Source organism: Pararge aegeria, chromosome 19, assembly GCF_905163445.1.
Source record: "Pararge aegeria chromosome 19, ilParAegt1.1, whole genome shotgun sequence".
Classification (NCBI taxonomy): domain Eukaryota; kingdom Metazoa; phylum Arthropoda; class Insecta; order Lepidoptera; family Nymphalidae; genus Pararge; species Pararge aegeria.
Genome location: NC_053198.1, coordinates 10,638,570 through 10,921,955, shown reverse-complemented (window position 1 = coordinate 10,921,955; position 283,386 = coordinate 10,638,570). Strand labels below are relative to the sequence as shown.

The following is a 283,386-nucleotide window of genomic DNA, read 5'->3' as shown; positions in this document are numbered from 1 at the left end:
CTTTTACTTTTAAATGTAAATGTATCACGTGAAAATAGCAATAGTATTGACTAACATGTAAATTTAAAAAATCGCGTCTAAAATCCGCTCCAAATTATGCAAAAAAAACTAATCAAAATCTGCCCAGTAGTCCTACAGAAATATTGCGTGGCCCCCTTGTTACTACAAATCAAGGCTATATCACATCTAGTACCTACGTATTACTAAGTGTACTACAAGTTAGGAATTGGTAATGAACAAAACAGCTTTTAACGCTTAACACATTGTCTTTTTTCCGTCGTAGGTAATAAATAAAATAGAAATTCCTTTACCGCTTCCCTCTCAGTTCTGGTACAAGACCCTGCATCACCGCAGCTAAGGCGCAAACACCAGCGCCATCCGCGACCAGGCGTTCGCGTTCCAGGACATTTATAACAGCCTTGGCGATGTAAGCCTCATCCACCACCAGCTATAGGGTATAAGCAGGGCAAAACTTGTTGAAGAAGTACAGTGAGCGCATAAAAGCTACCTGCCTATTCCAATAGAAATTCTAAATAGGAGGCGTAAGTACGCCTACATAAAAAAAACTGATCTTAGTGGGCGTTGTCAATATCTACTTGCGCAAGCGCATTAAAAGAAGTGTAATGAATTGTACCTACCATTCTATCCAATCTTCCTTTGATAGTAGCAAAAGCGTTTTCTCCAACGATAGAGGCGCTGAGACCCTGCGCTAAGTTGGGCACTACGGGCACCGACACTGGGTGTCCTGCTTGTAATGCCTTCATCATTGTTGGCACCTTGGCACTTTCAGCTCCCTGCACAATACTAGGTTTATCTACTTAATTTACCCCGAAATGTTATCTTGCTGGCATTTAATAGCCTTAATACCTATTCGTACGCACTTTTCGCAAAAGACACGCACTAGATTAGAACTCTGTAGGGGACACAATAGTAATATACATTGTTTATAAAGGATGTAAAAGTTTAAGTTGTTCAAGGTAAAAAAAAAGCGGCGTTCAAGTTCACGTCCTGCTTGCGACCAATCATAAAACTTGCTTAAACGAGCGCACCTCGTTGTTTTATCTTCGCTGGGAGAACTACCTTGAACGCCGCTAAGGACGCAGCGGTTTCGCCTTGCCTTTAGTGGCTTACATAAACAAGACAAGTGCACTTGAGTTTCTTGCATGCGACGAGAGTGGCGGCCAGCAAGCCTCCCGAAGCGACTGGCACGATCACTGCGTCTGCCTCCGGTAGCTGAGTTATTATCTCAATGCCCAGGGTGCCGAAACCCGCCATAACGAGTGGGTTGTCCGAACTGTAACAAGTAAAAATAGGTGCAAAATATAAGTAATTTAGTGTACTTGAATAACTTGTTTTATCCATTTATTTTTGTTCACAAACCAAACCGAATTTGTAGAATTTTCTATAGGACGCCTGCAGTGCATTGTGTCCAGAAACAGAGAAAACGCCTTGCGCTTCAAAAGCTTGCAAACTTTTTCCATTTTTCCCATTTTATGATAAACGTTTAGAACATTAGAGATAAACCAACCGCCGCGTCTCCTGTTCGAGAAACACTTATAAAGCGGACTGGTTTTTGATGCTTAAATATTAGTCGTATACACGATTTCTATATGTTCTTTATTCTGTGTATAGGACCATTCAAAAAATGAGTCAGTTAAACGCTACCGCGATGAACTTACGAGAAAATTGTTTATTTATTAAGATTAACAACACCTCAACATCATATGCTTTCCATCTCGGTTGACTTTCTTAGTGTAGTTGATAGTATCCTCCAGTGTGTCCCCATAGATTACCACATCGGCACCCAGTTCTGCGCATCGCTGCATCTGAGACGGCGGACTGCGGTCCGGAAGTACCACCGTCACCTTATTATTATGAAGTGATTATTATCTATTATTAATTATTATATTCTACCTCTCTTTGCCTGTCTATTGCATGAGAGAAGAGAGTCGTGTTAAGACTCGCGTCTTACTAAGAGAGGAGGCGGGGTATTGATTTTATAAGCTAACCCCTGACTGCAATCTGACATGCAGTCTAAGATGGTAACGGGCTCACCTGGTCGGTAGGGTGGTAACAAATTTCTGCTTAAATCCCCACTTCGTACTTACCGGTATGCCCAGAGCACAACCGTGATAAGCAGCACCTAGTGCCATATTTCCATTAGAAGGCACTATCACTCCTCTTTCAGCCATTTCATCATGCTGAGCGACGAAAGCATTCCTGATCCCGCGCTCCGCACAACTAAATTTTTTTTTTTTAGAAATTAGGTATTTTTTTTTAATTGATTGGTATTATTACAGTATAATATCTACATTAACATAATAATTAGTTATGAGAGCAATTATTTACTAGTATATAGGTACCTGCCAGTATATTGTAAATTATCGCATTTTAAATAGATCTTGTAGTCCATGAATTTGCTTATTTTTGCTTCCTGTAAATTAAAGAAAGCCGAATAATATTCCCGAAAAAAAAACATTTTTAACCTTGGGTACCTATGTGGTTTAAATTTTAGATTTACAACAGACTAGGATGTTAGTGTGAAATTCACTACAATACTATACCGGAACGGAAAAGTAGTTCATTATTTTAAGACATTAAAAAGTTTATGTGATTTGCTGAAATAACGGAAAGCATTAAGTGGGCTCCTGCTTACACAAAGAGGAGTGTGAATTATTCCATCTTCAATTCTTTCAGCCGCTTGTTTGATTTCGGTAAACGATAATGTATGTGGCTTTCCTGACTCCTGATCATCCTTTAAAAAAAAAATATTTTCTTATTAACTTTCTGCAACCTTGTTCATTAAAGGGAATAGTTATTTTACCAGTAAATTGTTTCTGGTTGCTTCATTCCTTAATGTCGAAAACTTACCATGTTTAAGAAGTTTAGTTTTTTTTTTCTGTTTTGTTAAATGATATATTTTAATCTTTATGGAGTTTAAATTGCATATTTTTTAACAATATATCCGAACCTAAGATGAAATCAATTTTAGTTATCTAAAAGAGCTGAACACAATTATAAATTTTGATTGATTTTGTCAATGTGGTGTTCCTATTATACATCATAAATAATGAAGTATCTATTGATTCATCTATCATTAAGTTCTTATTGTTTTATGAATAAACAAATGTTTATTGTTTACTTAATCTGTGTTAAAGGATAGTCAATAATTTATTTCTAATTGTTAAGGATGCTTTGCACAGAGGATTTGAACTATCACTTTAACCTGAAATAAAACAAAATAGCATTTTTCTATCAATTAAAAACCGTTAAACAAACTCGGTTCAAGCAGTAAACCTTGAAGTACCCACTGAAAGTATTATCTAAGGATATGTTTTATCTATGGAGAGAATGCAGCCCCGTTGTATGCTTTTCATTGAAGAAAGTAAGTCCAACCCAATATTTAATTTTTTCGAAATTTGTTTTCTTTTTCATAAGCATAGGTTGATAAATAAATATGAATGCCTCATTGGTTTAGTAGTTAGCATCTTCAGATCCCGAATTCCTAGTTGGTTTTGGTTCTTCTTTCAAGAAATTGTCAACACAGTGCCTCAAAAATCACATTAATTCTACATTTTATAAGCAACATACGGTGAAGTAACAACTTTCAGTATTGGAGCAGCTTTGAGGGTATATACTTTTGAATTGAGACTAAAAAGCTTAGCATGATGAAACTATCTTTTTACATTTCAAGTAAGTTATCTTTTTGTTTGACAAACTCATGAAATACTTACTAAAGACCATTTAGCCACTTCATCAAAACTCAATCATTGACATAAAATCAATAACATTTACTGAGCTGTTAAACTTTAATACATAAAGTTAAAATGTATAGGTAGTAACATTAAAGCTCTGGGGACCAGCTTATGTAATGACAATTCATGTTCTATAATAAAAAAGTTTCAAGTTTATTAAATATGTTTCTAATCTTTCAATGATGATAATCATTCATAGAAAAAATTAAATAAAACATCACTTGGAAATCATTAAATCATTTAATTAATTGCTAAGGCATCATTTTGTGTTTCCTGCGCCAATTGCACCTGTAAATTCAAAAGTTTATTTTTTAACACCACAATACCCATAAGAACAATATTTTCAGGTTTCAGTGCCCCTGATGACTCCACATTATAAAAGAATTTATTAGGTTTAGCCTCCCAGTTAAATTCAGCTTCATACTGGTCTTCATCCAACTCGGTGTGTTCACTTTTTGGCCATTCGTCGGGCTTGGGGAACAAAGTATGTCTCATAATATTATCTGGGTCATATTCAAAGCAAACACCAGCAGTTGGATTCCATTTTGCGTGTTCCTTACCAAAACCTTTTTTTGCATAAGCACGCAGCTTGAGCTCTTGCCCTTTCCGGAGCTTGATAATCAATATTTCATCAAGTTCTCCGTAATCAGCCTGGTCTTCATCTCTGTGGCGAGATGTAACAGGCACCACACGTGGGTCGCTCGATTTCAAATCTGCAGTTGTGACGTGCCTGGTTTGATCTCCTGTACATTTGACGTCCAGTGTAAACTCCACACTACACTCAGTGCAGAAATCCGGACACATGCAATCTCTGGAATAACGAATTTTGTCAACAACATCGTCAGATATGAGCGGGATCAGACCGATACGGTGTGCGAGGAACTCGTCGCTAAGCACAGTCGAATTCGCTTCTAACTGAATCCAATCAATGGCCATTGTGGGTGTTTCAGCAATAAACACTCGACGCATGCTGTTTGCAACACTTAATTCGGTATCTTCAACTACGAACTTCACATTGTCATCAGTTAACTCGGTGATATGCACTGAAGGCTGGTTGGCGTACGGCATCTTGTAATGATTGAAGAACTCAAACTTTTGTTTATTTTCTTGTTGTGTGGAGAATTTTTAAAGTGGCGTCAGGATCGTATTTAGAGCGTTTGCTAGTTTTCCTTCAATAATATAATTTTAACGTATTTATATTAATAAAAAGAAACATTATTTACTAGAGAAACATAATTCTAGCTAATTAATGTGTTACGATTTACATTTATTCATGTAAATATTTAATCGGGAAACCACAGCGTCAAACGTTGAACGTCTGACTGTCACTCTGACATAATAACCAAAGACATCCTACACGCTGTCATTTGTCAACTGTCTAATTTCAAAGTTTCAAATGGCAATAATAGGCTCAGCTGGCAGCAGCTCAGTTTAATGCACAGTTCTCAGGCTCAGTCAATGGACATTGGTCAGTGGTTTAGCAGACAGACAGAAGTCTGGCCTTTTAATGGCCATAAAAAACGATTAAAAAATTACACAATCAAATATTTCAAAATTACAAAAAAAACATACTCTGTATAATATTGTGTTTGCATTCTCATTGCTATAAAGCTGTAAACTCACCCTGAGTTTTGGATATCAATTATTCCCAGACTTTAAAATTATAGGGTAGTAAAAACGAAGGCTTAAGCACAAGCGAAGACGGCAAAAACTTAACTACAAGTATACAAAAAAATGTTTACTTGAACTAAACACTAGGTACTCCCCCATGTCGTCGTGCCCTGGGGTTCTTCTCATGTCGCGCGAGCTCTCGTGCTCGCCCCACTCCCTCAGCAATCCATCACGTGTTAATCGGCAAGTGTCTACCCGAAAATCGAAATCGAGAACTTCAGATTTGATCCTTCAATTTTTATTAGATACCTACTTCGGTATATATCACTTGGTACGAAGTTTAAGATTTTCCTTAGGTTATCCATATGAAATTTTTCTTATGGATAACCTTAGGAATATAGGAATCTTTTTATACTGGTTTTAAATGTTTTTTTAAATTTTCAGGAGTCCTGATTAATAAATATCGTAAGTAAATATTGCGCTAAACGCGATACAGACGAGTACTTATTTTACCCCTTATCCAAGCTTAAAACATATAACTCCAAAATTATCTCATCCATGATAAGCTGTTACCTACTTGAATTCGCGCAGTTGGATCGTTCCAATTGTAAAATTATGAAAGGTCATACTTTGAACCACATACAGTAGGTAGTAAAAGTGCACAGTTATAACACATTGCTTACGATAGAAACACGTCATAGTCGGTATAAAATACCAATTTTAAATAATTCGTTCTAATATTCTCTATGGAGCAATATGCGAACAGACATTCTGTAAGTGTTTACTGTTTAGTAATTAACTTTAATTATAATTAAGTATATCAAATAGTAAGTAAAATTAATGAATGTTGTTTATGCTTTCGCGTAATTACGTAGATAATCAATTGAAGAGCAAATTAATATACGTCTTGTTAGGGCTTATCTTTATACCAAAACAAAGTATAATGTAATAAATTATTCAGCATAGATATAGAACCATCTTGTAATAAATTATTTGCCATTAAGTAAGGAAATTTTACAATTTGGATAAATTTGTACTTACCTATTTAGTCTCGTTATTCAAAATATGAATACGGCCCACGGCTGTTTTGTTTAAGAACGTTAATCTCAAAAAGTGTAATTATTTTCTCATATTTTCCAATAATGGGGGAGTGATAAGAAAAAGAATTCCCCTAATTTCTTATCTCGAAGTTGGTAATTAACATAAAAAAAAAATATTCCAAACTATTTTTGGCCTGTCCTGGTAATCGCACTTTTATGATCCATTCAATCGCTTAGCGGTATATATCCCAGCAGTGGTAACTAGCTGCTGCCAATGTCATGCGGAAATCAGAAATGTATAAATACTCAAATTGATCCGAGCTGGATATCGAACCTAGGACCCGTCCAGCGCGTCCTTGACAGCCACACAGACAGACAGTTTTGTTATATTAAACAATCCCACGTCTAATGGGTATATAACAAAACTGTTACTAGTTTGTTCGATCTTCCTGGCGTAGTGGTGAGCGCTTCGGTCTTTTATTTGAAAGCTCTTGGGTTCAATTTCCGGCGGGCGGTAAAGACTAGTGAGAATGCCCATATTCCCTATATGGTTGTTCTCACTAGTCTTTACCGCCCTACGGATAAAGACGTGCCACTAAGGGTTTAAGCGGTACGATGATGCTTATAACTCGATTAGGGGTATGAATTTGATATAAGACTGAATCATCACTTACCAGGTGAGATAGCAGCCAAGGGCTAAGTTGTAGTCAAATATTAAAGGAAAATTTAAAAGAAGTTTTAATGGCGGAAATTACGGCCTAACCAAAGAGTAGGTATGTATAAGATGGACAGAACAGAAACTATAATTGTTCTAGTAGGTAACTGCTTTGTTCGGTTTTGGATCTGCAGAGCCTCTCCTTGATTCCTAGATTGGAACAAAAAGTTAGGAATGGGTTTTTCTATAGATTTAAACTCAACTATTTCTTTATTCAAATGGGCATAGATGGCCCTTTTGATGCGTTAATTACATACAAAATGAGTACCTACATAGTAGTAAGTATCGATGGCGGTAACTTCATTCGTAAACTTACAACTAAAGCTACGAGGATTCTATACGATCTAAGAAGAATCTCACAACAAATTAAGTAGGGGAAAAAAAGTCACAGTGCCAGCCCGGAAAGTTAAGAAATTGGAATTTATCTACTCCTCGCCACTTTCGGTTATTATTACAACTAAAATGTGAGCCCGAATGTTGGCTTGTGCCGAATATTCGGTCTAGTGGATGATAATGATAGGCTTTATAACATGACGCTACGACGAATGAAACCACAAGGCACAGCTAGTATCTTATAAACAAGGGTTATTTGATAACCGCACAGCAATTAGAGAGACGTCCAATATACTTATCTGCAACAGTTACGCTATCTAAACGTTTCGTGATGAAATACCTCTGACCTTTCAACGGCAGCAGACAAACCTTAGCGCAAGATTTTTCACTATTAGAATGAAGTGCAAAGTGATATGGTTAGAATAATTATATAAAAGAAATAACAAAATGGTATTCCAGACGGTCGAGTTTGACCCTATGTGTGATAAGGAGAATCCGCAGAAGATATCCTTTGAGGATGTATCCGCTGCGTCCTTTCGGATACAAAGTGGGATCACAAAGACGCCGTGCGTGGTAAGTTTGAGAAAATCCCTACTTCCCTATCCCTATCCTTACTTCCCTATCCCTATCCCTACTTAACATTATAAATGTCAATGTAAGTTTGTTTGTTACGCTTTCATACAAAACTACTTAACCGATCCTCATGAAATTTTGTACATACATATATTCTTGGAAGTGTTAGAAGTAATATACCTAGGATACTTTTTATCCCGACATTAAGCTCGGTCCTTTTGGGAGAGGAGATGAAAATGTTTGACGATTTTACACCATAACCGATTTAAATAATTATTTTTGTACTATAGAGGTTATAATATGTGTTTAATTTTGCCCAAACTTCAACCTCGGCGGACAACAGCAACCCCCTCATTGAAGGCTGAGCGATACTGAATATTTTAATTTTTTTTTAGAACTAAAACTAAATTGAATGCCACATCAAAAAAAATCAAACGCAGACGAAGTCGCGGGCAAAAGCCAGTCAACTATATATAATATTTAATTTTTCTTTAAACTCGAAGTATCAAAATGTAATTAAATACTTTCTAAACATAAGGATTTAAGGTTATCTAAACAATACTATTCATAATGTAAAATAAAAGAAAATCAGTCTACAAGTAAAAGGGGTCTCTCAGGGACCCTTGCTGTTCCTCATTGACATTTATAACCTTCCTTTTCTTGCTAAGAACAATCACGCACGCAAACACGCTTAATGGCAAGGGAGTCTGCAAACCTAACCTAATAATAACCACAACTTGTTTTTCAGCAGCAAAACCACAACCTGTTTTTAAAAAAGCAGTAATAAATAGACAGTTACAAATATTTCGATTAAGCATAGTGAATAAGTCAAAGTTAGAAGATAAAATATGGACACAATTGACCTAGTGACTTGTCACAAAGTCATTGATATATTTCGGTTATAACCGGAAGGTTATTTGCGCACATCTTTGAGAGTTCGATGCGTAAAGGATACAATATTTATTGACCAAGATAGAGTGACAATCTCTCGCTTCTGGGAGCACAAGCATTATTAAAAGATATTCCTTTCACGTTTACAGAAATCTCATATGTCATCCAAATATGGTATGGATATTTATCTCAAGAACGACTTTCTTCAGCACACTGGCAGGTTAGTATTGAAATGATTAAAAGTAACATCTCACCAAGATGCTCACAAGGTAAGCTGCTTTAGGATAACAAGAGAATTCCCGAAAATAAATTGTATAGAAAACAAGAATATATATTTAAATATCTCATATGTTTTCTAGAAATGCATTTCTGGTATTCGCAATAAACAAGGTTTTTTTTTAACAGCTTTAAAGATAGAGGTGCTCGTAATGCGTTGCTCCTGCTATCTCCAGAGAATAAGGTGCGCGGTGTAATATCAGCCTCACTTGGAAACCACTCCCAGGCGCTCAGCTACCACGCAAACCAGCTTAACATTCCCGTGTCAGTGGTGATGCCAAATGTAGCACCAATTATGAAGATACAGAACTGCCGCTCCTACGGCGCCAATGTTATCATTCACGGCCATAACATGAAAGAAGCAAAGTTTCATGCCATGTCCATGGCTAAGGAAAAGGGACTCACATATATCAATGGGTAAATGGAGTATACGAGTATTCGTATCTATGTAATTAATATCGGCCCCGGCAGACGTTGTCCTGCCCTAAAAAGAAATAAGTAAATAAATGTATCGCAGCGCCACTATTATAACTGGGTCTATTCTTAAATCTTCGAAATTCTTCTCTAGCCGTCTAAGAGAAGAAAGCCGTCGTCTAGTTCAGATAAACGTTCAACATTTTTTTGGTAGTTCTGTATCGGTAACAAAACATATTTTGTTTCTTTTTTTTACCGCAGTAGCTGATATAGCTTTCGTAGGCTGACCGTAATAATTATCAATTGTATCGCCAATTGAATTTTTTAACTTTTGTAATCGTTACTATGTATGTATTCTTAAATAAAACAAAGAGATCAAAAAAATCGTAAATTACGAAATTTAGATATGAGAAAAAAATGTTATTACTGCATTAAAATTTTAGCACTGAAAAAAACTAACTCCAATCATATATATTTTTTTTTTAATCTCAGCCATATGCGGTTTGGAGCAGCGGTTTGAAGCACTTTGATTTTAAGTGATCACGGGTTTGATCCTTGGCAGGGTGGCCCCCTGGAATAAGGAATTTATAATTTCTAAATTTTTTCTGGCTTGGTCTGGTGGGAGGCCTCAGCCTTGGCTAGTTCCCACCCTATCGACAAAGACATGCCGCTAAGCGATTTAGCGTTCTGATTGATTTCGCGAAGAAACCAATTAGAACTTTTGGTTTCTTCTTTAACCCTGACAAGTCAGCCCGATACTATCTTGGACTGCATCATCACGTACCAGCAGGTGATGTTGCAGTCAAGCTAATTTATAGTGTAATAGTAAAAAACAAGGTATAAAATAAATCGATTAATTACGTGTTTCGTCGTGGGCACTTAGAACTAGCGCAATACATATATGGCTACGCTTTAAACATGAAATTTTGAAGTAATATTTTGAAACGGCGAGTTTTACAAGATATTGATTGTTATGGCAGATATGATCACCCCCATATCATGGCTGGTCAGGGCACAGTAGGGCTGGAGATCTTGGAACAAGTGCCAGACGTGGACGCAGTGCTGGTGCCAGTCGGCGGCGGTGGTCTGGTAGCTGGAGTGGCCACTGCCATTAAACACCTTCAGCCGCATGTTCTTATCTACGTACGTAATTACTTGACCTTCACATATCATGATATCCCAAAGATTAGAGTTTTTCTCCTCAGTAATGTATGTACCTAAATTTTTTTTTGTGTATTTTTGAAAAAAATATTTTAAAGTAGCATGCACAAGTCAGTATACCTACAATAGCTTAGAAATAGGAGGTATGTGCTGTCGGTTGCACTAGTAATATTCATTTTTTTTTTCATTCATTTATTCAGAATATTGGTAAGGGTACAGAATTGACACAATAAACATGGTGCCACGATAACGGAAAATGCTCGGAAATGCGCCTGTGAATTCGCCTGTGATGTTTAACATACGGCAGTCGAAGTCACTGGCGATATTTAAAAAAGCGGTTAAGCTTTATTATTTGTCCAACTGAAGGCGATGTTAAATAGTATTTATTTACTTTTATCTAAGTATTTATTATATGGTTTATAGTTTATTAATAGTTTATTTTTAAATATTTATTATATACTAGATGTATTTTTGTATATTAGTTTAAGTATTAGTATTTAGATATTCGTATGTATTTATTTTATATTCTGTACCACCTGCAGTTACTTCTCCTCTATTTTTCCTAATTCTAAGGTTGCCTGGCAGAGATCGCTACTAAGCGATAAGGCCGCCTTTTGTATTCTACTTATATTTTTATGTTTCTTTTTTTCTTGTATAATTCTTAATGTGGTGTACAAATTAAGAGTTATAATAATAATATGAATATGGACATACATATACGTGCAATCTGTCGATCACCAAGACATTTATCTATTTTTAAATGCATCATCAACCCAATACCGGCCCACTACAGGATACGGGTATCTCTCAGATAGAGATTTGAACTTGACTTAGACTTGCTTAATTTACAACTCCGAAAAGTAAGAGGTGCGGGCGGGCGATCGGTCGGACCGCCCTAATTAAAACGCATTTTTAAGAATGCAGGGTGTTTCAAAATATTTGCGTTACAAAAAATATTATATTAATGTTTTTTGTCTCAACTTAATTTTATATGGGTACTCAACAGGGGGTTGAAACAGAGAAATGTCCAAGCATGAAGATGGCTATAAAGAACGAAGAACCATTCAGCGTGGACATACGCTCAACGCTAGCCGACGGCCTCGCCGTACCAACTGTCGGCTACAACGCTTTTCGCACCGTCAAAACGTTGATTGATCAAATGGTAAGCACATTTTCTCTAACGCACATAGATTTTAGATTTTTACCGTGGTTGATTGCATCTCAATCTTCTTATTTATGACCATCGAACCTATTCCAATATTCTAAATAGTACATATTTAAAAAAATCTACCTGATTGAACCGTTTCAGTTAATTCGGGGTCGCATGTAGTCGATGTAGATCCTGGATGTAATCCCCTGGTCAAAATGAAATACTTGAAAGTTATATTTTTACCAGGGATCGGAAATTCGGGTGCAAAATTCATGTTTCATTATAGACAAAATTACTTAGTATCAATTAATTTCCACAGATTACAGTAAATGAGGATTGGATCGCACGGGCTATACTCCACCTTGTGGAACAAGAAAAGTATGTAGTGGAGGGTGGGGGCGCCGTTGGAGTGGCAGCCATCTTGGCTGGCCTAGTGCCTGAACTTGCTGGTAAAAAGTTAGTATCATGCGATTAAAATTGAAACGTTTTTTATTAAAATATTGAAATAAACACGAATTACATTGGAAATTGATTTAATTAAATCATTAGAACATGAATCTACAGCTATAAACTCGTAGTAACCTCCAACATAATGACACCCTCGTTTCTAATACGCACCACAAAAATCTGGAACTTCCTTCCAGCTTCCGCCATCTTCGCTACAAATCAAGAATTTATACGCATCTTCTAGGCAAACTATGCTTAGTGGGTGTCCCACAGGGCTTAATTTTGGTCCCCTTTCTAATTCTGATCTATACAAATGATCCATCACTCCATGTCAGTGGCATTTCTTTTCAATTTTTAAGTCTGTTAGGAATAAATATAATACTGCCGTTGTAAACTGTGCTATATCGCATTTTTCGTACAGGTTTTCTGTCAATAAGTTACTATTGAATGCAGAAAATAACTAGACATGTGGAATTTAATTTAAGAAATGTGAAAAACATTATGATCAATGGAAAATCGAAAAACTCACAGATTTTTGGAGTGACCTCGGATATACTCGACTAAAGATTAAAATCTAAGGTATAGTCCAGTCGAGCCCAATACCGACGGTAAAGACTACAAAAAGATGGACGTTTCAAAGCCGGGCAGTTGGCAGATGTTAAGCATCGGAACTATTTTGTATACAAAAAGTGCATGGAAGTTAGTAATTTACATTTTCTTCTACAAACAGGGTGGTCTGCATTCTATCTGGTGGTAACATTGACACAACGATTCTGGGCCGTTGTTTAGAGCGCGGTCTCGCCGCAGAACAGAGGCTAGTTAAGTTCAAAGTGACAGTCAGCGACCGGCCCGGCGGTATCGCAGAGCTTTGCAAACTCATTGCAAGCATCGGCGTATCTATCAAAGATATAATGCAGGAGCGCGCATGGGTCTATGGTGACATTTTCAGTGTTCGTGTAAGTATTTACTTAATTCGAATGATTTTACTATCCATTTCTCTTTCTTTAGTCATCTATTTTGTTTATCAGACCACCACCAAAAATGTTGGCGAACAAAATTATTGTTATGGGAATTTAAGGATTTTATTACAGGTCATAAAGCGGCGATAGTGGTTTAAGTTTCGGTCTTCCGTTCGGGTTAGCCGAGTTAGATTTAATTTAAGGAATTTAAAACCGAAGGAAAACATCGTGAGGAAACCTGTATGCCTGAGAATTCTCCATAACGTTCTTAAAGGTGTGTGAAGTCTACCAATCCTCACTTGGCCAGCGTGATGGAATATGGCCTAAGCCCTCCTCCCCCCCAATAACGGGTTGATAATGCTGATGATGATCCCAGGAATAATTTTCGTAATGATTTTCAATTACTGTTCTAGGTTAAAGTGGTATGTGAGACACGAGGGCCCGAACACTTAGAGCAACTTCATGACATTATCACGAGCACGTACAAGGAATGGTACTTCGCTCGTGAGTGTGATGAAAGTGACCGCAGACCGAGCACATATTCTATTGACGACGTTTCGCATTAATATATTAAAAAAACGGGATTTATATAAACATAGATTTGGAGTCATTTACACAGTCTTTATTATTACCTGTACTATACTATCATATACTTTATTAGGTATTTTAGTTAAACCTGGGTTTATGTTAAAGCCTACTCATTATTTTTTTAACATAAATTTACGCCTATTTTCACTATTATTTGTATATCATGAACGATATATTCACTAACCTATATGAAATTGTGTGTTTCATTGTATATTAAACTGTGATAATTAAAAATAATAAAAATTATATAACAACAAGATATAATAATATATTTCATATATTACGAGTATATTTTGGTAATCGTAGTTTTATTTATTTCTGTATGTAAGATAACCGATAGAAGAATAGAAATAAAAGAAAATAGAATATAGATAAAAAAAGAGGTTAGATATAGATTATAGGTTGATAGATTAAGATTAGTTTAAAATGAAGAAGATGAGGAAACTTAGAGTCTATAAGCAACGTGGACTGGGGCTGACATTCTTTTTGGAAATATTGGAAAAAGTTCCAATATTGGAAAATGTAAGTAAATGAAGCATACGTACGTGTTAGTATTATGTTCAATAAAAAAATCTTACTGCTACAAAATGCTTCAGTTTTAAAACATCCTAGACATTGCATATTGACTATTTTCCCAAATAAGTAAAATAAGAAACAGAAAAGAGTATTTGGTAGTGTTTATGAATTTTCAAACACATAAACTGTTCTAAACTTAAAAAAGATATACTTGACGTTCAATTCATAGATTATGATATTTTAGCAGTATCGAATTTATTAAATGAAATTAAATAAAACCATGGTATATTAGATTATACATCTTCTAATTCAATATGACAAATTAAGAGTGACTACGTAACCGACAATTTCTTAATATTTAACGGAATACTTTAAAATGCCAGATGTAAGTACATTATAAACAAGATATTACTTTGTAGTCTTCTAAATGAGGTTGTCTTGCATCTAACTAGTAGATACGCTCAAAAACTTGATCGATATATTGATATACCATTTATCATAGTCCTGAACGCGACATTACTTGATGCAATTCAGTAGGTATAAATTATCTGTTTGGAAACAAGTCCGCTTAGATCAAACTCTACGTTTCTGCTGTGATTTTAGACACATGATGTAGAATACGACGAATTCTGTGATCCGGAGAATCCTAGAAAAATAAAGTATGACGATATTCTGGCTGCTTCGCGTCGCATCGCGGGAACAATTGTCCGAACACCGTGCACGGTAAAAGAAGTCATAATAAAGAAAAAAATTGTCGGGCTATAACATAAACGTACCTTATTATTAGTTTGAAATTTAACTCTTTACAGAGAGCTCATATGTGCGATAAGCTAGGTATGGAAATTTATTTAAAACAAGAATTCATGCAGTATACAGGATGGTAAGATAATTAACATACATATTTTCTTGTTACTAAGAATATTTCGCTGAAGAGTTAATTCTAAAGGAGCCAATCGTTTTTGTATAGAGAATAGGGCCACCATAAATTTTGATGTATAATACTAAATCGCATGTTGATTTTTTGCTTATGATCTCTATATTACAATGTTATTATTACCCATACCTCTTCTAACTCGAGTACGGAGAAATCAATACTTAAAATGTGAACCTAAAAAAAGCTCACTTGTAATTGTCTCCTAAGTAGGAAGGACGGATAAATCCCATACGACGTTAATATTAAAAAAAAAACACAAATCCTGAACGCATATCTATCTACCCACACTTATATTACACCGCGTAAATGAAAACCGAAATAATACTTCGCAGGCTTTAGAGGTACAAGGTATGTACTGTCTCTGAGACTTATCTGTGAAACCGAAAAGCTGATATGGTTTTTTTGATATAATATTTTTACAGGGTTAAAATATACCTATGCATTCTTCAATATCATATCGTAATTCTGTTACACGTTGTATAGAGTATAGTGAGCATAAATATTTGCTCACTATACTCTAAAAAAGTCTCCTCAAAGTTTAATATTTACTAGAAAATTCATGATTGGCAAATTATAGTTTTAGTAATATATGTTTTATAAATAGTTTTGTTTTATTAGTTTCAAAGAGCGTGGTGTTCGAAACACGTTGCTTCTTCTATCGGAAGAACAGAAAAAGATTGGGGTTATATCGGCTTCTACTGGTAACCACGGATTGTCTATGAGTTACCACACCACACAGATGGCGATTCCCTGCATCGTTGTGATGCCAGTCCGCGCGCCTTTAACTAAACTTACCAAATGCCAGGCTTATGGCGCGAAGACCTTGCTACACGGTGAAAATATGGCTGAAGCGAAACATTACGCTATGGCAATGTCTAAAGAAAAGAAATTATACTATATTAATGGGTTAGTATTATATGGATAACTAGAGAACTAGGTATTCATAGTTATATTTTTATAGAAATTGATGGAAAAGATCTAAAGAGCCACAGTCAACCTTGATGCCGTGTACCTTAGATTCAAATGCCTTGAGAGAATTATATATGGGTTTAGAATAAGCAGACCCTGGGTTTTCTGATAATATTAATTCTTGATTCAATTCTCTAAATCTGAGCGGATGGTCTGGAACAGATGCTTTAGCAATAAGACCGCCTTTGTATACTAATGTATTTCTAAATATAGTTTCGCTGTATGTGCATTATTTTTAATGAATTAGTGTGCAATACAGCGTTTCTAGGTATCTATCTATTATTACAAATTGCTGTCAACATGCTTAAGCGAAGAAGATGCGTAATTTTTATAGCAAAAAAATTAGAGATCGAAAATAAAAAACAAACAGCTTGATAAAATAGTTTAACTTCTTTCCACAGATATGATCATCCTAACGTAATAGAAGGACAAGGTACTGTAGGCATAGAGATTGTTGAACAGGTTCCAGACGTAGATGCAGTAATAGTGCCTGTCGGTGGAGGTAGTTTACTCACTGGTATTGCTATTGCGGTTAAGCACCTTAAGCCAGATACGGAAGTATATGTAAGTGATATTTTTAACTTGAATTGACATTGGAGAACTATTGGAAATGTCATAATAACTAAATAACTGAATTAGTAAGTAGTTACAGTACTGTTTTTAAGGTGATGATGTAGTCCTTCTATTTCGGAAGGGGTACGACAATATTACGAGCCTGTGTGGATCAGTTTTTTTTAGATTTAAAAAAACCATTTCATTTAAGCTTTTGAACAAAACCCTATGGAGATAGAGGTCTGATAAATATGTTTAATGCATTCAGTATTGATAGGTTTCTTCTACTTTCTAATGTTATTGTAATTTTGTACTTCAATCTTTAAGACCTACTCTAAATCATTCTTCAGGGAATACAAACAGAAAAGGCTTACAGTATGGTTGAGGCATTAAAAAGAGGTGAACGAGTTAAAATAAATATAGATGCTACGATAGCTGATGGTCTTGGAGTTGGCTTAGCTGGAGTTAACACTTTTTACAATCTAAAAAACGGCGGAATATTAGATAAAATGGTAAGGAAATGAAACAATAGAATTTTCAATATATCTTTGCAAAAGTTCAAGTTTCAACTTCCTCACAAAATTGTGAAGTTTTTTAAAATATATCATGAACTTAATGTTTTGAGATTGCATTTTTATATGATTTTCGTGAAGGTTGTTGTAAAAGAAGACTGGGTTGCACGTGCCATTATGCATCTTGTAGAGAATGAGAGATACGTAGTGGAAGGTGCCGCAGCTGTTACTGTAGCGGCGCTCATGGCAGGACTATTTCCTAATCTTAAGGGTAAAAAGTAAGTTTTTAAGCTGAAATACTCTACCTACTCTAATCTAATCTACTTATTCTACTATGAAAGAGATCACGATGCCGTTTAATATGATTACAATCTTAAGTAAGACTAGCTGACCCGCGCAACTTCGTCTGCACCTAGAAAAAAACATAGAAACTAATTGCAGCGCTACCTACCAGGTGGACCTGTTTTATTTCCAAACTATGTTATTCGCGGCCGTACGTGTTATTCGTTACCCGTTAATATTTTAAATCTGAATTTGTAGGTATATAATCAAACTTAATATTTTTATTACTTTATTTCTTTCGCATTTATAATATTAGTATTTAGTAGGATGATACGCATGCATTCGATCGTTGTCCCGTATGCCTCGCGACTTGCTGTTATCTGTGAAGAGTTATGTCCTTTATCTCCAATAATATTTATCAGATCTACATTAAAATTAGACAGAACATGATATAATAGTATACACATTCAAATAAAAAAATAATTATAAAAATTGGGCGAAATTTAACGAAGCTATGAAGTAAAATTGATAAAAAATTTCATCCCATTTCCCGGAGGAAACTTATTGTTTATCGGGATAAAAAGTTGGGGTATGTTGAACCGGTATATCAGCTACCACAATACCAAATTTTATTTAAATCCGTTCAGTAGTTTTCATGTAATGCCCGGACAGACAGACAGACCAAAATTAAATAAAAATCTATTTTGGAATCAGTGTCGATTATAAAGCATCCCCCGGTCAAAATTTTCAAAATATATTGAATGTACAGAAATCTTGCAGTTACAGTTTTATTATAAGTATAGATACCTGGGTACTTGGCAAATAAGTACCTGAAGCTAAATGTAGTAAGGATTTCAAGCGCTTACTTTAAAACTGCATGTAAGTATATTAACTAAAAAATATAAACAATTGATAGAAAATTGTTCTTTTAAGATGCCTGTAGCTTACTCTTCAAAATCCGGAAAGGAGACTACTTACTTTTAACTATCTTTAATATTGTGAAAATTTTTCAGTTAGTACAATTCACACTAATGTAGTGAAAATTGGGCCATTTGCAATCCTACCTTGTCATTAAAACTTTTTTTGTTCTAATCTTTCTCGTACCTACTCTATAAGAATCTTTCATCATTTTAATCGAATTTTGGTTGAACATCAACTCTCGAGGTTGTGAGTTATATTACTAGAGTGGCGAAAAATTTTTAGCCGATGTGTTTTCTGTCATGAAATTGTCCGTACCAGTACACAATCAGGAAATTGTTTGTTTGGTTTTTGAAGCTTGCCAGCATTCATTGAAACAAAAAATTAAGGAAACGAAGTTTGGAGAATCTAAGCTCTTAATCTCTATCTTGATGTGAGATTGACCTGTAGCTACGAGTATAACAATAATACAACAAATAAGTAGGTACCTACTTATACTCATACAACCGTCATTGGCTAAAGACGATGACTGACTTTGTAAACTCTGCAGAGTCGTATGCGTTTTGTCTGGTGGTAACATTGACACTACGACTTTGGCGCGCGCGCTGGAACGAGGCATGGCGGCAGAGGGCCGGCTGGTGAAGTTTAAGGTGACGGTGAGCGACCGACCCGGGGGGATGGCAGACATGTGCGCGATGCTGGCAACCACCGGAGTCACGCTGCGGGACTGTATTCCTGAACGTGCCTGGGTGAAGGGTGACGTCTTCAGCGTCGAGGTTACTTTTATATTTTTAGTTCCCCCCACTCCCACGACACTATCCAGGTTATTTATAATCCGGCAAGAATTTCGTTTTCTAAAGCCCAGTTGTATTAGAGTTTTTTGTAACAGAGCTCGTCTGGGGAACTACCGTCTGTTCCGGTTTGAAAAAATAAATCCACAAAAGGCTTAACAACTAAGCCTCAGGTTGATGGACATAGGATGGCACTGAGGGTCGTGTTCCTTGTATGCCCTGCTGTGGCCTTATTGCTCTGTTTATAGGCGATGGTTTAAATAGACCAATAAGGCCACAGCAGGGCAGATGATCCACTTACACAGGTATCAAGTGGGCCATCTACTTACTCCATCCATTATGTCTATAAAAAAAAATCTGTGTAAAATTTTGTCACTTTCTCTTTGAAGCCATTAACAAAGGTTATTTTTTTGAAATCCTGGGTAAGCTCAACAGAGTTGTATTTCGGCGAGCAGTGAGAATAAACCTGATTTTATCTCAACTCTATTATAACTCTATATCTCATCTATTCTTCTATTCTCTTCTAGTTGAAAGTCATAGTCGAAACAAGAGGATGGGAACACACAAAAGAGCTAGTAGAAATTGTGAAAAAGAGGTACAAAGAATGTTTCTTCCCAGAGATGATCGAAAAACCAGATAAAACTCCTGGTGCCAAACGCGGTCCGTGTTTAGCTCCGAATCCTGTATGCATGCAGAAATAAAGCAATCATTCGTATTAAACAAATATTTTGAGTGCTTTTGAAACAACCTACTGATGTTTTCTTTATTCTTATTGCTGGAATTAAATTGTTTATAATTTATTTCTGTGTTATGATTTCATTCTTATAGCCATTTCTATTACCATTTGTATATTTATGCGGTAGGGCAATGGCAGGAAAAATGATTGCAAAAAAAATATAATAAATCGTGCATGAATCTAAAAAGTTTTATTTTTAAAACCAACTTCCGAAGCTATGTCTGTAAATAAATTTAAAGTAAAATCGACTGAGTATTAATACTAATACATCCGAACCGATTTTATTATTTTACTTTTATGGTAGTAAGAGGAAGAAAGAGGAAGAAAGAGCGGCCAGCTATAAATACTAGCGGCAGGAAGTGGGAAAACAGAAGTTACGCTCTGATAACTGCTAGTCTTCTTCCGACGAAATAATTCAAAAGAATTAATAATTATGCAGCTTGCTTTTTTATTTAGAATGTATCAAACTTATAACTAAACTACGTCATTACTGTAAAGGTCATGCCCATACGAAATGGTACCAAGAATCCGCTGGATTTCCGCGCTAAAAAGCCTGCCTGTCTTTTCAGAGCTTTGCGCAAAGAATCAGCCTTTGCGCAAAAAATGAGCCAGCTCTTCTGCCACACGAGGCGATCAAGCTGGCTGAAAATTCGACAGTGACACTACTAGCCAAAATTTACTAAGTTGTCAACTTTTGTCAACCTCAAACTGCCAAGATTGCTTCAATCATGGATTAAAATTTATAGTTTTTCAACATCAAGTACAGTTGCAAAAAGATTATACCTATTAAACATAAATCAAAATGTCTAGACGGCAGGTAATAAATGTGACAGTAAATTTATAAAGTGGTTAAATAATTAAACTTTTGATATTCACGACATTGAGGTGGTGGGTATTTTTATATAAATACGACTGCATTATCGATGCACGTCAGTCCTACATGGACTCGAACGATGCAAAGATACCTCCCGGTGTCTTAGATAATATATTCACTAATTAAATTTTTTGTACTAAATAAATAAACAACGTTCCTCTACTAATTTCGAACCCATAGGTATCTAAATACCAACACTTTCCATAAACCGTAACATATTAAAGCTTAAACCCATTGATTAAACATCAGTAATTAGATTTAAAATAGATAATGTTTCATCAGAAACTAAAGAGTAGTTTCTGCTATAAGAATTACCTTCAAGTGCAAGGCTCAGGAAGTGCCCACCTGAATAGTGACTCACTAATGGGATCTCTTGAGAGCCGTGTCGGGCAATTCACGACCCTCGGAAATCGGTCAGAGAATAGGTACTGTTTTATTGTGAATCAATTAATTTACCCATACTTCTAAACAGGAAGACTTTGACGAGTTTTGCGATCCAGAAAATCCGAAAATAATTAAATATGAGGATATCGTGGAAGCTACCAAGCGAGTCAGAAAACATATTGTTGCTACTCCGATCGTAGTAAGTAGCATCTACCAAATCTAATTAAAAATCTTTAATATATTTACAAAAGACATTCATTGATATATCTTTCTCTACCAATAGCCATCACACTACCAACGAGAGACCGGTATTAACATATTTTATAAATTAGAAATGATACAGCCTACTGGAAGGTATGAATTTTGTCGTATTTAAAAAAAAACCAGCACTTGACTATGCTGCACTGACATCGCACCTTTGTTAAAAAATCTCTGCCTGAGAGAAGCACAAATCAACCAACACACTTTTGAATAAGAAACACCTAAAAGTAATATAATAAATGAATCCAACACTTAGGTTTTGAAGTAATTCATCAAAACCCCACGAGTAATTTTAGCTTCAAGATACGAATACCTGAACAGGCGCTTTTGATAGGTTCATCCCGAAACTGTGCATTTGTCCGGGGCAAAAAGTATCCAGCCCATAAACTATAAATACCAATACCGGGTACCGGTACGTGTAAAATTAATCCGTTGCTTAGTTTTAGTGTGAGAGTCTGAAAAATCAACAAACAAAATTTCACATTTATATTATCAAAGTAGTAATAGTTTACTAATTTTTAATCATCCTCAAGTTTTAAGGAAAGGGGTGCTATAAATGCCTTGGAGTTGCTGCCGAGAGACAAACAAAAGGTCGGAGTTGTGTTAGCATCTCTAGGCAATCAAGCCATTGGGATATGTTTTTATGGGCATAAAATCGGTGTACCCGTAACGGTGGTGATGCCCACGTGCGTGCCGATCGCAAAGCTGCAGATGTGCCATAATCTTAGTGCCAAAGTTATAATCCAGGGCAAAGGCTTGATGGAAGCACAAAGGTATGCTCGTATCTTTGCAAGGGATAAAGGACTCACATACATAAACGGGTAATTGTCAAAATGTAAGATACTTAATTATAATTCAAGTCACTGTTTTTGTTTTTAATAACAACTAAATACAAATAGGTGTCCACTATTTATTTAAAGTTGTCCTCCCTGGCGCATTGGTGAGTGCTGTGATCTAATGAGTGAGGGTTCCGGTTTCAACCGAATTCAGATTTTTTCCTGGTCTGAGCTGTGGGAGTTCGGCTGGTTGCCAATCTACGGACAAATACGAGCCGCCAAGCGAATTAGCGTTCTGGTGCGGGCCCTGCCGGGCTGCTTAGAAACCGATAAGTTGTTTATAAATGCTGTATCTACCACTAACAGGTTAGCCAGCTACCATCAGTTAGCAGTCAAAGGCTAACTTGTAATGGAATACATACATACACAATACATATTTTTTTTGTTGATTATCTACTGTTCATATTTTCATATCAATATTGTTTGTTTTTTTAATAATATTATTAAGTATTCATAACATTTTCTTTACCAGTCGCGACTATCCAAACATCTTAACGGGATACGGCAGTATAGCTATAGAGATACTTGAACAGCTGCCGAATGTTGACGCGATCATGGTACCAGTAGGGACCGGTGGACTGCTAGCCGCTATCGGAACTATCGTCAAACACGCAAAACCCAGCTGCCTTGTATACGTTAGTAGTCCCATTACATGAAAAGTATTTATAACTTACCTAATTCTTGCACTATCCTGCCGAAATTAGTATTTGATCTTCTGTATTTGTTTTCTTCCCATTGGTTGCCTGGAAGAAAACTCTATGAAGCGATAAGGCCGCTAAATTGTATACGTTGTTTTGTTATGCTTTTCTTTTTTTATGTACTTTTTGTGGTGTGCAATAAAAGTATATTCATTCATTCATTCATTCATTCATTCATTTATATGCATCACCAGTTGCAGCTTAGTGGTCAAAGCGCTCAGTCCGATTGCCAGAGTTTCGCATTTTCAAATCCGGTCGGTTCCGAATTTTTTTATATGCATTTTAATCTTATAAAATTGATATTTTCTCCAAGTGTAGGTAAAAACACTATAAAAATTATAAAATAACTTTTCAGAAGTTTCACTGCTGCCGTGTGTGTGTGAATTGCACATAATGTATTATTTCGTAAATTTTGCATTCAACGTTATAAAAGCGAAATTATTAGTTTTCCAAATATCTGCTCATTCAAAATTCTAAATTCATTTATTTCAAGTAGGCCTAATATAAGCACTGTTGAAACGTCAAGTCTGTCTGTGTGTAGTGAATCTACCACCGGTTCGGAAGGCATTCTAAATTGAGACCCGTACTCTGTAGTGCCCAGTGCTGGGTTGATAATGATAATGATAATGATGATGATGATGATGATGATGATGATGATGATGAAGATGATCATGAAAGTGTCCTGGCGTTTAATGTCTGAGATTCTTGCCAATGCAAGAATCTCAGACATTAGACTATTAAAATCTTGGGAATCGATACTGAAAGGAATCGGACTCGCTGAAATGACTTTGCCCACGTCGGCCTCCTCTAGATTAGTCTATACGCCGCGCCGCCATCCCACGTATTATTTTACCCTTGGCTGGAGTTTATTTTGCCTTTTGGTATTAAGACTCTTAATAATACTTAAAGAGTATTAATAATGTTTTCCTAAACAAAATCCCATTTGCAGGGTGTGCAACCGGAGAGAATACCCACATTTTTTAATTCCATACAATCTGGCGAACCGACGACTTTACCTTACGAACCTTCAATAGCTGAAAGCATAGCAATGCCCTACGTCGGCGTAAATGCGTTTGGCAACGCACAACGTAATGTTGATAAATTGGTAAGACGGATCTACAGCCCTATTTATTTCTCTGTTGCTAATAGTAGTGTAGCCGAGAAATTGCAAACGATGTGTTTTTCTTTTCTTATTTTTGTGTAGACACTTTTGATTTGTGTGCAATAAACGCCAAGGTGTTTCTACTCACACAACCGCGACTTGTACACACTACATTTAATTCTTATGCAATTTATTTTTTGCAATTTTTAGGTGTTGGTGAAAGATGACTGGATAGCTCGTGCTATACTGCACTTGGTGGAAGATGAACGCTTTGTTGTAGAAGGTGCTGGAGCGTGTCCCCTGGCGGCCATCCTTGGTAATCTTGTACCGGAATTTAAAGCAAAAAAGTATGTTTTAACGTTACTTGGTACATAATATTTTTATCTAACTTCATAGTCACACTTTGCCATTCACCGTTGAAGCAAGTTTTATTTTAATTGCTTTAAACGCACATAACTTAGAATTATTAGAGGTGCGTGCTGGGATTCGAACTTGGCCCCCCGAAAGAGAAGCTGAAATCCTAACTAAATTACAATATAAGCTTAATAAACGGAAGATATCTGTAGGTACATTAAATATATATTTGAATTATTTTTTTATGTAATGGGATCCCTAAACAATTTTTGAAATTCGTCGAGACGTTCGTCACGCGAAAAATAATTAAATATTTTTATCAGATCATACCCTGCAATTTTCTGACGTATATGGGATGAAAATGTTGTCGATATTTAGATACCTACATCATAAATCCGTGAAATCTGAACCGTTTTTAAGATGTAGTCCAATCTACCCCGTATCTATCGTCTTTAACGGGGACAGTGGGATTGGAAGAAAGTATTAGAAAATAGTCTCATCATCGCATTTCACTTTAAGGGGGGCATTACGTTAATACCATATAACAGAATTTAATGACATGTTATAATGTTCCTAGTGATAGACTATCAACAATATATATGCTATATATATGCTTATAATCTATTTTAACAATAAATTTTAGGCAATAATACAATTTAAAAAATCTATATCAAAATAAATTATTGTAGTGTGGTTTGCATTCTAAGTGGTGGAAATATTGATGCAGTATTATTGAGTCGCTGTTTAGACAGAGGTCGCGCAGCCGAAGGACGACTCATTAAATTTAAAGTAAGTAATGTATACTTACAATAAAACTTTAACTGGAAGATTTTTGTGTGAATGCTTTATAATCGATACTAAGTCCAAAACAGATTTGTATTTAATTTTTGTCTGTCTGTCTGACTGTCTGACTGTCTGTCTGTCCGAACATCACGCGAAAACTACTGAACGGATTTAAATAAAATTAAGTATAGCGGTAGCTGATTTCCGGGTCAACATATAGGATATATTTTATCCCGATAAACAATAAGTTTCCTCCGGGAAACGGGATAATTTTTTTTATCAATTTTACTTCATAGCTCCGTTAAATTTGAACCGATTTTAATAATTTATTTTTATTTTAAAGTGTATACTATAAAACATGTAGTGTCTAATTTTAATGAAGATCTGATAAATATTGTCGGAGATAAAGGACAAATCTTCACAGATAACAGCAAGTAGCAAGGCATATGGGCCAACGATCGAATACATGCGTACCATACTAGGTACTTAATATTATAAATGCAAAAGTTTGTGAGGGTGGATGTATGGATGTGTGTATGTATGTATCAACTAAAATAATGTCAACTTACTAACTCAATTTACCTCGTAAAATTTTCAGAAGTTTCACTGCTGCCGTGTACGTACATAGGTAGCCACGATGATTATGATGTTAGCATCGCATCTATTCTAGCTTCTCGATTGACTCATACGCGGATAAAGTCGCGAGGATAAAATCGTCGCTATTGATATAAATATTTTGCTTAGGTACCTTCACTGGAAATCTGAATACAGAGTCCTATTACCTTTCCAACAATAGTTAAAATTCGCTCATTTGCATGAACATGGGTTTCATAGATAAGTAATTGATTAATGATAGTTACATAATATACTTTTGCATTATTGCATAATTGAGAGACCTGATGTCAGTAACTATAGTTGCTTTTGGGCTGATACTCTGAACAGTTGTGCTGTAGTTCATGGGGTAGGTAGGTAAACTGCTTCCTCGATATTGCTTTATAGGATTTAAAAGGGCCAAAGACTAGCTTCGTGGGTAAGGTCTTAGTGGTGCTGATACCTAGGTGCGTCTAGTCCTAAATCGCTGAGGTAAAACTCACAGGGCCTAAGGGTGTTGTCTTATTCGATTATCTCAGTATCCTTATCTTCATCTCCCTCTACACTTGCAAGTGCCAAGAGCCCTCTCTCTGTTGTCCGCACGCATGTACACATGCCTCTGTGATGAAGGCACAGCAAGTATGAACCTTGAAGTGCACGCTACTGAATATTTCGTGTAAAAAAAAATTAACAACATATAAGTAGGATATTGTTTGGATTCCGAATTAATACTGAGACTACTCTTTTTCATTTGTAAACATATGTTTGGTTTGCAGTAGTTAGCAGGTACCTAGAATTATTTTATTATGTTTTCTTCTCAGGTACTAGTCAAAGATTCAGCAGTGACCATCGAACAGTTTATGAGACTAATAGCCAACGGTGGATATAACATACTGCGACAATTCTGTGATCGAATTTGGATAGAAAACGAAATTTCCCTAGTTGAGGTAAGGAAAAGGAGTTCATCATATAATTGTCGTTAAGACTATTATCAATTCTGGTCAAACAGTCGAATAAAGTTCACAAACAAAATCAAAATCGGTTCAGAAATACGAAGAACATAGACACACACAGAAAAGTTGAACTTATAACACCCCATCGTTTTTGCGTCGGGGGTAAAAAAATTATCCCATCGCCCCTTACAAACGGGAACAGTTGGTTTTTGTTTGTTTTGATACTTTTAACTTTAGTCTCCATAACTATTACGTACCATAAATGAAAAATAAACGGTGATAGCCTTGTGTATGGGGTAACCGAGGTAGATCCCGGCAAGCATGCAAGCATCCCGGCACGTTTTTAGCTTGGTGAAGGAAAACATCGTGAGAAAACTGCATGCCCGAGAGTTCTCCACAATGTTCTCAAAGGTGTGTGGTGTCCACCGAACTGCACAGGTTCAGCGTGGACTATGGCATTAACCTCTTCTCATTGTGATAAGAAACCCGTGCCGTGTAGTGGGCCGGCAATGGGTTAATCAAACGTATGATAAAACTAATTTAGGACTGATCTTTAATAGTAATGCCTAAAGTTGATTTTTATTTTTAGGTAAAATTGGTTTGTGAATGCAGAAATTTAAATCATGCACTAGAGTTGAAAAGGCTTATTGAACGGACATACCCCAACAAATGCTCATTTGAATCTGAACCCTTTAATCTAGACAGGACATGTCCATGCTATGCTCATAAATAAGTTTGAATTATAAACAGATTTTTTTTAATTACTTTTAATTATATATAATTAATAACATCACATCAATATTAATAGTAAATATATTCTGATTCAATATAATAATTTGCTTACAGAATGTAAAATATGAGATGATAATACATAATGAAACTTTAATAATAACATTGTTTGTTTTTGGTTAGAATAATTATTTAAAGTTTTCATCCATGAATTGCGCCATCCTGATATCCCTTTTGCTGAGACCATTAACATCATGGGATGACAGTGTGACCTGTAAAAATAATTAAAATGTAGCACTTGCAACCCACTATGAATAAATTAAAATAAAAACAGAATTAACTATGTATAGAATGTTGTAGGCAAGTAATTGCTTTATATAAAGTCTGGTGCTCACTAGAAATGAAACAAGGTGCATGACCAACATGTAATATTTTTCCCCCAAAAAAGTATTATCAAAATCAAAAAGTAGTTCAATTATATATCATGAATTGAATATATAATTGAACAATAATTTCATAATTGTTTCCGGCTTGCCATTCTGTCATACACTCTAACTAAAGGTTTAGAAAATAGTATTGTCTTTTTCCCAATCTTTCAACTTGATTTATTTGAGAGATTTGTGGACAACAGAATCAGCATCATTGACATCAACACTAGAGGTTAGAGTTAATGATAAATAAATATACTACAACAATACACACATCACCATCTAGCCCCGAAGTAAGGGTAGCTTGTGTTATGGGTACTAAGATGCCTGATGAATATTTTAATGAATTATAAACATAAATACTTAGACTAATACATATAAACACCCAGACACTGAAAAACATTCATGCTCATCATAATGATGAATTTTATCAGCTTTATGCCCGGCCCCCCAGTACTCTTACCTTCAGTTTATTATAGACATTGAACCATTCTGGGTGGTGATCCATTTTCTCAGCAAGCAATGCAGTTCTAGTCATGAATCCAAATGCCTGATTGAAGTCTTTGAATTGAAATTCCTTTATAATAGCATCTCTATCACTTTGAACCTTCCATCCAGACTCCAAGAGAGGTTTCAGTAAGCTCACTCGCTCTTCGTCACTTAGTTTATCAACCTAAAAAAATAACAATAGAGGCTACTATAATGTTCAGGTGTTTTAATGCTATGTATGGTAAATACTCAATTCATGCAAAAGGGTGTAGTAAACTTAGATAAAATATATTATTTTCATATATTTGTTAATATCGCCCTAGCAAGTTTCAATGCTCTTATAATGTGCCCCAAAAAATATGTTCATTAATTGAATTTACAACAACAAACAAAAACCTATGGCTAAATGAGGTTTAGTAACACCTCATTTAGCCATAGGTTTACTAGTCAAACCAATTTACTAGTCAGTAGTTGTGCCATGTTACTACTAGCTTCATTATTTTAATAATTAGTTTCAAATAATTTATTAAGTTTATGGTGAGATAAAATCAACCCCTAACAGATACATGCAACAAGTGGCAACTAAGTAGAACCTAAGAAATTTTACGTATGATAAGCTTTAGGTGTCAAGGTATTAAATAAACATGCAGTTAGCCTTGGGTAATGAATACAGAATTATGAATTGTTTTACCATTTTCCTCTTTTTTATTGGAGACGTGGACACACTGACAAAACCGGCCGCTCGAATCAGACTGCCGCGATTTGTAGCCTCGGTGGCATTGATCGAAATGTTTTGCGCCACTCTGGCGGGGTGAAAGTGTATCGCTATCAAAGTTCCGACATTGTTCAAACATTGGGCTCGAAACATTTGGTTGTAATTACTTAAAATATAAACATAGACAAGCAAAAGGCAATTAAGTATGTACTTTGTTAAGAAGGAACTATTTTGATTTTTTTTAAATGCTTGACGTTCGTGAATGAATGATAAAAATATATATTTTGTGGGAATTTTATCTCCTCAAAGTAGCTGTTAATTATTTTATCGCTACCCTCGTAACAGCTGATTTGTTTTGTACCTAACCACTTTTTATTTAATGTAACTTTGATCTTTGACGTACGGACCTAGGTATTTTCATTTTTTATTTGGACAGACTTGACAGCTGAAATCTGACAGTATACAGAAGTTGCTCAAAAAGGCTAGGTATTTGCCTTTAAAAGGCCAAACTTTTATTTTGGATTTAGGAATCCAGCATTTAATTCAGATTTCAGAGTAAAGTTTTGCTAAAGAAATGAAATGAATATTTTGAAAAGTATATTACCTTCAAGATTGTTGGAAGTCACCGAAAAAGCGGGAATTAATACACCAAAACAAATAATCATTCTCTCGGTTTGGGATATAAAAAAATTAACGAATTTAAAACACGACGATATAATGATGCTCAAAAACATAGTGACTCAATATTTTTCTCCAGTAAGCGTTTCGGGAGATAAATTATGCAAAACTGAAAAAAATCTTAAGACTGGTTGCACAGCCATTGATAATGTGTTGAATGGCGGCTTCAGAACAGGGACTTTGACAGAAATTTATGGTGAGAGTGGTACAGGAAAAACTCAGCTGGTGATGCAATTAGCAGCTCAATGTGGCAGTGACGGTAGCGTTTTTATATGTACTGAGGATCTTTTCCCTGTCAAAAGATTTAACCAAATAAGAAAAAATAATTGTAAGACAACAGATACTGACTGTAATAATATGTTTATTGAACACTTGACTGAAGCTCATGAACTGATGTCCTGTATAAGAGTACGTCTGCCTAAGTTACTGAACACAAATAAAGTTTTAGCAGTCATTATTGACTCTGTAGCTGGACCCTTTAGAAGTGAATATACAGATTATGTTCACAGGGCTGAAGAACTCAAGGAACTAGGAATTCTATTATATAAACTAGCACAGGAATATAACATTGCTGTCATCTGTGTAAATCAAGTCACCGCTAACTTTGATAACTCAGATAATGTATTACCATCATTAGGGTTAGCATGGGCAAATATGGTTTGCTACAAACTTAATATTAAAAAGTTTACTGGTGTCTGCAATAGGCCTTTAGGCCTTCATAATGATATTACAATGAGGGAATTAAGAGTTGTAAATGGCCCAGATTTACCCAGTACAGGGGTGAAATTTATTATAACAGTTAATGGTGTTGAAAATGTTTAGTATAAGAGATGCAATATTTTTATTCAAGAAACTATACATTTTTGTAACCATCTTAGTTGCACTTCCTTGAAATGTTGCTTAATGAAAAAGTGTGGATAACTCAGGACCAAAACCGATATTTGATATTGTTATGGTAACCATATTTTATGTTCCTTTTCAGTCTTCATACCTAAATTCAAATTTATTTTTAAGCACATTTTAAGTGTGAAGTAGGTAATTAGTACCCTTGATAAAGGAGTAAACTTATAAAGAAAATGGCCAACATTCAGACATATTGAAGGACAACTTCAAACATCTGTCTTAAATCTATCTTTAAGAGAGATGTCTGAAGATGTTGAGCCTTCAATATGTTGGCACAGTTTCTGAGAATATTAATTTATAAAAGAAAAGGCTCATTAAACAGTTTTTCGATTCTGATTGCTCAGAACATATAATGTAACATAGAATGTAAGTTTAATGAAATTTCAGAATTATAATAAAACTAAAAAAAAATAATGAATGAATTTAAATTATAATTTAATATTTGCTGTTTAAAAGTTAACAAGCTTTAAAAGCTACTTAACCTTAATCTAAAATTGGGTAGGTACTTCTAATAAAATGCCGTCATTAAATATGTAAAACTTGGGAAAACACTTGAGAAAATTAGACTGAGGAGAACGCGTTTTATATCAAAAGAATTTCATTTGAGTTCGGATTTCGGGTAGTAGGTCGGTAATGACACATTTTTTAAACAAATTAACCAAAATTCTACTTTGAAGCTTACTAAAGGTAATAAAATCAAAATATAACTAAGGTAATAAAATTAAATACATACATTCAAATCAATAAAAATGGCGCCAAAACGCTCTGTTTGGGGTCACGTGACTACAATGATGTCACAAGTCTGTAAAAATATAAAAGCTACGGTAATCATCACTTGTTAAAATATATTAAAACTATTTAGGAGAAATAACAATTTTTTGAAATCTCAGAAGGTTCTAAAAATGTGTCAAGTACGTTCCGGAAATCCGAGAGACTAGTATCTACCAATAACAATACCACATAGTCTTATGACGTCTTAATATAGACTAAACAGTCAACTGAGTCAACTAATCAATATTCAGAAGTAACTGTGACTTTGGCTCGGGGAAAAAAATATTTTATTTTGTGATTTACAGAAAATTTATATATTTTCTAGTTTTGTGAAATGAAATAATAATCATTGAAGATTACACCAGCACAAGTGATATAACCTATTGGAAGGGCGCGGCGCGCGCGGCGGGCCAGTCTGATCGTGATGGTTGAGAAAATGAGATGGTTTTCCGCATAGGTTTTTACAGTGGCATTCAATTCGTTACTTTTTGTTTTCTATAAGAGCCACTAAAACTAACGAGTGCATTTGGAAGCAGCCGTTAAAATTAACGTGAACGCAGGAGGAGCAGAACTACATACTATAAATAAATAAATAAATTGATGGTCTTTGACCGGTAACATAGATATAAAGTTTAATCAGTCTACGAATATCAAAAACTGAAGACATGGCTGTACGATAATATATATGTTTGCCTTTTCCCTACGGGAAAGAAAAAAGACAAAAAAAGGTCTTTGACAGCTGACTGACATAATGTTGTCATTTGTTAGTTGAAGACCGAAGTTAAGTGCTAAAAATTGCAATTTTCTTTAAAACTATTTCCACATTTGATGTATGATTTTCATTATAAAATCCGTCCTTGTTTCTACGTGCTTTTAAGGTTATAATTAAAAGTTAATACACTAAACTGTACTTTGTATATTAACTTGTGCAATGTGCATTTTTTAAGAATTCTATCCATTCTTTTATTAAACTAGTGATGCTCATAAACTGTAAATTACTAAATTTTCTAAGCGCAACTAGAGTGAGTAAATTACTATTGTTGCTAGGTACTGGATACAATTACATAGTTATCATTTTATACCTATTCATTTTCTAATTTATATCTAATTCCAGAATTTCAGCAAAGCTAATATATTACGTCCAAAAAGAGTAAAAACTAAAGTAGATATGGAGGCAAAGTTTCGTGAAGATCCTATTGTACTGAAATTGGATACGCCAGAGTTTAAAAATATTTTCACTCAGGAAGTGCTAGATCTAAAAAAGCTATTTGATAAATACAATTACGAAATCAGGATAGCTGGTGGAGCTGTGAGGTATGAACTGTTGAAGATATTAGTTGTACAGAATTTATGCAATTAAGTCAAATTCATTCAAACTCCAATTTTGCTGCTAATTTAAAGTTTTTTTATCCTGTCTCAGTATTAAGTCATATATTACATAGAACATGAAATTTTTCAAGGCCATTTCACATATCTTAAACACAAATCAAATGCAATAAATTTAAATCTATTGCAATCTACCTGAGGATTGATTTAACATCCCTACTTCCCTACTAATATTTTGTCAATGTAAGTTTGTTTGTTACGCTTTCATGCAAAAACTACTTAACCAATCCACATGAAACTTTGTACACATATTCTTGGAAGTGTTAGAAGTAATACAGGATACTTTTAATCCCGACATTAAGCTTGGTTCCTTTTGGGAGAGGGAATGAAAGTGTTTGACGATTTAACACCATAACTCTGACAAATTATAACCGATTCAAATAATTATTTTTGTACTATAGAGATTATAATATTTGTTTAATTTTGTCTGAACTTTGTGTACATCTGATGAATGTGGTTGGAGATAGAGGACAGAACTCCTCAGCGGACAGCAGCAAACCCCGAAGGCTTAGCAATACTGAATACTTTTTTTTTTTTTAGAACTATAACTAAATTGAATGCAGCATAAAAAAAACAAAATCAAACGCAAATGAAGTTGCGGGCAACAGCTAGTATTTCATAAACAATTACTGTTAAAAGATAAAGATGAATTTAAGAGGCACTTAAAAATTCAGCTTTAAATCATAATTAGATCTATTAGATCATTTTTTGCCTGGTGCTTCACCTCCTTTATTATTTTAGTTTATATGGATGTTATGCTGGTTTCATATAGCATAGAGTTGTATAAAATCTGCAATACAGCATGAGTTAAATGCCAGTTGATTTTGAGCACCCATGACAATATGTATCTGGAGGCCAATCATGCATGGTGCATAACATACAGAATCATCAATCATGTATTTTACCATTCAAGTTATGTTATAATTGGTGCATTATAATATAGACTGGTTGGTACCAATTTTGAATGTTAATTTTGTGAGAAAGGGCAACCTGTTTTTTCTGTTCACTGAGCAGTGTTGATACAACATAATGCAACCCTTATGAGACAGCACTCTAAAAGAGCTATAGTTGTAATTGATTTACAGTTTTGTATATTACACACAACTTTCTTTCAGAGATTTATTACTAGGCCAGCAAGCAAAAGATCTAGACTTTGCCACTGTAGCCACCCCCAAGCAGATGAAGGAAATGTTCACTGCGGAAAATATTCGTATGATAAATATGAGTGGTGAGAAACATGGAACCATCACTCCTAGGATTAATGATAAGGAAAACTTTGAGGTTACTACCTTGCGGATAGATATGATAACTGATGGCAGACATGCTGAGGTTGAATTTACTAAAGATTGGAAGTTAGATGCAAATAGAAGAGATCTTACAATCAATTCAATGTTTCTAGGTAAAGTCCATTTTACTTATATTTAATTTTTAATCGTTCATATCCTGTGGGAACTAGTGTCACTTTCTTACTTTACTTATATACTCAAACTATTTTGCAGCAAGATATTTATTACAAGATATTAATGTGAGTAGTGTTATAATAAGTGCATCATTTCACCTAGAAAAGTTTGAGAGTATAACTTAACTTTACACTGATAAGTAAAATTTTTTAGAATATGAGTAGCCTATATTTATACATATTCATTTGTTTTGTTTATCAATTCTTACAGGATTTGATGGGACTGTTTATGACTATTTCTTTGGGTATGATGATTTGCAAAAAAGAAGAATTGCATTTGTTGGTGACCCTGATGTGCGAATTAAGGAAGATTTTTTAAGAATAATGCGTTATTTCCGGTTTTATGGAAGAATAGCTGAAAAGGCAAACAATCATGATCACCATTGTTTAGAAATTATTAAAGCAAATGTAGAAGGTTTGCAGAATGTCTCTGGTGAGAGGATATGGATGGAATTGAAAAAGACCCTACAGGGTAATTTTGCTGGTGATTTATTAAAAACTATGTTAAATGTGGGTATTGGACAATGTATTGGTAAGTATGTGCCAAACAAAATTTTCATTTAATTCAAATTGAGGTGACTGTGAACATGCAGATTAATCTGAGTAAAATAAAAAATCTATGAAAATAGAGCAGAAAGGCAAAGAAATAAAATAGCTAATAAAGACGTACAAATACTAAATTAACTGTAGAAGTGAAAATTTAATGCATTTGTTTGTTTTACTACAAAAATTTAATGCATGTTATTCTAGTTTGACTTTTTTCTCATTTTGATGATCTATCTTTAAAAAATCAACAGTTTTCTCTAGAGCACAATGTTAATAATAGAAACAATAATAACCATATAACCAAGCAGCCATAGAATTTGTTTGATATTCTACTTAATTATTTTAGTAAAAGTGAATTCAAAAGTAGAGTTGTTTATGTCAATACTTAAACCCATTATTTTCAATTCTATAAGGTGTACATCATGTATGAATTGGCTAGTTGAATTCCCTTATGAGAAAAGGCTTATGCCCTATGCCTATGGACATTCATTAGGCAGATGATGAATTTGAAGAATACCACTATTTGTATACCTTTGTACAACTTTGCAGGTATTCCAAATCCCAATTTGGAAGAGTTAGACATTTTACTAAATAGATGTTGCCACTTGGAAATACATCCTATGAGTTACTTAGCAGCTCTTCTTAAAAGTATAGATGATGTAACAATATTACATTCCAGGCTAAAGTTTTCTAGTTATGAGCGTGATATGGCATACTTTATTGTGGAACATAGAGGTGAAAAAGAGGGTTCAAGGCCTTTGCTGTGAGTAAATCTAACTAATTCAATAACAATCTTTTGATATAAAATAAATGAGACTTTTTTTTTTTAGCCCATATGAAAAGTTAGTACTAAACACTAAAATAAAACAAAAAGATGCTGTTGACTATGTACGCGAAGTACTAAAATATAGAGGATCTGAAAACTTACTAGAACAGTTTAACAGTTGGGATATACCAAGATTTCCAGTGGATGGTAAAATTCTGAAAGACAATGGAGTTCCTCCAGGCAAGATGTATGGGCGAATTATAAACAAACTAAAGGATATTTGGATAGACAATGAATACAAACAAACCACTGCAGATTTAGTAAAATTGTTGCCTAGTATTATAGGTGAACATAAAAATAAATAAATAATTAACATTAAAATACTTTCATTTCAAAAATTCAAATTCAAAATTCATTTATTTCAAGTAAGCCTAATATAAGCACTTTTGAAACATCAAGTCTGTCTGTTTGTATTGACTACCACCGGTTCGGAAGGCACAATATTCTACCGAGAAGAAGCCAGCAAGAATCTCAGCAGTTGCTCTTTTCCATCATCAACATCTTGTGAGAGATGAAAGCGGAGCTGGATGCTTCCAAGCAACCTTGTCATTAAGAAATTCGTCAATTGTATAGTAACCTTGCTGTAATATTTGTGTTTTAACATATTTTTTAAACTTATGCATTTGTAGGTCCAAAATCACCTTAGGAATCATATTATAAAAGTGTATATGCAAAACTATATTATTATAAATATATTGCATACATCAATTTTTCTTATAATTGAATAAATTATTATGATTATTCACACTAGAAATAGATTATGTGCATTATTCACATTACAGCATTACTTGGAGGAGAATATTGTTCAAATTTATCGCAGCCATCATCACTATCTTCATGATCTTTGAAGCAATGTTTGCAAAAGAGATATTTGCAACCAAGGCATCGCATTTTAGCATCTTCATTACATATTTCACAAAATGGTAACTCATCCATAACAGACTCCTTGTCTAGGACATGCTTTTCTAATTTTGCTTCTGCTGTAATCTGTAATAAAAAAAATTCAATATAATAATATAGGTCAGTCATAGAAAGAATGTATGTTTGACAAGTTGTGATGGTAATTTTTTGGAAGCTACAAATTATTGTTTATTTGCTGTGGTATGAAAGCAATAAAAATATCATTAAAACTATCATTACATGAACTTACAAGTTTTTTTTAATGCGCTTATCTTAATGTTAAATAATTGAGACAACAATATTTAAAAACTACTGCATAACATTATTTTTCAAGTTTATTAGTGCCATACTTGTTTTATTATGACCAACTGACAGACAGGAATGTATTCTTCGACCAGCCAGATTATAGCATATATTTTATATTATTAATTTAATCAATAATAGATGACAGTATGAATTCATTTTCCCAAAGTATCGGTTTGTAATATGTATCTAAATATTTTTTTTTCCTAAATGTTCAAAAAACTTCTTAAAATTTTTGTGTCTTTGCTTGTATGTGTTTCAAAAAACTTGTGATTTTAAAATTTTTGCAGTAAAAACAACACTTATTGATACAATTTTCATGTACTGCAATGCAGATTCAATTCGTGCGAATATTTATACTTATTGCTACACTTTGAATTTCTGTAGCAATAAGTACATATATGTTGAGAACTTCAACTTCAAAAGTTACAAAAATCGATGAATACCTAAACATTGAGCTAGATGAATAAATTAATTGCTTTTTGGTGTAACCTAGATTTGTAATTAATAACTATTTCAGTTTTATTTCTTAATTGAAATTATAATTTCGTAATACTCTTTTTCTGGGGTCAAAGTACTTTTGTCTCGATCCATTTAGCACAGACTAATAAATGTATATCTCTCTCTCTCAACTCTTGGATTCATTAAACTACTAGGCTGCATTGTTGCATAGCTGTGCTAGTAGTTTCCAAAAACCAGTTTATGGATAAAGCCACCTGAAAAATTCAGCTGTAAAACCAACCCACCTTTGTAAGTATCTTCTGGATTGTTTCCTCTTCATCTTCAGTGGCATGACTAGCTTTAGATGAAACTTCATTATGCTCAGAACTTTGTGAGCCTTTAAGCTTCTGTAGTCTAGCTTCTAAATTATTAACTAGCCCATCAAACTCTACCTCATATTTCTTATCAATATTACCCTGATCCATGTACTGTCTCATTAGATCTTCTACTTGTTCTTGTTCTGTTTTATTTGCATTTATGCTTGAGACCACTTGCTGTAATATAATGAAATTATTTTTATAGAAATCATTCGAATTCTCATTTAACATGTGATTTATGAAAATTGATAACAACTCATGTCCAATATATCAATCAACCATCAGTGTGATCTCAAATTGTCAAATTCTTAATTCTCAATTGACAAATAAAGTTGATAAAAACTTTGTAGGTGGTACCCAGTGTGTTTGTGTGTAAAATAAGAAAAACTTCAAATAACTAACTAGAAATCACCTTGCTCTGAAGTGCACTGCTAGGCACTCCTTTTATATTTGCCAATCTTTCTATCAGTTCTGCATCTGAAGTAGAAGGCTTTTCTCCTTTAAGTTTTTGTAATCTGTCAGCAATATCATCATTACAGGTCTTTACTACTTTATCTTGTTTATCCTCTTTCAATTTCTTTAGTCTATCAGATATTTCGTCTTCCACTGGATTTTGACTTACAGACCTATCATGATCTGTAGCACTTTCCAAGACACCAATTCTTCTATAATATAAATTTGAGTACTGCAAACTTACGATAAGTTCATTTTTACAACTTGGAGGTCTGATATAAAGTATGTCAAGAGTATTAGGCCACTTGCTTTTTTGTTAAATGAAATGTACACACATTTCCTTTTAAAGGTAAATAGCTTAAACATTACAGACATCAACTTGAATGAAGTGCAAGTCCAATATGTGACCACTTCATCTAGCAACTAGGACCAACCTACTTGAACTTACTGCTTTAAAAATATCACAATCTTCTAACAACAAATGCAAGTTAGATTCATTATCTTTCTTTTAACTAACAACTGAGCAAAATTTTGATGTGATTTTTTTAAATAAGGATACTTTGAGGATCATACAGGGTCCCCAAATTCCCAAAGTGGAAGAGATCTCAGGAATATATACATGGTTTCAATGGGATGGATCTGACAGGACAGGGTAATTTTTTATAGGCAGATGGCAGATGTAGTCAACACATGTGGGAACAAATTGTATGCATATTTTTATCTACCAATCCGCACTGGGCCAGCTTGGTAGGCTATAACCTTGTTTGAAGCCCCTGTAGTGGACCTGTAATGTGTTGATAATGATGGTGCAATTATTTCTGTGATCTACTTGACCCTATTGATGTGTTTATAGCAATTTTAAATAATTTAATGGGTAAATATGGATACAATTTTTGAAATGTATTACTTACTTGTAATATGCATCAGGTGGTTCTACTTTGGTAGTTTTATTAAAATTTGATAACTGCTTACATTTAACACATACCTGAAAAGTTTGCCACAGAGAACATGTTAAAAAGCGTGAGTAGAAGAAATCAGAATAAGCATAATATATTTTACTTACCATTACTTCAGAATTCAGTTTTTTCAAGAATACCTTGTTTTTTAGACATTTTGAGCAGTAACTAAACCCACAGCTAGGACATCCTTTCTACAAATACATGAGGATTATGTACTTAATACAATGAAAACTGCAACTTCATTCATTCTCAATCCATTATTTTATTATAAATGCGAAAGTTTGATTTATTGGTGCAGTGCAGAGGTAACAAATAAACAAACGCTAAAATATTGTACTTAAAAGTCAAGTAATACGTACCTCAGTCCGAAATAGAGAAAATTTCAATGCGCAAGTATTACAAGACATGATGATTCAATTGTATTTGTGTAAACTCGAACGACTTTTAAACTGTACTCTTCTCTTCTTTTATTATTTATTTTAATCTTAGATTATGGTTTTTGTTACCTAAAAATATATGGAAAAATATTTTAACTCTTCTTCTTTTGATTTATGGCTTTTCGTATTTTAACTCAATACCTACGTATTTGTAAACATCAAAAGTATGGAGATCAAAAGTATGAAGGGTAGAGGTAAGGAGAGTCATCTTATATGGGAGAAAAGTTGAAAAAGTGTCCAGTTGTTGCGCTAAATAACAGTTCAAAAATCCTCCACAATGGCGCTGGTGGATGCACAAGGTATGGTATGAATGTAGCAATCGTAGATGAATTGAAGTATGCCGAGTTAAAAAATTTAATGTCATTATCGACTAAAGTAGTTAATTATTGAGAATTTCGACAACATACGTTGTACAAAATATTGTGGTAAATATAACCTTACTTCCTTGTTTATTTTTCAAGCCTACTCTAACAATATTTATATTTGGCGCTTCTTTTAAGAGTTACCTTGATGCAAATGTGGCGCCATCCTAATTTAATACATTTTGACGACACTTTTTCATATACACAGATGACTCTCCTTACCTCTACCCTCCATACAAGAATCAAAACTGGAAACAAGTGACATTTGTCATTATACCTTTTTTTATTTCTTTCACATACGGATTAAGCAAAGGTATATTACCGTACAGCCATGTCTTCAGTGTTTATATATCTGCTTAATAATCATATTTTTTTTAGTATAAGGCTTAAAGAGGCATGTTTTTACTGTTCAACATTCTCGATCTCACATTTAGTCGGTCAGGGCAACATTACGTTTTAGCCTTTTACACACTTTATTTTTTAGCCCTATGACCTATCGATAGAGAATGTAATAATTACCAAAAGAAGAATTCACCTCAAAATAAAACAATATATTTGACATATAATATAAAAAATCTTATGGTAATTTTGAGTTTTGAATTAATCTCGTTAAAACCTTATATTATTCTCTGAACTGTTTCACCAAAGGAAATACTTTTCTATTTTTTTATTTCACAAGTCTTTATTGCCCTTGACTGCAATGAGCAATCTAATCATTGTCGGTGCACTGTAAGATGGTAGCGGGCTGACTTGATAGGGGTCTGGTAGTTACTTTAAACCCATACCCCTGTTTTTTAGTTTACCTTATAAATTGTTAAAAAAAAACAAAAAGTCCATTTTGACTTAGATTTATTGAAATATGTGGGTTTGCGAGTTTCACACAGTTCAACACACAGTCAGTGGGTAAATGTGGGAATTTAAAGTGATTTTCCACCAATCCTGTATTCCATTAGGGTCATTTTCCGCCCATAAGGCTGTTCATTCCACTCGAACCTTGCTGCAATTGTCGCATCATGTTGTGTAGACCAGACATGCCCCCCATTTGTTGAAGAATTCGCGGGTCCATCATTTTGGCCATCTGCTGGTTCAGTTTAGCCATTTGAGTTTGATTAACATTTTTAGCCATGTCACCACCTTTGAATAGGCCCTTGATACCACCCATTTTCTTAACAACTGCCGCAAACTTAGTATATTGAGCAATTAGGTCTTTCACATCTCTTTCAGTGACACCTGAACCCTGAGCCACTCTGGTAACACGTGTGGGTTGCTTAGAAAACAGCTTTGCGCCATCGCGGTGATCAAGTTCACCTTCGTTCATTGAGTCCATTATGGTCATGAGACGTTTTAGTTTCGCCATTGATTCTTGTTCACTGCCTTTTGACATTAAATCTTGAGAAAAACCAGGTATCATGCCCTATGAAAGGAACAAATAAATCAAATGATATTACACGTAAATAAGCTGTTACCCACTTTCAGTGGCGTGCACAGGGTTTTTGAGCAGGGTAAGCATAAAGGAGGTACATGGCATAAAATGGAAATTTTGCCCTCCAATACGACTTATATAAAATAATTTGGGTATGCAGTGCTTTTGTGCATGTTAGAAGTGCACGCCACTGCCCACTTTGTCATCTGTGTTGCTTTACTAGGATAACAAGTACCCAGTTAGATACAGGGTCTTCAGAATGTGACAAATTCCTATAAATATTGTTGCAATGACTGACAAAGGTTATAAAGAAACACATAGCCACAAATTTGCATTTCATGTTATCAGTCCATTTCATAAATGTGTGAATATTATAATCACAATTCATACAGTTTTTTAGATAATGGTGTTTATTCTGTGGTACATAAATATCAAATGTAAACTATACTGTCTAAAGATGGTTCTGTCATTTTAACAATATTTTCTGTGAAAAGATAGCACTAAACTTAGACCTGCAAATTAAATTTAGATTAAGTTAAGAAGTTTATGTAAAACTGAATTGGTATAAATATTTTTTATTACTTATTGTAGGAATAACTAAGATAATACGAAATAGTACATACCATGATTTGTGAAAACGGACCCATTTTCATGATATTTTGAAACTGCTCATACATAGCTCTTAATGTAAACTGACCATGTTTTAGTTTTTCTAGTAGTTCATCATTATCATCCAACTTTAACTCATTGACTTTATCTAACAGTCCCTCTATGTCTCCCATTCCCAGCAGTTTGTTGATGAAAGGTTTTGTTTTGAAAGGCTCAAGGTCATCAATGTGTTCCCCAGTACCAATAAATATTATTGGACTCTCTGTTGCTGCTACACTGTAAATAAAAAAAACCTTTTTTTTAAGGATGGTAGCACTCCTTTTACAATAAACAAATATAGTCCCTGTTTTTATAAACAAAATTAATAGCTATTAGTATAGCAACTAAATGCATGGACATAGAATAGTTAAATAATACATTTTTATTAATTTTATATATACCTCAGCAGGGTTAGCATAGGCAGGAGATAAAAAGTATATCCCCTGACATGGGATTTACTTAACATGTCCACCTGCTATAGCATGGGAACAGGGAATAGCAGAAGTTTAACCCCATTTATTAATACACTTATATTATTTTAATATTATTTAAACATGTCAATTGATAAAGCTTTGGGAGAAGATATAAAATTGTAAAATTGTTTAATTATAAACAACTTACGCTGATAGTGCACCACCTCCTTTTGCATGTCCATCCAACTTCGTAATAATAACAGAACCAATGTCTACTTTGTCCTTAAAAGCTCTGGCTTGAGACTCACAAGCCTGACCAATTGTGGCATCCATCACAAATATAATGTTATCTGGTTTCTGTCAATGAAATTATTTTTATATAACATTGATTTAATAACAAAGTCAGGAAGTTAATTATTAAGTATATCAGTTGAGGAAAATTAAGGTACAACATTAAATATAATACAAAAATATGCCCAAATACGCTGGGGTGGGGAACTAAGAGTTTCATCCGGGAAATTTGGCGCCGAACGATCGAAACGACGAAAAAGCAGAAGCCTATTCTGCTTTTTTTTATATTATTATTTTTATGGAAATTGACATTTAAATTCGTACCTATTAATTATAATTAGTATGTTTATGCAACAAATTATTTTGAGAGGAATCCCTACCTAATAAATTTTGATTTCAATTTTTGTTATTTTCTGCAAGATTTACACGTTGATTTAAAATCTTTCATGACTTTGATTTAAGTAATCAATGTAACTGTAAACTAGAATCTAGATTATCATGTAGATTTATATAATTGTAATGAAAAAAAATATTAACAAAAGGAAATATATCTATACTAATATTAAAACTGTAAATGGAAGATTTCTGTACATATAATATATTGTGAAAATTTTGACCGGGAGATGCTTTAGTCTATACTGAGTCCAGAACAGATTTTTTTTAAATTTTTTTCTGTCTGTCTGTCCGGGTATCACGTGAAAACTACTGAACGGATTTAAATAAAATTTGGTATAGTGGTAGTTGATATTTCGGGTCAACATATAGGATAATTTTTATCGTGATAAGCAATAAGTTTCCGTTTAAGAGTAATTTTTTATCAGTTTTACTTCATAGCTCCGTTAAATTTGAACCGATTTTAATAATTCTTTTTTATTTGAAAGTGTATACTATCAAGCATGCATTGTTGACAGTCTGATAATTAATATTCTCCGAGATAAAGGACATAGCTCTTCACGAATAACAGCAAGTCGCAATGCATATGGGACAACAATTGAATGCATCCATCCAAACCATCCTACTAATATTATAAATGCGAAAGTTTGAATTTGAGGATGGATGTATGTATGTATGGATGCAATGACGCCACAACGAATGAACCGATTTAGCTGAAATTTGGCAGAGACATACAATATAGTCTGGACAAGCTCACAGGCTCCTTTTTATCCTGGAAAAGCAAAAAGATTCTAGATAGCATCGCTGTTTTTCCGCATTTATCTTTCAAAATCCGCGCAACGGAGTTTGTGCTTGAAGTGGATTTTAAATAGGCATAGTTGTAATATTATAAAGCTTTTGAGTTTGTTTGGTTGAACGCCCGAATCTCAGAAAATGCTCTTTCAATTTTGATTTGAATTTGATTTTTGAATTGGTTGTATCAATTAAAGACTATATAACACAACCAGAGTTTTTTTAGGAGTTTTAACAACATTTCTCATTAATGATAGTAGCCATATCATAATAACTCCAAACAATGTAACTCCAAAAAATATCCTTTTGAGAGATTCCGATGCGTGCGATGCGCGAACGGTAAACGTTACGCCAAACGACGGAGTTATGTAGTAAGTATATCGGAATTGTCGGAATTTTTTCTTTAAAGTTCTAAAAAAAAGTCCGCGAAAACATAAGACAATTTTTTGAAGTTGACTCATTCGCAGACGAAGTGGATAATAAAAATAACATCTTACAATTGCATTAGCAACTGCTAACATCTCTTCAAATAGAGATTCTTCTTGTTTGTGCCTTCCACTGGTATCTACTATGATCATTTCAAATCCCTCCTTTTTGAACATATCAACACCTGTCGAAGCAATCACTACTGGATCTACTTCTGTGTAGCTGAAAACAATTAATGTATTATTATATTACAGGCAACATGTTTTTTCCTATACTAATATTATTAAGAGGTAACTTTAGTGAGTTTATGATGTTGTAAGGAGTAATCTCTATATCTACTGATCCAATTTTCAAAATTATTTCACCAATAGAAAGCTAAGTTATTGTGCATTGTGTTGTGTGCTATAAATTAACCTGAAAACTGAAACGAACTTTTCGTGGGAGTTAGATTTACAAAGTAAGTCGTAAGTGATAAAACGGTCAATCGAAATCTTTTCTTACGAACACAGCCTTAACGATGAGAGATATATGATAGAGTTCTAAATAAAATTTCTAGAACTTGATAATTCCTAAAAAAGACAGTGATAGCATATGTTTAACTATTATATTTAAGTGATAAAATGTAGATTTTTATATTTAAAAAATATGTAATTAAAATCGTCATGTCACCAATAGAAAGTATTAAACCAACCGCATTCATAATTTTAATACAAGTAAAAATGTTTGACGCCCAATGAAGTGGGCACGGGTCAGCTATAATATTATAAAGTTTTTGAATTTTTTTGGTTAAACGTGCTAATCTCAGGAACTGCGGTTTAAAATTGGATGTTTTTTGTGTAGTATCGGCTATTCAATAACATTACGCCACGACCATCAATGAGAAATGTTGCAAAAACTGCAAAAATATCCATTCTGAGAGATTGCAAAGCTTGCGATGTTTGAACGGTAAACTTTACGCCAGAACGACAGAATTTTCGGTATTGTTTCTTTAAAGTTCTAAAAACAGTCCGCGACAATATACGACTATTTTTTATGGTTGACTCATACGCGGACGAAGTTGCGCGGGTCCGCTAGTTTTAAATATATAGACTAGCGCTTGACTGTTATCATTCCTGAGAGTGATGATGCTGCTTAAACTAACTGTGCTTGCCTAGAAGATGGCTTTTCTATCAGATTTTCTATAAGATGGTAATGTTGGTTTATACTTCATGTACCTTTAATTACCACAAAGGCTACATTTTTATTTTAAGTACAGGAATAACTTTAACCTAATTCCCCACAAAGTTGTTGCATAACTAGTAAGATAATATAAATTAAATTATTATATATTAAAATGGTAAATTGATTGCAAATAACAATTAAGGTGACTTAGACACTCAAATTTTAAAAGCCTTCTCTACCTAGACCAATAGGCCATAACAGACAAACCAAGTGTTCCCAAACTGCGGCAGGGTATAATTGGTCATTTAAACTTACTATGTACTTACAATGTCATAGTCTTAAGAGGAGGCATAAAATTATTATGTTTAAATTACTTAATATTTACCTTCCATAAAATGGTATTCTTGCTTTAGTGCAATTCTGTTTGACTTGATCGTAAGCTCCAGCTCTGAAGGTGTCAGCACATACAAGACATGATTTCCAATTTTTCCGCAGATAATGATAGGCCAGTTTTGTACAAGTGGTAGTTTTACCAGAACCCTGTAGCCCTACAAACATTATGACATTGGGTTTTCCTTTAATTGGCTGGTATGGCTTCACTCCTGGATCTACAAGCTGGAATATTGTAATTTATTTCATAATTAGAATTGCCTCATTTTATTCCTATTGTAGAAGATTTATACCCTATTAAAGTTACAGGCTAGAGCCTGACAGTGGACTACTTACATAGGAATTGTTAGTAAACAACATTATTGAATGACTAATGTCCTAGTATTGGACATCAGAAGACTTCTGGTCTTCTAGGAGAGATTTAGAGCAGACTCATCACGCTGCCCCAATGCTAGCTATTGCAAGACTTAATGTGCAATGAGTGTGATGTCTTCACTCATCACAGCATCTCACTCATCTCTTTTACAATGGGAAACTGCTTGCTGTTTTTTATGCTACAAATTACATTAACTCAAAAACTACCTTGACAAGTTCTTTGAACACGGCGGATTGTATCATCCGCCTTTTGTTGAGCCCTCCTGCCATCTCATCAAAATCAATGACTGCACGCACATTCTCCCGAAGATTCTTAACTAAACGAATATTTACATCAGCTTCTAATAAAGCAGCACATATCTGCTTTAACATGGAATTCAAAACCTGAAATCAAAGATAAGACAAATTATTATAAGCATGTACAGACATATCACTCTGATTAATAGTGTTTTTGAAAATACCTCTTCATTTATAATCGTAGCACGACTTAACGACTGCAACGCAGTCGTTATTTTTCGACCTAAATCAGCTAAAACCATTTTCAACCACTATAAATTGATACCACTTCTCAATCTTAGGCTGTCAGCTGTGTTGCTTTGCAGAACTATATCGAATGGGAGTAAATAGTATAGTACGATTTTTGTGACATCTTATATCATATCATAACTTTAGATTACCAAATAATATGATTAATTAAAAGCACTAAGAATTTATTTCAAGAACTCCACGATGAAAAATATTTTAATTTCCAAATTACAACACAAATCATTGACACGTCAGACGTCAAAATGACAACAGCATTTTTTTTCAATAATCTTTCCCGTAGGGACTAAGCAAAGGCATTGTACAGCCGTGTCTCCACTCTCCAGTATTTATGACATTAGCATTTTGCTATTGGCAAAAATATACAAACAAACTTTTCTATAATGGTCATGATTCCAAAGGTATTGCATGGCGTTAACCGAGGTTCATTAATATGTTGGGTTCATGCTCGAAATAAGGGCATACCGTAGGGCTTAAAAAACGTCTTCGAAAATAAAAACGTTTGCAGCTCTATGCTCAAAACTGACAGATACAGATTATATTTCTAAAGAACAACAAAATTCGCTTTGTAATGGAGTGTTGCTGACTGTTCTTTTTTCTTGTAATTATATAGAACTTTTACCGTAATTCATCAGTAAAAGAGCGAAAATGGTAAGGTGTATTAATTTCAATCTTTGATTTAGTGATATTACTAGTTAATTGTATAATAGCAATTATAAAATGTTTAATTTTAGGGTCAAAATCAATCAGGGGGTGGAAGCGGTGGAGACAAGAAAGACGACAAGGATAAGAAGAAAAAGTATGAGCCTCCAATTCCTACCAGAGTTGGTAAAAAGAAGCGTAAAGCAAAGGGGCCTGATGCTGCTCTGAAGCTACCTCAGGTGACGCCACACACGCGTTGCAGGCTGAAGTTATTGAAGCTTGAAAGAATCAAGGATTATTTGCTTATGGAAGAAGAATTTATTCGTAACCAAGAAAGGCTCAAACCCCAGGAGGAGAAAATCGAAGAGGAAAGATCCAAGGTATGTTCAGGTTGTAGTGTCAGTCTCAACAATAGTAACTTTATGTTGTGATTACTACCATCGATAGTTCTCAACCAATATTGTACGCTTTGAGATCAAATGCCCACTACTGAAATATGCAATTTTATAGGTGGCTAAAAGTGAAAATTAATTGGTAAATTCATCTGTCATTCTGTAAATTCATCTGTCAGTCTGCACATCAGTTGACACAGTAATATGCTATAAATTGAACAATTGAGTAATTAAAGAAAGCATACACACCATAAATCAGCAAATAAGAAAAATTTACTTAAAAACAAGTTTTTGCAAGCATTTAAAAGATGTTTATGACAAAATCAAGTAATATTAAACAATCTTATCGAAAGCTAATCTTTAAAGTTTTTCTATGTGTTATAGGTTGATGATCTGAGAGGAACACCAATGTCAGTGGGCACACTGGAAGAGATAATCGATGACAACCATGCCATAGTGTCAACATCAGTAGGTAGTGAGCACTACGTCAGTATCTTGTCCTTTGTGGACAAGGATCAGCTGGAGCCTGGCTGCTCAGTTTTATTAAACCACAAGGTCATTATATTATATTTTTAAATTTTCATTGTCACAGTTACAAGTTTATCTTATTTGAATTTATATCAAACAGTTCTTTTTTCAACAACAGTAAACAGTAGTAAATTTTTATAATTATAAGTTAAAATATGTATACATAAAAAAAAACCCAACAGTAATTAAAATATGCAAAGAACTATCTTTGCATATTTTGTTGTTATGTAGTTTTGGCTTGGCCACACCATAAGCATAGCCAGCCAGCATTTGATACACTAAATTCTTAAAGGAAGCAAATAACAGTCATTCATAAAAATAATGAGTATTTTGTATAGCATACTGCATACACATAGAAGTATATAACTAAATAATACTAAATAGAAAGCCCAGGCCTTTATATTATTTATTAAATTTACTAAATATTACTGTAGGTTCATGCAGTGGTTGGTGTATTAGGTGATGATACTGATCCTATGGTGTCTGTTATGAAATTGGAGAAAGCTCCACAAGAGACCTATGCTGATATTGGAGGGCTGGACACACAGATTCAGGAAATCAAGGTATAAACTAATATTTTATGTAATTTTAGGTTTGTAACATAATATAAAGTATAATTCAGAAGTATCATGAATATCCTAGCTTTAGTTTTAAGTTAATGCACATACAAGGGGAAGTCCAAAAGTTTGTGGAATGGAGGGTATGGAGTGGTGATTGGCGCTCGCTTAGTGTCATACTAATTGGGGACTTATCATTAGTATATAAATTAAGTTTCAGCTTTATTACATAATTTGTTACCAACACTCACCTGCTAAACAAACTGTGCTGTGACAAAATTCCTTACCGAGCAAGGAAATATCGCTCCAACCATTTGTAATGTAATGACAACTGTTCATGGGGAAAGTCCTATATAGAGTGTATCGTTTATAGGGATCTTAGTAAATTAATGATTTACAAGTGGCATGGTCTTTTCAAATGGTTGGGTCAATTGAAGACAACCCTCGCTCAGGAAGTCCAGTTGAGGCCACCAAATTAGACATTATCGAAACTGCTGTTTGGAGAAAAAACAGTTTTCTGTATTAGTTGGACTACCATTTTGCGAATCCTGCATGACATTCTGGGTACGACAAAAGTCAGTGCAAGTTCCGGCCGACCCAAGTACGGAGACAAGCCCAGGGAAAGAAGAAGAAGTGAGTGCAAGATGAGTACCGAGAATGCTCACGCCACTACAGAAACTGCAACGCGTCGATGCGTCAAACCATTTTTTGAAGCTGTGTGGAGACGAACCGACATGCACATTTTGGATGATGTAACCGGAGATGAAACATGGGTTCATCACTTTGAACCTGAGTCCAAACTAGAGTCCATGTAATAGCACAAAAAGGGAACACCACTGCCAAAGAAATTCAAAGTGTTGGAGTCGGCAGGATAGTTGATGGCTACTGGTTTTTGAGATTGTGAGGGGACAATACTGCTTGATTACGAGGAAAAGGGAAGGACCATAACCAGAGAATACTACGCAACAATACTAGAAAAATTGAAGAAGACCATCACGGAAAAACGTCGAGAAAATTTACCAAAGGTGTGTTGCTCTTGCAAGACAACACGCTGGTTCACAAGAGCAGAGTTGCAATGGCTTCGAATTCATTACACAAACTTTTGGTGCTCCCCTCGTATCTGTCACCAACACCTCACAATAATATTAACATATTATGTATATGAACACTTTGCAAGAGCCAGTGATAAAACTATAAGAATAAACCATTTTTTATTTTAATTTGTCTTTGCTTATTGTCTTGAGATAATCAACATTCCTAAATTTAATAAATAAAAATTTCAAAGTTAATTCCATTTATTCATAGGAATCAGTGGAGTTGCCTCTAACCCATCCAGAGTATTATGAAGAGATGGGGATCAAACCTCCCAAAGGTGTCATCCTTTATGGGCCTCCAGGCACAGGAAAAACCTTGCTGGCCAAGGCAGTAGCTAACCAGACATCTGCAACATTCCTACGAGTGGTTGGATCTGAACTTATTCAAAAATATTTGGTAAGGTGTAGCAATTTATAATCCTACAATAATAAATTGTTTTAAATCATAAAGTTAATTTTTTCACTATACTTACATAAATTAAATTGATTGATTATTTTCAACAGGGTGATGGTCCAAAACTTGTGCGAGAACTGTTTCGGGTGGCAGAGGAGCATGCGCCATCTATCGTGTTCATAGATGAAATTGATGCTGTTGGTACAAAACGGTATGTATGTCAATGAAGTTGTTGTCTTAAGACTCACTATCATAGTCACAGGGACTATACACACCACAACATATTGGATTGCAACAGTTCTCCTCTAATCAATTTAGTATATCTTGTACTAGGCATGGTAAAATCGGTAGCACCATGCTGCTGCATAAAAATAATTTGACAGGAATTTGTGGAAGACAAGGTTTGCACAACTGAAAATACAATATGAATTATATAGCACTAGCTGGCATCTGTGACCTAATCTGTGTTTTAAATTAACATAAATTTCAGCTGAACACCTGTATAATCCCAATCTAACTTTATACCTTCTCGAACTCGGGTTCATATTTGGTATCAACCAATCAGTTGGATGATACAGTTGACTAACTGTATTTAACCTTTAAAAAACAACCAGTTCTATTTATAGTAGTATTAATTATTCCCTGAAACTCGAAAAAAATTATTTATTATTGAACCTATTATATTTACCTTACAGTTATGACTCTAACTCTGGAGGTGAGAGAGAAATACAAAGAACTATGTTGGAGCTCCTAAATCAGCTAGATGGATTTGACTCAAGGGGTGATGTCAAAGTATGTAAAATTATTATTTTTCGTACCTAGTTCATCCTGAGCCCATTTAAACCTTTACTTTCAACCCTGCAAGTTTTTCAAAAAGTTTTTGGATATTCACAACATATTTTATTTTGATTTAGGTGATCATGGCCACAAATAGGATAGAAACATTGGACCCGGCTCTCATTCGCCCTGGTCGTATAGACAGGAAGATTGAATTCCCATTACCAGATGAAAAAACAAAGAGAAGGATCTTTACAATTCACACATCAAGAATGACCCTTGCAGATGATGTTAACTTGTCAGAGCTGATAATGTCAAAAGATGATCTTTCTGGTGCTGATATAAAGGTAATACACACTAGAAACATGTTTCTATTGTGTAGGGTTGCTTTATGTTTTAATAGCTAAACGTGTGCCCCCTGTAAATTTCTGCACAGTCGTTCCGGAAAATCACTGACATTGCTTATGCAGATTTTAAAAAGCATTGTTATTCACTGCATCACAGTGTACAGTATCTGCATAGCATTCTCTGCCAGCCAATATGCTTGAATAATATATCATAGTTGCATTAAGAAGGTACATAAAACAATGATCTTTTTTAGGCAATTTGTACTGAAGCTGGTTTGATGGCATTAAGAGAGAGACGTATGAAGGTAACAAATGAAGATTTCAAGAAGTCCAAGGAGAGTGTCCTTTATCGCAAGAAGGAAGGCACACCAGAAGGCTTATATCTTTAATTACAAATTACATAAATACACATTTTCTAGGATTTGTTGAATCAATTATTAGTATTATTATTAATCTAGATCTAACAAAAAAATACAAATAATCTTAACCAGACAAATTCTAGAACACTGTAAGTCATTGCTTGAAATATATATGATTTGAAATTTTTATAATCACTTTTATTTGTAATTGTAAATATAGTTTGAACCTCGGACCTTTTTTACATAAATGGCAGAGCACTGTTCCTTCCTTAACCAAAGTAGTAGTACTAATAAAAAGTCAACTTAAAACTAAAGCTACGAGGGTTACAAACTGGTCTAAGAAGAAGAACAAGAACAAACTGAGCCGTTTGTTATTTTTTTTTGTTATCACCATCTCACATTGTCATTTAAAACTATTAAAGAAGCAACCTGGTTAGAGCAATAATTTACACCTAAGCATTTTCATCGTTGACGTAGTCCTTAATGCAGTCATAGAACTTTTTTATAAGCTTACGTATACAAACTTGGAATTTTTTCAGAGACATCTCCAAGATATCAACTAGTAGTCTATTGTGAAATTGTATAAAATTTTCTTTAGATGAATTACTTATTTTATGTAGTCTAGTATATTGCACGGCAAGTTAATTTTTGCTTTTAATGTTCAAATTAGTGCAGTCACATATTCTCTTAAATTTAAATATATTATTGTGAACATACATTAAATTTTCAAATATGTATTGGCTAAAAACTGTCATTATGTTAACATCTTTAAATTTATCTCAATGACTCTCTCGGACCCTTTTTATAGGTACTTTTAGACTAGTCATTATAGTGCAATCTCTTCGTGGAGCCAAAGAAGAACCTCTAGGTATATGGTAAGTGAAATCTGAAAAGACAGCTCAAAAGAACGAGAGCCGAGATTCATTACAAAGTAAAAAAAGAAAACCTATCTATGATATATCCGCACTATGCCAATTCTGTCAATGTCAAACAAGCCATTTGTCAAAGTCATTGACAAATTGTTAACGGGAATCTGGGATATTTTGCTTGCAAAGCTTTGTGAATTTTACCGATTTTTTTTCCTGATATTTATAGAAAAATAATGTTATTATAGTTGTTTAATATGATATTAAAAATATTTTATGAATGAGTGATACCGGTAGCGACTCCGAGGCGACCGAGCACACTGCACTCATGGATGGCCACATAGCCGAAGCTCGTCCCGATCGGGAGGTAGCTGAACGGATTGCGAGAAAACGCAAAACCAAGCCCGACACGCAGCGGAATTATGGTGTAGGTGTTTACTTTTACGATAATTGTCGTTGGATTTTAGTCATCAGTGACTAATCTTATCACATATTTATATAGTAAAGCGTTTCAGTTTACACATAAGCTCATTATAAATAAAACGGCAAACAATAACAAGTCAATTGTGAGTTTAGATCATTTTGGAACGTATTTATAATTGGTATTAAAAACAGATAGTCTTTATCGTAGAATTAATCATACAACAATATCTACGATTTCTAAGATTTTGCACAATCATTGAAAGCAATTAATTATCATATCATATTTATTAAGTACATAAATTATTTTGACCAATGTTAACAATTTTAGGCTGTGGAGCCATCAGAAGGTATGTCTAGTACAGTGGGTAGCTCAGGTCAGAACCCTCCTGATCCACCAACAGAGCCTCAATTAGAGGAGCTGGAGCTAAAATATGGAGCTAGGCATGTGATAAAGCTCTTTGTGCCTGTTACTTTGTGTATGATAGTAGTTGTTGCCACAATCTCTTCAATCAGCTTCTACTCTGTCAAAGATGTATACTTGTAAGTATTTCTCAACAGTATTTGTAGTTGCCTATAACTTGATTCACATGATATTTCTATTTAATTTTGCAAGAGTTATTTTCCTAGCTTATGTCACCATCTGAGACTTTAACTAGCCAGATTAATAGATAGATATATAATCCTATTGATCCAATGTACCAAAGATGTTTTTATACAACACACACACATATCATATGCACATTTTCAGTATGGAAGGTTTCTCTAAACTTCTATGTTTTCTTATAAATAAATAAGGTGCTAATTAATATGTACCGTGTTTTATAAACTTATTCTATTTGTGCCCAAATATCTATTAAGTTAATAATAATTGTATAATATTCATATTAATTGTGGATCTAAACTTTACCTTTTATAAATTTCAGAGCTTATACCCCATTTCATGAGGAGAGTCCATATGCAGTAACAAAAGTGTGGAATGCCTTAGCCAATTCCTTAATCTTGTTGTGTGTTATAGCCCTCATGACAGTACTGCTAATAGTGCTATATAAGAAGAGATGTTATAAAGTGATACATGGATGGCTCATCCTGTCATCACTGATGTTGTTGTTCTTGTTCTCGTACTTGTATATAGAGTAAGTATACATTTCTCATTTTTTAATTTTTTGCTCCTTAAAGGTTCTTGCTATATTATTCTCAGTAAATTCAATATTGACAATATTTTTTATCAATACTTCAATTTTTCAATAAGGCTTGCTATACATGCAACATTATTGACAATATTCAAATTATTGACAATAACATTGGCATGCAAGCAACAGAGAGCTAATTCTGCAGAACTATGTTGACAAAGTATGTTGGTAAATTTTTAATGACTGAGTAAGACCACTAGACTGGAATAGGGTGGAATTCTTATTATATGGGTAAGATAATCAATCTAGCAGTGGCACACAGTCCTTCAACAAGTACAATACAAGAGAGCAGCAGCACTTATAATATAATTTTTAGATTTTGTATTGAATTGCATGGAATACCAGATCTTTATTGTTGAATAAGATTTAACTGGACTCACATGAGTCTTATGCTTATTAATATAATAATGAATTTTACTTAATATTTTAAACTCTAAAATAATCTACTTTCAGAAAAAGAATAATAAACTTTTGTTAACTTTTTGATTTCAGAGAGGCTTTAAGAGCGTATAATATACCAATGGACTATATAACATTGTTTTTTGTAATGTGGAACTTTGGTGTCATGGGAATGATAGTGATACACTGGAAGGGCCCACTGCTACTTCAACAGGCGTACCTGATATTTATTGCTGCTTTGATGGCACTAGTGTTTATCAAATATCTGCCAGAATGGACAACTTGGGCTGTGCTAGCTGTCATATCTATATGGGGTAAAGGCCTTGATTAAATAAATCCCTTGATATATTACTTTATATGAAACATGCTGGAATTTGTAGTTTGAAAAATTGAAATTAATGTAAGCCTGTTGCAAAATTTGCGCTTGTCTGATCAACTTTAATTTTTTAATAATAAATTTTTTAATTATAAATCTGAAATCCCCACAGCAACTGGATCTGGAGAACTGCAAATTACAACTACATTCTATTTTTTTTTTAAACTTTAACTGCTATAATGAAACAAAAGGGGTGAACTTTGGCGCATACATTATTTTTACATGAGGTGTTAAAAATAAATATTCAGTTTGATTCATTTGCAAAGAATAATACTGGAATTTTGGTCCGGTCTAGGCTTTGCCATAGCTTGAAACTACCCTAATGGTCAAGGCATCTGCTAAGCTCCTAAATGTTAAATATTGTGCAGTATCTTGCACCAATGTGTAAAATACTACTAACAACAGTTATTTATTATTTTAGATTTAATAGCAGTTTTAACACCAAAAGGACCACTGAGAATATTAGTGGAGACAGCCCAAGAGAGGAATGAACCAATATTTCCTGCATTGATTTATTCATGTGAGTGCAATAGATATATAATTTAACTTCCAATTTTTTAATCAAATTATCCACAAAACATTGGCATGGTAGGGTGCCAAGCCAGCTTTAATCAAATTTATGTAATTTAAGAATACTTCAGTGATAGGCTCACCAAATGATCAACAATAAAAGTCTGATTTTTATTTTACCAGCTTATTTTGTTTCTTAAAACTTTGTTGGTCTAGATTATTGAGTATGTGCATAAACTGCAGATCACAAAATCCTGGGTTCAATTCCCAGGTTGTTTTGTATTGGGTGTTCCTGTCAAGAAATAATGATGATTATATAATATACTGATTATATAGCTGTTGCTCGCGACTTCGTCTGCGTTTGATTTTGTTTTTAAAGTATTCAGTATTGCTTAGCCTTAAATGAGTATAGTAGTATATGTATAACATGTGACTGTCAATTAATTATAGACAAATAATTTGCAATAAAATAAAATTGCGACTATATTAAAGATTTAAGCTATCCTATCTCTTAAGTTGGACCAGACTGCTCACGGTGTGCCAATTTAATTCAAAATCTGTTAAGTAGTTTAGGAGTCTATCGCGGACAAACATCGTGACAGGAGATTTATATATATTAAGATGTATGTGTTCCTGTCAAGAAATAACAATGATGATATATAAATATATAATTTTGTTCTCCTTTGTGTAAATGAAAACTCATAATTTATAGCTTTTTACGGTATAGGTTACAACATCTGACAGAAAAAGGAGCCTCTTCATTTTATATTTACAACCAAAGATGGAGAGTATATCATATATAGGAGAGATTAAGCAATAAAAGGAGGACTTAATGCTAAAGCATTTTCTACACGTCTAGGGCTTTTTCAAAATTTATTTTTTTATTTTTGTTATAATCTTTTTTCAATTGTTTTTTTTTTTAATCTCTTTACCTACCCTCAGAGGTAGTATCAGTACCTATAAATTAGCATCTAATTAAAATATTTAAAACAAGCAAAATACTAAGTAATGTCCTCTCCTAAGTTACATAAGACATGTTATATAGTAATTGTTATTTTATCGCAAAATTTTAATAAATATCTTTGAAAATCATACTTAATTTTTTTTTAAGTATATTTTTTTTTACTATTCAAAAAATGTTACGCAATCGTGTAAAGCGGATAACGATTTAGTCAGCAATACTGTCCATGGTCTTTTTTCGGCATGAAAGAATATTATATTCATAGTTTCTCTTAGATTGCATTGACCCAAGTTTAAAGAGTAAACTGTGGGTAAATGCATATTGCGGGATCGGAATATTAAATTTTTTCAACATTATTTAGCAGAATTCAGCACAAAAAAAAATGCTGTATACTGTTTGGTGTCCCCAGCGACGGTGATGTACTGCGTGGTTGCGGCGGGCGCCGGGAGCGGCGCTGGCGAAGGTGAGCCGCAGCCGCGGGAGCTTCGGCCCCTCAATCCTCGCGACGCCGGTCCGTGCACTTACTAACCTATCACCCTATGACCTCGCACACCACATCGACCACAGACCTCTTATTATTACCACTGAACAGGCTGTTCTCACTTTGTCTTTGTCTCCAATTGTATGACGCCATTTTGGCGCTTTAAGTTTTGAAGCTGTACAGTAGAGGAACTAATTATGCCAAGTATGTTATGAATTACTTAATTTATGAAGTTTAATTACTATGAAACTTTAAATAACTTTTAACTTTTTGTCCTTGCGAATTTTTTTATTTTATTTGATTTAAACAAAGACAATTTTTTACCCAAATTTTATACCCTCATTGTATGTATTATATCGTATCTCAGTACCTTAAATAGCATATAAATATTTTGATAGTATAATTAAGTCTTCTACATGTACATGGTCTCCACGATACAGGCTACCTAGTATATAGGCTACTAGCAATTGATTTAAAAAAAAAAAATTAAAAGGTTATTTTATTTTCAAATATGTCAAAGGGACTAAAATTAGAATTTCTGAAAAAACAATAAATTACTTCTATAAACACCCATATTACATTGCAATGGGAATTAACTCTAAGCTGTCATTTTGACAGGGCCTAAAAGTATTAATAATATAGAGGTCTGTGATATCGACACAACACAAGCTCTGTTCAAATTAAAGCATTGGAATATGAGCTTAGCCCATATTTTAAATTAACTTTTCATTAGTTTCAGCTATCAATCTCCTTCGGGCCTTAATCTACAAGACATTGGCAAAATACCTTGTGCCCAGTCGGCACAGACAAAAGAATTGAATTGAATGAGCTGTCAGCTATTTGGCATAAAACAAGCTTTTAAATATTTGCAATTCAAACATTCCAATGATTTCAGTTTGAGTAGAGTTGGTGGTGTTGAGGCCATTATTTGTATTTTTATACACACTTACTAATTTTATATTAATAACTGGCGTTACATTTTCTACAATACAGTTTTTTTAGTTTTAACATACTAATTTCACAGTATAATGTAAAACTACAGGAGTTTGACGCTTTTGATCTTGTGTTAGGTGCCGGTATTGCCTAGACAGCGTCGAGTCAGTATAGATGCTATATCCCTTACTACTGAGTCCAGATCCTGTTTTCGCCTCGCACTTCCCGCACGATCCCGTCTAGACGGCTTTGTAGGACCTCTGTATGACCATCCTTACTCTGAGCTAAAATTGCTTTCATCGCGCAGATCCAAAATAGTTTACCCCTATATTAATAAACTTGACGCACCATCAGAATTTAGTACGCAGTGTTTTGTCACACTTCATCTGACAACACCTCTTAACCCATTAATTGTTGTTCAATTGTCACTAAAGTCATAATTTTTTTCTACCTGTTTTTTTTTTTACATTCAGAGAAATTCGTATTAAAAAAACTAGACCACCGCCACAAACATTCATCCTAATGACTATGGAGGGTAGAGGTAAGGATGACTCTCATCTGTGTATATGAAAAAGTGTCGTCAAAATGTATTAAATTAGGATGGCGCCACATTTGCATCAGGGTAACTCTTAAAAGAAGCGCCAAATATAAATATTGTTAGAGTAGGCTTGAAAAATAAACAAGGAAGTATGGAGATACAAGGAAGTAAGGTTATATTTACCACAATATTTTGTACAACGTAAGTTGTTGAAATTCTCAATAATTAACTACTTTAGTCGATAATGACATTAAATTTTTAACTCGGCATACTTCAATTCATCTACGATTGCTACATTCATACCATACCCTGTGCATCCACCAGCGCCATTGTGGAGGATTTTTGAACTGTTATTTAGCGCATACACTGGACACTTTTTCAACTTTTCTCCCATATAAGATGACTCTCCTTACCTCTACCCTCCATACTAATGACAAACCTTTAATATCAGAATGTGACAAAGCACAGCGTAACCACTCAAACCTCAGATAAAGCACCAATGGATTTGCAGTTCGCATGCACTACTAAATTCGTTCTCACTTAGACAGTAATGTTGTTGATATTACCAGAAAAACTTATTGCCTTACTTTCAGAGTAAAATGAATTTTTCTTGCTCGCTGTATGCACTTATTGTAAAATAAAAATAATTAGGTATATTTAATAAAATACTAAAAATAAGTAACCAATTTAGTGGTTTTCAGTGTTTTTTCTAAGTCAACTAGATTCATCTCTTGTCGGCCTTTTATCTGATCTTTGACGGCCGATTGGCGCAGTGGGCAGCGACCCTGCTTTCTGAGTCCAAGGCCGTGGGTTCGATTCCCACAACTGGACAATATTTGTGTGATGAACATGAATGTTTTTCAGTGTCTGGGTGTTTATCTATATATTATGAGTATTTATGTATATTATTCATAAAAATTATTCATCAGTTATCTTAGTACCCATAACACAAGCTACGCTTACTTTGGGACTAGATGGCGATGTGTGTATTGTCGTAGTATATTTATTTATTTATTTTATTATTTATTTATCTCTAATATTTTGCTTAATAGAATCGCGCGCACCCCGTTCAGGCGCGGCGCGGTCTAGCGAAGGCGAGGGCGGGTTCGACGCGGCGTGGCAGGAACGTGCGGGTGCGGGCGCCAGTGCGGCCCCGCGGCGTCTGCGGGTGGAGGGAGACGGCTCCGCGCCCGCACACTACGTCACGCGTGTCGAGCGCCCGCATCCGCCCCCAACTCATGAGCTGGAAGAGGAGAGTGAGTATCATGTTTATATCAACAGACTATCCTATCCTATCATACCACGTGTAACGAAATTACGAAATACAGTTGAACGGTGCATAAGTATATTTCATAAGGAATAGCCCTATAAAAATCCCTATTATCCCTACTAATATTATAAATGTCAATGTAATTTCGTTTGTTACGCTTTCACACAATAACTACTTAACCGATCCTCATGAAACTTTGTACACATATTCTTGGAAGTGTTAGAAGTAATATAGGATACTTTTTATCTCGACATTAAGCTCGGTTCCTTTGGGAGAGGGGATGATGGGAGTGTTCGACGATTTTACACCATAACTCCGACAAATTATAACCGATTAAAATAATTATTTTTGTACCATAGAGGTTATAATATATGTTTAATTTTGCCCAAACTTTGTGTAGATCTGGTAGATGTGGTTGGAGATAGAGGACAGAACTCCTTAGCGGATAGCAGCAAGCCCCTCATATAAGGCTTAGCGATACAGAATACTTTAAATTTTTTTAGAACTACAACTATATTGAATGACACATCAAAAAAACAAAATCAAACGCGGAATAAGTCGCGGGCAACAGCTAGTATTAAATAAAAATAAGCATATTTATTTTTCCATACAAACTAATTCAAAACATTCTAAGTGTTTACTTATGGCAACCCTATTGATGGTAAAAGACCGAAACGTGCATAGTACCTACGCTAAGCGACGCGTACCTAATAAAGTGATTTTGATTTTGACACTTGATTTGGTTTTGCATGTTATGTTAGGGCAGTATCTGGTTTCTTTTAGTAAAAACGATGGCAGCGGTTTGCTCTTACAAATAAAAACTATTAGCGTTTCGACAGATAAGTCCCAGAGACAGTAAAAAATGTACCTCTAAAACATGTGAAGTAATATTTCGGTTCTTATTTACATATTGTATAACACCAGCTGGGCCCGTGGCTTCGTACGCGGTTTTTTGGTTTTTCATGAAACCTGCTGGAACCGTATATTTTCCCGGGTCTAAAGTCTAGTCTATCTCCATTCAAAAATTCAGTCAAATTGGGACGGCCAATTGGCGCAGTGAGCTCTCGTCGTTTATCTATATTTATTATTAGTATTGATGTATTTTATACATGAAATATTCATCAGTTATCTTAGCACCCACGTACTATATCTATTAAGTGACACCATATCGGACGCGGATTGCACGTATAACACGTATCTTAGCTAACAATCCCGCACGAGATTTTTAGGAGACCTTATATTTGTCTGCGTACGGAACAGAAGTTATCTCACTCATTACCAATTGGTTGATTTTAACTGCAGTTGGACCATTTTCTAGGGAGTTCCAAATTATGCGTCTTGGGACAGACGTTAAGTGCGTGTACACTAGTACACATGTAGTTGCAGATCTACGTACGCAGCATTAACAGGAGCGGGGTCATCGCTATTGCAGCACGTACCCTAACTTCCATCGACTTATGTGACCCGGCCGTTGCCACTGCATTTCGTCGAGCTATGTTGATAACTCCGATTCTTCTATGAATCTTCTCTGAACATAGTTTTCTCAATCGCCCGCTGAGTGAATGAGCTATCTTGTAACACATATAATATTGCATATAAATTAATAAAATTAAATATTATTCATGTTTTCAAATATTATGGTTTACAGTGCCTAGGTGTTTATCTATATTGATTATAAGTATTGATGTATTTTAAACATAAAATATTCATCAGTTATCTTAAATACCCATAACACGTCGTACTATAATATCTATTGACACCATATCAGACGCCTTTTTAAAATCTTCTTTAATGGAGCGGATTGTACTCATAACACGTTTACGAGAGCTAAAGTGATACGCTCGACCGTAACAATAGGAAGATCTTCCTCCGAGCGAGTCATCTTGCTCGGGGACCGAGGTACGAACACTCATGTTTGGTATTCATTCAAGTTGTATATAGTCAATTGTTGTGAACACTTCGCTAGCGCGATGCAGGATCTTTTGTGGCGCCATCTAGTTCGGTAATGTGGTGACCGCCACACACGTATCGTTGTTTAGCTAACAAATTATCAATGCTAATTCATGTTTTCAAATAGATATAATTTTTATGACGTCGCGCTTCTTTCAGAGGGCGTCAAACTCGGTTTGGGAGACTTCATCTTTTACAGCGTGCTAGTTGGTAAAGCGAGTTCGTATGGAGACTGGAACACCACACTTGCCTGTTTCGTAGCAATACTTATTGTGAGTATTTTCGTTGCGTAATGTTTTATTAGATTGTTTAAAATAAAAAGTTTTGTTTAAAAGAAGAAACTTATTCTTTTCTATTATTAATTGTGACTAGTTTGTTACGTAAAATTAGACTGTTCTTGTATAGGTGTCGTTATGACAAAAGTAAGAAGACTTTATGACACAGATAATTAGAGCCAGCCTCTGCCTCTCCTCGTCGTAAAAAAAACTTAATCTACTACACTCTAGTAATAGTATGGACGTATGATAGTATTGAGGCTTCTTTTTGACGACCGACGCAAAAACGTTGGGGTGCTATAAGTTTTATGTATGTGTGTCCGTCTGTGGCATCCTAGCTCCCAAACGGATGAACCGATTTTGATTTTTTTTTTGTTTGAAAGGTAAACTAGTCGGAAGTGATTGATGGCACAAAATGGCGGATTACATATTTTTTCACGACTCAATATGGGTATGAAATGAAAGAGTTTGACTAGTGAAATACTACAGTATAACAAATTTCAGACCAAAGATGGCTAATTACATATTTTTTCACGACTCCCTCATTATGGATATAAAAAAGGGCTTGACTAGTATGTCTACATACACTATATTGAAAATTAAAGAGGAAGTGTCATTGTGTATGGGGTTCTTTAAATTTTAAAACTTTATTTTATCAACAGGGCCTATGTCTAACGCTGTTGCTGCTCGCGATATTCAAGAAGGCACTGCCAGCATTGCCAATATCGATAACATTTGGGCTCATCTTCTACTTCGCGACGCGCTGGGTCGTGAAGCCGTTCGCGGACGCACTATCGGCGGAACAAGTGTTCATTTAGTACCTCGCAACGCTTCCCCTACTCAATATCACTTGTTAGGCTGTTTGCTAGTTTCCTTCCGAACTTCTGATACGCCCTTAATTTAAGTGTTGGAGTCTTCGATCAATAATATACTAAACTTAGAATCTTTATAGTATTTAATTTAATGTTAACAAACATTTATTTAAAGTCATTTAACTAAATTGAGCTTTAAAAGAATTGCAAATGAAATAAACGATTTTGTTTTATGAACTTTAGATAATATTTAAGTTACATTGATATTAAAATTGTCCGATATTTTCAATGCATTTTTGGATTAAAAGCCAGCCAGAACCGTGTTCAAGTATGCGTCCAACGTGCGACCAACCGTGCGACAGTTGTTGCTCGAACTGTCGCTCGATTGGTCACACTCTAAATGCAAACTTGAACGTCGCTAATGCGGGCCTTTGAACACGCATGTTTGAACACATTACTTGAACGTCGCTAATGCGGGCCTTTGAACACGCATGTTTGAACACATTACTTGAACGTCTATGGCCCGCACCAGGGCATAGATTGGACGCAGCGTTGTGGCCTTGGCTTAAAATATATTTCAAGATTGTTTCAAATACAATCAGATTTAATTTCAAGATGCGCTGCCAATTGCTGATTTCAAAGAGTGACCGTGATACATAAGATTTCATGGGACTGTGGGATTAAATTTAAGTTAGCTTGCCAGTGAAAGGGTCGATGGTTTCAATTTTGTTGCACAGAACTCTCTATACTAATTTCATTAAAATAATGATGCTTCTTTCAACAAAGAACATACCGAAAAGGATGGCATATCTTTAAGATTTATCAATTACATTTAGTGGTGAGATCTGTGTACAATAAAAGCAGCAAAATCGAGGTTCTTTTACATACAATCGTATGTAACAGAACCTCGATTTTGACTACGATTACATGTCTAGTACGTTATTGATCGGAGCTTAGAGCGATTCGTATTGGTCGCACCGAACGTATTGTGTAAAATGCGTTGCGATTGATGAAATAATACTCGTAGTATAAGATTCGCTTGCATGCTTGCAATTGGAGACTATAGCTGTTAACGCAAGAGTAAAATTGAACTTATTTGGCATGTCTTAAAACTGATATTCGTATACACTTGTTAACAAAGGTCATCGAATGGAGATAAACAACGCCAACTAACTTGAATGTAAATAACGTGCGAGAGACAAGTACACAAATACTATATTATTATATTACTATATGATAGGCGGTTGGCGCAGTGGGCAGCGACCCTGCGTTCTGAGTCAACGGCCGTGGGTTCCATTCCCACAACTGGAAAATGTCTGTGATGAACATGGATTATTTTCAGTGTCTGGGTGTTTATCTGTATATTATAAGTATTTATGTATATTCAGAAAAAAAAAAATGTTCATCGGTTATATATATTAATACCCATAACACAAGCTACGCTTACATTGGGGCTAGATGGCGATGTGTGTATTGTCGTTTTATTTATTTATTTATTCTTAGTTTATGGTCCATATCACAGTGACGTTACAATGTTCAAAACATTATAACTTAAAATTAAAATGGTAATACAAAATCTTGAAAACGATCCCACCATTGCGAGCATGCAAAACTTATTCTATGGGCACTATTTTGGAAATGTAGAATATGAATCTAAGAGTCCATAAATAAGATTACGTACCTATAAAGGATGGAGACGATGAAGTTCCCAGTCGATTATCGAATATTTTGTTAATGGATCAGAATTTAAAAATCAAGAAAACTACATCGCTGTGCAAAATTTTAACATAAACTACTAATCTCTACGGTAACTCTATATATTTTTTAAAAAATTGTTTTCCGACAGCGGATTGGTGCAGTTGGTTCGATTCCAAAACTAGAAAGTGTCTGGATATTTATCTGTATATTATAAGTATTTTATTCATAAATATTCATCAGTTTTCTGAGTACAAATAACACGCTTACTTTGAGGCTAAATGGCGATGTAATACACACACATCGTCGTAATAAATATTTTTGTGATTGTTATTCGACAATGTAACTTTTGCAATGTCTATTAACGGTCAGTAGTGGTTATTAAAGCTATTCAATCAGTTATAATAATTAACTATTAAATATAATATATTATGGAAGGACGGATTTCGTTTGCAGTCAACATTTCTTCCAGCTAACAGATATTATTTCAGACACTTATGTTATTTAGTTTACCAAGCGACGTAGTTTCAACAACAACAGTATTAAGGATGTTTTTGTCAGAATATCTATTTTATGAAAATGTAACCGGAGCTTATCGTTTCCATCCTGTATATAAAAATCAGTAATAAGATATTGTGTGAAATGTAAAATAAATATGACGATTTAATCAGCCAACATAAATAAGGTTGGACTGAAGATGTTTTGTAATGTAGATATAATGATATTATAATTATACGAGGGACGTAGTAAATTCGTAATGCAATAAAGTTTTGACACCAATAATGTTATATTCGCTAGCGTGTACAATGTACATACATAACGATATGGTAGATAAATCCCATCCGTTGTAGATATTGCGCTGTACACACGTTAGAATTTATACTTCTTTAGTGATTAATACGAATATATAAAATACGCATCCAGACATTTTCGAATTTACTTATAAATACTTTAGTAATAATAATAGTCATTATCGTGGGAAAATCCTCATGGATACCTCTCGCCATTGTGGGTGGAAAGGTTATATCCGACATCTTCCTACTAAACACAAGGGTTTTTCAACTCGACACCTGGTGGCTGGGTTATGGAAACTTTTTTGACCACCATAAGCTATCCAGCGACGCTAGCCAACTCAGACACTTGCCACAGACCTAGACTCACCGTTAAAGGCACACTCAAATTCTTCTCAAGGATTTAACGCGACGGCAGACAGATTCCCCGTGTACATCGACCCACCTCAACTAGGCAAACAGTTATGAGTTGATCCTCTGTGATAGACCCTCCTGCGGCGGATTGGGAGAGATTTCACGTCGTCCTCTCTCCGTTGCCATGAAAGAGACCAGTACTCTCCAAAAAATAGACTTATACAAGTACCACGATTAAATTATAAAAGAATTCCTATTTGAGAATAAATTCATCTTGTTACGTATATGCGCGTGCGCCTCTATAAGATTTTTATAACGAACCAAAAGAAGTATAACTTCAAAAAAATTAATGTCGTGTCCAAAGATGCGTCTGTATTTTTTAACGGGATAATGTATCTCTTGACTTCTTTTTGTCCCTATCGCACGGTATGCGGGGTCGGCACAACAAGTCTTCTGCAAACTTGAAGAGCGACCGACCACCTGCCTGGCCAACCCTCTTTGAGAATGTTTTTGTTTGGCCGCTACTTTTCGGATCAAAGGGGTAAAGATGTAATCCTCTTTTAAATTCTGTCCTTCAGACTCACTGAACATCATATCATTCCGGATCGTTTCAGTGAAGCTCCTCTTCGCATCAGACTCATTGTAATAAGAACGTTCTCCTTACCCGCTATAGTACCTAATTTGTGAACAAATAAATTTTGACTTTCAATTCTAATACTGTTCTGGTCCCACGTATGTAGCGCGTATTGCTTGCATTAATATTGTAAACTTATTTCAATATACACCCTTTTTTGTCATAAGCCGGGCCATCTCAAGAAAAATCACAGCTAGTCAAAATCTGTTTGTGTATGTCAACAGAAAATGGCAGCAAATTTTATTTTATTTTCTTTAACAGTTTTAAATGCATGTGTTTAAAACGCTAAAACTAGAACTACAGAAACGCAGACTCATGACGAAGCCTATATATTATATTTGTAACCACCAGAGCTATGCCGTGCCATTGCCCTATTTTTTTTTAAATCAGTGACTCGCGAACTCTTGTGAGTGAACTGTGAACGTAACAAAATATTGTTAATTAATTTTTATGAACAGTTACAACCCTGCTTCCATCGTGGTTGTAAGATGATTCTTGAGATAGAGGAGGCAATTCAAATAACATGAGCAATGAATGTTGCATTATTTGCTGTAATTTGCGAAAAGCAGGAAAATCTGTACAGTGTTATTTAAAATTTCTTCAATCTTTTCACTGCATACAAAACTGATCTTTCAAAATGAACTTTCTACGCACGTTTCGCCCCAAAACCGTAGCATCGTCTGCTGTTGACTTTACAATTATTGACTTGTCATTCATTTTAAAATACACATTTTCCTTTGTTATTTTCGCGGATGATTTGATTTAATTTTCATTGAATTCCGCAAAGTGCTTCTATCCAAATAACATGGGTGATATTTAGTATGAGGGCACGACCATTAGGTACGTATGAAACTTCAGCTTTCTTCAAGATGAAAGAGTGTAACTTCCATATTAACTAATATGATTTATTGTAATACATAAAAAGATCTTGCTTTGTGGGGGATTCATATTACGTCGTCACCGGCTGCACTGCCAAAGTGAGTATGGTTGTGTATGAACTAAGCAAAGTCCAACGAAAAGAGATTATTGGAAGTAAACATAGACGTTATTTGCGCACGAAAGAAAAGGACAGCATTTGTGTAATTTTCTCTCGCACGGAAAAACTTTTAGCTAAATTGATTTACTCTTATATTGTTGATTATTGCTTAGTTTGTACTTGACAGAGTCGAATCAGTTCTCTATCCGGGCACTAAAGTAGATATTGGCTGTGCACCGTCCACGGCACGAGTCACCGCCGGTGCAAAGCGTAACGGAAATTCACCTATAATAAGCATTAGGTACGTTATGGCGTCAAAAGACTTTGTTGGGTACATACATTATTATTTTACAAAATAAATTGAAAGATAGTGATAGCTAGACGAAATTTACAAGTTTCTGTAATATTGAAAGAAAAATATCAAATAAATAATATGAGAATAGATTTAAGAAATTGTAAAGTTTTCTACAGTGTAGAAATACCTTGAATATATTGCTTATTTTTTGTAGGATATCGAATGCTCTTTCAGTTTTATGTTTATTTGTTGTTTGTATTTATTTCATAGAATTAAATTATTTACATTCCAAGATATAATATAAATTATAATAAATAATCAATCCTTGCTATGTTTCGAAGTAACCAACAACGTGTGTACAATATTAACTTGTTTATATACTATGGTTTCTTTTAATTTGCCTAATATGTAATTTGTTTAAGAAATAAATCATAACATTAAAATTATTTCTTTTATTTATTTAATCAATGTCGATAGTTCTATCTCCAACATACAATAGGAACTTAAGAGCAGCGACGTCAAAGGGCGTAGGCGTCATTAGTGCGTTGTGGCAAGTCAATTTAAATATGTGGAAAACGACGCAGCGTAGACTCCGCGCACTATTTAGACACATGTCATAAGGCCGATAGTGATTTTTTTTATTTAAACTAACATCTCATCCACTTCGACGTAAATTTGTGTATGTTTATCAGGTCCTGTATCTGAGATTTTTACTTCAATCAAATTTAAAAACTACAAAGAACACACATACTTTACAGAGTTAGTTAAATGTTAAGTTTATTATCTTGATAAGTTACACAACAACTACTTCAACTTTCAGTTTATTCATGTACCTTAAATGAACAACATATTTGAAGCTACAAAAAAACTTGTTTAGCTAACATAAATCCCTGTTGGACCAATTCGTCTAAATTGTCTCAACTAATTAGCATTCTGGTTGGACACCTAGTTTGCGCGCTTTAATTTTGGACTGCATAAGCAATAGGCACTGACTGTGGCATGTATAGAGAGTATTATATAAAATGAAGAAAAACTCCAGTAACAGATATAAAAAACTTAAGGAAAGCCTTAACTATTTTTTTATTATATCATCTGCATATCCCGTGCATACCCTCTATGCACGCCAATGGGCCCTGACATGTATTATACTATAATAGAGATCAGTGACACTAGGCAAAAGGTTCAATTAAAAGTCTGTATAGAAACACTTGATATGCTTGTATGATTATAAAGAAAAACAATAAACACCATGTATAAAACGTTTAATAAAAACATTGCTTGTTAAATAGATACTTATATATTAATCTAACCTTTTGTTAAAAGTTAAATTGGATATAAGTATATATAAATATATTTAAAAACATAAAATTTAAAACTTTAAAAATATTATGGATCACAAAAATATATGTAATCTATGTGATGAGATTTTTTTTGAATAATATTTGTCATAATATATTGCACTTATTAAAGGAAACGAGATTGTTATAATAGATTTTTAAATAATTGTTAACATAAGTGGTCCTACGCTCATGCGCTGAAACAAAACCCAAATAAAAAAATATCAAAAGAAAAAAATATATAAAATCCTCGAGATATACAAAAATACTGAAAAAACCTTCACAGAAATACCTTACTTTATAAGGAATGTAGATGCTTGGAATGGTAACAACATAAAGATATTTAAAAATATGCCTTATTCATAAATAAATAATTATAAAATGATTTTTATAAAATAACATTGACAGATTGTCTTAAGACTTCTCAATAAAAAAAATATTAAACTAATTTTAAAACACAACCTGCACTTATATTTGAGGAGTAGGGATTTCTTCCGGTCCAGTCTTTTTTATGACTTTCAGTGTTTCCCTTTTGGGTTTGGCAGTGTCGGACGGGATATTTTCTTTGACCGGTATTGCCTTTTTGCCTGATTCTTGTTTCGTGGGTTTTTTCGCTGCTTCAGCATCATTCTTTTTTTGCTTAGAGTCGGATACAGTTGGTTTTGTTTTTACATTTTGTGATTCAGATTTTAACTCTGGTGCCTTTTGGGCCGTTTTAGCGCCAGGTTGGTCTGTAACTGTCTTTGAATGTACTACTGGTTCTTTTTTGCTTGCTTCTGTTTTTACATCGTTGGATTTATCTATTTTAACTTTGCTTTCAGTTTCCTTGACTGGTTTCCCTTGTGATTCTTGATTTTTATTTATTGATTTTGCTTGTGGTGTCGCTTTGAGATTTGGATTTGCATCCTTTTGTGCGGCTTTGGCGTTTGGTACAGCTTGCGATGCAACATTTGGTTTAGTTTCAGTGCCTTTTGATACTACTTTTGGTTTTTCTTCCTTCGGTAATACTTTGGGCTTTTGATCACCTTGCTTTGAATCTGCTTTGGATTTTACGTCATTTTTAACTTGATCTGTTCGTTTTGCTGCAGCTTTGATAACTTCTTCTTTCTGTTTAGTATCTGCTTGTTTATTCTTGGGTTTATCTTCTTTGGGGACAGTGTTTTGTGTCACCACCTTTTCTTTAGGAACATTTGGTTTTGGTGTAGTAGTTTGCGTGCTAGGCTTAGTATTCTGGGGTATTTCTTTATTTTGGTCTACTTTAGGTTTATTTAGTTCCGCTGATTTAGATTCTACTTTCGGTTCTTCCTTCGGAGATGCTTTATTAACAGTAAAAGCTTTTACTAACTGTGGTGGAGCTGGTACAGCACCGATAAAATTTTGCAAATGTGGACAGGCAGTATATAACTTTTTATTAAAGACAATCGCATCACTTATGTGGAGTAGACTTCCATCTGTGTTGTAGTACGACGCTACAATATTGCCATTCCAGTCTAATTGAACTAGTCCTGTTTGCCCTGGAGAAAGACTGGCTACACTTGCAAAATTGCCAATCTAAAACAAGTATTTTCAATTGATTAATACTGATTGCTTTAATTTAATTGATATAATAGATTAGTTTTTAGTAGTAGTAGAACTTTTTGTAATAAGAGCTCGTCTGGGGAAGTACTACCATCGTGCCTGTGCCGCTTATCTGCCGCTAAGCAGTATTTTACCGGTGGTAGAGTCACTACACACAGCCAGACTTGACGTTTCAAAAGTGCTTATATTAGGCCTACTTGAAATAAATGAATTTTGAATTTTTAATGCTATCTTCCGGTCTAAGGGCGCCCGTGGCAGTGTTATTACAGGCACATGAGGCTACCATGCTTTAGGTTGATGGATACATGACTGCACGTTGCAAGTTTCCTTGCATGCCCTGCGAAGTATTGCTCTGTTTGGAGGCGATGCTTTTCTACTCACCATCTGGTGGGCCATCTGCTTGTTCCGTAAAATTAAAACTATAAAAAAAAGGTTGCCTTGATTGTTTTGAATTAAAAGTTTCAATATTCAAAATTCTAAATTAATTAGGAAGAAGGACTTATAACTCGTCCTGTATTATCTATGACATTTAAATTTTACTGAGTAGGTAATTCATTGGGAGTATAAAATTTAAGACCATTCCTTTGAAAACTAAATTTTTACACCACAAACTGTGAATTGAATAAATTTAATGACTTTAGAATAGAATGGAGACTCATGGTTCTCGTGGTACTTGTACCCCTACGGTAATAAATTAAGAAACGGATGTCACTACATCCGTTTCGATGCGAACTTACCAGTATAATCGTAAGAATATTTCTACTATTTGTACCTTTTATCGAAAATGACAAAATATTGAAAGTTGCCAGATTTTAAAACCAATTTCGCTGATATGTACTACCAATGTTGCTAACTAAGGTATTCTATATTATAATTTGAATAATAGTTTAGACAAGTCAACGCATAAAAAGCAAATATGGCCTTGCAATAGATCTTGTCTTTTATATTACTGTTATTTTAATAATAGTAATAATCGTAACGGAGGCGACTCTTAGTTGAAATTTAAAAAAAAAACCAGATTATTGCGACAATCGTGAGAAGATTTTCGCCTATTTTTGACGAGTGCATAGTGATAATCGCATCACTACATACCTAACTATAAACCTAAAATAAACTATCTCCATATAAATTTCGCTGAGTAAATCTGAGCTTACTCCTTTTAAAAGGCAGGACCGATTTGGATGAACTTTTGCTGCTTTGCAGGACAACGACTATCGGTTCTGCTAGTTGCTTAAACAATAAAATATTTCCAATTACATTTTTAAGAGTAACTCACCTGATAGACAATGCTTTCAAAAATGTGACTACCAAAATGGCTATGAAGGAATTCAAATGGAATTTCGATGAGACGAATGAGTCGCGCTAAGAATTTCCTAGCCAGAGGTGCGGAGGCCATAGTCTTGATGAGTAGGGGGTTTTCATCATCGAATACACTATATAGAGATACCAGCACGCCGGACCCGTCGGGTAGGGGGCGGATGACATCGGGAATTCCTGCGAAATAATTCTTCTATTTAATAATTATATCTTGTTAAGTCTGTTCAACCAGAGCTGTGAAATTTCTCATTCTCATCTAACGGTTTCAACGCGACATCGTGCCGGTCTTTGTCGGTAGGGTTGTAGCTATGGATGAAGCCTCCAACCAGACAGTGGCGTGCACTTCATACATGCACAAAAGCACTGCCTACCCTAAAATTTATATATAACTCGTATAAGAGGATTTTTTTCCGTTATATACAATTTTCCACCTGTATGCATACCCTAGTTAGAAACCCAGTGCACGCCACTGCAACCAGACCAGACAAAATTCAGAAATTATAAATTCCCAAGTTGCCCCCTGCCAGGAACTCGGAACTACCCACATAAAACTACTACGCTCACCGGCCACCGCTGTGCCAGGGATGTCATTACAACCATCTTACAATATATATATATATATATGTATATATATATATATATAAAAAAGCAAGTGTGTGGGTATGTTCCGTATAGGCTCCGAAACGGCTGGACCGATTTCAATGAAACTTTCAGGAAATCTCCGGATTGACCTGGCGAGTAATCCTGTAGTTTAGTGACGATCGGAGCACTCCTATTTTTGAACTGTCAAACTGTCAAATACAGCTTTTAATATATAGAAGAGAATGAATACGGAGATAAATAAATGATTTGATATATTATGAGACTTAAATTAAAAATTTAATGATGTAAGTTTATTGTTTAAATAAAATAAAGAAAAATCTAGCCCGGCGAAGCTGGCTGGGTACGGTACATAATTTTCTTTTGGCGCCTCTAAGAAGAAACTCAAAAGCTCCAATTCTATTGCTTTAACCAGTCGTGGCCAGAACTTTTGGTTTAAAACCACCGCGCACCGGCGACTTAAGGTCTACATTTAATGGACATAATGCGAACTTGACTATAATGAACGCATGGTCAATTGTATGAAGTAACGATGATTCCATAATTGACATTACACAATTGCCGTACAGGTTTGAATATTAAATATGTTTTCCGGGTTAATTTTCACGTCGTTGGCACATTTACCTACATATGTGTCGCTATGCACTTGTGTAAACATTACAAGCTGTATGCCTTTTCCCATAACGGAATATCAGCAGATATTGTGTCTTCTTTAGTCAATTAAAATGTATCCTTTAATTATATGCATGTGTATATTATTCGTGAGCGATAAATGTGCGGCGCAAATATTCTACGAAACCGATTTGAACTTCCGAGTGGACGCGGGTACTAGGACATGTTTTTTCGAGAAGGGTGAAACGGGCCAAACTATGGAGTTGTATTACCAAGTGCTGGACGGCCAGCACGGTGACTTGGACATATCGGTCGACGTAACAGATCCCACAGGGGCGGCACTGCTCTCCGATTACAAACAAACTCAAAACTCGATTATAATGGAACTAGAACACAGCGGCGACTACGTGTTTTGCTTGGACAACACATACAGCATAATGAACTCTAAACTTGTGTTTGTTTACGTAGTTATAGAGCACAGGATATCAGATAACGCTGAAGACCCGGTAGTGAGTACAGTGGACGAGGAAGGAAAAGAGCACGAAGAAGTTCTTGAATGGATAGGTGAGGATAAAGAAGGAAACAACTATACTATAGCGGTAGCTGTTATAATAGAGTCGATAAAGCGCATGTTAAGCCACGTGGTTCACGCCCGCCATATGCTCGACCTGTATGCCGCTAGCAAGTCAAGAGACAGCTACTTGGCGATAGAAGATACGTTCATAGTGGATGTGTGGTCTTGTTTTCAGATTGTATTCATGATTTGTGTAGGAATAATACAGGTGTATATGATAAAGAAGTTATTTGATTCGCCTTCTTCTATTGAGAAGTATTAAATGATACCACGGGTTGAGTACTTTTTATTTCATTTGAATTTTATAATTAACTAGCCGTGCAATTTCCCCTGTGTTGAATTCAAAGAAATATATGAGATTAAATAACTCGAAATGCAGTTTATCTTTCTTTTAATTTCAATAATATACAAGAGTCTACCAGCTAGACCAAATGTATCTATCACTTATAATCATCACGCTCAGTCATGGGCGTACCCAGGGGGGGGGGGGGGGGGGGGGGGGGGGGGGGGGGGCAGGTGAAATCTTGCAAAAAGTGTACGAACTCTCCTGAAAATGTATGGCGGCCAACATGCATGCAGACAGACAAAAATGAAACAAAAATACAGTTTTGGCTTCAGTGTCGATTATAGAGGGCCCTTAAAAAAATATTCCTTCAGTCTCATACGAAAGAAGGATAAGTGTTTAGATCTTTATCCTTCAGACTTTAATGATTATCTACTATTACACGCTATTGATAATAACCAGGAACGAAAGCTTAACATTTCTCGCCAAAACTCCAGTGGACAGCAGTAATCTTCTAAGTCTGGAATGATTGAGAGACTTTTTTTTGACAAAAATACCCAATCCATAACATTCAGCCTAACTCCATGATCGAACCAAGGACCCTGTTATTTATTAACGAATATTCTAATTAGATAAACAACAGTGGTGCTATCTATCTATCTAAATTTAAACGGACCATGACCACACCTAATGCATTATCAACATAACATAAACTTTGTATGCAAAATCTACCCCCAGTAATTACAATACATTAAAATGACCTAATCGTATATCAAACAATGGAAAATAAACACAATATCTTAAGATTAATAACCAAATGAATTCATTTATTTATATTGTAACTGTTCATACTTTGACAACCTGTGTTGTGTGTGAACCTGTGAGTGTGTGTGTTGTTTTAACCTAAAGGTTCCAGGACGTGCTGCTCGCGTTCCGGAACAATGTTGCATAACCAATTAGGGGTATGGTTAAAATGTAAGTGGCACTCTCCGACAGGTTAGCCCGCTACCATCTTACACTGCATCATCTCTTACCATAGGTTGAGATTTCAGTCAAGGGCTAATTGGAAGTGAAAAAAATAAAAACTTTGTCCTCAAAAATAACAAATTGTTTAAACGCATACCTGGTAATCCAGACACAAAAACTTCTGAGTTGCCTTTTTTAGGTCCATTTATATAATATTTGATGATTCTGTACCGAGATGATTCAGCAACTAAAACATACTGGTTGTCTGGTGATATGAGCAGTCCATTTGCAAACCATAGATCATCAAGCAACACCTTACTGATATTCTTGGCAGTGTTGTAGTGGAATAACCTGTAAAAATTAGTACCAAAAATATTATAAATGAAAACAATTCTAAAATTAAAATTGTCTACTTTCATAAAGTAATTTTGGTATGCAGCTTGGCTTACATAATGTCTGTTTTTTTTTTAATTCCCGAATTCCCTTCATGTTCTTCTGCTATTTGGGACTATAATGCGAATGGCAGACCAGTTATCCAAAATCATTAAAATCTATTCTAATTTAAATACAACCTTTGCGAATACCAACTGTTAGATTTTAAAGTTTGAAATATTTGAATAGGATTTTACCTTCCAGTTGGATCCGCGAAAGCTGCCATCACTCCATCTCTCAATTGAAAGTCGCTACTAGAATCCGTCCAATAAAGATCCCCATTCTTATCGAAAGCAACTGAATTGAAGATCATTGGAACTCTTCCATCAATTGCAACATGTGGTGACACCAGCAGCTGTTTCATGTCTGTTAATAAATTTACTTTCCAAATCCCATGATATGCATCAGCAACATACATAAGTTTGTTCTTCTCATCGATTACGAATCCGAGTGGACGTCCGCAAATGTGCTCTTGAGTTAGTCCACCTGGAAATTAAGCATAGCTCAAAAAAAGGGTTTATCAATTTTGCTCTTCTGTTATTAATTTTTATACCACCCATTGGAAGTATCTTTAGAACTAATTTTGTCATTTTTGTTGTAATGTGTAAATTATTATTGTAATATCGTTTGACCATTAAAGAATACATTCCTGATTGGTTGTGATTGAATGTACAGTGTATGTAAGCAACTTTGAATTTTATTTTTTTATTCAACCTACTAATCAATTATTATTGCTCAAAACTAAATTATTTTCACTGAACATTATAATAATAATTTTAGAGTGTACATTATTACCATATTTCTTTTTTTTAATTTTAAGTTGTTTAAATATGTAGAAACTAAAAAATTTAAAAGAGAAAGTTGTGCCACCAATTCTTTGTAGAAACAAGTAGCCTAGCTACCACCTTAGAAAATATCATCACTAACCACCAGGTAAGATTGCAGTCAAGGGCTAACCTGCCATATTTGGATCTTTTAAAGCATAAATTTTTACCTAAACTATATTTAATTCACTACCTTTTATTGTATGGAATTGTGTACCTTTTACTGTAGTGATATACTCACATTAGCATATTAATTATTATTATCATTTCATAAAATACTCTCCATGTTTTACAATGTATAAGTAAAGACTTAAAATCAGCATAATATTTTAGATTTACTAACTTTCTCTTTTTCTGTTAAGACAGGGAGCTGAGCAAACATTTCAGCAACAACATTTTACCAGGATTTTAAATGCAACCTTATGGCCTGTTCCGTTATTCACCAAGGCACAACGCCAGAGGCATGGCACAGGAGTGTGGTGGTTCTGTTCTTCAAAAAAGGTGATAATACCTTGTTGAAGAATTACAGACCCATCTCGCTGCTGAGTCATATCTACAAGCTGTTTTCGAGAGTCATTACGAATCGTCTCGCTCGTAGGTTTGATGACTTCCAGCCTCCCGAACAAGCCGGTTTCCGTAAGGGCTTTAGTACCATAGACCACATTCATACGCTGCGGCAGGTTATACAGAAGACTGAAGAGTATAACCGGCCACTTTGCTTAGCGTTTGTGGACTATGAAAAAGCCTTTGATTCGGTGGAAACTTGGGCTGTGTTTAGGTCACTGCAGAGATGCCGAATTGACTACCGGTATATCCAAGTGTTGCAGTGTTTGTACAAAAACGCCACTATGTCAGTTCGTATACAGGATCAGACTACGAGACCAATCCAATTGCAGCGAGGCGTGCGACAGGGAGATGTTATCTCCCCGAAACTATTTACCGCTGCGTTGGAGGACGTCTTTAAGCTTCTGGAATGGAACGGACTTGGCATCAACATTAACGGCGAGTACATCACTCAACTTCGGTTTGCCGACGATGTAGTCATAATGGCAGAGACTCTGGGAGACCTAAATACGATGCTCGATGGCCTCAGCAGAGCTTCTCAACAGGTTGGCCTACGAATGAACATGAGCAAGACGAAGATTATGTCTAACGCTCATGTTCCGCTTCAACCAGTAATCGTTGAGAACACTGCACTCGAAATTGTTGACGAATACGTATACCTAGGACACACGATCCAGTTAGGTAGGTCCAATTTCGAGAAGGAGGTGAACCGCCGAATCCAACTCGGATGGGCAGCGTTCGGGAAACTCCGTGCCATCTTTTCGTCAGAAATCCCTCAGTGCCTGAAGACGAAAGTCTTCGAACAGTGCGTGTTGCCAGTGATGACCTATGGCTCTGAAACATGGTCGTTAACTATGGGCCTCATAAGAAGGCTTAGAGTCACTCAGCGGGCGATGGAGAGAGCTATGCTCGGAGTATCTCTACGCGATCGAATCAGAAATGTGGAGATTCGTAGAAGAACCAAAGTTACCGACATAGCTCAACGAGTCGCGAAGCTTAAGTGGCAATGGGCCGGGCACATAGTTCGGAGAAAGGATGGACGTTGGGGTCCCAAGGTGCTGGAATGGCAGCCCCGTACTGGTAAGCGCAGCGTTGGTCGACCCCCAACGAGGTGGACAGACGACATTAAGCGCGTCGCAGGTAGCCGTTGGATCCAAGCGGCTCAGAATCGTGGAACTTGGAACTCCCTACAAAAGACCTATGTCCAGCAGTGGACGTCTATCGGTTGATGTGATGATGATGATGATGATTATGGCCTGGTTTAGGCCTTATGCCTAGGTAGGTGATTATTGACTAGTATGGCAATGTGGTTACAAATTACTATTGGTTGTGCTCCCGCAAATTTTATTTTGAATTTCTTGAATACTTTAAAACTTAACATTAACAATCTTTTTAATACTTACTACAGGGCTGTCCAATCTTAGTCACAAATGTGACATGACCTCCTGGTGACAACTTTACTATTTCCCCGGTTGCAAGCCCTGTATATATCTCACCATTCCATACTTGAAATGTTTCTGGTCCCAACAATTTATGTTTATATAAAGCTGTTGCATTATTTAGGACATCATTAGGAGCCAACGCTCCTACCCTAGGTTGAGTCGGTTCAAGCCTGTTAACATTCAATATTTTAATAAAAACATGGTACATGACTTTCACTTAACGGTACTATCATTGATCACAGGTTAATTCAAGTTCAAAACTTACTCGATATGCGTAAACTTTGTATACGGCGGCAGATTAGGTATCAAAACAATAAAAACTACTACGAGAGCCGAATATACTATTAGTTTAATTATTCTTTTGATAATTCCACCTATAAATCCCATTTCGGTGTTTCAGATAATTCTAAAGTGGTAACCAGAATATTACTAATTTTAATTGTCCAAGTGGTAACCGCAAAAAAGCAACTAAGGTCTAAGACGAATCAGAATGCCTGTTGGGTTTGACAATATTGACATTGACACATCATGACATAAATAGTATCTACCGCAGGGTCAGACACCTCAGCCCAGGTTAGTACCCAGGCTCTAAACTAGGATATTTATTTGCACTTTTTACACCAGCAATTAATTGTAACTACATTCATAGAAGAAAAAAAAAATGTGTTATAGTAACAAATTCTGTCTAGTGCCATTACAATAATCAATTAAAGGTGTATACAGCATTATCGTTGACATATAGAACGTTTATTTTAAATTGATGCGTGAGTGTAGCGTTGTTTTATCCATTTTCTCTTGATGCCATCTTGTTTTTAGTTTTGTAGGCTCTCATTTATAGGCCTTTATTTATCGGGGATCGGCTGCTATCTGCATTTTAATAGTCTCAGTATAAAACCGTATTAGTAGAAAGGGCTAAAAGACATAGTTTTCTTTAAGAAGAAGAAAATGTTATTTTTACCTAAGCACAAGTTCGTTTGCAAATTGCCGCCAAAGAGTATTCAATAGAATAAGACCAGTAAATTAATATGCCGCTTAATTGTAATAAAATACATTAAAGTTTATAGTGACGCTAAAAGACCAAATGGCTGTCTCGTAAAGTGGCTTTGGGCTAGTGACTGTAAGGTACCTTCCGGTCTGAAATCATTGTTGTGGTATGTCAGTTCCTAAATAATACACCACTATCCAATTAAATGTTTTTTTTTTTTTTAATTAAGAATCGTTTTATCTATTTAATGCAATTACATTACAGTATTCTATATAATTAGACGCGACTTATTATTTATATCATAGTACTTATATTAAATGAGATCGATGAAATTTATATAAATTTATAGTTTTTTTTCCGTAAGAGAATTGCGAGTTTCTGGGAAATCGTTTTAAATTCCAATAATAAGCTCCTTAGAGTCGTCGCTCAGGCATCCCCTGACAGCTATTTATTAAACATTGGCGAAAAGTGCACCAGATTCCAAACACGAAATAATATAAAATAGTTGCATTTATATTTTAAATTTAATTGAAATTCAATTTAATTTAATTTATTTTTTAATTAATTACTGTTTTTTTTTCTTATTTATTAATTTTTAAAATCTGTCTTATATTTTTTTGTGTTAAATTTTGTATATGGGTCCCCGACCTGAAATAAAATGATTTTATTTTATTATTTATTATTATTATTATTATTATAATGAAACATGTAACATAAACTGCTTCAAGCTTCCTTCCAGTTCAGCCATCCAATTCACACGTCAAGTTAAAACAAACGGACACTAAATCGAGTGTCAGACTTCCCCATTTCAAGCACCAAGTGTTCAAACGAGGTATACGCACCAGTTGAAATAGTCGAGATATAATGCTAAATATTGGCTAAATATAAATATGTATGTGTGTCTCGGTAAGAAAGAGGCAAGCATCTCTTCTAGTGATTATATTTTCTTTTATACTTGTAATTCTCAAAAAAGCAAGAACTCAGAGATATTAGAACGTCAGAAAAAAAAAACCTAATTACTTTTGATTTTGACAGATTTATAGAACTCTTTTTAATTTCAGCAACGCCATCTTGTACATCTTTCTGTACGATTATTTGATGAAAACCAAGTAATAAAGATGGGTCACGCAAACATTTGGTACTCGCATCCTCGTAGATACGGACAGGGATCGCGTTCATGGTATGTACTATATATTTTCAATAAAAATTTCCCTCACCATATTTGGTTAGAACACGTGTTTTTACTGTTTCTTTTTTTCAGCCGAGCCTGCTCCAATCGTCATGGTCTTATTCGTAAATATGGTCTGAACATCTGCAGACAGTGCTTCAGAGAATACGCACACGATATTGGATTCAAAAAGGTAAACAACAATTACTTAGGGATGGCTACCAAGGGATGTCATAGTGGCTCGCTGGTGATGTTATAATGTTAAATACCAATGCAGTGTGATAAATACGCCCCAGAAAGAGTATTACATTTTTCAAGTAACTCCATACCTACCTACAATCGCGAGGTCTCGTACTGAAATAATCGCGTAGCTGTATGTAATTTTCTAATGTATAGGGTACCCACCTCTGTATCAAGATTTGAGAGACATTACTTACCAGATGTGATTCTACCCAAGCATTATATGTCTATAGGCTGCTGCCAACAGACATTTGCACAGCATGGAGGACTCTCCCCATGATAGAGCAAGTGCATGCCTAGCTATTGGGACAATAAAAGACAGGATGTTTTGTTTATATATTTAAAACAAAAATATCTATAGTGATCGTTTCCTGCCAGGCTAGACTGAAGCAAGATTAAGAATTTCCAAAGTTGGAATAAAACTTAAACTTTTCCACTTATATGTCAATGATCAGCTTAACTGATTTTATAGTATTTTTTCTCCTTCAATTTAGGACCACAAATAAGATTGCCCATGCATAAGTATTTTATAAATCCAAGAATTGTTATAATAGGCTTTCTTGAATCCAATATTATTAACCCATAAAAATATTTTGTATTTAGAAATATTAGTTTTAAAGATGGCTTTGGATTTATAGATGAGACAGAACAATACACAATATAGTATTTTCTAGAAAAGCTCAACTAGAATTTGCTATGTATTATTTTCATTTTGTTTTATGTCAGTTCAACAGTGTTTAGAACATTTTATATATTTTGCAGTATTATTGCTGTGACTTAATAAGTTCTGTTTTCTTTTACTTTTTTTTAAATAAAACTCTTTTTGTTTTTGTTCCAGCTGGACTAATGTTGGGGTTTTATTATTAGGTTAATAAAAATTTAAAACCAGTCTCTGTTTTATTAAAGAAACTAGCCTGTATAGCATACTGCATGCATATAAGATGACACTTATTAATAAGTTTTCAATTTAAAATATAATTAAATATACAATTGGGCTGATTGTATAAAATATTGTAAAATAAATTAAATTTACATTTTACATGACCTTTAAAAATAGTGCTATCCTTATCCACAGAAGGAATTGTGAAAGGATGAACTATTTTTAGAACTGTCAATTTGGTTAATGCTTTGTCAAATTAAGATTCACAGTTTTGCCAGCTCAAATCCGTTTCAGTTCTTCATTTTTTTCTTGATAAAATACACACAGATATGTTGTACTATTAATTTTTTATAATTATAATATTGATGGATTAAAATACGTTGGACACCTCCAACCCCATTCTTGAGCTGTAAATATTAGTCCAGAATTGGTACAATTGTATATTTAGCAAAACAGTATTGGTAATATTGTATTACACAAGTACTAAACTATTTTTTTTTTAAATAATAACTGGTTAAAATAAAAAGAGTCATTTAGAAGACATCATTTTATTATAAATAAAAGTATTTAATACAAAATTTGAAAAAGTAAAAAAAATACTGCTACAATTTATATACAAATATTTTTTACCTATTTACATTCAATATCTAGAACTATATGATTATCTGCCGATCAGCCTAATCTCTGCAAAGAAAAAACAAAAATATTAGAATTGTAGTTATAGGTGTGCCATGGAATAAAAAAAAATCACGAACTAAGTTCATGATTTTTTTTTATTTCACCCATCTTATCAACTAACAATTCCTCGTCATCTTTTCAAACTATAGACGTCCACCGCCTATTAGTCTGGAGATATCGATGCACTGGCAGGCGCGGGGTCACCATTTCAGCAACTTTGGATGGCCTCAGAGTCGATGGAGAAATCAAGCTATATGCCGTCTGCCTTTCAGTTCTTTAATGATAAACACACCGGAGCATGCGCCCTGGACGGCAGTTTCAGGGAACGCCAAAAACATAATATCATACCTAGTATGATTAAAAAACGCGCTTACAAATAAAAAATGGTCCCATTAGTGAGAGGGAGACCAGTATCAAGTTTCTGCTTTGGTTCGAACAGATCTAAGGCTGATCTGATTTTAGCTTTTAAACTTATTATATTGTTAAGTTTTATGTCACTTCAGTCTATTTTAAATAAAATTATATACCTAAAGGAAAAACCGCAAATAACTATTAATTGTTGATAGTATAGTGGCTAGGTACTGCTGCTAAGGACGTACACGTAACATTAATTATTGTGTCTGAGCATATCGCTGGGAAATAATCAACGTATGGTAAAACTGACGGATTCCTAATTGCCATGCGTGGATTAGTCTATTGTCTAGTCCTTGGACCAAAACGACTTGAGAACAGATGTGTGAGCTATCTGATAAGCGCCCGCCTTAAAGTACCTACCTGCTAGTGATTTAAGTTAGTACCTATGAACAAATGATGAAAGCTTGATTTCCACCTCTGTAATCAATCATCAATAGCCTTTATTAGTCTACGGCTGGAATAAAAGCCTCTTCCACACAACATGAGGAGGTAGGGACGTACCGCTGCAGCACCGGCGAGAAATGCAAACAGGCTGCGCTGCGGAGGCCGGCAGTGTTTTTTGCCACCTTCTGCGCAGCACAAGTTGGGGAAGCAGTCTATGCTAGAGCTGCAACGCTGCGGGAATGAATCGAACTGCGGTGGAGCCGTGCACTGCAGATAGGACTCCAGCATCCGGACAGCTGCATGAAAACAAAACTGGTTTAAAATAATACATTTAATGGTACCCCCAAATTGGAGCCTTTATTTTCATTTACGTCTTCAATTCTCACGCATTCATAAAACCCATATGTACTTATTTGTTATTTTTTGTAATGCTTGTATCTTCTTTGTATGAAGGAGTGTCAATGTCACTTACATAAAATAATTATTATGGTGCGCGAGGATACTTATAACAAATATGCAGGGGCGTAGATGCCGGCTGCCGCAGCATCAGCCGTATCAATAATACACACTGTCTACAGAGGCCCCTAACGTGCGTAATCAAAATTAGTAAAATGTTATCCACATTGCCGCATCTCGTGCTTAACGGTAAAAAACACAAACAAAATTATCAAAGCCTAGAGTTTTCAGTTCAGAAATGACAAAAGTCAAAATAAGCAATCTTTTTTCACTTCAATCAGACTTCACTGTCTATAGAAGCAGAAATTTTATAAAAAGTGAAATAATCTTCAGCTTTTTATGATTTAATAAATCTTTTTGCCAAAAGAAAGGCAAGAAAGTATATATTTAATTTGAATCGTTTGGCTAGCTCAATTTCTACGAGGCGATGACTTATAATCCATTTTTGTTTCTTTTGTGAGCAATCTTTATCTTTCATTTAGCTCTCCCAAACTAATTTTGATACAGGGCTCCTCCAAAGCACGTTACGCCACTGCCACTTAGGAATATATTTATTTATTGATTGATTTTTTGCAATAGACACGAAATACTTGCAATTACGATGAGTTCAAATAAAAAATCCAATTTTTTTCTCGTTTTTGTAAATTAAAAAATTGTTGCAACGAGTAACACTTGAACTTTAATTAAACAGGAATATTAATCAATGGAAACAAAACGTCATTATTATGCATGGAAACACCAAGCATATGAAAGTTAATAATAAATGAGAGAAATAGGATAAAAGTGTTAGAAATAAAATAAATAAAACCTATCTACTTACTTAAAATGTAGGTAGTATTCTTCCTTACAAAGTATAAAACTAGAGTTAAAAAAGTAAGAATACTACTACGAAAAAAACCATCTCTACCGGTGAACCATGAATTAAAATTTCAAGTTAATAAATATTATATCTGTGATCTGAAAAGATCATAATTAGAGTAGGTATGTAGGTAGATCGTTTTTGTGCTCCGTTCTTCAATAATAATGCTAGACCGTGACATTAATTTCACAATACTTAAAACCTAGCGCCTATTAGTTATTAGGGCTTATAAAATATCTCCATCACATTTTTGTTTTTATAATAAATTTTATTATCTAGGCATACAGTAAGTACTGACTAGGTACTTGTTAACTAGGTAGATACTTAGATAAAGGATTTACTGATTGTAGGTATCCATTAAAAAAGGCCTTTCGGCGGTCGAATTAAATTCGTAGGTTCTACGGTCTGTTTATAACTAGGAACCTGTTCTACAACAACTTCAGTTATGTCGATGCTGTTCTAGGAGTTTGGGTTATCTACTACAACGTGTAGTTACTAAATACTACTTAACTATTACCTATAATATTTTTTTATAATAGCACTAATAGATTTATATATTAAACTAACGTGCTTCAATCCGGTTGGCGACTGGCACGAGGTCAAGCCTGGCGCGTGCCGTTCGGCAATAGGAGCGCGTGCCGTCAGGGCAGCAGACGCGAGGCCAGCAGTCCGAGTCAGTTTTGCACGTCTGCACTTCGAACAGAAGCTCACCCAGCGGCGTCGCGGGACATTCGCGGGGGATTACACCAAGAATTGCTGAAAGTCATCAATGATTATTCATGCTGCATACTAAAATTATATGTAAATTCGAAAAGGTATCTTTTTTTTATTCCACTACAAGTTAGTCCTTGACTGCAATCTCACCTGGTGGAAAGTGATGATGCCGTCTAATGGCAAAATGGCAGTTATAAGTCATACCCATAATCGTATCGACATCGTACCTGAACGTTAAATCGCTTGGTGGCACGTCTTAATTTGTACGGTGGTACTCGTAACTAACCCGAGAAAATTCAGATATTATAAATTCCTAAATTGCCCCTTCCGGACAAGCCTAACAAGAGATTCAGAACTGAAAGTAAAAAACATTTCTCATATTGGGTATTTACGGCGAGAACTGCACTCGTTTTTTCCTTGACCCTGATTATCTGTAACGTTCTAATCTTAACATACTCTTAACCACAATTTGTGACGTAAGAATTGGCAGTTCAGCTCGTACAAAAGTAAAGGTGCCCCGTGTACCACGTCACAAAATGTTTTCGTGCGGAGTTTTAAAAGTTAACATTACCAAATGCATTGCATGCACTGTATAGATTTAATTTAATGGTCCTTATAAGGTCGTAACATATTGTCTACTGCCTACTTACTGAATTAATACGAACTTTGAATTCTTTACCTACACTTAAAGTGTAAAGCGAAGACCATATCAATGCGTCCAAACTTCATGCCCAGTAACATGAAAATTTATGTAATAACATAAAATAGAAACTTAGGTTAGGTTAATACCTAGATTAATTGTTTTTGGCCTGGGCTCTTATACTCTAGGAATAATTGGAATCACGGTTTACGTAGTTACAATTTGACACCTTCATACAGGGATTGTAGTTATATACGTCATGAACCTATATATTGCAGAAAAGAGCTGTACGATCAATATATAAACTTAAATGACGCGAAACCCTCCGTGAGAAGTTTAAAGAAATAGGTATACTTACTGTAGCTTCACAATATATTTATAATGATTTAGTATTTGTAAGACAACATATTAGTCTTTATAAACAAAAAGTGGATATAAACAGTCGACTTACAAGAAATGGTCATAAATTAGTGTCATCTGCATATCGTCTGCGAAAGGTACAGGGGTCATTTGTGGGATTGAGTATACGCTTTTATAATATGATTCCTAAGGTAATTTTAGACCTACCAATTCATAAATTTAAAGAATATGTTAAAACAAATTTATTACAACGAGGTTACTATACAATTGATGAATTTCTTAATCACAAGGTTGCTTGGAAGCATCCGGCTCCGCTTTCATCTTTCACAAGATAGAAAAATGAATGTTAAAATGTAAAATGTAAATTGTTGATGTTGGAAAAGAGCAACTGCTGAGTTTTTTGCCGGCTTCTTCTTGGTAGAATCTGCCTTTCGAACCGGTGGTAGAGTCACTACAAACAGACAGACTTGACGTTTCAAAAGTGCTTGTATTAGGCCTACTTGAAATAAATGAATTTTGAATTTTGAACTGTGTTGAGTCGATTACCAATATAATAAAATATCTTATCTACAAGCACTTACTCACGACCTAGTCCTTCGACACAATTTTTTTTAATATTGCAAGAACTGTTTTGTTTCCTATGTAAAATTGACCTATCCTATGTAGGCGAATAAAAGCTATCTCTATGCAGAATTTCATCGATTTCGGTGGAGCTTTTACGGCGTGCTTATGTTTAGTTTGTTTTAAATGATAGTTTTTTAATTCAAAAAGTACCTGTACTGTAACCGTCTCCAGGATGCAAACCAACTGTGCCAAATTTTATTAGGATCGGTGCATAGGTCGGAATATAAGTAATTTTTTTTCATTTATATTATTGGTACGCAGTAAAAATAGGCAGGTAGAGTAATTCTAAAAGAATAAAAGTAATCTTTAATGACATTTCCAAACATCCGCACAAATCACAATCTTAATCTAAGCTACGCAACGAACGCGTGTTGCCATTCAAACAACTGATTTAAAGAATCGACATTTAAAATAACACTGGCCGTGAATTAGGCAATGCAGTCGTATATTTTTTGCCCAATGTTTCGCGGTAAAGATTAATGCTTTTTACCAGTGTCGCGGTGTCCAAGGTTAGAAATACTCACGTTGATGTGATTCCTCGGACTTGGGACGCGGAGCTGGTATTCCTTTCACACACTGGCCTCCACAGCAAACCTGCCCGGGGCCGCTACTGGCGCGGCATTGGGCGTTCGATTCACATGGAATTGGGAACAGACCCCCAGCAACGTTCTTTGGGCACGCCAATTTTTGTGATTTTCCTGTTTAGTTAAATTATGTACTCACTTTAATTTTTACAGCTGCATAAATAAAATAAATAAATAAATAAATAAATATCCTACGACAATACACACATCGCCATCTAGCCCCTATTTAAGCGTAGCTTGTGTTATGGGTACTAAGATGACTGATGAATATTTTTTATAAATAATATACATAAATACTTAGAATATACATATAAACACCCAGCCACTGAAAAACATTCATGCTCATCACACAAACATTTTCCAGTAGTGGGAATCGAACCCACGGCCTTGGACTCAGAAAGCAGGGTCGCTGGAAACTGCGCCAATCGGCGGTCAAGCATCACTGTAAGACAGTGATTGCAGTTATCAGTGCGATTTTTATCACTACATTTATGTCCTGGATAAATACACGGTACCTACGTACTTAGGACAATGTTGGGATCTGAACTTGTCGGAAATACACCGATTAAAGAAGCCATCAAGTCTTTTACGATTACCTGTATTTCTAACATTTCGAAATAAAATAGGTCCTACTTACAGAACTAAATCATCATTTTTATTAATTATACTAGCACTGGTACACACCTGATCGTTAAAAAAACTGTAGTTACGCGATTGCGGATATGTGACTGATGCAAATTATAGCTAATAACAATCCTTGATGCATGATAAAATTAAATAATAATCATGCTAAAATTTCAGCTCGATCGGTGCAGAACTTTTGAGTTTTTGAAGCGTACACCGACCAACATAACATTTTGATACATATAGATTAGATATATTATTTTATGCCATTGTTGGATATAAGTATGATATGGTAAGTGATGCAATCTAGGCTACAAAGGCTGGGTTATAGCAGTTATAAGTCACTTAATCAGTTTCTACGCGACATTGTACCTACTGGAGCCATTGAATTAAGAACATATAGAATCCTCTTTCGCCCATTATTATGCATCGCGCGCATAATAATGCGCGATATTATCGCAGAAACACTACTAAAGTGGAGTGGTTTTTGATGCTTCAATGTAAGTCGTGTAGACGGTTTTTGTATGTTCTCAATTCTGTGACTGGAACGCTAAATCGCTTGGCGGCACGCTTTGTCGTATATGGTGATAACCAGCCGCTAAGACCCTTCCACCAGACAAGACGATCCGGGGAACTTAAAAGGCCACTGCGCCGGGAGGTCGTTAAAATTCGAGAAAATATTAGTATTTTCAAGATTATGTTATTTTATTAATTATACCTTGATGCCAATCAAGTTCAATATCAACCGACATTCGATACAATAACGTTATGCTAGAGTGCGCTATTGTATAGTAATCCCGAATAGCATTGAACCCTCGCAGTGGGCCTTGAATAGAATCTAATCATTATCATCATATCAACCGATTACCAACAATGAGCAGGGTTTAGGCTCTGTGAGAACATTATGGCGAACTCTCAGTCATGCAGGTTTCTTCACGATGATTTCCTCATCGTTAAAGAAACTGATATTTTAATTTTGTTAAAACACACAAAACTTAAAGATTTTCGCTATTTTCCCAAACCCCCAAAAATGAAGCCGAAGTCCTAACCATTAAGCTAACACCGCTTAGAATAGAATGTAGTGACAAGAAATGAAACTCTATATCTTATCTTACTTTCTTATTGTTTTTTTTTTCAGAATTACTAATTGATTAAAAAACGCGTTTATGTAACGCACCGGCTCGGGCGGTCAGACCATTATGTAGTTACCTACCTACAGTAAACCTATGATGCAATTTAAAAATATTTCCATTCATATATTTTGGTTACCTCAAAACTCTTGCATTCACATCTTATGTAACCAAAAGAGCAAAATATGTAAGAACAATAATCAGGACTATGCGAATACATAGGTCATTCGAATTAACTAAAATCAAAATGTGTTTAAAAGCTAACGGCCATAATAATCCTTAGCTGTGTATTTTTTTAGATTATGTACGTAAATCTCGAAACTTAATATACCAGACGTGAAACAATTGTGAAAAGAATGACACAAATTTTCCATCGATTCAGTTTAGAAATTATATTAGAATTTGCACCAATGTTGAATATAGAGTGTAAATTCTTTTTTAGGTTCAATATCAGATCTAAAAAAAGGGATCTTTTTTAACAGGGAACATTAGGATAAATATATCCGCCCACTTTGACCTACCAACGACACTGTTGCACATAAAGGGTCATATGGTAGAGTAAGCGGACCCAGAAAGGCATTTTGAAAATGACTTATGTGGTAACGTCAGTGACATAAAACTACCATTGACGCCAACTAAGCGTCCCAACTCGCTGTGTTTTATAAATAAGTAGATAATTAAAAGGAATGCGTATTTTTCAAAATTGATTTTTTCGCACAATTACGGAAATACGTAATGTACACTAATAAAATTATTAATGTACATTCTGTATCTATAGTATAAAAACATAATTTTAACCTATTTTATTTTACCTATTTTTTTTTAATCTTAACCTATTTTAACTAAACTACATTGGAAGGGGAATAATGCCTTTTCCAGAAGTTACAATATGATAAAGACATCATTCTGTTAAGAAGCTAATTTAGTTTGTGTGCAACAGAAACAACACTAATTTAGTTTAGTTTAGACATTTTGTATAATAGAATCGACACTAAAGTTTTATAGATTACCTATTTTCGCCGGTGCAGCTGTAGGTACAAGTTGTATGGGCAGCAGCTGCAGGAACGGTCGCGGGGGCTCTGTAGTCGTTGTCGTAGTCGTAGGCTTCGGCGTTGTCGTGGTTGTCGTAGTCGTCGTGCTGGTGGTGGTACTTGGGGTTGTTGTAGTGGTTGTTGTACTAGTTGTAGTTGTTGTGGTGCTTGTTGTGCTAGTGCTAGTGCTCGTGCTTGTACTTGGCTCAACTACACTTGTTGTACTACTTGTACTACTCTCCTCAGTGGTTCTAAAATTTACATAATGTTTGCCAATGATGGTTTGTTAGCGACAAAAGCTGAAGCTAGTGCGTTTGCTTGCTATGCTACTATTCTACTCGTAAGCTTATTTTAATTAATTACAAATTGATTTACTTACTATTACTAATGGCTTTACTAACAAACCCTGTTTCACGGGATAGTTATACAATGATTTCTCTCTTTATGTCAACCCTCAACAACATTTATTAGAAAGCTGGTAGAAATATATTAAATGTACGTATAGACAAACTATATCTCAGGGTAGGGTAGTTAGCACTGTATTAGCTGAAGTAGGTAAATCACTTGAATTAATCTTAGAACTATTGCGGTAACCGTTAGATTTTCCGAGATATGTCAATCTCCAGAATGCAAGCTATCTACTTATGCATAGCTTAACCGATCTAGGCGAAATTTTGCAAAGAATATAGCTTGCATCCTGGAGACAGGCATACAAAACTTACAGTCACCACAGATTTTTTAGAATCGAAAATAACGAGGATGAAGTCTCGAGAACAGCTAGTAACTTTATAACAACAAGAGAATATTACCCCTTATTACTTAGAATGATCTTAAAAGCAACCTAAGCGCAATCATGGTCATCAAACGACCAATGTAGTACACTGCTGGACATAGGTATTTTCTGGGAAGTTTCAACATCACAGTCTTGTGACTCTTGGGTATATATATATGAAAAATAAATTTATTTACATAAAAATATAACTAAATTTATAAAGAGACAATTTCAATACCAGAAGTAAAAATAAACTTTTAATGCAGTTAACTAGGCTACATCAAATTAGTAATTAATTCAAGGGAAACTGTATATTATTTTATAATAAATTACCGGAATAATCTTAAAGATGTCTCTCAATAATTTCGAAGTTTATGTTAAAGGTAAGCTCACAGAAGAATCCTATTATAATACTAAGGATTATTTAAAATTTTAAAAAGTTTGGATGTGAGACTTCGTAGCAAAATATTAATTGACTGTGTGATGGTGATAACATATTATATGTATATGTACGCTTCATAAGTCTGAGATAGGCCTACAAGAAAATATCTTTACAAATTGACAATTAGTAAAATTACTAAGCTTTCAAAAATTATAAACTACTAGCTGTCCTGGCGAACATCGTACCGCGGATCATTTTTTTTTTATGAATGTTATATTTTAATACGTATTATCCTATTCCGGTCTAAGAGGAATCCAAAAAATTATATATAATAAAAATTGGTCCAGCCGTTCTTAAGTTAAAAATGGTGTACCTAACACAACTTTCTTTTATATATATATGTATTATGGATAAAGTAATTTAAGCTTTCCATTCTGCCATACAAAAGACATCAACGACACACTGTCAATCATTTGAAAGGTTGCGGAATAGTTACAAAAGAGCTATGAGGAAATTATATGCTATTACTGTGTATAGCTTTTTATAGATACATAAACTTTACGATGTTAAATTAATAAAATAATAAGTGTTATTAATTCGAAATTGATTGAGATAAATCGCTGTGAAACTATTTAAAGTTATTAAAAGCAGGAAAATGGTTTGATAAAAGATAACTTAATTTAAGTACTTAAGTGTTTTAAGCGTTACAGAAGATAAATTATTAAGAAATTAAATTGTAATACCAATGACCTTAACCTGTTCATTAACCGTTCACTTTTGTATCAGATTATTTAATCATAGATTGAGTTTATATGCATATTTTAAGTGTAATTATAATACAAAAGACTGCTTCGACCTGCCTTGTTGGCCAAGAGGCTAGCAGGTTCAACTACGGATCACAATGACCAGAGATCGATTCCCGGGTCGGCCAATAAATCGTAAGGTATTGCATTTTTCTATTATGAAATACAGATCTGAAACAACCTAATCATTTTCCTCAAATTCATGACCCATTGTCGAACATGCCTACCAAGTTGCCATTTACTTAGGTATAAAAAAAATTATGCAAACCCAATAGGTTTAATGATTGGTTTTGCATCATAAAATTTTAAGGCTTAATCAATTAGTGAACTTATATAAAATTATATAGGAAAGAAAAGATCGGTTAAGACTACTTACATTTAGCGGTGCGAAGATCAAAACAGACAAAAAGCCGAGTGTAAAAGTTATGGTTAGAGTAACAAAACATTTAACAGCTACATATAAAGGGCTTATGAGTTGATAAGCAGGTATATTTTAAAAAATAAAAGAAAATACGTTTAACCCAATTAAATCTAAGGTTTGGGCCTAACATACACAAAAACCACTAAATTGCCTCAAAGTTATAAAAATTATCAATTCTTCTTTAAATACGTAGGTAAATATGTACATAATATACTTGATAAAAATTTACGAAGAACACGAAGACATGGGTAAACTCGCTCCAAAGTATTGTACCTAAAGTATATTATATTGGCTATTTTCTTCTTACAATTTAGGTACGCAGTCTGAATAATTATTTTATTAAAATACAAGTTGGTTTTCAAACTTAGTTCTCCGGTATAATTTTTGATCGTTCAACTAACCAGAAAGACAATCTCTTGAGAACTGATAAAAAACGGATTATAATTAAATAATAAAAAAAGACAGAGAAGAATTTAAACAAACCGTGCAGTTTAAGGTGAGTTATCAAGTTTCTGGTTGACCTCTTTTATCTATTTTGAATGAGATAACTATTAGCTACTTAGCATTATATTTAAAGTAACTGATAAGTCATCATTCTTTGCAGTCTAGAAACGTTTATATCCTCTTTGGTGTTATTTCTCTCTCTCTCTCTCTCTTTTATAATTTGATAATACTAACCGGATTGCTTGTGCTACAACTCCCTTTGTGCAGAACCCTTTGCAGCACAGGTGTTGCGTTCCCATAATTGTGCATTCAGTACTTTTTCTGCAGGGTATGGGGAACAGGTCCAACCAACCACTGGTTGTGCGCACCTTCGGACACGACAGTGATTGACTTTGCCCTGTAACAACAAAACATATCATAGCTATATGTTTTTGTTCAGTAATCAGAAGAGGAAGAGGGTTTAGCTAAACAATGGTTTAAATTATATGCGATAAAGTAAAATGTATTTCTTATAAATCGAAGAGTGACTGCAACGTTTCATTTTGGCTTAATCTGATATTAATGCCCGATCCCGTGGGCACTTAGGTATAAAAAGTATATGCAAAACACGTTATAATAGTACTAAGTATCAATTTTAGTAATATCGTAGACTAATTTTCGAATTGTTCCATTAATTTTGACAGAGACGAAATTTTTATATTATTTTTTAGATAATATTGTATCAATGGCTTAGGTTATTTTAACCTGAGTAAATCAAAAAGTTTTATTATGAATAGTATAAAATAAAAAAAAAGCAGTATATATTTTGACTTATGTCACTTTTCCGTATCACTTTTGAAAATAACAAATAATATAATTTAGAGAATAATTTATTATTAAAAATTGTCTTTTTTTGCTGTTACATCAATTACGATGGTTGTAACGAAAGATGTGAAATTGCCCGAGTTCTCAGAGCTAAATGTGGACGAGTGCAATATATCAACTGCTACGTTGATGTCTGCAGCGCCCTATGTTGGTAAACATTGCGAGAGTGTCAACAACGAGTTTATGTTGTGTAGATACGAGTTGAACGACCCTCGTGCCTGTATCGAAATCGGGAAAAAAGTCACCGCATGCACATTGCAGCTGTTCAGACAGATCAAAGACAACTGCAAGTTAGAGTTTAATCAGTACGCCAACTGCATTGATAAAAGTTCAGGTATCTCTATCTATCACATGGCGGGGCTCGCCTTAGCGACTGCACTTCGTCTCTTATCTTTTAAAATCGCTCTATCCTCTGAAGAGCTTGATTGTTAAGAATCTTGTGGTCGGAGACTAATATTAGAACAACACTTCGCAGGGCATGCAAGAACCGCATTCTAAAAAATGCCGCCTTGTGTTTAACAATTTACAGCGTAGGTGAAGTCAACGGCCTGTACCTACAACAGCAACTATTCCCCTCAGACCGGAACACCGCAATGCTGCTGGATGGCAGAAATAAGCATGGTGGTATTAGGAACTTCGGCGGACGAGTTATTTCACAAAAGCTCTAGCACTATAACTAAAACTACTATAGAAAGTATTCCAGCCATCCCGTCGCATTCACATAGTGAAGGATCTTTATTATATTCTTCGGTCTCTTTATATGCTTTACAGTCAAAGGTCCTCAGTGATGCCCATTTTAAAATTTCAGGTAACTACACATACAACAACTGTCGAAAGACTCAAGCTGTTTTTGACACATGCATGGACCAGAAACTATGTATGCAACGTCCTGGATTTGGATACTTTTGTCGCGCAAGAATTCATCAAACTTCAAGGCCCGCTCCTACGCCTGAGAAATGTCCTTGTGAACCTAGAGTTCCTGATCCAACCCCATCGTTGCCAGACTGCAAGCCACGGCCTCCTTCCCGTTTTGGCAATCGCTTGTTTTGGACCACGGAATAATTTTATACTTTAAAAATCTTGTGGAATAACGTTGGAATAGTTACCTTATGTTCTTTGACGCTCTGCAATTTAAAAGTTGCTCTCAGTTAAAGTGTGATATAACTTTATTTGTTTATTTGTAAGGTCCTTAGTGTCTCAAAGTGGTGGATGTCCTACGTCCGCTGCTGGATATGTTTTCCAGACTATCATCTTGTGCCAATCCTACTTTAAAGTTTCAAAAGTAAAATAAACCTACATACCATGAATTTCGCTATTTACATCATTATGTAACTTTTTTTAATTACTTAGAAAGTTTGTCGATTATTATCAAACAAAACACTATGTTTCGTTGAATTGTTATTTGATCAAATTTGTTTACAATCTATAATTATGTAATATAAATAAGTCCTAATTAAGTATTTCAAAATTTTCGATTTCGTAAACTTTGGATATGACTAGGGTTATTTTTTTAGGCTCTCACAATAAATTAAAAACGATTATGGGTAATAGTAAATAATCATAAATAATAATAAGCTTTCATATTATACAGCCTTGTTATCTAACTTCAAAGTTTAAGCCCCCCCGAATAAAATCTGGTATCTTACCAGTATTTGGTATAAGAAATTCTGGTATGGTATACTGGGGTACCATACCAGAATTTCTTATAACGCCACATCGCTCGCTAATGCGTCAGGCAGGTCGACAATAAGAGTTAAAAGGACTTCCCATAAGACCCATTTTAAACTATTGGGAGCGCAGCACAGAGAGAACGATTTCAACAGATAAGTAGAAAAATCGTGTCACTATGTTCATACCTATGGTTTATTGTCTAGATTTCCAGTTTGCAGCCCTATGAACAAGAGAGCGGACAAAAGCCGGTCAGTGGTATTGGTTGTGAAGGTCACCGAAAATGTACCGTAAAGTGGGTGAACCTCGACCAGTGGCGAAATCTCGAAGTGAGCTTATTAGTCAGACGATAATAAATTATGAAAATATGTACTTCGCTAAATTTTATTGGCGTGAAAAGACCAAAGGCTACTTTATACAGTAGGTAGAAATAATACTATGTATATGTACCTACTCTAAAAATAAATGAATAGAAAACTACCTACTACCGAGGGCTCTGATCTATTTTGTACCCATATTCCAGCAAATAAAAACTTTTGTACTATTCTGCACCTATTTTTGAAAATGAATAGGTTCTAATAAGTATTATAATTGCGATCAATATGTTTGGTTGGGTTGTTCCTTAACTAGGTTCAGTCAAACGTTTACCCGATCTTTTTCAAATTTGATTTGCATTCTGTAAATGGTCATAGGATAATATTTATCCCGAAAAGCTCCTGATTAAAGTTACCCGCGGGATGAAATAAAAATAGATTTTGTTACTTATGCTTGCTCGCTTGATTTGTCTCGTGGTGAAATTTTCATAGTCCTGTATCCTGAAGACCGCCCAAGGATACCTCCCGGGAAAAATAAAGCAGATGAAGGTTAGGGCAGGGCAACAGCTAGTAATAAAGAATTGGGTGTCATTGGAAAACACCGAACTAAAAAACTGCACGTGTTATTTTGTTTTACCCATTGATTTAAATATGTTACTCTCGGTTTTCCTTTGACAGGTAAATTACCAAACGAAAAAATCCCCGTGGTCCCTTCCGGGGATCACAGGTGGTAAACGGGAAATCGAGTTGGTGCACTACTCTGACTCTTACCTGTTTTTTTTTTTAATTTCAATGTCACTAATATTCCTAGAGTACTTCTTACATTAATTTAACCAAGCAAGGAAAATGTAGTGACATTTATTACGATATGGTTATATCAGTAACAACTCGTACTTATGACTACTTGTTCTTAGTGACTGCCATTCTGATTACGTATATTACATAAACCTCATTTTTCCTAAAGTGCCTTAGGCTAGCGGTAGATAGGCATGGTAATTACACAGCGTCTATATTTATTTAAATCACTTGCAATTTGCAACTAACTAATCTATTATATAAATAAAATACATTAATATTTGTATTGACGGAATATACGCATAGATATGACACTTACCTATTAATTTGGGGCGGTGAAGGCCTAATGGTTGGGGCAAGGGCTTCGGCTTCCCTAATCGGAGCCCTGAGTTCGATTTCAGGAATTATGTGCGTTTTAAGCAGTAACGCATCATTTGCTTAAACAGTGCAGGAAAACGTCGTAGGAAAACCTGCATACCTAAGAGTTCTCTATAATGTTCTCAAACGCATGTGAAGTATACCAAGCATGCTTCACTATCATAGTTGACTACAGCTTAATCCCTTCTCATTCTAACAGGAGACCCGTGCCCTGTTATGGGTCGGTAATGGGTTGATAATATTGTGATGATGATGATGATGATGACGATCTGTATCGGAATGTTTTGCTTTGTAAACTTCAGGTATATGGAAGGAGGTATTTTTTAAATTAATTTGATTTTACAAGCTAAAGAAGGAAAACCTTTTTTTTAGTTTTTTTTGTGTTTTTATGGCTTTTGATAACAAATTTAGAATTAAAGCATTAATAAATTGACTATTGGCTTTAGTGCGGGCACTGATAAGCGTTGGCGGGCTTTTTACCAGCTTCTTATCAGTTATCACATCCTAGTGACTGTAACCCGGAAAGACGATGGCTAATCGTGCTCTCGAAGGTAGTGGAAACAGCCGTTTTCTTATTGGTATCGAAAAATGTTAACACTTAATACCACCAGGCCTGGTGATCCATAGTTGAACATGCTAATCACTAGACCAGCGGGGTGATTACCGGATGCCGGTTTCGGAATTCATTCTAATAAACGCCTCCTTGTAAAATAATCCGTATAAAACCTTGGACCTATTGCAGTGCTTAAAGTAGGTTAAAGTTACAATACCTACCATAATGTTCTCTACCTATAGCGTCTACATGGTCTCGTTGGCAAAAGTTTAATTAACTGTTTTGGTCACTGTCAATTATTTATTCTTCAGTAACATAACTACACCTATTTTAACAGCATTATGATTACACTTTTTTTTATTTATTCTACTACAAGATTTGATTGCAATCCAATCTAATGGTAAGAGATGATACAGTCAAAGATAGTAACAGGCTAACCTTTTAGGCTTTTGTCAGTTATGCAGTTATACTATGTCATTATATTTTATAATGGCATAGTTGCTTGGAAACAGTCAGCTCTCTCATATCAGATAGAAAAAGATCCCAGGATTCTAAAATATTGATGTTGCAATTTTAATTTACAAAAATAAAACTGACTTTGCTGTACAAATAATAAGCAAGAAATAAATATTTTCCACAACATTTTCTATTCGGGGCCAAGCTGAATTTTGTCACTATAAACAGACAGGCCTATTTGTCGTAAACGAATTTTGAATTTTGATATGAAACCAATACTCCATATCTACTGCCACGGTCTCAGCCTCCCATTTGAATAGTCCAGAGAAAATTCAGAAATTATAATTTTCGAAATTGAGTGGATCCAATCATAAAAACCATAAAAACCTCCTTATTTGGAAAATCCTCATTTAGAAAATATAAGTTATTATTATTATATTCTACCTATTCTACAACAAATTATTTGATATTGAGGCTAGTAGGCTTAATACCTGCCTTATTTCATCATCATCATCATGCCAACCCAATAACGGCCCAATACAGGGCACGGGTCTTCCACAGGTCTCCCTCTGAGTGCTTATTTAATAGACAACCGACCTCGCAGACTGATAAAATTAAAGCCTACTTGGGTAGGTATTGTGTGCACTATTGCAATAAAAATAGGTGTATAAGTACCTAAGTATTTTTACAGAAGCTGTGACCGCCTGTTAGGTACCCTTAGGTTTGGTCACCTTCTGCGAGATCGTAATGGCTAAAAAGGAGGCTGCCGAGCGCGATCGAGAGAGAGCCGATCCTTCTCGGAGACGACCGAGGCGTGCAGATGGCAATCATCGCCCAATCCCATCTAATCTTTAGTCCCAGATGAAGGGACATCGGGTCGTGTCGGACAGTCTGGGGCTCTCGCCGTTTAATACCAATTTACACGACCCGGGTAGGATAGCAGCTTGCCGTAGCCAAAGCAAGGCAAATGAGGTCGGGGGAATATTTTCTCCCGGGACGAGCTCTACATGCGCTGTACGAGGGAGGCACCGGTGCGTTCTTAGGAGATCCCGGAGCCTCCCAATTATGTGCCGAGGATGGCCACCGAGGGGGTTTTAGTGGGTAAAAATCCCACATAACCCGATCTTCTTTGAGGTCGGGTATCTTTGAAAATTTCCCCCCCGATAACAAAAAAAAAAAAAAAAGTTACCCTTAGGTTTGCTCTTTGAAATAATGATTTCAAGAAATGCTTTCGTAAATCCCATAAATTATCCAGTATTGAAAGCATACTTTGACCGTCTATGAGGTTCAAGCTTTCTCTGTGCTAAACTTAGATGGGTGAACTTGGGCTAAACATATAAAACAACAATAATAAAAACAAAGTCACTACCTTTCGCTTTCATAATTGGTAGGTCTAGATAACTTAGCGTTGAAAGAACCAGTAGGTAAACAACACTGAGTATTAAAATTAGGTCTTATTTAGACAAGCAATCAAACCGTGACGCTTGAGCTCGTTTGCTTTTCTGTGTCTAGGCTTTCGTATTAATTTTGCACCGAAATGCAAATTTAAAAATGATCTTAAGAATTCATCATATCAACCCATTACCGGCCCACTACTAGGCACGGGTCTACTTCCACAATGAGAAGGGGGGGGGGGAGGGGGGTTAATCCACCACGCTGGCCCAATGCGGATTGGTGGACTCCACAAAACTTTGAGAACATTTGATGTTTACAGAACATTGTGATATTTTAATTGCTTAAAACGCACATAACTTAGAAAATTCGAACTCGACCCCCCGAAAGAGAAGTCGAAGTCCTACCCACTGGGCTATCACCGCTTCTTTAGAATATTACAATATTCTTTAAAGAGTTATTGGGTTTATTTTTTCAACGCAAAACCACAGTTTCACCTTTAAACGTGCGGATGCAATCAAATTGCAATATCATCTTTATTAGATGCGCGTCGTCGGTTGTATGAGGAAAGACCACAGCATGTGGTAAGCGCTCATGATCAGGGTTGGCCGTTTTCTTGTAAATAAAAGCTTCAAAAATAATAACTACCGACGGCCGATTGGTGCAGTTTGCAGCGACCCTGCTTTCTGAGTCCAAGGCCGTGGGTTCGATTCTCACTACTGGAAAATGTTTGTGTGATGAGCATGAATGTTTTTCAGTGTCTGGGTGTTTATATGTATATTATAAATATTTATGTATATTATTCATAAAAATATTCATCAGTCATCTTCGTACCCATAACACAAGCTACGCTTACTTTGGGGCTAGATGGCGATGTATGTATTGTCGTGGAAGGTATATTTATTTATAGAAAAAAACCCCTACGAATAAAAATAATGCGTATGTACAATATTGCAAAATCGTATCGTTGGTTTTATAATATGAAAGGTCAGATTACATTTAAAGAGTTATTTATACAACCATATTATTTAATGGTTTTGAATCGATTTTTGATAAAGTGGGTTTCCGGCCCAAATTCATTCAAAATAGTCTTTGTTTTTGATACCTACTAATTTTTTTTGGCGTTAATGGCGCTTTGCATGGATTTAAATGATTGCGAGATTATGTATTCGTCCTGGAGACGGACAAAGGATATTTTTTATCATGGGAAAGTAAATGGTAAAAAAGCTGAAACAAACGCGGACGGTTATTGTGTATCTTTTAAAAAACATAACATGTGATTTAAGCACAACGCAACAATTCACTGTCCCATTCGTATTTTGGATAAGTATAAGATAAGTATAACACGTATATTACGTATGTGTATATAATTGACATCTACGATATTATTTGTACGTATGGAATATTTGCAATAAGTAGTTTTTGTTGTTTTGCTAAAAAAACGAACAAAAGATGAAGGCAACCTTACATAAAACAACTATTATGACTGATAATCTCGTGAAAGGAGTAGCGTAAGCTCAGTTCAGGGCTACGTACCGACTGCGGCCGGAACTTTAGTGCCTTACATAATTAATATATGCATAATCAACAGAGAATAACAATTTATTATATCATAAAAAATACAATTATCAAAAGAATTATAAATATAACCCTGAATAGCGATTTAATAGCATTTAAATATTCCACTACAATAAAAACAAATGAATTAGTCATAATTATAATATGTAATCCTACTTTCGTTTATTTAGTTTAAGATTCAAAAGTTTAGGTACCCTCATACTAACTTCAAAGTTTTAGCTCCTGCAATAACAGATGGTGGTCTTAAAAGTAGGTCTGTTAAGCAGGCGAAAAAAAACAACCTACTTAAGTACTTAACGTAATAATTTGTTACGTGTACTTATGTGAATGTAGAGTCACGAGATACATACCGGTTCGGTACATTTTATACTTGCATATCCCAGGCCCGGGAATGACAACTGATACAATTATGTTAAAAAGCTCAAGAGTTACTAACACTCTCTATGACTAAGTCGAACATCACGGATTCGATTCCTACAGTGCAGTCACCTATTTATATTTACCTAATTTTGTGGAAGAACTGGCGTGTACACAGGAATTTTGACTAGTGCAGGAAGATGGTAATAAAATAAAAAAAAAACCTTGTATACGTAGTATAAGATAATATAAAAATAGTGGACTGCACGCCACTGTGTGGGAGTGTATAGTTTCACTGTTCACACAATCCTATAACAAGGATTTGAAGGACGTATATACAATTGAGCATGAGTAGTTGATGAAGCTCAATCACAATTTTTTCCCTGAGATTAAAGGTAATACTTTGTGGATAAATAACTCTACAAAGATACCCACTTAGTCAATATTATATGATAGATAAATAAACCTTGCTTTTACGCCATGGATTATTTGGACTTAAACGTTAGGAGATAAAAGAATATTAAAAAAAGCTCGGGTGGTAGGCTTACGAATTAGGTAGGTAGGTATCTACCCGCGCGGAATTCTATGTTTATCTAACGTTGCGTAACCAGTTGAGTTACGACCCATAGGTAACGTGGGTAAAACAGCTGGTCAATTATAAAGTAAAAAATAGTATTTTTCATATGATTTGTTTAACATAAATATTCCATTACCTTTTAAAATCCATAGTTTTGAATAAAGGGCCTTGTTTTCAGAAAACTAAAAATTATAAAGCTATGTCAGACCAATAATGTCGTACCGTTCTGATACGATACCCTATAAATAAACGGGGTCTTATATAATATGACTCATCGTGCTCTACCGTCTGCGTGCTACTTTTACGCCGAAAAGGTTAAGGATTAATTAAAAATAATTATTTGGAGCTCAAATCGAATAGTTTTATATTTTGCAACTCAAGTTTACAAATCCGAACGAATGGTGTGCAATCTTCACGATCATTAATCCATATTAGTGATTCGATATATGCGCTATTTATTTATTGACCGGGCTAAGTCAAGTTGGAGTTGCATTTGGTGAAATTGCACTTTGCCTGACTGTCTCTCTGTTTATCGTTATGTGAGATCTCCATGTAACATAATTCACACCTAGGGTACCAAAGTCGAAAATGTTATTGTATTTTTAAAAACCTTTAGATTTTATTTAAGGGTATATTCAGTCATAATGGGGTTTTTAGGTTAAAGAAACTTGCTATGGCTTCCTAAATTAAGAAAGAAATGCTTTTAGAACAGGTTTCTACTAGCGTTTTTCCAAGACCAAAATTAGCCAAAAATCACAAACAAACCCACAAACACACTCTCGCATTCATAATATTAGTTTAGGACAAGGATTTCAAATGTGTCAACTATGGCTTGCTAGGATGTAGGTATAACAGTAACTTAACCATTTAATTATGAGAATTAATTTAAGTGGGAACACAAAATAATACCAATTAGGCAGACATAGGTACTTACTACTTATTTAAAAGAAGATGGATGTGCATATTTACGAACGCAAAGTTAATGAGGTCGAATATCCTGCAATTTAGTACGTCAACTTTTGTATAATTAAGAAGTCTCGAGTTAATTTGTTGTACGTCAATTTTAAATAAGGTACTGCTATGTATGTGTTCCGAATGCGAATGAAAGTAATTGCTATGAAAAAAAAAAAACTTTTTGACATTGGCCACATAAGATTTTTTTTACGAAATTCAAAAACTCTACTAACAGTTTACTAGTTTGAATTAAATAACACTCGATATCAAATCACCATCATCATCGTTATTATCAACCCATTACCGGCCCACTACTGGACAAGGGTCTCCTCCCACAACGAGAAGACGTTATTAAGAACTCTCAAACAAGCAGGTTTCCCCACGATGTCTTCCTTTCTCATTACAGCAAGTGATATTGGATTCGTTAAAACGCACATAACTTTGAGCTGTTAATCTTAAGAGGTGCGTGCTCGATACCCTTTAAAGTAGAGCCAAAGTGAGCTATCACCACTTGTGAAATTAAATATATACTATAGATATAGATGGGCCAAGAAGAACAAGTGGTTATTACTACCACCGAGTGTCACGTTGTTTTATCTTTAACGAATGCAGAACTTAGTACCTACAAGGATATATTTATATATGTAAATCCAGGCATACTAAAAAGCGACAAAGCCATTTACGAGTACAAACATCGAATATAGGAAACTATATTATTAGTACCTACTTTTTGCGCGTAGAAATACTTAGAGTTTTTTGAGACAGAGCTCGTCTGGGAAAGAAGGTTCTACTATGTTTATTTCTGCCGCCAAGGATCATTAGATCATTGCATGGACACAGGGAACTTTGTTCGAAAACGTATTCCTTGCATGCCCTGTGAAGTGTTGTACTGTTAAAAGGCTATAGTTTTCCACTTACCATTAGGTGGGCCATCTGCTTGGTCAGACAATTATTACTATAAAAAAAAACTAACAAAATCTATGATAACAAACGTTATAGTACCTGAAAAGATCCAGTCGCCGCGCCGTCGTCTTAATGATGGCCTATGCCCTGGAAACCTTCGGCCTTGAACCTTTCTAGCCTCAAGAGCCTTAAAGCCATAATTATCAAAAAGAAGAAGAAGAAGAAATACTTTATTGCACATAAACATCAAAATATACATAAAAGATAGAATTGGTATTCCATGTTATAACTGATGAATAAGTAGTCCTCATAGCGTAAATTTATTTTTATTTCTTCATGTCAAACCTATAAACTCAGTATTTCTGGGGTTTTGTAACTCATAAAATGACTCCTAAAACGTCTGGTGCAGAAAGCGAGGGGTAAACATTGCACTACTCTCGCAAGAAAGTCGTCATGAAAAAGGGAAATATTAAGATCGTCACCGGCATACAGGTTTATGCACCAACCATCGCCGCATGTGCCAGAGAAAAGAGGCACGGATCGTCAAGCGTGCCACAACACTTAAAGTACGATCACGATCGCTCTACAAGAGCGAACCGACTGAGAAGAAGAATCAAGATAACCAATTCCAGCAAGTTTTCACGTCTCTATCTGTATAATGGTGTGGGTGGCCTTATTTTTTTCGGAAACGGCACGTGATTTGTGAGAGTTTAATATCGAATAAGTAATAGGAATCTCACAGATACTTCTGTAAAATATTCAAGTTGCTATTTAAATATTAAAAGTTAATACACTAATGCCGAATTTAACGTAAAATATAAAATCGTCGACAGATCCTCGTTGGAGTATAATAAGTCGTAATGATACGAAATCCAGGCTCGGCGAGGGGTTTATTTACAAACTGCCGCATCAGCATAATAAACGCCGCGCGGATGATGTTTTCCTGGTTTTTGTCACCACGCGCAGAAAACGCATATATTTGGTGGTATTAGGTACCTACTAAGCTGCGGATATTTCATATGCGTGTGTATTTGCTTATTTCTCTACAAGGCATACCTGCCTGGCCTGTAATTTTTTTCTTACGGTATTTGATTAAGCAAAACATTTAGCCAATGGGTCCTTATTTATTTTAGTATGTTTACAATTATTTATAAATTAAATCAGATTGAGATATTCTGTTGACCCTAGAGCTGTCGCTTTTTTATCCCAACGGTAATAATACAGAGGCAATAGCGCCACTATTTTTGGTTGGTTTTTTATATCTTCTGCGTTATCTGTAATATTGTTTAAAGTAAGTACTCAAAATGCTTTTAATCTCCGTACTCACCTGTGTGGAAGCATCCGATCGCCAAAATAAAAAACGTTAAAAGCGGTCGCATTTCGAATCACTAAAATAATATCACAGTCGTTCACAGAGTCTATAATGGCACTTTTTTATTTTGCGTTTCGTGGGCCGTGGCTGAGACTGTCTACTGCCTACTGAGGCTGAGGAAGGCAAATGGCGTCTCGGATCCGCAGGTTGCATAAGTACTGGTTGCTGTTGATACAGATTATCATTTGGCGGACACCAGTACTTTCGCTACACTTTGTTGCTACAACGCTTGTCCTCTTTAAGTTTCATTATCAAAATCTGATATCATAGTTAATATAAAGTATGAATTAACTCACTCTCTTCAACTAAAGGTGAGGTGGAATCTGCCGATTGCATTGGTGACCCAAGTCTGTGACTTGATGGGTGACCATAATCAAATGTGTCTCGTAAATTTTCTACTATGCTTAGGACAGCATATTAACCTTCGAACCCGATTTTATTTCATGTATCAAAGACTCATATTTACAATTTAAATGACTTTTATATTTAAAGTAATAATTTCAATAAAAATATATAAATATTAAAATTATTTTATTATGAAGAGTTTGTTTACTAAATCCGCCTGCCTGCACGCCGCGCCCGCATCGTGAAGTGCTCTTCATCGTGTGGTAAGTATACCTATCTCCTAATTGATGCAACGTATAATTAGTGCCTTTATTGTTCTATCGAAATGTATTATGTAACATGTCATTTGTACCGACTTTATTTTCGTAAAAATTTAATAACTTAAAACTCTCATAACTAAAAGTGCCTGCTGGGATTCGAACTAGGCCCCCCGAAAGTGAAGTCAAAGTTCCTACCCACTAGGCTATCACGCTTTATACAAATTGTAATATTAATATATGTTTCAGTAAAGACTTTGCACGAGTTAAGGTGAGTAACTAAGGTGCAATATCAAACATTAAACCATGGAATTTATACCAATTAGACATTTTAAATTTTTTTTTGTTTTATTATTCCTACCTTTATAACAATTAACAGGCCAAGTATATGACTCACTTGATGTTAAGAAAAAACCATTACCTAGGAGCAGAGCGAATTTTCGCTGTGGTTTTTATGTGGTAGGTCAGAGTTCGATGCCCGGCAGGGACAATTTTGCAAATATAAATTTCTGAATTATCTCGGGTCTCGTCTGATGGGAGGCTTTGGCTGTGGCCATTTACCAGCCTACTGACAAAGGCGTCCAGCCAAGCGTTTCAGCGTTCCAGTACGGTGTCGCGTAGAAACCGATGGATATTGGATTAAATATAACTGCCATACCTACTCCTAACAAGTTATCCCAGTTCATCTTGTGAGATTGCAGACAATTGCTAACTTGTAGCACAAAAAAACGGATATGCAAAGAATTTACTCTACAAACTGCCGCCCTGTATCCTTCAACTTAGGCGTAGGTGTTAAGCCTGTACGTACACGAGCCACCATTCCCTTCAGATCGGATACAGTAATGCTACTTGGCGGCAGAAATAAACATGTCGGTAATACTTCCCTTTCCCCGGACGAGCTCTTGTCACAAAAAGCTCTACTACTGTCGTGAGTCACTCAGCGGGCGATGGAGAGAGCTATGCTCGGAGATACTCCGAGCATAGCTACGGGACCAAATCAGAAAGTGTGGAGATCCGTAGAAGAACCAGAGTTACCGACATAGCTCAACGAGTCGCGAAGCTGAAGTGGCAATGGGCGGGGCACATAGTTCGGAGGAGGGATGGACGTTGGGGTCCCAAGGTGCTGGAATTGCAGCCCCGCAATGGTAAACGCAGCGTTGGTCAACCCCCGACGAGGTGGACGGACGACATTAGGCGCGGCGCAGGTAGCCGCTGGATTCAAGCGGCACAAAACCGTGGAATTTGGAACTCCCTACAAAAGGCCTATATCCAGCAGTGGACGTCTATCGGTTGATATGATGATGATGATGATGACTGTTGCGAATGGCGGTTTATTTAGTATAAAAACTTGTATTTCAGTATTGCTTTGTTATCTGTGATCGGTATGCAACGTTGCAACACATATGACAAGACTTCTTGAGGCACAAACAGTTTTAGATTTCTAATAAAACTTAAGGGGAAATACTCAGTGAAGACCTTTGATAGTATCATATGAAATATTAATATCCTAACGTATTTAGTGATCTGAGCAGTATACAATTGTAATTTTTGGTTGTTAGGTGAAAACCAAGTATTTCAATTTATATTCAAGTAATCAGAAAAAATATTAAAAGTTTACACGCGTTAGATAATGTGATTTTTACACGCTTTTTATTAGCTTCACCTGTATGTTTGTATGTTTGTATGTTTGTTTGTAACCAACTTCTTTGGGCGCGATTTTGACCCACTTTAAACGGCCAGATTTCGTTCAAACTTTGTAGACATATCGAGGACCGATGACAATACACTAATCTGAGGAGATTATTCCAATTTTCAATATAAAAAATAAGATTTTTTAGTTTTTTCGAACTATTAATTACAATTACTACAGCGCCATCTAGACCCAAATGTAAAAAACCCTAGACCCAAATGTAAAAAACCTATGGCGTTTCCAACAGATGGCGTTCGCGTACCTAACAAATTCCACAGAAAACATTAAGCTACTAGATGGTAGAGGGCGTTAGCTGTTACTTTTTAATGGGCTGTTTTAAATAAGTTATCACGGAATTGATAGTAGATTAGATCAAATAACAGTTTAAAATAAAAAGCGTGTAATAAACCAAACTAAAAAGTGGAAAATAAATAATAGTTTAAAAAAAGCTAAAAAACACGCTTTTTATAGAAAACCGAACTACACGCTTTTTTTTAAATATTTTTTTTTTATTCACACTGTTATTAATTTATATTTATAAATTTTTTTAACACTATTCTTAATTTAAATTTATTAAAATTTATTTTCTATTTTTTAGTTCGGTTTTCTATAAAAAGCGTTTTTTTTTAGCTTTTTTTTAAACTATTATTTATTGCTAAAGAAATTTTGGTAGGTAGGTACGTGACTCTGATAGCTCGTTAGGCCGTCGGTCCCGGTTATTGTCACTATAGAAAAAAAACTACTACTGTGAACAAACATGTAAATAGTTGTTAAAGCCCACGAACCTGCAATCGAGCAGCAGCATGGAGGTTCGTGGTTCGTGGTTCTAAAAACGACTCTCCTATGAGTGAGTAGGCCAGAATCCCAATTTATCCCTTAATTGTGTGCAATAAAGAATTTATCTATCTATCTATCCAACTCTACAATCTGTGACTAGAACCTAGAGCCAACAAAACTGTTAGAGGCTAATGCCCGTTCGTTTAAGGTTTGACCTTCGTTTGACGTTAAAAAAAAGGCAAAAAAAAACATCGGTATTTTGATTTGAGGTTACTCGTGATTGTCGTGAATTTCGAGTACATCTCTGGTAGTATTGTGAGTTATAACGACATATTTAAAGTAATTCTTTTACTTTATCATAAATAATGCCTAAATTAGAAGAGAAACCTAGAGTAATACTTGAAGAATTTCGTGTAAAGGTAGGTTCATATTTTATTGATTACTTATGCTGTATGTTATTTTTAAAACTGATTATGACTGTATATTACTTGTTTGTTTCACGTTGGACCAATATTTTCCCAAGACCATAAAGTAACGTTTCGGTTTAAGCGCAATTGAGAAAACATCCAGGTACTCTCTAAATATCCTGGGCATAATATACACTCGACTGCAACCAATAATGGATAGATAGTGCCAAAATGTACCAAAATCATCCTACATACCCTGCACTAGTGCTTAGGCAGAGCATTTATGTACTGAAATAAAGTTTATCCTAAAGAGAAAAGATAGATCAGACCTCTTAATGACTAATCTTACTCTGTGCTATATGTGTACCACTGTAAGACACAGGCCAAGTCAAGTGGCATTAAGAGCCTCCACCCTGCTTTCAGGGATTTAACAATCATTTTCTTAAGTTAGTAGTAAAAAAACTTTGTTCAGCTTGTACAATATCATTTCAGAACGCTCCAGATGATTATGGAATGGCAGATGAAAAATGGAATTTTAAGAAATTTGTGAAAAACTTCAGGATAGTTATTGTCCGAATGGACCATTCTGAAATGGAATTTGACTTAATTGGTATACATCCTGCTTTTGCAAATGCATTCCGTAGATTGATGTTGAGTGAAGTACCAAGTATGGCAATTGAGAAAGTTATGATCAAAAATAATACATCTATCATTCAGGATGAAGTACTAGCCCACCGTTTGGGCTTGATACCACTTAAAGCAGATCCAAGATTATTTGAGTACCGTGCGGAAGGTATGTTTCAAGATAATATTTTCTTTTTAAGAAAATTGCTATTGAGCAAACTTCATTATTAAATTTGTTTTAGACTCAACAGAAGGAACAGAATTTGATACACTGGAGTTTACTTTAAAAATTAAATGTACTTCGAATAAATCACAACCAAAAGACTCTTTCAGAGCAGAAGACTTGTATGAAAATCATAGTGGTATGTATATAAATGGATTTATATTCGGAATAAAAAGATTTATCAGATCATTTATATTAAAAATAAAAAGATTTATCAGACAGAAATCTCAGGTTTTTTAGCTTAAAAATAAGTTAAAGCATTGTTTAAATTTCTTATAAATACACCACTTTTTATTTTATCTAACTACTAAAAGCTGTTATTAGTTAAAGCTACTAGTTTTGTATCACACTAACTAGATAATATATTACCACTTCTTTATGTTAATTTGAATTTCTCATTAAGTTAAATTGTTTCTTTTGAGAATAATCTTTTTTTTCTTTTTTTTTTTAAATTCTTTATTTATTCGGGACTTTTCTTAACAATAAGAATGTCAGTCTTTAAACTTAGTCATTGGCCTTAAATTAACTTCCTATTCTGATCACTTAATCCTATCTTATATCTTATACTAATATCTTAAATAGAGTAAAGAGGTTGTTTGTTTAAACGCCCTAATCTCAGGAATGGAGCAATTTAAAAAAAAGAAAGTGTTGGATAGGCCACCAAGGAAGGCTATAGGCTATATACCAATAGGAGAATAGCACAGATGAAGAATGTTTTAAATGGGGGGGTACTAAACCTTTTGAGAGCTACCGCTGTTTCCATTACGTAAACAGTTAAAGTTTTGCAAAAATTTTGCATGGCCAAATTGTTCACCTTTATAAATTTCTTAAAAGGCTGCAACAGAATACATTTAAAATAGATGGTTTTGATTATGATTTTGATTTTGTAGTATTTTGGGGTAATTCTTTTATGGTGGATATGCAATATCTTACTGTATAATAATTACTTTTTGAGTAATTAGTTTTTCAATTATTTATATTCTTACATCTTTACTTATAAAAGAGTAAAGATTTTTATGTTTGCTGGTACCCCATAGGCTCCGAAAGTTCTGGACAAATTTTAACGGTTTCGTCGCCAAAAGAAAGCTAAACTATCACAAAGACATGGGCTATAATTTATATTTAACCAAAAGTAGAAAAATTTTGCCTATGAAATTCATTACTTGGCGTGCGCTGGGAAACTGGATAATACTTTAAAAATATATACATGATAAAAATACTCATCATTACCGCTAAAAAAAATCCGTGAGGGAATATATCTGTCATAGTTAAGATGCATTAGCAGCTTTTGTGTTCTAAAATTTTATTAGATTGCCGGTAGAAACAAAGGTGTGTTTTAATTATAAACATTACTATCGCAGTATTTATTCTTATTCAAATAAATAGTTTTATCACCAAGTATTTCAATACCAGTAAATACTTACAGTACTTTTTTATTAATTCCAATCGGACATTTAATTTAGATTTTATCGTGAGTTTAAACATTTAATTTCTTTTAAAAAAATACATCTGATATTTTTTACAAGAACAGGTACCCATCTTAAACCATTAGAATTAAATGTCACACGTCTCTCAAAAAAACTGTTCTTACACAATAAACGCAGACGAAGTCGCGGGCAACAGCTTGTAAATTAGTACATTTTAATCTTAACTATAACTTCATATAGTTTAATAATATTTTTAATGTAGCACTAATTACATCTACCTATCAGCTTAAAATTTTTAGCTTTGGAATTTTTATATTATGAAAATGGTGATAAGTTTTAATCTCTATAATTTCAGTAAATTCTGCATCAATAAAATGGCACCCGATTGGAAATCAGGCATCCGTTCATAAAGAAACTGATGTTGGTCCAGTTCATGGTGATATTCTCATTTCAAAAATGAGACCTGGTCATGAATTAGATCTTCACTTAGTTGCAGTCAAGGGCATTGGAAAGGATCATGCCAAGTTTTCTCCAGTTGGTTTGTACCAAATGTTATTATTATTATCATATTTATTGGCTCAGGATCAGGTTTCCTCTGTCACAGGACTGCCGGTTTTGGAGTTCATACACACACCCCTGCTTCAATGCAGGTTAGCGGGCTTAAATAATAAATGACATCTCAAGAATGTTTGTGACAACCATTTTTTTTATACAATAATCTCTGTAATTAATTTCAGCAACAGCCTCTTATCGCTTGTTACCAGAAATAATATTAACAAGGGAAGTGAATGGAATTGAGGCAACACTTTTGCAGAGCTGTTTTTCCCCATGTGTGATTGGTCTGGATTCTGATGGTCGAGCATTTGTTAGAGATGCCAGATATGATAGCTGTAGCAGAAATGTTTACCGTTATGATTGCATAAAAGATGCAGTTATATTGAGCAGAATAAGAAATCATTTCATTTGTGAGTTAATTTGTCTACTGTTTATGATAATAAATACAATTCTATTAAAATACCTTCTCAAAATTGTATATATTTGTAGTAATATATAACTAAGGATGCCTGAGATATACGAATATTAAAGTTGACAAAAGAATTTTAAAATCAATTAGACTATATTTAGAATTACATTTGACTAAACTAAACACTAACGAATAAAATATGAACATCACAAAACCTATTAACGACAGTAGCTATTGCAAATAAAGAGCTAACATGTTACCTAATGAAGCTCTTGGAACTGTCACAACAGGCATGAAGACTAATTTTGAAAAACGAAACCAAAACAATATTATTTTTGCAGAAATTAAATGTTTTGTTCATATAAATTACAAATTATATTTGCACTTATGTTTTAGGTTATACCCTACCTGGACATGACGTCCTAAATTTAGATTTGGACGATAAATAAAACTGCAAGATTTTATAGTTTTCAGTACAACATTTATACCAACTGTATATATATATTTTTTTTTTCAGTTAATGTGGAGTCAGTCGGGGCAATGCTGCCAAATATTATATTTATAGAAGCAGTAAAAATTCTACGAGATAAGTGTAAAACACTATTGGATGAATTAAACAATTTTTAATATGAAATACCAGCATTTTTTTTCCTTATAAGCCTTTTGGGCCTTGTCATTTCTGAACTAAATAAATACGTATCACAAATTTACTAATACATTTGTAACACGATAACTTAAATGTTTCGACCAAAAATATTTTTTTTCCATTTCATACATGAAAAAATAATTTCCGTATGTATTGAATATTCGAATTGAAAATTAATTAAAATTATAAATTATTGAAATAAAACTGATAAATCATCCCAAATTGTAATCACTGATTCCAAAAAAGGTCTTAATTCTTAAATATTACACATATAACCTCGTATTATTTTATCGTAAAGAATATCGAACAATATCGAAATCTTATATATATATATATATATATTTCTTGTATGTGTGTGTGTGTGTGTGTGTGTGTATGTGTGTGTGTGTGTGTATGTCACTGAACTCCTCCTAAACGGCTGGACTGATTTGAATGAATTTTTTGGTATTCGTTTGGGTGGCACCCTGGATGGTTTAGAATCACAAATCAGCCCGACCGATGGCGCTGGCGCTAGTAATATATTTTTATTGTAGCACTAATTACATCTACCTATCAGCTTAAAATTTTTAGCTTTGGAATTTTTATATTATGAAAAAGGTGATAAGTTTTAATCTCTGTAATTTCAGTAAATTCTGCATCAATAAAATGGCACCCGATTGGAAATCAGGCATCCGTTCATAAAGAAACTGATGTTGGTCCAGTTCATGGTGACATTCTCATTTCAAAAATGAGACCTGGTCATGAATTAGAATACTAATACATTTGTAACACGATAACTTAAATGTTTCGACCAAAAATATTTTTTTTCCATTTCATATATGAAAAAATAATTTCCGTATGTATTGAATATTCGAATTGAAAATTAATTAAAATTATAAATTATTAAAATAAAACTGATAAATCATCACAAATTTTCTTCACTGATTCCAAAAAAGGTCTTAATTCTTAAATATTACACATATAACCTCGTATTATTTTATCGTAAAGAATATCGAAATCTTATATATATATATATATTTCTTGTATGTGTGTGTGTGTGTGTGTGTGTGTATGTCACTGAACTCCTCCTAAACGGCTGGACTGATTTGAATGAATTTTTTGGTATTCGTTTGGGTGGCACCCTGGATGGTTTAGAATCACAAATCAGCCCGACAGATGGCGCTGGCGCTAGTAATATATAAATAATCATAGCTATTTAAATAAATGAGTTTATTTAATTAAAAATAAAGTGAAGGTGGAGGAAGTGTTACACGACATCGCATAAAATGCATGGTCGATAATCCTATAATCTAATTTCTTCTTTCGACTTGGTGTTAAAGTTTAACGTGTCTGTGTGTGCGTATGTTTGTATTTTGATTTTGTTTTTTTTGTTTGAAAGTTATTTGGCACTATACTATATACTTAGCTATGTTCCATAATAACAGGTACCAAATGGCCGCCGCCAAGCTGCACACGGGATAGGCTCCCTATGAAAAGGATTTAGCTCACGACATAAACGCGAATTTTTTATACGCTTTCAATTGTAATAATTCATTATAAGTACCAGCATGACATGGCTGCTACAATCGGGGTTGGCTCCCGAAGAGGAGGAAATCCTCAACGGCTAAGAGTAACTTAAGTAATTATCGTATTTGTACACATACTCGTAGAAGACGAACAAACAATCAAATATTCTTAACACACCAAAAATCATTTAATTATTCTTTCTATGTATTACGAGCTTCTAGGATATAAACTATATCAGTATGGACATATTAATATGTACAAATGTGTTTAGGTACTAAATTTCATTGCTATGTGGTAACTACAGATCGGAATAGTTGTCACCACGCCTCTTCCCGCGGGTGACGTACGAGGCGATTAAGGGAATGTAACCGAAAATGATTAGAAGCGTTCTCTGTTGCTACTTTGGCTTCTACAGCCTTACCGCCAGACAATTCGGGATGATCGCATGATACCTTTCGTTCAACAGTTAACTGGTATAGGCAATTGATGATAAGAACCCCTTGATATTAAATTATATTCTACAATCTACAGAAAAAAAAATTAAATGGTTTTTAATCAATAAAAGTATCAAAACTGTTTTCTTGATTGTTCTATTTTTGGTTGCCAAAGGGCCGAAACACATAACGCAAACTGCTTATTTTTGCGGCGCCGCAACGCCAAAATCGGCAGTTGCGTTGCCGCGTTGCGGCGTCGCGAAACAGGGCATTATGGTAGGGTAACCATTTTCTCGTGATTTTTGAGTGTGGATAGACGTCTCTCTGCGATGGATCGTAATAAACTTATTGCTTATTTGTTATTAAGAAGACATTATTCTATCTTAAAAATACGGCAAAGAAGATACTGGATACATCCATTAAGTAAGGGTATGAATCCAAATGGCGAGTTCTTTTCTAAAAAATACGAAGCATTAAAGATAGACGAAAAAAAATTTGTTGCCTACTTTAGAATGAGTATATCATCATTTGAAGAGCTATTAAGCGAGTTATCAAAATATATACAGAAGAAAAAAAATAAAGGAAGGAAACCAGTTACTGCTTTGGAAATGCTGGGCTTAACTTTAAGGTAAAACAAATAGGTTTCTTATTTTTTTTTTATTGATGTTTATGGCACTCGGAATCAAATGTTTAGTTTTATTTGTACCCCTGGCTTTATACACCTGTGGTACTAGCGGGGTGTCGATAAAAATTTTGCATCACTAGTGTTCATGGTTTGGGGGTACCTAGTGGTACAAAGCCAGGTTCAAATGAAACAAGACAGAATCAAATTAAGCTTTTTGCATTATACAATTTTCTTACTTTAAGAATACTTTAATAGGCCTTAAAAAATGTAATGATCAATTTAAGAAAAATCAAACTCCTCATCTTGTGAAACATAGGAAGTAGCTGACGTTTCGTCCAGTAAAAATGGTGAATTTATTGGACGTTGTTGGTTTGATGATGAGGTAGTCCTCTGTTCAGTAATCGAACTTCCAGGAGTAGAAGTGTGGTAGCCACTCTGAACCGTATTATCGTATCTCATAGTTGAATATCCTTGATTATAACCCTGATGCTGATATTCTTGATTATAGCCGTGATGTGTATTTTGATGAATTGAAGGTTGAAGAATGTCCGTTAATATTTGAAGCACCCGACTTTGAAGTATCAATGTTTGATTCTCATTTAACGATTGTAGAGATGGTAAAATCCCCTTGAAAAAATGCAAATGTCTATTCTCCGGTGTTTTTAATATTGCCAATAAATCTTCTTCAATATCATCCTTATCATCTGCCTTTCGTTTTCGTGGTTGACTTTTATAACGAGGCAATGCCGTTATTTCATTCTCAATATCTCCTTCCGCTACACATAAACTGGAATCAGTTGCATTTTGTGAAACCTTTTTCAAAAACTGTAATTGTTTATTCAAGTGATATTCTTTAATTTTTGCAGCTCCAGCTCCTGATCGATTGGCATCTTTTAGTTTTTTTTGATATTTAGCAAGATTATCTTTTATGGCCTTCCACTTCTTGACTAAATCATTACCTGCAACAAATAACTTCACAAGTGAAAAATAGTAATAAAGACTAAAATTCCCTAGATTCCATTTATACTACATATAAAATTACATATAAAATTTGATATAACTTTCATAAGTACTTTCGGTCCATCCAATTTCATATAAATGGCTGGCCGCCGAAAAAGAACAATTTTCTGCTTTTTCTTGACTTAGGCAAGTTAAAAACTGATTGACTTTGCCTAGAACAACCATAATGTAAAATATTTCTTGAGTACTTCTTTGAAAAACTACCTGTCTATCTTTGAAAATCTATTCCTTTAGCAACACTATTACCTGCGCAGTTTGAGTTTGATTATACCTACATTTGTATTATTTTATTATTTGCCTACTAATTATTATTTCATTTTAGATTTCTAGCAACCGGCAGTGACTTTAAAACCATGCATACGAATTACTTCCGAGGAGCAAGTACAATAGCAAAAATTGTAAGGACAGTTTGTCGCGCCATATGGAAACATCTATCAAGTCAAAATATACCTCCTATAACAAAACAGGTTCTAGAAGATGTCGCTATTGAGTTTGACAAGAAAGCAAATTTTCCTAACTGCATAGGAGCTCTTGATGGTAAACATGTCCGTATTACATGTCCTGCGCACAGTGGATCACTGTTTTACAATTATAAGGGCTATAATTCAATAGTTTTATTAGCTCTTGTAGATTCTAGATATAGATTCATTTTTGTCGATATAGGAGCGTATGGCAAGGAAAGTGACTCCACCGTTTTCCAGAACTCTAAACTTTATGATTTGATTATGACACGCAAATTACCTATTCCTGTACCAAAGCCTTTACCAGGTTCTCAAAATGAAACTCCATTTGTTTTTGTAGGAGATGAAGCATTCTCAATTTCGAATAACGTCATGCGCCCTTACTCAGGGAAACATTTGTCGGTACAACAAAGAGTTTACAATTATCGACTGAGTCGTGCCCGAAGATATGTCGAGTGCGCTTTTGGCATCCTAGCCAATAAATGGCGCATATTTCATCGATCTATGAATGTGCAATACGAATTTGCGACAGACATTATCAAGGCATGTTGTGTAATGCACAACTTTGTTTTGAATCGAGATGGAGTACAAGCGACCGATGACATTATCTTTGATGATTCTGATCTGCAAATGTTGCATTTGCCCACAGCAAATGAAAATAATTTAAGCCCACATCTAATACGGAATGATTTTTGTAATTACTTTTCCAGTGATGTTGGCGCCCTAAGTTGGCAATTAAACAAAATATGAATGTTCGTATACCTACTCAGTTCAAAATACAAATAATACCTTAATACATTTGATTCAAACTATTTAACATGTTGTGAACTGCGAATAAACAATTTAAATGGCAATTTGGTTTTATTTATAGTATTTGTTTACCTTTTTGAATAAGAGCGCGAGAAAAAATATAATTTTAACTTAGAGAAAATCTTTTGCATAGGGCATTAAAATAAATGGTGTATTTCATATGATTAAAAAAAAAAAAGATACATGCTACTTACATTAAACTACAATTTTTACAATTTAAACCGCGGATCAGATTTTTACGTTTTTACTACAGTAAAAATTGTAGTTTTATTGTGAATAGTGATCACGTAAACCTAAGACAATACTATGTTACTACTTACCCAGTTTTGATTTTTCGGTTGAGTTTTTTTCCTTGTAATCAACATAAACGATCTCACAAATGCTTTTCCATGCTTCTTGTTTTATAAATTTGTCTTTATAGGTTTCGTCACTAGTATCCCACAAACAACGGTGTTCCTGAACCGAAGATATAAACAGATCGACGTCAACGTCAGACATTTTAATTTTAAAACTGCTTCTCGGTTGACACGTGTTGTTTGCAAGAGTGTTAGAAACAAACTGCATCCTTGTCAACAAGTATGACGTCATAACGCTGGAATTCGCGTCGTGCGTTGCGGCGCCGCACCGCTATAGCGCACTGCCGATTTCAGCGGCGCGGCGCCGCAACGCGCTTATGTGTTTCGGCCCAAATGGATAGCGTAATGGCACCTAACGTACCCAAAAACAGACTTAAATTTTTTTTAAATAGTTATTTGTGTATAAATAAAGCGATCGATGAACACATTGTTTTTAAAATCTTATAAATAGTAGAAATGGATCAAAAACCAGATCGGTAGTGTTAAGTACAGCATCATACAAATACTTCTATTGTTAGTAGGTAGGTACTCAAAATAAAACATTAATTATTGGTCAAAAAAAAATTGAAGTTGAATTTGGCAAGACGAATGAAGGAGTGTGCAATATCTCCTATTTACTTTTGTGAGGATCATTTGGTTTTTACTACTTCTATTAATTACCCTTTACATCTGTTCCAGTTTTATTTAGATAAAAAAATAGAAATTTAGGTATAAAGAAGGTAGGTACCTACTCAATCGTAAAAGAACGCTGTCGGTAATATTTGCTTACACACAGATGACGTCATGCGTAACCGTGTTTCGTTGCGAGTGAACCACAGATTAAAAATTCGATTATTTTCAAGTTTGTGGATTTAAAATTTATTAAATTTTATATAATCACCAGCTGTTGCTCGCGGCTTTGTACACGGTTTTTTTTGTTTTCATGTATCCTGCGGGAATCTTACCTTTTCCCGCGATAAAAAGCAGCCTATGTTTTAATCCAGGGTATAATTTATATCCATTTCATATTCAGTCAAATTGCTTTAAGAGTTTTGTGTGAAAGTGTAATAAACATCACCATCCATACAAACTTTCGCATTTATAATATTAGTAGGATTGTTTCACTAAAATATTGAATGGACAATCGTTTCATGTTACGAACATTCCATTTATAAACATTATATTAGATAAATTTTAATTTTTTTGAATTTAATGTACAGTTGCCTATTCTCCTGCTTTTCGCAAAATTTTAATGTTCATCGAATTCGGCAGACTTATTTTACTAGTCTGTGGTGTTACATAAATTCTAAATTCCTACTCTGTGCACCAAATGTCAAGTGGTCAATACATTATTTCTTGGAAAATTAATAACAAAATACATTTTCTTTGTCTATTCTATTAGTTAAATGTCGATAAATTATTGATACAATTAAATTATAATAGAAGATATAATGGGCAGTTTAGACAGAGGAGTATTAACAGGATTCATATGTCGATTGTGCTCCGAAATGCATCGTGTTGTTCTTCACATCTATGGCGAAGAAGGCATACGTTTGTGTGTCTCAGAAAAAATTAATAGATATCTTTCAATAAACGTAAGTAGTACTACTACCGAGTTTATAATTATTATACTGTAGCTATTTTAACTTGAATTAGAATATTTAGTAAATTTGATTTTCAGGTGTCTCGCTCAGACCCTCTGCCTAAAACTATATGCAAGAATTGCTTGGAACGTTTGGAAAATCAACACAGACTGGTAATGCGCATTGAGCAAGCTGCAAATATGCTAAAAGGCCAAAGACGTGCCCGTGTTGGACGTGGATGCTATGTAAGCATGTGCGATAACTCAAATAGCCCACCACATCCCCCTATACCGAAATAAATCTGTTTTATTATTGGTTCAATGTGTATTACTATTTCTAATTAGGATATATAAAATTTAACTTAGATTAAAAAGTAAGGTGCAGATTTAGGTAACTATTTTTTATTTATTTATTACCCAATAATAAAGTTTAAATTAGGGATGAAACACGCTTTATTATTGGCGACTATGTATTTTTATTCATTTTGGCCCAATATTTGATGTTTATATAGAAATTGGGTCTGTAAAAATTTCATGAATTTATCAGAAAGGAAGTAACAATCTTAAAATATCTTATAAGTATATTATTAATTAATGTGTCTAGCTGTACCAGCCAATACAAAGGCTCACTGGAAAATCTGACCAAACCACTATTTTTAGTATAAAAACAATTTTCAAGTATCTAATTTATAAGTTAAATATAAGCATAGTGGTATTTGTTATTTGGTCTCAACTAAAAAGAAACAACTAAACACAGCCAAGTCTACAAATTAGTTTTGAGATATAATTTTCAGCCCATTGTCTCTAAAATACTAGAGAAAACACCAATTAGCCAGCTATAAATAGTATTTGCTTTTAAAAAAAATAGTTAATACAGTTAAAATATCCCCAGGAAATTGTATTGGAAAAAAAACAATAATTGCAAATTAAAAATGTAATTATTGTAGCTTTTCAGCACATTTATATAAAGGAAAATCTGCAGATATCCCAACTGCTCAATACTTGTCTCAAAACTCCAAATTATAGAATAATGCTCCAACATATCACAATGTAGATTTTTTTGCTTTGTGATATGGTTTTACTGTATTATAGATATCTGTAGCTTTGCTGTGTTTTAGTTGTTCCCACAAGCATTTCAAACACCTACAAGTTATAAACTGTTTTTTTTTTATTACTAATTTTCAAAATTATTGCTGTATATTTGGGTTTGTAGCATGAAAAGTTTCTGCACAATGGACAGAGGGGGGGATATTGTCTACTAGGATTAGTTGGACTAAAACAACATGTAAATTAGTTATTTTTGCCTATTATATTTATTAGTTTCATGGATAGATTAACTAATTAATAGATTTGCAAATAATTGTTGTAAATATTGTGAAAAATACCTATTTTTGTTTTAATTTGATGTATGAAATATCTTATCAACTCAAACAAACAACTGAGTGACAAATTGTACTTTTGGTTTATGTAATAGGTAATAGTTTAAGCCAAACCTGCTTATATAAACTTATGTCCAATGACACAGTAATGAATACAGTGGTGGACATTCAATTAGAAACTCCTTTTTTAATTGTTTGGTTTTATTTATGTTTACAAAATTTCTATTACAATTTATCAGGAATTTAAGATAGTTAAGTAAGTCAGTTGGTAAGTTAGACGACCAGGAGTTGCATGTAAATAGTTCAGATTTAAAGTCAAATCGAGAACTTGTGATACACCTTCAATGTCAAATAACCATATTACCTACTTACAATAATGAATGAGGATTTTGAAGAAGTGAAATATGCCTATGGCAATGTGCAATTAATGTGTTTCTTTCCTACAAAATATTATTGTTTCTTTATTTTATTATTTAACTTTTCAATTTACCATTAATCTTTCATTATTTATGGTTTTGCTTAAACTTTCATGTATTGTTGTAGTGAAATATGAGTTCTTTGTTCATTTAATTTAAAAAATCACAATATAATACAAATGTTTGTTAAATGAACTGCCAAAATCAATCATTTTATGTCATTGTGAGTCTATCTTGTCTATAGAAATAGGTATGATTAAATAATATTAGTAAGAAGTAATTTCTACTGAAAATTAGTGGCACAATAATTGGCGTTTCTAATTATCTATCCACTACTGTAGAAACATTCGTAGGCCCACCTCTAGAGATACTCTGCTCAGGTCATTTAGCATTGCTTGGAGGTCTCCCAGAGTCTGCCATAACAATCACATGAACGGTAAACGAAATTTGAGTGATGTACTCGCTGTTTATGTTAATGCAGAATGTATAAAGACGTCTTCCGACGCAGAGCGTATTAGCTTCCGCGAGATAACATCTCCTTGTCGCACTCCTTGCTGCAATTCGCTTGGTCTCTTAGTCTGCAGGCCTATTCAGTTTCTCCCTGGATAGAAAATAACACTAGAAAATATGCGACCCCCATGAATTCACGGGAACTGCATCTTTGTTGGGAATCCAGGTTACAGAATGTAAAATAGAGGTTCAAACTATCTATAAAGAGATGGCAACTTTGCAGATTTTCTTAATTTCATTTTAGCGAGGTACTGAATTGGCCTATTCAGTACCTTGAGGCGTTTTTGTATAAGGACTTCAAAACTTGGTGGTGGTAGTCAATTCGGAATTTCTTCAGTAACCTCATCCAGCTCAGGGACCGAATCGAAGGTTTTCTCATAGCCCGCAAGGAGGTAGGTTATACTACACCAGTACAAACTACTGTTTAATGTAAATTGAAGGCGTATCGCACGTATATATACGGCGCTGTTAGATTAAAATAACTCAAATTAATCATATTAAACTGAATAGATGTTAACTGCAATTCTGACACAAAACTATTTTTATGTGTACCTATTAGTTTTGGTGTTATACATATTTTCTCATTGGTTTAGCAATTTTATTACGTGTTATTTGAAAATATTTAGAAATATTGTATATAACTGCCTATATTTTATAACTTAGTCATAAATTTGTAATGAGTACGGTTGGTTTATATAAATGTTCTTGGTCATTTATTGTCTAACTCTAATTATAGTTCGATATAAAATAAACATTAAACATAGAAACTTTATTATTCAGAAGACTTCCACGGCACTTGCTGCCAACTACTCGCGGATTCCCGCTTGCACTACCTCACCCTGGGATCATAATATAATAGTCAGTCGAATGGCATCTGTAAGCAAGCCGTTAGACATGCTGAAGTAATCAATCTCCGGTTGCATGCACTCGCATCTCGATGCAGCAATGCTAGCGCGCTTTAATGAGTCGCGCTTGATCGAATTGAATTGAGGTCGATCTCTAAATATTGAAATTTGTAGGATTCCCTTCCCCGCTGCTGGTCTTAATCTGGGCAACGGGAAAAAACACTTTGTTGGTACAATTGCTCAGGATGTTAAACTACGGCAGGCAGGCTCAACGGGTCTTTTGGTCCGAAATACCCCAATGCCTGTAGACCAAAGTCTTCGAACCGAGTACCAATCGAAAGAGCGCCATCTAGTTGCAAATCTAGATCCTTTCTTCTTTCAGTGGTTGTTGCCCGTGATGACTAATTATGGCTCCGAAGGTGGGAGTCTTCTTATACAACCCATATTGTATCAGAAGGCTCAATCTGTGTGATCAAATCAAGAATGAGGAGACCCGTAGAAGAACCGGAGATACCGACATAGCTCAACTAGTCCGAAGATGAATGGCAATGAACGGGGTACATAGCAGATATACCTACAGGCAGATAATAAAAAATGGAAAAGTCCTCCATTATGGGTTATTTAAGTACCCCTCTTGTATGACTTTTAAGGTACTATGACATAGCTACTTATTCAATAAAAGTTAGTCCTTGACTGCAAACAGAACAGAATCTCACCTGGTGGTAAATAATGATGCAGTATGTGGTACTTAGTCTAATAGATTAGGAGTGTGGCAGTTAAGTATATTAATTCTGACCTGTCCAGTACCGAACCTTCGGAGTTGGGTGTTTGTGACCACCACCAAACTCCGAAGGCTTGGGAGCATGACCAGAACATAGAAAATTCAGAAAATATAGTTGCCTCTGCCAGCTATATAGACCTGGTCCTCCCTCTTAGTTAGTTGTTAGACCAGCATTGCTCCAGGCAGGTTGGCTAAAAATGTGAATCAGACACGTGCACCGAGAACCTTTGAAGGATTAATTTTTATTTATAAATTAGATTTTTTATTTTTATAAAAAGTTGTTATAATTTATAATAGGCAAGAAAAAATCATTTAAAAAACAGTATGTATTTGTTTTTTCTTTGTTCTTCCTTCAATTTTTAAGTAAGCAACCTATCCAAGTGATTTTTGGTGGTAGAGTTGAAAGGACGGAGAGTAACTTAGGCTACTTTTTATCCCAGGAAAACAAATGATTCCTTATAATTTTATTAAACAAACGATTCGTTCCACTAAACGTGTGTTTATACGTACCTATACGTTTAGTCCTTTCGTTTGTGCGCTTTTCGATAGGGCACAGCATCAATGAAAACCATATCTTCTACCTAGCACAGTTAGAGACATGAAATCACCAATAGCTCTTTACAAACTGACTTACAGTTCGGTGTTCTCAATATTATTGACGATTCTGTTGGTCGTACACAAGTAAGCTACGATGTTAACATATTAAATCATTGGGCCAAAGTGTAAACGAAAGTAAAACGACAAGTCTTAGAGTAGCACTGTTCTTTTCGACATGGTACGTTGCGAAATATTATCTTTCAATTTCAACTAATAGGGAAACGGTGCTATCCCAACGGGTTGGACTTCGACTTCACATTCGGAAGGGCAGTGTACGTATCCCAGCACGCACCTCTTTTTATAAGTTATTTGAGTCTTAAGCAATTAAAACATCACTTAATTCAACGGCGAAGGAAAGCATCGCGTGGAAACCTGCATGCCTGAGAGTTCTCCATAATATTCGCGAAGGTGTGTGAAGTCCACCAATCTGCACTGAGCCAGCGTGGTGGACTACGACCTTAAGATCTTCTCATTGTGGAAGGAGCCTTTGCCATGTAGTGGGCTGGTAGTGGGTTAATATTATGATGATGAATTTTAAGTAGGTACTTACAAACGCAACGCAATTATGAATTTAAAAAAAACTAATTAATTTGTTACAATACCTAACTTTTATTAATTGGAATGTGCAACTTCTACAATAATATGGTACAGTATAACATAAATATTATAATAATTATTTACTTGTAATTAACATTTATTTATTAAATACTTCCACTTGATAACAATTTGTCGATTCGTGAAGCATTCTTGTGTATAATAATTTTAAGATCATTTATTTTATCATGCTTCTCGGCTATATCCACATCCAACTGCTTTTTCCGTGCGTAAAGTGGCAACAAATATTGCTCATTTGCACTGAAATAAAGTTGTGATTTTAGCATTATAAATAGCGATATAAAAATGTTACGATTAAAATGTTTTAATTTAAATTTAAAGTTATGTTTGTTATTTATGCAACAATTAATATAAATACAACTAACACTTTTTGTTTTAGTAATTCCTGGGAAGCAAGTTCATACGACGTTAGCCATTGGTTCAATTCTTGGCGCATTACTTCAACGTCTTCCTGAATATGATCTAACAATTTTCCCAGAGGGTTAGCTACTCGTGAAAGCGCCTGTACATTAAATCTTATTAGTTCTATTTCTTGATGAAGCAGATCTCTTGCTTTTTGAGCTCCATACTGCCACTCCTATAAAATTGATCCATAATGAAAAAGTTAAAAATATATGCAAATAATGAAAAAGCGTCTCATTAAAGATACTTGCAATTTCGCTTCTTCCTGCAGCTTGCGTAAATTCTTTTTGTGCATCCAAAATTTGTTGCACTAAATGGCCATGCTGATCAGGTGTTGCCTGTAGATGGGCATTTTCCACTTCGATATTTTTTATAGTATCTGCTTTATCCATAATTATGATTGTGGGTTCGTCTTCTTCCTATAACTCAATTTTTTTTAGAAGTTATATTAATGTCTGAGTACAAGGGTTTTACTTACTTATATTTTTATTAATAACTTACTTTATTTGAAGCTTAAATAATAAAGATTGAAAGAGCAACAAGCAACGAATACCTGTTCAAACGAAATAATAAAACAATAAATAACTATAGACCTATACATAACTATATATATAATAACTAAAGCATACCTCTTCACTCACTGTTTTTTCTGCTATAATATTTACTTTACCACCCACAAGATTTTCAGCACTTGTTAAAATGCTATCATGCTTTTCTCTTAGTCTTGGTGCACCAGGTCTAGAAGAAGATGGCCTCACACTTGATGGTCTTTTTACATGTGAAGTTTCTGTGACATTTGTTTCAGGTGGATGTACACTATTATATTCATTACGATGGGTATTTTCTTTTTTCTTCTTGATGTTTTCAACTTCAGTTTTACGTGGAGATGTAAGTTCCTTATGTTGATTGTTTGAATTAGTAGTTTCTTCTTTACAGTCCTTGTCATTTTGATTGTCGGCGAGTGTTAATACAATACTGTTATCGTTACTTAAATTATCGTCAATTAAGGTATTTTCAATTTTAGTCTGCTCTTCATGTTCATATTCGTTTCTTGATGTTTCTTGTGCTGGTGAATGTTCTTTGGCAATACAATTATTGGAGTCAGTATGAAATTCTGGAGTTACATCTAGATCATCATGGCTATCAAAAGCTGCTAGCTCAAGATGTTGATCGAGAGCTAATTCTGAATTTACATTATTTTGTATCTCTTCATTCTTCACACTATTTAAAACGTCATCTACGCTTTTAATTGGGTTTATTGGGTGTTTTACTTTTTCGGAAATCTTTTTAGTTGTTACTTTCGATGCTACCACCAACGCTTTCTTGGGCTCTTTTCTAACATTATTACTTTCTCTTTGCTTTAATTTGGTACTTATATTATCACTTTTTACAAGTTTTGTCGATTTGTCACTATTTTTGGAACTTACTTTTCTTGAGTCGATACTTTTTTTTACTGGACTTTTTACTACATCATTGGTTATCTTGTTCCTTGGTGTATTTAATTTCGCAGAATCCTTAAATATTCTTACAGATTCATCTGAAGATAAATTATTTTCTAAAGCAAGAGCTAGGCACTGCAACAGTTCATTCGTTTTTTCTGGCTCCTGACCGGCTATTATTTTAGATGGTTTTGCAGACAAAGGTTTTCCTGTTGTAGTACCTGCAATTTACTTATGTTTTGGTTTGTATAAATACATAATGTTCCGAAAGTATTACAGAAACTCTGTTTTGTTTCAAAAAAAAATATATCAACTTTAAATCCTATTAAAAAAATTATTAATATAATATTGAAAATGCCGCGCGAGCAACTAATAGACGAAGACCAGTAATATTATGGATAGATTTTTTTATCACACAAAACGAAATTAAAAAAATATATCAGAGCTAGAGAATCAAAAACTACCGCATCTAAATCACAATAAACACCAATAGCATACGCTAATAGAAGGAATTGGCATGTTTAAATTGATTAAAAAACGTGTAGGTAACGTTACATTACGAAATACTGTTGAAGGGTGCATAAGTATATTCCATACGGAATCATCCTTTAAAAATATTAAATAAAAAAAAGGATATTCATTTTTCCATACAAACTAATTCATAACATTCTAAGTTTTTACTAACGACAACTCTATTAAACATCAAAAAAAAAATCACCATAATAATTTATTTTTTTTAGAAAAAAACTCACCTAACTCTTATCGGTGAGTTAATTTTTTTGTCAAATTAAGTTTACACGACGCTTTGTCAATGTTATGTGCACTTGTAATTGACTTGCATATCAGTCCATATTTTTGTGTGTGTGCTATGTTTAAAAACATGTGATATGCATGTTGTTAGTGCTCATAATAAATAAGTAAAGTAAAAATAAAACATAAAAGACCGACACGTGCTTAGTACTTACGCTACGTGACGCGTATCTAATAAAGTAACAGAGGTCCCTTGATTTTACGTTTGCATGTGATATGGCTGTATCTGATTTCTTTCAGTAAAAACTATAGCAATGGTTTACTCAAAAACTATTAGCGTTTCGGTATCACAGATAAGTCTCAAAGACAGTAAATAATGTACCTACCTCTAAAGCCTCTGTAGTATTATTTCGATTTTCATATACACGTTGTATACAAAGCTTGGTAATGGTAATAATTCCTTATATTAAAAACATAACATACCTAGTAGTGAAATTCTCGAACTCCTAACGAAAAATACCCACCCTCTTAGCTTCCCTATATACATAATGTTTTGGGCTTTATCATTTTCAGTCAATGAAACAGAAATCTACGTTGTACTTATGCGATATTTATTTTAAACTATTAATAACTGATGGAGAATAAATAATTTTAGTCTTAGAAGAAAATAGGGTTACTCACTTACGACTGTTATTATTTTACTGAGGAATAATATTTTACTTTCTCTATCTTTTACGTTGTCAGAAATTAACTCTTCCTCGTCAAATAAACCACTGAAAAACCCTGTTGAATTCAATACCTGGAACCAATACATTTCAATACCCTTAGTTATAACAATTGTTGGCGTTCCAAATTTTTTGGTAAATCGTAATACACACACCGATGTTATAATATCATGAAGAAATCTAAATGGTGGTTTCTTTAGCAACTTATCAGTAAGCTGAGGACGTTTAACATATTTGCCAAGTGATATTTGTGTGGCTTTTACAATATCCGAATTCATCCCCTTTTCCATTGTAGGTGCATATTTATATAGATGCTTGAATTTAGGCAATGGAAATAAGTCCTTTTATGTTTCTGCTTTGTGAAATAATTTTTACTGTTTGCGTGCTACGTTTGTTTACGTTTTAAAATTTCATTGGTTACCATAGCAACGCCCAATCGGTTATCAACCATCTCTGGAACTCTATGACTATTGATTGAAATAGTTGAACAATAAATACGTATGTCCCTAAGAAAAATTAATAAGGTCTCAACCACAGATTTTTAATAATTAAACATTTAGTACTTAATCGAGCCTTCCCCACCATTAATTCAAATGTGTTACTATCGTTCAACTATAATGTTGACAATATTATCATAATATTCTTTTGCGCCGCACGGTGATGGTGTCGTACAAGGAGACTAAAGCAAAGAGACTATAGAAAGTCTTATGTAAAGTACTTATATGATAGAAAGGGTACTTAGCTAAACTAAGTCTACTACTACTACTCTACTACTAGATCTATAACTAGTTTGATCTAAGGCTTTATGTGGAATTGTTACCAATTTCTGTACACACAAATGTCTAAAATAATTTACTAACTAGCTTCAAAAGTAGGACCCTTCTTTTCATAATGTTCCTGCAGAAATGAGAGATAGCGATAACAAAAACAACCGGGCCCAGATTGTGTTTGTGTGAATTGTCGATATATCAAAAACAAATATCGGTGAATGACATTGCTCAACGATAGATAGATGAGTTAGCGATGAATGGGCATTTGTCTCAAAGAGATATAAGGACTGCTCGTTTTGTCTATAACTTAATGTGTTTCAGTCTTTATTACTCAGTCTACGGTCAGTGTCGGCAACGGCGTTGCTATTGGAAAATACCATCTTTTAAATTTTGATACATTTTCAATAGGTACTTTATATTGGTTTTAAAAGTAAACAAAACAAATCGTTAAAAATGTCTATACATCGAACTAAAAATATCGATATATCGTTATTTTTCCTCAAGCCTACATGTTAAATATGCATTAATTTTATACTGTGGTCTGTGGTTGAGTCTGCCTTGTCATAAAACAATATCGATATATCGATATTCTTTTCAAGCCTACATGATAAATATGCAATCATTAATCATTTTGTACTGTAGTCTGTGGCTGAGTCTGCCATGTCATAAAAAAAATTAATACAGCCGTGCGCCTGAGTGAAAGTAATATCAATCTAATAGCGAGTTCACTTGTAAATTTAAACTAAATCTCCAAGAAAGGAGCAAACTTAAATATAAATGCGTTTTCTAAAATGCCTCCCAAAGGTAAAAGAGTAGGGCGGCCACCGGGCCCTAGAAACAAAAAGAAAATTAAGACTGAAGATGCCGAAGTGTGTGTTTTTTGTAAGCAGTTTTACGACTCCCCCGATGTCTATAAACAACATCTGCAATTATGCAAGAATTCACAATTGCATACTACACCTAATCAAGATAATGTATGACCAGTTTTATAATTCTTCATGCCTAATAAACTTTGCCATACTTTATAAGTCGGTCAAAGGGCAATACAATCTTTTCTTTTTCAGTCCTACAACTGTACTCAGTGCAACAAAAAGTTTAAACTAAAGAAAAGTTTTAAAAACCATCTCAAAAATGAGCACTCGAAGACTCCAGGCAGTATCAAATGCCATCAGTGCTATGTTGTTTGCCCAAACAGTGATGTATTGGCCAAGCATCAAGAACTCATTCATCAGAGAGAGATATTTGAATGCGAGCACTGTAGTACCAAATTTGTAAGGCGTTCACATGTTGCCAGACATAAGTTACAGAAAGGTTGCGATGGAAAAAATATTAACACATTTCCATGTGAAGTAAGTATTTTTCTATTTTATTAAAATTTCTACACTTGTTAAAGGTACACAACTATACCAGGCTAATTTCGTGAAAGGCATTTTGACTGAGATAGCTAGTGTTCCACTAATTTATAAATAAGGACTGGTGCCCCGCGCACATTTTATAAATTAGTGGAACACTGTGTATGATGTGATGTGGTGGGTTCAGATAATTAATTGGGAATGATTCGATAAAAGTTAATATAAGAAAAAATTACTTATAAGAATTTTATGTCAACAAAGTCAGCTGAATTAGTAATTCATAGATTTACTTACTAATTCAGCTTATTTTGTTGACATAAAATTCTTATAAGTAAATTTTTTTCATATAAACTTATGTCTTTTAAGTACCAATAAATAGGCCCAGTTTAATCTGTTTTTTTGTTTGATTTTTTTAATTATTTTATAATATTATTACAGTAATTACTGATTGAACTTTCAGATTTGTGATGCTTCATTCACTAGGAAAGACAACCTTATGGTGCACCTCAGACTGCAGCATATAGCCAAGTATAGTTTTACCTGCAAACTATGTGAATATCACACTAGAAACTTTTCAAAGTTAATAATTCACACACAGAGAACACATATGGGTGAGGTTTTTTAATTCATCATTTACTAGCAATTTTGACTTGACTCAAATAGAATTTTGAAACATGGACTTAGTAACTATGCAAAATCTTTCAAAAGTATTCCCTTTTGGTACATAAGTTACATCAGGCTGTTCAATGTTGTCATATCTATAGCAATTCTGTTAGTGCCTCTTTGTGTCCAAATGGCTTATTAAAATCGAGAATAATTCACAGGATAGTCTATACCAATAATCCTGAAAAACCTGATATTATAGGTATGACAATGGAACTGTTGTCTTGGCCTTTTTGTAAGTTTGGTTGGGAAGCAGGGCCACAAGATATAAGAACAGGTTTTTGTTTGATGGGAGGCTACAGCCTTAGCTAGTTACCACCAAATATACCCTGAAGCAATTTTGCATTCTGGAATTATTATGTGTACTGAAATGAGAAAAGGTAGATGTGTCTTAGTTATTAGATAGCTGTGGTTATCATCACTTACCACGGGATCATCACCTTGTAGTAAAATATGTAATTAAGAAGAAACAAAAGAATTAAGTTCAATAATGTAGTAGTAATGTTGTAATTTTGTACTACTACAATTGGTTTATACAAGCACCTGGGCACTGGACATGAAGATCAATATTATTACTTTGTAGAAAATCATCAATTGGAATGTGATCATTGTGGTAAAGTGACTGGTTCTCGCGCAGCTATGACTAAACACTTGGAGATACATGGGGAAAAGAAATATGCATGTGATGTTGTAAGTAAATTTATTGTATTAAGTAATCAAACTGTTTCCTGTATTTAGCAAGTTTTTTGTTGGTGCTGCTGACTAGAGTATATTTAATAGGGTATTTAACAGTATTAAAAATATTGCTTGTGCTGATTGGTTGAATCTCTAATGATGTCCTAATTAGGTAAACACTGTGTGTGTGTGTATTGTTAAAAACACACCCAATTACTAGAGATTTAGAGTTCACAATTTTCTCAAACATACTTCAAAACATATACAAGTAGCAGCATTTTCCTCAAATCTTCAAAAGTTGTTTTAAAGAATTGTCCTATACACCAAATTATATATGTATAATAAAACTAAATTTTAGAGATCAACAGTAAAGTTTACTAAATTTACATTTTTTAATACTTGTACTTGACAGTATTGCAATAATGAAAGGGTATTATTATTTGTTCAAATTTATTTAGCGATTGTTTTTTTTAATACTAATCAAAAGTGTTGAGTATAGAACTTGCAAATTAAAATGAACACTTCATATTATTGGTTACTTGCAAAAGTTACTGAATCAGAGCAGGCATGCCAGATTAATTGTTAATTCTAGTTTCATTACACGATGAACTACTGTAGATTTCTCCATGACATAATTGTGCCCAGTGTGAGATTTTCTACCAATATTTACTTATTCGATCGCGTTAAAGTTAACAGCAATTATGTAAAGAATCGACAGAGTGTCACTTAGTAGCAATACTGGGAAACAGTATGATAAGATAAGCTAATCAAATAAATAAACGTGGGTAGAAAATCTCACGCTAGGAATTTATTGCATTATATAATTTAATTTAATCTTACTGTCATTAAAATAAAATCAAGCTAATATTAAATCTCTTCTCACTGTAACAAAGCTGCTAATTGGAGAAACATAATTTTGGTAAGTTAATTGATTTCATGCAATCATTATGGATATATTAAATTTAAAAAGGCATTTTTTAGACTTAAATTTAATAATTTGAGTATTTTACAAATGCCTACTTTTGACTGATTTCAAAAAATTAAACGATAATGAGTTGATTATCATAGACGTGCATACGGCAGCTTCATAATGATATTACGGAATTAATGTTGCGAGCGTGCAAAAACCTATACTATAGAGTCCGAGTTAAAAACTGAGTCGTCGGGCCATAAATGTCAATAACAATATGACAGTGCAACACTATGCACCCTTATCGATAAAATACTCAAGTATGCGAACGCTGCTAGCTGAATGTCGCTGCATGAAAATTTTATTTAATTGTTTATTTACTCATAATACACCAAGTCATTCATAAAAAAATTAACTGTAAGAATTATAAATTCTTTCTAGGACCATTATCACAAACAATTATTAGTGTTCACAGCATTATCAGTTTTAATTCCCGTCAAAAAAAAAAACCTAAAATAAGTATTACACTAAAAACTATTCGAAATTAAAGACTTGAACTTAAGCTTTTTAAAATCTTTGCAATAGTCTGAGTTGAAGCTGAATAAAGGATTAGTATGATAACTTGCAGAAAACGCTATGACGCTCCCTAAGCACAATGGGTGCGAGTGAGACAGATTGTACAATGATCTGTTGCCCGACGACTCAGTAACGCCGGTATATCCTATACTTAAACGAGTATAGGTTTTGCACGCTCACAAACGTGATGTCGCTTTAATATCGAAACACTGTACCATCAAAGCAAAATGGACTTCATGTCGCAGATTTTAGAGTCGCCAGTGTTGTAATCAAATGTTTTTTTTTTTACTTGAGCGTTTGCTGCAGAAATAGAAACCAATTTTACTCTGATGTTACAGAGTAACAATTGTCTAATGCGATGGTCTATTAGGGGCTTACAAAACTAATACCAAGGGTTGGAGGTTAAACACCTGTGAATCATTCTTAAAAGGCGAAATAATTGTGCAGTGCGGGTACAACACGTATACTATCGAGGTGATGCGGCGGCACGTTTTGACGCACGTGCCGGACAAGCCGCATAAGTGCCCACTGTGCGAGCGCTCCTACATACAGAAGGTGCAACTTCAGCGCCACATGAAGACGCACTCCGGCATCTGCTGCACCCTCTGCGGCGAATCCTTCAAAACGGAGGCGAAGTAATCCTATTTACACTAAAATATTTGATCATTTACTTTAGTGGCGGACTAAGCTCGTCGGAGTCCTAGTGCGACAGAAGAAGGCGTTCGCTCTGCTAAAAATTAAAAAAAAAAATCAAAATTCAAAATTCATTTATTTCAAGTAGGCCTAATATAAGCACTTTTGAAATGTCAAGTCTGTCTGTGTGTAGTGACTCTACCACCGGTTCGGAAGGCAGATTCTACCGAGGAGAAGCCGGCAAGAAACTCAGCAGTTGCTCTTTTCCAATATCAACAATTTAAATTTTACATTTTATTATTCATTTTTCTATCTTGTGAGAGATGAAAGCGGAGCCGGATGCTTCCAAGCAACCTTGTCATTAAGAAATTCATCAATTATATAATAACCTCGTAATAAATGTGTTTTAACACATTCTTTAAACTTATGCATTGGTTGGTCAAAAATTACGCTCAGAAATAAATGTATAAATAGTTAAAACTTGGCAAAACAATTTGATTTCATTTATTTCATTGAAGCGCAGTGCAGTAAGTCCGATACTGCTGTACCTACTTGGTTATGAATTAAATCATTAAAATATTATGTTTTAAAAATTCAAGTCTATTTTATACTATTGTATTTGTACGTGAATTTACAGATTGCTAGTTCATGAAAGCCAACACAAGGGTGTAAAATCGCTCAAATGTCCTTTTGACGATTGCGTGTTTCATACTAAGGAGCTAAATAGTAAAGAAACCCTTGAAGATCACATAAAAATGCATTATTCACGTGAGTACTTTGCGATTGGTGAAGGCTGAATTCTTGAAATATGTACACCACCTTGCTTTACAAATCTTGTACTTTTGCCGCAGCATACGAGTGCGAGGTCTGCAGGAAGCGGTTCAACAACGAGCCGAACATGCGCCGTCACCTGGCCACACACGCGCTAGAGAAGCCGCGCCGTTGCATGTACTGCGTGACGGCGCGCGCTTACGTACGCGGCGAACACCTCATCCGCCATGTGCGCAAGTCGCATCCTCAGATCTTCCGCGAGCGGCTACAGCACGTACGCCGCGTCTTGGTGAGCATTCCTCATGTATTGCGTTAAAGTGCGTGCTTACGTACGCGGCGAACACCTCATCCGCCATGTACGCAAGTCGCATCCTCAGATCTTCCGCGAGCGGCTATAGCACGTACGCCGCGTCTTGGTGAGCATTCCTCATGTATTGCGTTACAGTGCGTGCTTACGTACGCGGCGAACACCACATCCGCCGTGTGCGCATGTCTCATCCGCAAGCAACTGCAGGACTTGCTCCGTGTCTTGATGAGCACAATGCTGTACTTACGTCTCCACATCAACCGAAGAATGTCTAGTGCTCGACATAGGGCTTTCTTAAGATTTCCGAATTGCACAGTGTTTTGACTAGTAAACCTCTAGACTGTTTAGATATTGCCGGTCCACCATAGACTTCCGGACGTTTTCACAAGGTTTTCACTTCAGTAAGCCAAGCACCCTAGCTAGACAAAGACATGCCGTTTTTGCGTTCCGGTAAAACCGATTAGGGTTGAATATAATAGCCATACTCCCTAACAGCGATAGTGCAATCTACAGCTAACTTGTAGTGGAATAAAATAAGTTACAGCCAAGAGCAAAACATACACACTATGGAACTCTGGTTTTATAATCGCTCTATTATTGAAAGCTGAATAACTGTTGACACAATAAATATATAAGCTAGAGCATTATGGAATCTAGACCAGATTAGTAAAATAATTATACATCTACCTACGCCACACTACGCAGGCGACCGCTCGTTTCGACACGGTAACACCTTTCACCGACTAAACTACTTCTATAGTAGCTATGGGGCCTCGTAAAGCCGTGTTGTTTGCTGTTTCACACGTTTGTTCGTGGTTTCCATACTGCTTTAATATATTTACGGTGCTGTTCATGAGGCTTATGTATCAAATATTGTAGGGCTCTGTAGTGGGGGTGGAGCGCGTGCGCAAGTCGGAGATTGAATCCATCTTGAACGTCCTGGATGCTGAGTCGGAACGGATCCTCAACGGCTATGGCGAAGGCGTCTTGTACGGCGGTCTACGCGAGATATCGCCGTCAGAAGTCGAGGCAGCTAACGAGGTAACTATACTATAAAATTGGATAGAAGCATCTCATACTTTACTTTACTCTGTGATGTACAATTAACATAAAGCTTAATTTACTAAAGTACGCGTAGTTACGCGAGAAGCAGGAGAATCTGCACGGTGTTATTAATCGTAATCTCTGCACGTTCCGCAGTCAAGTAAGAGACTTTGTAATTGTTAATTGTAAAGTCAACATCTCCAGATGCCTCTGGATGCTCTTGTGCCGGAGCGAAACATGCGTAGAAAGACATTTTTTTTAATTACAACAATACTAATAATACAGCAATAATAATAATATAGCAATTAATTTGCTATATTATTATTATTGCTATATGTTTATTGTATCAGTTATATTGAATAATCTTTATAGGTATTTTATTTTATTTATTAAATAATGTAAAACGGGAAATAGCAATTCGATACATATAATTACATAGACACACTAAAAAATACATAAATCTTCTTCTTTGTCGTAACACTCTTGCCAGAGTGGTCGTGGTCATCACGGTGGGACATTGTTTGTGGCAGTTGTTACTCGCCTCACGATCATTCGCCACTTCTCCCTGTTTGCAGATAGTCTGGTACACTCATGCAAGGGACCTCCCACTGAAGATTTGATTTGATCGGTCCATCGCATGGGTGACCTACCGCGTGCTCTAGTGCCTTCTAACTTGCCCTGCACAACAAGGCGTTCTATGGAGTTGCTGTCTCTCCGGGAGACGTGACCGAAGAATTTTAATATGCGGCTATGCACTAATGTTGAGAGACGTTGCTTGATGTCCAGTTCTCGGATAATGGAAATATTGGTGCGAAATTCATTCCATGACAGCATACGTCTCCAACACCACATTTCTAAAGCATCAATTTTTCTCTTCTCGACCTCTCGCAAAGTCCACGTCTCCGCGGCGTATAAAAATATGGGGAAAACAAGTGTTTGTACAAGCCGGATCTTAGTGGCCTTAGTAATGTTACGGTTCCTCCATATTTTTTTCAGCTTTTCCATAGTAGTTCTCGCTATTGCCATACGTCGCTTTACTGCAACCACCATTGTTAGTTATTAAAGCGCCAAGGTATACGTAGGATTGGACAACCTCGCAGTTCGCGATTTGAATAATTTCCGGCGAATTATTTTTGGCTCTGTCTATAACCATCATTTTGGTCTTACTGCGGTTAATCATTAATCCAAAATCTTGGCTGACGCACTCCATTTTGCGAAGTAACTGCTCCATATGACAGGCAGTGGTTGCGAACAATGTGGTGTCTGCATAGCGTAAATTGGAAATCTTGTACCCGCCAAAAGTAACGCCGTCCGTCCAATCTTCAAGTGTGATTCGCATGATAAGTTCAGTGTAAGTATTAAACAAGAGCGGTGAAACTATGCATCCTTGGCGTACTCCCGCGCTGAGATGGAAAGTTTCTGATAAAACGCCATCCGTGCGAACAGATGCAGTTCCGTTGTCGTATAGACGTCTGAGAAGATGAACCAAATGTTTCGGCGTACCCATGCTTAGCAAAACATTCCACAGCTTGGACCATTTTACCGAGTCAAATGCCTTTGAAAAGTCCACAAAGCAAATATAAGTTGGCTTGTTAAACTCTCGGGCTTTTTCTATAACCTGGCGTACGATCAGGAAAAATACATAAATAATTAAATTAAATATAAATATATATATTTATTATAATTTAAACATAAATACACGTACATACACATATTAATGCATTGTTCTTTCTTTTAATAGGAAGAACTGAAAGAAGAAGAAGATTCCCCTCTAATGTCTGAAGATGAACTGGAACAAAGTCTCAAAAAGCTGTTAATGCAGCTCATAGACAAGGAAATGCTTGAATGCTTTGGATGGCCGAATGAGTCTATTGATGTGGTATGTTACTGGTATTATTAAATAAATCCATGAGTGTCCCATAAGGCTTACTTTTGGTGCCTTTAAATATTTAAACCGAATTAAAAAAATAGGAGGTTTTCAGATGTTTATATATTTGTTTTCTATGTACGTTTGGCCATAACTCCGTCATATATAGACGGATTTGCAAAATGTTTTTTTGTTCAAAAGTGTAAAATGAGTTTGGTCGGTCAGACAACAAAACTTTTCAGGAAGTGGCAGCAAATCGTTACATTTTAGACTAAATATGTTGTAATATGCTATAAACATAGAAATAGCTACACACCCTGCGAAGTGTTGTTTTTTTCAGGCGATGGTTTCGCACTTATCATTCTCAATATTTGTAAATGTTACCAGTAGTCGATCACCATCTTCATCGTCATGTCAACCAATAGAAATCCAAAAACCACCACCATTGCTGGACAAAGGTTTTTTTTGTAGGGAGTTCCAAATTCCGCGGTCTAGTGCCGTACCGTAAGAGCCGCTGGACCCAAGTCCAATATTTCATTGAAATTACTTCATAGGTGCTCGAGAGAGTAATAGAAAACTGCGGAGCACGAGCAGCTGACCGCGATAAGTGGACCCTCGTTCAGCGCCTGCGAGAGAACGCGAAACACCTCTTCCTCTACGTCATCGAAGACAAGAACATAGCACGCATGATGGACACACACACCATTGACCAGATCATCAAGCACATTCTGCAGCAGGTCTCCGAGAACGATGATGAAAACGCCATGCCGAGTGAGCGCGTTAGTTAATTTTTCACGCATACACATCACGCATATCCTGCAGTCAAATGCCAAAAAAACGTCAATTAAATTTAAGGTGCCCTTAAATTTAACAATCTTTTCAGGTTTCAGGTGAACATATTATTTGATGATTTAATTTTATGTCACTTTAGCACTAGTTTAATCAGCAGTTTGAACGCAAAACAGCAAACAATTTGCTACAATTTACCATTCAAAGTTGTGCTGCAGAACGTCGAATCCAGCATGCATAAAAGTGCAATCAAAGGGATTACGGAATAGCGCAACTCTTGGCAGCCCTTGATTAGGGTAAATTAGGCTATCGCAGATGTAACTCTAATCTGTGTTAACTCTTAATAGGGAGAGTGATCTAATGTAGGCAACACTTTATCATATAAAACCTACCAGCGAATGAAAAGTGTTTTTTTACTTCAGCATAATCACTTTTGATCATCCTTTAGTATGCTCTGTCTAAATGGCAAGGATATCTGTGTCTTATCCAAGAAAATGCGTTTGCTTACAACCATAGATTAATTTAGAAGCGTTTATTCTCGTATTGGGAATTGGGAATGGGTTAGTGCACAAGCACTCTTTAAATAATAAGAAATAGGTATGTTATCGTTTGATCAAAAATTATGTCAGACTATAATATAAACTTATTTTTAAGATTGATACAATAAAATGATTAATTATAAGACATAAAAACGTCACGTATGTATCTAATTGTTATGTTAGTGTTAAGTTTTACTCATCTACAAAGTTTTAGGTTACATTTATTTTTCCATTTTATTCTATCTGTAGATTTAACGGGTATGGTAAAGTTTTGTTACTTAAGATTTCTATTTTTATAACAGATGAATTTAATGTTTTCAAAAATGATAAACAATATTGTGCCTTAATCTGAGAGAACACTATGATATATAAGCTTTATATCATATATGTATTTGACGTATACAAAATACATCTAATAAAATAATTATGTACTAAGATCATCCATTAGATCATCCATACACATCGAACCAACATAAAGGTGTTGCAATACTTAGCATCACAATTTTCGGGCAAAAATTTAGAGATATAAAATAAAATGGTACCATTTTTATGGTTCAAACCTATACTAAACTTGTGAAATGTTTAATAGTGGTCAGTATGCAACTGTTGTATAATAAGGGGCATAATATGAATGCAGAAGCGGATTTAGAAGATTCTAAAACAGTTAGCTTACTTCTAACAGAACAGCCTTTCCTATTAACCTAATTTCATCCTATACTGAGTATTTATATACAAAACTTTTAGAATTATTTATTGTAGTGGTCATTAACATTTTGTACAGATAAATTATTAAATTTCTATAAAATATTCTCTTTAATTTAACATTAATGAAGAAAAATGGCAGGGACTCGAATAACCTATATTTTTTTTAACTGCGCACGTACTGTTTGTACAACGCGCGGAATGACAATGTTTTGGTTTATTCATATCACGCATCGAGCAGTGATCATGGAATATCTGTTTAGGAAAACTTTTTCCCAAAAAGTTATTTAAAAAAAAAAAGAGAAGTGTTATTATTCAAAACAAAATTCGAAAATTCTCAATTCATTTCTTTCAAGTAGTAGTATAAGTGCTTTTTTAACACCAAGTCAGTCAGTTTGTTGTGACTCTACCACATTATATCATCTGCATGGATGATACAATAAGAACATTGGGTGTTTTAATGTTGGCAATATGCTCACTGTTTAAGAATCTTTTATAGAGGATTTAAAGCAAGGGAAGAGATAAAATTCCATTACGGTTCAATTTTAAATTTAGCGGCAGGAAACGTAACGTTGTCATTATAAACAGCGGTTTCTAATGACATCCTCCTGTTCTAGTAGTTGCTAACTGTTCTAATTTGTAACATATATATCCGCTGTACTCAAAAACCCAAGTCTGCTATTATTCTGTGTCAATGTTGTAGATCAAACACAAAAGTACTAATTAAAAAAAAATGTAAAAACGTTTATTATTATTAAAATATTAAATTTAAATAAAAATCAAAGAAGTTTCTTTACAGTGACCGCTGACACTCAATTACTATTAATAGCACACATGGGGCCCTGACATATGTTTTTCACCATAATACCGCCCATCTTCGAGCACAGTGGGGATGGGCCTGACGTTGCTTACAGAGCATTTAGATTTACTGTAAACTATATGTAAAACTTCTGGCAATCTATTTGCGCTTGTTTCCATACATTTATCGTTTAGCAGTTTTTAACGATAAATCAAAGCGCATTTGTTAATAATACACATTCTAGACTCGCTTTTAAAATGTAATTGTTATCATACATTAATAGATAAGTTATTTTAGACAAATAATATTTTACTAAATACAGTTTATTATTATCAGTTATTTTATTGTTACAGTTTTGGCACCAATTGCATTATATAAAATTATACTTATGTTAATATGATAAATAAAACACTTGATGACGGGTTTAAAATTATTATTGCTTCATATTCTAATAACTAACTATATTATTACATCTAACTATTAGGTATATTTCTGAACCTTAACTAAGTTTCAGAGAAGTTCTTTCAACTATATTACACACGCAACTTCGTCAGCGTGAAAAATTACGGATGAGAAAATTTAACCCCCTCAGGGGTGAACAGTCAAAATTATTAGGAGTAATTGAATAGCTATTATATTTTTATTTTTCTTGCATATTTAATTAAGTATTTATTAATTTTATACTTTTATGAACAATTCACGACATAAATTGACATAAATTTATTATATGCGATTGCCTTTTGGAATTTCCTGGGGGAATTTCGAATATCGTGATTTGGTTTTATCTATATAAATAAAAGTGCTTGTTTGTAAAAAAAAAAATAACGAAACAAAATAATAAGCTTCTTACGAAATGCTTATGAAAGTTATAAAAAGTACTGTTTATTGTAAACAGTAGGTACATTTAAGAACAGTTTTTTTTTTATTTGTCTATCTGTTTGCTTGTTCCGGCTAATCTCCAAAATGGCTGGAAGTATTTTGGCAAGGTTTTCACTGGCAAAAAGATAAGAAGTACTTTTACGTTTGTACGTTTTTGTTTATAAAAAAAAAACCTAAACAAACGCGGAAAGTTTTATAAGGTTTGCGGTCTTGGATATAATATGATTTTTGTATCTTTAAGCTTTTAGAAGATTATCCTTGTGGTTGCGGTAATAATTAAAAGAAACAAAACGAGCAATATATTTCACACAAACATTTTCCAGTTGTGGGAATCGAACCCACGGCTTTTGACTCAGAAAGCAGGGTCGCTGCCCACTGCGCCAATCGGCCGTCAACCGATCCGAATCGTCCGATGCTTACGATATTACCTATTATAATCCATATCTTATAATATTTATCAATTTGCTATCAAATTATAAACATGACTTGAATTGTTTATAAAGAAATTGAAATAAGAAAGTTTTAAGTAGGTATTTTTATTCAATTTTTTTTAGTACGTATGTCGGCTGGCAGAATGTCACAATTTATTGTATAATGACAATTGTGTATTGAGTTATTGACAACGGTATATTGAAAATGATAATGATCTCGAGGAAAACTGAAATTAATTAAACATCTCATGCCATAATAATAGAACTAACAAATCACATCCACTTTTTTTTATATATAATAAAGCGACTCTACTACAGTGTTCCAAATCGCTCATTCACTCATAGAAATCCAGCCGAATATAGTGAACGTACAGTTGTCTCTTTTTTTCTATGCAAAGCCACGAAGGAAAGGACAGATTGGTACGCTATTTTTGTTTATTGATTACTTTCGTTATGGGTTTAGAGTTAATGCAGATTTAAATAAAATACTGTGTTTCAAAACAAAATGGTAGTTCTTGCATGTTTTACCATGCAATAAGTTACTTTCTACGTTTAATCTGTTAGTGAAGTGCTGATTTGAAGTCTATTCATATAAAGTCAGTGTATTCAACTATTAATTTTGCGAACGAGCCACAATCCCTATGCTTGTTTAACTTTTTTCCAACGTAGTGTTTGAATGCTCATTGCGCTAAGTCACCGCTCCAAAAGACTCCTGAAAAACATTGCTTTTAATCTGTGGTTAATATTGTCTTTGTAATATCTTAGTCTGGTTTTATATAATACATATAAGTACATATCTAATTTATTTCTATCAAATACTTTTCCCTGTATCACTGTTTGTGTCGAACGAGTTTTTAATTATTTTCAGTGAATTAAAAATCAAATAAACATGTCCACCGCTGTGCCACTGATTGTAAGAGTTCTAGCTTCCTCAGTGTCCGTAGCGGGCAAAGCTGGGAAAATAGTGAGAGATGTAATGAGCAAGGGAGAGCTTGGTATTGTGGAAAAGGTTCTTATTTAATTTAATTTTATTATAGTTTTTCTTTATACGCAATTGTTTGAATTTATTATGATTAAAATATATTTTATTGATTAAATTATATTATATTATTTTTGATTAAATTATATTTTCGGCCGTCGAACGACCCTGCTTTCTGAGCCCAAGGTCGTGGGTTCGATTCCCAGTACTGGAAAATGTTTGTGTGATGAGCGTGAATATTTTTCAGTGTCTGGGTGTTTATATGCATATTCTAAGGATCTATGTATATTACTCGTAACTCAGTCATCATCAGTCATCTTAGTTCCCATAACACAAGCTAAGCTTACGTTCGGGCTAGATGGTGATGTGTGTATTGTTGAAGTATATTTATATTTTTGTTTAGTTTTATACTAGTATAATAAACTTATTATGTTAGTCTATTTGTACCATAATTCCAATGGAAATCAAATTGAATTGCAGTTTTAATTTCAGGGCAAAGATGATTATCAGACTGAGGCAGATAGGTCTGCGCAGAGGTGCATCATAGCATCTCTCTCTGCTCAGTATCCTAAAGTTAATATTATTGGTGAAGAAGATAATCCAGACAATGAAGTATAATAACAGTATATTTTTCGATATTCTGTAAGATTTGATGTGCATTGGTTTTGCTGTCAGTCAAAAAAAATTCTGGTGTCCTTATGTACACTGAAATTACAATATCTTTTGTACACTTTCTATTATGAGATAAATTTAAGTTAGACAATAGATAGTGTCAAGTTCTTTATATAAAAACTTAACATAGATATCATTTGAGAAAATAACTTTTGTTTAGTTCAGAAAAATTCACTTGCATCTTGTATAGCTCACAAAATAAATGTATTGATATATTTACCAATTACAATTAGAGCATAATGCATTTAGAAAGCATAATGCCAACTTTATTTGATAGAGTGAAATATATTATCAAAAAAGTTTTAAATAAATTACACATTTTCATATTAACATTTATACTTTTTTCCAAATCACACTTGTGAAGAAAGTTTAAAGCCAATAAGTAAATGAACTACAACTGAGTCAACTAATGCTTACCCATGTACAGAATTTAAATTGTCTATTATAATATAATTTTTTACAAGCACAATATTCATTTTCCTCATTATTTGGCCTTCTATTATGACCTTTCATTTGTCGGTTAAATTAAATCACAAAAAACTTAGCAATGCATTGTTAACACAAAAACTATTAATTTCAGGGTGATATATCAAGTGAATGGCTTGCTGTAGATGCAGATAAGGAAATCTTATCTATTGAGTGCCCTTCATTTCTAAAAGGTGTGAAAGAGGAGGATATTGTAATTTGGGTTGATCCTCTTGATGGAACATCTGAATATACTCAAGGTTTTTATTATTCATTTATACACAATTGTGCTATATCTCCAAAATACAAGTTATCAACTGATTTATCAATTTTATGTATTATGATAGTCTGCTTTTCTTTTATCATTTTTTGGTCTAAAATTATTATGTATATATTTTTTAAATAATTTATCAATTATCATATCAAATGAACTGATCACCTAGCCTGTGTAAGTATGCTTCTAAAATATTTTAGGTGCCCTTATGTTGAAGAGAGATCCATGGGAAAGATGGAAAATGTATTTGTCTCACCCACTAATAAGTATCAAGTGGTATTTAAGTTTGCTACAGTCACACTATGGTAAATGAAGTTGTAGTGTTATGTACTTTGGGTTTTAAATAACAATCACTATTTAATTATATTAAAACATTTTATTTCAACAGAACCATTATAAAATAAATAAAACAATATCCTTTTTTTCTTAAGTATTTGTACACAGTGACTGGTGCATGCATCACATACAGCTTTTTTAATGCCCAAAATATAAAAAAAATATCACAAGTTTCATGGCAAATCCATAATATTATTGTTTAGTAAGTAAAAGGATTAGAGATAGAATACCTAACACCATCCTTACAATTTTTGATACTTAAAACGTTAATTCTTTTTGTTGTTGAATAATAATATAATAAATAAAAACTAAAAAAGTTTGACATCACCCCTAACAACAATTGTTACCTGCTTACCCAATGTATATTACTGTGTAAATACACCTTGCTAAATGTGAAATATTAAATACTATTTATATTGAGTACAAACTGTAATCAATCTTAACATCTGAATATTATCAATAGAATACTTTTTTAGTATAACTGGTTACACTCCATACTACCCACTCTACCCTTGAAACACAATTCCTTTCACTAGTAAGTCTGCATGATAAATATTTTATGTAAACTGTCACATAATATGCAATCCTTGTGTCAGGAGTTGTGTGGATAGCAAGATTATGTTCAAAAATACATAGTGCTTTCTTCTTTCTTTAAAAGTTGTAAATATATAGTATATTATATGTAGTTGTAATATATGCATGTTGCATGATATTCAAAAGCAGTGTCATCAAATGAATAAAAAAAATGTATTGTTCCAGGTTTTCTTGAACATGTAACAGTTTTAATTGGAATATCCGTTAATGAAAAACCAGTTGCCGGTGTCATACATCAGCCCTATTTCAAATCTTTGATTGATGGGGAGAAAAAGATTGGCAGAACAATTTGGGGTCTGCAGGAGGTTGGTGTAGGTGGCTATACTGCAGCCCCACCACCAGATTCCCTTGTGATCACAACTACAAGGAGTCACTCCAACCCAATAGTGGAAAAGGCATTACAGGTGATGAATGCATCACAAATATTAAGAGTTGGCGGTGCTGGGTATAAGGTAGGTACATTATACATTCCACATTGCCCTGTTGCTTATAGGGACCTGCCCTTCAAAATATTCAATTCAAATAAGAGTACTTTACCACCCAATAGTAATCATTATATCATCATATATACTATACCAGGATATGAATGAATATATAATTGTGACAAAAAAGTTAATTGTGTAGGTATCTTAAATTGTTTTCTTTTATGTATTATCTTTATCCTTTTTTTTATTTTATGATATAAATGTAGCCAGGGAAAGATGTATTGGGCAACTTCAATGTAAATTAATAACCAGAACATTTAAACAGTTGAAGTCGAAGTTAAGGATTTTTGTAAAATTGCAATGTTGATTTACTAAAAACTAGGTTTATTACAGGTTTTGCAGTTATTGGAAGGCGTAGCGTCAATTTACGTGTTTGCTAGCCCTGGCTGTAAAAAATGGGACACTTGTGCACCTGAAGCTATTCTAAATGCAGCTGGTGGGAAGCTGACAGATATTTTAGGCAATTATTATAAATATGGAGCCTCAGTGACAAAGCCTAACAAAACAGGAGTGCTGGCTGCTGTCAATAACGACCTCCATACCTATGCACTAAATAGAATACCTCAGGAGTTAAAAGATAAACTAGCAAGTAGTAAATAAATATAAATATTACTGCACAAAATATTAATAATAAATTTTCAACTTATGAAATACAGTGCCTGCACATTTTTTAATAGTTATTAACGATGAACAAATATATCATAATATTCTAAAGAATTCTAAAAGAATAATATATTATTTTATTACATATATGATTGTTTAAATTTTCCTAACTTCATTAGTCATTATTTTGATTCCATTATTAAATTTCAAGTGAATTAAGCTAAATATAGAAATTGTAAAATAGTGTCATGTATTTTTATACAACATAAAATATGTCAACTTACATCATATGTATCAAAATCATGGGATATTATTAAAGTGTAGTCAGTATTTTATTATTAGTTACTGGGGTTTTCACTTTCTCTTAAAGTTTACTTTTAACATTGGGATCCAACATTTTTCTCAGTTCCCTCCTTAAAATCTTACCCGAAGGATTCTTTGGTATTTCTTCAACAAAGATAACACCACCCCGCAGACGTTTAGCAGGTGAAACCTGTACAAAAAATATATTTTCAGTTCTAAAAACCGGGAGCCAATGCTAGGAGCATGATAGTGATTTTTTTATTAGATAATGTTTTATTTAAGTAGTATAGCTAGCTATAGAAATAAGTTTAGAAAATGTTTTTTTCATAGCTTTGTTGATCTATGGCCTCAAGTTCTAAAATTTACTACTATTTTAAATGTTCCACTTTCACGCAGCAATGGATTGACGTGATTTAGATGGAAATAGATAGATCTCTAAAAGTCACGAGCCAGAGAGTGACATAAACTACTTTGTATGCCAAAAAAGTACAAGGCATAGTTCCAAACGAACAATGGATACAGCTGAATTGTATTAGTTCACGCACGATTCAGTTTTATCAGAATTCTACGTGCCAAAACTATAGCTGTATCTGGTGGTATTTGGCTGCTCTTCCTATCAACTCAAATGAACACAACATAAATAAATAAATCTTAAAAATTAAAAAAACCGCAAAACAAAACAAGTTTGACTAATTACGAAATCACAGAACTGATTCAACCAATCAATGCCACCTAAACTTATAACGATTTGATGAACCTAATTATTTTTATGATTTATAGAAAAATTATACTTCATTTACTGGTTTTGTAAAAATAAGTAATATTTTAAAATATTAATCTTTAAGGTTTACAAGTGATACAAGGAGTGCAGTTGATATTTTGAATACCGTCAAATAACCCTATTGCAATGTCTATAAATTTGACTATGAGATGGTGATACAAAAAAACCTGGCTAAAGTAGTTGTGGGTTCTTAGACGAAGGCGCGTTTGGAATCCTCTCGGCTTTAGTTTCAAGTTATTGAATATAGAAATCACCATCACCTCGCATAATGTTCATATGAACGCTACATAAAGGTGATAAGGTCTGCATAGAAATTTGAATTTACGCCGACGAAAGTAACGGTATGTAATAAACAGTGAATAGACCTTCGAGGCGACGTAGTCCTGTATCTCTTGTGCTGTGAGGTTGGCTTGGGGTTGCGGCACGACGAAAGCGACGGGGAGCTCGCCGGCGAGCTCGTCGATGCGCCCGACAACGCCACACTCTGCCACTCCGCGCAGCTGTAGCACCAGTGCCTCAAGCTCCGCGGGCGCCACCTGACGAGTGACGACAACTTCAGTACTCTTAGTAAGTATTAGTCGTAGATCCGAACCTAAATCGACCTTCACAGAGCTGATAATAAATTTAGTATCTATATTAGGAAATATATTTAAAAGTGGGTTGTCAAAAATAAAGTTCTGGACAAATGGTATAGACAGGTACCTATGTCGATGCCAGTTACTTTCACTAATAATAATAGAAAAAAAATTATATCAGCATAAGCGCTGTTTTATTACGAACACGTTGATATAGTTTTGTCTGCAAAAAAAATTTGGTCCTAAGGTCGTCTTTGTTTAAATGCGTAATCAAAATCGTCTACACTACCTACTGCAGAATGACGTGGAAAATACAAAACTAGATGAAATAATTCCGGACTATAAAACAACAACATTAGGGTTAATTTTGCTTTGTCGTTACAGTGTATGATACTCGAAAACGACTACGATTACATGCCTAAATGCATGGCATGCAGATCGTATGAAAACTCTACTCTGTGAACTATGATCGCGAAGCCCAAAGTCAGAATAATGCTCGTCAGCCATTGTACCTAGTAGTGCAGCTTTTTGTGACGGAGCTCGTCCGAGGAAGTAGGTACTACTGCCACGCTTATTTCTACCGAGAAGCATTTGTGTTCCGGTCTGAAGGGCGTGGTTTCCTGTGTATCTAATTACGAGCAACACTCACGCCTCAGGTAGATTGGCCCGTTGGAGGACTTGTTCCTTGCATGCCCTGCGAAGTGCAGGTGGGCCATCTGCTTGGTCTGTCATTTATTACTTTAAAATAAAAGCAGAATCGGAGGATCACCTAAGTTGAAGCATGTCGGGTATAAGCTCTTACTCCGAGCCCAGTAGTTTTAGAAACTATACTAAACTAACTGGAATTTGCAGAAAGCGGTATATTTCGTTATCTATTTGTTTTATGTATGCAAAACAGAAAACAACTGCATAGCAACATAGTTCGCGAAAAAACGCTTTACCTTTGAATGATTCTTAAAAATACCTTATCTCTGTAAAGTGGCCATTTTTCATGTTTTACCGTTTGATTAGAAATGAGATAGCCAAATATAACTTTATGAATTTTTATGGAGCATTGTAATAAATGTTATCGGGAATAGTTCGTATCGTGCGAATGCCAGTCTTACCAGTGATTGAACAGTGATAAGGTGTTTCCAACAGCTTAAGATAAGTTCCAAAATTCTTTTTATCCATTGTTATTATAGAACATAACTTTTCTTTACTCCACTAGAAGTTAGTTTGAGTTTCTACGCGGCATCGTACCGGAACTCTAGCCCGACTAGCGCAAACGGTATTCCGTACCGTGCATTTTTTCGTACTACCGCGTACCATATCGTGTATTCTTATATTAAATACGCGAACTTTGACCTTTATATGCAAGAGAAAATGTGTGTTTCACTCCCACACAATAACTTCAGTCTATTTACTTTACTCGTTAGTTTAAGTAGGTATAGTTATTCCTAAAATCATTTGTATTTGATGAGCTCTGTCAACCGGTCGTTGGTATAGAAGAAAAGTGCAGTCTTTAAAATTCTACTAACTATAATGTTGTCGTTGGTTTTAGTATACAAGTTTATACCTGAAATTCACAGCAGGGCCGTTAGCGTTGTTCTCTGATACCGGTAAACCGGCGTTTTGCAATTTCGAAATTCGAATTCTACTCCTCCGATACCATAGCTAGTACCTTGTTTTTATATAATGGACGTACTGATTATCAGTGGAAAACTATAGTCTATAAACAGAACAACACTTTGCAGGGCAATCAAAAAAAATAAAGTTTCGTCATTTTTCCATCAACCTGAAGCGTAGGCGTTAAAGACTCATGTGTCGCAATTACGGAAATAAGCATATCGGTAATACTATCCCGGACGAGCTGCCAGAAATAGCTCTTCTAATACCTAATTACCTACTAAGGAGTTTATACCTGAAATCCTTTGTACTTGATGAGCTCTTTCAACCGGTCCACGATATAGAAGAAGCCCTCGCTGTCATAGTATCCGATATCGCCGGTCTGCAGGTAACCCTCAGCGTCCAATAAAGCGTCGCTGGCTTCGCGGTCGCCCATGTAACCCTTCATTCGCAGCGGAGATTTGATCCATAGCTCCCCTTCCTGTCGAGGGCCTAGCTTCTGGCCATTTTCTATATCCAACACCTAACGAGGGGAAATATCTATGTTTTACTTTTTCATCACTCTCAGTTTATAAACATCCCATCCCCTGGCCTGGTCCGTCATAGAAGGGAGGGAATTAGAGCATTGACCCACTGATCTGCTTCATTACGTTGGCGTGATTTGACGGTTATTATTATAGCTTAGTTATAAGCGGGACCGACAGCCCAACGTGCTCAACGAGGCAAGGGAGTGGACAAATTATTTCTGGCTGAAGCCTTATTATTACTTAAATAAAATATAACCTATTAGGGGGCGTCCATAAATTTTCTGTCCCTCCCCCCCTGGTGAGATTTTATTCAACTCCCACCCCTATGCCCCAATCTCACGTGCGGTCTTTTAAAATATAGGTCTTTTATCTTGCATAAACGCGCTGGATTGTTATTGTAAAAAGAAAAACCAAATTTGCTTCGTGCTTTTATTTACGACTAGTTAAGACTAGTCATCAATCAATTACTGAGAGTTAAATTATAAGTGTAATTATACCATCGAAAAAGTAAACTTTATTGTTTCAATTAGAAAAAGCGACCCCTCGAAAAACGAAGGAAACTTCTGGGTAAAGTATTTTTCTAAACGGTGAAAAAATATATTAAGTTCAGTAGTTTCAGAGTCTATAGATTACAGACAATTCTTTCCTTTTTATAATTGTCAATCCATTGCCGGTCCACTACAGGGCCCACCACGCAGATCATGTGCGGATTGGTAGCAAAACATACTTTTGAGAACGTTATGGAGAATACTCAAGCATGCAGGTTTCCTCACGATTTAGCCTTCACCGTTAAAGTAAACGATATTTATTTATATTATATTATAAATTTCTTAATTTAAAAACGTACATAACCCCAAACAGCTAGAGATCCGAACCTCCGGGGATCGAACTCAAATTCGAAAGAAAGTCCGAAGCTCTAACCACACCGTCCATCACCGTTTACCGTTTTATTTATAATATAAATATAAAAAGCGGATACAGATTGCAAGGCTTAAAAATAAAAAAAGTTTTGATGAAAAAAAATTGTACTTATTTACATATTGGTTAGAAGCAGGCGTTTCTTTTCGGAAATCTATAATATATTATGAAAATTAAGCTTAATTTGTTATACTCCGCGAATTTCAGGTGAATCTGTATACTCCACACCAAACAGATCCTCGGCAATGTACCCTCTACGCAGGTTTCGCTCCGAAACTGACAGATTCTCATGCTGTTCGCGGAGTATAGCAAATTAAGCTTAATTTTCATAGTACTTATTTACCTTTATTTTCATACCCGGCGCAGGAGTGCCACAGGAGCCCTGTTTCCCCTCAAAGGTGAGGTCAACGCAGCAAGCCATAGTGACTTCTGTCAAACCATACCCTTGTCTGATATAGGCAATGCTGGCCCTAAAATTATTGCCAATAATTAGACAACTAGCTATAATCAGCGGCCCAGGAAATACTCTTTGGGTTTTGCGATCGATCAATCAACATAGGAATAAAAATAAATAATCTAAATATAAGTAAATATATTACGACAATAGACACATCGCTATCTAGCCCCAAAGTGAGCGGTGCTTGTGTTATGGGTACTAAGATGACTGATGAGTAATTTATAAATAATATACATAAATACTTATAATATAGGTACATGTATGAATACCCAGACACTGAAAAACATTCATGTTCACCACACAAACATTTCCCAGTTGTGGGAATCAAACCCACGGCCTTGGACTCAGAAAGCAGGGTCGCCGCCCACTGCGCCGTTCGCCTGACTATAAGCTGGCAAAGTTCTTGCAGCGCATAAAATACGGACAATCATTTTTGTATATTAGGACCTTACATATTAAATTGGCGTTTTGTAAGGGACGAACATAAAGTGAATCTTCCTAAAATATAATACAGTTATTTAATCAAAGCATCTACCATTCCCAATATTAAATAAATAGTTGAAAATAATACTGTTCACATAGTAAAACTGTTAACCAAATTATCAAGGTTTGATGTTCATAATTTTTTTTTTTTAAGTATTTTTATATAAAAATCAACATACTTGAAAGGAAACTGTGGTTTTTACCAACACTTCGCACCGTCATAACTTCACGGTATGTAAATTTAAAAATCAATAGACCGTTAAGTATCTGTACGAAGTCTATTGCCTTAGCAAATCCTACTGATTTGACTATCAATACGAAAGTGTGTTTGTTTGTCTCTTCGTTTACGCAGCAACGGAGCAACAAAATCAGTTTTATTTCCATTACAATTTAATGAGTCGACAATGGTTATTTCAGGGTGCCTAGTGTGAAATTTTCTTCCTATGTAAAGGTACTTATTCGGTCGCGTGGAACTTAACAATGATTTGTATGAAATCGGTAGAGTGCTAGATGGCGCTCCATCGATTCCATACAAATCATACTTTCACGCGATCGAATAATTAGAAGTAGATATAAAATCACACACTGGAAACTCGGAAGTATAGGGATAGATATGCAATAACTAAATAATGTATATATAATCTGTGAGCGTTCTGCTCACAGATTTATATACATAAATAGATTATTAAGTATATATAGATTCATATTAATTATTAAATAAAAAATGTAAACTAGAACACAAATAACCGGTATATAATATGTGCGTTGTGACATTACACGGAATTTCTTTTAAATAATTTAAATAAGATGCTTATACGCAATTATAAATGCATTGATTGTTAACTTATTATATTACATACAATAAAATCACTTTTTCACAATAACAACAACAATTAGTTTAGTTTTTCCAAAAAGAATACTACTACCAATAGTACTTGTGCCAATCTTTTTGCTATGCACCTTTTAACATTGTCGTGCAATTCATACATGCGCAAAAGCACTGCATACTCAAATTATTTTATAGAACCCGTATTGGAGGGGAATTTTTCCATTTTATGCCATGTACCTGCTTTATGCATACCCTGATCAAAACCCTGTGCACGCCACTGCCTATTGAATGCCGAAAAGTATATTATTTCGACAACAGCGAAAGAAGCAAATGTAAAGAGCAGTTGCTTGATTATATGCAATTCTTTTTCGGTTATAATTTTTTTCATAATATTATGTTATGGCTGTCGTATTATTTTAAACCATTGTTTTTTTTTAAATCACTTGACTCTGACACTTTTACCTTTGAGAGATAGCGTTCTGTATTTCCTTAGAGAGTGGCGCAGCACCGCACCACACCTCGTTCAGAGAAGTCAGATCGTATTGAGGAACCAGCGGGTGCTTGGCAAGGAACACAGCTAGAGGCGGTACAATAGTGGCCATGTTTATCTGGAAATCATATGTTCTCTGTTGATATGTTATTTATTTATACAAGGTGAATATCACGGATGATCGAATAGAACTCAATTTATTTGATTTATTATTGGACTAAATGTAAGAGATATTCCCAAATATCCCTATTTAACCGTTCTCAATTCGTTGGAGTCTTTTTTTTATGTATGTTACCCGATCATTTGAACCGATGTGCGAAATTCTTTTTTTGTTTCAAAGGGCATACTTTCCAGGTCCCATTTAAATGGTACCGAAATCGGTCGAGCTGTTTTAAAAAAAAAACAATAATAATGTAACCCTAAGTAGCAAATTTAAGTTTGCTTTATAGTTCCCGGGCGTATATTGAAGTCTGTTTTTTTTTATTTAAAAATAATTTATATATTATTTCGTAAAAAATCGTGCGAACTATCAAAAAGAAAAAAAAAAGGTATTTCATTCAAATAATATATACATACTAAGCTTAATTTGGTATAAATTACCGACAGTTTAAGCATGCTATTTTTCTTGCAAGTGTTGAAAAACGTCATATGAAATACAGCATTGTTACACACTAGTAACCAATATAGTATATGTATTATTAGTATATAGTATTTGTTTACTAAATTATTTACAATAATTTTTGTGTTATGTATATTTCTGCTGTATATAAAAATGCAGTCCAAAATGTATTTTGCTCTCTGATACCAGAGCATCATCATCAGGAGATTACAATAAATGTTCATTGTAAACGTTTGTTATTATAAAAACCCGGTTGAAGTTCCATGGTGGTGGAGTTTACCTTATGATTTTGTATGGTTTCCAGGAATTGTTTTTCCTCAAAGCGCACTAGAAACACAATTTCAATTTGCATGCACATGATAGCGAATGTTGTTATGAATCCATAGGCGTGGAACCAAGGTATCAGAGACAAAGACTTCTCCACTTTATGTTTACGCTGCTGCTGGGATGTTTCTAAATAATATCTGCGTTAATAAATAATATTACATTAGTATCTAGGATTACAATTAATATACAAATTAGCAGGTTTGCCATATTTCATTATATTCCATTTTTGTCTTGTAGAAGGCTTCTCCCGTGGCAAGTTACCGTCCTACCGACAAGCGAGCCACCAAGTGATTCTGGTACAATGCTGGGAAGATACCCATTTGGAGTATGGGTTTAATATAACTGCCATACCATAACAGGTTAGTCGCGGATCGGTTAAAATCTCGGATATGTACGATTTTTCTCAAGCATAATAAAAAAAAAACGTGTGTGTACTTATGTACACGCTTTAAACGTAATACTTCTTTGGCATAACAAGATAAAAATCTTTTCAAAAGTTTTATCTTTCGTTTTATTCTACGTTTTTTTATAAAAGACCACACTAACAATAGAAAAAAGGTATTTAATGCATTGAAAGTTTTATTATACCGCATTATCTAGTTATCTCATTATCGTACAACCAAGTTTAACTCACATTCAAATTGGAGATTTTGGAATGAGCCCGCAGACTTTGACAATTGAAAATGTACACTATTACACTGTCATAGCTTTTTTTGAAAAACTAAAATGTTGACTGAACCTAACTTCAGGGTGTCGGTTTTTTGTGACGGTGCGAATTGTAAAAATTTACTCTCATCATTTTTCCCTAACACACCAAAAGAAGTATAACTACAAAAACCTTTTAGATATTATTATGAAATAAATATTTAGGACTTACTTCATATGTACAGATAATGTGAGGAAATTCACATGTGTCAACATAACACCTTTCGGCAGTCCTGTAGTACCAGATGAACACATAACAGCAACAACATCTTCTGCACCATTCACATCTACTAACATAAAGTCATCAACGTCCACTTGATTCCGTACTAAATCATTGTAGAATACACCTGGCACTATATCATACTCCCCAAATAAAATAAGCTTCTCTACATAAGGCAGATCTTTACTGCAGTCATAAATATTTTGTGCAGTAATGGGTGAAGTAACAATAAATTTGGGCTTCGTAATATTCAATATATGTGATATCTCACCTGAAATCATAAAAATTTATATTTAATAATATAAGCTAAACCGGCAATGTGAAAAAATAAATTCTAGTATGTCAATAACATATGACTTCAGCGTTAAGTTACATTGCACATTACATGTGAATATGCATAGAGTTGTGCATTGAATAGTAAAAACAAAAGTGAATAATCATTACCAGGAGAATAAGTGACATTGAGGGTAGACAGCACACCACCGCAGTATATGATAGCTAGGGATGTAACAGTAAACTCGAACCGGTTTTCACTGCTAAGTGCTACAACATCACCCTTCTTTAATCCAAGAGCTTGTAAAGCTGCAGCCAGATTTACACTGCTTTGTAATATACTCCTATATGACACAGAGTTACCGGTTTCTGCACATGTCTGTAAACATTTTCCAGTTAAAAGAAAAAATATCATAAAAACAATAAAAAACATAACTTACTACCTTGTTAAAAAACTTGCCATAATGCTGGAATAGTCATGTTCTGACATTTGGAAGTAGTATTATTTGAACTAAGGCAAAACACTACATAACTATTTCCACATTTGAGGCTTTAATAGTTTTACCTCCAATAATTTTCAATATTTTGTCAATTTCAATAGGCTTTGCATCTGAATGCTATGCAATTTACTTATGGAACAATTTTAGTAGATATGGTAGAAATTTATTCTGTGTAATAAAATGAGCTTAATTTTTAATAAGTGCCCGTTAAAAGTAATTGAAATATTTTTATTGGCCAGATGGGACTCACTGTTAATTATCAGTCACACAAATTAGAAAATATTTTAATTTTTCAGAAGTTTCTACATTAACATAACATCATAATTCATTAATTTTGTTCTTACGTTGTTATACATGTATTATAAATATATACTATGATGTTATACTAGAATGCACAATTACTTGTGAGGTTTGTAGATATTTCAAACTATAAACACACTAATAATAAGTTTTTTGTTTGAAATATCTTCTTGTTAGTTACTTACTTGTGCTGTTTTATTGCCTCCACTTTTTAATTTATCAAATAAAAATTGACCATAAGACAAATGTGCAGGAATCGACCTTTCCTCAGGACCAATCACAACATTATTGTGCACAAATGCCATTTCAATTTATATATTTTTTATTTCCTTTATTATTAATTTATTACTTAGTACGCTACTGCCCACTTGGTGTTCCTACAGCTTATCTATTCACCTACTGGATTTAGAGGTGCCTAGGTACACTATTATCTGGCATTTACGTGGTCGATTAGATAGAGACCTAATCGAATTAATTTTTATTATATCATTAAATGATAAAATAATTTAATAGCAAATAGCAAGGTAAACCGGCGAACTACACATCACAAAAACAAAACTAAACGTGAAAGACGAAACGACCACACTGCTTGTAAGGTAATACTAAACTGTCAAAACAAATGTCAATTTCCAACACGGCAAAGGTCCTCCCAAGGTCTATTTTTATTTTCGTAGTACATTTTCCTATTCTGTGGTATTTTTTCTGGGTTTTCCTTCTTATTATTAAAAACGAATTCTTACTTACTCACACTACTTGTCGAAATCGAATCAATCGAATCACAGTTGAATGAAACCTATACGTGGTTATTGTTAGACAGGGGGAATAATATCGCCAAAACTGTTTACAGTACCCTAGAAGACCTGTTTAACGTTGGAATGGAAATGATTAAACATATCTGGCGCGTAGGTACATCTCATTCCTGCCGACGGCGTGATTAATTAGGCAGAAATCCACAAGACCTCGAGGAGATGCTGAATAGTCCATTCCGTTCAGACGAGAAGTTCTCTGTTGACAAAACTAAGGTTATGTTAATCATTGATAACGTTTGACATAGAAATTGTTTCGAAGTAAGTACAACTACCTTCGCCAAATCATCCAACTTGGACGAAAATATTTCGACAAAGAAGCCAAGGCAGCTAGCTACAACCGACGCGACGCTTCCATTAGACCAAGGAAAATTCAGAAATTATTATTTGATAAATAATCCCTTTTAAGTTGCTTTTAAGTAATTAAAATATTATTTGCTTCAACGGCGTTCATCATATACTCAAAGGTGTGTGGAGTCCACCATACAGAATGCGCCAGCGTGATGGACTACGGCATTAAACCGCCCCGTAGAGGGTCGTTAATCAGTTGATGTGATGATGTGATTATGAAATAAACCCTGCTCGAACCCGGGGCCTCTACTCATAACACCACAGCGCTTATCACTGGGTCAATGAGGTTATCAAAAACTTCGTTAAACATAACTAATATTAACAAGCATTAACAGATCCATTCAATTACTTTATTACCCCCTGTCTCTATAAGCTAATTAATTAGTAACATTTATTAGCTTAGCCAATTTGTATGACTGTTTGCGCTATTCCCTAGAGGCATACTTATTTATGAGCTCAACTTGTCCGTTGATAATAATATTATTAAAGACCGCCTAACTGAAATAGTACAGAATATCGCCGTTGAAAGCCACGAAAGTCACATGTTTAATTAAATTTGTAAGATAGGATAACCATGTTGCGGACTGGTCCCGGCGTGGACTTCACTTTTTTGACGGCTGATTGGCGCAGTTTGCAGCGACCCTGCTTTCTGAGCCCAAGGCCGTGGGTTCGATTCCCACTACTGGAAAATGTTTGTGTGTTGAGCATGAATGTTTTTCAGTGTCTGGGTGTTTATATGTATTTTCTATAAGTATTTATGTATCATTATTATTTTCATATATTTATGTTTCATAAAAATATTCATCAGGCATCTGAGCCCAAGCTACGCTTACTTTGGGGCTAGATGGCGATGTGTGTATTGTCGTAGTATATTTATTTATTTACACTTTGGTCACAAACCATTACACAAAACTTTATTTATTCGAATACATGTGAATGAAAAATTTTGTTTTGATTTGTTAGTCTTAATTAGAAAGCACTTTTGATTCATAAATATAAGATTTGTTTGAACTGGAGCAAAAAACTCGCAAACATAATATAATGCTTGCATTTGGCATTTGTCGTGAATGGGGAAATAAGAACCATTTAATCAATATATATAATCTATTATTTATTATCAATTTTGTAGTTTACGTGAGTTACAATTTTGGTACCCCCGGAAAACTAGATCTGAGGCTAGGCGTAGTGCCTAAATAAATACACAGGCAACCATACCCTTCATACTGGAATACGGCAATGTTGCTTGGCTGCAGAAATAAGCATGCCGAAGTATGATGATCCTGAACCGTTTAAAACGATTCCGCGTAAGTTATTTTGCGCAAAAAATACCAATAATTAGTGCATGAGAGATGTTACTGAGTGTTTGGAAACACTAAGTACTCGTTCCAACTCAAAATGCGACTGGTTAGTTTGTTAGAATATTAGTCTTCTAGTGCTCTTGATAAAGAAATATCCGTTATGCCATTTATTGTAAATCAGGCAAGGAAGTAACACTGGCATGCAATTTACACCATCGGTCCACAGTCCACACTGGTTACACATTGGTAATTTAGTTACATTAGTATGGTACTATTTAGGTACTGAAATAGGTTTCTAAGATGAATAACGATTACTGAATACATATCTATACTTAGTTAATATGTAACCTACCATTTAGGATACATTTTAGTCTGACAAAAAGGAAGGATTCGTTTATTTAAAGAAATTAAATGTTAATATTTATATTACATTTTACAATAAAATTAAATAAGTAATTATTAACCGTTGCTCCATTGTAAAAGTTTTTCTTGCAATCGTCGTGGTATCCTAAAGAGCTCTGCTCTGGAAAAGAAAATGAATTAAAAAAATATATTATCCTATTTTTTCGATTTTCTATGTTTTTCTCTAAATTGGTCACACATTAGTAACATTAGTTTAGTAATGCTAAAAAGCCATGCGGGTACAAGCAGACAATGTGTGGCTATGAAATCTATTAATAAAATAAGTGCAGCTCGCTTTTATAAAATCATTTTACTTACGTCGACAGCAGTCATACGACTATGATTGATTACCTACTGTGGATGGACCCAAATGCATACCTAGTTGGTAGGTATAGCACTAAAGCAATAATATTGCTAGATCGCCGATCCAATTATCTCTAATGGATGAACTCCCAGTGGCCCAGTAGATGGACTGACGGCGGGCAAATTTAGATAATTGAAAATTATCCTTGAAAAATATTAATATCTAATATTTTACCTAGACTGTCAATTAGACGATGAAATAAGATTCCGCCATCGTAAAACTTCTAAAAGTGCCCTATTTTTACGCTCCATTGCCCTTTTATTGTTAGGTACTCTGGTCCTACTAAGTATTTTTAAAACATACCCGCTTATCATCTTCAGTTTTTCTAATCGCTATTTTTCCGCATTTCAGAAGATTTCTTTCTAGGTATATTCCAATCTATATTCGTAAATGTAAAGTGGAAATGTAAAAAAAGACCAATTTCAAAATAAATGAACCTATTGACTTATCTTGTTAACTAAAAAAACAAGTAAGCTGAAAAATAAATATCTTCTGCAATTCTTTACAAATAAAACATATAATTACTTTTAGATTAGCTACTTACGGTTCGAATCCTATCTCTAACGGGCTCTGACTTTCCAAATTACGTGCGTCTTACACGCAATTAAAATATCGCTTGCTTCAACGGATAAGGACAACATCGTGAGGAAACCTGAGAGTTCTCCATAATGTTTTCAAAGTCGTGTGGATCAATCCGCACTGGGCCAGCGTTGTGGACTACCGCCTACCCCGTTTTCATTGTGGGAGGAGACCCGTGCCTTGTAGTAGGCAAGTAATGGATTGGTAAATGATATGATGATGATGATGTTCGCTTTTGTAGTAGGCATAGTAACAAGGAAGTATGGTTTTACTACTTATGAAACCTTTGCATATTTAATTTATTTTTATTACCTTCAAATATGAATATACGTTAAATCCAACATCACCCATCACCTACACATTACTCATCTAATGGTTTAACCATATCAAAATGAAAATTAGATTGTCAATCTTTTCAACGAAACACAAATGTGTTTGTGAGAATGAAGAGTATTGACTAGTTGATTAACTGGTTACCTAAATCTGATTCGAAAATAGGATAAGTCTACAGCGGATGCCTGCAATTTTTCAGAAAATTATAACCAATAAAATTTACCCATACAAAAATTTAAAAGAAATAAATATGTAAAAGAAATAAAAAACTATTAAAATCAGTCTAGCTGTTTGGGAGATTAGCTCGAACAAACAGACGTAAGTAATCTGATTAACTATAACAGATGGAGATGGAGATCAAGGAAAACTACATAAATTTCTTTTTGCTTTAAGTGCTACGATAAATAAGAAACAACAATGTACCCACTTAAAAAAACAATGATAAACTAGAACACCTAAATTTCAACTTATCCTCAACTATAATGAGACTGAAAACCTTTTAAAACCATTTTACAATTATTAACACAAACACACACTCACAAGCACAGACACACACATACTCACACTGCCTAGAATATGCGGTTATATAATTATATATTACATTCCTTTCCTCCCATATATCATATACTTATCGCTAAAACTGTTTTTATAATGGCGACAGTCAGTCAGACAAACACGGACATACAGAGGCGTGGCAAAGCTTTATGTGCTCTACGGAACCCTACATTTATCTATTAATAACGTAGTATATTTATTTAGGAAAAATACCACAATTTTACTGTTCGTGTTCGCGAATTGCTCGATCAACATTGATGATAGAGGTGAGAAAAATGACTGTTAAGTCCTATTTTAACGTCTATATCTAGTGGAGTGTATTTAAGTCCGTGATTTGATTCCTCGAAGTGAACACGACTTTGAGCTTGATACCATACAAAGTAAGTATGCAAGTAGGTGACACGTAAAAAGAGCGTTGACTGCAATAATATATACGTTATATTTTGTTTTGTCGCAAACGTTCGACGAACGTTGAAGACTGAGCAGTAGACAGTTTACAGTTGTCTACTTGTAGTCATTAACAAAAAAAACAATTACTAATAACTTATAATATATTCTGGATGCCGTCCCTTTCAATAGGCACTTAACATACTTGTTATTAAAAATCTAAAACATTTGCACATATTTTGATGGCTATGCAAGAGGTTACCCAGACTACTTTTTGAAACGGGAATGGCTGAGCCGATTGAGATATTAGTTTCAAGCAGAGAAATAAGTAAGAGCTATGGACTGCTTCATAAAGTTAGAAAATATCTGCGAGATCGATTTGACAAAAAAAAAGAAAGATCCATGGGAATACGCATGTTAATCTAACAAATTGTTGATGCGAAGTTAAACCAGCAGCGCCCTTTTTACATGTAACGATATATACCTATAATCTGAAATATTAAATCTTATAATCAAATTGTGTGTCACGTAATATGGCTCGGAATATAGAAGGGTAATCGGCATAATTAAATTTAACCCTGTTTGTTTTTTTTTTGCTACTAGGTACTATTAAGGTTTTCAATTTCTATCTAAGTAATCCGATTAACTATAATAACGTTTAAGTAGTGCCTTTTTACAAAAAGTTATCAAACAAAACTTATTATTCGTTCATTATTCTGAGATAACCTTTTCGCGAATTTTGTAGGACAAGTGGAGATGAGAAGTATACCCGTGACCAACTATCAGAAGTTTACTCAGTCCGCCTTAAAAATTCTGGTAAAGACTCGTGCTCTGTAGTGGGCCGATAGTTGAATTTGATACAGTAGGTATATTGCGCTTGTGCCACTTACTTTACCTACTTAATCAGTTTCGAATACTAACGCTATTACCGACTGATGGTCACATGCCAGACAGTAAGTATAATTAGCGGTCTTATACCTACATTGTTATTGCTTGGCCAAAACTAAATTATTTATTTTAATTTGGGTTGATTGATTTTGATTGATGAAAATAGACATTAAGAGTTCTGTACTCGCAAAAATAGGTATAATATAGGAATTATTGTCCTAAAAGATGTGATAATAAGTCATATAAAAAAATATACGTAACGTAAATAAATATACGTAACCGAATTACGAAATAAAAGTAAACGATGCATAAGTATATTTCATTAGGAATCAATCACCCTATCAAAAAATTAAATCAAAAGAAGCATATTTATTTTCCCTACAAACGAATTCAAAACATTCTAAGTGTTTATTATGACAACTATATTGAAGATAGAAGACTGACACGCGCATAGTACCGACGATAAGCGACGAGTACCTAATACAGTGACAGGAGTCGCATGATTTTAATTTTGCATGTGATGTTAGGGCTGTACCTATCTGATTTCTTTCAGTAAAAATATGGCAGTGGTTAACTCAAAAACTAAGTATTAGGTTTACTTTATTACACCTCTAAAGCCTGCAGTGAAGTATTATTTCGGTTTTCATTTACACGCTCAGTATACTGAATACCTATTACTTTCTTATAATAACACCTTTAGTAGGTTTCATCATAAGCTGAAACTCATTATGAAACCTACTAAAGGCTTGAGAACTGAGTAAGGCCTTAAGATCCAGACGCGACGGACTGCCAACATACATCAAGTCAGTCTGCTTTTTTATTCCACTTCAACTTAGCCCTTGCGGCGTCTGGTGGTACCTAAGTGATGATGCAGTCTAAAATGGTAGCGGCCTAACCTTTTAAGTTATTTGCAGGTACACACCCCCAGTAGGTTTCTTTGCGGCATCGTACTGAAACGCTACATCGTATGTTGGCTGTAGGTACGTATTTTTCCGTAGAGCGATAACTAGCCAGCCGAAGCCTTCCACCAGATCAGACCATAGAAAAATCTGAAATTATAAAAACTCAAACTTCCTCGGCTAGGGATCGAACCTGTGAGTGTCATATTGCTGGCCACTACTTCTCCCACTGAGGTACTTTTTTTTCTCCAAAAACATCCACTGAATAATCCTCAGATTGTGCTCAGTTCTTCAAATCATTACAATGTTCTAATAAGAGTTTATTCCCTTTAAAGCCATAATTATAAGTACCAACAATATATTATAGAAGAAAGTCTTAGGTCATTTCAAAAAAATCGATTCTATCTCGCAGATGGAAGTAGGTAAGTAGGCAGGCACCTAATTAAGTTTTCCTTTGAACTTTACCTTATCTATCAAAGATTTTAAACTCCTAGCTTTCTTTAGAAATGCTTTCGCACAATTTTTCATTCACTACCAAACTTCTCAGTTAAAAGTTTTTATAAATCGTAAAGTCCATATTTTTTGCGTGTAATTTTATACTCCAACGCAAAAAGTTGGAGTATAAAATTTAATATGACTTTTTTATTACTTAAAACGCAAATAACTTCGAAAAGTCATGGATGCGTGCGTGAGGATTCGAACTCTGCTCCCCCAGAGTGAAGCCGAATTCCTAACCACTAGACTATCACTGTTTTAGTTTAAACTTCATCTTATCTTTACAATTCCATCTTATCACTATAAAGTTCCAGCTTTCTATAGCTATACTTTCTTACAATTTTACATTGATAAAAACAAATATTTCTCTACCAAACTTTTCATCTAAGAGTTTTTATAACTCGTAAAGTCGATCTATTTTTGCGTTTCCGTGATATGAATGAATTGCGGATGACGGTTGGATACATCTTCGTTGGAGTATAAAATTTAATACGACTTACACTAGCATTCGTAAATCCGTGACGTGTGCGGTTAATCGGTTTAGCGTTGGAAGTTGGAACGGTGCGCGCACCGGACGCCGCGACGAGTCGGACGCGGCTCTCATCGCTCGCACACTCGTTCGGCACATCCGCGAACCGCCACATGCGGAGTTCACTTGCACGCTGGTTCCTTACGGAAATGGCTTTGGAGGAATAAGGCGGAACATGTTTCGGTAGCGCGATGTCGGGGACCGCGCAGGAGGGCGACGGCGGTACCGCCGAGACCGGTGCCTCGACGACCGTCCAAGACCTTTACAGAGAAAAACCTGTGAGCACAGTGGTCCGCGTACTCACTGTCCTGGCTTACCTCTTTTCTGTGTCCTTCGCGGCGATACTGTTATCCATATACTATATTTGCGTGTGGAGATCACCGGTTATCGCGAAACTTACTGATAACCGGGATATGCTGAGTGCAAGACGCGGCGATCCCAGCGACTACGGTCCAGACTACATCACGCACGACAGTCCTCACAATTTTACGGGTAGGTAAATTTGAATCCATTAGATTTGAATAACCTAGAATACTGACGAAAAGCTTCGGCACATTTTACTAGAGTTCAGTACTTAGGCACAATATTATGTCTAGATTATTTGCATATTATGGAATAATACTATAAGTATAGTATTATTCCATAATTTAAATAATATATCTTCATTGGATAATAATATTATACCTAGGACTCCTGTAATGAAGCCATACTAAGGCTGTTTCAAAGTAGATGTAGGTTAACTTAACTTGTAACACTGTTAGTATAATAGAGGTGGATGGAAGTAGAATAGTTCTAGTGTCGTTAAAATAAAACGCTACATAAACGATTTACTTATAGCTAACATTTGAATATCGCAACTTAACTGACAGTATAATATATTAATTAATGCCTACAATAACAAAGGTTAGTCTAAATTTTGAATAGTTCAAATATAATAATATACATAATATTACCAATTCATTAAAGTAAAACAATGGAAATAACGAATATTTTCTTTTATTTACACCGAATATCGATGGGACATTTTGTATAAAGTCTTATTTATAATTTTATCTAAGTAAGTACGACAATACAATCTCAGCAATTTCAGTTAACTGAAGGAACCTATACACGAAGGCCCAGCTTTCCTAAGCAAAAGTCCACTTATATGGACTACTGTTAAATTGGTACCAAGAGGATCGCTGTTTTATTTTTAGTATTTTTTTTTAACATCTTGCAACTTATCTCTATGAAACAATCTGTTTACTGTTAAGAAGTTAAATTTTTTGAATTTCCATTTTTCAGTTTCCGTTCATTTTCAGAAAGTAGTTGCATTACCTTACCTATGACCCTGACAACAAGTGGTCTGCAATTCATAAATGCGTAAAGCCATTGCCTATCGTAAGGTTTGTACATAGCTTATTATAAAGAAAGATTTTCATCACCTGCTCCGTAAAGCATGTGAAGTCGTTATAATCACTCTCTTTTGTCAATAGCAGTTGAATCCTGCCCGGAGCAGCGTTGTAGTTTTTAATTCTAAACCCTTCTCTTCTTTGAAGAAGGCTAAGAATAATGAAGAAACTTATAATTAATAATAATAAATAAATGTACTACGCCAACACACACATCGCCTCCTAGCCCCAAAGTAAGCGTAGCTTGTGTTATGGGTACTAAGATGACTGATGAATATTTTTATGAATAATATACATAAATACTTATAATATAAATATAAACACCCAGATACTGAAAAACATTCATGTTCATCACATAAACATTTTTCAGTTGTGGGAATCGAACCCACGGGTTTAGACTCAGAAAGCAGGGTCAATGCCAACTGCGCCAATGGGCCGTCATTATCTTTCTATGAATTATTAATTGTTACTCTTGTTAATAATATGATATACTATATAATCATCGAATCAAACCCATTTTATAGTTTTAAAGTTACTTTATTCAGCAGAATAAAGCTATTTGTGCCAGAGCTCGTTAGAGGAAATGCTACCGCCATGTTTATTTCTGCCAACAAGTAGCATTGTTCCAATCCGAAGTGCATAGTTGCTGGTTTAGTAACAGTCACGATAGGCTTATCACCTACACCTTAGGTTGATGGACACAGGACGTGGACCTTGCATCATGCTATCTGCTTGGTCCAGATGGTTTCAAAATACCGTAAACATAGGCATAGCAAACCATGTAAGCACTCATACCAACATGAAAGTTGCTATCTGGAAATTTAGTCATACTTCTTCCTTGCGTAGGTAGGTAGGTACTCCTAGCAGGTTACCTTCCGCCGCTACCATCTTAGACTACATCATCACTTACCACCAGGTGGGATTGCAGTCAAGGGCTATCTTGAAATGAATCATTTAAAAAAAATGTGTGTACTTATGTACACGCGGTAGAAGTTATACTTCTTTTGCGTAACGAGATGAAAATCTTTTCAAAAATTTTATCTTTTGCCTTAATCTACGTTTGTAGAAAAAACTACACTAACAATAGAAAAAGGTATTTCATAATTTTAAAGTTTTATTGTAACGCATCATCTAGTTTTTTAATTAAAAAAATATTTCTACATAATTGGACATAATAAACATAATTAAATTTGGAATATTAATAGACTCATAATCAGACAACCAAGTTTCACTCAACATTAAAATTTGAGATTTTTGTACAATCGAATCAATTGAATCACCAGAATGAGACACAGTGTCACTGTCAAACCTTATATCTAACTTCAGGGTGTCGGTTTTTTGTAACGGTGTGCGCGCGCATCGTAAAAATTTACTCTCATAATTTTTCCCTAACGCGCCAAAAGAAGTAGACATAACTTCAAAAATATACGTACCTAAATACGATCCTAACCAGCTAATTTTAATTTACCCAGCGCACATATAATATGAATGAGGTATAGTTAACTACTAACAGTAGGATGTAAGCAGATAAAATAAATCTAGAATCCAATAATTTACATTTAGACTTGTTTGAAATAAAACATCTAAATAAATAGTCATGAGATTTCTCGGCGCGCACAGACTACGTAACTAGTATACCAGCGTCGCTGAACGACTGGTATTTTAAACTACAATTTCCCGTGACTTCCTCCGCGTACAATTCGTAATATTCCCAGTACGAATTACGTATACATTTTTAGAAAGTGGTGAACCACCGAATCCAACTCTTATGGGCAGCGTTCGGGAATCTTGGTGACATCTTTTCGTCCAAAATACCTCAGTGCCTGAAGAACAAAGTCGTCTGTGCGTATAGCCAGTTATGACTTACGGCTCTGAAACGAGGTCTCTTACTACTCATAGTAAGAGATCTCGTTTCAGAGTCCCGTTGAGTGATTCTGCTATGGGTGATGGAGCTATTCTGGGATTATTTCTACGACGTGATTGGAGTCTGAACTTTTCATCAAAATAAAGAGTGAGATTGTATCAAGGAGAACTTAAAACGAGTAAAAGTTATAAAATTTTACAAATTTTAACCAGACTTATTAGTCTGCTTTTGTTTAGGTTGATAAAAATCCTAAGGGGCTCTTTCGTTTTCCCAGGGAAAAAGGAACCAATTCCGTCAGCTTCAGTTTCGCTTACAAACTATCTCTGTGTAAAATTTTCTTTCTTTGATGTTTAAAACAATGCGGGAACGTCTCCTAGGTGCTTTTCCGGGATAAAAAGTATTCCATGGCCATCTCCCAGATGCAAATTGCAAGCTTTACATAGGTCCCATCCGTTGTTGTGACGTATACTTACATAGATGACACTGAAAGAAAAATAAATAAACAAACTTTCGCATTTATAATATTAGTGATTACGTGTGATGGCCGTTATCAGAATGGCCATATCTGGCAAGTGTTTTCAGCTCTTCTCGTTTGTATGTCACGATGATTGTTAAGATTTATGGATTTAGTAAATATTTGTTTGAGTTGTCGGAACTGAGTTGACGTGATATTATCGTAGATAGTAGTGTACTTAGTATAAGTAATGTTAATAGTAATGTAAATTCTACGCGTAAGAGATATTTTATGAATATGCCGAACCACAGATCTACACCAAACGCCGGACTTCTGATTCAGAATGAAATAGGCACTTAGGTTGCACTGGCAACCTCCGCACGAGTCATTCTCGATGCAGATAAATTTACTATCTTATGGCTAAGAGATTTCTTACTAGTTATCCGACGTTTTCCTACACTGGAATATTTAACACACGGCAATGTATCTACAGCGAACGACTTCTGAAGCGACTGACAGCAACTTAGGGTGCGCTCAAGATTTATTAACATCTTTAAAGCGTAGCGTCTTAGAACTAGAATCGACAACTGACGAAAAACTTGGAATTGAAAACAACCAAAAAAATGTTTACTTTTCTTCTTCTTTTGAGCCTCACTTATAACTTCTCGAAATCTTAAGACTCTCGAGCACTGCTAAATATTTAAACGCAACTTAAAATTTAAGTGCACTTTAAATTTTAAATGCAAATATCGTTATAACTTAGTTTTGACTTAAAACACACCTTCAAGCGTGGATTTTAGATTTTCATTATAAATGAAGTTTTATTTCCACAGCCTAAGCTTATGCTTAGAATAATCTAAGTCTAAGTATAAATTCCAAATCAACACGCATTGGGTGATTAAGATGACCATAAAAATGCTCTGCAAAGTTTTATGAAAGCGGTTTAAGCAAAGTTTCCGATAGTAAACTAATTTAACCATCCTCTGCACTCTGTAAAAAAAGATAAGTTGGATAGGTAGGTACATATCCAAGTTCCAACCAATTTAATAAGAGTGGCGGTATACCTAATTGTCATACCAATGTAAACAATGCGAGATTGATTAATGTGTAGGTAGAATATTGAAGCAAAAAAAAATTGCTAACATCGATCCAATTATTTTTAATGGATAAACTTCCCCTCAGCCCGGTGGGAGGCCGGGACACAACTGATAAGTTGTTTCTGGAATATAGGTGCGCTATTTTAATTAATTTCTTTAGACCATTTTGATAACGGATCTCAAGGGGTCAGAAAGCGACACCCAATGCGTGTTAGCCGAAGCGGCATTTTTGGACAACTGATTAGCATAAATACCTGAAACTATTTACTCGCCGTATAGTCAAAGAGGATCGAAATATTATGTAGGTTCTATACTATACAATGATATAATGTTCCGTTTTTTGTTATTAAAGCATCCCGTAGAAAAAGCTTATGTGGGAGGTGTGTGGGATTCCATTTAGGCCTGTAAAAAAATCGGGTGCAGTTTTTATCATCATCATCATCATCATCATGTCAACCAATCGACGTCCACTGCTGGACATAGGTCTTTTGTAGGGAGTTCCACAATACACGGTCCTAGGCCGCTTGCCTCCAGCGGCTCCCAGGGACTCGCCTGATGTCATCCGTCCACCTCGTTGGGGGCCGACCTACGCTGCGTTTACCGGTGCGGGGTCGCCACTCCAGCACCTTTTTGCAGTTTTTATACCCGATTTTTTTCAATTAAGTTTATCTAAAAAATAGCTGCTTTGTTTAGGTTTATTTTACGTTATTGCAATTTTCTTATGTAGGTATCTATATTTTGAAAATAAATTATAGCCCATGTTACTTCTTGATAGTTTCCTTTCTTTTGGCGAAGAAATGGCTAAAATCGGTTTCGGAGCCTTTTCAACAACAACAAAAAAAAAATGGTTATAACTGGTTCAGTAGTTGAGGGGCCTATTTATACCCATAAACCAACAAACAAAAAAAACCTCTTTATAATATCAGTATAGATAGATAATGATTGAAAAAATAAAATACTTTTAAATATCAGCATTGACCTCATGTGGTTTGTAAAGTGGCCATGTGTCATATCATCATCATCATGATGATATCATCTCAAAATAATAGATATACACAACGTTTTTTCCATTTCAGCATCTTAATATCCCGTTTAACGGCCCTCCATCACCACAATGCACTATGCATATCTTTAAGCTATATGGTGTAATCTTTACTTAAACTTACATACAACATAAAAATGCAATCGAAATGAAAACCTCCAATTCGTGGCATTCAACGGGCGATAGAGAGAACTACGAGTAGGTATGTTACGAACGATTTTACGTGTTCAAATGATCAAAAGGAAGAGATCCATACGTGTGCCATTAGAGAATTCAAATGCCCCCTTCCCACGTCCAAAATAACATCAGATCAGTTGGTTGATGATAACCAACCATTAATATATGTAATAGATTATAATCCAAACCACACATGCGTACCAATTAATATACCTACTTACCAACTAATTGTAAATTATCGCCTTAAGTACATTGAAGTAGTTGGAATTATTAATAATTTTGCACTGTACGGTAATCTGAAAGGAGATGCGGTGATACCCTTATGGTTGTGGGACTTCGGCCATATATTTCTAGTCTGACCGAATTCGATCCCCGGCATGCATCTCTAGCTTTTTGGATCTATGTCCGTTCTTGTTTCAACGGTAAAGGAAAACATCGTAAGGGAACCTGCATAACTAAGAGTTCTCAATAATGTTTTCAAAGGCGTGTGAAGTCAACCAATTCGCACATGGCCAGTGTGTTGGCCGAAGAGGAGACCCGAGCCCCGTAGTGGGCTGGTAACCTTGATAGGTTTGTAGCTACGGTATGAACGTTGTAGGTTTAATGTTTTGATAATAAGTAAAAGGTAGCTAAGTAGATATGTGTGAATGAGGGGTTTCCTTATCATCCAATTAGTAGTAGTACAAAATTGTGTCGAACATCAATTACTTTAATTTAACTTAGTAAAGTAGGTAGTTATAGCTCTAATTTTACATTGCTAGCAGTATTGACTAAGTATCATATATCAAAAGTAGGTACTACTTATTACCGAAATAGTGTGGTATTATTTTAAGCCCTGCCTCATTTTATGCTGCTTGGATCAGCTTGGTGTGTCTATGCTCTAAGTCGTCTCTCTTATGAGAGAGCAGGCAGTGGCGTGCATAGAGGGTGTTCAGATGATGTAAAATGAAGACAATCTCCAGAACGAGTCATGCGCACATTTCATAAAAACTGAGATAATGGCAATAAATACATTCGTCAACTAATTATAAACTAAAGCTGCAACAATACCGACTTTACTCATATTAAAGTAATGCAATAAATTGTTGATAATTTTAGTGAAAGTGGTCGGTACTCGGCGTATACATACTACTTTCACAATAATTTACTCATTTCAATAATAAGCTCATATTCCACGTTTAAGTTGGGCCCAAATTAGCAATCATTAAAGATAAAATAAAATTATAGATTAAATTTAGTAGTGCTGTACCGCTAAGGATTGCTTAAAAAACATTATTATTAATAAGAATAATTATCAAATTATTATTATTAATTAGAATAAAGTCAAATAAAAGAGGCAAAAATCTGTAAAATAGATGCATGTCTCTATATTCTAGAAGGCTAGGCAACCAACTAATGAACTCCGTTGTTCAAGTTTTCGCTAAACTATATGAGTAAACCTAGCACTGTCGCACTTACCATTCCATGTTCCTAAAAGAACTTGGTAAAAAAGAGAAACAAAAATTTTAAAACAAGTAGTTAGGTGCCTGGGTGTAGGCATCTCAAAATCTACTTAATAAACTAAACTGGGTTAAGTGTCGTAGAAAAGAGGCGAGAAAAGAAAAGCGACAGAAGAGCATAAAATCGTTGCTCAGCAACTTTATTCTTTGGTTGTATTATAAATCATCAAAAAAGGAGTTTATTTTAATTGTACACAAATATCTACGATGTTTTTTTGGCCAATTTACTAATTGATGTCGTTGGATTTACGTGATTCTTATTTTTTTCGGTTTAATTTAATACTTAACTTTGGTTAAGTAGATTTATGAATCACAATTCTAAGGTGAAAATTCCTTTCCACAAATAGTTGTTTCATAGTGCAAATAAAGCAAAAAAACTATTTTTTATGACACAAACTTATTCTGTAGTTCTTTACTTACACAATAAACTTCTTCGTCACCAACTAGGGCCGAATTTATCTACTTAGTATGATATTTATTCTATTTAAACTGTAGTAAACATTCACAACTATATAATAATATCTTAACAAACTATACCTACTTGAATAACTAGAAACAAACAATATATAATGTTGTTGATAAATAAATCTGTATTTAAACAACAACATTTATTTACATAAAATAGATTAGGTTAACCTGTGTCATTGTAGTAAATAAGTAGGTATAAGTAAGTACACGACGACGAAGTAAAATGTTTAAGAGGGTGTCAAAAATCCGCAACGTTTGCGAAGTTATAACTGAGATCGCGAATTTATTGATCAGCTGTGAAGTAGCGGAGGCCGGGGCCGCGCCTGCTCGCCGCACGTGGCCGCCCGCCCACCGCCCTGCGATGCCTTTCGCCTGTCACTAGTACCGCGTTATCCTCTTCCAAATTAACTTTGTTTGCGTATTGTTACAGTCGGACTACACTCGACACAAATAACGGCCGCGATTTGCCAACCTAAACATCTGTCAAGCCGCTCGTTAACGTGAAATCGTGTACACTCCGCGAGTGACTAATCGGGGAGAAATTTCATTGGTAATAATGTACAGTCGATTGTGTTTTTGATATTGAAAGCGGACTCGTAAAACAATACATAATATTTTCCCGAGCGGATGGTTCATGACAAACGAATCGCGTTTGTGCGACTACGTCAGTAACTGGAATAGATTCAGATATTACGGGGCGTGAAATTAAAGGATAAACAAATGAAGTCCGGAGCAGGCGCCATAATAATGAAACAGCAGTCGGCATCAGGAGGTGTCAAGCTGCAGACACGAGCGTGACCCGGGACACGGCTGGGCCGTGGCGCATCGACGAACTGGGGCATATCGATAAGCGTGCCCTACTTACCCGGTTTCGTGGCGGTGCCGGTGCCGCGGTGCATTGCAGGCGACAGCGCGGTCCGCAGCAGGAGATGTCGTGCAAGTCGTACGCGTCGGGCAGCGTGCGCTCGTGTGCGGGCTCCGTGAGGCTGGGCCCGGGCGCTGGGCACGAGGTGGTGCTGGACGCACTCTACGACCGGAAGCGTGACAAGAAAACCGTGCGCGTACTCACCGTCATCGTGTACGTGTTCTGCGTGTCGCTGGCTGCGATCATGCTCTCGCTGTACTACGTGTTCTTCTGGGAGCCCAAGGACGCGCATTACGCGCAACGCAAGGTGTCAAACACAGTTACGCCGCAAACCAGCACCACACCAATGCCCACATGCTTTTTGCCTCACACCGGTAGGTCACACTTTCGACACGCTTCTCATACCGACTATTGTTTTATTTATTTAATATAACCTGCCTCTATATACCTTCCAACTATGATTGATTACTCCTGATTTCCAACTGATTCATTTTCCTATTATTTTCAATACTTGCACGCACCAATCTTGACATTTTTGTGAGATTCAACCAGATTTACCACCTGGAAATGCTATGTAGTAGGTACAAAACACAACACAACGTTTTTTAAGCGGCATATGTAAATATACTAGCACCTACAAACCAGAGGTAATTTATTTATAAGAGGGGGCCATAACTAAATAAATGTAGGAACATGTAAAATATTATATGTACATTTCAAGTAACGTGCTTTGTTACTTGATATACGTAATTTGTAAAGGTAGTAAGTATATATTTTAGGAAGCAGAAAGAAGGCAGAATTATATAAATTAAATTAGATAAAACTTTTATGTATTGGAATATACATTATTTTAAGCTTCTATTATAGAAAAATCTGCAATTTTGATATGTATTGTCCTTCTTTTTTATTCCACTACAAGTGAGCCGTCGACTGCATTATTACCAGGTGGTAGGTAATGATTTAGTTGGTAGTTGGCTAACCTCTTAGTAGTATATCAGTTGTATTGAACTCATGACCCTAATCGGTTTTTACGCGGCATCGTACCAGTAGGCTAAATTGCTTGGCGACAAAGACGTGCGTCTCTGTCGCTAGGGTAGTAACTAGACCAGTGAAAATTCAGATATTATAGATTCCTAAATTGTAACGATCGAACTCGGGATCTCGCACTTAAAAGACAACAGCGCTCATTGCGCCAGATAGAACGTCAATAAATTGACAAAGTAGTAAATACAAAAATAATGTCGTGATCTCATGACCTACCGGCTGTTGGGTCTCCTCGTAACTCTGAACCTTGTACTATCTATACGAAAGAACATCATTTAACATTTAACAATCTTTCCGATTTATCAAACACGCTGCTGGCTACCTCTAGAAAATGTGCTGCCAAATGGCTACAGAAGTACCTATTGGCCTATTGTAGTATCTACCCTTACCTCAAGTGTTTTGCGAATTCGGAGAATCAAGATATATGACGTGGCTACTAAGTTTGTTTGAAAAGAGAACTACTTATAAGTACGTAGATATACTGTAGATAAATCAGATACCGACATCGGTCGATCGGTCGGACTTCTGCTGTCATAAAAATTACTTACATAATATTATCTACTCATACATATATACGTACATAGCGTGATGTTATAATAAACCATAAACCTAACATAAAAAAATGAACTACATATACATTTACTAGCTATTTCTAACAGTTTTTAAATAATAAATAACTTGTAGACAAATATTTGTACTCTGTATTCATATTCTCCTTTAAGAACACCGAACAGTAAATTATACATATTATATTTACATGAACTCCATGTTGTATATTTGTCGCATGTGTATTGTATGAATCTTCTAAAATGTTACGCACTCTTATTAATACTGTGGCAATTATAAGTCAGTGAGACAGTCGACAACTTATCTTGCTATAATGGGCGTAGTTGACAAACTTTAAGTTGAGAGTGAGATATTTCGAATGTTTTTATCAATTAAGAGTATCTTGCACTTCTTACAAGCACAAAAGAACTGCCTATTCTTGAAATTGTATGTAACTCGTATTTAGTAGTAGACTCGTACGCGTAGTACTTAACCAGACAGAGCTCGTCCGGGTAAGTACTACGCTAATCATATTTCTGCCGCCAAGAAGCATTGCTGTGCTCCGGTTTTAGGGGCGAGGGTGCTGGCACATTAGGCTTAACACCTACGCCTAAGGTTCATGGATAAAGAGTGAAAATTTGTGGGATTTATACCGTCTATGGCCTCTTAAGTGCTGCTCTATTGTCTTTGTGTCTGTAAGGAGTTTTTCCTCTTACTACCTGGTGGGTCATCTGCTTTATCCGGCAATTATTAGTATTAAAAAAAAGTTGAAAGAGGATTTTCCATTTTTTGTCATCTTTCTTCTTCATAGGGCTTTCTGTAGGGCTAGCACCACGAGAAATTATGCCTTTTGTCTCGTCTATCTCTTCTTTTTCTTCTCAGTCGGTTCACTCTTGTCAGAGCGGTCGTGGTCGTCACTTAAGTGTTGTGGCACGCTTGCCTATCCGTCACCCATGTCACCACTCCTCTCTGGCAGCTGCCTTTCTTGCACACTCATGTAAGGGGACAGCCACTGCAGCCTTTATTTAGTCGGCCCATCTCATGGGAATTACCTCGAGATCTAGTGCGGCAGTGCCCTCGATTCTTCCTTAGACAACCAGACCTTCAATGGAGTCATTGTCTCTTCTTGATCCGTGACCGAAGAAAGTGAGAATACGAGCCTGTACTATGGAGAAAAGACGTTGCGTGATGTCGAGTTCTTCAAAAATGGACCTGTTTGCCGGAATGCATTCCAAGGTATTCTTAATATTCTTCTCCAGCAAAACATCTATCTCTAGAGAAGCAATAAAAGTAACGGGTAGAGATAATTTTTTGGTGGCAATTGGCATGCATGTTAATTGTTAGCCCTACTGGTCCAAAACCCTTTGCACGCCACTATTATACACTTTATATTGCATATTGCAGCAGTACTGTAAAATAGTTTAAGGGGTTACCAACCTTATTAAGCCAGTGGCACACTTTGCCACAGCGCCCTTGTTCTATCCTAGCTAGGTGCAACCAATAAAACATTCTCATAATGAACCTAATAAAACAATAATAAATGATAAAATTTAACAAAGAATTCAGACAAATAAACTATGCGATGGCTTGGAGATCTCCACAAGTGTGGGACAAGCCTGTGACTCACAGAGTACGCACAGGAGAACTTACAGGCATGCAGTTTTCCCCGCGATGCATGTTTTCCTTCAAGCAATAATTTAATTATTTAAAACGCGCATAACTTACAAAAGTTAGAGTTGCGTGCTGGAATTCGAACACCCGAAAGTGAAGCCGAAGTCATTAACCCACAGCCTATCACCGCTTTATGTTGGTTATAGATTCTACAAATCAAGCATAAACGCGACATTCACATAAGCTCTGTAATAAACATTAAATTTTCGAGCATGCACAGTGTATGTAAAAGTAAACACAACATGCATTTTCCGCAAAGATAAATAAGATCACTAAAATAACAATTTCATAACAACTGTATTTCTGAAATTCTTACTTTACAATTATAAATTTGAATTTTCATATGATAAGAATTAGTTTGGCCATCCAAAGGGGCAATGCTGCCAGCATCTTAGGAACTGTGCCTCGCTGCGGTGGTTTCGAGGACGTTTTAGATTTTATATAAATAGTTTGTTTTAGGTTATATTTATATTTTAAAGAAACAATATTACTATAATAATTATGATAAGAAGCTATGACATAATATGGATTTAGATTAGCAATAGCAATTAAAATATTATTACTACTGCTATGTACATATTTTGTATGTGATCAACGCATCAAAAGTGCCATCTATGTGCCTACTCGAGTAAAGAAATATTTGACTTTGACTTTATTACACGTACGTAATTACATAAAGAACTCAATATTAAAATTAATTTGCACTAAGAGGCCAGGTTCAACTTTACTGAGGAAAAGAGCCGTAACGGACGGACAGTGAGTTAACAAGATGACCCTGTGTGTTGAATATTTTCCGATATGGAAGACTGCAAAACGAATAAAATTAAATACTTCGGCTAAAATGAAAACGTAGTTGTCGATTACAAGAAGTCGCGGGGGCGAATGTATGTAATGCTATTATTGTTAGGTCGGTTATGGGCTATACGTATACCTAATGTTAACTTATTCTTCTTTCGACCAGCTTCGTTGGTCTAGTGGTTAGCATGTTCAACTGCAGATCACGAGGTCCTAGGTTAGATTCTCGGGTCCCGGTCGGGCCACATGCATGTACTTTATGGAAGCGAGTCAAAAAATTCCATAACCTCTCTACATATTCTTTTTGTTTTTCTGTATAGTAGATATTTTAAGATTATTATGTACTTATTTAGGATTTTCCATATGTAATTACCCTTTTGTTTAGTATAGTATTTTACGTGTACTTACATAGATATTTTACCTGATGCAAACAAAATGAATAAATAATTGGCTTGGCCAAATACCTATGGTACTTACTTTGCTACTGACGGCCGACTGGCGCAGTGGGCAGCGACCCTGCTTTCTGAGTCCAAGGCCGTGGGTTCGATTCCCACAACTGGAAAATGTTGGTGTGATGAACATAATTGTTTTCAGTGGCTGGGTGTTTATCGGCATATTATAAGTATTTATGTATATTATTCATAAAAATATTCATCAGTCATCGTAGTACCCATAACACAAGCTACGCTTACTTTGGGCCTAGATGGCGATGCGTGGATTGTCGGAGTGTATTAATTTAATTGCTTACCTCTCTTAGAATGTTGCGCACATCTTAACACATAAAAGTTAATAACAGATTGTTTACAAAGGCTGATAGCAAAGTTTGAGTATATTATAAATTATTATACTTAGATATTATTTCTTGGTATATCGTGGTTTTAGATAACCTTGTATAATCTAAGTTTTAACTTGGTAAAAATGAAATTATACACAGACTTATTTGCGGACAATATCGTTAGTAACGAATGTTCGCCTCATAAGATTCTATTAATAAGATAATCTTTAATCAATAGAAGTCTTGAATTCTTAGGTAACTTGATCGAGAACCATTTCAATGAATATAAATAAATCATCATAATTTTTAACCTAACGAATGTCCAAAATTTAACTAATTAGTGGCAAAGACCGTGTCCATTTAATTAAATTTAATAATTTAATAAAATATGTTAAATATTCATTTAGGTATATGAAACTAAACTTCCACTGTATAATTTTTTTTTTTGCGGTCATAATAAATAGGCGTTAATGACTCCATAATACCTACTGTTATGCGAACATATTAATCCCAGGTCTGTTTTATCCTGCATTATAGAAACCACTTTCACGATCAGGGCAGTTGGCCCTATACAGTGGCGTGCACTGGGTTTCTTACTAGGGTATGCATACAGCAGAAAATGGCATAAAATGAAAAAAATCCTCCTCTTATACGGGCTATATTTCAATGTTAGGGTATGCAGTGCTTTTGTACATGTATGAAGTACACGCCACTGGCCCTATAGTTGACCAAGCACGAGTTCTTGACCACTTACAGCAATATGTGTAAATATAAAGATTTCGCGCTATGATCTTTTTCTTTTTATATTGGCTAGATTTTGACAACTAAGTCAAGGCTTCCAATTACATTGCTGCTAGGAAGAGATGACATTACTTAGGCTTGACTGTGTCACTAGCTCAGTGACTGATTAAGCAAGCGCGGGGCCCGTAGCAAATTCTTTAAAAGAGCCGATATGGGTTCTTATCTGCTATGGGTTCTTTAAGTATAAAGTAGTAAAAAAAAATTCAATACTCAATACGTATAAACGTATCCCTACTCCCTACTAATATTATAAATGTGAATGTAAGTTTGTTTGTTACGCTTACGCTTTCACGCAATAACTACTTAACCGAACTTTGTACACATTAATAAATTCACGTCATCATTTGTAATGACAAGAGATAAATTGTATCTGCCTAAAAAGTGTAAGCAGCAGATAGCGTTTTTACTAGCTTATGATTTAAATGATACTGTTACAACTGTTGTAACAAAGTCTATTGACACTTTTACAAATTGTACTTCAAGTACTTGTAGTTCTATTACTGACCCTAGTACTTGCGCTAGTACTATTAAGAAATTTTATAATGATTTAAACTTGTTAATAAGACAACGGAGGAGCTCTGCCATATGAACATTGTACACCAAAATATACAGAGCTTCACCGGCAAAGAATTAGAAATAGAGCTGTTTGTGGAGAAACTCAATGTACATATTCTGTGTATAACTGAGCACTGGCTCACTGGTACACAAGTAGCAGTAAACATCGATAACTTTATATTGTCAAGTGCGTTCTTCAGAAGGACTGCCATTCACGGTGGATCTTTAATTTTTGTACGTAATAATATAATTTGTAAAGAACGAAAAGACATAGTTGGTCTTTCTGTTGAACGCATTGCAGAACTGTCTTGTGTGGAGCTGGAGCGATTTATAATAGTGAGTGTATACCGACCCCCTTCAGGTGATTTTAGCGATTTCGAGAATGTCATGGAGGATGTACTAAAGCGTTTGTGTCTTTCTACTAAAAAAGTAATTGTATGTGGCGATTTCAATGTCGACATTTTACTAGAAAATGCAATAACTGCTAGATTGCTTAACTTATTTAAATGTTTTAATTTGTGTCACACTTTTAGTGAACCTACTAGAGTAACTGCAACTTCAGCATCCTGCTTAGATAATATTTTTTTCAATTGTGACATTTTAGATAAAAGAATAATTAATAATTTAAGGTCAGATCATTGTGGTCAACTTATTACTGTTTTAAATACTATCAATAAAAGCAGACAAATTATAAAGTGTAGGCCAATAACTAAGACTAAATTAATGCGATTCAAACGTGAAATTACTGCGAAAATCCCTGGTATTGCGTGCGAACATTTTCATCCGGACAGTCTTTATAGTGCACTATTTAATACTATAAACAACGAATTTAAAAGAGTATTCAACTTTAAGCACATCAATGTCAGTAATAAATTAAAACTTAGTGACTGGGCTACTGTAGGTATATATAAAAGTAGGGAGAAGTTGTATGAGCTGTATGATGAAAAACAATTTAATCATACTCCAACTTTCGTAGAACACGTAAAAAAATACTCTAAAATATTTAAGAATGTTTGCACTAATGCGAAATCGCTACACATTAAATATAGTATAATGAAATCTGATAACAAAATACAAACAACCTGGAAAATAGTTAATTACGAGTCAGGAAAAACTAAATCTCGTGATGTGGATTTTGAACTTATTGTTGATAACAATAAAGTGACGTCTGTGAGGGAGGTTGCTAATACTTTCGAAAACTTCTTTCAGAATGTTCCCATTTTGTTAACAGATTCTCTAAGCTCTTCACCAATAGCAGCTCAGCGTATATTGAGAGATAATGTTAAAGAGTGCAATGTTTTATTTAATTTTAAACATATATCTGCAATAGATATTGTAAAGAATTTCAGGTTATTAAAGTTGAAAAAACCGGTGATCTGTGGGGTATGTCGGTGATGGTCATTTCTAACATTATTGACGTTATTGCCCCTTATCTAGCTGTAATTTTTAATGAATGTGTTGATATGGGTATTTTTCCGAACCTAATGAAATGTAGTAAATTAATACCCCTTTTTAAATCCGGTCATAAAAATGACCTTAACAATTACAGGCCTATTTCAATCTTGCCAACTCTTAGTAAGGTCTTTGAAAAAATTATACTTTATCAACTTTTAAATCATTTTAATGTAAATAACTTACTTCATCCGGAGCAGTACGGCTTCACTAAAGGTCGTAGTACAACGGATGCAGGCGCAAGACTCATAAAGCATATTTACGATGCCTGGGAACGTTCGCAGAATGCCATTGGTGTTTTCTGTGATCTATCCAAAGCATTCGATTGCGTTGAACACAAAACGTTGTTAATAAAACTAAGCCACTATGGCATCAAAAACGTTGCACTCAATTTAATTGCCTCTTATCTAAGTGATAGAGTTCAAAGGGTATGCGTAAAAGACATAAAGTCTAAGGGATCATCTGCCTTAATGGGTGTCCCACAAGGCTCAATTTTGGGTCCCTTATTGTTTCTGGTGTATATAAATGATCTGCCACACCATGTCAGGGGCACTTGTGAGATTGTACTGTTCGCAGATGATACTTCTCTCATTTTTAAGACTGATAGAAACAAAGATAATTTTGACGACGTAAACCGTGATTTGTCACATGTGTCAGACTGGTTTACTGTTAATAACTTACTTTTAAATGCAAAAAAAACCAAGTGTTTGGAATTGGTTTTGCCTAACGTAAAAAAAATTGATAAAAACATCATAATAAATGGAGAAACACTTGAAATAGAAAACTCCACTGTTGTGTTTCTAGGAGTGACCTTAGATTGTAAGCTACAGTGGGGTACCCATATAGAAAGCCTAGCGACTAAACTCAGCTCAGCTGCATATGCAATCAGGAAAATTAGACAGCTTACCGATGTTGAAACAGCTAGGCTTGTTTATTTCGCATACTTTCACAGTATTATGTCCTATGGGATCTTGCTGTGGGGAAAAGCTGCAGATATTGAAAGTATATTTATATATTATTTTACAGAAAAGAGCCGAACGATCAATATATAAACTTGGATCACGCGAATCGCTTCGTGAAAAATTTAAACAAATAGGTATTCTTACAGTAGCTTCGCAATACATTTATAATAATATAGTCTTTGTTAGGCAAAATATTACTCTTTATAAATCAAAAGCTGAAATTAACAATCGACTTACCAGAAACGGTCATAAATTAGTGATATCTGCATATCGTCTGCGAAAGGTGCAGAACTCCTTTGTGGGGTTGAGTATACGCTTTTACAACATGATTCCTAAGGAAATTCTTGACCTACCAATGCATACATTTAAAAAATGTGTAAAAACGCATCTAGTACAGCGAGGTTACTATACATTTGATGAATTCCTCAATGACAAGGTAGAATGGAAGCAGCCAGCCTCGCTCTCATCTCCCGCAAGATAGCAAAATGATTGTAAATGTTGATGTTGGAAAAGAGATACTACTGAGTTTCTTGCCGGCTCTTCTCGGTAGAATCTGCTTTCCGAACCGGTGGTAGAGTCACACAAACATGCATACTTGACGTTTCAAAAGTGCTTATAAAGTAGGCCTACTTGAAATAAATGAATTTGAATTTTTTTTTTTTGACATATTCTTGGAAGTGTTAGAAGTAATATAGGATACTATATTACTTCTAACACTTCCAAGAATATGTGTACAACTATATGTATGTGTATACTTTGGGAGAGGGGATGAAAGTGTTTGACGATTTTACGCCATAACTCCGACAAATTATAACCGATTTAAATAATTATTTTTGTACTATAGAGGTTACAATATGTGTTTAATTTTACCCAAACTTTGTATAGATCTGATGAATGTGGTTGGAGATAGAGGACAGAACTCATCAGCGGACAGCAGCAAACCCCTCATTTAAGGCTAAGGCGATACTTTAATTTTTTTTAGAACTACAACTAAATTGAATGCCACATCAAAAAACAAAATCAAACGCAGACGAAGTCGCGGGCAACAGCTAGTCTTAAATACAATACGTATTTGCTATTATTTATACGTTACATTTTGTGGGTAATTAATTAATAGTGTAGTAAATTACTATAGGCGATGTCTGTGTGCGTGTGCGTGTCTGTCAGTCAGTCAGTCAGGTTGAGATGAGTGGTATTAAATATGCGGGGCCCTCATTCGTGCGGGGCCCGTAGCAATTGCTACTCTTGCTACGTGGTTAATCTGCACTGCACTAGCTGTTCGGCGCAATTTAATAGGCAACGCGTTTCGGCGAGTATTTTTCTAAATTTGAAATTTTAATATAACCTTGGGCCAATAGGACCTTGTTTATCTAGGTGATCTTCTGGTTGAGCAATTGTTCAACATTACAAGATCTTTAAGCAAAAAACCACTTGAACTAGGATTATTGAAAGAACTAAATGAACAACAAATACCACCTAAAAAATTACAAAATTACAAATACGGCCAACACCTGGAGATGAGTGGTCAACGTACAACAACGTCAAAAGTAACATTCTAGTTTTTAGAATTCTATGTGAAATCTATACCTACTTATAATAAATCTGTAATTGGAAGATATTACACGTACACTTAATATATTTTGAAAATTTTGACCGGGGGATGCTTTATAATCGATACTGAGTCCAAAACAAATTTTTATTGAATTTTTGTCTGCCTGTCTGTCTGTCTGTATAGTTGTAGCTGATTAAAGGTTAACATATGGGATACTTTTTATCCCGATAAACTGTAAGTTTCCTCCGGGAAATGAGATGAAAATTTTTATCAATTTTACTTCATAATTAATTTAAATTTAAATGTTCAATTCGAATCGATTTTAATAAATCTTTTTTATTTGAAAGTGTAACCTATTAAGCATGTATTGTCTAATTTTAATGAAGATCTGATGTATATTGTCGGAGATCAAGGACATAATTCTGCACAGATAAACGCAAGTTGCAAGGCATATGGAACAACGATGGAATGCATGCGTACCATCCTATTAGTATTATAAATGCGAATGTTTGTGAGAATAGATGTATGGATGGATGTATGGATGGATGGATGGATGTATGTATGGATTGATAGACGGATGGATGGTTTTTACGCTTTAACGCCACAACGAATAAACCGTTTTGGCTAAAATTTTGCAGAGATACCTACAATATAGCCTGGAATAATTCATAGACTTCTTTTTATCCCGGAAAAGCAAACAGCTTCTACCGGAATAGCATCGCTAATTTTTCCGTATTTGTCTTTCAAAATCCGCGCATCGGAATTTTAGATTGACGTAGTTTTTTGGATAGGCATAATTGAAATATTATAAACCTTTTAAATTTTGTTTGGTTGAACGCGCTAATCTCATAAAAAGCTGTTTCGATTTTTATTAGTTTTTTGATTGGTAGTTACAATTATGGCTATATAACATCACGCTATGACCAATGGCTACTAGTATTAATGAGAAATGTTGAAAAACTGCAAAAAATATCCTTTTTGAGAGATTCTGATGCGTGCGATGCGTGAACGGTAAACGTTACCGACGCCAACCGACGGAAGTATGTAGTAAATATATCGGAATTGTCGAAATTGTTGTTTCTTTAAAGTTCTATAAAACAGTCCGTGACAACATACGACTATGTTTTGAAGTCGACTCATTCGCGGATGAAGCCGCGCGGGCAGCAAAGTTTGTTTTTTGTGATTAAGAAGCTCCACAGCTATTCACCAATTTTAATAATTCGTCCAGAATTATAAAGCTATTTAATGAAGCTATACTCAACCCAATTTATTGTAACAGTGGCTATACTTTATTTCAGTGATAAAAATATTTTAGATTAAAATAATTAGATAAATACCAATTACTGAGTATTCTATTTGTATTTATTCAATTATTAGCATTCTATTTTTATTTATGTATTGTTATTAGGTATGCAAAACAGGTTATAACTAAACTCTTAAGGTAGATCTAATTATAAATACTAACAATTCTTGTTCCAAGCTAAAACTGAAAGTATGGGTACTTGCCTAAAATCAAGAAATTAAAGTTAGAAAAAAAATATACAATCAAAAAATGTTATATACCTACCTAACATAATTTATAATTCCTAAAATTCCTAAAATAGTGCTTAATAATTGAATCTTACAAATTCTTATCTTTCTGTTAAAAATGTCAATATTACGATTACTTCTAATTAATCTATTAGCTTTTTTCCCTAAGTTCCCACAAAAACGGGAATTAATATCAAATTGAAGCGTGATCGACTAGTTAATATTGATCGATCGAGAACGCCAAACGTCTGAGGATCGCTTTCTCAGCTGTGTTGCAACGCTGTTTTTAAGGAGGGAACTTAAAAGGTGAATGTAAAGAGAACACGGTGAGTGTTCCCGAGAGCTTGCAGCAATAACTCTATATTTAGCCGAGGTAGTTACAATAACCGGCACTCGCTATTCACTGATCATGTTTATAAGATATAAATCACTAACGATTTCAAACGAAACGGCCTGGAATAGCTTTCTGCAGACTACAGACTCAGTCGCTTACTTTTGGTACGGATCAATTAGGCAACGATTGTAGGTACAATGTACAAAGCTCGCTGGTATGCAATTGGCAAAGTTATTTTTTTTCACTACAAATTAGCCTTTCAGTGCAGGATAAGATGGTAGCAAAGTAGCCACCGGTTGGGGCATCACAGTAATATAAAGCCCATACCCTAGCCCTATTCTCAGCAGCATATCTTTGTCGATAGGGTGCGGACTAGTTACAGCCTACCACTGGTTAAAAGGCATGTTTGATTACAGATCACGAGTCCAGGATGTACGGGTCGAGCCAAAGTTTTGTATTAGTATTTTCTGTTAAGAATTTTTAGCACCAGCCCGGAGATAGGATAGGTTCCCCAAGCCCGAGCCTCGAAGAACTCTTTAAGCCTTCGCGACGGTCTCCATCGCTTAAATAGAACATTGTGGTAATAATAAGATTAAGCTCGCAAAACCGCATCGCAACAGCATGGTGGATCTATGCTCTAAATAACTTATCTCCTCAGAAAATTCCTGTGTGCATCAGTTTTTAGCATGTCCTTAATAGGCTGATCATGACGATACAAGATGCGGGTCTAAGCCCATTTCCAACTCAGCGATGCGTTAATTCTATTTATGTTCTATCCTCCACCAGTTTTATTCCATCTATAGCGACTCTCTTTGTATCTAGAGCTATGAGTTTTGGCTCTTGCAAGGGGTTGGCATCGACTGGTTACGTAAGAAAGGAATTAGAAAGAGTTGTCTTATTTCAACAGTGGAGATTTTATTTGAGGCTATAAAAATTATGTTTACCTAATGGGATGCTGCGGCTATCTATCCTTTATCGTTTCGATGCCGTTCATAAACCAATTATAAGTTTATGGGTCAACTAATAATAAAATACTAGGTATAATTTATTAGTTTATAAAGTTTTTTTTAACAACATAGAAATGGATAGAAACGGATTTTTGATTTCAGGTATCATCCGCCTGTCTCTGCAAATAATTCATAGTCATGTAAATGACTATGAATTATATGTATATATATAGATGCACAACTATCGCTGTAGGAAACATACATTTCCACTATTTGGTCTCACGTTTGTCAAGTTAAAGTACGATTTTACTACGGCATCGAGCAATTTCGAAAAACAAATAGTCATTAAAAGCGAAACTTTTTATAACTGGCATGTTAAATTAAAATTAAATTTTGTAATAAACAAAACACGTTATCGCCATGAAGATTAATTTCAACGGTACCTACTCTTAATTTATGTTACATTTTAACAGTTTTTAGCATTATATAACTGTCTCGTCTAGTGGTAGGTATCTTTTCGTCACGAAGTTTCGATACGAGGCCAGCGTTCGATTTCCGGGACGGCCAAAAACAGTTGAAATACTTTTTTGGTCGTCCCGAAAATCGAACCCTGGATTGAATCAAAAACATCGGGTTTTTCGGTAAGAAGTAAAATGGTATCAATATAACGCCTTATTTAATAGTAGGTAGTATTACTACACCTGTGTCAGAAGATTCCTCTCTTCCATTAAATACAATTTTTAAAAATCTCGCAAGAATGCATGCGTGATGTTTTGTATTATATGTTTCTCTATATCTATAAATCTGTCTATAAATCAATGTACGATTTTCAAGCGCGGCCTTTTTCTTGAATTCAATTTACACGATTCGTCTTTAGTTTCTTTACAATCATTCGTGTTTCCGTAGATCTTGTTTCTGGGTTCTATTTTCTTATCTTACTTTTTTTAAACGTTTTACTCTACGATACTTCACATTTAATAAACATTTGCATAATAAAATATAAGGATATAGATATGGACCTTGTAAAGATTTCGGGCTTGAAACAATATAAAATAGAGTTCAAAGAGGTTTATGTACCTTAACGGAAAAATATTTCAAGAACTCGCACAGTTTTTGCAATTGAGGCCGAAAACCAAACCATACTTATACACTTTCTTGTTTACGGGCACTGAACCGGTCGAATAATTCAGCCAGATTTTGACGACCTCTTTCGTGGGTGATACTAGGCATAAAGTGGTACAGGGAGTCCCACGAGCTACGGCTAAGCCACATGAATGGGTAGTAAATATATAAATAAATAAATATACTACGACAATACACACATTGCCCCAAAGTAAGCGCAGCTTGTGTTATGGGTACTAAGATGTCTGATAAATATTTTTATAAATAATATACATAAATACTTATAATATTCATAAACACCCAGACTCAGACATTCATGTTCATCACACGAACATTTTTGAGTTGTGGGAATCGAACCCACGACCTTGGACTCAGAAAGCAGGGTCGCTGCCCACTGCGCCAGTTGGCTGTGGGCTAGGTATATATTGTTGATAGTACATTTTACTGATTATGTCATTGAGCCAAAAAGAATCCTTATGTCGAAGCCTTTGGATAGGTATGAAAAAGCTACAGGGTAACTATTTTTCTCGTGTAGCGGATTCGAAATCCTTTAGTAAAATGATCCATCTACAATGTTTAAGGAACTTCATACCGTCTCGTATAGCCGTGGGATACACTGCATATTTTAGTATCTAGCACTTAGGAAAATGTATTTTAAATTATAAATAGGTAAGTACGTAGGTAAAAAATAATTAGAAGATCCATCCATTCCATCGATCCATTTTTGTAACTAATGAATCCTTATAAAGATCTTCAAGTTTGTAGTACGTCGTGATAATTATTTTTCACCTTCAACTCTGACCCACAATACCGGAAACATATCTATGTCAGATCTTTGCATTACCTTCTAAAGACTATTCAGCATAGGTGCTTAATGTAGGTATATACATTATACCAACATTTGCACTTTGGTTAACAAGTTTTCGTAGTTCTAATTAATTAAACAGATGAAATACGTAGGTACCTAGTTGCTCTATTTGATACACGTTTCTGGCGGCGACTTCTGTATGACCCTACCATTCAGAATGGAACCCAGAGATATAAAAATTGTAAGAGCAGGCTACCTACGTACCTTTTTTAACTTACCGCTAAGAAAATTAAAATTTTTTAGAGTTGGGGAGTTATTGGTTTCACCCCGTTTTTCGAAAATCGAGTTTTCATCAGATGTCGAAGTTTTGATGTCCTACCAAGCTTTCCTGTATGTTCCCGCGATTGTTTCATCATGTCAGTATGTATGTGTGAGTGTGTGTGTGTGTGTGTGTGTGTGTGTGTGTGTGTGTGTGTGTGTGTGTGTGGGTGTGTTTGTAAATCAGACTTTCGAGGTCGAAGAACAAAATAGTATGGAATTAGCGGGAAGTTGCAAGGATGGCCTTTAGGTCAACCGTTTTCCTAATTTTTTTTTTCTTTATTTTATTTCACTAGTTACAATTTGTTAGCCTTTGACTGCATTCTTACCTGATGGTAAGTGGTGATACAGTCTTAAGGTTAGGGGCATGGGCTACCGGTTTGTTCCTAGGAGATCCCGGAGATCCCAATATGTGCCGAGGGTGGCTACCGAAGGGGTTTTAGAGGGTAAGAATCCAATATAATCCCTCGACACAGGGCGGCACTTTGCAGGACGTGCCCGTCTCATACCCTACGAAGTGTTGCTTTGTTTATAGGCAACAGGTTTCCACTTACCATCAGGTCGGTTATCTGCTTGGTCTGTCTATTTTGACTATAAAAAGACTTTATTTTTATTCAGGGTATAGCCTGTCTATTTCAATTTGGTTCAATTATTTAGTTTCTTTTATATTTATTATATTGTATTGTAAAATATTCATAAACCTATTATTTTTTAGAAGGCATATTTTTTTATTAATAGGATTACGTTGTTTGTTTGCAGGAGGAAGCGATACCTCAGTGAATGAAACTGCTACTCCACCGACCCTAGAAAACATCGCCAATTTCACGAATTCTAATGAAACTGCCGAAACGATAGCCGACTACACAGAAAACTCCACGTTCGTAGCCTCCGAGAAAGACTACACCTCCGATGATAACGAAACCCTTAACGTTACAACTATTACATGACGGCTCAAACAGCCTTCAAAGAAACCTCACAACCAAACTATTTGTAGTTAAATTCTAACTAACGGTTGAGCTAAGGTTTTGCCGACTGATTTATAGCGGCCTTATATTGTGATCAAAGTAACGTTTGCCGTCTATAAAGATTTGATCTCTGCGATTTGTTATGTGCGAGTACATTATCATAATTTAGTGATCGATGAAAACAATGGTACGCAAGTGTTCAATAAATTCAATGTATGAAGTAGCAACTAATATACTAGAGCTAAAACATTAGTATCACAATGAAAATCCCGTAAATGTAAAATTTCCACAACAGGGTTATTGTTATCAATCATCAATCATTCTTCACTAAATTTTCAAGGGACGTCTCAAATAGAACACCAATATTCAATAACTAATCAATATAATAAGTAAATAACGTAGATATCTAATTAATTCATAATTTAAAAATAGCATACAGGCAAAGTATTTAGTTCTTTTAACGTTTAGAATAAGTAAACAAAAGTTTTATCTACTAGCCATATTTTTATAAGCCAGATTCGAGTAGGTTTAATTGTCTACGAGTATGATCTCTTAGGGTATCTATTTTCTAAGATGTTCAAAGCGTCTAGTGTCTAAAATTGCGTATCAATTATATTTTTATTGTAGATTTAAAAGTAGGTATCTACGAACAAGTGGGATTTTTTTTAATTATAATAAAAATCATTTATTTGATGGGAGTAGGTTTATTACTTGGATGTAGTTAAACGAAAGGAAGCCAACCGACGTTGAAGGCTGTATCCTTTTCGTTTAACACTTTATATTATGATTTAATTTTATTTGCATGGAGGTATATGACTTAGTTTTTGACACATCACGTTATACATCGAAGTTATAAAAACGCTAAATAAAAAAAAAAAAATTTAATTTAATAATTTAAGATGATGTTTGCAATTGATACTCAAATGCTAAACCAGATGAATTAATATAAATAATAGATATAGGTAATTATTCCTATTGAAATGATTTTCGTAAGACTTCAACAATAAATAGAGATATTCTCACATGTGCGGAGTTTGTTTGTTTAAAAGCTAGCATGTATTATTATAAATTGACTTAAGATTAGAGCTAGCTATACGATTAGATCGTTCCGCAAGAAATATGTTCAGTATATGAGTAATAATAGACTAAAAGCTTTGGCTTTAACTAAGACAAGTTAAGACACATTGTAAGCAATCTGGCCTTTGTATGATCATGGATATTACGTTAGATTACAGTATCATATTAACTGAAGTGCCTATTATGGTCTAAAGGAATGAGAATGCATTTGGGAAATGTATTTTTGGTGATCTGAACTTATTACTATTAAACTCGGTGACTTTTTTTGTCTTACATCAGTGACCCAATAAATTTTTCCAAAGCTTGTTCATTGAAAACAAATAATTTAATTTTTAATCAATTATTTTTAATATTGCTATGATTAACCTAAGGGGCTAACAATAATTTAAATCAGTTAATATTTGACGGAGTTATGGTGTAATACCGTCAAACACTTTCATCCCCTCTCCCAAAGGAACTGAGCTGAATTTGAGCTGAACTGAGCGGGATAAAAAGTAGGTATCCTATATCCAACCTCGTAGTATGAACTCTAATTGTGCACAGTTTTATTGAATTAATTCAGTAAGTTTAGCGTGATGTGCGGCCCAGATACAGGCAGACAGACACGAATGAAATAAAATATAGTTTTGGGTTCAGTATTGGTTATTAGGTAGGTACAGATAATATAATCTTGACACAAGCATCACATTTCTACACATATGGCAGCTATTCTAACTGTTAATTACTGAGGTTAAGTATAACATTGTTTATTGAAAAAATGATGATTTAAACGATGTTAAAGTTTTAAAAATCTATCTAGAATTACCGATCCTTACCGATACCGATCCTTTTTCAACTGCTTTCAAAAATTATTAAATAACTACTTAGTGATGACTATGTTTATTTTATTTTATTACTTTAATTGTGTTCCTATTTAAAAGTTATATTATAGCTTAGTTTATTTGGATATTACTATGTTCATTTAATTAACTTACTGTAGGTACGTACTCCAGCTACCATTATCAGATTTTCGAACTCCCTTGTCCTAAAAGTTGCCTGAAATAGGTAGCCTGTTAGCATCTTAAACTGCCTGTTTAATTTTAAGTTTTTATATTTTATTTTAGTTGAAATAATTTGTTTTTTAAATTTTATTTAAATTATTTGTTTGTGGTGTGCAATAAAGTGTTTACATACAACCTAATATACTGCTCAAAATCAAATTCGATTAAATTACTAAAACGCCATTTTCACGGAGACTGAACCTGGATTTGTAGCTTCTTGCGATACCCGTCTGAATGACTCAATGTATATACCTATTAACAAAAGCACTAGATCGCCAGCGATGAGGAAACGTATTGTTTAGCACGCTTATGCAAGGCCATATTGATAAAATATAAGGTGTCATTGGCTTTTTACTTATGTTATTATAGATATCGCCAAAAACAGGGCATTCCAGATCCTTCAAAACGGGAGACACCCGTTAAATACTTCAAAGGATCTAAGTACAATAGACCTAACATATCACATAATTCTTTAGTATTTATTGCGGAAGCAGGAACAGTGTATTATGGATACAGTCATACAGTGCTAGACCGTTTTAAAAGATTTGCCATCCAAACATTATGCAATCGAATCTGCGATACACATAGTTACTGCCATAAGGTGTGATAGTATTAAACCGTTACCATAACTTTAATAAAATAGGTACTGTTATTTTACAACGCTTAAAATTTAGTCGAAGCCAACGATAATCAAATAATCGAAACTCATTCTTCTCATTATAGTTTTGATAATCGAATTATAAAAACGATAATGGGAAGTTTAGTCACATATAATAACAATAAAAAATGGGAACAAATGAAGTGCAATTTCTAAAGCTTTTTTTAAACTTGGATTTTTATTGGAAACCTAAACATTATAAGGCCAACGGGACGAGCCAAAGAATAAAAACAAGTTTGAACGGTACCAGAGTTGTACCTAGGGGCTCGCTAGGCGGAAGCCTGCTTGTAATACAGCTTATAAGCCTCCGAGAAAAGCCTCTGGGGTATAGACACGCAAAATAAACGTACTTCAACAATAATACAAACATAAATATGAAAGGCACAAAAGTTAAGAACAAATAGTGCCTCTAATATCCTTACAATGTTGGTCACGTTAAAGAAGTCTAGAAAAAAAAAATCTGGTGTTTAAATCATTTTCCTACGCACGCAAGTTTGTTTACATTATTAATCTATCTCTCCAACGAACGTAGCAAGTTGTTATTTAAAAATTTGGTTACTAACTGTTCCGATAAAGATTCAAACGCATTTTTAGCTTGTTGTTTACACAGGTGAGCAGAAAGTAACCTTAAACTCGCATATTTAAGCATTTTAAAAGTTTTACAACTTCGTTCCTCAAATGTCTTTTATTTCGGGAAATGGCATAAAATAATCTATTTCGCACGTAATATACAATTTAGTTTTACGCGGGGAAAATTAAAACCTATTTTAATGCCTGGGAGGAGTCACATCACGCACGTTTTCTGTGATTTGTCTAAAGCGTGCAATTGTGTTGAGCATGAAATCTTGATTGGAAATCCACACCACTATGTAATTGAGAATCTAGCTCTAATGAGTTACTATTTATACGATAGAATTCAAAGAGCAACGGTGATGTAAAACCATCTTATGGGTCTGACAAAAACTGAGTCCCTTAGGGGTCTATTTAAGTACCTTTTCTGTTCTTCATTTACATATTAAATGACCTTCCTCGAAAATAAAGAGATTGTAAAGTTTACTTGTTAAAATCATCGCAACATTCAATAAAATATTTACTTACCTAATATAAAAGTTCTATTAGGAACATAAAAAGCAACCAAGTTTTTACAAGGTACTGTTATAAAACAAACTAGCGAAATAAATCTCTGGGATAACCCTCACACTCATTTTTTTTGATAAGCGGTATTGCGGCAGAAAACATGGTTATTTATGAACGCTCCAAAATATCAAATTACTCTGTTATTTGACTTTTTGCCTATTTGACTAGTTTTGTTTAGATTTGCACTGTCAACGTGTTAAGTACCATTTTATCTACTCACTATTATGTACATTTCTTATTATTTCGTGTTGTTTTACATGACTGTATATACCTGTTTAAATAGAAAATTTAGTTCAATATCATGTCGTATTATTTAAAAATGTCCAAAGCATGCCTATACTAAAATAGAATTTACCTACACTCAAAATAATACATAACATACTTGTTTGTTACTATTACAATAAATACCTTAGAATGAATACTTAGAGAAGTAGCATCTCGAAATAATAACATGTTACTAACATCTTAAGTCCCAAAGTATTATCCCTGTTGTTTTTTCGGGATATAATTGGCATAGTCCCGCTTCCATATCGCGTCATATTAAATATTAATGAAAAGGTATAACAAATAAAACACTGTTAAAATTCAAATATAACCCACGCTATTAAACAATAGATTTATAAAAGGCGGCCGATGTTGCACAATATAAATTAATCAATTTTTTCTTACTAGTGTTATAATGTAAACAATCTTTTTGTTACTCTTTAGTGTATTTTTCTTTATTAAATTTTCAAGAATATAATAAAAACGTACTTAAATACATTCAAATAAAATCTCTTTTTATTGTATGTGTTTTTATTTATTTTATCGCACTCGTTTTTATTTTGTTTTTAAAATAAACTTTAGACTAAAGAAAATAATGAAAAGATTGTTTACAAGACAAAAAAACAAGTGTACAGACGCCGGTGTACTGTGCAAAAGGGACAACACGACATCAGCTGTTTTTTTTATATATCCATTCTTAAATGGCGCGGATTATAACCGTTTATTTGTCTCCCGTGACGAACATGTGCACGGCTTTGTCCGCGGCGGCCATGTTAGCTGCGCGGGCGGAACCGAGTGCTCCCGCTACGCGTTGCAGGTCGTACTTGCAGTAGAGCACCGTCAGAGTCATGTTACAGTCGCTGCCACCATATTTGTTTTGATTGCTTTCCTGTCAAAACGTAAATGATTGAATACACTTTTATTCTACACCACATAAGTACAGAAAACAAATATATTTTTTTTTTTAAGTATATAGACAAGTGCTTGACTGCAATCACACCTGATGGTAAGTGATGATGCAGCCTAAAATGAAGCGCACTTGCCTAGAAGATGCCTATTCGCTCTTGATTTGAAGGTACCCAAATTATAGGTATCGGGGAAGACGGAAGATGGGAGGGCACGAAAGAATCTGCACCGTAACGGTGCAGATTCTTTAGGTACCTTGCAGTTCGATGATAGAAAGGAGATGGTTTAACCAAATCGAATAGCTCCTGAGTACTCTCCGGAATGTATCTTGTAGAATACAGCCAGACAGGCAACCTTGCGCCGGTGTTCAAGGCTTTGAAGTCTACTACATACCTATACAATTTACCGGCCTTATTTAGGCCGGTAGGAGGTGCGTGTAAGATCTACACCTAGTAATAACAAAGCTAAAGAGTTTGTTTTTTTGTCTGAGTTGTAATAGAACTTTATTTGACAGAGCTCGTCCTGGGAAGTACTACCGATATGTTTATTATTGCCGCCAAACAGCATTGTTTTTTTCCCTTTTATTGTACACCACATGAGTACAGAAAACAGAAAAACAAATAAAACAGACATATACAATTTACCGGCCTTATATATAAATATATATAAATATACTACGACAATACACACATCGCCATCTAGCCCCAAAGTAAGCGTAGCTTGTGTCATGGGTACTAAGATGACTGAAGAATAATTTAATGAATAATATACATAAATACTTAGAAAATACATATAAACACCCAGACACTGAAAATCATTTATGCTCATCACACAAACATTTTCCAGTAGTGGGAATCGAACCCACGGCCTTGGGCTCAGAAAGCAGGGTCGCTGCAAACTGCGCCAATCGGACGTCAAGGCAAGTTATATAGGCCGGAGTTTGTATTTTGTCTGAGTTGTAACAGATCTTTATGGGTCAGAACTCGAGAGGTCAGCTTACGCCTCAGATTGGTAGACAAAACGCGTAAGACTAAAATAGGATACAGAAGGCGGCCTTAACGCTTATTTGTCAGAATTCCAATCATGGCAAACATGGACGGCGAGTCGACGAGGTTGGTCTGGGTATATTGTGCAAGACAGCGGAAGAAAGTTTGTATGGAAAACTTTTCAGAAGTTACTACGCGGAAGAAGTCACGGAGGTCCAATTATACCAACGAACAAGTAACAACGTCAGATAGTATGCAGTCTACAAATCACTGTTTAATCCCAGATCCCGCTGACCCGTTATTGTGAAATGCATATCGTAGGATTAAGAGAGTCTAAACTGAACAACTTAAAATCGAACATACCTGCATAAGATTACAAATTTCTGAGTAGAAATGTGGATATGTCGGCGGTTGGTAGAATATGATATGCCTGATGCCCTTGATTCGGAATCTCCTGAAGAAATGCACTCTTTCAGAATACAGCAAGAAGTGCGCTTCAGTATGGAAGAACATGTCTCTAGCTCGAGCAATTTTTGCGTCCTGCGAACCGTAAATATTTAATTTAAAATGAATTCATGATTGTAGTAAATTCTCAATTCGGTGTTTTGAAGTCGTAAACGCCTATCCTTATTTATTAACAAAAAAACATGAATTCGTCAATGATTTGTCATTTATATTGCTTAAAATAGACATAATATGTATGATAGTTAAGTAAGTATATTTTTGCTACTCCATCAGCAGGGCTACCACAGACAAGAGATAAAAATTATATCCCCCGATTATATCCCCTGACAAGGCATATAATTAACGTGTCCGCCTGCTAAATCACGGGAACATGGAATAGGAGAAGTTTACCCCGGTTTATTATTACACATATATTATTTGGATATTATATCCACTCGTGCGCCAGTGCTCTAAGAGTTGATAAAGCTGTGAGAAAAAGTAAAAGAAGTACTTATATATAAGTTATGTGGAAAAATAAATAAATCATTCATTTCACGGCCGACTGGCGCATCGGGCAGCGACCCTGCTTTCTGAGTCCAAGGTAGTGGGTTCGATTCCCACAACTGGAAAATATGTTTGTGTGATGAGCATAAGTGTTTTTCAGTGTCAGGGTGTTTATATGTATTTTCTAATTATATATGTATATGTAATTCATAAAAATATTCATCAGTCATCTTAGTACCCATAACACAAGCTACGCTTACTTTGGGGCTAGGTAGCGATGTGTGTATTGTCGTAATATATTTATTATTATTATTTATTATTCATCTATAAGGAAAATCAAACTGTATTTTTATAGCTCTCTCATAGCCACTATTTGTGCGGTAAAAAATGAGGTACCAAAATTTTGGTAACAAAATGGATTTCGTGGTAGTTAAGATTCTAATTACAGAAATAATTATAATTCTCTGACTGTTAACGGGCAGCATGATTGTCAGTGACAAGTTTTTTTTTTTGTAAGCTAGGGAAATATCCTAAAAGCTATCTAACACCCTGAGGAAGGTATGGTACTTCAAACCACAAAAGTCTTCTTGGTAACAACTGTCACACCTCCGGCTCCGGGAACTCCTAGAATGAACCTTCCTTCCTACTTATATTATTATTATAACTACATGAAGTGAAAGAAATATCCCTACTAATATTATAAATGTGAATGTAAGTTTGTTTGTTACGCTTTCCCGCAAAAACTACTAAACCGATCATCATGAAACTTAGTACACATATTTCCGAAGGTATTAAAATTGATATGCTTTTTATCCCGAAATTAAGCTCATTTCTTTTGGAAGAGGGGTAGAAGGTGTATGACGATTTTACACCATAACGCCGTCAAATGATAACCGATTTAAATAATTAATTTTGTACTTTAGAGGTTATAGTGTCTGTTTAATTTTTCCCAAATTTCGTGTAGATCTGATGAATGTGATTGGAGATACAGGACCCAACTCCTCAACGGACGGCAGCCAACCAATCATTTAAGGCTATATATACTAAATACATAAAATTCGTAGAATTACACCTAAATCGAATGCCATATGTCTTTCGAACAAACGCAGACGAAGTCGCGGGTAACAGCTAGTACAAGTTAAAGAAACAAATTAGACAGAATACAAAAGGCGGCCTTATAGCTAAGTAGCTATCTCTGCCAGGCAACCTTAGAATTAGGAAAAAAAGAGGAGGACCAACTGCAGGTGGTGCAAAATATAAATTAAATAAATACGAATAACTTAACACTAATACATAAACTAACATACACAAATGCTTCTAACATATCTATATATATATAAAAGAAAGTTATGTATATTTGATTTTTTGGATTCCTCTTAGACCGGAATAGGATAAGTATAGTACTCGTATAAGTATTAAAATATAACATTCATAAAAAAAAATGATCCGCGGTACGGAGACAGTACGGAAAACGGGACAGCTAGTAGTAAATATTTAAAAAAAAACGAATAATTATATTATATAATTTTTTAGCATATAATAAATATTTAGATAAAAGTAAATAAATACTATTAAACATCGCCATCAGTTGGACAAATAATAAAACTTGACGGCTTTTAAATATCGCCAGTGATTTACCTTCGAGTATTCACATATTTGGACGAAACCGATGTCTTCTTTCTTAAAGTAATTTCTTATGCGTACAAAATCAAAGTAGCTTGGCACATATATGAGTGTGTGGCTCATGAGAGTGTCTCGCTGCTTCGGCAGTATTTCCTTTATGAAGTACTCGAATCTCGCGTCCACTGCCGCTAGAGGGCTCGTAGCGTTAATCCTACAAATGAAGTTTTTTATAAATATTTCAATTTCAATTTCTTTATTTGCAGATTGAGTTACATAGTTGGTGGGTACAATAATATAATAGTGCTACAATCGCCATCGATTGGCATGCAAATTTGATATCTTAAAAACTATGTCTTTACAATGCTCTTTTAAATAAATTGTTATCCAGCATTTAAATCAAATATTAATAATATACAACAAATCTATTAATAAAAAATATATGTCAAATTTCTATAAAATGTCACATAAATATTCTTTGATATCATAATATCGCTTTTTAAGTAAAAATTCCTTAATTTTACGCTTTAATGATAAAACATTCAGGTTTCTGTCCGCCATTATTGAATCATCATCATCATATCGACCCATTACCAGCCGACTACAAGGCACGGGTCTCCCCCCATAATGAGAAGGGGTTATGTAGAACTCTCAGGCATGCAGGTTTCCTCACGATGTTTTCCTTCACCGTTGAAGCGAGTGATGTTTTTAATATTGGATAGAAGCTAATACTTTGCGGAAATCCATAATATATTATGAAAATTAAGCTTACAATAAATAATTGTTAAGTCAACAATATTTTTTTAAGTCGGCTCATTCGCGGACGAAGTCGAGCGGTTCCGCTAGTATTACATAAATCGCAAAACCGAATCTCCGAGTTTTCTATTTTTTTTTTTTTTTTTAAACTCACCTGTGAAACAGTTGCGGCACTTGGACTAAAACTTGTTGAATGCTGCCCACTTCAGGAGGATTCACTACAAGAACCTTTCCGGCGTAATTCTGACATTTCCTATTCAATACTGACTTTATCTCCGGCAGCGCCACCGAGGAGAAAACCAAAGTTTGCCTGTGGACGAACAAAAGACGAACAATATATATTGGGTATGAATTGCTCTAACTTCAAAGCTCAACATTAACTAGACTGTGAGATGGTGATAGCATAAAAAAAACCTGGCTAAGTTTGGTGTGGTTCTTAGACCAGGGCGCGTTTGGAACCCTCCTAGGTTTAGTTATAAGTTAACGAATGCAGTCACCCTCACTAAAATTAGTGTAACATGTTAAATGTATGAACGCTTCATAAGTGCCTGTGATAAGGTCTACATGAATAAAGCATTTTTGTCGGAGTCAGAATCTTTGAATTTGAATTTTTGTCGAAATCGCTTGGTTTGCCGGTTCATGCAAGTTACAGTTTTAGTTGTTGTATTGGTATTATTAATAATTTCGTAGGTAAATGTAGTTTTAAAGGTTTTTTTTTTTTGCAAGAGTGTTGAAAAGCATAATTATTGCGTAATACTGCCTCTAGTGTAAGAATAAAAATAGCGCACTAGTATCATTATATCTATTAATACATTAATTAAATTAATCATTGGTACATAACATTTTACAGCTCAATTCAGAATTGTGCTGGTCTACTACCAGTTCTACAATTAGCCGCTTATTTATAAATAATAGTAGATTGTTTACAAGGGGTTAAAGAAATGTCTTACGTTACGGGCGCCGGGATAAATCCCAAGCCAACGAGGGATTTTAGAGTAGGTAACTGCCGGGCGTAACGAGGGTGTTGTATCTAGAGTCCCGAGTGTAGCGAGAGTTTTAAGGGCGCCCAAAACCAAGGCAGCTTTAACCCAGAGTCGAATAACCTCCTTTTCACACCTCACGACACAATAAAAACAAGTTTTGGATTTTTTTTGTTTTACAATCTATACTCTATGGTTCGCGCATAATAGGCTCTGGTGAGTGAAAGGGACGCCATCATACGTTCGAGCGAGATAGCAATATTAGAAAGAAGATAGTTTATTCAGATAAGCCATGCATGATGTTCCTTATTCAAATCATAAAAGCCTCTATGGGCCCCATTGCTTACCCACTAAGCCAATCCGCAGGGTGATTACGTATCTCGCGACAGCAATGCGACAGGCGTAAATCTTGCAATCACCATGCGGATGTATTGACTTACTTAAAATAAATAAATATATTACGACAATACACACACCGCCATCTAGTCCCAAAGTATTAAGTATTAGTGTTATGGGTACTAAGATAGCTGATGGATATTTTTTTTTATGAATATAATACACATAAATACTTATAATATACAGATAAACACCCAGACACTAAAAAACATTCATGTACATCACACAAACATTTTCCAGTTGTGGGAATCGAACCCACGGCCTTGGACTCAGAAAGCAGGGTCGCTGCCCACTGCGCCAATCAGCCGTCAACTATACTTGGCTATATAATAAGGAATTAACGTGCGAGTGGTGTGAAAGTTATATAACGCCGGTACTAACCTATAATATTTCGCCCATCCATTCACTGCCCAAGATCGAACTCTAGAAAAGTCGGTGCCATGTGTCTTTTTCGGTTGCAAATGAAAGTGGTCCATAATATGAAGTAAATGATCCCAATTCTGCATTAAGAATACATCTGCTTGGTCCATGATCAGCACTTCTATTGAGGCCAGAAAATCATAATCTCGGTGTTCCTCCCCCTCAGCCCCAACTATCATCCTAAGGCCAAGAGGTGACGCTATGAGTATGTCGGATGAGTAGAAATCCGTGTACAGCTGTGAAATAATAATACTTATATTTTTCATTACAACCAATTACAACTATTTTATCACGAATGGAATTGAAATCTAAGTAGTGTTAATATAACTGACGGCCGATTGGCGCAGTGGGCAGCGTCCCTGCTTTCTGAGTCGAAGGCCGTGGGTTCGATTCTCACAACTGCACAATATTTGTGTGATGAACATAAATGTTTTTCAGTGTCTGGATGTTTATCTATATATTATAAGTATTTATGTATATTATTCATAAAAAATGTTCATCAGTTATCTTAGTACCCATAACACAAGCTACGCTTACTTTGGGGCTAAATGGCGATGTGTGTAATGTCGTAGTAGTATATTTATTTATTTATTTAACTCTCAGCAAAATAAATAAGACAATAAGGAGCCCAGGTTTCTTAATACTTTACTAGAGAACTGATGATCAATTCTCTGATGATTGTGAGGACTTTGCTTTAGCCATGCTTTGACCACAAACTCCCCGCAGAGGATTATTAGAGACACGTTTCATTGAACATATTAATTATGCAATAAATAGTTCTTCGACATGTTGCAGTGTTTTATGTAACAGGCTTAATACCAAGCGGAACAAGAGCTTTTACATAGTAACTCCTGAGCGTAGTAAGGGTATTGCCTCTAGGATCCTGAGTGTAACGAGGGGTTTGGAGGAGCCCATGACGAATACAACATTATGTTGAATACTGCACACATACATACATTTTCAACCTACCGAGAGGAGGGAATACTAATAAATTTATACTCTATGGTTTGCACTTTACAAGCTCTGGCAAGTAAAAGGGCGGGACTACATCATCCACTGATTGAAGCGGGATATCAATATAAGAATGTAGTGTTGGATAAAATCAGGCGTTATTTTGCGGAAATCCGCAAAGTAACGCCTGCTATAATTTCTCCAATCCTTATATTCCACAAAAAACAGATCTACGGCAATGTACCCTCTACGCACGTTTCGCTCCGAAACCGGAGTATCCTCAGGAGATGTTGACTTTACAATGAATAATTGTTAAGTCTTAACCTGCTTTTCGCGGAACATATTAAGCTTAATTTTCATAATATAGAATGTAGTGTTTTTATTAATTGAAATTAAATCGATTTTAATATAACTTTGCAACCCATAAAGCCTTATGAATGTATTGACATTGTGATATTTATGTTGAGAACAATCCAGAGATTGTTGTCACACACTTTAAATTAACTTTTTCTGTATTTGTTTTCTTCACCATTGGTTGCCTGGAAGAAATCGCTATGAAGCGATAAGGCCGCCGAATTGTATACGTTGTTTTGTTATACTTTTCTTTTTTTATGTACTTTTTGTTGTGTGCAATAAAAGTATATTGAGTGATAGATTGACTTTATCTGTAATCATCAACACTGTTAGTTGCTTTTTAATTTAATTTATGTATATGTAAGTTATTGTCATATTATTATTTCAATAATTACCTTTAATGTTTTCTTTGTCAAGGTCAGGCCCAACCTAAACGTATCATCTGTGTTGCCGCTAAACAATAGTTCATAATCCTCTGGCTTTGGATTCTTAGTGGGCATTATTATCTCTCCTCCAGTGAAGTCTTCCTCAAACCTATTTTTGTTTACAACTTGGCCTGCTTCTTTCGGCACTACTAAATCAATTAAAGTCTTCACTACTCTGTATGCTGCATCTTTGAAGGGGACTATGATTAATACCTGCAGAAATCAATTATGTTAGATTAACCAAACTGCATACAATCCTATATTGTCTTCACTTCATAGCATCTTCAAGTTTGCTCATCATTTTTTTAAGTCATTGTTTTTAAGTCCAGTTACCTGCATACAATAAAATAAGCAGGGCTCTGAACCATTTTCAATTTACTGGTAAATTTTAGTGTTCTGTTTTATCGGTTAAATGATTGAACAAACCAAAAGGCAATTAAAGAGCCATTGTTACCATTCTAATTGAGCAACGATTTCATAAAATTATGCGGTAAACCTTTGACAAATGCCTAGCCTATTTAGTGGCGCGTGCAAGTCCTACTTTGCTGCAAAGAACAAAAATTATATAAATAATATCTATTCTTAGACAGACTTGTTCTTATATGAAGAATAAAAAAAGCTTGATAATTAGTAGTTTTAGGAATAAGAATGACTTAGGTATCCATTATATGCTGACACTTTTGGCTACTTTAAAAAAAAAGCAAGCAATCTAAGAAAAATGTTGTGCATGGCAATAGCTAATAACCATCTAAACGTCCTGCCTATTCAGTTTACTCGTGTTCATAGCAGAGTGTACAGCAAATCACTAAAAGATCTGAAATTAAAGTTTGTAAAACTGTTTAATTTCAATCTATGGAGTGAAATTAAATAAAACCGGTTTCCTTGTTTAAAAAAACGAAACCGAAACCTTAACGGAAATTATTCCATTACCTGGGTTAATGACAAGTTTCTTGTTTCCGAGCCCTGCATATAAGAATTGGCAAATTCTATGCAGATTAAAGTAGAGCTGCAAGCGTCAACTATACTTAATAATGAAGAATAAAATATATATAGTGAAATTAATAGCATACCCAACAAAGCAAAATTATTTTTTATTAACAAGAATACATTTATATAAATGAAATAGGGAACATGTTTAGTAAAAGTTCAACCTATAATAGAAAAATTATAAAAATATTACCTTTGGCCTAACTAATCCCTGATCCTGATAATCTTCTGATAAATCAGACCTTTTAGCTATTTTAGCATTGTGATTCAAAATTTTTGTTCTAGTCTTTAACATATGATTAACTATATGGAGACAATAAGTAAATCGGATTTCATCTGCATTACTAAAAGTCCTCTCGGGATAGTATAAATCCTGGTAGTTATTCACAATGGCAAATAATTCCTTTTGTAGTGGAGTTAATATGTCTGTAAGCTCCAAATCTCTTTTCACTAAATTATTTTTATTTGCAGAAACAAGATTTGTGCAAATTTGAGGCTTAAGATACAGTTGTTTGAAATCAATATTGTTTATAACATGGGGCACTGTTGCTGCAGATGCATATACCTTTTCTTCTAATAAAGAGAATTTTGGTTTTGTCTTTGATGATAATGCAACTGATTGTGGTATGCTTATAACTAGATTCCCAAGGACTGGCCACCTTTTACTAGTCTCTTTAACTGTTTGGGGAACATTTGATAGTGCAACAATTAATTCATCTTCTAAATCATATTGAAGGTGCTTTGTAAACGGATCATTCAAAGTATCCACATCATTTTCCTTTACAGTTTCTTCCATCTAAAACATAATATTTCAAGACAATGTGAAATTAAAATGTTGAACCCACAATAATTATAAAACAAATTAAATTCAAGTTATGATGTTATAGAATACTTTATACATATCTGAATAATTTTTGGACTGAATAACAATTTGACTGAATAAAAAATAAACAATTTTGAAATATAATATTTTTCTACAATTCTAGAAAAATATCTCTAATATTGAATCTATTCATTGCCACAACCTTATTAACGCAGATTAAAATAATATCTATCAGTTAAACTGCTTTCAAACTCAATATCATTAAATACTTGAACACTAAATAAGCAATATTATATTTCTTATTATTTAACTTACTAAACCCTCTTGTTCATCAGAACTTTCTTCATCATCCAAGCTATGATCATTATTCTCATTATGTTCTATCTCCGAACATTTTGCTGTATCGTTCATACCATCATCTGATTCCACACCAGATGTGTCTCCATCACTCTCAGCAACCATGTTAGAATTGTCATTGCATTTAAAACATGAGACTAATTGCCCATATGAATCTTCCTCTGTTTCTTCTTCACTCTCAGAAATAACTGTCTGCTGATTCTGGAACCTTCGTTCCATTTGTCTTCTTTTAACAAGCTCCTCCTCAACTTTCTGCTTGTCTTTATATCGATTAAAAATTGCTTTCTTATTCTTACCTTCATGTTCCTTATTTATATATTTCTTCTTCTTACTTAGTACTTTAATGGAAGCTTTTCTTTTTTTACTAGAGAACTTTTTACCTTTTCCCATTTTAGGTGCAGTAGTTTTAAAAGGTTTTATCACCGACCTAGTACAAATAGGTCTGAGGGTTACCTTGATTTAAACACACAGGGCTAAAAAATTATGTCTTTTTCCAATAAATTTTATTCGAACGAGATTTGAACACATTTTTGTCTCAAATGTTTGAGTACTTGACAGTTGGCATTGACAATTAATTTGATTGACGTTGAGTTTTCACAACTATGGAGGGTAGAGGTAAGGAGAGTCTTATATGGGAGAAAAGTTGAAAAAGTGTCCATCTATATGCGCTAAATAACAGTTCAAAAATCCTCCACAATGGCGCTGGTGGATGCACAGGGTATGGTATGAATGTAGCAATCGTAGATGAATTGAAGTATGCAGAGTGAAAACATTTAATGTAATTATCGACTAAAGTAGTTAATTATTGAGAATTTCAACAACTTACGTTGTACAAAATATTGTGGTAAATATAACCTTACTTCCTTGTTTATTTTTCAAGCCTACTCTAACAATATTTATATTTGGCGCTTCTTTTAAGAGTTACCTTGATGCAAATGTGGCGCCATCCTAATTTAATACATTTTGACGACACTTTTTCATATACACAGATGATCCTCCTTACCTCTACCCTCCATATTCACAACCTAAAGCCAGGCAACTATCCTACCAAGGCTGTAAATTATCGTACGTGGATCATAATTATCGTTTTATTCGTATCCACTTGGAAAATGACTAGTGATGATATACCTTTTCCTTTTCTGTACAGTAAAGAATAAAGAAAAAAAAATAATTTATATGTTCAATGACTTGAATGCATTAAAAATCAAAACAGAAAATGAACTTAAGTTTCGTTTTCAAATTAAACCTGGGCAACGTAGTAACAAATTTCCACAAGGTACTAGTGTATTCTCTATGACTGGTATCTGTCAATTGGACTATGGAGGGTAGAGGTAAGGAGAGTCATCTGTGTATATGAAAAAGTGTCGTCAAAATGTATTAAATTAGGACGGCGCCACATTTGCATCAGGGTAACTCTTAAAAGAAGCGCCAAATATAAATATTATTAGAGTAGGCTTGAAAAATAAACAAGGAAGTATCGAGATACAAGGAAGTAAGGTTATATTTTCCACAATATTTTGTACAACGTAAGTTGTTGAAATTCTCAATAATTAACTACTTTAGTCGATAATGACATTAAATTTTTTAACTCTGCATACTTCAATTCATCTACGATTGCTACATTCATACCATACCCTGTGCATATAGGGACAAGTATAAAGTAATTCGAAATCGATGCAACAGGTTATGTAGAGATAAGCAACGACGCCATATTCATTAATCCGTACTAGAAGAGGAAGACTCTGGTAGGGTATGGAAATTTCTGAAATCTCTTGGTGTTGGGAAAGCAAATAGGAATATTCCCTGCAATAATGTTAATTTAAACCAGCTTAATAAGCACTTCTCCTCTTCTTGTACAATTGATAGTACTACTAAATTAAATACAAAAAATCAAATTCTAGCTTTGCCCACCCCGAATGATCCCGCATTTATTTTTAGTCAAATTGACGTTAGTGATGTTAAGAGAAGTATTATAGAGGTTAACTCGGATGCTGTTGGTACAGACAGCATTCGTCGTAAGATGATCACACCACTCCTTGAAATACTTGCACCTATCATTACATTCCTCTTTAATAATTTTATTAATACTGGCCTTTTTCCTAGTTCTTGGAAAAATGCACAGGTAACTCCAATTCCTAAAAATCGGAATCCCGCATGCTTCTCTGATTATCGGCCTATCTCTATTCTCCCCTTTTTGTCCAAAGTCTTTGAGCGGATAGTTCATAGACAAATGACCCTGTTTCTTACTCGATGTAACCTTTTAAATCCATTTCAATCTGGTTTTCGTTCCGGTCATAGTACGACTACTGCTTTAGTTAAAATTACTGAAGATATCCGTTTCGGGATGGATAATCAATCTGTAACTGTATTAGCATTATTAGATTTCAGTAATGCTTTTAATAATGTTGATCATGATCTACTTTTAACTATTTTATGTTCTCTTAACATATCTCCTAGTGTCATTGACTGGTTTCATAGTTACTTGCACGGCCGCCGGCAGCGGATACGGATTGAAAATTCATATTCAGAATGGTGTCCAATAAATGCCGGTGTGCCCCAAGGTGGTGTGTTGTCTCCTCTCCTGTTTTCAATTTTCATTAGTTCAATTACTCAGAATTTATCCTCTCTCTACCACCTGTATGCAGACGATCTACAGATATATACCCAATCTAAGTTGCAAGATCTACCCCTAGCGGTTGAACAAGTAAATAAGGACTTAGAAGCTGTTGTACAATGGAGTAGATCTTATGGACTCAGGGTAAATCCGTCTAAAACAAAAATAATTATAATAGGCAGTCAGAATTTAATTTCACGGATAGATTGGACTACCCTACCTTCTGTTGTTTTTGATGGAGTCCAATTACAATTTAGTGACACAGTCAAGAATCTTGGGGTTGTTTTTGACAGATTTCTTTCTTGGGTTCCCCAGATTAGTGAGGTGAGCAGGAAGATGTTTGCAGCTGTAGGTTCTCTTCGGCGATTAAGTAATTTCCTTCCCATACCAACTAAAATTGCGCTAGCTCAATCTCTCCTCTTTCCAATTCTTGATTACGCTGATACTTGCTATCTTGATTTAACTATGGAGCAATTTAATAAACTCGAGCGCATTCAAAATCTTTGCATACGGTTCATATTTGGCCTTCGTAAATATGACCACATTTCAGAATTTCGCGACCAACTCGAGTGGCTTCCAATTCGCCTTCGCAGGAATATTCATATTCTTTCTCTCTTATACTGTGTTCTGTTCAATCCAGCTACTCCTCCATATCTTAAAGTACGGTTTGAGTTTCTCAGTGATTCTCACTGTCGCTCTCTCCGTTCTGAAGATAATCTTTTACTAAAAATTCCTTCCCATAGTACTTCTTTCTATTCTAAATCCTTTTCAGTTGAAGCTGTTCGGCTATGGAACTCTCTCCCCTTTCAAATTAGGCGCGCGCAGTCACTACCGATTTTTAAAAGACTCCTTAAAAAACATTTTATGCCACCCTAATTCGTCATTTTTTGTTGTTGGCTTGTACTTTGTATGATATAGTAATTGATATATATATTTATTTTTAATTTGTTAACTGCTCTTCTCTTGTGTACAACCTAACCCTTAAGTCTGTGTTTTTTTGTGTTTTCCTTTCCTTGATTGGGTTGCCTGGCAGAGATCGCTTTTTAGCGATAAGGCCGCCCATTGTACCTGTGTTTTATTGTGTTGTTTTTGTTTATAATTTAATTTTTGTTAGGTATACAATAAAGTGTATTTTCATTTCATTTCATTTCATCCACCGGCGCCATTGTGGAGGATTTTTGAACTGTTATTTAGCGCATACACTGGACACTTTTTCAACTTTTCTCCCATATAAGATGACTCTCCTTACCTCTACCCTCCATAAATTGAACGTAGTTACACGATAAGGATCTAATCCACATTAAGCTAGTTTTGAGATATTGAATTTTAAAGTTTGCATCGGAATTCTTCTATGATGCTGTGCTGTAAATTTGTTGGTTTTATTGAAATTAGAAGGAAAATTATTTGTATTTTAACTTTAAATCAAATTTACTAAGTTTAATTTCATATTTCAAATATTATTCAAGAAAATATGGGTTTGGATCTGGATTTTTGATAAATTATATTCTCAATAAAACCAGCATAAAATGATGTTTCGCAATAAGGAACCACATCATGAAATGTTAACTAAATATTGAAAAATAAATAAAACTACTAATAATTCACAAAAAAAAGTTTAATTCATATCACATCATCTCTTACACATCTTTTCTTATCAATATATAAAAAAAAATGTTATAAGTACCGATAATTATTATAAAAAATGAGATTCATTGCATAATTATTATTTTAATATGCTTATTCTTCCTGACTTACATTTTCAATATGAAAATCAGGCTGACCACTGAATCCTTCGAGGTCGTCCTCTATATTTTCATCCCCCTGTAGAGACTTGTAAAAGTCTAAACAATCTTTTGGAATTAAGTGGAACATTGACCTCAGATCATCTAGTTTAGGTTTAGCAATCTTTTTGCCCATAGGCCACAAAATGGTAAAGTCCCTTTCAGAAAAATCACAAGATTTTCCTTTCATTTTCTTTTGTATATTAAGTTCACAATACTGGTCTTCATTTATTTCACTTTTCATGAAAATAATATATTTCTCCTCTTTTTTTTAATGAAATTACTTTTGTTTGTAACCAATTAGTTATTTGCTTGTTTGTAAAATTTTTCTAAATTTTTCTCTTTCTAATATTTTGTGAGCTCAGGAAGTCCTCTTTTACCATTTTTCTAACTTCGAGCGGGTTCTTTCTTTTACAACTCCTAATAACCTGCATGTATTCGTCGGCAGTGTAAATTTATTAATTTTGGATCTCTTTTAAGATTATTTATTTTAAACTATTACCTATAAATATTGTTTCTCACTAATGATCCTGGATGGATCATTAATGGATTTTTTTAGTAGATTCATAATAAATGCCTGCCATACATGTGGATTGGTACCTAGTGTTGATGACAATGTCATGTGTTCGTATTTCACTGGGATCTTTTTGCTGAACGAAAATATCGACCTTTACGGTCTCTTTGGTATAGTTAACTCAATTTTGGTAGTTTTGTGGATTGGATCCTTATCGTGTAACTACGTCCAATTGTGTGTGTGAGGCCTTAAAGGACTTAAATCTATGGCCGTAAAATAAATTTTAAAAAAAAATTGTTAGTGTCAAATGACAAAATAAAACAAAAAAACAAGCATCGCTACAAATGTGGAAAATTGCTTGAATGTTGAAATAAAACAGAACTAAAACCAAGAATCGACAAGATTTAAAACTATTGTAATAGCTTACTGTGGGAATGTAATCATAATTTTCATTTGTTTTTACATAAAATCATAATTATTGTAAAAAGGTAAAATACCAAATTTCACTTAATTTATGTAATTTTAAAACTATCAAGTGATAACAAAATAATACATTGATTTATTTATAGGAAACTGTTTGTATATGGTTCAACATTCATCAATGCTTTTAATAAAGTAGGTTCACTGCAAAGGCCGCAGGCTTGGCACGAAAATGACACAGATGTTTTGTGATATTTTTGGATGAGACAAGTTCGATCTTATTCGCGATCAATTTAATTTGCATTACTTGTTTCAGCCTTCATCATGGAAAATCATATTCGATGCTTTGATGATATCTCTAAACAAGTTTTTAATGATGAAGGGGTACCAACAAATTCATCATTGGAACAGGTAAATCATAATTGACTTTATAATTCACTTCAAAAGTATTGTTATATTAATATCATATTCTTACCCTAACAATTTACAGAAAAGTGTAGAAAATTTAATTTTGAAAATATACAAACAATTTGAACAGAATGCCTCAATTGATCCAGACTTGCCTAGACTTTACAAGAGTGCTCATGCTAAGTTTTTAAAGAATGCCTTAATCAATTTATCACAAAGCTATACATGTTTAGATGCAAGTAGACCTTGGTTAATCTACTGGATTTTGCATGCGTTGTGGGCTTTGAAGGATATGCCTGATGCAGAAACTCTATCGCATACAGTGAGTTTCTTATCTAAATGTCAGCACAGTGAAGGAGGGTACGGTGGTGGCCCAGGGCAGTATTCACATCTGGGCACAACATATGCAGCTGTTAATGCCCTAAGTATAATTGGTACTGATGAAGCCTACAATTCAATTGATAGAAGTTCATTACAAAAATTCCTTTGGACTGTTCGTGAAGTGGATGGTTCATTTGCTCTTCATAGAGGGGGAGAACAGGATATTAGAGGTGCCTATTGTGCTGTAAGCATTGCTAAATTAACCAACACATTCACTGAGGCATTGTTTGATAAAACAGCAGAGTGGATAACAAGTTGTCAGACTTATGAAGGTGGATTTGCTGGGTGTCCAGGAATGGAAGCTCATGGAGGATATGCATACTGTGGAATTGCTGCCCTAGGATTATTAAATAGAACCAAGCTTTGTGATTTAGATGCATTATTGAGGTGGTGTGTTAATCGTCAGACATCTGTTGAAGGAGGGTTTCAAGGTCGAACTAATAAACTTGTTGATGGTTGCTACTCTTTTTGGCAAGGTGCTATTTTTCCTATCATTAGTGCAATATTAGCTCAAGGTTTGTTATTCACAGTGAATCACTTTATTAATATATGTCATAATAGACAGATTTATAAAGAAGTATATATTTTTAGATCATCCAGAAATGATAGAAACAGTACTGTTCCATCAAGGAGCCTTACAGGAATATATTATTGTTTGTTGCCAAGCTCCTGATGGAGGACTTGTTGACAAGCCTGGAAAGTAAGTGCTGTTTGTTTTTATACTACTTTCTAGTAGTTATGGTAAAAACTATCCAACATTTTAATGTTGATAAAATATCCTTGTTAGGACAAAATATCCCATCCTAACATTTTGTACAAGGATTTACTGAGTGTGGGGACAGAAATCTTAAGAGCTTATAATTTTTGTAGTATTGTAATAAATATGAACAGGTCTAAATAACTTCCATTTGTTTTTACTGAGAAAATTGTGATGTTAAATATAGAACTAGTTTGGTATCTAGATTTGTGTTGAATATTGATGGAATAACAATAGATCTGAAATGGAACATAGTAGTAATTACAAGTAAAAAACTATTTGAATTTGATTTTATATTTTATTTTCACAGGCCTAGAGATATATACCACACTTGCTACACACTAAGTGGTTTGTCAGTTGCTCAACATGGCACAGGGGCAAATGATGCTTATGTTGTTGGGACTCATCACAATGAATTAAACCGGATTCACCCTTTGCATAATATTGCTCCTCATCTTGCTTATAATGCTCTACATTATTTCATTAGGCATCCTCCACCGGTGAAGGATAAAAACTAACTTCAGTGATAGTTTTTTTATGATTCTTAAAATATAAGTAAAAAATGCTTAAACAATGTTTGGTTTATAAGACAAAAAAAAAAAGATACAGTTTCCTTAACTTTTTTGTTTGTAACAAAACTCATTGGATTACATAGTTTAATAATATGTTTCAAATAGAATCAATTTGTTTCTAAGTTCTCACTTATCTGACTAGATAAATGTTTAAAATATAATTACATTGAATACATTCTATTTAACATTATAACTTTGTGTATTAAAGATTATTCCATTATGAATTGCTTAATTTTGTTAGTAGCAATGGTAATTTATAATATTAAGAAGCAAGTATATGGGTACCACTATTTTCACTGTAGTGTATTCTTTCATAGAAATGCGATTTTGTTTTTAAACAACAGGAAGCCTTTTTATTAATTTCAATGTATATGTATGTATAATTTTTTTGCATCTACAAAATTTAAATGTTATCTCACCTTAATAGATGAATTAATTTAGACAGTACTAACACTAGGATGAATTATTGTAAATAAGGGCTAAAATGATAAGAACTTTATATTAAGTACTTTAAATTATATTGTTGCATTTCAAACAATAATTTTCAGTTTAAGTGTTTGATGCAGCCTAGTGATATATAAGGTCTAAATTAATTATTATATAATTTACAAACTCAGTAGCAGACCTGTATGTAAATACTAAAATATTAAGATGTAAATCTGAATAACCATAATCATAAAGAACTCATATATGTATTTTAAATCCTTATCATCAAAATGGCCGGTGAGATTGTTAAAAATAAATCAGAGCACCTATTTTTCACACCTATACTTAAATTGTGTGCTTATGTAAATTAAATGTATGTTTTTATAATTAGTATGGGACTGCAAAAACATGATTTTTCATAAATTAAGTAAATAATTACTGTATCTTGGTCTAAGATATGTTATTACATCAATAGTATGTTCAATCTTACCACAAACTTGTATAAAATTATTTGGTATTGCATAGCTATTTCAACCTTTCTTATGGCTAAAAATAAATAAAGCAGTTTTTACTAAGGCATAGTTTTTTTTATAAATAAAGTCTGCATTTGCTAGTTTTAATTTTAAATTACTCATTTTACAATGAATACAAGTTTATTTATATTTGAATTACTTAAGATGAATATAATCCTTATATCATCAGTTTTCTGATTCTTTAAGTTAAGAGTTAACTATAATAATAGAATGATTAGATAAATATAATAAGTAGATTATACTAGAACAAATTCTTCAGATTCAATATCAGTATCACTGTCTTGAATATTTGGAGTTACCCAATGGTGGTCTGATTCAAATATTGAGTATCTAATATTAGGCGGGTTCATTACTGTGCTACGAGATCCATTGTGTATTGTAAATATAGGGTACTCATTACATGATGACACACCTTGCGGTACAAGGAATGAACTGATTACATTTACAAAAGTTTCAAAATCACTGTGTGTTGCAAGGTAGAAACCAATGCAACATGATGGATCCATTTTAATAATGGGCATTTTTCTTGGGGAACGGCAGTGAAAGGTTTGTAAAGAAAAATTTGGTTGCCACACATCAACCACTTCTTGGCAGTAATGTGGATCTAAATGAATTAGTCTATCATCTTGATAACCAACAAAATATAAAGAATGTTTAGGTCTCCCACCAATGATTCCTATGCAGAAGTCCAAAGTCAAAAGAGAAGTAAGACAAGGCCCATAAATAGGATTAAGCTTATCAGTTCCTAATTTGACAGGTACAAGTAAAATGAGAGATTTCCATGAACCATTTGGTAATCTACAATTTGAATAGACATCTTGAACATAAATAGTCGATTCTTGAGCAACATAAACTTCTAATTTATCGAGTTCATAATTTTCTTTAGAGGCTGAAGTCATTACAGCTTTCAAACAGTGTGCAACAGATGCTGGGCCATACCAATCTCCTGGTTTCTTTCCAAGAGATTCTCCCAAGTTCACCATCTGATGTATTGAGAGAGGACTGTTCACAGATGACTTATCAGCAAACCATTTTATGACCATGCGATGCAGACAATCCTCTTGAAACTCCCTAGCATTCTGTATGGGCTTTTCTGGCGTCCATCTCCATGAGCGACCCAGGAAATGACACACTAAAGCTTGAGCTAACATCATCTGCCCACTACGCAACATGCAACCCCAACCACAGTCAGTTGTAAATGTTGAGCCAGACATCATGGGAAACTCTCTGCGATATGTCATCCAAATTTTGCTAATAAAATCAGATTTAAAGCCTTCGATACCTTCTCCGTAAATTTGCTCCATAGGATCATTAGCTGTAGCCTCTGTACCAATTTCGGTAGAGGACTCTAAAGAACCTGTAGGGCTCAACTTTCGATGATAACAGCGACCTAAAAGCCACACAGGCGACTCTTTAGAAAAATTGGTTTTTAATTTCACCGTCCATCCGAATTTCACGTTATTCCACATAGACAACAAACGTGATTCTACTTTTCCCTTGAGATCAAGGAGATCTTCTGCACTGTCACGAGTGCTATCACTCGATGTGGCGGCGTTGCTAATGCTATCGACCTTCATACTTGTTCCACCCTGCCTAACGCCACTGCTAGAAGACAGGGCAGATCCTCCAGTAACTGTGCCCCTTGTTCCGTTCATCATAGTTCACAAAAAACATTATATATTTCACAGTTCACATAGCAATTGTTTGCCTAGAAAATTAAAAAAAATATATATTGATGCATACATTCATTTTATAAGATTCGCATTTATGCGATAAAACGCGAAGCTGTTTTCTCATTTTTGTATCACTTTGAGACTCTTTAATAAACTTTTGACTTTTGCAATTTATCATTCAGATTACAGACAACACACAGATACCTACGAGACCTAAGACAATAAGATGGGTGCCAAAGATTACAAGAGTGTATTGATGGGTGCTATCTTCCACAGATAGTCCGGTCATTTTAGACATAAAAATAGTGATCAAATAAAGAAAATTCCGACAGAGCCAAATCTTTGTAGAGACCTTAGGTTTACCACAAGGAATAAAGTGTCAAAAGTCCCCATCAGTCCCATGTGAGCTTAGGGACTTATTCGGGGCCCAAGGTCAAAATTTTAGGTTTTTTGGATTTTTCTCGAAAACGGTAAGTTTTATCGAAAAAGTACCTCGGAGCAAAGTTGTAGATCTTAAAATTCTCTATAAAAATGGTTCCTATGATTTTTTCTCTAAGACCCACTATTTCCCAGATATTGCGCTTGTAAGAATCAAGTTCTACATAATATGCACACATTTCCACACCACCTGTGAGGTAGTGTACTCGGCGCATTTTTTTTAACGTGGTATCCCCGGTAGGCCTATTCCACGAACCTTTATGACGTTATTTTCAGGAACAATAATTATTTAATAGTATGAAGATTATTTATATGGGTTACTGAGTTTAACTGTCGTTCTAACTTTTTTTTATTACTTTAATCTGACTCATACTCTTCATATTCAACTTCAACAATCATGTTTTCTTCAATTTCTTCTTGTTCTTCTCCTTCCTGTTGATGAACGCTTAGAAATTGTTCAAATGAAGATGAATCAGTTGTCTCTTCATCAAAATCACATGAATCTTCCTCTCTTGTATTTAATTGAACATTTGAGCAAGAGACACCTTGGCAATTGGTACACGCTGGAGAACATAAGACACATAGTCGAGATACATATGACATACACGAAGAAACCCGGAACTCGCTGGAAACTGGTATTAAAGGTGGAAAACTTGTTCCCCGTGCATAATCATAATTATCGAATGCACTGAAGAAATATTACTTAAAATATACATATACCTTTATTCGTTTATTAGCTTTTCAAGGGAAACAAACAGTACTTTACACATAAAAGTAATGCCGTATTTTTATATCACATAATCCAATAAAGTTTTGAATATTACAAATTCCATTTTTGACAAATAAAAGATATTTAAAAAAATATATATATTTTACTAGATTCATAATACTATCCATCATCTTGATCGGAATTGAGGATTCGTTCACTTAAGCAAAGAATAGAACAGAATGTAAAAAAAAATAGATATGCGTTATATTTATACGACATTATATCGAATTTTGGTACACAGTACGTGACTGGTACTGGTAACTCGCACATAAATTAAAATTAAAGGCAAATTAAGTAACTTAGTAATAACCTACGTTAAATACCTTACAACCTTACCTTGTTAAGGACAATCACGGGATAGTATTGTTTGCTGATGATCCATTTATGTTCAAAATTAAGAGACGTGAATTAGCTTTTGACGATGTAAACAACTCTCTCGCTAAAGTAGTACAATGGCTTGAAGCTAATAATTTGGTTTTAAATGGAAATAAAACTAAAAGCATAAAATTCACATTACCAAATGTTAAACATGTAAAAACCACTATACTACTTAATAATGAGGAATTGAATCCGGTGGATACCACAGTATTTCTAGGAATAACGTTAGATGCTAAACTTCAATGGGGCCCTCATGTAAATAATTTATCGAACAGGCTTAGTTCTGCTGCCTATGCGGTAAAGAAGATACGCCACCTGACAGACATAGAAACTGCTAGGCTAGTCTATTTTAGTTACTTTCACAGCATTATGTCATATGGAATTTTACTATGGGGTAATGCTGCTGATATTGGCACTATTTTCGTGCTGCAGAAGAAGGCTGTTCGTGCGATCTATAAAATGGGTCCGAGAGAGTCATTGAGAGATAAATTTAAAGATGTTAAAATAATGACACTCTATAGCCAATACATATTTGAAAATTTAATGTATGTTCACAAAAATGTATCAAAATTTAAAAGAAAAGGTGAATGCAATAATTTGAGCATTAGAAGCAAAAATAAACTTGCAGTGCAGTACACTAGACTACACAAAATAAGCCATTAATTTAAAGGAAATTGTATACAATTTTACAATAAATTACCGGTTGATATCTTGGGGATGTCACAAAAGAAGTTCAAAGTTTGTATTAAGCGAAAGCTTATAGAAAAGTCATATTATAGTATAAAGGATTACGTAAACGATAAAAAAGCTTGGGTGTAAACAATCGCTCTAACCAGGTTGCTTCTTAAATATTTTCTAATGACAATGTGAGATGGTGATAACAAAAAGAACACTCGGCTAAGTTTGTTGTGGGCTTCTTCTTAGACCAGGGCGCGACCGGAACCTTCGTAGCTTTAGTTTTAAGTTTACAATTGTAGTTATCGCCATCACTACTCACTGCTTTGTACACATTTTGTATATAATAACTATGGAGGGTAGAGGTAAGGAGAGTCATCTGTGTGTATGAAAAAGTGTCGTCAAAATGTATTAAATTAGGATGGCGCCACATTTGCATCAGGGTAACTGTTAAAAGAAGCGCCAAATATAAATATTGTTAGAGTAGGCTTGAAAAATAAACAAGGAAGTAAGGTTATATTTACCACAATAATTGTTAATATGAAATTCAGTGCGAGATTCTTTGTATAAATTAATGTTTTAAATATAATTCTTTGTATAAATAAATGTTTTAAATTGTTACTATTATTTCATCCTTCTTCCTACTATACGAATGAATATTCACATTAAAATTATTTTACCACTCAAAGTCGTTGTCACGTAAAACTTTCGCCCGTATACCGACTTTACAGGCAACCAATTTTTTTTTATATATAATCATCTTATATGGGAGAAAAGTTGAAAAAGTGTCCAGTTGTTGCGCTAAATAACAGTTCAAAAATCCTCCACAATGGCGCTGGTGGATGCACAGGGTATGGTATGAATGTAGCAATCGTAGATGAATTGAAGTATGCCGAGTTAAAAAATTTAATGTCATTATCGACTAAAGTAGTTAATTATTGAGAATTTCAACAACTTACGTTGTACAAAATATTGTGGTAAATATAACCTTACTTCCTTGTATCTCCATACTTCCTTGTTTATTTTTCAAGCCTACTCTAACAATATTTATATTTGGCGCTTCTTTTAAGAGTTACCCTGATGCAAATGTGGCGCCATCCTAATTTAATACATTTTGACGACACTTTTTCATATACAAAGATGACTCTCCTTACCTCTACCCTCCATACCTCTACCCTCCATAGTTTTTAATCTTTGACTTTACTTTGTCAATGTGCACTTTGCCCAAACTATGACATAAGCTAACATGTTCAGAAATTCAGGGTTAAGGGTCTGTGATCCGGTATTTTTGAAATTCCCAATGGAATCTTTTGTTATTATCTAGGGTTAAGGTTAGGGATGGACATTGTCCATCTTCTCTTGTTTTCTTCTTACCGAGAAAAATCGATTTACAGATAATCGATTTTTCTTCAGAAAATAATCGATTTTGTTATATTAATCGTTTTTTTCCTAATTTGCCAATCAATTTCAAAATAAATGCCATAAATAGTACATCAATAGTGTCATTAATTAAAAATAAACATCAGAAATAGTAAATGTTTATATAATCAACACAAATTAAAGTTTTAAGAACAATCAAATGTTAAAAAGTTGAAATTAAAATGTTTTTCACATAAATCAAAAAAATTAAATTATTCAAACAAATAAAAGTAAATGTAATTATACAAAAACTAAAAATCCGTAGGCAATGAGTTCAGGAATAACAGCTCGTTCGAAAAATAAAGTTTCACCAACGAATCATTTCACAACATTTGGTTGGCATCTAGTGAATGTTTGATCAAACTGAACTGCACCAAAAGCACAGAAGGAATGCCATCATCATACTTGTGGAGAGTATTCATTGGCAGTTCGCGTTCTGGGTTCGTTCGGGCCAAAAAAAGCAAACCTTGGGGGGGTTGAAGATGAAAAATCAGTAATAATTGATTGAATGATTATAAGAAATCGATTATTAATCGATTATTCATAAAAATAAAATCACGTATTTAAATCGATTTTTACTTTTAAAAAATCGAATTTTAATCGATTATTTCCATAATCGATTATTTTTTCACATCCCTAGTTAAGGCCAGTAGTTATTATCACAGACCAGTAAATTCCATAATCTGTTGTTGTTAATGTTGTTTACTACTGATCAAAAAATTGTATAAAAAATAGTTTAAACTAAAAAAATGATGCCTGGAAGGATTGGTCACCTGCCTATTTCATCTGAGAACCCCTTAGGCCTTTCATGGCACGATTCTGCATGGATTCCGTCTTTAAATCCTTCTAATATAATGGATTACTTTTCTGAAAGGTCGAATCCCTTCTTTGATAGGACGTGTAACAACGAAGTCGTTAAAATGCAACGGCTTAGCATGGATCAATTACAGTAAGTACCTTTCTACTAATTCCAACTCAACCAGCATCTTTGCAGATCTGATACCGTCCCCATGAAATATGTTTAATTGGATAGCCTAGAGCTAAAGTTGTCTTATTATATTTCTTTTACATTTTTTTTCACACTTATTATTGACATATTCATTTTTTAAGTCCTCTCGATCTACTCACAATAAATAAAACCCTGTCCACTTTACCAAAGGTTAGACTGGTGGAAAATGTCGCCAAACGTTAAGTCTCACTATGTACATATTACTTCTTAATTGTGTAATTATAGAAAACAAACAAACAACATTAGTAAACTTAGGTTAAAGCCTAGAACAAGCCAACTGGGTATTCTTTGGTTTTTTTTTTACATTACAACTCAACCCTTGACTTCAATCTCACCTGCTGGCAAGTGATGAAATTCAAAAAAAATCCAAATTAAAAAATTTATTTATTTCAAGTAGGCCTAATTAATAAGCACTTATGAAACGTCAAGTCTGTTTGTAGTGACTCTACCACCGGTTTTCCAACATCAGTTTAAAGTTTAACAATCTTTAGAATTTTTCTGTTTTGTGAGATGGGAGGGGAGTGGCCTACTTCCAAGTTGTCGTTTAGGAATTCATCAATCGTGTAGTAACCACGATTTATTAAATGTGTTTTAATATATTGTTTAAACTTAGGTAAAGGTAGATCTAATATTACCTTCAGTATCATGTTATAAAAGCATATACCCATACCCACAAAGGATTTCTGTACTTTTCTCAGACGATATGCAGATATCACTAGTTAACGTCCATTTCTAGACTGTTTATATCGACTTTTTGTTTATAATTACTTATGTTTTGTTTAATAAAGATAATATTATTATAAATATATTGAGAGGCTACTGTAAGTATACCTATTTCTTTAAATTTGGTACGAAGGGATTCGCGTGATCTAAGTTTATATATTGATCGCACAGCTCTTTTCTGTATTATAAATATAGTTTCTATATCAGCAGCTCTGCCCCATAACAAGATCCCATACGACATTACACTATGAAAGTACGCAAAATAAACAAGCCTAGCAGTTTCAACATCTGTTAACTGTCTAATTTTTCTGACAGCATAAGCAGCTGAGCTGAGCTTACCCGCTAGTGTCTCGATATGGGCACCCCACTGTAGCTTACAATCCAAGGTAACTCCTAGGAAAACTGGAAACCTCCATTTCTAATGATTCTCCATTTATCAATACTTTTTTATCAACATGATGCAGTCTAAGGTGGTAATGGGCTAACCTTTTAGGGGTATGGCAGTTATATTATACTAATGCCCTTAATTGGTATCTATGCAGCATCGTACCGGAATGCTCAACCACTAAGCACATCTTTGTTAGTAGGGTGGTAACTAACCACAGCCGAAACCTACCTACCACCAGACAATCTCACATTGCCTCTTAATCTTGTAAGAACAATTATTCGTACCTTATTTTTTTTTTATAATTACATTTGTTTAATATAACCTTTAAATATATCAAAAGACATTCCTAAGATAATATTTCATTAAAAATACTATTTATCATTTTGCAGAAACATGACAGGGCTGGAATACGTGCTTTTACATGTACAAGAACCAATTCTTTATGTTATCAGAAAGCAACATAGACATAGTATCAATCAAACTATTCCTCTGGCAGACTATTATATTATTGCAGGAATAGTTTATCAAGCTCCTGACTTAGCTAGTGTGCTGAACTCTAGACTGGTAGGTCACAACAATAAAACACAGCTTTTTGTTACTTACTACTTATTGCTTTACTTATGATTTTTTCCATCCATCCCCAATTTATTTCTCCTAAGCTATTGCTAAGGTCCTTTACCTAGCTGTCTGCCTATTCTTATAAAAATAGATATATATTAGGATTAGATGAATATTCTACTCAACTTTTGGATGTAAAGTACAAAGTAATATCAGGTTTGATTTGTCAACAGTAGACCCACATGCTTTGGGTTGAATCACCTTAGCCCTATTTTAGTAAAACAATATTTATAGATAGCCATTGATTTACATGGATAGCCTGTGTTTTTAGCTGTCTGCAGTCCACCACCTACAGAATTCATTTGAAGAAACAATGTCATACTCAAAGTATCATCCTAGTAAAGGATATTGGTGGGATTTCAAGACTAATAAATCAGGTAAACAGATACTACTATTAACTATTAGGTACATGTTATTGGCCAATTTTTTAAAAATAAGAAAGAAAGAAATTTACGAGAAATAAACATTATTGTTTAACAAATAATACAAAAGTTCATCAAGCAGTTCTACAAAAGCCAATATTGATTTACTTATTATTGAAGTTGATTTAATAAAGATTGTTGACTACTCTGTTCAAAATGTTCTTTGACTAACAAATTAACACCTAGGATCAATTGATTATATTATGAATACACCAAAATTGTTACATTTATATTGTAATTAATGCTTAAAACAGGTCCATTTAATTTGGGACAGTCTGCCCCAAAAGAAGTTCCTAGTGCACCAAAGGAGGAACCATCTACACTGTTTCAAAGGCAAAGAGTTGATATGTTGCTGGCTGAGTTAGTAAGACAATTTCCATTGCCTGTTACACAAACAGCAGCAAACCAGGTGAATTTTGTGTTACAATTTTGATTGTTACCACTTGTCATTATTATGTTATGTCATAACTTGAGCTTATCAAATTACCATATTCTTTTTTTTTTTCATAATTATAAGTTCTTATATACTTCAAAAGAAAAAAAAATGTGGAATGTGGAAACATATTAAATAAAATTTAATATGTATTACATTTATCATTATTTTAGAATGGTGTTAATGTGAAGTCTGAGAACACGAATGATAAGAACTCTGAGAAAGCATCTGATGGAAACAATATGAATAATATCACAATAAAACAAGAACCTGTGGATCCCATTAGCTCGGAGATGACAAATGGTAACATGCAAGGGCACATGGAAATTAAAACTGAAATTAAACAGGAAAATATGAAGCCACCACCTGAAAAAAAACCAAGAGCATTGTAAATAATAGCTCCCATTAATACACTATTATTGAATAAGTATTTTATAAAAGATCTCAAGTATAAAAAAATAATATTATCTGTATTTATTACATACACCTAAATTTAGTTTTCTTGAGCAAATTTGTACATACCATGTGCTGTGTGCACATTTCCATGAATTAAACTAGTAATTTTTTATGTAAATTGTATAATATAATATAAAAACTGAAAAATATCTTAGTAATAGAAATACGGCTGCTCGCTACACCATTTAATCGGAGACAGATATCAAACGTCACAATATAAAAAGTAATAAACTTATATAAAAACTCCATACATGACACCTCCCTTCTTATTTCCTAAGGAAACACAAGCCACATCGGAAGTAAAACTAAACAATGCTTCTAATTACCAGAACTAATAATAACCTTAATTTACGAGTACATGTCCAGCCCTAAGGTGAAAACCTGATAACCGGCTTCCTTATTCGCCTTGGGCGCATCACTGACGGTGGTGTTGTATATTCGGGCGAGGACGCAACTGCTGTTGTCATACCATCGTCAACCTCCTCCCCAACAATTTTCAAGCTGGGCTCACTAGAACTCGTCTCCTCGGCCGAGACTCCTTGGCCTGTATTGTCTGATGTCGCGCTTCTGGCTTCTTGTAAGGATGCCTCTTGGTTATCATTAGCAGATGACACTGGACAAGGAACATCGGACATGTGTGATCTGCGTCTGATTTGATCCACGTGTCTGGATAAAACACGATCATTTCCGGTGTCCACTAGATATCGCCGAGACCCTTCTGAAGCAGTAACGGTTCCCTTTGACCACCTATCGCGAGACCCATATTCGCGAGCCCAGATTGAATCTCCTGGAGTCAAAACTCGTGAAATACCGCCCGCCAACGCAACTTGACGGCTTTGCTCGTCACGTACTCTGTCCGCCCTTGCGCGTTCGCTACGCAGCAAATCGAATCGCGAACGTAGCGCACGACGTTGTAATATTGCGGCCGGACTTTCTCCAGTGGTGCAATGAATGCTGTTCCTATACGCGAGTAAAAATGCTTGTAAAGCTGCATCCAAATCTACATTATCTCTCTGAGCCTTCCTTATTGCGCGCTTACATAACTTGACAGCGTTCTCTGCAGCACCATTTGAAGAGGGATGGTACGCAGGTGAAAATGATTGACGAATTCCATTATTCATTAAGAAATTTTTGAATTCTGTGCTGCTAAACGGTGGACCCTGATCTGACGTGACTTCTAGTGGTAAACCAAACCTAGCAAAAGTTTGCCTCAAAACCTTTATTACACTGGTTGCTTTTGTACTCGACATTTCAAAAATTTCAAGCCATTTAGATGTTGAATCAATAAGAACCAAGAAGGTTTTACCGTTTATAGGACCTAAGAAATCTAAGTGCAGCAGTGACCATGGCTGTAGGTGATAAGGCCAGGGCTGAGATGTTGTGCGTGGTGGAGCATCTGCTTCCATGGCGCACGTTTCGCACTGTTTGCAAGTCGCTTCAATCTGAGCATCAATATTAGGCCACCAAACGTAACTGCGAGCCAAAGATTTAGCTTTTACTATCCCTAAATGGCCAACATGTAACTGATTTAAGATACCTTTCTGCAGAGAGTCCGGTACAACAAGCCTATAGCCCCACATTATGCAACCCCGCTCACAATAAAGTTCATGCCGACGTAAATAGTATGGTCTCATGCGCTCGTCAGAACAACTAGCTGGCCACCCAGATTGAATGTAAGACATAACCTTACTAAGAAGTAAATCTTTTGATGATTTTCTTTTAATGTCCTCATGAGTGATCGGTAAAAAATCTTCTACAAAATTCACATACGTGACCTCATTCTTAGGTTCACGGATATTACTGCTATGTGATGGAAGCCGGGAAAGTGCATCAGCACAGTTTTTACTGGAGGAAACGAATTCTATATCATAATTATAGCCTGACAACAGCACCGCCCATCTCTGTAAACGAGACGCAGCCATAACCGGGATGCCTACCTTATTTCCAAAAATAAATGTTAGCGGCTTATGATCCGTTCTCAAAGTAATCTTCCTTCCATATAAATATTGGTGAAATTTCCTAACCCCAAACACAATGCTGAGCGCTTCCCGGTCGATCTGCGAGTACGCGCGCTAGCTGGAAGATAAAGAGCGCGAACTAAACGCTACTGGACGCTCGCCTTCAGCCGTGAGCTGCGAAATTACCGCCCCGATTCCTACACTACTTGCGTCAGTTGTAAGAATCAAAGGCAGGTCAATCGAATAGTGTACTAATACATCACTTGAAACTAACTGTTTTTTAACCATCGCAAAGGCGTTCTCACATTCCCTACTCCACTCAAATGCAACCCCCGCCTTTAGGAGACTGTATAACGGTGCCATAATGGTACTCACATTCTTTATGAACTTGCTGTAATACATAATCAATCCGATGAATGCTCTTAATTCGGAAACATTAGTCGGCGCGGGTGTCTTTACGATAGCCTTGATCTTGTCCGGACACGTATGAACGCCTGTCTTGCTGATAACGTGTCCTAAATAAGATACCGACTCTGCAAAAAAATTGCATTTCTCTTTTTTTACCCTCAACCCACTCGACTGCAATCGATCAAAAACTTTATGTAAATTATCCAAATGCTCCGCACTATTCTGACCTGTTATTATTATATCATCTAAGAAGACACCTACTTTAGGCAGATCTGCAAACAATGCCTCTAACCTCTTTTGAAATATACCTGGGCTCGACGACAGACCAAATACCAACCTATTATATCTAAATAATCCCTTATGAGTATTAATTACCGTATATTGCTTCGAACGCTCGTCTAATTCGAATTGACAATACGCCTGCGACAAATCAATCTTAGTGAAACGTTTTCCTCCGTGCAATCGCACCAGCAGATCTTCTACTCTTGGTAAGGGATACCGATCCACTACAATGTTTTTATTTAGCGTCAATTTATAATCAGCGCATATCCGGATATTTCCGTCCTTTTTGACCACAGGTACTATCGGCGTAGCCCAGTCGGAGCGGTCGACTGGTGTGAGGATACCATCACGCGTCAACTGCTCCAGCGCGCGCTCAACTGGCTCGCGCAGCGCGAATGCCAACGGCCTTGCACGCATGAACACTGGAACCGCTTCCGGTCGCAGATGAATACCAACCGTACCGCCAGTGAATCGCCCCAAGCCGTCCGCAAAAACCTCACAATATCTGGAACTGAATTCCGATAAATTAAAATCACTTACTTCGACACTATTGCAGTTAAATCTGGGTAATTGTACCCCTAGCTCTACGATCCATTGCCTACCCAATAACAAGGTTTTCCCATTCCGGATAACATATAGATCCAAATATTTACTAATATCTCCATATTTAACTAAGGGACGTAGCATGCCTACCGGGTGAACTACTTCGCCCGTATAGTATCTTAAAGTTAAATTACATCTACTTAATCTCGAATCACTAAACTTCTGTGAATACAGGTCGAAACTGATACAAGAGACGGCACTGCCTGTATCACACTCCATCTTCAAGGTATGATTGTTAACCTTCAACATTATTAGAATGGGTTTACAACTTTCCACTGAAATCTGGTTCATTTGGACAATTACCTCCTCACTTCCTTCCTCGCTGCTAGAGTCTATTTCGCTTACTGGCTCTGCTGCAACCATGTTATAATGCGTTAGGTACGAACAGACCCTGGCTAGGTGCCCCTGTCGATTACAGACTCGGCACACAAACCGAGAATAGCGGCACCCCACTGCTGCATGGTCACCACCACAAACGCTGCAAGCGCTGCTTGCACTGCCTGATCGTAACCTCCTACTTCTGTTAGATGATGAAGACGACTTCACTTCTGTTGTAGGCGCTTCACGAACTAGAAAAGAACGCTGCCTCTGACCCTGTTGGCGTTCTTTCGACGACCGCGTTTGACTGTCATTCTTGCCCCGCCATGCTCCTGCCATGGTCTGGCAATCTGCCGTGACACTACTGCTATTGCCAACTCCGCTGAACATCGTAGACTTTTGTCTCCACTAGCGCGGCATCTTTTTCAGCTGCTTCCATGCTGCACGCTAGCTGATATGCCTTAGAAAAATTCAAATGCAACTCTGTGAACAACCGTTGTCGTATAGTTTCATTCGACAAGCCACAAACCAATTGGTCACGAAGGCTTTCTTCCAACCATGTCCCAAACTCACACGTTTTTGATAATTTCTTCAAATCTGCTACATATTGTGATATTTTTTCTTCTTTTGTTTGCACCCGCTGTCTAAACTTGAATCTTTCGGCTAATACGCATGGCTTTGGATCCAAATGATTTCCTAATATGTCTGACAGCTCTGCGAATGTTTTTGAAACTGGTTTGTCAGGAGTGCACAAACTGACCAACAATTCATAGGTACTTGCACCCATAACTGTTATTAGCGTTGGTACATACAACTCATTTGTGATTTTATTACTTACAAAGTACTGTTCCAATCTTTCAATGTACAAACGCCAATTATCGCTCCCGAGCTTAAACTCTGCAATCTTACCAATCGACATCTTGACTATGTACCTACTGCTTTTTCCTTACGTGTTTTGTAGTTCTTTATAATCTCGTCGCCACTGAAAAATATCTTAGTAATAGAAATACGGCTGCTCGCTACACCATTTAATCGGAGACAGATATCAAACGTCACAATATAAAAAGTAATAAACTTATATAAAAACTCCATACATGACAAAAACCTTAATAAAGTTTAACTTTAAAAGTATTGCTATGTATCCAATTTTTTTAGATAAATATCATTTTTCTCTTTTTGTGAGTTATATAAATTAACAAGATTCTGTGAAATAGTTGTCTCATCTAAGCAAATTTGGCAGTTAATATTGCATGGATCTCTTGGTATTTCTTTAACATCCTTGATCTTTGATTGTTGCTTCCTGAAAAAAAAAAAATGTTATGAACTTATTATACTATTGATTGGTAAGTGTTAGTTTATATATAGTAGGCATTTTCAGGTTACAATTGCTGAGCAACAAATGAAAATTGAGGGATGTGGGTGGGTGTTGGTGCTTCACTTTTGTATGTTTAGCTGTAGCAGCAGTACAGGAATATAAAGCAGAAAATACTACACTGCAGTCTATAATCTATACAATAAAGATAGAGATGAATAAAATTATACATTGCTGAATGCAGTTCTGCAATGTGTACTGACACATACATATTGCCCTATTTTGCTATATATTTTATGCCTTCCAGGTTCAGAGAATAAGCTTTAAGTTTTTTTACTACACTAAAATTTAACACTTTCCTGTAGTCCACCTATTTGTAAGTGATGAGTGAGACTAAGATGGTAGCGGGCTAAGCTGTTACAGCATATGACAGTTATATTTAACCCATACCATACATAGTTTGAGTTGGTATTCTTTAGATAGATTTTCATTTTGCCAGATATTTGTTTAGACAGTGTGTCACTACTTTATCTCCAGACAGTTACGTGCAACCAAGATGTAACTATATTAATCTATATCTATAATTATAATAAACCTGTCATGGGTTTAATTATGTAAATTTAAAATTAATTTTTAAAAAATATATTAATCCAAATTTTGTGTAAATCTGATAAACATAATTTTTTTTACTCCCCCTGAAAACCTTTTAACTTTTTTTCAAACAGCTGACTTAAGGCTGTAAGTGAGATCGAATACCTATATTTACGAGGAATTAAATGCTGAATAAACAACAAAATCTGGCAATGAAAGAAAAATCTTGTCCAAGAGGTAACAATTTATGGGTTTCTATGCAACATCTTACAGGAACACTTAAATTGCTTAGAGGCACATCATTGTAAGTATGGTGGTAACTAGTCATGGCCAAAGACTCCCACAAGATTAAAGTATTTATTTTAGATTCTTTTTAGAAATAAGAAGAAACATATTCCCTGTAAGCAGTTACAATATCATGAGGTACATACCATGTTATATTATTTATCTAAATAGAATATCACTTACATAGCGAATTTGTATCCTAAATCTAGCCCAAACATCAGTCCCTGACAGTATCCCATATCAAAACTAGTTTGGAATGAAGTATTTTGTCCATTAATAACACCATCAGAGTAACCCACCTGTGAAATTAGAATTGATTCACTCGCATATGGTTTAGCCACGTTTGAAGTGGGACTAGAAAATAAAGAATTTACTATGAAGTAACAATTAGAACCTTATAAGAGACCTATACTGGTCTCTTATTTCGATTCGCTTCAGTAGGATCTCCTTTGTAGATCCTAGATATCCTTGCATTCATGGAGTGTACAGTAATTTTTGTATTACAGGTAGTTAGGGCAAACCTTGCTAATATTTTCAACTGTTCGTATCCAGGTTCTACCAGAAATGTTTATACTATCATCACTCATTTTTGTATTTTCTATTGCGGTAAGGTGTAGGTATGGTAGGTAGTGTAAAATAATGATAGTGAACACAGACCAAAAATAAATGACATTTGACAGAGACACCGTTTTGCCAACATTAAGAGGTCAGTTCACTGACCTATACGTAGACAGCGAACTATTTCTAAGAAAAATAAATAATAAATAGAATTCGGACTAAAATAAAAAGCAGTTCAACTATATCTTATTTAATTTTATAAGAATATAGAGATTATCACTATAGAGTGAGTTAAACAAAAGTTGGTAAAGTAGTATTATTTTACAAAGAGACAACATGAAATATCAAAATTGTTACCTTTAGATGACGGAATACTAACAATTTAAAAAATAATTTGCTAAACTGCTTTTCCGGTCAGACTAAAACAGTCGTTTTTTTAATATTTTATTCTGACGCGTTAATGTAAGTTTACATGTAGTAAAGATTGCTACGAAGTTTTAATAGAATTTTTGTTGGAAATCTTGAAGAAAAATGTGAAGCGTTTATTTAAAATATTTTATGCGTCCAGAAAATTATTGGAGAGTAAAACGTCCATACTCATTTCCTCACGGCGCTCATGAGCTAATAGTGCTGTAAAACATCGGTTTATCGATTAATTGTTTTGGTAGACATCCGTGACGCAGTGGTCTTAAAAGTGGGAGGACACGGGTTCGAGCCCCGGCAGGTCAGTTTGAAAACTTCGGCTTACTTTCGAAGGGTCTGAGTGTTTTTACTGTGAATTATCCTCAAAATTCAAAATTCATTTATTTCAAGTAGGCCTAATATAAGCAACTTTGAAACGTCAAGTCTGTCTGTTTGTAGTGATTCTACCACCGGTTCGGAAGGCAGATTGTACCGAGAAGAAGCCGGCACGAAACTTAGCAGTTGCTCTTTTCCAACATCAACAATTTACATTTTGCATTTTAAAATTCATTTTTCTATCTTGTGAGAGCTGAAAGCGGAGCCGGATGCTTCCAACCTTGTCATTAAAAAATTCATCAATTGTATAGTAACCTCGCTGTAATAAATGTGTTTTAACAAATTCTTTAAACTTGTGCATTGGGAGGTCCAAAATCACCTTAGGAATCTTATTATAAAAGCGTATACTCAATCCCACAAATGATCCCTGTACCTTACGCAGACGATATGCAGATGACACTAATTTATGACCATTTCTTGTAAGTCGACTGTTTATGTCCACTTTTTGTTTATAAAGACTAATATGTTGTCTTAAAAATACTATATTGTTATAAATATAATGTGAAGCTACAGTAAGTATGCCTATTTCTTTAAATTTCTCACGGAGGGATTCGCGTGATTTAAGTTTATATATTGACCGTACAGCCCTTATTTCTGTCCTTTTAGTAAATATAGTTTCTGCAATATAAATATAGTTTCGATATCAGCTGCTTTACCCCATAACAAGATTCCATAGGACATAACACTGTGAAAGTACGCAAAATTAAATTATAAAAGCTATTGTGTATTTTCTATTAAAAAAATGTCGGTTTTCATCTGGAGGAGGAAATTGGCGATCTCAACCCCCGAGCTTCGGAATGTATGTGGAGCAGCGTGGTATACTTATGCTCAAAACCGTCTCTTCTACGAGAGGCGAGGCCCGTGCCCAGTAGTGGGACGTAAATCACATGATAATACATGATGATAACACAGTGATAATAACCGGGACCGACGACTAGCACGGTTAATATATAGGCTAAATTAGGTTTGACATCTTTTAGCATGCTGAACAAGCCGGATTCTGTAAGAGCTATAGTACCACATAAAAAAAAACATACGTTGCGGTCGGTTATACAGAAATCCGAACAGTATAACCAGACACTTAGCTTTTGTTTGCTATGAGAAAGCCATTGGATGTATATATAGCCATGTATCCACAGAATCAATATTCTGTGGATACCTGGGCTGTGTTAAGGTGACTGCAAAGATGCCGAATTGACTACCGGTACATCCAAAGGGTTTGTGCGAAAACGCTACTATGTCTGCCCGTATACAGGACTAGACTACGAGATCGATCCAATTGCAGCAAGGAGTGCGACAAGGAGATATTATCTCCCCGAAGGCGACAAGGAGATATTATCTCCCCGAAGGCGACAAGGAGATATTATCTCCCCGAAGCTGTTTACCGCTGTGTTTGAGAACGTCTTTAAGCTTCTGGATTGGAAGGGGCTCAACATTAACAGCGAGTAGGTACATGCCTCAACTGTGGTTAGCTGTCGATGTAGTCATAACGGCAGAGACTCTGGGAAGCCGCAAAACTCAATTATCTAAATATGCCTACGTATGAACCAGAAAATCAGAAAATTTTGTCTAAAACTCACGTTCCGCTGCATCCAGTAGTGGTTGAGATCCCTGCACTCGAAATTGTAGAAGAGTACATATACCTCCGTCATACCATCGAGTTAGGTGGATCTAATTACGAGAAAGAGGCGGACTGCCGAATCCAACGATGGACAGCGTTCGGGACACAATGCGACATATTTTCTTTCAAAATCCCTCAGCGCCTAAGGACCAAAGTCTTCAAACGCTTTTTGTTATGATTTGTCAATCAAAACACGGATGCAATCAAAAGATGGTGACTTTCATATCACGATATTAATCCTTATCCAAATAAATAGTATTATTATAAAGATTGATACTGGGTTCTCGGAAAGGTTGGATTCACAGTTAGACCCGGTAAGGGTCGCAGCCAATAGGTTCTCAGTTTTTAAAAATTTAAGAACCGTAAATAACCAATTTCGTGCAGACGAAGGGAAAGGAAACTGCAATGTCTCTTTGGGGACGTAAATATATAAATAAATATATTAGCTGTTTCCCGCGATTCGTCCGCGTTTAGCGATGGCAGCGCGTTGATTACTCCCTGCGTCTCACCGCTATTATGGAATCCTGAACAGGTCTATAAATTTCCGAAGGCTTCACAGGTTAAAAAACCAAGATCCCAAACGTGCTAGAATCGCTGCAGCTCCTGGACCGGAAGCTTCACCCTGGATCTTCGGGTATTGCTTTTCTTTTGCTGACGCGACGGATCGGATTGGGAGCAAAAATTAATTTCTCGAGAACTTTCCGTGAGAAAATATATTACTGCTAGACTTACTATAATAAGAACTTCCTGTAAAAAAAGCCAAATCGCAGTCAGCAATAGAAAGGCGTGAAATTCGCGCCAAACGATGACCACTGGAACAAATCGAAGACGAGTCAGGCCAGGGTGTCTCTTTCTTGCCATCATCAAACGCTGACCTCACTTTTCACATTTTCGCATATCAAACTCTGCATCGTCATAGTAAATTGGACTTATGTCACTCGGCTTAGTGTCACAAATCCTGTATTGCAGTAGCCTTAGTACAAGATTTGTTCTCTCGCAATCGACGACTCATTTTTGCATATCAAACTCGATACGAAGTAAATTTGACTTAATTCCACTTTTTTTGGAGTCGCAACTGCTGTACTTTATATATTTATTTAAACATCTTTATTGCGTAGTAAAGGAGAAATTACAAATATACTTTAAAAAAAAATTAAAAGCAAAAGGCGACCTTATCACTAAAATAATCAACAACTGTCAAAACTTAAGGCTAAAAAGTTGTAGGCAAATTTGAACTTTAAATAGATACAAAATACGATACGTTTTATTCCAATGTTCAAGAATTTCCATACTCTTGTACTAAAGGCTACTAAGTTAACCGCCAGTCACCTAATAAACTACTTACTATTTTTTTAATTTACTAAAAAAAAAAGGTTTTTAGAGTTAAGACATTAACTAGAAATAAAGATCACCACAAAGATAATAGAATAAGAGCTTTATTTTACAAATCAATTTTATATTGTGTGATGCTTGATTTGTCTGGAAATGATGTACGTAAAATGAATATATTATTTACTTCTGGTGTTAAATCTAAAACTTCTAGATATCCAAACCAATATATAACAAGCCCCGGCCCGAATCTATTCCAATAGCACATAAGCTGCTCTTTCAGGTATCCTAAATGATTTTCTTCATCACCAAATAGAGCTTTGCTTTCTATCCAGTTAATAATAAAGTTATCAACAGCAATGGGAACATCCAACTTGAAATCAGGAGTTTTGTCATATCCTCTTAATCTGAGTAAATTTTCATCAGAAAAAGATATATTCATCATTCTTAATTCTCTTTCCAATCTTAGTTCATATTCTAGTCCTATTGATCTGAAAAATAACATTTTGACAATAGGTAATCATGATCATCATATCAAACCATTACCAACCCACTAGGCCATCACCGCACCGGCCATCTCTCTGGAAGGGTCATTAAATATATACATATAGCTTTAGATGACAAATTACTCATTACCCAACCCTTGAAAACTAAAAAAAAATAATGTAAGTGCAAAATTGTGTGCTTTGAACAAAAGTAAATAATTAAATTCACTCTCTAATACAACCTTCTGTGCAGCCAAGTCCAACTTGCACTTTAAAATGAGCTCTTGGCTCAGATGAATCATCTGAGGCTATTAGATGCTTTTAAAACAAAACCAATCACAGATACAGTCACAGGCAACTGCTAGTTATATATGTTTCTTAATTATTGTTACATGAAACTTACTGTTTTATTATATCTACATATGGACCATACTGATTATCGTTCATTATTCCCTGTAAATAAAATAAAGGTTAACTATTATTCATTTTAGAATACATATTAAAGCTCTATTTTAACGCATATACATAAAACTTACCAAAAATACTTGATAAGCCAAGTCTTTATTTTCGATTAATGTTGTATCCTTAAAGTATTTTTTAACTACAGTAGAATCAGATGATACATTTTGTAGTAATGACCTAGCAAATAGTGCTGGACTAATGCCTTGACTGTCTGCTAACCTGTAAATAATTCCCATAATTATTTCAGATATAACTTTGTGATTCAACTCTTATATAATTATAGCATTCAAATCTTTCTATTCTACAGCTTACCAAACACAGTAGCCATTTTACCCATGCGAGTGTCAATTTCGGCATCAAGCAAGCGATTGTTTGTAGAAAAGTCGTCCAATATTCTCTGAAGTTCTTGAATTGAGCTTACCATCAAAAGGTAAAGAAAGAGCATAAAAAGTTTACCATCCGATCTTGTATGTAGATGGCTACCCTTCTGGTCTCGACCAAAAGCTTCATTCAAGATCAGTGAGAAGAATATACCAAAAAGGGTTGGAGCCAAGACACAGCCCTGTCGAACACCTCTCTGTATAGGGAATGGGGCGGAAGTAATGCCGTCAAAGATGATAACTCCAGTTGTATCTTCTTAAAAGGACATAACAAAACAGAGACATTTTGGTGGGCATCCAATACGCTCAAGTGCAGTGAATAATACCCCTCGCACTGGCAACTGTGAAAACCATGTCTATTGTGGAGCGCAGAGAAAGTAAAACACATTGTGCTTCTAGGTAAACATAGTCTGCCAGCTGTTGGAGCAACACAACGCGCCTAAAAAGCGCTAAAAAAGGATATGCTGCGGTAAGAGTTACAGTCTCCATAATCACCCTTTCCCTTGTAGATGGTAATGATACTCATATTAACAATAGTCACACTGATGGGTGAGGTACTCTCATACCTGACCATCAGTGTTTGTTCAAAATATAAACTTACTTATGGATAATATCCCCTTGATTCTTGTCTCTCATTAGTTCTTCATATAGTTCATAATATTTACTTGATATCACTGGAGACTTTCGATAGCTCTGCTTCATGGATCTTTGTACAAGTAATGAAATTATACTGCCCATTGTGGAAGGTGGTACACTATTAACAATTGAACATATTATGAAAATGAATAAATAATTTAACTCATTGAAGGCTAAAATTATACCAACATAATGACAATATAGTACAAACATAAGTTTTTTATATTTGATAATCTAAAAATCTAGATTATATGTTAATAACATTCATAGTAATAATAAAAACGTAAAAGTATGACTGTATGTTTGTAACCTAAGTTGGGCTCAACCGCTACACCAATTTTGATGATATCCTGAGGATACTTTGAAAACCCAGGGAAAAAACAACTCTGGTGGCGTTTCCACGGGATTTAAAAGAGAACTTTGTTACGTATGCACGGCTTTTAAAAGCACAAATCCTGGACAAATGATACTTTTGGATTCTCCTGAAAGTCTTCCCGCAGGATTAAAATAACCGAAATGCGGACGAGCGAATACTAGTCTTTTGTATTTTAAAACTGTGATAACGAAACTTACTCTTTGTACTTTTTTCGCAGTTCATTTTCAGACTTCCTACTAAATGAAGTTATTTTATTAAAATCTTTAACGATTGCATTGTATATTTTTAAAGGCATGGGCTTTAAATCTGTGTTAGTCATTATTGTGAACGTATATTATATTCAAACTGTGCTATTATTTAGTTTAAAAACAAATAAAATAATAATAATAAATTGATGGTAGGTAACGTTTTGTTTACAATAATTAACTGCTTGAAAATCATTATTTTCCTTTTCTGCGGAACGGCAGGAACATAGATTATAGAGTAGAGAGTTACAGACACACCAATCACAGATATAGGACCTATGTATTGATAATAATTGCCTTTGCGGCTACTTAGACAATGCTTTTACCTAAAGCATAAGGAAGAAAGAGATGCCAGTTATATTTTGCTCTCTTTTTGTATATTTTCTTCCTCTGTCTTTATCTCCGTGGACAGTATTTGTGCCCCAGAAATGTGAATGTGACGTTTGTAGGACAAGCAATTGACTTCGAAAAAGCTTGTTTTTATAATTCTCATATTTTTGAGTTCGTTTAAAGTTGTGCGTCTAAATTGAGGATATTATAGTATTTTAGGCTGCGCTTGAAAGTAACCTGGTGTAACATTTTAGTCGTAAGTAGTCATAATGTACTGTGTAGTCTGTTTTACTCCCTGTGAAGTTTGTAGGGCACAAAACCAGTTACGCAGATAAGCAAAACAAATATAATTGTCATCTCTTTCTTTCTTATGCTTTACGTAATGAACTTTCTTTTACATAGTAGTATAGTATTATCAATCCAGTAGTAAACCACCAACATATAACAAATATTTAATAAAAATGTAAGCTTTTGAAAGAAGGAATATAAGTAAACAGATATATGGGTTGCTAAGATATAAGTATTATATGTCCAAAGTATTAATAAAAACTCAAGATATTTGCTTGTTTCCATTCTGTCTCACCAAATCATTATTTATTTTATTTTATTTTTACAAAGTTGTTATCCTGTACTTTTTCAAAGTGATACGTATGGAATGCCTTTAAAAAAATCCTCAGTAAAATGTTTGGAACATAGGTATAAGTTAATAGTTAGTTCGGTTTAAATAGTTAGTTTTTAAAAAATATATGGGAGAACTGTATCATCCTTCGAGACTTCAGATTGCGTACTATTGTAATTTGTACCTTAGAGATGAATATATTGCATTACGTACAACTAAGAGAAGGTTTTATATTTTCTTTCAAAATCCTATTATTAAGATTATTATCCCAGAATCGGAAAATATGATATTATTAAAAGTAATGGTAAATGAAATAAAAAGCAAGTTAATTGGGTGTTGTTTTTATTGGCAAGCCTACATAATTTGTCATGACAAAAAATTCCTAACTTATACAACCGAATATTTATAATTTGTAATTAAGAACTGGTATCTAAATGTGACTATAAAAATTATCTAAGACCACAGTTTTTTATAATGAACTTGAAGATCGGGAAACGAAGTTGAAGTTGCATTATTCCTTTTTTTTGCTATACCATTAACAGGTTAGTCTACCACCATCATAGACTATATCAACACGTACGAACAGGTGATATTTTAGTCCAGTGATAATAGAAATGTATTCTGTCATTCAATCTTATTAAAATACATTTCACTCAATGGTGAACTATGAGACCACAGTGCAACAGTCATACAAAACATTTGATGAACACCAAATTCGGTATATTTCATTGGTGGTTTAGAAACAAATCACCACAGACCTCAAGCCCCCCAAAACCCTTTTTATTTGGGGATTTCGAATAGATACGCACTTATCAGCATTTCTTGGTTGAGTTGATATATTTGCAACTCAGTTTGAGTAGCCATTAAAGGTAAACCTACAACATGTAATATATATTTAATAGAAAACGTAAGCTCTTAAAAGAAGTAATCAATAATAATAGGAATTTAAAAAAAAGCTCATAATGTCTGCCTATTTGCATTCTACCTCACCAAAAAATAGTGTGGTTATACTGTACTTCTTTAAAGAGGAAAGTGCGTACCTTGCCTTTAAAAAAATACTCAATTTAGATCCCCAATTTTTCGCAGCCATAATGATTTTAATTTAGAATCAGATGGAAACTTGTTATCTGATAAAACTTAACAGAAATAGTGTTGACAAAAACTATCGACAAAGTACTTGGCACAACCCTATAGTAGGACTCTCATCAACGCTTCAAGCCTAGTATAGTCGGAAAAAAGTAATAGGCCCGTTTTGACATTTGTCACCGCGACGTAACTAGTTATGGAACCATAAGACTCGGGACTCGATACTCACGATAAATCAATTCAAGTTTGTATCAGTACTTGATTGATATTATTATGTATTGTAAAGTGTTCGTTCGTTCAAAGTATTCCTTTAACTTCACAACCAATACGCGTGACTGGCTGTTGATTATACGTCCACTTTTCAACATGTTAAAATAGAGTTAGTACTATATAACAACAAACACAAAAGTCGAGTCAAATCACTATGTTTAAATTAATGTCCAAAAAAGAAGAGCAATAGTTAACGTAATAGTAAACAATATATATCAAACTTAAACGAGCGCACAGTCAACTTTACAAGATGAAGAACGAAAAACTGCGCAGTGAGCGCGGGGACGCTTCAGTCATGTGCCGCTTGGTCAGATACATCAACTCAGACTCATTATTTAGAACCCATTTTGAGAACCAAGCTCATTCTTTGCAGTAAAGATTACAACACAATATTTAATTTCGATATTCAGTAAAAAAAATGGTTACAGCTCTAGTATAAAAAAAAAAAGACAGAACGTAACTGTTTTCGGAACGTTTCGCAACAATTATAAATTGCTTGCTACTATAAAATAAGCGCAAAAAGAATACTCACGATATATTCTTTCATATTATTTAACGTCCCAAAAAAATTTACGTATTTTTTAAAACACTATGTAATTGCTTTTTATTTTATTGTTTCTTTCAGTTTCGTTCCAAGTTACATTCTATGGTCTTGCACAAATGTCAAAACGGGCCTATTACATTTTTACGACTATAACAATTTTTGTTGTCATTTTATATGGTAAAACCTGTCCAGCGTACTATAGTCTATAGTACAATAGAGGTCATTGTGTAGTGTGTACCCACAAGTAAGTTGACACAAAAATTATAGGTAGTAAACAAGAAGTAAGGAGTAGATAAACAACAGTAATTTTAGGTTAGGTCCAGTCTTCAGAAATTCAGAACAGTTTCCAATACCTTCCTCACATTATAATAGTATAATGTGAGGATGGTTAATCAAGTTGTAAAAAGATACCACTCACCAGGAAAATAAGGTCGGAGTGTAAAAACACTAGAACATAGGAAATCAAGAAAATTAAATAAATTTATAAAAATGAGTGAAAAAAATGATGATCAGGTGACAGAAAAAATATTAAATGCTGCTAAGAAAAATCCTAAAGGGATATCTGATAAGGATATAGCGGCAGCAGTACCAGGACTTTCATCGGCTGAACTTGTTACTGCTATTAACAAGTTACTACAGCAAGGTCTCTTTGATTTATATAATCAGGGAGGCTCACTGATATACAGGTACATATAAAAGTTTTGGTTTAAGAACAATCTTTGGAAGAACAAGACACAGTCACACCACTATAATCTGTATCTTAGATCCTATCAAATACCATCTTTTTAGATCATCTTATTAGATTTTTTTGTTAAGCTCACCAACAGCTTTACATTTAAAAAAACAATTTAAACTAGCTTATACAGTATGAAGACAAAATGTTCAGCTACTGATAGGTAAACACTGCATGCAAATAAATAGTTTTTAACTAGCTTACAACTACACAAACAAGATAAAAGTATATCAAGTGCAGGCAATGTATTGGTTGGCTTTAGTGCATTATTCTAATGTAGAGTAACAGGCTTTGGTTTAACTCAACTCCTGATTATGGTTAAAAACTATAATGATTATGAGTTGATAATTAAAATTGTTATAATAAAGTTTGACAGCTTAGACTAGTTAAGGATAAAGGACTTATAAGGAACTTCTCTCATATTTCATCCTACTACCAACTTGGGTCAACATTGACTTAAACAGAATGCCTCCTTTACACATCACCAGTCATTGAACCCTCTAATGAACTACTTGATTTTTTACATAATTATAAACTATATTATTTAAGTTAGTTGGGTGGTGAGATTGGTTTATTGGTTAAACTGCACTACTGGACAAAGGTAATTTATTAGTAGTATCCTACACCCACCTCGTAGATGCAAGCTCCTTACTTACTTTTCCTCAAGATTATATACTGTTATTATTGTTTTGTTTTAGATAATAATGCCTTTGTGTTAAGTAATAAAAATCAAGGCCAAGGAAACCCATGAAAATATCTAATATGGCCAACCTTCATTTCTAGGTTAAAAAATCAAGCTTCAAAGCAAGTAATAAAGGGTGCTGATAATGAAGAGAAGGTAGTTTACAACCTTATAGAGGAAGCTGGTAATAAAGGGATATGGATAAGGGACATAAGGATACGCTCAAACCTAGCTAATACACAACTTACAAAAGTATTGAAAAGTTTGGAGGGCAAAAAAGTCATCAAAGCTGTAAAATGTGTTAATGTATGTATAAAATTTAAACTGTAATGTTGAACACTCATCTGCTTAATAAAAAAAAAAAAGCATTATAAGAAAACTCTTTTGTCACACATATCTCATATTATTCTTCTTTTATTGGTCAAAGGAGTAAATTTTGTACAAAAGTATTCCTGAAATTATAATGAGTGAAATTCCTGAATGATACAAATGTAACTGTCTATGTATATAATAACATAATACTTTTATATCCATTTCTAAAACTGATGCCTAAGGATAATCTATACATATTTTTTAATAAGTTTTGTTGCACCCTACCTAAATAAGATCTCTCTAAAAACTAAATTAAATTGGCTTTACAGGCATCAAAGAAAAAAGTTTATATGCTTTTTAATCTAGAACCCGACCGCTCTATTTCTGGAGGTGCTTGGTACCAAGATCAAGACTTTGAGTCAGAATTTGTTGATATTTTGAACAGACAATGCTTAAGGTTCTTACAGCAAAGAGCTGATAAAATTAAAAACAATTCAAGAGGTCCCATAGTGGGACGAACACAATCCTATGCAACAGCTGCTGAAGTTCAGAAGTATATAACTGACTTAGGAATAAGCAAAGTAAGATTTTTTTATGGCTTATCATAGTAATAAGTGAATTATTATTTTATTTATTAGTAAGTATTTTGTTTAAAAGTAAATATTATATATATTATATATTGGTTGCCTGGAAGAGATCGCTATTTAGCGATAAGGCCGCCAAATTGTACGTTCTACCTTATTGTGCTGTTGTATTTGTATCTCTGTAAATTTTCTCTGTGGTGTACAATAAAAGTGTATTCATTCATTCATTCATATTTAAAAATCGACTAAAAGAATTTTATTTATCTAATATGATATAGTGAATGTTTGTTCTTTTGTATGTTTATAAATATATATATATTCATATGTATGTATATATTATAATTATATGTATTTAACTTAATTGTATCACTGGTTGCACTATCCCGTTTTCCCTAACCTAATTCTCTACGATAAAGGGTTGTCAGGAGGAGATTGCTTAAAGCGATAAGACCGCCTTTGCACATCTTGTATATATATATATTTTTTATTGTTTTGTTATTTCTTGTTTTCGCTTTTAATTTGTGCAATAAAGACTTTATCTATCTATCTATCTATTAATTTTAACCATGTAAAAATAGAAATAACTAATAAAATTAATTTCCAAATTTTAGGTAAAACTTGAAGTTGAAGATGTTATTACAATTTTGAATACACTGGTCTATGATGGGAAAGCAGAAAGTAGTGTTTACCCAGATGGCAACAAGGTGTACCGGGCTATAGAATCTTTAATATCCCCACCAGGATTAGTCCAAGTTCCCTGCGGCGTATGCCCTCTCATTCACAAATGCTGCTCCACTGGACTGATTACTCCACAAGACTGCAAATATATGAGTGAATGGCTTGAGCAATAAAATAATAAATTATATTTTTTAATTTTATTTGACCACTGGCTCCATATCATATATTGCCTCAAACATTTACAAATTATTTAAAATAATATTTTAGCAATAATATTACAGTTTACTAAAAAACTTTTTACTCACTGAAAATCAAAATAATTGATTTGTAAAATGTTACTGGCTTATAAATTACAGTATTTCATACTTGTGACTTGAAACATACCATGTCTTACAAAAAAACTATCTTACATATTTTATAAATAAATAGACTACAAATTTTCAACCACTGTACAGTATTTAAATAACCTAAAATAAGCTTCTAAAATTGTTTTCTATATTATGCAATGCTTCAGATAGTAATGCAGGTTCTCTTTTGGAATAAGCTTGCGATATATCAACCCTTTGGTTTGTTTCATTTTGGTTTGAGTCATTAAAATAGGAGCTAAAGACATCCATTTGTATATAATTTAGCGATTGCAGAATTACACCCTTATCAGGATATGGAGTCAAAGATAGAGTCCTGTCATATTCCATAATGTGATTAATGTGCTGTGGCTTTGGAGTTGGAGGTGTAGGTGGTGGAGTTGGTCCTGACGGTGCACTTGATGGTGGAGAAATGGAAGGCAGCTTTTTTCCACCTAAAAAAAAGTATAAATCCATATATTAAATATGTGAGATACTTTATGAACTGACATGTTCATAGGTAATGCTGCTGCAGTACATTTAATTCATGCTGTAGCAATCTTGAAATGAAGAAGGTCAACTGTTGGCTGGATTGGGGGTGGATTAGTACATACATCCCAGTAGCAAGTAGGATTCATTTTACATTAATGTCAAGTGTTTTAAGGTTCTGCACCAAAAGGGTACCAATAAGATCACCAAGCTTTTTGCCTGTCTACTAGCTGAACTATAATAGTTTAAGGATTGAAATTTAAACATGAATGTATTACTTCTTTGTTGCAACATTTTTTTAAACACAATTCTTCTTTCATCCTAACATTGTTAATTCTGAAGATTATTTTTATTGAACCCTATAGTCCAACTCAGACTTGCCATTTTAATAATGATTGTAAGTTAATGAGGAAAATATATCCCTGCCACAGATAAGTATTAAGAGGACACCACTAGGTGGAATAGGAATCGAGAATATTGTATTAGTGAATAATTTACCCAAAGTGTGCATCATTCTTTCCATCTCCCTAAGTTGTGTCTGTTGCTGTTGAACAGTAAAATAAAGATCTGTTATTGTTCCTGTGATGTGTTTCATTTCCTCTTCACGTTTTGCTTCTTTTGCTGCTTCTTTTTTACTTTGCCTGAAATCAACTTTTTATATTAGTTGTCTAGTTATTTGAGGTATCTTTAAATCAATGTACTTCTTGCAACAATAATGCATACAACACAATTTCAAAATGACTATTTCTCTTTATTTACTTCATGATAGTTAACAAATACATTTTTTAAATAAAAAACAGCTGTTCTACAATTAGTCATTTACTAAATACATAAACTACTTACCTATTATATTCAATAATAAGCAGGCCGGCTCCTATAACAAATATTACTGATTCACCAAGCAGATTCGCTCCTAGTTCTATAGCCATTTCTTGACTTAGCACTGGAATATTTACTGGTTTCCCCAAGTTTAAAATCCACATTTTAGCCTTTACTTCACACCAGTTGTAAACTGCAATAATAAACATAATTCACAAATTAACAATTAGATGTACAATATAACCAATAAATAGTTATACAACAGAATACATACATTGAGCTGGTGGCATACACACATAAGTTCTGAAAAAAGGACTATTTTTGGCCCTTTCTTTACATACATTGGCAATGGGTTTGCTGATCTGTTTAACTAGCAATACGGATAATTTCGCGATGGGAAACGCTCCAACAACCATTATTTCGAATAACCAATGAATCGAGATTCAATCTATAGATTTAGATAGATTGTAGTCTTATATTCTACTAATAAAGTTAATTAAAATATTTTTTAAAAAGAATCTATCGTTTTGACTTTTGACTGCTTGACTTTGGCTTTTTTTGCACAGATTACTGAAATGTCAAAAATTTTGGTACCCAGACACATTATTGTTTTTCTTTACTATGGTGTTATTATTGTTTTTAACATGTATTACATTTTATAAAGTCGATAAAGAACGAAAACAGCGTACCTACATATCTACTGAAAAACTCGCTAATGGCTCCAAAGTAGTTCCTGCATCTGAGCTGCAAAGGGGGAGATCAAAAACTATTGATATTGATAAGCAACCAAACAATCGAGTCAAACTTTATATTAAAAATATTTCATCGCGTTTTTTCTTCAGTAATCGTAAGATTACTCCAAAGTATTACTGATTCACCTGATTCACCAGGTGTTTGCCTAATAATATAATTTCATTCATTCTGAAATAATATTATTAGGCAAACACCGAATAAATCTTTAGATTTCCCTCACAAAGCTTAAAGTTTTAAATAAAATGTAAGCTAATTTTAAGTAAAATGTAAGATCATCATCAATAACATAACAGTCCTGTGCTGAGCTCAAGGTCTCTGCCAACGGGAGGGTTTGCTCATAATCCCCACTACAGATGGATTGTTGACATCGGTAAATGATGGTAGTAGCAAAGCACAGAGAAGGGTGGTGACAAGTGTATTCAGCAGATCTGTCGTCACCACACGGCACGGCTAATGATACATCATATTAAAGATAGCCTTAGTTAATATAGTATATTATATAAAAGATTATAAAATTAGAGATTATTATTATAATTATATAATATTCTATTTCAAGCAGTACCTACCCATCTCAATATATAATACAATACAATTTATTTTTAAGTTAAAAGTAATATACCTACTTATTACTATCAACTACTAAGATACCCATAGCACAGAACAATATTACTCCAAGGTACCTCTACCCTCCATACTCCAAGGACCCATAGTTCCGAGTTCTACCGTCGTTTAAATTATGAATATATTATGAACATTAATGCATTCAATTTTATTATAACCGTATGTCTGTTGTCTGCACTAAGTAAGACGTAAAACAAGTTATTATCATCTGTTATGTGGCTCAATAAGTTGTTAAAAAGTTTAGATTAAAAGCTGTTAAGTTTTAAAAAGGGGTTGTAACCTGCGAAACTAAGTAATTCATTATTAATTTGTTTAATCTAGGCTAGTCAATAGGATACGTAAATATATCTTTATTAATGAAATAATTGTATTACAGTAGTAATACAATTATTTCATTAATAAAGATATTTTTAAAACAAACAAACAAATTAAGATACTATAGGTATCGATTTTGATATTTTATTTCGTGACTCGTTGCAAAATAATATAAACTGACACTATAGTGATACTACTTTGAAAATTTAAAAACATATAGGTGAACTTCGTTTTATTTTTGTCTTGATTCTATTTATTATTCATATGTTCTTAGTTTTATATAATAATATTTCATCTCCATGTTTATAGTTACACTTCAAAGAATGAGACCTCGCTGAGACAAAATATTATTTGCTCTTGTTACTCTGTGTTTTTTGTTAGGTTTTCTGTTGTTTTTTTTATTGTTTGACTGTTTACAAAAGGTTTTTGTAATTCAAAATTGATATCCTAATCCCAGTAATCCTAGTAATTTGTTCTAATTTCTAAAGCAGGCGAATGCGAAATAATGAAGTTAATTTTAATGATTTATAATTCGCCTTTGCCACTATGAGACTGTTACCTTTTTATAAATTATTTTTGTTGCTGTTTTTGTCGTTGACTGTGTTTTATATTTACATTTACTCAGTAAATTATCACAAGATCAATAAAAACAATTCCACCAATGTGAAACTTATGCATAAGTATGTGTTAATTTTGTATTTTTAAAAATTTTGACCATTACCGACCTGGCGCAATCGGGAGCACTGGAGTCTTATAAGAGTGACCTATCTTATGGGAGACCCCAAATTGAATATCCGCCGTTCAATTTAGCAATTTCTAATTTAGAATTATCTCCAGTATGGTCTGGTAAGAGACTTCAGCGTCGGCTGGTGATAAAGAGGTGTCAAGCGATTAGGCGCTGTGGTATGATGCTGAGTGGAAATCGATTAGGGTTATGGGTTTAATATTACTGCCATACCTTAAGTCCCTAGCTGGTTGGCCTACTACTATCTTAGACTGCATCATCACTTATCATCAGCTCTTTTTTTTTACGGCCACAAGTTAGCCCCTGTGGCCGTAAAAAGTAAACAATGGTGTACTGTGAATGAAAATCTTTGGGATATTAGGCAATAAATATCTTTTAATTATTAATGTATATCTATTGAATAAAATCTGCCTCTATTCAGATAAGTGGAGGAGCTTTTAGTATCTTTGTTTTAGAGTGATAATATAATTTAAACCTCTATGGTTTAAATTCAATAATAAAATCTTTTGCTTGCTAAGCTGGTATAAAACTAACAACTGGATTAATTTGTTTAAGGTCTGTTAAAAGTTTGGACAAGAACTATGTTGACCAAATTGTGATATCTTTTGTTGTTTGTGAGACAAGATTTCATGAATCTCTGAATGTGATTAAATCTGTATTAATTTTTACAAAAACACCAGTATATTTTGTTATATTCACTGATGAAACATTAAGGTCACAATTTGTTGAGACGCTGACCAAATGGAAGGTTCTTGTGAATAATCAGTTGGACTTTGAATTGCAAAAGATTGAATTCCCTAAAGCACATGAGGAAGATTGGTTGAATTTATTTAGCAAATGTGCTGCTCAACGTTTATTCATACCAGTAAGTCATTCATCTTAAACAAACTTCAGAATGAAAAAGGACTGTTTCAGTTAAACATGAATATTTATATTTAATATCTTGCTCTATCTAGTTAGGAGGTTTTAGGAGTGCAAGATCCAACAAAATGGGTCAGAGAGAGTCAATAAGATATTAATTTAAAGATGTAAAGATAATGACAGTCTTTAGCCCATACATATGTGGAAAAGTTAATGTATGTTCACAAAAATATATCTAAATTAACCAGGAAATATGTCTGCAATAATTTATATAAAACAACAGAATATAATCTACCAGTTGATATCTTGGAGATGACTCTTAAAGAAATTTAAGTTTGAATTAAACTTAACTTATTGATAAGTTCTATTATGGTATTAAAAACTATGACAATGATAAAAAAGCTTGGGTGTAAATTATTGCTCTTACCAGGGTGCTCTTTAAATAGTTTAAATTACAATGTCATTTAAAGATGGTGATAACAAAAAAAATCACTAAAAACAATTTGAAATAAATTATGATTTCTGCCTTGAATTTACTCCTTTCGCAAAGTTATGTCATTGAAATAATAAAATCTTTTGCTAGCTCTTCTAGTCATGTAACCTGTGAAGATGCAGTGGTTTATTTCATTTACAGAAATTGATTTCTCATATTGATGCTACAATATATGTGGATACAGACACACTATTCCTTGGCCCAGCTAATGAGCTGTGGCATACTTTCACCAAATTTAATAGCTCTCAAATATCAGCCATGACTCTTGAAGATGACAACCCAAATGTTTCTTGGTATCCACGGTTTGCTAAACATCCATTTTATGGCAAATATGGTAAGTTACCTTTTTCTATTTCTATTGTTTCTATAGAGTTAAGAGTGGACCCCGAACCAGAAGAAATAAATGTGGTTCTAAACAACTGAACCACCTACTGTTATTGTACATTGAGTAAAAAAATTAATCATCATTCAGTTGAGAAGAGTTTTGTTGAGTGTGTGTCACCAGAATTTAATGTATTTATATAAGATTTTATCGAGATTTTTTTGTTTTGATTTTGATGAGCTTCAAATTTATCTTTTTTTAACCATGTTTTATAATAACTTTAATATAAAATTTCTTCTTTTGCAGGTTTAAACTCAGGTGTGATGCTTATGAATTTAACGAGAATGAGAGATTTTGGATGGGTTGATTATGTTACTCCTATAATGTTAAAATGGAAACTATACATTCCTTGGGGAGATCAGGTAAGGGTGGGAAAAAAACTTTAATACATAGTGACTGTACCTAATTACTTTAAAATAATAGCTAAATATATTTTGATGTCAGAACATGTTTTTTAGGATATCACACATGGACATGTCCACGTCCGTGCTTGTTTTTGTTTTAAAAGAATCTCGTAGGCGACAGTTTATTTGAGAGCTGTAGCACTCAATTTAGGTTTAGTTCTATGGTTGTTTTAAATTTGTGTAATCTTGTACAAAAACGGATGTATTTGAAAAATAATTGAAATTGAAAAAATAACTTTTTGTTTTGGTGCCCTTTTTGAACTTTTTAAACTCGCGATAACTTCTAAATTAAACGTCCGAATGGAATGAATTATAAAGTATTTGAATGCTATATAAATAACCGTGATTATAAAAACATTTGTTTGAATGAGAATTAATATTGCAACACTAATGTACCTAACCCACTTTTGTTTTTACCGGCGATCTAATAAAATTTCAAAACACAAAAGCTGCTTATGCGCCTTAACTATGATAGTTAGATATATTCCTTCTGTGACTTTTTTGTGGGTAATGAGTACTTTAGTCATGTAGTACATAACTTTTATGTATTATTAATAGTTTACTCAGCGCACGCCTAGTAATGAATTTCATAGGCAAAATTTTGCTACTTTGCTTAACATTATTGCAATTTTCAGGATATAATAAATATAATATTTCATTACCATTCGCGCGCTGTGCACGTAATGTCATGTCGCTACAACTACCGCTCCGACCAGTGCATGTACGGCGACGCGTGCGAGGACGCCTCACGCCGGGGCGTGTTTGCACTGCACGGTAGTCGCGGCGCCTTCCACGGCAACAAGCAACCCGCCTTCCAAGTGCGTATTTAACATTGTTATTATTAATCATTTAAACAGGGTTTAATAAAAATATCAGAAAGTTGTAGTCTATTTACATTAAAATTAACAACTTCTGTATTATGACTTTTTTTTAAATCGATAGTTTCTGAAATATTAAATATTCAATAAGTAATAATGAGCACTTGAATCATGTAGTACATAGCTTTTATGTATTTTTAATAGTTAATAGCACGTAATGTGATGTCGCTATAACTACCGCCCCGACCAGTGCATGTTCAGCGACGCGTGCGAGGACGTATTAAATGTTATTATCCATTTAAATAGGGTAAAATACCAGAAAGCTCTGTGCCTTGTAGCTCCTATTATTAAAACGAACACCTTTTGTTTTACGACTTTTCAAAATTCAGTACTAATTTATTACATACAAATAAAATTAATAAATCATTCTGTAAAGTGACATTACTCGTGAAACAAAACACATGTAATTCCATAACTTCAAGTTACTGGGTCAGTGGCTGCATGATAAAGTCGTGGTTCGCGCGCTGTTGCCTATATTATATTACAGAGTAGTAACAAGTAGAGCATCCATGTAAAATATTGAATATTTAATTCAAATTCAAATTCGAATCGTTTATTTGCAGATTAGGTTTACATTGTTGGTAGATAAAATATAGGGACAAACAATCCGAGTTAGATGGCATGCAAAAAATATATATGTTCGTACACTAATTCCTACTAACTATAATTATACTATCCTAAATCAATCGACATTATTAAAATAAGAATAAAATTTAAGACGGAATACAAAATTGCAGATATGTAATCTATTATTATTACAAATATCTAATCTATTAATATTTCAGAAACTATAGAGTTAAAAAAAAAGTAATAGATCCATAAAAATTGTAAATTTTAATGTTCATAGCTACAGGCCAAGAGCTTTCTGTTATTTTTTATTCACCGTGCGATGTGGTGACCGCAGATCAGAATAAAGTTGTCATCACCCCTCATCTTTCCGCGGGTGTCATACACAGAGTAGTAACAAGTAGAGTATCCATGTAAAATATTAAATATTTCAGAAACTATCGAGTTAAACAAAAGTCATAGTACAAAAGTTGTAAATTTTAATGTTAATAGCTACAGGCCAAGAGCTCTCTGTTATTTTTTATTCACCGTACGATGTGGTGACCGCAGATCAGAATAAAGTTGTCTCCACCCCTCTCCTCTTCCCGCGGGTGTCATACCACTAAGGGAATATAACAGAGGACGGGTAGCAGCGTCCTCTGTGCTACTACTACCCTTAACTGCGATGCACCATAACGATAACATTAAGCACAAAATGGTTAAAGATCAACTATCAAGCAAAAATCCCTATCCCTACTTTAATATTATAAATGTCAATGTAAGTTTGTTTGTTACGCTTTCACGCAAAAACTACTTGACCGATCCTCATGGAACTTTGTACACATATGCTTGGAAGTGTTAGAAGTAATATAGGATACTTTTTATCCCGACATTAAGCTCGGTTCCTTTGGGAGAGGGGGTGAGTGTTTGACGATTTTACACCATAACTCCGACATATTATAACCAATTTAAATAATCATTTTTGTACTATAGAGGTTATAATATGTGTTTAATTTTGCCCAAACTATGGTTGGAGATAGAGGGCAGAACTCCTCAGCGGACAGCAGCAAACCCCCTCGTTTAAGGCTTAGCGATACTGAATACTTTAATTTTTTAGATGTACAACTAAATTTAATGCCACTTCAAAAAATAAAAACAAACGCAGACGAAGTCGCGGGCAACCGCTAGTTTTTAAATAAACAGAGTTATAAGTATTGGATAGAAGCAGGTGTTACTTTGCGGAAATCCATAATATATAATGAAAATTAAGCTTATTTGCTATACTCCGCGAACGAATGAATAATTGTTAAGACTTAACAATTAACATTGTAAAGTCAATATTGAATGAAAGAAAGAAAGAAATATAATCAATAAAATATCTCCTGAGGATGCTCCGGTTTCGGAGCGAAACGTGCGTAGAGGGTACATTGCCGAGGAACTGTTTAGTGTGGAGTATACGGATTGAAGAAATTATAGATTCCCCTGCTGTTCGCGGAGTATAGCAAATTAAGCTTAATTTTCATAAGAGTTATAAGTGTAGAAAGATGTAAGCTGCCAAGCGATTTCACGATTTGGTATGGATATGTTGTATGACTGAGGTTTTATCCCTGAGTGCTACTACTACTACCATCTACTGTTGTCACCAATCCGTCTGCTCAACGTGTGCACTATGGGCAAACCCACTCTTTGGGAGATGCCTTTATTAGCCCAGCAGTGGACTGCTATAGGCTATTGATGTAAATATCACATCAGATCATATTGTTACAAAAAACCTTAATATTAGGAATGTAAAGTTTCTAATTGCGCGTGAAATTTACATGTACGTACTCAATTTGTGTGTGCCGAATAAGTACCTACGAGTACAATCGTTAACATCATCATACCAATCCATTACCGGCCCGCTACAGGTCAAGGGTCTCCGACAATGAGAAGGGGTTACGGCCGTAATCCACAACGCCGGACCAGTGCGGATTGGTGAACTCCACACTCTGTGAACATTATGGAGAACTCTCACGCATGCAGGTTTCCTCACGATCTTTTCCTTCGCCGTTGAAGCAAGTGATATTTTAATAACTTGCCTACAGGCTACAATACAATACAATATCATCATTTAGACCTGCTTCTTAGTGAGAAAGGAGGTCTGCAAATATGGCCTCAATTTTATATACATTCATATAACATTTAGTTTCTTAAAATTTTAGGCAATTTATAAAGCCATCAATGAGTACGAAATCGGTACAGACCCAATGACGGTGTTGACTAAAATGGACAAATATCTCAATGGAGCAGCTCAGTCGCATTGTGGAAATTTAAAGGACGCATTTCTTAAGGTGCCGCTGGAAGTGTTAACAAAAAAATACACAAGACCAAATAGATAGCATACATTTAACGACATAAGTCCCTACGTAAGTATTCAACGTGTAGTATAGGCATTATTTTCATTTATACAAACACAATAAAAATATATTATGTAAATGCTTACTTTATTACAGTGCTAAGATATATTATTGATTAATACTCATTTTTATTTTAAATATTTACATACCAAAATTACGCAACCGTAGAGACAAGTTTCGAAATTTACATGTCAATAATGCCCTGATTTTATTTTGGCGTTATGGAATAGCTTTATAGCTACCTCCGACCCTTGGGCAGTACGGAGGTTATGTGAGACTCCCCCTCTAAAGAGGGTATACCCAAACTAAAAACCACCACGGCATGTCCCTCTTGTTGGCTTTATTAAACGCTCGGGGAACATGTCAATAATGCCCTGGTACCATGGTGAACCATGGCAGAATTAGTCAGTGCCATACCCTGACAGGCAATCAAGGGCAAGTTGTTGTGGAAAAAAAAGCAAACGGGCGGTGAAAGCCGGATGGATACATGACTCGGTTCCGAAATTTTAAATAGGTTTAACTAATAAAAAAGAAGGGTATTTATTATTCTGTATTCCATATAAACGTACAAAATGTTATATCTCAAACAGAATGAATTTTATATACATTATTTTAATACGTATGCCCACATCTAATCTACCAAAAATTAGTTTTTATATTAGTTTAACAGTTCATCCCGTTCAAATTTCATACAACACAAACAAGACAGGTTGGTCTTGTTGTGTCATATGAAGATCGAAACCACAAATTAAATCCTGTGTTTGCTTTTTATAAGATTTAATTATGTATTTTTCATTTGTCATGTTCGGAAAATTGGCGTTCTTTATCTAATTGGCAAGGCGGGTGGAAAACACCTCATTACTTTACCGCGGTTGGTAAAATATTCGAAATAAGAGTAGTCAGAATAGCCAATCGTCTCATACGTTACTGTTTTTTTATGTTGTTTTTTGCTTTTGATCAACACAATGATCGTTGCCTGTCCTGAACCCTCCAGGCTTCAAACAAGTAAAAAAACTTGTTTGATGTGGCGCGAGGAAAAAAATAAATAAACCTTGAGAAATATTTTTTATTGTTTTTTCATCTCTTTCTTTCTCCTCACGATCTATATCGGCAACACACCCCATTCTCTGTGTTTGGGTGGTTTGGGTAATGGGGTATTTTCCGCCTCTTTTAACAATCTACTTGTATATGTTGTTTTAGATGATAAATATTTTTTAATTTTTTCTTAACACGTTGACTGCTGCCTAACATTAACAAATACGGTACACGAGTGCGGCAGGATTACACGCTAGGCGTGTTTTCAGCACTGGTGAAGCGTATTCGAAACAGGCGCTACGAGCTTGCGGCCCCACACGCCTGGCGTGTTTAAACTTATCGCGACAGCTATGCGGCCTTTACGCAACAGGTGTGTTATTACATCACTCGTATTTTCTCATTTATTTATTGAACAACATGAAAACCCAACACTTGTCGCATTTGAATAGCAATTTGTATTTTTTTGTTGGATAAAATAGAATAAAACTTTAATGTAGTCAACACAGATTTTCTTTTTTTCAAAAATAATCATTTTCTAAAGAGCTTTAAATATAGTGGCTTTACATCTGGTAGGTACACTATTTTACTATATTCAAAATCGCGGCAACGTCAACCTGTGTGTAACTTGTGAATGTCATTTACGAATCATGATAAATAAATAAGTAAAAAAACAGTATTAAATACCTACTTACATACGAATGCGGATTGCCGACAAAGAAGCAAATTTTAAAATAATATGCATTTTAAATATAATAATCCTTCCAGTAAATATACAGAACCATTGTTAAATTTACTTTTAAATTCGAAACAATAGTAACTCATTCCTGAGTAGTTTATTGGTACCGCTGGCCGCACCGATAACGTTTATTTAAGACGATAAGAAAAAATAAGGATGCGGATGCATCGTTTTGTAATTCTGTCGGTATAATGGAATGCAAACCGATATTTATAAAATAAATTATTGACGATACCGATACCAATGAAAATAGTGCAGGCGAACTCAGGCGTACAAATATTAAAAAATATACAAATAGACGTCAAACTTATGTTGCGGATACCTTTATTGCAGAAAAACATTGTAGAGTATGCTAAAATATAGGACGACGATCCTATATCGATATCAATATCTATTTCGCGTCCCTATAAAATATTTTAAAACAATGCAATTATCTAGGTGGGTATTATTTAGTGATCGATGGTATTATACTATTGTTGCAAATATTTGGTCGAAAACATGTTTTTTATATGAACTTGTTAGTTATACGTGTGATGGTCGATTCTCTCGATGGCATGGGAATTATTAAGAAAAACACTCATGTATAATGATTAGATAACTCACAAAACAACGAATTTTAAGTAGGTATACTGTCTAATATGTAATAAAACGTAATTGCGTTAACGTTTAACTAATATTTAATAAAACGTACTTGCGGTAACGTATAACACACTTGTTGCGTAAAGGCCGCTCTAACAGTATATTTAAACAACACAGCGTTTGTGTTTGCCGCACTCGCAGAACGCCGGAAAAACACGCCCAGCGTGTTCGGCCGCATCCTTGTAGGTACATTTATTTTAACACGCCTAGCGTGTTCGAGCCGCACACGCGTTACGTAGTTTTAAAACACAAATGTTGTGTTTTCAGCAGCCAACGTGTTAATTACACAGCTCGGCGCAATGATTCTCATTCTCATGACTCAAATGTAACAATTGCAACTATGTTAAGAGTCAATACAAAATGTACTAAAGAGATTGTAGAATAATTTTAAGTCACAATGTTGAAATCCTCATTGTTGTTAAGTATTTATCACCACCCGCAAGTTTTTAGACTTTTCGTAAAATTATTTGGACGTAGTTATACAAAAATGTTCCAATCCACAACTAGTTGAAACCAATATAAATACATTTTTGTGTTTTGACTCGGCATTTTTTTGTTTGAACTAGGATAATTCAATACTGTAGGTTTTATTTAAGTATTACAATAATATTGTTCTATCATAGTAGTATTATTTCAAAATTGCTGTTTGAAATATAGGTATTTTGGAAAAATCGTTTTGGAACGTTTTTGAAAAAATATTTTTTGTATGAAGTAGCACTCAGTATATTTTGTAAAAACGTTCCACATTTATTAATTTTAAATAAATACGACTTGTTACGAAATAAGAAGGATTTATTATGAAAAACTTAAGACTAACAAGAAATCGGTTAAAATAAAAAATCAAAATCATCAACTTTTGCAATGAACGAAGCTTTAGCAATTAAATGAAACAAAAATATATTAGAAAATAACTTGAGCACACAATAAGTTTTCAACAAATATAAAAAACTTAGTTAAAAAAAACTGATGATTTATTCATCAATTATCTCGAAGTCAGGCTCCCCGCCAAACCCATCAAAATCATCGATAAACTTATCCGAACTTTTTAAATTTTTATAAAACTGGACACAGTCCTCCGGTATAAACATGTACATTGATTCTAAATCGGCCAACTTAGCTGGTGCGATCGGTTTTCCGTTAGGCCACAAAAGAATTAAATCATCTTTCTTTATTTCTCTGTTCTTTTTGTCTATAAGCAACTCCTTAAACTCTTCCTCAAACGAAGTTCTCATAAATATTGAGTATAATTTATTTTTTTCTATTTTTATTTCTTTGGCATTTAGCCAGCTTACTTTACTTTTGTCACTAAATTTTTTTCTGTTCATTATATTTTTTTCAATCTTTTCAGTTCCATAAAAATCAGCTTTCTCCATTCTTTGTACTTGCAACGGTTTCTTTTTTTTAGCATTTTTAAAAATATCTATATACTCTTCGGCTGTATATATACGCTGGTGATGTTTTAAAGCAGTTTCAATTTTAGAGAAGTCCGTATCGTTAGGTAAAAAGGTATGCCCAGATTCAAGGAAGCGAAATGTAATGCTTTCTAATGTTGAGTGACAACAACTTAAGACAGTTTTTAGTAAGAGCACTATTTTAATGTTCCTGTTTTGCCCTCCGCAGCAATCGCTCCAGAGTATAAGATTCTTAACAGACGGCTGTAGTTTTGTTTTAATATATTTCACTAAACATGATCCTACCTCCTGCGCCCCTCTACCCGCTTCACCTTCGACCCAAACATAGCAGTGTCCTACGTCATCAGATGCAGAGTGGATACCACTATTGTAAAGCCACAGTTGCCTTTTATAAAAGGCAACATTTGTTGGTATCCGCGGTAGTGGCAATGTCTTTTCCAAGTCAAAGGTTAAACACTCAACATCCGGTATGTTTCTTGCGTCTATAAAATCCTGATTCATCTGATTTCTTAACATTTCTGCTCTTTCTAAATGTTTAAGCCTCTCAGTTTTAGCATCTTCTTGTTCCTGTTCAGTTTTGGCATTAGAGATTTGATTGAATAATTGGTCACACTTATTGCAAGTATCTTTTTTTAATTTTTTACATTTTAAATTAAAATCAGCATAGAAAATCTTTTTCAATGTCGCAAAGGAGGCGCATTTGCGATCGATACCATACATTTCTGCGTGTTCTTTTGTATATATATCATAAATTTTATTTATTGTCATACCGGGTCGTAAATATAAAGTGCCACTGTTATTATTTCTTCGATAATGTGACTCGTATTTCGGAAGATTGTTAATAATATCAACAATGAATTTATGATCCTCATCTGTCAACTTATTTATGTCACCTCTATGTATTCCCCTACCATCCACAATAGGTTCGCCACTTCTACGTTTTTTTAATGACACTGTGACTTTTTGAGTCGTTATTTGAAATGTTTTCAAAAACATATCGCGACATACCTGTACGTCTTTGATCTTATATACACGATAGAATTGTCTGGGCTTTTTTCTTGCACCGGGTACGTTACACATAGTGTAACTACGTTTTTTATTATATTCAGTGACACAAGATATTATGTAAAGCACCTGAGCGTTAAAGGAACCTAGTTTAACAAATTTTTCAAACTCTTGTTTTCTAACCTCTACTGGAATTAAGTCAGCACATTTTTTTAAACACTTGCACCGATAGTCTACAAAAACTTTAGGTTTAATTATTTCATTTTTAGTTGTTGTATATTCTATATTATTATATTTATTACGTTTTCTCTCATCACGACTCTGAGGATATTTACGTTTACGTCCTTTTTTTGGTCTACCAGTTTTTACAGTATCATCATCATTTATTACGGGTACTGGTTCTATTGGTATATCAGTAGTTGATTTAACTTCGATATCGTTATGCTGTTCTTCTAATAACATTAAATTATTAGCACATGCTTCATTATTATTCAAAGATGAACAAGAAGTAGTTGACTCGCTTATGTTAACACCTCGTTTATGACATATGTTAAAATTCGGATCCCTAACACTATCATCGCTATCGAAATCACATACGATATCCTCATGATGTGAAATATCCCTATTGTCTAATAATATGTTCTGATGTTCACTTAGTGTGTTAAACAGTTCTTGGGTTTCTGGGGACATCGGTCGAAGTGGTGATGAAGATGGCGTTTCGGTTGAACATGGTGGAACAGACACAATATTCTCTATATCTGACTGTAAAACACCTGAATTAGATGGACCTGAAACAACACCTTGCCTGTAATTAATCGTCATCTCACTTTTCCTGGATCAAATTAGTTAAACTCGAATCAGTAAAGACACGTATGTACACAAATATATATCTTATAGCTACTTGTAATCATATAATATTATAATGTAGATTTGAATCAAAACTGCGATACACCTACCTTCTGATAAACTGATGTTCTTGTTAGTTGTTTTCATAGCAATAAGTGGAGTAAGGGGTGAAAATGGCAGTGGAGAAATGGATCGTTGCTCATTTGAGTATGGAGTAACGGGATTACCTACAAACATTAAAAAAAAAACAATTATTATCAGAATCTGTTTAGCTGTTTCTTTGTTATTGAACAACAACCATCTAAACATTTACATTATTTTTCGTAGATTTAGCTGTATTAAAGTATTTTTAATAATTTTGAAACAGTGGATTAGCGCTTTCAACCAAACAACATAAACAAATTCTCAGCTTTATACTGTTAGTTAAATATATAAATACTTACTGTGATGATTTGCCACAAGATCTACGGTATTCAATTCTGTTCTGCATGTGTCTATAGATATTATGGTGTTTCGGAGATCCATCAATTTTTTCCGTTTAGTTAATAGCTGTGCTAAGGACTGAACCTATATAACAAGAAATAAAATAAATAAATATTGGACGCATTTCACATTCACGGTCGGTTAGCTCCAAACTACACATATCTACATATTAAATAAATACAAAATATATCATTTCGATACATATTGTACAACCAGCTAACAATGCGCTCATCAGACAAGTGTTGACCGTGCCAGGAATCGAACACGGTATACGCCGAGCGGCGTCCGGCATGACGACCCAGTAACAATAATAATTAATTAGGTACCATAGTTAAAATAGGTATAAAACCTATTTTAACCAAAAAATGTTGATTTATCACGGCATGCCTTATACGCATTTTTTATATGGAACTGTGCATCTACCATAAATATTTGATCGAAGGTGTAAACAGTCAATAAATACTTGGGTATTATTATGTATCAAGCCTATTATAATACACGCATAACGGTCAAAATGAATACCTAATTACCTAGTCTAAAGTCTTACCTATTCTATTTAGTAATTGTATTGCAATAAAACTTACCCCGCTTCCGTTTTCTTCCATTTTTATTACGATGATAAATCACCAAAACAGTAACTCAAAGTAATTGCAAAGTAATTAATAATAATAAAACACGAACGACGTTTATGACACTTGTTACAAAACTGATTCACTCGGTCAAGGTTAATCGACTTAGCGGAAATAGTTAAATGCACTTTGATTATTATTAGACAAATTGAGTGCTCAAATGCATCCTCATAATTTATTTGTTTGAATCATTTAGAATAATTTTAGACTATTTTATTTTTATAAAATAATACTAAGTATTAGTAATACACATACACACATTACACATTCACGCGAATCATATTTTGTTCAATGTAAAGCTTGACAATGGCCGGCAAATTGTAAAAAACGTACGAAAATTTGAATTTCGCGGGCTACCGTGGAACATCCAATGAAACATTATTTAATTTTAACGAAACAATGTTTTTTTTTCGTATTTTTAAAACGATACTATAACATTGGAACATTAATTTTGCAATTATTTTTCATTCTTAAAAAACATTCAAAAGCATAGAAACATTATTTTTTAAGAAAAATAAATATTTTATATTTTTTTATAATGTTCCTAAAGTATTGGAACAGTGTTTTCAAGAAAAAGCATTATTTCACAATATTGTGTAAACGTCTCAAAAGAATTGGAACATTATTTTCAAGAAAAATGAAAATTTTGTAATTTTGATAAAATGTTCCAAACATATTGAAACATTATTTCTAAGAAAAGAGACCATTTAATAATTTTGTCAAAACATTCCAAAAGTATTGAAACATTGTTTTCCCGGTGAAATAAAATAATATTGTTTATTAAAATGTTTCTTGCGGATTAATACATTTTTTATGACTTGCATATTGCATTAATCTGACAAAATGTGGGTTGGAACGTAATGTCAAAATGAAATACCGAAAACTGTCACTTGAGGACTGAAACAGATTAATGAAACAAGTAGTAGATGTAAAAATACGCAGATCTGTATATTTAACTCATTTTAGCATGACATGTGGATTGGAACATTTTTGTATAACTACGTCCATTTATAATGTGTAAAATTCAAATTTGCTAAGATATAATTTATTTTTTGTAACAAATACACAAAAACGTTACATTAAACCATTATGAAATAAGTTACCGTAAAACCTCGAATTTAAGATCTGTGAATTTAATTCATTTGAAATATTTTGTATTAATTATGTTTTTTTTTTCATCTTATCATTATTTATTTACAGCACGAATACTCAAATACCACTAGAACTTATAAAGACCCCTCATCCTTTAAGCTTTTTGTAGTGAAAAGTCTATTTAGTTAAGTCTGTTGAAGGAAATAATATATTTTTTTAGCTGAAAATATTACATTCTAGTTAATTTTTGACTTTAAACTAAAGGGCAAGTAAACCGGTTACGATTTCATAGGCCTCACTTGGTACAAATTTGGTCTTGTATATATCCATCCATGGGTAGTATGGTTTCCACATCGCATCGATTATTACAATTTATCATACTTGTTCCATAATGTACTATTACAATGAAAGAAGATCCTGAATCGTTTTCTTTTGAATCTAATAATCAGTATTACTTTTACCTCTTTTTGACTAGGGACTATTTTCTATTGCACTGCATGTAATATACTCACGTACGGATATGAAGTCACTGTATATCTTAAGATTAATTTTAATCAGATACAATTTTATGTGAGAGTGGTATTGTTTTGCCTGTTTAGAAAACCTTGTGCACGCCAGATAGGTACCAATTAAATACACGCCAGATAGGTAATAACTTTTTTCTTAAAATACCAAACCGTTTCTTTTACCTAACTTATATGCCTAATTTTTTGTCTAATAATTTATGTCTGAGATTATTATTTAAAATAAAATTTGTGTTCACTGCTTAACCTGTTTTAATAATGTAGAGTGCCTAGTGTGAGATTTTCTACCTAAGTTTACTTATTCGATCGCGTGAAAGTTAAGTACGATTTATATGGTATCGAAGTAGCGCCATCTAGTGACAATACTGTCTCCCAGTGGTATATAAATCGTAGTTACCTTTCACGCGAATCATCTGAACAAATGCCATACCACCACTGCTGGACATATGTCTTTTGATGGGATTTCCAAATTTCAAACTACTAAAATAAAAGTTGTCCATTTAACTGGTGATAAGTTGCAAATTTTTTTTTCTCTATCTTTCATGTGTAATTTGACATTGATGCAACCGCTTTGCAACGGTTGCTATTAGTAAGTGGGAAAGTTCGGTAAGCAGTCTTAAGGTACCATATGCATTTAGTGAAAATCTGTTATTCTGACATAACGACACTTACGATTTTATTGACGTGACAACGTCTTATAATTCGATGGAGCCGGCTGCACGCACGAAAAATGACGTATGCGGCGTTACCTCGCTTTGAGGCGTTCCATTTAAGGCTTGAAGTGCAAGCGAGAGCGTGGAACGAGCGACAAAGAGTCACAATCGGCCTCCGCCTCGTCCGCGTGGACAGCTCAGCAAAATCAACGACTTCAAAGGTATATATCGACACCTACAAACTACCATGAATATTACTTACATATTACATATTTAGGCTTAAAGCTTTGTGTTTATAGATGTTTTATTTGAAATTTGCAATTTAAATACAATTAAAAAAAACTAGATTCTAAGGTAAGTTCCTTGTGACTATGAATGTTGCTGTAACAGTGATGTGGCTTCGTATAAGCTGATAGGCCAATTAGAATGCGTAGGTATAAGGGTTTTTTTCCAATAGGTTGAGTTACGAGTGTAAGCAGGTATCTATTGTTACAGTAAATTTATAAAGTGGGTAAATAATTAAACTTTTGATAACTATAAATTCATATTTGCCAAATATTTATGTTCATGACATGAGTTGGTGGGTATTTTGACATAAATACGACTGCTATACATAAAAGGAAAAGGTTCTCATATAGGTTGTATTTGTTACTACAACTAAAACTAAAAAAAACAAGAAATAAATATTTTCTACAGCATTCTTAAGTCTGTACCCAGTAAAATTTGGAAAATTACTGGTACTTTCCTTGCTACTGTATGAATATGATGTAAGCACCTATATTATTATATACATAGTAATCTTTCTACATCTTACTTGGCACCGACATAAAAATGTTGTAAATAATATTTATTTCCTGCTTTTTAGTTGTTACATAACAAAGTAGGTTCTTTATTTGTAAAATTTTTTTTTTAGATTTGTAGTTCCCACAATACATCCGCTCACTTAGTATTTTAGTAAGCCACATTTAGTCATTACATTGGCTTTAAATGAGGGAATATTAATCCGTATTGAAGTTATTTAATAGACATTCATATTCACTCGTTTAAATACTACCCGTTTACATTGAGACTTCCCACTTCCGCGACACGAGGCAGGGAAGTTTGCGCTTAGGCAACAACTCAACTTCTTAGGCTGTTGACGCTGAACCCGACTTTTCCCCAAATGATTCGGTTTTTAGTGTGCGGCAGTAAAAATATGGGCATGAAATATGTTATTTTATAGTGAAGCGGTGATAGCCTAGTGGCTAGCTTCGTCCGGGTCCGTGTTCGAATCCCGGATTCCCCGACACGCACTTTTAACTTGTCAAAGTTATGTGCGTTTTTATTTTGAAATTAAAATATCATAAGCTTTAACAGTGATGGTATACATCGTGAGGATCCTTTCTTGCTTGAGAGTTCTCCATAAAGTTATCAAAGGCATGTGAAGTCTACCAATCCCTAGCATTCTGAGAGTAGAGTAGAGTCCGTGTCCGGTGGCGTGTCGGTAATGGGTTTATAATGATGATAAATGTATAGTAAATTTTTTCTAATGACTGATAAAATACCAGACCAATCTTTTTTTTTTTTTAGTATAAAGTACCTACTTACGTTTTAAAATATTTAAATGTAATTTGCTTTCACGATGAAGGACACTATCGTGGAGAAACCTGCGTGCCTTACACCTCGTAACATAATGTCCATAAAGGTGTGAGAAGTCCACCAATCCGCAAACGGCAAACGTTGTGGGCTAAGGTCTTAACCTCAGTCTCCTCTGTACCTTATTTACCTACCTACTGTTATGCAGTGAGGTTATGAGTAAATCAAATTTATAAGCAAGTATGAATTTATAAAGTACATAACTATATGAACATGTAGGTAGGTAACCTTGGTTGGTAAGGAATCGTTTTAGAACCAAATCAAATCATTTAGGTACCTGCCTCTTTTTCAAAAAGGCCTACCTGGGCAATTTTGTCTTATTCTTTTTTGTTTGTAGTGACTACCAGCACGACCGGTTCAGAAAGCATATTTTACCAGGAATATGCCCGCAAGAAACTCAGGTGCAGTTTTCCAACATCGAAGTTATACTATTTAACAATATTTTTCGGTATTTTATTCTAGATGAAAGAGGAGCTCATTGTGTCAAGGCAACCTTGTTTTATTCATACTTTTAATAAAGTATTTATTACCTACGTAGGTATTTTTTTGCAACACAAGGTTATAATTTTAACAGGACGATTTCAATTTTCGAGTACTTATCTAATTATGTTTATTATATTTGGGTACGTAGGTATAGTAGGTACCTACTTAATACGGCCAAAGTGCAAAGTTAGCATTTGAACTCGTTTCGATCAATCAAAAAACATTCAAGCATCTTCCTATAAAGAGCGTGTGGCATTGGTCTTTGTATCCAATTAGCAAGTCGTACAGCAGTGCAGTAGAATTTAATCCTTTGTGCTCGGAGTTGTCTCGCAAACCGCGTCCTCAGTCGACGTTGAAACTGGTTTGCTTTTATATGACAATTTCTTCTCAATAGCTTCGTCTGCGATTTAGTGAATGGACGTTTCATCTGTTATTAAAATGAATAAAGTCTACATTACTGTTGCGGTTCTCCTAGCTGTTGCGGTTATTGCCGTTCGCAGTAATACTACGCCTGCGGAACAATGCCCAGGTAAGAACTGTTAATAATTAAATATCAAGGAGTTCTGATAATTGTTTGGCGAAGTTTCCTTTTTTCAGTATGTCCAAATATATTCAAAATTCAAATTTTAGTATGAAACAGGTAGCTCACAAATTCGTTTTAAACATTTGCCTTACCAATTGCAATATACTTATTCGTGTTATATCATACATAAACGAATTTAGGTAATGTTAGGTACCTAGTAAACCTACACAGTTTTTGGTATTTAATAATTAGGTATTTGTGTATGAGAACCTTCTGAAACCGAACTTGCCCTTGTTATTTCACCCATGTCGTACTTCGTTATTACGACAGACCGCAATAAAAATAAGTTTCGCACAGCCTATAAAAATAATGTGACGATATATTTATTTTTGGAGCAATCAGTGGTTGTTAATTTTTGGTTGTTAAGTCGGTGTTGGTTGTGGTGTCTAGAGGCAGGCATTTACTTACTTTAACCTTAATAAAACTTATTACAATCGGTTAGGTATACCGAGGTACCTACTTACTTATAACCTCGTGCATTGATAAAAATAAAACGGTCGCCTTCGGCTCGCACTCAAACTTTGTGCTTTGTTTTTACTTATTAACGCTCTTGTAGGAATCATATTTATAAACTAGCGGAGCCTCGCGACTTCGTCCGCGAATGAGTCAACTAAAAAAAAATAGCCGTATATTGTCGAGTAGGTACTGTTTTATAGAACTTTAAAGAAGCAATTGCAAACCGTTCACGCATCGCACGCATCGGAATCTCTCAAAAAGGGTATTTTTTTGGAGTTTTTGCAACATTTCTTATTTATGAAAGTAGCCATTCATCGTAGCGTGATGTTATATAGCGATAATTGATACTACCAATCCAAAAAAAACCAAAATCGAAAAAGCATTTTCTGAGATTAGCGCGTTCAATCAAACAAACTCAAAATATTTATATTAAGTATTAAAACTATGCCAATCCAAAAACTCACGTCAATCCAAAACTCTTTTGCACGTATTTTGGAAGGCAAATTGGGAATAAATAGCGATGCTATCCTGTAGAAGCTGTTTGCTCTTCCGGGATAATTAAAAAAGCCTATGAGCTATTCCAGACTATATTGTATGTCTCCGCCAAATTTCAGCAGAATCGGTTCATTCGTTGTGGTGTTAAAGCGTAACAAACAACCTTTCTTCTAACCAATCATCCATCCATCCATCCTAACAAACTTTCGCATTTATAATACTAGTAGGATGGTATTGCTTGCATTCGATCGCTGTCCCATATGCCATGCGACTTGCTGTTATATGTGAAGAGATGTCTTTTATCTACGACAATATTAATCAGATCTTCATTAAAATTACTCAATACATGTTTGATAGTATACACTTTCAAATCAAACAATGATTATTAAAATCAGTTCAAATCCAACGGAGCTATGAAGTAAAATTGATAAAAATTTTAATCCCATTTTCCGAATGAATTAAAGTCTTCGTCGGGATAAAAGTATCCTATATGTTGACCCGGATTATCAGCTACCACTATACCAAATTTTATTGAAATCTGTATAGTAGTTTTCACGTGATGCCCAGACAGACAAAAATTAAATAAAAATCTGTTTTGGACTCAGTATTGATTATTAAGCATCCAAGAAATCTTCCAGTTACAGTTATAATATAAGTATAGATATAGATAACGTTTATTCCCCGTATTCCCCTGTTGGACTTAGTAAAAAACATGTGATGCATACTCTTCCATCACTGTTGTAAAAATAAAAACTTGCATACCACACATGCATTCCTTAAAGACTGGTTTATCAGAAGGTTTTGTTCGTGATAAAAAATGTTTTTGTTGTATTGTACACAACCGTCGACAAGATACGGTGGCGGGGCGTCTTAGTTTAAATATGAACCTAAATATCTACTTTTTTGATGTGAGTTTTCGATCCAATGTTGCAGAATTGCGAAACGTTTATTTTTAAGCTCATATACATAATAATATAAGTGTTGTGCTTAGGAAGATACGTAGGTATAAAAGTATGAAAGGCATAAATGTTGATAGGACCTATTATACTTTAGCTTATAGCTTTAATAAATAAATTATAAATCAATCTATCTATTCTTACATATATTAAAATCATAGACTATCTGTATCTGAACATAAAGTTTTTTTCTAAAAACTAATGGGCGACGACGTTAGAAATAAGTATCTAATAGACTGCAAAAATTGTTTTGTACGATTTTTGATCGATACTTTTTAAATTATTTTGTACGATCAGGCAAAAACTACCGAACTTATTTGAGTGTAATTTATACCTTAGCTTACAAATTGAAGCAGCGAGATTTATCTACGCAAAATGAGTACTGTTTGGAATAATTATGTAAGTATTTATTTTTTCTACAATTTCATTTCATTTTATTTTCTTTAATTACTTTTATTTACCTACTTGTTTAATTTAAGTTTGTGTTAGTTTTAGTTTTATTGGCTCTCTTTTACAGTTTATTTGGATTTTTTTTTTTAATTTAAATTTCTTTCTTAAATTTACTCGGGCGTCGCGGTTGTTTGCTCAGTCTGATACTGGTGCAGACTGAAAATCAGCGCTGAGCATTGTTGCTAATGCACAGCATAAGGCTGAGTTTGCGGCCGTTTGCCATATTGTTAATATTAAAAGATGATTCTTTTAGTTATTAATCTTGTATTAACAATAGTGTATGGCAATAAAGGATTTATTATTATTTACATTTATAGCTGATATTCCGGATTAAAATAAAATATACTTTCATTTCCGAGCGAAAACAACAGGGTTCGTTCGGGATAGACAATTCAAGTATTTGCTGACTACTCGATAACTCCGCCATTCCTTTAATCAACCGATTTTTATATTTTTTCTTTCATTGGGAAGGTTTTATTATTAGTTTGATTATGCCCACTTTTATGATCTGGTCAATATTATTAGCGGACTAAACCCCTCATCGATCGGAAAGCAACCGCTCACTATACATGCAAATATGCCAGATGGATAAGGGCGTGCCTGCTAAGAACTTGATAAAAAAAGTCACTCACCCATCCATTTGGCTTAAGACAACTTTGCTTGCCTAGCGCGCTTGATTAACATTTTGAGTATATGTGATTGAAGCTCCGATAAATTTTTTATGCCACCCGCATATCATAGTCGATTATAAAGTTGCATCGCTATTTTTACTAAGTATCTACACTAAATCTTAACAGTTTGTTGTCAGTCCGATTGTAAAAATCTTGTAGGAAGTTGTAGGCTATGAAGCACTACGCTGCGATCCGTTGACACAGGTAAAACCGCAAAGCACAGTTAGTTTACAATATAATTTGGAAGTAAGTATCGACGACCTCCGTGGCGCAGTGGTGAGCGTTGTGGTCTTATAAGAGGAGATTCCTCTTTCGATCCCCGACGAAGTTTAGTTGAGAATTTGACCCTACGAAAACGATTGGGATGTAATACTCCAAACAGGTTAGCCCTCTATGATCTTAGACTACCTCATCACTTGAGACGGAATTCAAATGCTAACTTGTAGTGGAATAATAATATATTATTTTAAATTTACTTAGAAAAACCACATACCTAAATGTCCTTACTTATACGAACAAATAAGCTGTGGTAAATAGATACCAGCAATTTTATAATTTTTAATAGTGTTTTTACCTACACTTAGAGGGAATATCAATTTTATAAATTTTAAAGTGCATATAAAAATAACGGAACCGACAGGATTTGAATCTGCGACTCTCTGGCAATCGCTGTCCGAGCGCTTTGACCACTAAACTACTAAGATTGATTCTCTATAGCATTCTTGATTGTCAAATTTGTTCTGAAATAATTCATTATTTGCGCAGGTATGATAATATTACGTGGCTAAGGTAAGCCACATTATCGGTGTGATGATGACATAAACGTGGCCGGCACAAACTGGAAACAAAGAGCATAAAAAGGCCTGGGTGAGGCCTTGATCTAAGAAAGGGGCTTGATTATTTTATATTTTTTATCTGCGACGCAAAAACGACGCGTTGTTTTGCTATAAGTACCTATTTGAGTTATTACTTTTTTATTTTACCTAAAGAAATCATAAAAATAAATGAAGATATTTTTAAGATGGAAAATTCCACAGTTTTTATAGAACTGACCTTTGCTCACGAAAATACCCCGACATGACAATTTGCCCCCATTATAGACAAAATATTATTGTAAATAGAGACACCAATATTGTAAGTTACCGGAAAGAAGCATAAGAGTTAACAATTAAAGGGTTTTAAAAAAGATTTTTTTTGTTGCGTCGGTAACAGGTAGGTTCCTAACTAAAAGTCTACTGTGGTATCCGGGAAGTATAAAGCTGGTGTCTACTTAAAATGTATACCTAATGCATTCTATCTACATTCAGGTATTTGTTTCTTTTTCGTGACGCAATTCCGTTTCATCCATTTCAAATCACAACGATTCAAAGAAGTTTCACTTTAAAAAGACTTGACACACAGATCTACTTACAACCATAGACGGGCCCGTAGACTGTGTTATTCTACTACTACATTCTACAGACAGGCCACAAAGTAAAACTTTCCGGTTTTCCATTATGAGGTTCGCAGCCGTAAAAACAGGAATATAGGTACTTAAATATTTTATTACCAGAAATAAAAAACAATTATAATAATTGTTTTTGTAAACACAGTGTAGTGAGGAACAGGAAATACCTATAGGTTTAGCAGTCCGAAACGGTATGAAGGTTTTAAATAACGACTAAGTACTTGGTTTGTTGTAGATATGATTAATTTGAAACTTTTGTTTCCTTTTTGGGATTGGAATGTTGTAAGTGTAAATCAATGTGGTATATTCTTTACTTACGTCTGTAAGGTAGGTAGGTATAAACAAAATTGAACTGCCTGTCTTGGATGTAACAGAACGTTAGACTAACGCATAAGTCCCGAACAATGGGGTGGTCAACGCACCCGTTATTGACCACTTGCAGCATTAATTGTAAGATTTCCAGCAATAATCTATTTCTTTTTTTAACCGGTTATTAAAATCAAATGTTTGTAGGTTATCTTATGGTTGACTAATCGGTTAACGTTACAAGAGTTATGTAACTTACATATTACAGAACGCTTTGAGCAAAAAACACATGAACGACCTCCCTGTCGCAGCGGTGAGTGCTGTGGTTATAAGTTGGAGGTTCCGGGTTCAATTCCCGGCAGGAGCAATTTGGGAATTTATTATTTACAATTATTTTCTAGTCTGGTCTGGTGGGAGGCTTCGGCTTAGCTAGTGACCACTCCACTAGAGGAAGATTATAACTAAAGATAAAGGCAAGTGGTACACAACTATACAGACTTCAAAGACAAAAACAAAGATGCAGATAGTAGGAACCTCATTTCTACAATAAATAGACTCCGATTTGGTCACTGCAAAATACCAACGCATCTCACAAGACTAAAAATTTTAACTGATAATAAATGTCATCATTTTGTCGAAGAGATTGCTGACCTTGAACATATGGTAATGAAGTGTCAAAAATTTAACATAGAACGCCAGATTTTATTAACAGATTTACAAAGTGTGTGTGACAAAGAAGTGCAGTTTAGTATTATAAATATTTTAAAAGAAAGTTTGTACTTTAAGCCTATCTATAAATATATTATCTCTTCAATAGGGAAATCGTAATAATTGTGAATTGTGTAATTTTAAGTTAGGCTATAAGGACTATGTACGCAGGGCCGTTAAACAAATAATAAAAAAAAAAAAGATATGCAACTAAGTGATTTAGTGTTCCGGTACTATGTCGTATAAAAACCGATAAAGAGGACTTAAAGATATCTGCCATACTTCTAAGGGGCTAGCCCTCTAATTGAGAGTACTCCTCATAACTTACAAACAGGTGAGATTGCAACCAAGGGCAAAAGCTGCAGATTGCAAAAGGGAATACTTGGAATGCAATAAAAAATACTTAGCTTCTGCTGTTATTTACTACAAAATTTAAAATTTGTGTGATTAGATATTAAAATGTTGTAACTTTAATTGTTTTTCAGGTCAAAACTTCGAAGGTCTCAGTGATAGGATCCAAGTGTTGCCTTGCGAATCGAAACGGTGCAAGCTGCGCAAGAACAGTAATACAACCGTTATACTCAAATTCCAAACAAGTACGTTAATTTTTTTAATAGCTAGTCTGTAATAATAAATGGGAAGCTATGCTTGTAGAAGTATGAATTAAAATTGATTGCTTTGAAGGATATTTATTCGTAAGGTACCTTGATATATCTACGTACTTACATGAATTGTAGGTGCACTGACATTTGACTGTCACATAAATCATACAATTCATGTAAACTTTTACTATAACATTTTAGTTAAGGACTCTGTAATTTCTATATCTATATCATAAGCAGTGGACCTTGATTGTCTGGAAGAATGCTCAAAGTGCTGAGTGCAAGAACTATTATTAAAACCTCACAGAAAAAACCACTTTGTTAGTGTTTCTCGAGCAGGCAGTTTGTCACTGCATTAATTTAGCAGTTGACATTAATTATTTTACCGATAATGGTCTAACGTTTACCATAAAATGGGGACAAATGGGAAAATTTGTGAGCTAGCAACATTCCGCGGGTGTAAAGTGAGACGTGCTCGGGGCGGTTTCTCTGTTTTTGGACACAATACACTGCATGCAATCATGGCTGACTGAGAATTCTGTATGTTTTTAATTCTTTGTAAAATCGAAGTAGTTCACAGCGAAAAATGTACCTAAACTATTGTTTTTCCTTACTAGTCTTATAAATTAAACAAACTTCATTTTTTATTAGGGTAAGGCGTTAAAATAGATAAAAAAAATAAAATTAAATAAGATTTTTTCATGAATGTTTGTTTTTATTATGTTTTAATATTTTTAAAACATAATAAAAACAATATTACACTAAAAAGTATTCAAAAGGTTGATTACATAATAAGTAAAAAAAAAGATTATATATTGTGTTATTCTTGACCATTCCGTGTTAAATAATAATAATGCATTTCCGTCAGTTATTTATATATTCTATGGAAAACACTGAAGTCTATTATCTCGGAAATTATTCTTCTTAATTCGAAAGACGTATGCTTGTTTTCAGAAACCGAAGTCAAAGAGCTTACAAATAATGTGTTCGCAAATTTGGGTGGCCTGCCATTGCCGTTTATCGGAGTTTCCGGAATGAGTGCTTGCCCGCATGTGAAGCGAGCGGACAACGGGCAGCCCGCGCCCTGTCCTCTCGCAGCCAACGTGGAGTATGTGTACACCAACCAGTTCCCTATCGAGTCCTTCTACCCCCAGGTTCCCCTTCGCGTTCATTGGGCTCTTAATGATGGCCAAAAAGACGTTATTTGCTTCGAGGTACCCGCCATTATAACAAAGCGATAGAAAAAAATCGAGAATCTATAAAACATATATTGTTTTTGCTATCCACTTCCGTCAATAATAGTAACTAGATTAAGGATCAGGAACAAAATGCATAGCCAAGTGGCCTCTTTCACACATAAATATTTAAACTACGTGCGAAATGTTGATTGTTTTCATTAAATAACAAAAACACGTTACAACAACAATACGTTAACACAAATCTCGAATATTAATGTTTAAGACCTTCTGTCATCAAACTTCAGCTAAAGAAATAGAAAAGAAGGGTAAAAATATCATTTATGTTGAAAATGTAACGCAAATAAGAACACAAATCCATTTGTGCCTTATTTTTCAGGCCGTTTGGGGACTTATCAGAAATCTAGTAGATAATATTATTGACTGAAGACTGTCGCGGTATAATATAAAATTGTGCATTAAAATGTAAGTTTTTTCGCGTCAGGTATGTTGTGTATTTTTTATTTTGTAAATGTTGTTTACATACATGATAAGTGTGCTTCAGGTATGAATATGAAATGTATATGGGTATATAATAATCAAAGGGATAAACACGGGTTCGATTTCCAATCAGGTATTTTTCTTATCTCTCTCTCCCTCTATAAATCTTGTTACCGTTTCATCATCATTACATATTTTATTTAATGAGGGATTCATTAGTTGTCCAAACATTTTGGTCAAAACCATAATTAAATTATAGTATAGTAGGCAGTCAGCACCGCCACAAAATGCAAGTTTTCTTTAAATACTGTAGTCGAATGTAGCTCCTCCATGTGACGACGCTTTTAGACACAGATTAATATGAAACTACACAATATATTGGTGTAGATTCGGTTGTACTAAAACTAGTACTGTCCTTTTTCTTTGGTGTAATGTGAAAAGAATAGCGTTAAAGTATATTAATTAATAATTTCTTTTTTATAATATTTTGTTTTTGAAGCCATATTGATTTCCTTCAATAAACAATCTCTCTCTCAGATTTTTGTTATTGAAAGGGCTTTAAGCATTTACAAATAATTCTACCGCAATTTTGTATAATGTAAAATTAGGTACTGTTAAACCTTAAAAATCGCGGGATAAGTTTCCCACGATTTTTACACCTAAAATATATATTATAAATAAAATTTTGAATAATAATCAATTATATTAATAGTAATGTAATAATTATTTAATTCTCACTATTTTTTTTTACTCGTAGTTTTATTAATGTATTTTTAGTAAAGTTAAGACAAGTAAACGATGCGTTAGGATGGTTTGTATACTCTATCGTTATTTTTTATACAAAATGTCGTAATAAAAAAATGTCTCATTATTTAAACCTGTTCTATTAAACGTATTCTAATATTACTTATTATATATGCATAGGAATGTACCGAGATGTGTCAAAACTTCATCTGTATTTTTGTTCTTCTGAATAAGTACGTGAGAGATCTTTATAATTTCTTCTGACTACATCTATAATTCCTTTCAGATATAAAACTAAAAACTTTGATCATCTTGAACTATTTCGTACCTTAAAGCTGTATTTCTTTTGGATAGGTGCAACGATGAAACAAACGGTGCAAAATTATATCCCCCGATTATATCCCCTGACAAGGGATATAATTAACGTGTCCACCTGCTAAAGTACGGTAATATGGAATAAGAGAAGTTTACCCCCGTTTATTACACATGTGGATATTATTTCCACTTGTGTGCCAATGCTCTGAGAGTTGATAAAGCTGTGGGAGCTGATACATTTGTATCCTTTCCCTTGTGATATAATTGTCTCTTGCCCATGCTAGCCGTGCTGTGCAAACCCACAAATAGGTCGGCAGGAATGCCGTATAAACTTGTTTTATTAGCAATAGGGATTAATTATTTAATACAGCATACCTTAATGTTTAGCTTCCATTGGGTTGACATAGTCATGTTGTGACCAAATCCCTTTTGAAGAGACAAGATTATAAAAGGGTCAGCTCAACTAACCTATAGAAATACTTGCACATCTGAAAAAAAGACAGCTGTACGCTTACTAGGTATATTGGCTTAATTAAATAGGACCTATCTATATATTGCATAATGATACAAATTAATTAACTATCTTCGCCGGTACCATAAAACAGATAATATCCTTTTCACCGTTACTCAGTGACCAATGCACGGTTAAAGATATGCGAGGATAGAAACTTAATATTGGGAATGAATCTTTGTACACATATTTGGTGCCTGCTTTCAGAGGACAGGAGGCTTTTTCGCCCGCTTCGTTTTCAATTTTGTCGCAGATTCCCGCGCCGTCGACACCGATAAATGGAAACTTCACTCCGGCTATGTCTGCTGCGACTTGGTTGACAACTTTCTCTATATCAGTCTCTGTAAATATATTATATATATGTAAGAAGGATGTTAAGCCAACACATTTTTTATTATATATTGTTTCAGGCATCTAGGCCCTTATACCACATCAACTCAATAATAACATACATTATAAGGAATATTAAAAAAAATTATAAATACTAAGTATATATCAAAATTAAAACTGGTGATAGCTGGTAAGGCTCTGCAACCTCTAACTATCCGGAGTTACGTGTGTTACTGATTTAAGCCATCAAATTATCACTTGCTTTTCACGGAAAACATCATGAGGAAACTTGCATATTTTAAAGTTCTCCAAAAAGTTCACAAGAGCGTATAAAGCCTACCAATCCGCACTTAGCCAGTGCGGTGGACTACGGCTTAAACCCTTCCTAATTTGAGAGGAGACCAGGGTCTTAAGTGAGATAGTGATTAATATAATAATATCCTAAAACGGGATTTATTTATAGTCTTGCTTCCCTAAAGTGGCGATACACTATGGCCTCTGTATGGCGGGAGCTGTATACAAAAGTTATCGGTCGATCAATTCACTGCTAAACAATCACCATCATCATCATCAACTACGGAGCACGGGTCGCTTGAATGAATAACACCTATCCACACTTGGCCAGCCAAGTATGGATAGGTGGACACGCCTTTGAAAACTTTATGGAGAATTCTTAGGCATGCGTGGTATATAATTGTTTGAAACGCACATAATAGTAGGAACTTGTTACATAAAATAATACATTTTATATATAAAGGCGAGGTAATGAATCCAATTTTTATTTCTATCGGCAACTTTCAAAATATTTAAAACATAATCTGGGCATAAGTTTTTTGCTGTTGTCATTAGTGATCCGACTTGATTTTAAAATATTTATATTAACACAGCTGATGTTATGGTTGTCATTGCGTATTTTATAACATATGAGTGGTAGTACTTCTAAACTATTATGGAATAATAGTTTAGAAGTACTACGGTCTACTGAGGTACTCCATCAGCTTAGTAAGATCCTTTTCCACAACTTGTATTCTCTGTCATATTTCCCACAAATTTTAATGAAAGAAAGTAACTCATCGTATTATATACAATAACATAAAAAAACATTCAGTAATATCAAAATAGTTACTAATATCAAACTATTACGCTTTAATTTTGACAAGAAAAGGCTCGGCATGCGTTGAACTCTAATTTAAGGAAAACGGGCTTTAAATTTTACTTGAAATTTAAGCCCTTATTAATTGGCTTTAAATTTCCACAACCCCCGCGTGTGGGGCGACGTGCAATTCCTAACTCTTGGCGGACAAAAACCAGTCCCATATCGTTATTAAAATAGAATATGTAGGTACATACTAGGTCTGAACGAAATAGTAATATGTTGGTCGCTTCCCTTCTTGAGGCGACATGGTGGTTTGACGCACGGCGATAACTGCACGTTTTCATCCAAATCAAAGGACTGTCCTGGAATTGAGAAAACATATTTTTAATAACAAAATGTATTGTTAATTAAACTAGTATTACAGATAGACTGACGCGTGATTTTATTACCAAGTAAATGAATTTGAATAAAAAACTATTTATTCAAATAGACCTATAGACGACACTTTTCATGCGTACATACAAATGTTTCCACTGTTGTGAAATAAGTTAGGTGCATTCGATATCTTAAAACGAATGTAACAAGGTTCTGGTTACCAAATTATATAACACACTTCTTCTTGTATCACCACCACACAGTGAATCTGCATCCTGTTTAAAGCAATAATATTTATACCCTAATTTTTCATTGTACATGTCATTCTTATTATTGTAGAAACTAATGTAACGACCCGCCCCGGCTTCGCATGGGTGGAATCTAGATTGGGAGTGATTATTAAAACAACTCCGTAGTAAGTACAATTATTTTATCAATCTCGTATGTAAAGATGTACTAAAGGAGAAATTTGGCTTAGCCTATTGTCTAAGTCGTTCCGTGGCAAACGGTCACAAAAGGTTTCGTTTGCTTCACTTTGGGCACCATAGGTACCTACAATTCGTATCTGTCAAGATCTCTCCTCTGCTCTGCATTTTCTATGATTTCGAGCATATTTATGACTTATATGATGAGATGACTAATTAGACTCTAAACTTCTGAACTTAAACACTTTAAAAATCTGAATCACGTCAATCTGAGCACGTAGAAATACCTATCTATCAACGGCCTATCAGCAGAGCAACACTTCACGCATGCAAGAAACGCTGCCTATAAAAAACCGCCCTGTGTCCATCAACCTGAGGCGTAGGTGTTAAGTCTCATATGCCTGTAATTACACTTGCAAACACATTCACCTTGAGGCCTTTGAGGCCCTTCAGGGCGGAATTTAGCAATGCTGCTTGGCGGCCGAAATAGGCACTTCGGTAGTACTTCCCCGGACGAGCTCTATCACAGAAAGCTGCTGCTAAAACCGTACCGTTTTAGCAGCAGATAAAGAGCCTCCATATTCCATCTCGGATAGTGAGCATTTAGAAAGCTTTGTGACACTTTTTCGTCCGAAATCCCTCAGTGCAAGAAGACAAATAAGTTTTTCCAGTGTTGACTTATTGAAACGTGGTTGTTAACTATGGATTCCATAAAAAGGTCCAGATTTACACAGCGGGCTATGGAGGGCCTTTGGGACTCTGAGTAAAAAATCTGAAAAGAGGACAGTAGACGACGAATCAGAGCAAGCGAATCAGCTAAACGAGTAGCATGGGTGGGGCGGGGCATGTGACAAGGAGGGCCGATAGGCATTGTGGTTTCCAGGTTCCTACAGTTATGCCCCAGCAATGGAAAGTGAAGTGCAGGTTGGTTGATCCCTCACGCCGTTGAGTCGCAGGTAGCAGTTCGCCAAAACCGTGTATTGTTAAAGTCCTTACAAGGACCTACGATCAGCAATAGACGTCTTTCATTTCAAATTATCACGACGATGATGATTTTTGTAATTTTTTAATAAGTAATAATGATATTCCGCTGTATTCTTTCTACAATTTTCTACCATTGAGTTTGAGGTTACGTATTACAATACACCGGTTATTTGTAATGCTAAAACAATATTTTTTTGCTGCATTGCAGTGACATGACAAGTTTGGCATGAAAGAATATAATTGCGCTTTGAACGAAGGTCGTTTTCATTGTGTACTTTAATAAATATTGTATTGCTAAATTTTATTTGCTTTTGTCAGTGTCTTCACGGCACGTTTAATCTTAAAGTCATAATAGTACATAATATATTGTAAAATTGACGAGTGTACCTAATTAACTTTTAAGAAATATTCGTATAGACTTAATTTTTCGTTAAATATTTTACAACAACGTCTAGGTATCAAAACTAATTCCTTTCGTGACTCGACTGCCAAAGTTTTCTGTCGTCTAGTCTAGTAAGTCTATTTTAATAGTTAAGGTGTATTTTTTCATCCTTGCTCCAAGAAATCCAATATATATTTGTTGGGTTTATACGTGTACTTTCTAAAAATAAAATACCAGTCAGTCCAAAAATCGTAACCAAACTTGCGTTTGCACTTGACTTCAATATCACCTGGTGGTAACCGGTTTACCTGTTAGGAGTATCCCAGTTATGTCGCACCCCTATCTCTAATCGTTTTCTACGTGACATCGAACGCTAAATGCTTGAGGCGACACGTCTAAAATAATCAAATCATGTACAACATCGGATGGCTCTCACTGGACACGCATACAACAAACACTACCTACACCGCTTCCACATCACCACTGACGATAAGTGCCCTTGTGACAACTCCACCAGCCAAACCCTTGACCATCTATTTCGGGAATGTCCCCGCTTCGGAAAACTCCGCCTGGATCATGAGTTCCTTTGCGGGCACCTTGGGGTGTCCCCCTATGAGCTGCGCTCTCTGATGCGAAAAAGATCTGCCTTGCAATCTTACACCGACATGGTAAACTCCATCCTGAGTGACCTCAAGAAATTCAATAATACTTAGTAGATTAAAAAAAAAAATTTAGTAATAATTATTATAAGTGTGTAAATTTTATAGTTTTAGTTTATCTATGTGTATAGGAAGAACAGCCTGGCCGATGTATCAAATCGCAGAAGCAGGGCTGTACTTTTCCTTTTTCAAAAATTGTATCTTACGAAACTATTAATTATAAGCATATAAAATAAGATAATGTAAGAAAACTAAATTAATAAAAAAAAAAAAAAAAAACATCGGATTAGTAGTTAGGTCAGAGCTATTTTTAGATGAAGTTGCAAATTATAGTTCATGTCATAGGTATTCAAGTACAAGATGTTATATGGTTCATGAATAGTACTTACAGACTGACTACGTGTCCTATAAAGTACCTGTATATCTTACTGCAAATTCAATACAATAACATATTAATATGGGGACTTTTAAATTTCTTTAGGTAAAATGCTTAAATGCCGTGGCTTACTGAAGATAACGACGTCCCGGGTTCGATTCTCGAACCAGGCTTATGAATAGTATCGGGTTTTCGATAGAAAATTCAAGAATTCTTAGTACCAGCCCGGAGTTTGAAAGTGTGTGCCTCAAAAAGCACGTTAAGCAGTCGATCCTGTGCCTTATCTCTTTTCGGTAGTTTTGGATCTGCGGCAATATAGAGGTGCAACTGTGTTCGGTTTTGCACACACTCTTGTTCACTATAAGCTCTCCTGCGTAGTTGAAATATTATTAGCATTTTGTCTGGTTCCCACCAGACAAAATGGCTTTGGCCGCGGCTAGTTATTACCCTACCGACAAACGATTAGATGAAACACGTGCCGCTAAACGATTTAATTTTCAGGTGCGATGTCGCGTAGAAAACGATTAGGGGCATTACTACCAAACTCCCAAACAGTACCCGCTACCATCTTAGACTGCATCATCACTTACCACCTGGTGAGATTGCATTCAAGGGCCAACTTGTAATTAAATATTAATATTAATTATAACTTTTCTAGAAATTTGTCGTAATCCTGTACAAAGAGACGTAACTATGCCGTTTGGTGTTTTTGAAACTGCGGAATAAGTAATTAACGTATTAGCTACGACTCAAAAAATGCTCGATAGAATTCTTAGTACTTTTTGTTGTCTGTGCGCGACTAAATTGTAAATTACTTTGTCAAGAGGTTATCAAGTAGGTAGTAAAGTTTTTTCGTACACATGACGCACTAAAACTTACCGTGTCCGTGTTCATTTATAAAATAAACCTCTCGGTGCCATTTAATATTTGCATCTCACTCGACATTAACAATCATGTACGTAGGTTACGTAGGGGGAGTTGGGGCACCTCGATAGGATTTTTACTTAGGGCCCCTTATGATTCGAAATAACTTTAATTTAAATTTACTGTTAGTTATAGACACAAAAGTTATTAGAGCTCATTTAATCCAAATTGAAATTTGTATCAAACTACCCCAATCATGGTGCAGTTTGATAGGTACAATATGTAAGTGTCAAATGAATTTGTAGATAATTAACTGAAATATCAGACTACTAGCTGAGGCGTAGGTTCTACCTAATCCATACATGGATGTATATTTTTTGGTATTTGACAAATTATGTACCTACAAGGTTTAAGTCTGTTTTTGTTCAAAGTAAAGTTTCTTCCTCGTCCTAAAACAATTATCTGTGGAATAGAAATTATTGAAGAATAACATACATAACAACAAATAAAAAAAATCGAATTTGCACCGTTGTTCTTTAAATAAACAAAAAAAAGTACTAATCTGACAGAACATTATCAGGGCGTTTGTATCATTGCGCCTCACCTACGAGTACTATAGAAAAATATACTTTCGTTCTGTGTGTGAATGATTTTACTGCGTTTTGAGTAATTGACTGTATGTATGTTCCCCATATATTAATTTTCCCCATCTCCCCCTAAGGTTTCAATACAGAAATAATTTATCTAAAGAAATACCTATGAATACTTACCTAATGCCATAGGTAGATGTAGGGAAGTAATTAACTGTTTAAGAGCAATGTTTCATTTTCTATTGTTGCGCAATATAATAAACAGGTACTTCAACATTTGTACGTATAGGTATGATTCGAGGGATCATTCTGTTGTGAATCAGTTTCACTATGGCCGGTGATGAAGCCACGGAAGTTTAATTCAAAAACTGTCGTTTGATAATGCAGGATGCTTGCAATGAGGAAGACGCTTTATGGTTTTCGTGATGTTCTATGGCTTATTGATTATTAGTGGAGCGTCTCGTAATACTCCTCACGTAACAAGGAAAATATATTTATCTTCGCGATAAATCCAAAGACTCATGTAGCGTGTCCACGAGGAAGAATATGTTTGAATTTTTTTATGTGTAACAAAAACATATATTTGCGAAACTTTTATATTTTTGACGCTGTGAATTTAAGTAGGAGGTCCGGGGTTCGTTTTCCAGGCAGTGACAATTTGGAAATTTATAATTTTTAAATTTTCTCTGGTCTGGTATGGCTTTGGCCGTGGCTAGTTACCACCCTACCGACAAAGACTTGCCGCTAACCACTTTAGTTTTCCAGTGCGAAATATATTTAGATACATTATGTTCGAGAAATGCTTTACCCACACGCGAATTTGGCGACAGTTTGCCGGTTCAATTGTTTTGAGGGTTTTTTAAATGTTGACTATTTATTAGAGAATGGTGTATGGTTTAACGCATCCAAACATGATTTTAGAAATTATGGCACAGCTTCACATCTTACTAACTGGGTCAAAAGTGCCCGTCGCCGGGGGCTCATTCTGCCGCCGCAAAATGAACAATGTTTAGGAAAAAACTAAAAATATGTAATTCTTATTACTGTTTATATTGTTTTTAGGAAGACAGAACGGGACTACTTCCCAGGATTACTCCAAAAAGCCGCCGAACTTGTCATAAAAGATTACACACGTTACTGAGATGTTTACTATTTATTTTGATCTTACACAAGTAATAAGCTCTGAATAATTATATAAATATTATTCCTTCATGAAATTAAAATGGCTGGTTAAGATTGGTTCAAGAATTAACTTTGAAAACAAATTTGAAATTTTATTTAAAAACATATCCCATTACTCTACTTACAGAACTGAAAATACAATTATACAGACAATAAAATGTATATTTATAAAAACTACATCAATTAACATTACATTTAGATTATAAAGCATAAATATAACATTCACAGTGTACGTGCTATGTTGCATTTTAGTAAAATCGGCACGTTGAACCCAAACCCGCAGCCAAACATGATTTTTTGAAACCTCCTTAGCAAAAACTGAGATAGGTATCCTTCGCGTCGGGTCTTGGCACCAAATAAGCATTCTCTGAGCTAGCTATGTCTGATAGCTAGGCATCCCGTATCATGTATCATAATCGGCGCTTGCGTTTGAGACTCTGGGCAGTGGGCCCATGGCCTTCAGACTTGAAAAATTTTATTCGTGTCCCCCAGAATTGGTCTTGACGTCTGGTGACCCAACAGCTGGCGTTTATTTAGCCCTACGCCAAAGTCTAGCAATTCAAAGGGGCAATAGCCCCAGCTTTTTGGGTACCATGCCCCCAAAGTAAACAGTTTGTATAGAGTATTATAATAAATACAATTTTCCCGTAGAAGGATATTCTAAATCACTCGGTAATCGTTCCCGTGGAGTTTTAAAGTATAATATTTGTTAAATATGTCTGACGTAACAGAACAGCTAAATCGATCCGAAACTTTGCATAGAATAAGACCACTTATTTTTTATGCCTGAAAAACTAACAATTCAAGCTGGTTTAAAGAAAACTGAAATAATCGCGGGCTAGTAGATACCTACCCATTATTTATGTAGTTATATTCTTTGAGTAATATCATAATACGTAGAACATGATTGCTCAATGAGAATAGGTATATCTAATAATTGCTACGTCAATCCTTTGTGTCATAGGTAATTTACACATAATTGTTAACATGTCTAGGCAAGGCAATAATAATAATTATTATTTAATAGCTAGATTTATAGTAAAAGCTTAATGTTTTTAAAGTAAACATGTTGGTAATAAGTGCAATAAATATCATTTCTTTCTTACATAAACTTCTTCGGGTCCGGCAACTGAAACGAATGGGTTCCTGACGTTTTCTCAGGTGATCATAAAACTTCGTTGCCCGCTACTTTCTTTGAATTTTAAGCAATCCCTCTAAAACCGTTTGTTTTCTCTGGATTAGAATTTGTCACCAGGATGCAAAGATCTCCATTTTCGTCAAAATTAGTTTAACTGTTAAACCGTTTATTGGTATTTTTTTAAACCTACGTAAAGGACTCCGGTTTTTTTTCCCAGATAAAATGAAAAGTATACCTAGGTACTATGTCCGTCTACAACATGCAAGATACATTATGTGCCAAATTTCGTGAAGATGCAAAGTTGTGCCGAAAATAGGATAAACAAACAAACAAACAGATACACTTTTTTATAGTATTTTTATCGATATAATTTTACAAACTGTCCAATCCTATTAAACCCCCTTAGATATAATTCAGTGCCTTTGTTTTGCCTATCTAATTCATTACGATCCGTTCAGCAGTTTAGTCGCGATAAGGTATCAATCAAATAAACAAACACAGTTACTATTGCAATTATTATATTATTCATTTAATTTAGCAAAAAATATTTAAAATAATAATCATTCATTAATTGCACAAAAAAGATAATGATCATTAGTTGGGCAATCGGGGAAAAAAAAAAGTATTTTTACCGAGAAGCAACGCCACAACGCCTATTTTAAATTTTTATTTATTATCACGTTATTGGAATGAGGTAATGAAATATCGTTGACGGTTGTAGGTGTACACTTCTATCTAAGCAATATAAACAGAGCATAACAAATTATTATTTGGAGGTCATTTCTAGGCTGAGAGTTTTTTATAGGTAGGTTGTATAAATATTTTGAGTAAAATCGAGCACGATAGCGATATTTTTTATATTTTACATACAAAGTTCAGGTGAAACCCCTCACACCAACCCGCAGGTCCTTGCCTGATTTTGCTTGTGTTTATAGATAGGTACGATAATAACTGTGGCGAGCGCGAAATGCTACTTTCAGATGTAGTTTCTGCTGCATAACTATAAAAGCAGTAAAAAAATTTGGTTCTGATTTATTATAAAATCCATACACTGGTTAATTATTGAATTTTGAATATGTACCTACATACTTACCTAGGTGTCAAAACGTTAAAAAATATATATAAAAAAAAGTTTAGTTAAAAAAATATATTTAAAAAAATTATATAAAACTTGCTTATAAACGAGTATAAGCTTTATATGCGGTTTGTTATTTATTTTGTAGGAATAATGAAAACATTAACATGGTTTATTAATATTATTAGCAGGCTTGCGATCAAATGCACGCTTTTTTCTTGAATAATTCGTTGTGGTTGCGCAGCTAAGCGAAAAGTAAACAAAACTTATATAGGCAGGGTTTTTAAGTAGGGGTATCAGGTCAATGGGTATTTTACTACTGGGTTCAATGTCATTGATCGACCACTGCTGACACATAATAATGTAATAGCAGGCCTGAATGCTTCTGGACAAAAGTTTCTATAGGCCATAGTACCTACTTTCTAGGTAGGCACCATTATTTAGAAAACTTAAATTAGTTCAAAGTACCTACCTACTCGACCTATATTTCTTAAGTAAGTATAGCGGAACGATGCAGCCGTTCCGCTATAGATACTCCTGTTAACGGTATGTTTAATCATTCAAATGATAGCGTATAACAAGAAAAACGAGTTGTATTGTTGTCCTATTAACTAATACTTAGTTCTCCGTGAAGTAAAAAGAGACGAAACCGGATCAAAATACGGTTACGTAAACAAAGTATGTACATACCAGAGCATTGTTGCACGTTGGTGGCAGACGCCGTTGCGAGAAATGAACACACAACTAAGCTCAGGAAAAACATCGTCAGGTCTGCGAAGTGACTGGTTCGGCGACTAGCAGCTAACTGTGCCGGTGCGATGCCGCACAACTTGCTTTAAACGCTTGTGTTACCGCAAACTGTTTATGTTCACCTCAAAAAATACACCCGCTAACGTATTCTCTAGATATAGAACTCTAAATCCAATGCCTTGGTAAGCATCCATTGCACTTTTGGTAAACACATGACAATTAATTCCCACTAGTTATTGCAGCAAAGTACACGACGATATAAGATAATTGGTGAGCTGTCTTGGATCTGTTTCCTTATATTTTTATGTTTGAAAAACCTTTATGTTTGACAAAACACCGCGGCGGCCAGTGGCCAGCGACCCTGCATTCTGAGCCCAAGGCTGTGGGTTCGATTCCCACAACTGGAAAATGTTTGTGTGATGAACATGAATGTTTTTCAGTGTCTGGGTGTTTATTAATGTTATAAGTATTTTTATATATAATTTATAAAAATATTCATCATCTTCGTCATCTTAGCACCCATAATACAACTTCGGGGCTGGATGGCGATGTGTTTATTGTCGTACACTCTAAAAAAAGAAAGCCAACTAAGAGAGATTTTCTCTTAGTTGACGTTATATAAATTATAACAATTATGATAATAAACATAACAACAAAAGCTGATTAGTTATAGCAGCAAGTTCATTATAGATTGAGCTAACAATGTAGGTATGTTCATTGATTCTAACAAATAAATACGTTGTTTCTATTATTATTTACTTCTTTGTATGATTAGATCATTTTGAATTATTTAGCTTAAACAAGTACGTAAATTGAATCAGTTAAGAATATGCCTTAGTTAAGTAACAATATTAGGAACAATACAGTTGCCCAGTCCATTGAATTATGATAAAGAATCATTATCATCTTATTTGATGTATCTATGTTCTTGTTAGGCTCGTATGGAATCAAGATGCTTGATCACAACAATCACTATCTTGTTAGGAATAACCAATTTTTTTTTAGAGTGTAGTATATATTATATTTATAAAATAACATCGGTAAGATATTCCTTGCGCCAATACGAATTGGACCGTGATGAACCGCGGCCGTAACCTCTTCTCATTTTTGGGAGGAGACCCGTGCAATGCAGTGGGCCAATGCATTTTGATGATAATGATGAAAGAAGTGCTACTGGGACACGAAGGTTAACACTTTCAATTATCTTTACTAAAACTGAATTGTTCTTAGGTAATAGATAGTAATCTAAAACCAAACATTTGCATTAGCCACAGGATGAAGCTTCTTTGATTAGCAGATTCCAACAGTATGAATAATTAATCATGCCTATTCCTAGATCAACTACGATGACTAGTAACTACATGTAAGGTAAAAGTATGTATGGGGATAGTCATTAAGTATATCTATACAACTTAATAATATAGCTGCAGCATTTCTGCACTAAATAATAATCCCTCGCCGGAGGTCGAATCCAGGACTTCACACAGAACACAGCGTAACCACGACTCCGTGGAGGTCGAGAAATACATATAGTATATACTTATTTATTATAAGGTATGTGATGTGGTTATTCTTTGCACCAGTCGCAGAACGGACCCAGGGTAAAACTTGGCATTAGCATGCCTCTACCTTTTTTAGATTGATGGGTAAACAACCTCTAAAAACGCTCTCTTTAACTGCCGCCAGGGGCTGGTAACCAGGTGTGCTTGTTCATCAGCTTGATTAGTAATTTCAATAATATAAATAACTAATTGTACCTATTCCTAGATCGACTAAGGTGATTAGCAACTACAAGTATGGGAAAAAAGTATGTAAGGATTGTTATAACTAGGTAAATTAACATAACGTCTATTCTACTTAATAATAAAACTGTAGCTGGAGCATTTCTGTTCTTAATTGTCTTTGTCAAATGAGTTACTTCTATTAAATAAATCATAACAATATAAAGTTATAAGCGGTGAAAGCCGCCTAGGGCTTCGGCTTTTATTTTGTGAAAACCAAGTTCGATCCCTGGCACACACCACT

At 34.5% G+C, this 283,386-nt stretch overlaps 38 protein-coding genes across 53 annotated transcripts in view; 20 read left to right on the top strand and 18 right to left on the bottom strand.

Annotated features, from left to right (window-relative positions):
* Positions 1-2,890, bottom strand: part of LOC120632135 (L-threonine ammonia-lyase-like) — a 3,598-nt gene extending 708 nt beyond the window's left edge. Inside the window, exons 1-8 of the mRNA XM_039901940.1 lie at positions 2,872-2,890; positions 2,657-2,755; positions 2,364-2,434; positions 2,109-2,241; positions 1,714-1,865; positions 1,132-1,294; positions 639-794; positions 312-448 (exon numbers count right to left, since the gene is read on the bottom strand). Coding sequence (XP_039757874.1) covers positions 312-448; positions 639-794; positions 1,132-1,294; positions 1,714-1,865; positions 2,109-2,241; positions 2,364-2,434; positions 2,657-2,755; positions 2,872-2,874 — 914 coding nt within the window. The 5' untranslated portion in view covers positions 2,875-2,890. The remainder of the gene's footprint in view (positions 1-311; positions 449-638; positions 795-1,131; positions 1,295-1,713; positions 1,866-2,108; positions 2,242-2,363; positions 2,435-2,656; positions 2,756-2,871) is intronic.
* A 449-nt stretch (positions 2,891-3,339) lies between these two features.
* Positions 3,340-14,067, top strand: LOC120632119 (L-threonine ammonia-lyase-like). Of its 2 annotated transcripts, none has more exons than XM_039901917.1 (9): positions 3,340-3,385; positions 7,914-8,027; positions 9,068-9,138; positions 9,324-9,611; positions 10,589-10,751; positions 11,776-11,931; positions 12,239-12,375; positions 13,097-13,322; positions 13,739-14,067. In XM_039901917.1, exons 2-9 carry the CDS (start codon positions 7,932-7,934, stop codon positions 13,889-13,891), a joined length of 1,290 nt encoding a protein of 429 aa, XP_039757851.1. In that variant the 5' UTR covers positions 3,340-3,385; positions 7,914-7,931; the 3' UTR covers positions 13,892-14,067. The 2 variants fall into 2 exon arrangements, with proteins under 2 accessions (XP_039757851.1, XP_039757850.1); XM_039901916.1 differs by lacking the exon at positions 3,340-3,385 and adding an exon at positions 6,058-6,139.
* On the bottom strand, positions 3,977-5,070 carry LOC120632120 (DNA-directed RNA polymerase II subunit RPB3). Its single transcript, XM_039901919.1, has one exon. The coding sequence runs from the start codon at positions 4,821-4,823 to the stop codon at positions 3,996-3,998; it is 828 nt and encodes a 275-aa protein (XP_039757853.1). The 5' UTR covers positions 4,824-5,070; the 3' UTR covers positions 3,977-3,995.
* Positions 14,068-14,702: 635 nt separating the features above from the next.
* On the top strand, positions 14,703-27,753 carry LOC120632180. Its single transcript, XM_039901987.1, has 20 exons — positions 14,703-14,814; positions 15,033-15,152; positions 15,239-15,309; positions 15,982-16,269; positions 16,734-16,896; positions 17,235-17,396; positions 17,538-17,674; positions 19,147-19,372; positions 19,915-20,070; positions 20,622-20,779; positions 20,919-20,940; positions 21,470-21,580; positions 21,665-21,735; positions 22,176-22,463; positions 22,951-23,113; positions 24,126-24,281; positions 24,489-24,625; positions 25,322-25,421; positions 26,828-26,953; positions 27,549-27,753. Exons 1-20 carry the CDS (start codon positions 14,806-14,808, stop codon positions 27,690-27,692), a joined length of 2,808 nt encoding a protein of 935 aa, XP_039757921.1. The 5' UTR covers positions 14,703-14,805; the 3' UTR covers positions 27,693-27,753.
* Position 27,754: 1 nt separating this feature from the next.
* Positions 27,755-30,003, bottom strand: LOC120632341 (pterin-4-alpha-carbinolamine dehydratase). The gene is made up of 4 exons (XM_039902194.1): positions 29,925-30,003; positions 29,297-29,486; positions 28,580-28,789; positions 27,755-27,960 (listed from the first exon to the last, which is right to left on the bottom strand). The coding sequence occupies exons 2-4, from the start codon at positions 29,471-29,473 to the stop codon at positions 27,877-27,879; spliced, it is 471 nt and encodes a 156-aa protein (XP_039758128.1). The 5' UTR covers positions 29,474-29,486; positions 29,925-30,003; the 3' UTR covers positions 27,755-27,876.
* LOC120632340 (DNA repair protein XRCC3-like) lies at positions 29,430-31,276 on the top strand. Its single transcript, XM_039902193.1, has one exon. The coding sequence runs from the start codon at positions 29,900-29,902 to the stop codon at positions 30,818-30,820; it is 921 nt and encodes a 306-aa protein (XP_039758127.1). The 5' UTR covers positions 29,430-29,899; the 3' UTR covers positions 30,821-31,276.
* A 1,101-nt stretch (positions 31,277-32,377) lies between these two features.
* On the top strand, positions 32,378-36,225 carry LOC120632337 (CCA tRNA nucleotidyltransferase 1, mitochondrial). 3 transcript variants are annotated; one of them, XM_039902186.1, is made up of 6 exons: positions 32,378-32,694; positions 32,787-32,986; positions 34,174-34,457; positions 34,729-35,049; positions 35,613-35,826; positions 35,894-36,225. In XM_039902186.1, exons 1-6 carry the CDS (start codon positions 32,650-32,652, stop codon positions 36,192-36,194), a joined length of 1,365 nt encoding a protein of 454 aa, XP_039758120.1. In that variant the 5' UTR covers positions 32,378-32,649; the 3' UTR covers positions 36,195-36,225. The 3 variants fall into 3 exon arrangements, with proteins under 3 accessions (XP_039758120.1, XP_039758121.1, XP_039758122.1); XM_039902187.1 differs by having other exon boundaries at positions 32,379-32,550; XM_039902188.1 differs by having other exon boundaries at positions 32,645-32,719.
* A 361-nt stretch (positions 36,226-36,586) lies between these two features.
* On the bottom strand, positions 36,587-39,964 carry LOC120632338 (abscission/NoCut checkpoint regulator). 3 transcript variants are annotated; one of them, XM_039902190.1, is made up of 7 exons: positions 39,905-39,964; positions 39,682-39,828; positions 39,427-39,513; positions 39,275-39,348; positions 38,323-38,602; positions 37,839-38,087; positions 36,587-36,876 (listed from the first exon to the last, which is right to left on the bottom strand). In XM_039902190.1, the coding sequence occupies exons 2-7, from the start codon at positions 39,727-39,729 to the stop codon at positions 36,661-36,663; spliced, it is 954 nt and encodes a 317-aa protein (XP_039758124.1). In that variant the 5' UTR covers positions 39,730-39,828; positions 39,905-39,964; the 3' UTR covers positions 36,587-36,660. The 3 variants fall into 3 exon arrangements, with proteins under 3 accessions (XP_039758124.1, XP_039758123.1, XP_039758125.1); XM_039902189.1 differs by lacking the exon at positions 39,905-39,964 and having other exon boundaries at positions 39,682-39,888; XM_039902191.1 differs by lacking the exon at positions 39,905-39,964 and having other exon boundaries at positions 38,323-38,575; positions 39,682-39,888.
* A 989-nt stretch (positions 39,965-40,953) lies between these two features.
* LOC120632336 (signal recognition particle 54 kDa protein) lies at positions 40,954-47,212 on the bottom strand. Its single transcript, XM_039902185.1, has 7 exons — positions 46,895-47,212; positions 46,641-46,817; positions 46,054-46,283; positions 44,579-44,729; positions 42,814-42,962; positions 42,168-42,429; positions 40,954-41,535 (listed from the first exon to the last, which is right to left on the bottom strand). Exons 1-7 carry the CDS (start codon positions 46,970-46,972, stop codon positions 41,077-41,079), a joined length of 1,506 nt encoding a protein of 501 aa, XP_039758119.1. The 5' UTR covers positions 46,973-47,212; the 3' UTR covers positions 40,954-41,076.
* Positions 47,213-47,475: 263 nt separating this feature from the next.
* On the top strand, positions 47,476-52,255 carry LOC120632140 (26S proteasome regulatory subunit 4). The gene is made up of 9 exons (XM_039901945.1): positions 47,476-47,627; positions 47,711-47,998; positions 48,395-48,565; positions 48,973-49,101; positions 50,401-50,586; positions 50,694-50,794; positions 51,279-51,375; positions 51,498-51,707; positions 51,962-52,255. The coding sequence occupies exons 1-9, from the start codon at positions 47,625-47,627 to the stop codon at positions 52,094-52,096; spliced, it is 1,320 nt and encodes a 439-aa protein (XP_039757879.1). The 5' UTR covers positions 47,476-47,624; the 3' UTR covers positions 52,097-52,255.
* An 827-nt stretch (positions 52,256-53,082) lies between these two features.
* LOC120632272 (presenilin-1) lies at positions 53,083-64,307 on the top strand. Of its 2 annotated transcripts, none has more exons than XM_039902095.1 (9): positions 53,083-53,359; positions 53,684-53,895; positions 54,279-54,488; positions 55,038-55,258; positions 55,742-55,840; positions 57,201-57,254; positions 59,796-59,999; positions 62,123-62,235; positions 62,901-64,307. In XM_039902095.1, exons 1-9 carry the CDS (start codon positions 53,213-53,215, stop codon positions 63,054-63,056), a joined length of 1,416 nt encoding a protein of 471 aa, XP_039758029.1. In that variant the 5' UTR covers positions 53,083-53,212; the 3' UTR covers positions 63,057-64,307. The 2 variants fall into 2 exon arrangements, with proteins under 2 accessions (XP_039758029.1, XP_039758028.1); XM_039902094.1 differs by having other exon boundaries at positions 57,201-57,302.
* Positions 64,308-69,197: 4,890 nt separating this feature from the next.
* On the bottom strand, positions 69,198-78,810 carry LOC120632101. Its single transcript, XM_039901890.1, has 6 exons — positions 78,590-78,810; positions 78,286-78,494; positions 75,692-75,980; positions 75,220-75,413; positions 71,987-72,204; positions 69,198-70,683 (listed from the first exon to the last, which is right to left on the bottom strand). Exons 1-6 carry the CDS (start codon positions 78,709-78,711, stop codon positions 69,601-69,603), a joined length of 2,115 nt encoding a protein of 704 aa, XP_039757824.1. The 5' UTR covers positions 78,712-78,810; the 3' UTR covers positions 69,198-69,600.
* On the top strand, positions 73,086-74,075 carry LOC120632102 (transmembrane emp24 domain-containing protein 1-like). The gene has a single exon (XM_039901891.1). The coding sequence runs from the start codon at positions 73,353-73,355 to the stop codon at positions 74,073-74,075; it is 723 nt and encodes a 240-aa protein (XP_039757825.1). The 5' UTR covers positions 73,086-73,352.
* Positions 78,811-80,328: 1,518 nt separating the features above from the next.
* LOC120632292 (40S ribosomal protein S29) lies at positions 80,329-81,605 on the top strand. Its single transcript, XM_039902125.1, has 3 exons — positions 80,329-80,489; positions 80,571-80,670; positions 81,556-81,605. The coding sequence occupies exons 1-3, from the start codon at positions 80,428-80,430 to the stop codon at positions 81,562-81,564; spliced, it is 171 nt and encodes a 56-aa protein (XP_039758059.1). The 5' UTR covers positions 80,329-80,427; the 3' UTR covers positions 81,565-81,605.
* Positions 81,606-82,208: 603 nt separating this feature from the next.
* On the bottom strand, positions 82,209-105,080 carry LOC120632290 (endochitinase A-like). The gene is made up of 7 exons (XM_039902124.1): positions 105,034-105,080; positions 93,152-93,314; positions 90,075-90,328; positions 87,251-87,424; positions 84,956-85,144; positions 83,191-83,369; positions 82,209-82,281 (listed from the first exon to the last, which is right to left on the bottom strand). The coding sequence occupies exons 2-7, from the start codon at positions 93,214-93,216 to the stop codon at positions 82,270-82,272; spliced, it is 873 nt and encodes a 290-aa protein (XP_039758058.1). The 5' UTR covers positions 93,217-93,314; positions 105,034-105,080; the 3' UTR covers positions 82,209-82,269.
* Positions 93,759-95,111, top strand: LOC120632289 (NADH dehydrogenase [ubiquinone] 1 alpha subcomplex subunit 8-like). Its single transcript, XM_039902123.1, has 2 exons — positions 93,759-94,115; positions 94,590-95,111. The coding sequence occupies exons 1-2, from the start codon at positions 93,830-93,832 to the stop codon at positions 94,841-94,843; spliced, it is 540 nt and encodes a 179-aa protein (XP_039758057.1). The 5' UTR covers positions 93,759-93,829; the 3' UTR covers positions 94,844-95,111.
* Positions 105,081-108,363: 3,283 nt separating the features above from the next.
* Positions 108,364-112,426, top strand: LOC120632040 (DNA-directed RNA polymerases I and III subunit RPAC1). The gene is made up of 6 exons (XM_039901800.1): positions 108,364-108,566; positions 109,047-109,347; positions 109,421-109,540; positions 111,184-111,366; positions 111,566-111,793; positions 112,310-112,426. The coding sequence occupies exons 1-6, from the start codon at positions 108,513-108,515 to the stop codon at positions 112,417-112,419; spliced, it is 996 nt and encodes a 331-aa protein (XP_039757734.1). The 5' UTR covers positions 108,364-108,512; the 3' UTR covers positions 112,420-112,426.
* Positions 112,427-114,558: 2,132 nt separating this feature from the next.
* On the top strand, positions 114,559-117,338 carry LOC120632256 (protein ALP1-like). 2 transcript variants are annotated; one of them, XM_039902078.1, is made up of 3 exons: positions 114,559-115,006; positions 116,346-116,560; positions 116,825-117,338. In XM_039902078.1, the coding sequence occupies exons 1-3, from the start codon at positions 114,708-114,710 to the stop codon at positions 117,232-117,234; spliced, it is 924 nt and encodes a 307-aa protein (XP_039758012.1). In that variant the 5' UTR covers positions 114,559-114,707; the 3' UTR covers positions 117,235-117,338. The 2 variants fall into 2 exon arrangements, with proteins under 2 accessions (XP_039758012.1, XP_039758011.1); XM_039902077.1 differs by having other exon boundaries at positions 116,346-117,338.
* A 1,618-nt stretch (positions 117,339-118,956) lies between these two features.
* LOC120632223 lies at positions 118,957-123,323 on the top strand. The gene is made up of 3 exons (XM_039902029.1): positions 118,957-119,224; positions 119,311-119,457; positions 122,744-123,323. The coding sequence occupies exons 1-3, from the start codon at positions 119,081-119,083 to the stop codon at positions 122,831-122,833; spliced, it is 381 nt and encodes a 126-aa protein (XP_039757963.1). The 5' UTR covers positions 118,957-119,080; the 3' UTR covers positions 122,834-123,323.
* A 1,105-nt stretch (positions 123,324-124,428) lies between these two features.
* Positions 124,429-127,993, bottom strand: LOC120632105 (TRAF3-interacting protein 1). The gene is made up of 6 exons (XM_039901898.1): positions 127,826-127,993; positions 127,627-127,744; positions 125,386-126,416; positions 125,008-125,175; positions 124,720-124,931; positions 124,429-124,594 (listed from the first exon to the last, which is right to left on the bottom strand). Exons 1-6 carry the CDS (start codon positions 127,958-127,960, stop codon positions 124,441-124,443), a joined length of 1,818 nt encoding a protein of 605 aa, XP_039757832.1. The 5' UTR covers positions 127,961-127,993; the 3' UTR covers positions 124,429-124,440.
* A 1,102-nt stretch (positions 127,994-129,095) lies between these two features.
* Positions 129,096-140,421, top strand: LOC120632031 (zinc finger protein 2-like). Its single transcript, XM_039901788.1, has 10 exons — positions 129,096-129,414; positions 129,505-129,789; positions 130,253-130,403; positions 131,039-131,145; positions 133,064-133,251; positions 133,887-134,017; positions 134,101-134,309; positions 135,207-135,368; positions 137,113-137,250; positions 137,793-140,421. The coding sequence occupies exons 1-10, from the start codon at positions 129,232-129,234 to the stop codon at positions 138,024-138,026; spliced, it is 1,788 nt and encodes a 595-aa protein (XP_039757722.1). The 5' UTR covers positions 129,096-129,231; the 3' UTR covers positions 138,027-140,421.
* Positions 140,422-142,125: 1,704 nt separating this feature from the next.
* LOC120631987 (3'(2'),5'-bisphosphate nucleotidase 1) lies at positions 142,126-145,891 on the top strand. 2 transcript variants are annotated; one of them, XM_039901714.1, is made up of 6 exons: positions 142,126-142,386; positions 142,849-142,968; positions 143,609-143,753; positions 143,968-144,072; positions 144,863-145,149; positions 145,516-145,891. In XM_039901714.1, the coding sequence occupies exons 1-6, from the start codon at positions 142,267-142,269 to the stop codon at positions 145,780-145,782; spliced, it is 1,044 nt and encodes a 347-aa protein (XP_039757648.1). In that variant the 5' UTR covers positions 142,126-142,266; the 3' UTR covers positions 145,783-145,891. The 2 variants fall into 2 exon arrangements, with proteins under 2 accessions (XP_039757648.1, XP_039757649.1); XM_039901715.1 differs by lacking the exon at positions 143,968-144,072 and having other exon boundaries at positions 142,127-142,386; positions 145,516-145,890.
* Positions 145,892-145,951: 60 nt separating this feature from the next.
* On the bottom strand, positions 145,952-156,300 carry LOC120631986 (4-coumarate--CoA ligase 1). Its single transcript, XM_039901713.1, has 9 exons — positions 155,886-156,300; positions 155,072-155,279; positions 154,580-154,898; positions 153,656-153,839; positions 152,729-152,874; positions 150,841-150,967; positions 149,348-149,575; positions 147,235-147,405; positions 145,952-146,278 (listed from the first exon to the last, which is right to left on the bottom strand). The coding sequence occupies exons 1-9, from the start codon at positions 156,003-156,005 to the stop codon at positions 146,150-146,152; spliced, it is 1,632 nt and encodes a 543-aa protein (XP_039757647.1). The 5' UTR covers positions 156,006-156,300; the 3' UTR covers positions 145,952-146,149.
* A 7,341-nt stretch (positions 156,301-163,641) lies between these two features.
* On the top strand, positions 163,642-188,642 carry LOC120632064. Of its 2 annotated transcripts, none has more exons than XM_039901834.1 (2): positions 163,642-164,078; positions 188,415-188,642. In XM_039901834.1, exons 1-2 carry the CDS (start codon positions 163,778-163,780, stop codon positions 188,600-188,602), a joined length of 489 nt encoding a protein of 162 aa, XP_039757768.1. In that variant the 5' UTR covers positions 163,642-163,777; the 3' UTR covers positions 188,603-188,642. The 2 variants fall into 2 exon arrangements, with proteins under 2 accessions (XP_039757768.1, XP_039757767.1); XM_039901833.1 differs by lacking the exon at positions 163,642-164,078 and adding an exon at positions 171,969-172,817.
* Positions 188,643-193,353: 4,711 nt separating this feature from the next.
* LOC120632231 (digestive organ expansion factor homolog) lies at positions 193,354-204,276 on the bottom strand. Its single transcript, XM_039902035.1, has 8 exons — positions 203,664-204,276; positions 202,719-203,321; positions 201,509-201,751; positions 199,770-200,044; positions 198,167-198,322; positions 197,275-197,470; positions 195,052-195,228; positions 193,354-193,685 (listed from the first exon to the last, which is right to left on the bottom strand). Exons 1-8 carry the CDS (start codon positions 204,093-204,095, stop codon positions 193,518-193,520), a joined length of 2,250 nt encoding a protein of 749 aa, XP_039757969.1. The 5' UTR covers positions 204,096-204,276; the 3' UTR covers positions 193,354-193,517.
* Positions 204,277-208,893: 4,617 nt separating this feature from the next.
* LOC120632024 (protein farnesyltransferase subunit beta) lies at positions 208,894-212,157 on the top strand. 2 transcript variants are annotated; one of them, XM_039901774.1, is made up of 5 exons: positions 208,894-209,050; positions 209,351-209,445; positions 209,525-210,338; positions 210,415-210,523; positions 210,891-212,157. In XM_039901774.1, exons 2-5 carry the CDS (start codon positions 209,359-209,361, stop codon positions 211,096-211,098), a joined length of 1,218 nt encoding a protein of 405 aa, XP_039757708.1. In that variant the 5' UTR covers positions 208,894-209,050; positions 209,351-209,358; the 3' UTR covers positions 211,099-212,157. The 2 variants fall into 2 exon arrangements, with proteins under 2 accessions (XP_039757708.1, XP_039757707.1); XM_039901773.1 differs by having other exon boundaries at positions 208,894-209,102.
* Positions 212,158-212,184: 27 nt separating this feature from the next.
* LOC120632023 (cysteine protease ATG4D) lies at positions 212,185-213,972 on the bottom strand. The gene has a single exon (XM_039901772.1). It carries the CDS (start codon positions 213,767-213,769, stop codon positions 212,348-212,350), a length of 1,422 nt encoding a protein of 473 aa, XP_039757706.1. The 5' UTR covers positions 213,770-213,972; the 3' UTR covers positions 212,185-212,347.
* Positions 213,973-218,138: 4,166 nt separating this feature from the next.
* LOC120632217 (mediator of RNA polymerase II transcription subunit 6) lies at positions 218,139-221,568 on the top strand. Its single transcript, XM_039902020.1, has 5 exons — positions 218,139-218,412; positions 219,973-220,147; positions 220,473-220,578; positions 220,878-221,032; positions 221,230-221,568. Exons 1-5 carry the CDS (start codon positions 218,213-218,215, stop codon positions 221,446-221,448), a joined length of 855 nt encoding a protein of 284 aa, XP_039757954.1. The 5' UTR covers positions 218,139-218,212; the 3' UTR covers positions 221,449-221,568.
* Positions 221,356-227,914, bottom strand: LOC120632219. Of its 2 annotated transcripts, none has more exons than XM_039902022.1 (4): positions 227,791-227,914; positions 227,453-227,568; positions 226,187-226,381; positions 221,356-221,422 (listed from the first exon to the last, which is right to left on the bottom strand). In XM_039902022.1, the coding sequence occupies exons 1-3, from the start codon at positions 227,854-227,856 to the stop codon at positions 226,216-226,218; spliced, it is 348 nt and encodes a 115-aa protein (XP_039757956.1). In that variant the 5' UTR covers positions 227,857-227,914; the 3' UTR covers positions 221,356-221,422; positions 226,187-226,215. The 2 variants fall into 2 exon arrangements, with proteins under 2 accessions (XP_039757956.1, XP_039757957.1); XM_039902023.1 differs by lacking the exon at positions 221,356-221,422 and adding an exon at positions 221,577-221,651 and having other exon boundaries at positions 226,186-226,381.
* On the bottom strand, positions 221,881-223,434 carry LOC120632179 (uncharacterized protein K02A2.6-like). Its single transcript, XM_039901986.1, has one exon. The coding sequence runs from the start codon at positions 223,432-223,434 to the stop codon at positions 221,881-221,883; it is 1,554 nt and encodes a 517-aa protein (XP_039757920.1).
* On the bottom strand, positions 225,385-226,172 carry LOC120632218. The gene has a single exon (XM_039902021.1). The coding sequence runs from the start codon at positions 225,998-226,000 to the stop codon at positions 225,449-225,451; it is 552 nt and encodes a 183-aa protein (XP_039757955.1). The 5' UTR covers positions 226,001-226,172; the 3' UTR covers positions 225,385-225,448.
* Positions 227,915-231,666: 3,752 nt separating the features above from the next.
* On the bottom strand, positions 231,667-234,382 carry LOC120632043 (CDAN1-interacting nuclease 1). The gene is made up of 5 exons (XM_039901804.1): positions 234,112-234,382; positions 233,504-233,656; positions 232,597-232,741; positions 232,464-232,513; positions 231,667-232,066 (listed from the first exon to the last, which is right to left on the bottom strand). The coding sequence occupies exons 1-5, from the start codon at positions 234,231-234,233 to the stop codon at positions 231,688-231,690; spliced, it is 849 nt and encodes a 282-aa protein (XP_039757738.1). The 5' UTR covers positions 234,234-234,382; the 3' UTR covers positions 231,667-231,687.
* Positions 234,383-234,557: 175 nt separating this feature from the next.
* Positions 234,558-240,184, top strand: LOC120632086 (probable DNA-directed RNA polymerase III subunit RPC6). 4 transcript variants are annotated; one of them, XM_039901874.1, is made up of 5 exons: positions 234,558-234,745; positions 237,416-237,694; positions 238,525-238,729; positions 239,065-239,316; positions 239,931-240,184. In XM_039901874.1, the coding sequence occupies exons 2-5, from the start codon at positions 237,498-237,500 to the stop codon at positions 240,168-240,170; spliced, it is 894 nt and encodes a 297-aa protein (XP_039757808.1). In that variant the 5' UTR covers positions 234,558-234,745; positions 237,416-237,497; the 3' UTR covers positions 240,171-240,184. The 4 variants fall into 4 exon arrangements, with proteins under 4 accessions (XP_039757808.1, XP_039757807.1, XP_039757806.1 ...); XM_039901873.1 differs by having other exon boundaries at positions 237,321-237,694; XM_039901872.1 differs by lacking the exon at positions 234,558-234,745 and adding an exon at positions 237,129-237,252 and having other exon boundaries at positions 237,321-237,694.
* On the bottom strand, positions 240,180-242,206 carry LOC120632087 (optic atrophy 3 protein homolog). The gene is made up of 4 exons (XM_039901875.1): positions 241,924-242,206; positions 241,674-241,842; positions 241,329-241,471; positions 240,180-240,796 (listed from the first exon to the last, which is right to left on the bottom strand). The coding sequence occupies exons 1-4, from the start codon at positions 242,063-242,065 to the stop codon at positions 240,465-240,467; spliced, it is 786 nt and encodes a 261-aa protein (XP_039757809.1). The 5' UTR covers positions 242,066-242,206; the 3' UTR covers positions 240,180-240,464.
* Positions 242,207-243,740: 1,534 nt separating this feature from the next.
* On the top strand, positions 243,741-251,266 carry LOC120631899 (glucoside xylosyltransferase 1). The gene is made up of 6 exons (XM_039901574.1): positions 243,741-244,018; positions 244,639-244,948; positions 245,579-245,771; positions 246,066-246,181; positions 246,859-247,041; positions 249,849-251,266. Exons 1-6 carry the CDS (start codon positions 243,885-243,887, stop codon positions 250,023-250,025), a joined length of 1,113 nt encoding a protein of 370 aa, XP_039757508.1. The 5' UTR covers positions 243,741-243,884; the 3' UTR covers positions 250,026-251,266.
* Positions 251,267-253,194: 1,928 nt separating this feature from the next.
* Positions 253,195-257,029, bottom strand: LOC120631898. Its single transcript, XM_039901573.1, has 4 exons — positions 256,784-257,029; positions 256,160-256,283; positions 255,827-255,943; positions 253,195-255,658 (listed from the first exon to the last, which is right to left on the bottom strand). Exons 1-4 carry the CDS (start codon positions 256,802-256,804, stop codon positions 253,425-253,427), a joined length of 2,496 nt encoding a protein of 831 aa, XP_039757507.1. The 5' UTR covers positions 256,805-257,029; the 3' UTR covers positions 253,195-253,424.
* Positions 257,030-261,507: 4,478 nt separating this feature from the next.
* LOC120631941 (ecdysteroid-regulated 16 kDa protein-like) lies at positions 261,508-270,027 on the top strand. 2 transcript variants are annotated; one of them, XM_039901646.1, is made up of 3 exons: positions 261,508-261,744; positions 267,773-267,883; positions 268,844-270,027. In XM_039901646.1, the coding sequence occupies exons 1-3, from the start codon at positions 261,630-261,632 to the stop codon at positions 269,128-269,130; spliced, it is 513 nt and encodes a 170-aa protein (XP_039757580.1). In that variant the 5' UTR covers positions 261,508-261,629; the 3' UTR covers positions 269,131-270,027. The 2 variants fall into 2 exon arrangements, with proteins under 2 accessions (XP_039757580.1, XP_039757581.1); XM_039901647.1 differs by lacking the exon at positions 261,508-261,744 and adding an exon at positions 266,587-266,723.
* Positions 270,028-270,430: 403 nt separating this feature from the next.
* Positions 270,431-281,444, bottom strand: LOC120631942 (ecdysteroid-regulated 16 kDa protein-like). Its single transcript, XM_039901648.1, has 3 exons — positions 281,302-281,444; positions 272,816-272,923; positions 270,431-271,476 (listed from the first exon to the last, which is right to left on the bottom strand). The coding sequence occupies exons 1-3, from the start codon at positions 281,372-281,374 to the stop codon at positions 271,196-271,198; spliced, it is 462 nt and encodes a 153-aa protein (XP_039757582.1). The 5' UTR covers positions 281,375-281,444; the 3' UTR covers positions 270,431-271,195.
* Positions 281,445-283,386: the final 1,942 nt, after the last annotated feature.

Coding starts and splice junctions, on each gene's coding strand:
- LOC120632120 (XM_039901919.1), bottom strand. CDS start 4,823: ATGCCGTACGCCAACCAGCCTTCAGTGCATATCACCGAGTTAACTGAT.
- LOC120632119 (XM_039901916.1), top strand. CDS start 6,113: ATGGAGCAATATGCGAACAGACATTCT. Junction 9,139..9,323: donor TTTCTTCAGCACACTGGCAG/GTTAGTATTGAA, acceptor TTTTTTTAACAG/CTTTAAAGATAGAGGTGCTC. Junction 9,612..10,588: donor GGACTCACATATATCAATGG/GTAAATGGAGTA, acceptor TTGTTATGGCAG/ATATGATCACCCCCATATCA.
- LOC120632180 (XM_039901987.1), top strand. Junction 22,464..22,950: donor GGACTCACATACATAAACGG/GTAATTGTCAAA, acceptor TTTCTTTACCAG/TCGCGACTATCCAAACATCT. Junction 24,282..24,488: donor AACGTAATGTTGATAAATTG/GTAAGACGGATC, acceptor TGCAATTTTTAG/GTGTTGGTGAAAGATGACTG.
- LOC120632341 (XM_039902194.1), bottom strand. CDS start 29,473: ATGTTTCGAGCCCAATGTTTGAACAATGTCGGAACTTTGATAGCGATA. Junction 28,790..29,296: donor CAATAAAAAAGAGGAAAATG/GTAAAACAATTC, acceptor TTATTTTTTTAG/GTTGATAAACTAAGTGACGA. Junction 27,961..28,579: donor ATGTCTATAATAAACTGAAG/GTAAGAGTACTG, acceptor TTATTTTTACAG/GTCACACTGTCATCCCATGA.
- LOC120632340 (XM_039902193.1), top strand. CDS start 29,900: ATGAATATTTTGAAAAGTATATTACCTTCAAGATTGTTGGAAGTCACC.
- LOC120632337 (XM_039902186.1), top strand. CDS start 32,650: ATGCTCATAAACTGTAAATTACTAAATTTTCTAAGCGCAACTAGA. Junction 32,987..34,173: donor ATAGCTGGTGGAGCTGTGAG/GTATGAACTGTT, acceptor ACTTTCTTTCAG/AGATTTATTACTAGGCCAGC. Junction 35,050..35,612: donor GGGTATTGGACAATGTATTG/GTAAGTATGTGC, acceptor ACAACTTTGCAG/GTATTCCAAATCCCAATTTG.
- LOC120632338 (XM_039902190.1), bottom strand. CDS start 39,729: ATGTCTTGTAATACTTGCGCATTGAAATTTTCTCTATTTCGGACTGAG. Junction 39,514..39,681: donor TTTCTCTATTTCGGACTGAG/GTACGTATTACT, acceptor ATGTATTTGTAG/AAAGGATGTCCTAGCTGTGG. Junction 38,603..39,274: donor CCACCTGATGCATATTACAA/GTAAGTAATACA, acceptor ACTTATCGTAAG/TTTGCAGTACTCAAATTTAT.
- LOC120632336 (XM_039902185.1), bottom strand. CDS start 46,972: ATGGTTTTAGCTGATTTAGGTCGAAAAATAACGACTGCGTTGCAGTCG. Junction 44,730..46,053: donor AGAATACCATTTTATGGAAG/GTAAATATTAAG, acceptor AATTGTTTTCAG/CTACACAGAAGTAGATCCAG. Junction 42,963..44,578: donor TAGCAGTTGCTAATGCAATT/GTAAGATGTTAT, acceptor TTTCATTGACAG/AAACCAGATAACATTATATT.
- LOC120632140 (XM_039901945.1), top strand. Junction 47,999..48,394: donor TCGAAGAGGAAAGATCCAAG/GTATGTTCAGGT, acceptor TATGTGTTATAG/GTTGATGATCTGAGAGGAAC. Junction 49,102..50,400: donor CACAGATTCAGGAAATCAAG/GTATAAACTAAT, acceptor ATTTATTCATAG/GAATCAGTGGAGTTGCCTCT.
- LOC120632272 (XM_039902094.1), top strand. CDS start 53,213: ATGAGTGATACCGGTAGCGACTCCGAGGCGACCGAGCACACTGCACTC. Junction 55,259..55,741: donor AGCTGTCATATCTATATGGG/GTAAAGGCCTTG, acceptor TTATTATTTTAG/ATTTAATAGCAGTTTTAACA. Junction 60,000..62,122: donor TCATGAGCTGGAAGAGGAGA/GTGAGTATCATG, acceptor CGCTTCTTTCAG/AGGGCGTCAAACTCGGTTTG.
- LOC120632102 (XM_039901891.1), top strand. CDS start 73,353: ATGTATCCTTTAATTATATGCATGTGTATATTATTCGTGAGCGATAAA.
- LOC120632101 (XM_039901890.1), bottom strand. CDS start 78,711: ATGGGATTTATAGGTGGAATTATCAAAAGAATAATTAAACTAATAGTA. Junction 75,981..78,285: donor TAAGATTGGACAGCCCTGTA/GTAAGTATTAAA, acceptor CTTAATTTCCAG/GTGGACTAACTCAAGAGCAC. Junction 70,684..71,986: donor TTGAAAGCATTGTCTATCAG/GTGAGTTACTCT, acceptor TACTTGTTTTAG/ATTGGCAATTTTGCAAGTGT.
- LOC120632292 (XM_039902125.1), top strand. CDS start 80,428: ATGGGTCACGCAAACATTTGGTACTCGCATCCTCGTAGATACGGACAG. Junction 80,490..80,570: donor GGACAGGGATCGCGTTCATG/GTATGTACTATA, acceptor TCTTTTTTTCAG/CCGAGCCTGCTCCAATCGTC.
- LOC120632290 (XM_039902124.1), bottom strand. CDS start 93,216: ATGGGAACGCAACACCTGTGCTGCAAAGGGTTCTGCACAAAGGGAGTT. Junction 90,329..93,151: donor GTTGTAGCACAAGCAATCCG/GTTAGTATTATC, acceptor TGAGGAGAGTAG/TACAAGTAGTACAACAAGTG. Junction 85,145..87,250: donor GTCCGAGGAATCACATCAAC/GTGAGTATTTCT, acceptor GATGACTTTCAG/CAATTCTTGGTGTAATCCCC.
- LOC120632289 (XM_039902123.1), top strand. CDS start 93,830: ATGGTTGTAACGAAAGATGTGAAATTGCCCGAGTTCTCAGAGCTAAAT. Junction 94,116..94,589: donor CTGCATTGATAAAAGTTCAG/GTATCTCTATCT, acceptor TTAAAATTTCAG/GTAACTACACATACAACAAC.
- LOC120632040 (XM_039901800.1), top strand. CDS start 108,513: ATGCCTAAATTAGAAGAGAAACCTAGAGTAATACTTGAAGAATTTCGT. Junction 108,567..109,046: donor TTGAAGAATTTCGTGTAAAG/GTAGGTTCATAT, acceptor ATATCATTTCAG/AACGCTCCAGATGATTATGG. Junction 111,367..111,565: donor TGCCAAGTTTTCTCCAGTTG/GTTTGTACCAAA, acceptor AATTAATTTCAG/CAACAGCCTCTTATCGCTTG.
- LOC120632256 (XM_039902077.1), top strand. CDS start 114,708: ATGGATCGTAATAAACTTATTGCTTATTTGTTATTAAGAAGACATTAT. Junction 115,007..116,345: donor ATGCTGGGCTTAACTTTAAG/GTAAAACAAATA, acceptor ATTTCATTTTAG/ATTTCTAGCAACCGGCAGTG.
- LOC120632223 (XM_039902029.1), top strand. CDS start 119,081: ATGGGCAGTTTAGACAGAGGAGTATTAACAGGATTCATATGTCGATTG. Junction 119,225..119,310: donor ATAGATATCTTTCAATAAAC/GTAAGTAGTACT, acceptor TTTGATTTTCAG/GTGTCTCGCTCAGACCCTCT. Junction 119,458..122,743: donor GTGTTGGACGTGGATGCTAT/GTAAGCATGTGC, acceptor TTCTTCTTTCAG/TGGTTGTTGCCCGTGATGAC.
- LOC120632105 (XM_039901898.1), bottom strand. CDS start 127,960: ATGGAAAAGGGGATGAATTCGGATATTGTAAAAGCCACACAAATATCA. Junction 127,745..127,825: donor TTCATGATATTATAACATCG/GTGTGTGTATTA, acceptor TATTGGTTCCAG/GTATTGAATTCAACAGGGTT. Junction 124,932..125,007: donor CTGCAGGAAGAAGCGAAATT/GCAAGTATCTTT, acceptor TCAATTTTATAG/GAGTGGCAGTATGGAGCTCA.
- LOC120632031 (XM_039901788.1), top strand. CDS start 129,232: ATGCCTCCCAAAGGTAAAAGAGTAGGGCGGCCACCGGGCCCTAGAAAC. Junction 129,415..129,504: donor CTACACCTAATCAAGATAAT/GTATGACCAGTT, acceptor TTTCTTTTTCAG/TCCTACAACTGTACTCAGTG. Junction 137,251..137,792: donor CGAATGAGTCTATTGATGTG/GTATGTTACTGG, acceptor ATTACTTCATAG/GTGCTCGAGAGAGTAATAGA.
- LOC120631987 (XM_039901714.1), top strand. CDS start 142,267: ATGTCCACCGCTGTGCCACTGATTGTAAGAGTTCTAGCTTCCTCAGTG. Junction 142,387..142,848: donor AGCTTGGTATTGTGGAAAAG/GTTCTTATTTAA, acceptor TTTTAATTTCAG/GGCAAAGATGATTATCAGAC. Junction 142,969..143,608: donor AAGATAATCCAGACAATGAA/GTATAATAACAG, acceptor TATTAATTTCAG/GGTGATATATCAAGTGAATG.
- LOC120631986 (XM_039901713.1), bottom strand. CDS start 156,005: ATGGCATTTGTGCACAATAATGTTGTGATTGGTCCTGAGGAAAGGTCG. Junction 147,406..149,347: donor TCAAGTACAAAGGATTTCAG/GTATAAACTCCT, acceptor GTCACTCGTCAG/GTGGCGCCCGCGGAGCTTGA. Junction 146,279..147,234: donor AGGACTACGTCGCCTCGAAG/GTCTATTCACTG, acceptor TTTTTTGTACAG/GTTTCACCTGCTAAACGTCT.
- LOC120632064 (XM_039901833.1), top strand. CDS start 172,508: ATGTCGTGCAAGTCGTACGCGTCGGGCAGCGTGCGCTCGTGTGCGGGC. Junction 172,818..188,414: donor ATGCTTTTTGCCTCACACCG/GTAGGTCACACT, acceptor GTTTGTTTGCAG/GAGGAAGCGATACCTCAGTG.
- LOC120632231 (XM_039902035.1), bottom strand. CDS start 204,095: ATGGGAAAAGGTAAAAAGTTCTCTAGTAAAAAAAGAAAAGCTTCCATT. Junction 197,471..198,166: donor GTGCCGCAACTGTTTCACAG/GTGAGTTTAAAA, acceptor CTTCATTTGTAG/GATTAACGCTACGAGCCCTC. Junction 193,686..195,051: donor AAATTTGTAATCTTATGCAG/GTATGTTCGATT, acceptor ACGTTTTGACAG/GAAAGCAATCAAAACAAATA.
- LOC120632024 (XM_039901774.1), top strand. CDS start 209,359: ATGGAAAATCATATTCGATGCTTTGATGATATCTCTAAACAAGTTTTT. Junction 209,446..209,524: donor CAAATTCATCATTGGAACAG/GTAAATCATAAT, acceptor AACAATTTACAG/AAAAGTGTAGAAAATTTAAT. Junction 210,524..210,890: donor CTTGTTGACAAGCCTGGAAA/GTAAGTGCTGTT, acceptor TTATTTTCACAG/GCCTAGAGATATATACCACA.
- LOC120632023 (XM_039901772.1), bottom strand. CDS start 213,769: ATGATGAACGGAACAAGGGGCACAGTTACTGGAGGATCTGCCCTGTCT.
- LOC120632217 (XM_039902020.1), top strand. CDS start 218,213: ATGATGCCTGGAAGGATTGGTCACCTGCCTATTTCATCTGAGAACCCC. Junction 220,148..220,472: donor GTGTGCTGAACTCTAGACTG/GTAGGTCACAAC, acceptor CTGTGTTTTTAG/CTGTCTGCAGTCCACCACCT. Junction 220,579..220,877: donor TTTCAAGACTAATAAATCAG/GTAAACAGATAC, acceptor TGCTTAAAACAG/GTCCATTTAATTTGGGACAG.
- LOC120632179 (XM_039901986.1), bottom strand. CDS start 223,434: ATGGCTGCGTCTCGTTTACAGAGATGGGCGGTGCTGTTGTCAGGCTAT.
- LOC120632218 (XM_039902021.1), bottom strand. CDS start 226,000: ATGTCGATTGGTAAGATTGCAGAGTTTAAGCTCGGGAGCGATAATTGG.
- LOC120632219 (XM_039902022.1), bottom strand. CDS start 227,856: ATGAGTGATGATAGTATAAACATTTCTGGTAGAACCTGGATACGAACA. Junction 227,569..227,790: donor CAGTTGAAAATATTAGCAAG/GTTTGCCCTAAC, acceptor CTAATTTCACAG/GTGGGTTACTCTGATGGTGT. Junction 226,382..227,452: donor TTAGGATACAAATTCGCTAT/GTAAGTGATATT, acceptor TTTTTTTTTCAG/GAAGCAACAATCAAAGATCA.
- LOC120632043 (XM_039901804.1), bottom strand. CDS start 234,233: ATGACTAACACAGATTTAAAGCCCATGCCTTTAAAAATATACAATGCA. Junction 232,514..232,596: donor TGGCTTATCAAGTATTTTTG/GTAAGTTTTATG, acceptor TTTTATTTACAG/GGAATAATGAACGATAATCA. Junction 232,067..232,463: donor TATGTAGATATAATAAAACA/GTAAGTTTCATG, acceptor GTTATTTTTCAG/ATCAATAGGACTAGAATATG.
- LOC120632086 (XM_039901874.1), top strand. CDS start 237,498: ATGAGTGAAAAAAATGATGATCAGGTGACAGAAAAAATATTAAATGCT. Junction 237,695..238,524: donor GGAGGCTCACTGATATACAG/GTACATATAAAA, acceptor CTTCATTTCTAG/GTTAAAAAATCAAGCTTCAA. Junction 239,317..239,930: donor CTGACTTAGGAATAAGCAAA/GTAAGATTTTTT, acceptor TCCAAATTTTAG/GTAAAACTTGAAGTTGAAGA.
- LOC120632087 (XM_039901875.1), bottom strand. CDS start 242,065: ATGGTTGTTGGAGCGTTTCCCATCGCGAAATTATCCGTATTGCTAGTT. Junction 241,843..241,923: donor GTGTATGCCACCAGCTCAAT/GTATGTATTCTG, acceptor TTATTATTGCAG/TTTACAACTGGTGTGAAGTA. Junction 240,797..241,328: donor AAGAATGATGCACACTTTGG/GTAAATTATTCA, acceptor ACTTTTTTTTAG/GTGGAAAAAAGCTGCCTTCC.
- LOC120631899 (XM_039901574.1), top strand. CDS start 243,885: ATGAGACTGTTACCTTTTTATAAATTATTTTTGTTGCTGTTTTTGTCG. Junction 245,772..246,065: donor TCCATTTTATGGCAAATATG/GTAAGTTACCTT, acceptor CTTCTTTTGCAG/GTTTAAACTCAGGTGTGATG. Junction 246,182..246,858: donor ACATTCCTTGGGGAGATCAG/GTAAGGGTGGGA, acceptor TGCAATTTTCAG/GATATAATAAATATAATATT.
- LOC120631898 (XM_039901573.1), bottom strand. CDS start 256,804: ATGGAAGAAAACGGAAGCGGG. Junction 256,284..256,783: donor TGGAAGAAAACGGAAGCGGG/GTAAGTTTTATT, acceptor CTTGTTATATAG/GTTCAGTCCTTAGCACAGCT. Junction 255,659..255,826: donor GAACATCAGTTTATCAGAAG/GTAGGTGTATCG, acceptor GTGTTGTTTCAG/GTCCATCTAATTCAGGTGTT.
- LOC120631941 (XM_039901646.1), top strand. CDS start 261,630: ATGGACGTTTCATCTGTTATTAAAATGAATAAAGTCTACATTACTGTT. Junction 261,745..267,772: donor GCCTGCGGAACAATGCCCAG/GTAAGAACTGTT, acceptor ATTGTTTTTCAG/GTCAAAACTTCGAAGGTCTC. Junction 267,884..268,843: donor TATACTCAAATTCCAAACAA/GTACGTTAATTT, acceptor GCTTGTTTTCAG/AAACCGAAGTCAAAGAGCTT.
- LOC120631942 (XM_039901648.1), bottom strand. CDS start 281,374: ATGTTTTTCCTGAGCTTAGTTGTGTGTTCATTTCTCGCAACGGCGTCT. Junction 272,924..281,301: donor CAACGTGCAACAATGCTCTG/GTATGTACATAC, acceptor TCTCAATTCCAG/GACAGTCCTTTGATTTGGAT. Junction 271,477..272,815: donor TACTATTTCGTTCAGACCTA/GTATGTACCTAC, acceptor ATATATTTACAG/AGACTGATATAGAGAAAGTT.